Source organism: Balaenoptera musculus, chromosome 18, assembly GCF_009873245.2.
Source record: "Balaenoptera musculus isolate JJ_BM4_2016_0621 chromosome 18, mBalMus1.pri.v3, whole genome shotgun sequence".
In the NCBI taxonomy this organism is placed as follows: Eukaryota; Metazoa; Chordata; class Mammalia; order Artiodactyla; family Balaenopteridae; genus Balaenoptera; species Balaenoptera musculus.
Window position 1 is genome coordinate 5062814 of NC_045802.1, and position 288358 is coordinate 5351171.

Sequence of the window (288358 nt, forward strand, 5' to 3'; positions counted from 1 at the left end):
GATTTCATTTAAGTTCTTTCTTCAAGGTTTCAGAAGACATGCAAAGCTTGACTTTTTGTTCAAGTCTTTGGAGGACTTAGTCCTTGTAGACAATTTAGGGAATAGTAAACTGAAAACAGGATAATGAAGGGAAACAAGCGTCCTCCAGAAGGCTTTTGGGGGGAGGAGCATGAGGTCTGTTTTTTCTTAAAAGAGTACTCGAAGTCAAGGTCTCAGTGAGGGCCAGCTTTTGGGGGACGGAACAAAGCTCCTGACCCAGGCCCAGGGCCCACGATGCACAGGTGACCCAGTCCTGGGAAAATGGGGCGTTTCCAGCAGCTCTGGAAAAGCAGCGTCTCTCTTAGCTTTCCTTTTAATGAGATTAGTCTTGCTTTTCCCCTCGTCTTTATTTCACTGTCTGCGGGCCACCTCTTGGCTCTCATGGTAATGTGATTAGCTGGCCTGTGGCCCACACGGAGGCCACTGTCACAAAGATCTCTGCTTACTTGAGTGCACCTCTTTCCTGAAAGCGCATCTCGTGTTTATAATCACAGGGGTATTGTGAACGCTCGGGTTCCAATAGAACAGGATATTTACGACACCCTCCTACCTCCCCCACCCCCATAAAAGTTGATTCAGGGAGACAGTTAGGGAAGGAATAGACAGAAGACAGATGTGTTTCCTTCCCAGATGCTGAGGAGCTTCAATTGTTCTGCATATGTAATGGCTTTTTACTGCTCCCTGCAAATGCCTCTTTTGACTTTTAGAAAGGTGCCAAAGTCAAATATAGGTAGTTTTAGTAATCTCACCGGATGCTCCAGCTGGCTAGAAATCCTCTCTCAGAGGACACACAAAAAGCATACACCCCTTTCCCGTTTTTACAGATGTAGCTGTGATTTCTTAGTATTTATGTGTAAGACTGTTCAGGTACATAGAAGAAGCGATAGTGTCTTATTTGGACAACAAATGTCTTTCATAAACATTTAATGATTCAATAATTGTTTTAAAGGCAATTTATGTAATTATAACAAAAAGAAAATGAAATTAATGGAGAATGTGGACCCTCATATGAAATTTTTTACAAATATTTTATTACTACATTTCTGATTTTGTATAGCACTTTGCAATTTACAAAACTTTTTGATGTACAGTTAGCTCACTTGATCTTTACAACCACATTGTTTTCAAGAAACTTCTTTTTAAAAATTTTAAATGATTTTTAAAATTGAAGTATAGTTGCTGTACAATATTATATGTTACAGGCATACAATATAGTGATTCACAAGTTTTAAAGGTTATACTCCATTTATAGTTATTATATATTGGCTATATTCCCTGTGTTGTGCAGTATATCCATGTAGCTTATTTTATACCTAATTGTTCATACCTCTTACTCCCCTACCCCTATATTGCCCCTGAAACTTCTTTTCTTTTAATGCAAATGAATACATACGATAGTCTCTGAAGGACAAGATTGGTTGTGGTGATTTTGATACTTTAGGTTGGGCTGAACAGGAAAACATCCAGGATTGGAGAATTCTGTCTGTGGTGCTGCATCTGATCAGGTTCTTGCTGTGCTCCTCTCACTTTAAAGACGGTCCGCTCAGAGTTGAGCTCACTTGATTTGATCCCAGCACACAGGGTCGTCACTGCCACGTCCGGTGTGATTTCAGAGGGATGTGCAGAAGGGTACTGGGTGCCTCACGGATCTGCTCCCACTGTCATTTCTCCTCCGAAGCCTGGAGATGAGAAACAAATCCCTGATTGACAGAAAAAAATGGCAAAAGAGAGCAGAGCCCATGAGGAGAGGCTTCCCAGACACAGACATTCTTCTTCTGCCTGCGAATCCCAGTTCAAATATCTTCTCATCTGTGAAATTCCTTGGTACCCTCCATCCCAAAATGCTCTTTTCGGGGTTCTCATCTCAGGCGTGCTCAGTGGTCTGCTGGTAAAGTTTAACAACCAGCTCTTCGGGGGGGAAAATGAGCCTAATTTGTAGTGTTTGTGATGCCGTGGTGTAAACACTCCCACCCTGGCTGACTTCAAGCCACCACCATGATGTCACTGCCACTGGAGCTGAGAAGAGATGCATCCGACAGGCTCTTGCCCACCGCTGCCCCAGCTCCTGCACCTCTGCACGCACTTCTGCTGCTTCTGCTTAATTATGCGTTAGGTGCGCACAGGTTTGTCTCTCCAGGGAAATCATAAGCGTGGTGAAGGCAAAGAGAGTGTCCTATAGGTTTTTACATCAGCTGCAGGGCCTGGCTCAGTGTCCCACAATAGCAAGTCCCCCATAAGTTGTCACCAAATTGCAGCATTATTACTAGTTTTTTAAATTGAAGTGTAGTTGATTTACAATGTTGTGTTAATTTCTGCTGTACAGCAAAGTGATTCAGTTATACATATGTATACATTTTTTCACATTCTTTTCCATTATGGTTTATCACAGGATATTGAATATAGTTCCCTGTGCTCTACAGTAGGACCTTGTTGTTTATCCATTCTATATATAATAGTTTGCATCTGCTAACTCCAATCTCCCAATCCATCCCTCCCCAACTCCCCTCATTATTACTATTTTTATCGTTGCTGTTGTTATTGTTAGTTAATACATTTTTTAAAATTAATTAATGAATTAGTTTTTGGCCCTGTTGGGTCTTTGTTGCGGTGCGCGGGCTTCTCATTGCAGTGGCTTCTCTTGTTGCGGAGCACGGGCTCTAGGCGCACGGGCTCCAGTAGTTGTAGCATGCAGGCTCAGTAGTTGTGGCTCGTGGGCTCTAGAGCGCAGGCTCAGTAGTTGTGGCGCACGGGCTTAGTTGCTCCGCAGCATGTGAGATCTTCCCGGACCAGGGCTCGAACCCGTGTCCCCTGCTTTGGCAGGCGGACTCCTAACCACTGCGTCACCAGGGAAGCCCAGTTAATACATATTGAATTTAAATTTACTCTTATAAGAGCATCACTGTTATTGTCTCATTTGCTGCTGATGAAAATAAGAGTGTATTAGAGACTGTGGAAAACAGTATAGTGCTTCCTGAAAAAGTTAAAAATGGATTAACACTATTGAACTATATACTTGGAAATTGTTATGATGATAACTTTTATGTGGGATATTTTAGCCACAATTAAAATTCTTTTAAATATAGAATTACCATGTGATCCAGCAATTCTTCTTCTAGGTATGTATACTCAAAAGAATTGAAACCACAGACTTGAACAGATATCGCTACACCCATGTTCATAGCAGCGTTATTCATAGTAGCCAAAAGGTGGAAGCAACCCAAATGTCCATTGACAGATGAACAGATAAACAAAATGTGGTCTATATACAATGGAATACTTATTATTCAGCCTTTAAAAGGGAATTCTGACACATGCTACAGCATGGATGAACCTTGAGCACATCCTGATAAATGAAATAAGCCGGTCACAAAAGGAAAAATACTGTATGATTCCTCCTATATGAGGTATCTAAAATGAGTCAAATCCATAGAGACAGAAAATAGAAGAAAGGCTGCCAGGGGCAGGAGGGGGTGGGAATGGGGAGTCATTGTTTAATGGATATGGGGTTTCAGCAAGATGAAGAGATTTCTGGGGATGGATGGTGGTGATGTTTGCACAACAATCTGAAAATATTTATTGCCCCTGACCTATACAGCCTAAAATAATTAGGATGGTAAACTATGTATTTTACCACAATTAAAAAAAATTTTAAAGACTATTATTAGAAAGGATGAATATATTTGTTGAAAGAGTTGTTATCAGAATTTTACTCATTGAGTGTCTGGAGAGCAGCGAGTGATGTTTTTGTTTCCTCGTCTCTCCTCTCCATCTTCCCCCTCCTCCGAGCACTTCTTTCTCCCTGTTGCCTCTTCTCACACTGTTTCCGTCTCCATTCTTTATGATGTATGTGTGCGCACAAGCATTTGCCAATAATTCTCAGTCATCAGAGTGGTACAATTCTTCATCTCACCTACAATTATCAACATCACCTCCCTGAAAAAACGCGTCTCCTGAGGCTTCTCTTATCAAGTTCCCTTATCAAGGAGTTAGGGGAAGCCAAAGAAAGAGCTGCCTCAAATAAAATCTCAGAATCCCAGGACAGCAGACAAAGGATGGGGGGTCAGCAGTCAGAAGGGGGTTGGAAGGACCACATTTCTTTCAGGCCTGCCGCCTGTGTAGGGTCTCAGTAGAGTGTCTGGAGGCCCCTCCAAGGTTCTGCAGAGGGCAGCTCGAGCCTAGACACTTGGGGTATCATTTTGGCTCAGAATTCTCTCAACTACAGAATTGTGTAACTTAAGGCAGATCATCCCCCTTATATTCATTCAACATTTTTAAAAACTTCCATATTCTAATTTATTTATCTATAAACTGGTATAACACACTTTCTTATAATTTGGGGGTAAAGTTCAAATATATGAGGTTGTGCTTTTTAAAAGCACAAAGTATGGGCTTCCCTGGTGGCGCAGTGGTTGAGAATCTGCCTGCCAATGCAGGGGACCACAGGTTCGAGCCCTGGTCTGGGAAGATCCCACATGCCACGGAGCAACTAGGCCCGTGAGCCACAACTACTGAGCCTGCGCGTCTGGAGCCTGTGCTCCGCAACAAGAGAGGCCCGCGCACCGCGATGAAGAGTGGCCCCCGGTCGCCGCAACTAGAGAAAGCCTTTGCACAGAAACGAAGACCCAACACACCCCAAAATATATAAATAAATAAATAAAAAGTCTTAAAAGCACAAAGTATGACATATGCTCTCATACGTAGAGAGTGTGAGAGCCCTAATTACATGTAATGCATAAGCACATTCATGTGAAGTATTAGTTTTTCTTTGGACCTTAGACCAGTGATCTCATGGCTGATACAGACCTATGGGTATTTTACCACACTGATCCAAATATATAAAACACTTATTGTTATCATTAGCATCAAACATGTTTATTTGTTAAATGTTCATTAAATGTCCATTTTGGTTGTGCATTGGTCCCTATAGTTTGGGTGATTGTCTTTGAAAATGGTGACCGGAAATCAATCCTATTTAGCTAAACCTATTACTAATGCCTAGGAAATGCTCTCAATTCCTGGTCCTACAGGTGATGTCTCATCTAACATCTCCCAAATTTCTGGATTGGGCAGAAGTTACAGAAATTTCCAGCTTCTATTAGAGTTTTCCCTGTGTTTGTATTAATTTAGGCTGTTGTTTCCGTAATAAGTTTAGCCTGAGAAGTGAAATCTGACCAAAATATAGATGGAAACATTTTAATAAGAATTTTATTCCAACTATAGCTGTTTGCCTGTAGTCATTTGAGGCATATATCAGAGGAGTGTTTTCTACTTTAGGTTAAGTATCATTTAGTCAACAACTTTTTGTGAACGAGTAACATTCTAGGATTCATGGCTAGTCCCCCCGGGGTGCTGCTAATAGACCAATTTGCTCAGTTCTTCATTCTGGGAAGGAGGTCCAGCTTCACCCCTCCTCCTCCTCATCCACCAGCCTCAGAAGGGAACTTGGACTTCTGGTGTTTACAGACAAATGTACAGACTGTGGCCCGACACTGGACACCTGCATAAGCTCATAGAAGAGCCTGTGGTTCAAACAGACAGTTTTACATTCTTGGTCGATTGTGGAAACTCCACCCCCACCGGACTGGGGCTGGGGGAAGTTCAGATCAAGCACGTGCACACCCCTTGTCTTACTGGGCTGACAACCTCCCCAGGAAAGAAGGGGAGCGACTGCTGTGTTAGGTTAGGATACCCATCGAACAGGGGAGCAGATGGGGGCACAGAGGGAGCAGATCCCGGAGGGGATGGTTCCGGGGCCCCTGGGAGACGTGGGCAAGCTGCAAAACCAGACACTTAGTCCATTGCTCCCGCACCCCGAGACTCACAACGTGAGATGAGCTGAGAGCTAGATCTACGAGAAGAAAGGGGACATTTAAACCTCATTGCTTAAGCCCAGCAAGAAATGCTTCCTCCTCCAGAAACTAAAACGCATTTGTCATCCAAAGATCTTTACACGAAGGCAGTTATGTCAATACGCCATCTGGGCACAAAGAAAAGGGTCCATTTGAATGTACGTAAATGCTGTCAGCATTCAAGTTGTTCAAACTGTGGGTGACAGTTGTGTTTCAGCCGGTGCCACCTGCACCCTTACCTCTCCAGTCCCTCTTGGAAACCAATTGCTGCATCTCAAGGTTGCTGTCTCCCCTGACTACGGGAAAGGAAGTTATGAGGCTGGCTGCTTTTTCAGGCTTCTCAGGTCAGGAAGAAGTGATTTAATTTTTCTTGTTCAACCGATTACTTAATATCTACCGTGAACAGAAGGTACTTATTTAAATATATCTTTCCTGTAGTGCTTTTCAAAGGGCAGATTTGAGTGCCCAAATCCAGGGTGGCTTCCAAATTAATGATTTGCCTGTTTGTTTTTTAAAACGTTTTCTCCCAAGATCAGAGGTGAGGGTTCTTCTGAGAAGAGAATAGTTTCAAAGTCTATGGTACTTCCTTACTGGAAAAGCAGGTGGTGAGAATAGAGGCTGGGAGCAGGTCTGGAAGAGTCTGGATGGAAGGAGACCAGGAAGACGGCAGGACCTCTCTGAAGGATCCCAGCTCATTCCAACAAAAAAGTGCGAGTGGGAGATGGAGAAAATGTTTTTGTCTGGTTATATTTTTAAATGAATGGCCCCTTGGTGAAAAACATTAAGACCTGTTGTCATTAAGGATTAGATATTATAAAAAATAAAACTTAAAAAATCTCCACACTTGACCGATAAAAGGGCCAGTGCAGTTTACCCAGGGTGAAAAAGAACATTTTTAGTCCTTTGATAAAGCACTGCCAGATGTATGAATCATCCATACATATCCTTGGACATGTCCTTTGATATTGGAATCTGAGTTTTATGATCTGCCTGTAATTAAAGTTTTGGGTTAAGTTTTTAATGGAGAGAAAATTAAACACTTTAAAAGCCAACACCTTGTTTCTCAAGATGTAACCCGGGGCAGATTTTTATGGCTGCACTAGGCTTTTAGTCACTGGCTGGCACTTGCTTCCTAATTTTCAAACTGCTTCTAGCTTTTCCTCTTTATGGCAGGGGCTGTGCTTCCGACGGGGCCGCAAGCGCAGACCTGCCCATTCATCCGCCGTAGACAGGCTCTGCAGCCACGGCTCCGTCCTGGTCCCAGGGGTGGGCAGGGCTGTTATGAGGGGCAGGGGCTGACACTGAAGGGGGTGGGCCAGGCCTAGGGGCAGCCAAATTATAAGCTGAAGGAAGTCGAAATGGGAAACAGTCACTGTGTCTGAAAGAATAAAGAGCTTCTCTTAAATCACAGCTACCTTCACTGCCACCTTCGCGCAAAGGTGTACCAGGCCAGCTGGTACAGGCTCCCGAGAATCTTCAGGAGCCTTCCAAGTCAGTTATTAAACATAGCCATTCTTAATAATAAATGATGTAAGGAAAGAAGGTGGTAATACTCAAAGTTGATCACTTACTATTTGTCTTTTACTGCATTTTACTCTCATCTATGTTCTTGAGATTATTTGGGTTATTGTGGAAACCCTGTAAGGGTGCATTACTGGGCATCTCTTACCAACCCCACGTTCAGTGATGTTATGTCAGTAGACAGAAACTGGCCTTGGTGGGACTGTGTCTACCATAGAAACTGGCAAAATGCTTGATTCATTGTTAAATCAATCAGGGTTTGATTATAAATCAGGGCCTGATTTATTATTTTGTTGATTGCCTAGACTTAAGAAAGTGATGGAGAAAATGTTAATACTGCAGATTAAACTGAAAACGTATATTATGTGTATAGCTGTTAAATTGTGAATAGCTGAAAAACTCAAAATGTGTCCTTCCGGTATATGAAAATATTATCTGACGAAGCAAAGAATTCACACACATCATTGATAAATAACTGAAGTTTTGATATAGTCTTTGTTGTTTTACTTTTACTGTTAAACAAAAATATCAACTGACAGTTCCGTTGGAACTATGTTTGTTCATCAACTGCACATATAGATTGGCCGTGGATACAAGCAACAAAAATCAACTGAAAGCATTCTGTGAGAATCAACTAGCTAAGTGGAATTTACAATCAAGAGTATTACATATTTTTTTAAATTTGTAAATTGTGTCACACATCTACAGCAGTAATAATATAAAATAAACCTATATATTATACATTATTATACAATAATAATGTACAGTAAACCTATATATTACATACATTATATATACACACACACAACATACACACATTTTTACCCCTGAGAACTGGTTGCTTAATATCTACTGCATATCATTGTACACACTAGTGCAACGTAATGCCAGACTTGTAGAACTCTTAGCAACCCAATTTGACAAGCTAAATCCCTTATGGCTTACCTACCTCCATTGGTTTCCATATGACATAGAAAAAGAGCTCCTTGGATACATTCGGCAGAATTATGCACACTTTTTTTTTTAAGATTTAATTTTTATTTATTTTTGGCTGTGTTGGGTCTTCATTGCTGTGCGCGGGCTTTCTCTAGTTGCGGCGAGCAGGGCTACTCTTCATTGCGGTGCATGGGCTTCTCCTTGCGGTGGCTTCTCTTGTGGCAGAGCACGGGCTCTAGGTGTGTGGGCTTCAGTAGTTGTGGCACGTGGGCTCAGTAGTTGTGGCTCGTGGGCTCTAGAGCACAGTCTCAATAGTTGTGGCGCACGGGCTTAGTTGCTCCGCAGTGTGTGGGATCTTCCCAGAACAGGGATCGAACCCGTGTCCCCTGCATTGGCAGGCGGATTCTTATCCACTGCGCCACCAGGGAAGTCCCTATGCACACTTCTGACTTTGCAGTAGGGGCATTGGTGGTTCACATTGGAACTGCAATGCATTGGTGCGTTACCGTGTAAAGACTGGGAAAGCATAGGCAGATGCTAACGTACCCCTACATACCGCAGGGCTAATCAAACAACCCACACCAAACTAAGTGCAGGGTAACAAAGCTAAACCAGCAGTAAGTTATAATTTAAAAGCCAGAAAAGTGGCAATTGTAAAGCACAACCAGCTCACGACCGCCTGATAACAAAGTGTTCCTCCCCCAAACTTCAGGAATCCCAGCTATGCTGCAGGCGCCCCAGAGCCAGGCCTCGTGGCAGCCAGACCTCTGGGTTGGGGGGACCCTGAGTGGGGCTCTCAGTGTATCCAGTCTTGTGCTAATTTTAGTTTGTGAATAATACATTGTGCTAACTCCTAATGACTCACTGTGGGGTCACAAATAATTAGGCATGAGTCATCTATAAAAGCGAAAGTGTCGGAATGGCCTGTCATTCATACATGAGAAAGGAGGGAAGGACCTGGATTTTGCCTCATTTCCCAGGTGGGCGGTGGGTCATGGCCCCTACCTCACAGGTTCTGGGGCGTTGTGTGGACCCTGTACATCTCACACGTAAACGCTCTCTCCTCCAAATCAGACTCAGACTTGGAGTCCTTGTGCGCAATCAGGTCTGTGCTGGCAGCTCCTGACAGTAAGTGTGGCATCTTTGTGGAAACGTCAGATCCCTCTGGTGGTCATCACAGCATCTCTGGGGCCAAGTCAGTCACAGCATGTCTCAGGCAGCACCCGGCCACTCCGCTCCAGGTGGAAGGCCTTCCCTGACCGCTGGTCACTACAGAGGCCCAGCTCCACCCGAGATGAGGGAGTGCTTGGGCAGACAGCCCTCTACCCTCCAAATGAGGGCCAAGTGGCCGGTTATCTCTGCTTGGGAAATTCTGGGTCTGCTTCGTGGTGTGCTTTCAAGAGCTTACCTTTCTGCTTATTTGTTTCTCCTGATCGAAACAGCTTTGGTCCACGGACAAACCGGCACCCGGAACTGACCCAGCAGCCGGACCGCCTCAGCCTCGGTTGAGAGTTGACTTGGGGGTTAAAGTTTACACTTTTTTGAGTAAGGTAGTAAAACATTAATGATGGGTAGAGTTCTTTCTCTTTTGCCCCATACGTTAACTGGGCTGTGCTGTTTGCTCTATAAAGTGAACTGTATTTGCTAAGGGTAATTGAAATCGGCAACACAAACGATCTCCCTGATTTCCTGCTGCTTCTGGCCTCTGTGTCAAGTGAGCATTGCCACGTGTTATGAGGCAGCTGGAAACAGCCTTGTCATGTCCAAGACCCGCTCTTCGTCAAGTCCCCCCGCCACGGGACAAATGCTGCATATTTTGTGAGAACCACTGGATCGGACACTGGGGTGCCTCAGATGCTAGGAGCCGCGAGGTTCCCAGAGCTTACACCCCACCCGCAAACGTACATCGTGTCCCGTGGTGCACGAGAAATCGGGAGCTGGGGAGTCTGATTGACTTTCTTCATTGAAGACTCTGATTTTATTCCTGTCTCCGGCCCGCAGGCTCCTGGGTGACCTTGGACCATGCTTGGATTCGGCATCTAGAATGTGATGTATCTCTTTGTTCAGGGAGGTCTTCCCATGCTCAGAGCAGTGCCTGGCACATAGCAGGCACTCAGTAAGTATCTGTTAGACCAACAAATGAATCCTATTACCTCTTCCACACTGGCTGCCCATGGCTTTTGTGGCATTTACCATCCCCCTGGGGAGACGTGGCTGTTACCTGGCACACAGGAAACGATGAGACAACCGAATGAGGCCGGCAGAGCTGGGTGCCGACCCCCGGCACAGCCTGCAGGCCTCCGCAGGAAGTCAGAGGGCTCAGAGGCCCTCGTGGGCCCAGGGCTGAGGCCGGGCGGGCAGGCACCTCTGCGTCTGCTGGGCAAAGAGCAGGTTGGCCCAGGTTGGGTCTGGACCAGTGTGGAGGAGAAGGAGACACAGTGTGGGTTGCCCTACGGGTACGGGGAAAACAGCTCATTTAAAAAATTGAACTGAATTCTGTCTTAGCTGAGTTTAAGAGTGTGGCCAAAGCCATCTGTGACAGGTTATCCCCTGATCTGGGCTTGCGATTGTTCCTTCATGCCTGGAAACATCTACTCCATCTGAGACTCTTAGGGTTCCATGGCCTGTGGTCCTGAGGCTTGGCTCTCCTAAACACAGCCCAGAAGGCCTCCTTTCTCAATGCCAGGCCGGCTGCTGAGAAGGGGCCACATCAGTGGAGGCCACGGAAGGCTCCTCACTCTCCAGGCAGCCATCCCGCATCAGACACCACATTCTTAAGAAACGTCTCTCGTAACGAGAGTTCAGGTTGGGAGCTTAGGTTTGCTTATTTGAGGGCCGAAGTCTGTGTGCAGAAAAGCACACAGGCATCACCAGTCACAGCTGATACGTGTTGGCAAAGCTGTTTATGACAGCCCTGCAGAGGCAGGTGACGTGGGTGCTTGAAGGAGCAGACAGCCCGAGCTCAGGTGGCAGCCGCACTCTGCCCCCCGTGTGCACTTGGGGTGGGGTTCCCTCTGCGGACCTCGAGAACGCAGCATTTGGAGGTATTTGCACCCATAAACGGCCCCCATGAAATGACCACTGCTCCCAGGAGCCACAGCGTGAGTCCTGACGCCTACAAATGGACGTTCTGCATCTCGTCTCATCTCTGATGAATTAGGCACAGAATGTGGCTGCACAGCTTTCGACAGCCTTGGAGAGCAATCTTATTTATTATTATTTTTCACAACATAAAAATCCAAACCACATAGTTGGGGCAAATAATAAACTTCTGGGGATCATGACTATCCAATGAGGCTGTTACTTCGATCAAATCACAAACTAATGACCGAATTTGGATTTGATTATGTGCCTATAAAGATAACCGAGGACACGGTGTGGGTAACTGTCAGTCAAGGTCTCTTCTGAAAACAGTGAGCATTATAGCACGCCAATAACATTTTTATCAGCTAGTTAAGTTAATTACCTGTGGTAAATGTGTTAGCGGGACAAGTGTAGATTGCTGTCAACATTTGCCGACCACTTTAAAATGCTTCCCGACCGTGTGGGAGGAATCAAGGGTATGAGAGTATGCAGATGCATTTACACCCGCTCGTGTCATACAGAATCTAATACAAGTTTTAGGCTGAAACCTGTGCATCGTTTTTCCACCACAAGATGGCTCTGTATGGTTTCTTCTCAGAAGAAATCTGGGATCGCCTGGCAAATCTGCGTTTGCGAAGTCGCAGCAAGCCCTGCTGCTTGCTGCAATTGTATAGTCAAAGCTGGACGGTCAGTTTTTTAAGGACCCTCCATACTGTTCTCCATGGTGACTGTATCAATTTACATTCCCACCAACAGTGGAGGAGGGCTCCCTTTTCTCCACATCCTCTCCAGCATTTGTTGTTTGTAGGCATTTAATGATGGCCATTCTGACACGTATGAGGTGATACCTCACTGTGGTTTTGATTTGCATTTCTCTAATAATTAGTAATCCATCAATTCCACTCCTGGGTACATACCCAAAAACACTGTTTTGAAAATATACATGTACCCCAGTGTTCCTAGAAGCATTATTTACAATAGCCAAGACATGGGAGCAACCCAACTGCCCATCAACAGAGGAATGGATAAAGAAGATGTAATATATATACAATGGAATATTACTCAGCCACAAAAAAGAATGTAGTAATGCCATTTGCAGCACGTGGCTGGGCCTAGAGAATATTATGCTTAGTGAAATTAGCCAGACAGAGAAAGACAAAGACTGTATGATATCACTTATATGTGGAATCTAAAAAAATAAAACGAACCAGTGGATATAACAAAAAAGAAACAGACTCACAGATCTAGAAAACAAACTAGTGGTTACCAGTGGGGAGAGGGAAGTAGAGAGGGGCAAGATAGTGTTATGGGATTAAGAGGTATAAACTACTATGTATAAAATAAATAAACTCTAAGGATACAGCACAAGGAATGTAGCCAACATTTTATAGTAACTATAAATGGAGTATAATCCTTAAAAATTGTGAATCACTATGTTATACATCTGAAACTTACATAATATTGTAAATCAATTATACTTCAATAAGAAAGAAAGAAGCAAACAAACAAGCAAACGAATAAACAAACTTGGGCAAATGTTTCGTGAGAGTGCTAAGGGCAGAAGCCAGAGCATAGGATACAATGAAAGACAGATAAATTGATAAATTGATAAATAAAAAGCATACATGTTTAAAAAAAAGAGAGCAAATTTTTAAAAATTTAAACATGATAGCAGAAAATATAAAAACATAAAAACAGTATAGAATATTTGAAAAAATCAATAGAAAGGTTAGAGGATAAAGCTGGGGCAATCTTCCAGAAAACAGATCAAAAAGAAAAAAAAAAAAGTAGAAATGAACAGATGAAAACATTAGAGGATTAAGGGCATCATTTAAGAAGTAATCCAAGAAAATCTCCAAAGATGCAGGGCATGGGTTTCAGATTACAAGAGTCCACTCTGTGCCCAGCCCAATGGTGAAAACAGGCCACACCGAGACACAGCTCTGTGTATCCTTGTGAGATGTCAGGACACCAAGAGAAGGAGAGGACCCTCAGAGTTTCTAGTTTCCGTAGCAGGTCCTGGGAGCAGTCAGTCCAGATGGGAACAGGTCAGAAGTGCTCCAGGAGAAATTTCTCCAAGAAGATAAAGCTGATAGAATACCTGATGTGTTGGAGCATGCTGAGAGAAGATTTAGATGACTCTTGGGAGTTAGGCTGAATTAGAGATAAGTGCAAAAAACACAAAAGACCAGGTAAGCCACGACAACAAAAAAACCCATACAGCTTTTAAACTCTGGCTAAATTAAAAAGCTTTGCAAGAAGGAAAGAGAATTCACAGTTTACTACCTGGATCAGCTGTTGATAGATAGCACTGATATATTAGTAAAAACCCTGAAGTCTGGTCTAACTAAAGTTATGGCATAATCCCAGCCATATAACGCCGTGATTGAGAGCACAGACCCTGAGGCCAGACCGACTAGGTTCAAATCTTCACTCAATCATAATAATCCACTTATGAGCTGTGTGGGTGGGCAGGCCATTCACTCTGACTCAATTTCCTTATCTGTAAAATGGGGATCATAACAGAACCTATTGCATAGGGTTTGGGGGGATAGTAGATGAATTAATACATGTGAAATGCTTAGAACAATGCCTGGCATGTGGCAAATTCTATATAAGAGTAACCTAGCAGTATTATTACTTCATAACCATTTAGGAGAATGGAGAAAGTGTGTGTGTGTGTGTGTGTGTGTGTGTGTGTGTGTGTCTTTCTTAACCTTCATATCCCATAAGGAAAAATAAATAGAAAGTGCCTAAAACTGAAAAATCAAGAAGTAGCACTATGAAAATTTAGAGATGTAAAGGAACATACCAAAAAAAGACAAAAAGCTGAGATGAATGTAAAGTTGTTGCTTCTGGAGAACAAGAGGTTGGAGAGAGTCTGGGTGGGGCTGGCAGAGGCCTGTTGTTTTTTGGAATAAACCTTATAAAATGATTTGAATCTTGGTTCGCCAGAGCAGACCCTGAGGCTGGGTCTGTGGGCAGGATTTGGGAAGGAAGTGCTCCGAGGGGAACTAGTAGGGGACGGGATGGGGGAGGGGGAGGCGGGGCCAGGCTCCCGCCCCGGCAGGCTGGGCTGCCTCTCTCTTACCCCTGGCCAAGGCCGGGTGGGGGGCCTTGCAGCCCCGGGGCGTGCCTCGGGAGTGTGCTGGGTGCTGGCGCCCAGAAGGCTGGTGATAGGCCTCAGAAATGTAAAATGATCTGGGAGGTGGCTTTTAAATCGCTAAAGGTCCTAAAAATCTAGTTCAAAACTCTCCAATTTGCACCTCCAGCCAGACTCTCCCAGACTCCAGGGATGAGCAATAAACCCAACTCGTCCCCCCAGGGCTCCTGGAGTCTTCACACCCACCTTCCTGGGAGTATTTGCTGGTTTCTTTTCAGGTACCCAAATACCTCAGTGTGTACTTTCAAGCGTGAAGTAAAGGACCATTCGGGGCCAAGTTCTCCCTGAACCCCTGGAATCACGGGGCGCAGACAGCTGGCTCCTCCTTGCGCTGGGGCTTGATGCTGGGTGGCTGCCGTTCGGGAAATGCATGCTCTTTATATACGGTCTGCCCCACCCCGTGCAATTAAATAAAAACAACAGTGCTTACTACATTTCAGGACAATTTTAGTACACATTTTAATACAATTATAACACTCAAACAGCACTTTTTTGCAAATATGACCAGCAACAAAAAAATTTTGAATGCTTAAAGTAACTTTGAAAGAGAAGCCAGTCCTTTTCTTTTCTCCCAGATTTACATACTTTCATGTATTGCTCAATAGAAGCTTAATGAAGAGTTTGTATGTGATGTCATGATTAAAACACGTAAAATCGGGACTTCCCTGGTGGTCCAGTGGTTAAGACTTTGCCTTCCAACGCCAGGGGTGCAGATTCGATCCCTGGTCGGGGAGCTAAGATCCCACGTGCCTCGCGGCCAAAAAACCAAGACATAAAACAGAAGCTATACTGTAATGAATTCGTCAAAAAAAGTCTTAAAAAAAATCCACATAAAATCTTTCTCCACCAACCTTGCTGCAGACAAGGGGCGATCTCACTGTAACACTTTTAACCGCTAACCCGGCACTGGCCCAGGTGACTTTGAGGTGTCGCCTCGGAGGCTCTGGGGTGCAGTCCCTGAGCACCACGTGGGGTGGCCCAGCATCTCACACAGAGATCCCCAATTAACAGCTGCAAGAACCAACCCTGAGCCATTGCATTCAGGTCTGCCTGCCTTGTCGATCTGTGCCATCACTGAGAGCATCACAAATGTCACGACTCTGGGTGGAGGCAAGGACGTCAGCCACTTGCTTGTGGACGAAATGCGTTGTAAGAGCACACTCGCTTCTGGAAGACAGTACTGCCTCTCCCCGGCCGCACACCCTTTGGGATTCTGGAGGAGCCACTGCGCTGAAGACAAGCCCCACTGGGAACAGTCACAAACCTCAGACTTGAAGTCGTACCACAGAAAGCAACCAAAATATCTAAAATTCCAACCAGCATGCCAGCTCCATTAGTCTCAGCTGCCCCAAGTGTTACTTTTGAAAAATCTTTTTCTACTCACCCTCTGGAGCAGGAATTCTTAAGCTGAGTCCACCCTCCATTAAATTGTGTTCAGTATCTGTCTGCTGAGATGTGTGTGGGTATTTTCTGAGGAGAGGACCCTAGGGATGACGCCCCCTCCCCCCAGTTGTAATGATGGGCTCTAAGGGTGACAAAGGAAGAGCTTTTGGTGTGCAGTGGAGTATATATTTTTTCTACATTTGGTAGAGGAAATACCCATATAAACCAGTTTTTTTTTTAACATCTTTATTGGAGTCTAATTGCTTTACAATGGTTTGTTAGTTTCTGCTTTATAACAAAGTGAATCAGCTATACATATACATATATCCCCATATCCACTGGGTAAAAGAATGACAAAAGGCCTGGAAAAGAGAAAAATGGAATAGAACCATTTCATTCCTCCGCAGCTGCAAATAGATGAAGGCATTTCCTCTTTTTATATAGGGGCAGGGACCTACACAGGAGAGGCAGCAGCTGTTTCAACATGCGCTCAGATTCCTTTTTCTAGAAGACTAATACTTGAGACCAGATAATTTCTCTTCTCCACGGTAAGTGAATATTAATAGAGGTCCTTTTAAGGTTCCGGGGCAAGTTTGTGTCATCACAGGCATCAGAGCCGTGGGTTTCCAGGATACGTTCTGCAAGTTCTGAAACACGGCCCCAGACACCCCAAGGAGCCAGGAGACCCCTGCCCTTCCCATCCTCTCTCCACACAACCCTCTATCTGAAAAGAGATGGCTCCTATTTCTTCATAGCAGTGTTGGGAAATCTACAGGCTCCGTCGAGAAGAGAGAGTGATACAAAACTGAGAGGAGAGTATGCGGGGAAGTGGGTGATGGGCAGGTGTGAGTAAAGAAGGAAGCTCAGGGGGGTTGGACCGAGTGGGAGGGGAGCTTGGACCAAGTGGGAGGGGTGCGAATTGAGGCCAATCGGGGTACAGTAAGGAGTCGGGGCTTTATCCTAAAGGCTCTAGGACACCACTGAAATCCCTGGCATTTGGGAAGGATCCCTTAGCATCGTGTGGAGAAAGGACTGGAGAGGGGGACCCTGGCTGCAGGATGTACCTGGAGATCAGGTGAGATGATGGCGGACTGGACAGAGATGAGGCAGTGAAGGGAGATGGATGGATTCCACCCCTAAGGTAAACCAAGGAGCCATCCATAAATGGGGCGAGGACTCCCGCTCAGCTCTGCCGGGGGCGTCTCTGGGGGCTCGGTGAAAAAAGCTGATGGAGGAAATTATCAAACGCAAAAATCGTGCACGGGCTGTGGATGGAAACTGTGAGCACTCAAGCACCTGACCCTGTGGGTCATCAGAGAGCAACTAGGTCTCGCTTACTAGATGGAATCTGGCGGCTCCCGGCTCAGATGGGTTTGAAGTGGGTGGGAGTGACCAAGCACAGGCCAGCGGCGGTACCCTGGTGGGGCAATTACAGCTGCAGGAAAATTCGATGATCAGACTGAAGCGAGAGGAGGGCTAGTTGGAGAAGCCAGGCTGGAATTGCATGGTGAGCGGACAACCAAGGAGGGAGGTGTCCCGCGTCTCCCACTGTCCACTGATGGTTCCAGGGGAAGTCGTGGTGGGGGTGGGAGGTGGTCCGAGAACAGATGCTGCAAGAGGGCGAGGACTCTGCTGACAGAGGAGCAAGGACAAAGGTACAGGTGATGCCTGGGGGACCTCTCCTGACTGGTTAGATGATCAGTGACCCCGGAGGCTCCCTGAGGGACAGGGGAGACGGGCTATATTGAGGATGTGGCCGAGGGGTGGAATCTCTCTTGCTCAATCCTACCTTGGCCATCCTTGGGCTGACCTTGGCTCATTCACTTTTTGTTTGAGCCAATATTTGAGAACCTAGTGTCAGTAACAGTTTACAGATGGCTAGCACTTCATGGTTGGCAAAGGTGTTTTACGTGTATTTTCTTGTTAATCCTCACAATCTGTGAAGAAGGTACTATTGTCCTCAATTGGCTGATGAAGAACTGAGGTTCAGAGAGGTCAGTTAACTCGCCAGGTTCCCATATGATGCCCATAACAACTGTGAGAGGAAGGCAGGGCAGGGTCTCCTCTATTTCATAGACTAGGCAAAGCAGGCTGGGGAGAGTTGCCCAAAGTCATACTCAAGTAGTTAGTGGCAATTGGGGCTGAATCCAAAAGTCTTTCTACCGCATGCCTATAAAAGAAGGAACAGAGCTTCAAGTTAAAGGTGGGTTTCAGGGATGATGTCCTGGTGCTTTGCTTGATCTGCTAGGACAGTGGCCCTAGCTGACCACCTTGGCTGTGCTGGACCAAACCGGGAGAAGTAAACATTAGAAGATAAGGGTAAAATCGGGATTAAAGGGACCACATACTGAAGGGCAGTCCACATTCAAGCTATTTTGTCCAGTTATCACCATAACTACATGCGTTCTTGTCACACTGTGATTTTTGGATAGGAAGAAATTTGTGTGATGGTTGGATGCTGGGTCAGAGTCCCCCTCCTGTCAGAACCCTCTCTGTTCAGATGCCCTCTCCTCAGTGTGAGTTCAGGACTGCCAGGTCTAGAGTTATTCTGTGTAATGTAACTGTGTGTTAGTTATGCTGCATGACAAATCAGCCCCAAATTTAGTGGCGTAAACAAACACACACTTATTATCTCACAATTTCTGCAGGTCAGGAATCTGGGCATGGCTTACCCAGGTTCTCTGCTTCAGGGTCTCTCCCAGGCTGCAGTGAAGGAGTCAGCCAGGGTTAGGGTCTCATCCCAAGGTCTGGCTGGGACAGGATCTGCTTCTAAGCTCACACGGTCGTCGGCAGGATTCAGTTCCTCCAGGGCTGCTGGACCGAGGGCCTCAGTTCCTAGTTGGCTGTTGGCCACCCTCAGTTCTTTGCCCTGTGGGTTCCTCCAGTGTGGTTGCTATTTTGTCACAGTGCACAAGCCCAGAAGGGAATGAAGGTCTGTTAGGAAGACGAAAGTCCCAGTGTTTTGTAACCTAATCACATCCCATCGCCTTTGCCTTATGCTATTAGTTAGAAACAATTCACAGGGTCCAGTCTACCCCAAGGAGGGGGTAATCACACAAGGATGTGAATACCAGAAAGCAGTGATCACTGGGAGCCGTCATAGCAGCCTGCCAACCACAACTCAAGGGTAAGAATAGAAGGCATAAGCCAGCAGCAAGTGGGGAAAAAAATAAAGGCTACTAATTTTTTTTTTTATAACTTTAATTAATTAATTAATTAATTTTTATTTTTGGCTGTGTTGGGTCTTCGTTTCTGTGCGAGGGCTTTCTCTAGTCGCGGCAAGCGGGGGCCACTCTTCATTGCGGTGCGCGGGCCTCTCACTATCGTGGACTCTCTTGTTGCGGAGCACAGGCACCAGACACGCAGGCTCAGTAGTTGTGGCTCACGGGCCTAGTTGCTCCGCGGCATGTGGGATCTTCCCAGACCAGGGCTCGAACCCGTGTCCCCTGCATTAGCAGGCAGATTCTCAACCACTGCGCCACCAGGGAAGCCCAAGGCTACTAATTTTTGATTACGTATTATGTTGAGCCCTGAGCTAAGCACCTCACATGAATTAATTGTCTCATATAAATCTCCCAGCAACACTGTGACATAGATATCATTATCCCCATTGTACAGATAACACACACTTCAGAGGAATTAAATAACTCTCTCGAGGCCAAATAGGAAATGGTAGAGCCAGGATTCAGAGTTGGGTTGCCGAACTACCAAGCCCATTCGGGGCCTGGAGGGGGCCTGAGCCCGGGGACCCCATTTCCCACCTGAGTGCTTTTACCTGAATTGTAGGAAAAATAGCTAAGAGGAATAAAAATGCTTTGCAAATGCCAGTCTTGCAAACTTCAACCTGGAAAGTCTCAGGTGTTTTACGGAGAGATTAGAGGCAGGAGAGTGTTAAGGTAGGAAAGCGGTTGAGAGGCTGTTTCAGGTGTCCAGGCTCAGAGCAAAGCAAAGCTGGGCAGCAGGTGGGAGGGAACGGACAGGCAGGTGTACAAGCCAGCCAGGCCAGGGATGGGCGAGGAAGGAGGAGGGACAGGGCTGATTGCACTGGTGCGGGTGGGGCCCAAGAGACATCCTTCCCAGAAGCTCCTGGTGACTCCAATGTGCTGCCAGGGTGAGAACCACTGTTCTACATTTTCGTGGGTGGCAGACAGGGTCACACTGCCAATGGCAAGAAAGAGGCAGGGAGCAGGCGGGAGGGAGGGAGGTGTAACCAGGTGGAGATGGTAAGATTTAAGATGGTTTAACTTGCAAATAATGTTGAGTTGGAGGTGACTGCTTGATGTTTTTTACTTTAGTAAAAAAAAAAAAAAAAATCCACTCCTCATTTAGAAATGTGGGATGTTGAAAACACATTGAAGAGTAAACTACAGAGAGGATAGAGGTGGACGATGGATCAGTTCATAGGAAAGAAAAAAAAAGAAAGAAAAGGCACGGCCTGGATTGTATCAGCTTCTTTACGTGCAGAGTTGTTGGGAGAACTAAGAGTTGCTGGTAAATGTGCTTGGCTCAGGGGGTGGCACATAATAAATGGAATTATCGGTTAATACAATCTCAAAGAAAAAAAAAGAAAGAAAAGGCACGGCCTGGATTGTATCAGCTTCTTTACGTGCAGAGTTGTTGGGAGAACTAAGAGTTGCTGGTAAATGTGCTTGGCTCAGGGGGTGGCACATAATAAATGGAAATATCGGTTAATACAATCTCATTCACTCCAAGAATGACTCCAATGGTCCAGTTTAAAGGTAAGAAAAGAGATTAAAAGAACTTTATCCTAAGTCCTACAGTTAGTAAATGTAGACTTAGACTTCAAAGTCGGTGCTCCCCGCTACAATACCTCACATCAGAGGGCTGAGCACGAAGACGTGGGTACGGAGAAGAAGGTGTGAAGAACAATTGGTTAAGGAGATGGGAGAAGTTGGGAAGGCAGGAGCAGAGGCACGGGTCACGGTGTGCGTCGGGAGGCCAAGAGAAGGGCGGAAGAGGAAGAGGCTTACCACGCAACCCCGCCACGGCCAGGGGGCAGCGGAATGCGGAGGAGGTAGCCGGAACCAGCACCAGGGAAACCATTTAAGATGTGCAGAGTCGTAGGAGGGATGTCTGCGGACCTGTCCCCTGAAGAGGGGTTGGCCAGCAAAGGAGAAAGGCAGCATGTGGATGCGTGTCCCATTCTCCCTCTCCCAGTCCTCATGACACGCGACAAGACAGGCCATTATCCTCGTGGGAGTGAGTCCCGGTTTGTTTTCAAAACTGCACTTCTTTGCAGGGACTGCTCATCACCATCAGACAGGGGCTTGCCAAATGATTCACAGTGATGCAGTCTGTGAAAAGTACACACCTGGGGGAACATCAGACCATCCTGTCATTGTTATCCTCATCCAAGGATGTCCTTTAAACATGTGGTCCCCGTAAACAGAGATACCCATACCATTCAAGCCTCTGAACAGTGCTTCTCAAATTCCAATGTGCGTCAAATCACCTGGAGACCTCTCCGATTCAAGCAGGTCCGAGGTTCCCATTTCTAACGAACGATGCTGCTGACCCGAAAACCACACTCTGAGCAGCAAGGCCTCAGGGCAATGGTCCCCAAACGTGACTGAACGTTGGAATCACCTGGGGAATTTCCAGACTATGGATTCCCGTTTCCCACCGACAGAAATTGTGATTTAATTGGTCCGGGATATGCTCTGGGCTTGGAAGTTTTAAAAGGTCTCCACGTGATTTTAAGCAAGTTTAGGATGCACTGCCAGGGGGCTTGCAGAGGGAGCATGTAGAGAGCTTGCAGGAAATGAATCCATAAAGAAGACAAACCCAGAATGTAGTAAGAACTGGATAGTTTAGATCATGCAAGGGTAGTACTTTGAAAAGGGTGGTGGCGGATGGGAACACATTTAACAGTCACCTCGGAGTCCATCACAGGGACTGCGACTCGCGGGCACCTTTTGCTGGGGGGGGGAGGATGAAGCCCTGGCCACTCTTTCCGCCCTTCCGCTCCTGCCCCAGAACGGGAGGGGCGGGGGCCGGCGAGGGGCTTCTCAGAGCATGCGCGAACGCGGGCCGGCGAGGAGCTTCTCGGAGCATGCGCGACTGCGCCGGCGCTCCAGCCTCGGCGCTCCAGCCCCGCCCCGCCGGTGCCGCGCTACCGGAAGTGCAGTCGGGTCGCGCGTAGGATCTCCCGGAGCGGTCGGTCGCCCTCGGTTCGCGGCACGTGGCTCAGCACGTGGCCGAGTGCCTGGCCCCGGGCACCCTGGAGCCGCCGGCCTCTGTCGCCGAGGCGGTGTCGTCCCTGACCATCGCTGACGCGTTCGTCGCGGCTGGCGAGAGCCTAGCCCCGCCGCCCCCGGCGCCCGCTCAGAGGTTCATCTGCTCCTTCCCCGACTGCAGCGCCAATTACAACAAGGCCTGGAAACTAGACGCGCACCTGTGCAAGCACACGGGGGAGGTAACGAGGCCGAAGGCGTGGCCGCGGGGGGCGTGGCGTCCAGGCCGGGGACTAGTGGTGCGGTGCGCGCCAAGTGGGCGCTGCCCGAGGGTCCCGCGCGTGGGTGCGCAGACGCGTTAAGCTTTGGCTCACGGGACCGCACAAGCGAACCAGCTATGCCTTAGGTCAGGGAAGGACTGGGGAGGTAGACAGGGAGCTCTAGGACCGAGATATCCTTGCCGTGGGCTCAGGGCTCACTAAGCAACACTTTCCCCTTTTTTGACCTTGAGTGGTGGCCGGTCACCACCTCCCCATAACGTGTAAATATTTGCAAGGTTGGAATACTCCCACGCCCACCCCCAACCTGCCTTAAAAGGCCCCGCCTCCTGGGACCGGAATGGAGAACTTTAGAGTACTGGAGGTTTGCAAGCAACATGTGTTCGTTCATTCATAGTTCAGTACCATCTTGGCCCGGAGAGCAGCAGATAACGACAGTCATGGCTTCTGCCATCACGGACCTTATGCTTTAAGCGGGAGGACAACGGAATAAGTAGGAATGCGACGCGGTGAAGAGAGGGCTGCAGGAGGGTGGTCGGGAGAGGCTTCTCTCTTGACCTGAATGAGAAGGAAAGGTCCCAGCCCTGGAGACATTTGAGGGAGAAACAGCCCGGGCAGAGAGAACTGCCAAAGGAGCGTGTGGTCCTGGGGGTGGACGCCGGCCAGTGTGATTGGGTGGGGGAGCCTGAGGAGCAGGCCTGGAGGGTCATTTGTAGGCCAGGGTACAGATGGGTTTAGAGCTTGGGTTTTGTTTTGAGGGCAATAGGAAGCCTTTGGAAGGTGACAGGTGAGCAAAGGGCGGCTCATGGAGGCCTAGGAATTGGCCCAGTTTCCCGGGATTTGGCGAGTCTGGCTTCTCAGGGCCTCAGCTGAAGGCCCTTAACCGGGGTGCTGCAGCTTCTGCCTCTGCTCCTAGCACTTTCCTGACTTACAGGTCATCCCTCCGTGTGTCCTCACGCAGCCCATCCCCCTTCCCCCTGCAGCATTTGCAGGCTGACCATTCCCTCCCCGGGACCTTGTCCAGCTCACTGATCCTTTCCCCTGGCTCCTCTCCCGCCCTCAAGGTTCTCCACGTGCCCCGCCCTCTTGGCTGCTTCTTACCCTGTGACTGGCTTCCTTCATGGCATGCTTTATGCTTCGCCTCCCTCTCTTTCCTCTCGCGCGTTCAACCCCCCTAAATTCTGGGCCCTGTTACCAGGATGTCCAAATTAGACCTTACGTTTCTTTTCAGACTCGTGGGCTGTATCTAGGATATTGGCACTCCCAGCTTCCTGTGAAGGCTGCCCGCTGGTTTCACATGGTATTCCTAGAACAGAATCTGCTGCAGCACTTTGTGAGCAGCTGTGGCATTTCGGTCGTCGCATAACCCCAGGCGGGAGATCCTTGCCTGGCCTCCTGTAGCAGGTGCTTAGCACTTACTGGGTGGAAACCATCTCTACAGACAGAGTCCACGGCTTTGCCCATCAGATAGTTTAGGGCTTGAAGTAACACCAGAGCCACTGACGCAGGCAGGATTGACGTGCTTTTTGTTGCCTTCCTGCTAGAGACCATTTGTTTGTGACCATGAAGGGTGCAGCAAGGCCTTCGTCAGGGACTGGCACCTCAGCCGCCACGCCCTGGTTCACACCGGAGAGAAGCCCTTTGTGTAAGTAGAGAACTGTCTTCAGGCCTCTGAAGTGGGTGGCGTTTGGCACAGAAAATTGGCTGATGACCTTCAAGGTGAAGAAAGTGGAGCTGCTTTCGTCTGCATCTCCTGAGACTGGGTTTGGAATGTGCGAAGAGCGTCGGGGTCTTGTGGGTCATTGCGTGTGATAACTTCAGGGACGCGTTCTTCTGAAGTTGTCTTGAGTTTGCATCCTCTCGTCTCCCTTTAAAGTGTATCCTAAATGGGAAATCAACCTCGAAAAGTTCAGACCAGATGGAAACTGGTTCCCTGGCAGATTCTGGGCTCTGCATCGTCAGGGTCTTTGCGAACCAATCAGCTGCTGGGATAAGAGACATAATGCACGAGAAAGTAGAGCTTTAACAGTTTATCTTCTCTTTCTTTCAATTAAGCCCCCACTTCTCTGCCATGCCAGTGTTAATTTCATTCTTCTCTGACACAGTTGCTCGTTATCTCTGAAAGGATAAATATTACTGCTTTTCTTTTAAATCAGCTACTTTAAAGCAGTGGATCTCAAATTTGGGGTCCATCAGAATCACTTGGAGGGCTTGTTAAGTCACAGATGGGAGCAGCCCGCCTACTCATCAGGAAGGACCAGTTAAAGTATATCCACACCGTGGAATACTATACAGCGGGAAAAAGGAATGCAGGTGTTCCCTGTGAAACTGTAAGAAAATCTCTGGGGCTTATTAGTTGAAAAACCAAGGTTCGGAAGAGAGTGTATTTCAGGCTACCTGTTTGTGTGTAAAAAAGAGCAGGTAAAAAGGGAGGTAGACAGGAAGTCCTGTATTTATATTTGCTTCTGTTTGTATAAAGAAATCCTAAAAGCTACATAGCACAACTTAAGAACATTGTTGCCTGTCTTGGGAGTGGTGGGAGTCCTGGGTGGGTAGGGGCAGGGGTGGAAGGAACCATGCAGCTGTGTCCCTTTCCATGCTTTTGGTTTCTGAGCTAAGCGACTGTATACTATTTAAAAAACAAAGTCTTAAATAAAAATGGGGCTGGATACGGATGCGCAGGTTGGAGAGAACGGCGAGGGCTACTCCTGCTGGAGCAGGACGACTGCAGTGTCTCTTCCGGCTCGCTCTCCAGCCCAGATCCCTCTCTTTAGCGCCAGATCCCCGAGTCCAGCTGCTTGCTGGGCGGCGTTACTTGGCTGTCTCCCTGGTTGTATGGGGCCCGGGTCCCTGACAGTCCACAAGCTTTGTCTTTGGTCTCGTTCTTGCCAGGCGGCATCACTGCCTGCTTGCTGACCCTCGGGACTCCTCATTCTTCCCTCCTGTCCTCCACAGCAGGAGGTCTGCAAGGGCTGTCCTTACCCCTCAGGGCCTCTCCCCTCCCCCAGCTGCCGGTGTCTCGGTTCAGGCGCTGGCCTGCACGCCTCACTTGAAGGCTGTTTCCCCGGCCCTCTCTCACATCACCCTCCAGATTGCTTCCTTTCCTAAAACTGGGCAGTGGTTTTGAGCGCTGCTTACGTAGTGACCTTTGGGCGTGGGCACTTCGGTGGTCTTGCCCCGTTTGCTGGACTCTGACAGGAAGTGGGGGTCCAGCTCTTCTTAACTGGGCAGCAGCACTCCCACCCCCAACTTTGCCAGGGCGTCTCACGCCTCCTGCCTCTGCTGTTTGGTTCCTGGCAGGACTTTCCTGGCCCTGTCCTGTCCCACAGTGGTGTTGGGTTAGATGTCTGTGTCAGGATTGAAGTCAAGAGTGACGGAAAACTCAGCCCAATAGAGGCTTAAACAGGATAGCGTCTGTTTCTCTTGCATAACTAAGATGCAGAAAGGCCGAGGTGGATAGGGGCTCCTCCTAACTTCCTCTGCAGTCCTCATGGTCCAAGATGGCTGTCGGAGCTCCAGCTGTCACATAAGCATGCCTGCCACCAGGATGGAGGGAGGGGCAAAAGAGGCGTGCCCCCTTTTTAGACACCTTGTGGGAGCTGAGCAGGATGGGCCAGAACTTAGCTGTGGGACCACGCCTCATTACAAGGGAGGCTGGAAGAAGCTCTACTTCTGTTGGCTGTGAACCCAGCTGAAAGTCAGCATTTTGTTCCTGAGGTCAGAAATAGCACGTGTTGGAACTTGGGGTGGGTGGTCTCTGCCACAGCACCCCTCTTGTGTCCTTCCAGTGGGCCTCTGGGCATTTCTCCCACGTCACTCTGCACTGTCGGTCTCCGCCTTTCTCTGCCTGTCCCTGCGGATAGCGTGGTGCCTGATAGGAGCGTTATTCGGGGTTTATCGGTGAATGATGGCTACGATGAGGGCTTGTAAAGGAAGTCCTGCTTCGTCCATCCAGCTTATGAAGACTCATCACAAAAAGAGCACATATTAAAAATCACAAAGAATTTAGATAATTCAAGGTCAGGATATAGAAACACTCATTAAGGGGAACGAACTACACCGGCTTGGTGATGTGTCACAGGGCCTAATGGTTTATGGTTCTCTAAATATCTGTTTTTTACCTCTAATGATAAGCTGAAGCCAGTTTTTTTGTTTGTTTTGTTTTGTTTGAGGTCTTTCTGGAAATGTAGTTTGTAGAGACATTTCAAGCAAAATTAAAGTTATCAGATTCTAAACTGAGAACAATTTAACTTAAGCATGATTTAAGTCTAAGCAGGGTTTGGGCTTTTGGAACTAGTGTTTTTCATCTTCCCTCTGCCCACTGTATAATGTCTGCTGCACTGTGCTTAATTTCAGAAGCCTAACAAGAAAATGCATCTCTCGTTACATATAATCACATCAAATTGAGAGGCGTTATGTGGTATGGCTTAACACTTTGGAATTTGTTAAAGACTATTTTTTGTTATACTTTGGAATAATTAGCTTTTATAAAGTGGGAGGATGTACACATCTTAAAATTTCTCTTCCCTTGGTTTGTTAATATTTTGGTTTACACAATTTCCTAACAGTTGTACAGCTAGTGGCTGTGATCAGAAATTCAACACAAAATCAAACTTGAAGAAACATTTTGAACGCAAACATGAAAACCAGCAAAAACAATATGTAGTAAGTATGAATGATTTTATATGCTTAAATTCTGACTTTTTTTATGGTTTTTGCCTGTGTGTCTAAAATTTTCATCAACCAAATTTTGTCGGTCAAATATCTGAATTTAGTTTGATACTAGCTATCATAATAATGGTTTATTTTGAAAGCAAACTTTTTTGCTAATTAAAGTATATTATTGGTAGACTACCCCAAATGAAACGTTTTTGCTGTTTCATATGTGTTACTTTTCAAAGCTTCTTGAATTTTATAGTAACTAAATGGGTGAAAGTAGCAAGTATGTAATTTCTGCAGTACTTTTATCTCGAGAGGATTCTGTTATGAACTGTTCTTGATTTTGTTTTGAGACTAACAAACCTTTACTTAAACAGTGCAGTTTTGAAGGTTGTAAGAAGACCTTTAAGAAGCATCAGCAGCTGAAAACCCATCAGTGCCAGCACACCAACGAACCGCCGTTCACGTAGGTACTTTACGTGGGTGAAAACCTCTTAAAGTTCAGGTGGGGGTAAGATTAAAATGCATAGGTTGCGTACCAATGCTCAGAAACGGTTTCTTTTTTTTTTTATTTATTTATTTATTTTTGGCTGTGTTGGGTCTTCATTTCTGTGCGAGGGCTTTCTCCAGTTGTGGCGAGCGGGGGCCACTCTTGATCGCGGTGCGCGGGCCTCTCACTATCGCGGCCTCTCTTGTTGCGGAGCACAGGCTCCACACGCGCAGGCTCAGTAGTTGTGGCTCACGGGCCTAGTCGCTCCGCGGCATGTGGGATCTTCCCAGACCAGGGCTCGAACCCGTGTCCCCTGCATTGGCAGGCAGACTCTCAACCACTGCGCCACCAGGGAAGCCCAGAAACAGTTTCTTAATCAACATTTTCCTGTTAAGTTGTACAGTGTATGCCCATTTATGTATTTGGGGTCTTTCAAAAGTTTGTGCTTTTGTTTCTCTAAAAGAAAGATTTAATGTGTTTCAGAATAATTTGTGAAATTAGTACAATTGTGGTTAAGCTTGAAGGGAAGGCTTATGTCTTAACTATTCAAATAGAGCTTGTTCAGTGGTGTGAAATGTCCTTATGAAGATGCTAAGTATTCCTTTCCTGTAGAACAAAGGTATGTGGGCTTAGCCTGCATCAGAGAGGGTTTCAGGAGGAACAGGAAGAGGTGACTGGACGCATTGGAAGACACGTGCCAAGGGCACCTGCTGATGGCCGTCCTGTGAGCCCTGGCTGGCGCTGTGCGCGGCTGGGCTGTCCCCTGCCTGGGACTTGTTGCCGTGACGGTGCCTGTCCCTGCTTGCAGCTCTGCCGCCTCTTCCTGTGCCGCTGGTGGCCTGAGCGCAGAAGGGGCACCCAGAGGCCGTGCATCTGCTGCTGTGTTTTCTTTTCACACCATCCCATGGCAACATCATTAGAAAAACTAGACACAAATGACTCAGGATGGCTTAGGTGTTTACCCGAGCCATCTTTCTGTTGCCATGAAAACAGGGTATATTTTCAGAGGTATAAAGATGAAAACTGTTTAATTTGATCACATAAGCAAAAAAAAAAAAAAAAAAGTAATGACTTTTTTCTCTCAGTGTGTTCTGCCCAAGGCTGGTGAAGTAACTTGCGTTTCACCTACAACGAGGTCTGAATTTGAAATCCCATTTTTATGACTGGTTTGGTTGTGGGAAGAGGAGACTTTGGCAGGATGAGGACAAATGCTATTCAAGTACAGTTCTGTCTGAAAATGGATCAGCTAACGCTCGTGTGTTGTTGACCCAGGTGTACCCACGAAGGATGTGGAAAACACTTTGCTTCCCCCAGCAGTCTGAAGCGGCACGGGAAGGTCCACGAGGGTAGGTACTGGTGCCCGCTCTGACGGGCACACCAGCAGTAGGGAGTGTTTGTTTAATTCTCTGACTGCTCGAGTCTGTGGTCATCCCGAGAAGCTGAAGCTGCGTGGGCAGGGGCTCCCTCTGCTTGTCCAGGTTTTATGCTCTTGACCAGAGAGGTGCTGGGTGTCGTGTCTGCCCTTCCACTCCCTGTTGTTGCTGTTGAGAGTTAACGTTTATTGTTTACAGCCGTGCCTGCTTACGCTTCTTTCTTGTGAAAGGGTTGGAACTCCAGCCGTGGCTTTGCTGCTTCAGCTGCTTTTAACCTCTTCTCTTTCCTTTCCTTGTTGGCATTCAAAGGACTTGGATTATAGTTTGAGGTTTTTGGAGTAATCAGATTGTAACTTTTTTCAGAAAGACTTGATTAAGCCAACAGCTTGAATCTCTTCTGTTTCCCTGAAGGATTTTTGATACGTATTCCAGTTTCCCAAGCCTTAGAATTTATATGACTTTTTTAAAAAATTAATTAATTAATTAATTAATTTGTGGCTGTGTTGTGTCTTTGTTGCTGCACGCAGGTTTTCTCTAGTTGTGGCGAGCAGGGGCTACTCTTCATTGCGGTGCGCGGGCTTCTCCTTGTGGCTTCTCTTGTTGGGGAGCACAGGCCCTAGGCACACGGGCTTCGTTAGTTGTGGCACGTGGGCTCAGTAGTTGTGGCTCGTGGGCTCTAGAGCGCAGGCTCAGTAGTTGTGGCGCATGGGCTTAGGTGCTCCGCGGCCTGTGGATCTTCCCGGACCAGGGCTCGAACCTGCGTCTCCTGTATTGGCAGGCGGATTCTTAACCACTGCATCACCAGGGAAGTCCCTTTTTTTTTTTTTTTTTTAAGACAAGAGACTAGTAGTTGAGTCTTTTAGTTTCTATCTGGTATTTAATTGGGTGAAGCTCAGGCTGACTGTTACACTGACTAATCCAGTTCTAGTGCTTTGCACAGTGTCCATTTTTGTTCACAGAGTTTTTCTCTGGAATCTTCTGTTTTCTTTTCTCCCTTAGCTGCTTCTTCCTAGTTCTTTTTTGCAGTGTGAAATTTATAAGATATTGACACTACAGGAAGCTGGGGGTGGGCACGGTTATCCTTGGTGGTTTATCCAGGGCAAAGGGCTGAGTAAAAAAAGAGGCAAAGGTAAAGCAGGGGGAGGGGAAAGGGGCCTTGAGCCATGGAGGCGGGGATGGGGGGTGCATCACAGCAGCTGGGAGTCCGTGGGCTGTGTACCCAACCCACTGAGAACAGGAGAGGGAGGGCCTCCTCGTGCAGCCCTGCTGAAGGGAGAGCCTATATGAAGAACCTTGACATGCAGTTGTTTGGTTTTACTGTAAAATAAACTTTTTTTAGTTTTCATAGCTACCTCTTGAGACTAACAGGATATTGGGAAGTAGGAGCAAAATTATATAGGCATGTAAGTTTCCTTGCAGTCTAATTTATTTTTGATAATTTGCTTGTTTTTTATGATAATTATTTTCCTTTCAATCTAATTATAATTGGCGTTTATGCCGAGTATTCACAAAAGGCAATGCACCAATCTGTTGGTTTTTTTTTTTGAAATAGGCTATATATGTCAAAAAGAATGTTCTTTTGTGGCAAAAACATGGACAGAGCTTCTGAAACATGTGAGAGAAGCCCATAAAGGTAAGGCAGGCATGAGGGGCATGATATAAATATCTGCCCCTGTGGAACTGATTGAGTGCTTTTAAAGGGTGAAACATTAAATATGCCCTTGAAAATACAGAGTTTCTACAGTATGTCTGGTAAGTGCTGCATACCTCAGCTGTTTGACATGTGAGCAGAGATCCGTGGTCCTGGGCCGAGGCCTGTGCACGTTTTAAAGGCTCGGGCAGGTGAGGCCTCCGGGAGGCACTGGCTGGTGTCTGCGGGGCAGTGTGGGAGGCGTGCCCTGTGTGTTGGGGGACACGGAAGAAAACTGGTCCGTTTAACTCCCTCCCCTTGCTGCGCCCCCGGGTGGAGAACCCCTGCTGCTTGCAGAGGAAAACAGGGACTTCATGTCATGTAGGAACTTGGAAGAATTGAGGCACACTTTCAAGCAGTAAAAACTGGAGTTAGTTTCCTCCCAGATTTCTGATTTATGTGTCATCATAAGGTTTTGGGCATCGAATACGTCGCTTGATATATTCCATATTAGTTTTTCCAGCATGGTAACACCTGGGAAGTGGGCTCAGTTTGCTTGTCTGCTCCCCCAGAGGACATAACATGTGACGTGTGCCAGAAAACGTTTAAGCGCAAGGATTTCCTGAAGCAGCATATGAGGATTCACGCCCCGGAGAGGGACGTGTGTCGGTGCCCCAGGGAAGGCTGCGGCCGCACCTACACCACCGTGTTCAACCTCCAGAGCCACATCCTCTCGTTCCACGAGGAGCAGCGCCCGTTCGTGTGTGAGCACGCCAGCTGCGGCAAGACATTTGCCATGAAGGTGAGCGCCCCGCCCGGCGCCGTCCTTGGGGGCTGCTGGGCCCCAGGGAGCCTGGCCCCAGGCGGCCGGTGGGGAGGCTGGGGGGACTCCGGCCCTTCACTCCTGCTCCAGCAGGAGCGGCTCTCCACCAAACTCGGCGAACAGACAGATCGCCCCTGCCAGTCGTGCTCAAAGTCTGGCCCTCAGCATCGCCAGGGAACTTGCGAGAAATGCACATCCAGGCTCCGCTCCAGACCCACTGAATCGGAAGTTGTGGGGATGGGCCCAGTCATTTGTATTTTAACGAACTTTCCAGGTGATTCTTACGTGACGGAATTGGAGACCCAGTGGCCTCTGGTACCATATGCTTATTATTTATGAGTCTGCTGATATTTGGGGTGTCCTTTTGGGCTGCCATCATCTGGAGATTGAGAAGGGGAGCAAGAGACAAGGACATGGGGGACCTTAGAGCTTCGGGACACTTGTCTAGACTTGGAGACCGTGACTCCAGGTGGAGGGGCCCGTGCGGCTCCGAGGACCCGCGCCTGGTTGGTGCCCTCACAGGCGCTCGTGGGAACAATGCTAGAGACTGAAGTGGGGGTGAGGCTGGCTTAGCCCAGCCCAGGCCGTGAGAAAACCACGGACCTGCTGGTGGTCAGTGTTCGTGCCAAGGACAGCAGGACGGGGGTCAGGTTTTCCACTGGTGTTTGGCGATGCTGATGACACGGATTCAGTTGGAAGAGCCTCCTTCAGCTCGGAAGGGTTTTCAGAACTGGCCCCCCACACCCCTTACTATGAAAGAACTAGGAAGCCACAGGCACACGTGGTGAGAATGTATACATTCCTAAGCTGGGTCCTTGGAAAAGGCAGTGATTTTAGTCCAGGATTTAAGGAACAGTTCTGCTCCAGTGGTAGAAGTCAGATCCCTCAACAGAATGTAACAGAAAGAAGGCTGTCCGTTTATTTAAATGACTCATGGGGTTTTCATATTAGCAGACACCAAATACCAAGTGGCAGTGTTTTACGAATAAAACTTTTTCTTTTTCCTTCATTGTAGCAGAGCCTCAGCAGGCATGCCGTTGTGCATGACCCTGACAAGAAAAAAATGAAGCTCAAAGTAAGTTGAGACTTAGCAAGCTGTTAATTTTAAAACATGAATTGCTTAAACTAGATGCAATCTGTTTAGCATATTTTCAACTACTTATTACTGTGTGAGGCTGTACTACTATACAAAGCAATTGTGTGGATTTCACTTTCTTTCTTTACGACAGTATTTCTGTTGTTGTATATACTGCGGTAGTTGTATACCTGATAGGTACACGATTCCAGTAGTTTTTGATTTTGAATTCGAGTTACAGTCGTCCCTTGGTATCCATGGGGAATTGGTTCCAGGAACCCCCAGGATACCAAAATCCGCAGGTGCCCAAGTAAAGTTATATGAGGATTTTCGACTGCGCAGGTGTGCACGTGCCTAACCCCCCCCCCAAGTTCAAGGGTCAGCTGTATTTGCATATAACCTCCACACATGCTCCATATACCTTAAATCATGTTACTTACCATACCTAATACAATGAAAATGCTATGTAAATTGTTGTCAGCACACGGTAAATTCAAATTTTGCTTTTTGGAACTTTCTGGATTTTTCTTTTTCTAAAATATTTTTGATCAGCTGTTGGTTGACCCGCAGATATAGAGGCCTGCCTGTAATCTGTCTTCCTTATTCCCAAAGGTGAGACCGTCTCATGAAAAACGGAGTCTGGCCTCTCGGCTGAGTGGGTACATTCCTCCTAAAAGGACACAGGACCAGGGTGTGTCTTTGCCCAGAAACGGGGAGACTGAACTGCCTTCTGAACTGCACTAAAGGCAAGGTGCCCTCCGCCGTGGCGACGCTGGCCCCAGCTACACACCGGACTGCTTTGTTTGAAGGACCGCAGACCAGCCAGCTCAGTTATTTTCTCTCAGAAGCACGTTTTTATTAAAATCACTGGTGCAGAGCATTGGATGCTCCGTGGTTTCCATCTTCTCTGTTCAGAGCGTCTCCTCTCTGGGTCCCCTGAGCTGATCTGCACGCATTCTCTTCCTTTTGGCTCAAGGGACGAAGCACACACATCACAGCCTTTCCCCCTCTGATGGGCTGTGGCCTGGATGAGAAGGTAGCTATTCCAGGCATAGTCTGGAGTATTTGATTACATATCTCCTCCTAGAAAAGGAAAACAGCCAAAGACTAATTTAAAACCAACATCTTTGATTCTTCCCCATGTTAATGCTCTAATATGCATAAAAACCAGCATGCTTGAATTGCTGCTATTTAAGGGATTTGCTGAATCGAATCGTACATACCTGGTTAAGCTGACTGAAACCTGTACAATAAGCAGGCAGTTATACAAACTCCATGTAACTAGGCTAATGCACTAAAGGCTTGATAGTTTTAAATCCCGTCATGGCACTGAGGGGCTATGTTTGGCCCAGACCACCCTCTCGAAAAAAGTGCAAAGCAGTGGGTTTGGGCCCTGGCAGAACCCCTCCTTTTCCCCCAGGTTGTCAGCCCAGTGCCGTTCCCAGCACTCACTCACAGAGTCATTGGGGTGGTTAGAAAATACAGACAACTCAGTTCTAGAGGTTCTGGATCAGCTGGGCTGGGCCAGGCCCTAGGCCTGAGTCATGCTAACGTGGAACTAGGGTTGAAGACCGCTGGAATAAATGCTGCCTTTTAGATGCTGCAAGTTGTCTAACTCCAAAAGCAAAGTAGATACTCCACAGACTTATCCTGGGACTGTAAACTGATAGACACTTTCTAGAAGACAATTTGACTTTATATGGAATGCTGCTTATAGGCCTTTATAAAGAGGAAACAGACTTTAAAAGATGAACCCATAAAGTTTCTAACTTTCCTATTTAAGTGTTGGATACTCTGCAATTTGTAAAATAGAATAGCATATAGCTTGTAAGTTATAAACGAGTTTTTTTTTTATAAATTTTATTTTTTTTGGCCGCATTGGGTCTTTGCTGCTGCACGCGGGCTTTCTCTAGTTGCGGCGAGCGGGGGCTACTCTTCATTGCGGTGGCTTCTCTTGTTGCAGAGCATGGGCTCTAGGTGCGTGGGCTTCAGTAGTTGTGGCTCGCGGGCTCTAGAGCGCAGGGCTCAGTAGTTGTGGCTCGGGGGCTCTAGACCGCAGGCTCAGTAGTTGTGGCGCATGGGCTTAGTTGCTCCATGGCATGTGGGATCTTCCCGGACCAGGGCTTGAACCTGTGTCCCCTGCATTGGCAGGCAGATTCTTAACCACTGCGCCACCAGGGAAGCCCTGTGAACTAGAGTGTTTTCACGTGGTGAAGTATTTATGCTACAATGGATAAAGTAACATGTACATTTTGCATTTTGAAAAACAAATTGGAAAGCTACTGCCGTCAGTGGGTAGGATTAGTAGTTACTTTTCTTTGCCTTTACATTTCCCAGATTTTCTGCGGTTGTATTTTTAAGATCAGAAAGAAAACAAAAACACACAAGCAGTCAGTCACACCTGCTTTACTTACCATTCTGTTTTCTGGCTCTTCTGTATTCTTCCCTTTCTTTATTGTAATTTGAACTTTGTACTTTTTCTCGATCCACTGCTGAATCTGTTTACTCTTTGTGTCCAAATCATGTTGTCCAATATTTGAAGAAAAAGTCAGTTCCTTTGTCAGGGTGGGTCCTGGTTTGAAAGAGTGAGACTTGGTGCTAGTCTGTGAGGCCTGTGCTGCATCACGTGCTCGTCCTAAGTCTGCATTGCTGCGCGGGCCCTAGAAGTCCTCCTGTCTGGTGGTCTCACATGCCAGTAAACATTTAAACACAGGAGACAGACACAGGTAAAATACCAATTTTTTACCTGCCAAGTAGGAGTATTTCAACATGGAATGCTTCTGTTTATCGTTACCATTATCTGACGAAAGAACAAAGGAATGGTCCTTTAAAAGGAACCAGTTAATCCTTATTCTTATTCTGGATGGTGGGTAACAGGTGTTTTTATTATATTTTTTCTTTAGGCTTTCTTTTCTTATTATATTTTTTCTTCTTTAAATAGAAGTAATTTTTCTGAAAAGGAGTGCTTTTATTAACACCTCTTTGCTTCCTTACAGCTCTTACCAGCTGGTCTGAGTTCTCTGTCAGCCCTTCAGCCGTCTCTGAACCAAGCTTCTCGGGCTGTTCACCTTTTGTTTTTTAAACGTGACATAGTTTGATGTCCTTATCACCCTAGCTGGCCTCTTCTGGATAGTTTTTGTTTTCCAGTCAACATCCCTGTTGTTAAATGTCGTGTCAGAAAATTGACACGTGGCCTTACCGTGCAGCTCTGGAACCAGCCTTCTGACCTCTGTCTCAGTGTGTTTTCCATAATGATCAGTGCTTACTAGGAATCATGAAAAGCAAACCTCTTCACGTAATATCCAACTCACGGCTTCTGTACGGTTTAAATGACAAGTGAGCTGACAAAATACGTGAGCGTTCCTACCCTTACTGTAACGAAACGGGCATGGGGCACGCTCCAGGAATCACTTCAGAGTTAGGGAGCGCTTCTGTGTGATTAACTGCACCCCCCCCCCTTTAGAGATTACAGGAGCAGGGGAGGAGGGCGCCCCGACAGGTGAGCGGCCCAGGACAGGACCAGGAGCCCGTCACGCCCGTGCGCCACTCTGCCGGGCCCGGCTTTGGGAGGCCAGGCAGCTAACGGGGGGGTTAAGGGTTCCCGTTATTTTGGTCGTGGTCACCTTGTTTTCCCCTCATTTTACACAGGTGTAGAGGACGACATGACGGACACAAGAGTAGCAAGGAAAAGAAAAAAGGGATAGAAGTAAGTGGACGAAAAAGACACTGGAAACGGTGGTGAAAAGATGTCTCAGTTTCTCACTGCCCCGTTGTCATAGGGGCCCTGGCAAATGCCAGACCTCAGCTGCGGATCTGCAGTCGTGAGGCGCTCGGGGGCAGACAGCAAGGTACCTACCAGGCTTGGGCTCGGCCCTCTCCATCCCTCTGCGCCGGAGCCGCTCCTGGTAGATCTGCGTGCCCGTCATGAGCTGGTACCGCGGGGGCTCGGCGCCGGGGTCCCTCGGCACCAGCCGCAGGTCCTGCTCGGCCATGAGCCTGATCACGTTCGCTCGGTGCATGGGGCCCAGGTCGTTGCCCTTCTCGTCCAGCACCTGAATGATGCGCTCGTTAATTTTTCTTCCAACGTTACGAAAAGCTGTTTCATTCTTTTTTTTCTTTTCTCTCTTGTCCTGGGTGTCTTCAGTAGTAAAAGCTTTTGCGTGAATGAGGCAGGACGGTCTTGGGGCAGAGGCAATGTGGGATGGCTCCGCCAGTGCCGTCTTTTGTACGACGTATTTACCCAAACATCTTCTAATGCAAGTATTTTCCGTTTTTATAGTTTGTAATGTTAACCTCTTTAGAAAAAGGGCAGCCATCCTAAAAAGCAGGGAGAAAAGCTCACTGAAGTCCGATCGCTCATTCCCGTGGGCCGGTGCTGTGGAGCATGGAGGGCGTGTGCGAGCCTGTGGGAACCTCACCTGTGAACATTGCAGGTCCGTGCACAGGAAACGTCAAAGTTATCTTAGTTGACCCCGTTCCCCATGGATCTCACAGTGCCAACTCCAAAAGCAGGTGTCACCCTAAGGGTTTATTTAGGACGATGCAGAATCTTGAATCCCTGCTGACTCACAGACACCTCTTCGTGAACGTAATGAACAACTTATCAATACATCTGATGGCCTACAAAAGGTAAGAACACTGTTATGGGAAGGGGGACCCTCCAGGAAGACAGCGGACCCCCTGGAAGAATGAACTGGGACTCTCAGAAAGGAAATGCCCCGACATTAAAGGGGCCTCATAAACTACATCCATCACTCACAAGGCAGGTGCTGCATCCCTGCCAAAGGTTAGCTAAAGCGCCAGGCGCGTGTGGTCTGACTTCATGGCTACGAACGCTGCACTTAGAAGGGGCATTCTGATGTTTTAGTTGCTTGTCCACCATAATAAGTGTCCCTCCTACCATCCACACGACAGGTAGACCTGAGAAGTGTCTGAGGGAGTGATGAGAGGACCCGTTCATCTCATCTAGGGTTTGCTGAGAAACACGAGAGAATCAAGAACTCAGAGAGGTAGGTGTGTGCGGCTCGTCAATGAGAGAGAAGAGGATGCGGTGCCTTAGACGGTGCTTCTCAGACAAGGCTCCCTGGGGCACCTGCTCGAGCATCACCTGGGGTGTTTGTTCAGACTGGAAGCTCCCTCTGGTCCAGCTTTGATCCCACTGGGCTGGGTAACCCACCCCTCCTACCCATCACCACCGACCACGCCCACTGTCGACCAGTGACATGGGGGGGGGAATGAACAGCAAACTATGGAAAGTGATGGGAGGTGCACATTCTCACCTCCCTCCCCTGCAGGTCTGTCGCTCTGGCTCCAACCCCCCAGCCCCGCCCCGAATGCCACCCTTGCAGAGATAACTGCCCACCCAGCTCCTCCACGCAGATGCCCAGCGGGCACCCTCAGGTCAGCACGGCCAGAGCTGAATTCCACCTGCCCCTGCTCCCCGCTCTGTCCTCCCGTCTGCTGTCCTCGCATACACCCTCTGACACTCAGGCCCAAGACAGCTGAGTGATCCTTGACCCTTCTTTTTCAGCAGATCCCATTGTTCGCCCTCTAAAAATCAGCAGGATCCAAGCACTCCTCGCCTTCTCCCTTGCTGTCTATCGCCTGCCCCTGAAATGCCATCGTCTCTCACCGGGATCAGGTCCCAGCCTCCTGACCACCCTCCCCGCTGCTGCCCCTGCCCCTTAAAACGTGGAAGTCAGGCCGCGGCGCTCCTCTGCTCACAGCCCTCCGCGGCCCCCACCTCCTCCAGAGCCCCCGGGACCAGGCCCACACCCACCCCTGCCCACAGCACCCACCCCGCTTCTTGCGCTCCCTGCGCCAACCGCACGGGCCTCCTGCTGTTCCTGTGAACGCCGGACGCGCCCTCCCCCCAGCCCCCGCCCCAGGTGGGATCCTCTCCCTCAGACGATGCCAGCTCATTTACTTCTCGGCGAGGGCTTCCCTGTCCACTCTGTCAACGGCACATCCCATCCTTTCAAACCCACGACCTTGCCTTTTAAAGAGATTCACTGCCGACATACATTGATCTACACATGAACACTCACAGTCTTTCCTCACTGGAACGTAAGCTTCGTGAGAAAACGTCACGTGTCTACTTCGTTCGCCGCCGTGCTCCTCACACTGGCGCCTACAGCCTGTCTCAGTACGTACAGCCGTCCTCGGTATCCACGTGGGACTGGTTCCAGGACACCTGGCACGGACACCAAAATCCAAGGATGCTCAAGTCCTTTATATAAAGTGCTGTAGTGTTTGCACGTAACCTATGCACACCCTCCTGTACACTTCGAATCATCTCTAGATTACTTATAATACCTAATACAATGGAAATGATATATAAATAGTTGCCTGGCACAGTTGCTTTTTGGAACTTTCTGGCAATTTTTTCTCTTTCTTTCGAGTATTTTCAGTCATGGTTGCAGCCACGGATGTGGAACCTGTGGATACGGAGGGCTGACCGTATGTGCTGAATGACTGCGTGAGCCCAAGGAAACGGCCAGGAAGCAGGCGGTGTCTGCAGGCAAATCTCCAGGTCGTCAGGTACACCAGCGCCCCCCACCGCAGATGCGCCGTAAGAGCGCTCTTGTTATTCTAGAGATACTGAACTTTCCTCCGTATATTTTCTTCCTTTGTTCAAAAGCTAGGGCCCTTTTTTCCAGGAGTATTCAATCATACCACTGTGTCAGTTTTCTTCTGGTGCTTTTCTATAGTATCGTGAGAAGATATTGTCAGATTTATGAATAAACCTTGAATAAAATGATCCATGCTTTACAAAAAAAAAAAAAAAATTCCCAGCTGGCATTTTAAACGTCCACCAACCTCAGTGAGATCTACGGCCAGACATTTCATCCACAATGAATGGATTACCTGATGGTCATTAACTGGGGCTGCAGATGCTGTAAAGGCTCCACAGTGGGATTGAACTGGGTTTTAAATAGCTGAGATACTTACTGCTCAATAACAGACACTCAGATACTTGTTGCCATGTGGCGGAAGCTGGCAAACCAAACAGAAAAGTCTGAAGACACCGGAGAAGACTTTTCCATTTATCCTCAGAAAAAGAGCAGCAGCAGCAAGTCCCAGATTTCCCTCTGAGTCAGGATGAAACTAGCGGTTACAGACGAACGCTAGCGTGCCCTGTGTAATGCGTTATCAACACGTTACACAGAAAATACTACTGCAATAGGTAGGATTTTGTAAAACAAGGAAGCGAATAAACTAGGCACAGGAGAAAGATGAAAAGAAATTTAAGAACCCTGAGGTTTCCTTAAGGTTGAAGACACAGTAATTTTCTTTCCCCTATTCTTCCTAATTACCATTATTTCTCTAATTTTTTATAAGGAGGAAGTATTTTTTATACTAATAAATTCTATTTGTTTACAAAATAAAAACTATTTCAGAAAGATAATGTAGTTTTTTTTTAAAGCTTTAAAAATACTTTCCAAGAAGAGGAAAAGGTAAAGAGTAGAAAAATTATTATAATAACAATAATTGAATATAATATATAAATATATAATTATTATATAATTATATTATATTTTATATATTATGATATATAATGTATAAATTATACATTATATAATTTATATAAATTATAAAATTTATAAAAATAAATTATAAAATGTATTATAATATTATAATACTATATAAGTATATATTATAATTATATAATTATATTATAATTATAATAATTAATATATAATTATTAATGTAATAATTAAAAATGATTATTATTTACCTTTACTTTTTTAAAGGTTCTTTGCTATTATTCAAATTTTAAAAGGCTTTAAATTTTCTTGACTTACACAGCAATTATGCTTCAACACTAGCTAAATTTTGGCTTTGGATCAGCAAAGGAAGATAACACCTGTTTCTTCAAAATAAACTCTTCATAGATAAAAATATAAATAACAGAGTTAGGGAAAAACCTGTGATATGAAATTTGAATTGGAAATATCAACATAAATTCAAGTAATTGAGAAACTTCTTATTAGGAAAATTCTCAAGCATATACAGAAAAAACAGCAAAATAAAGGTCTAAGCACCCATCACTCAGCTCCTTGATTCGCAGCATGTGGTCCAACAGGCTTTCTCTCCACCAGCAACTACTCCCGGGACCCCAGCATCCGTGAACTACTTCCGAGTAAATCCTGTGTCATCAGTAAACACTCCAGTAAGAGCTGAGGACTCTTGTATGTTTTGAATAAACACAATAACACATTCCCAACTGATAATCAGTCCTCTATATGTTCAAATATCCAGTCTTCAGGTTTCCCTGATAGTATTACCATTTTGTTTACATTTTATTTACGGTTTGATCATATGAAGAGACTCCCACGGGCCAAATGTGTGATAATTTAAACATCAGTGACTGAAATTCATTTCAACACACCGAATATGCAAAAATCTATGAAAAAGAAAGACAGCCACAACTGTATGTGACTGCTACCCTGACTCCTTACTCTGGAAATTGGTCATTGAAAAAGAACTAAGCATTTATCCTACCTCTTTAAGAAGAACTGTAATCACCCCTAGTTGATGAAGAAAAGCGTTCTTTAGAGGAGAATGCCAGCTAATACATGGAGAAGAAAAGTAAAAGTAATTTGAAAACCACCATTTTGCCACCTCCAATCAAATCACTGACTCAGGCAAGGATGGATGCAAAAATCATTAGGTAAAAAGCTGATGAGGAAACAAGGTATTCAAGAGGTGCCAAAGGGTGACCCAAAGAATACTTCCAGACTGAAGCGGGAAATGCGCGCTCTGGCCGTCACCCCGTAACAGAGGTCAGACTCAGCATCCTGACAGTCTAACACTCACCTCTTCACGTGATGGATGGTCCTTCCGTGAAGCAGTCCTGCCAAAAAGGTTAAACCTGAACCGCGTCAAGCCTCTAGACTTAGCGTCTAGTTTCCAAGGATACAAGGGCCAGACTAGAGAGGAATGAATGAGATGACACTACAAGGAAACAGTCTGACAAGTCCAGACTGTGGGACAAAACCACTGCCCTCAAGTCTTAAAAAAAGAAAAGTCAGTGTCCCTGGGAACTTGAATTAAAAGACTATGGAGGGCTTCCCTGGTGGCGCAGTGGTTGAGAATCTGCCTGCCAATGCAGGGGACACGGGTTCGAGCCCTGGTCTGGGAAGATCCCACATGCCGCGGAGCAACTAGGCCCGTGAGCCACAACTACTGAGCCTGCGCGTCTGGAGCCTGTGCTCCGCAACGGGAGAGGCCGCGACAGTGAGAGGCCCGCGCACCGCGATGAAGAGTGGCCCCCGCTTGCCGCAACTAGAGAAAGCCCTCACACAGAAATGAAGACCCAACACAGCCAAAAAAAAAAAAAAAAAAAAAAAAAAAAAAGACTATGGAGACATATGGGACTTCCCTGGTGGCGCAGTGGTTAAGAATGCACCTCCCAATGCAGGGGACATGGGTTCGAGCCCTGGTCCAGGAGGATCCCACATGCCGCGGAGCAACTAAGCCCATGTGCCACAACTACTGAGCCTGTGCTCTAAAGCCCACGAGCCACAACTACTGAGCCCACATGCCACAATTACTGAGCCCACAAGCCACAACTACTGGAGCCTGTGCTCTGCAACAAGAGAAGCCACTGCAATGAGAAGCCCACGCACCGCAACAAAGAGCAGCCCCCGCTCACCGCAACTAGAGAAAGCCCACGCACAGCAGCCCACGCGCAGCAACGAAGAACCAACAGCGGCCAAAAATAAATAAATTAATAAATTTTTTTAAAAAATTAAAAGACTGTGGAGACATAATCATAAAATTCAGTGTGTTTGAGAAAAAAGCAACCAAAAAGACATATGGGGGTAAAGGGAGAAATATCTGCATATGGGCTAGATTCGTGATGGATTAGATACTATCAGAGAAGTATTGTTAATTTTCTCAACTGTGGAAATGGCATTCTTAGGAACTCCTTAGGGAGCGTGTCATGACATCTGCAGCTTACTTTGAAATGGTTCGGCAGAAAATATAAATGTAATTATGGCAAAATCCGCAGACTCTAGGTTAGAGTCTGGTTATATGAGTGTTTACTTATTAATCTTTCAACTTTTCTGTATGTTTAAATTTTTTTCATAATTAAAAAGGTGTTTTTTAAAAAGAATCAACAACCTACAAGGAGGAAAAAGTTCACTAGTCATGCCAATATGACTATCCCAGTCTGTGTAAGTTGTACATTTACTGTAACTTAATAAACGGGCACTCTGGCTTTATATATCTTAAAAAAAAAATTCCCTTCATTAGTTGTAAGTCTGTGTCTAAGTGGAGCCTATGTGCAAGGAACTTCACAAACTTAATGGCTGATTTTTTTTTTAATGCAAATTGCCTTTTTTTCTCCATCTGGTTTTCATCAAATCAAGTCTAAAAGTGTTTTACCATCATAAATGGTGATGGTTTCAGTTTAAGGTACTATGTGAACAATTTGTTGTTAACCGAAACAGCTAAAAGTTAACACAAGTCCTCTATTTTAGAGAAGTGGTTCTCAGAAAATGGGAGCCTACCAGCATCAGCTGGGGATGCTTTTTCAAAATACAAGGTGTATCCTCACCCCGCTCCTGTTAACAACCACTGGGTTGGGACCCCCCAGAAAAAGATGACGTTAAGAAAATGAGTAATAAAACATTATAATGTAAGTGGGTTCAAGTCATTTAAGCTGGGATGTCTGGGGTTACCCTTAACCTTTCCAGGCTGATGCAAAATAGGGAGCCAATTTCTCTGATGAGATGTCTTTGATAACATCTGTCAAATATATAACAGACCGAATGAACCAAATCTAAGTCAAAATAAGCACTTACTAGGAATCATGAAAAGCAAGCCTCTTCCCTTAATATCCAACTCACAGCTTCTGTACAGTTTAAATAACAAGTGAGCTGACAAAATACATGAGTGTTCCTACCCTTACCTCCACAACTGTCGTTTCTGAGACATCCAAAAATATTTTAAAAGCCAGTTATCTTAAAGTCAGTTACTTAAAATGCACAGTTTAATAATATGAGATATCCATTTGATTCCATGATTACTCAGACCTTATTGAAATCACACAGTGATTTCACACTGTGCTGTATGAGCTGCATCTATTGGTCGTTTTAGTTCAGTAGCTAACTCCATATTCTAGAAAGAAACACAGGATTTCTTTTTCTTCGTTGTTCTTTACTTACTTGAGATTGGATCACTGAAAAACTCCACATCCTCTAAGCACTGGAGGACAAACTGACAAATGTCCCCAGAGTCCCTCTCCCCTCTGGGCTGTGGTTCCTCTCCTGCAACTCCTGCTACTTTGCATCCCCACGCCTCTTCTTGGACCTCTTCAGCATCATCCCTAGTTGTCCCAGGATGATGTAAGAAAAAAATGTCAATTACATGATTCCAGGTGTACACAACAGAGTAATTTTAGTGTTTGACCCACATATTACAGTAAAAACTGGAAATAATTTAAACATTAAGCCATAAAGTGGGCAATTCTGAAATAAATATGTGGTACTTCCATATGCTGTGGGTTTCAGGTGAGCTTAGGGCTGCATCCTTTGTATTTTCACATTAGTCTTCAGTTGTCTGAAAGGAACCACATCCTTTGAGGACAGTTACCAAGTCCAGCTCGTACTGCTCGCCACATGACAGGCCAATAAATCGAGAGACGAGTCGTTGGGACAAGGAACAGTGACTTTATTTGGAAAGCAGCAGACCGAAAAGATGGTGGACCCATGTCCCAAAGAACCACCTTCCCCGAGTTAGAATTCAGCCTTCTTTTACACTAAAAGGGGAGGAAGTAAAGTCCTGGTTCCGGCCAGACTCCAGAGGGGATGTGTTATTCTTCCTCCCTGCAGCCATTCACAGGTGGGCCTGGTCCGGATATTTTCTGTGATCTGAACAGAGGTATTTTAGCTTCACCTGGGAGGCAGGGTTCCCAGAGATGGGCCATTATGTATAATTTAAGCTTATAGGCAACATCTCTTTAGTGATTAACTAGAATACAAAGGTTCTTCCCTATTATAGGACTACTTTCCCCAACTTTTATCATGAAAATGTTTAAATGTTCAGAAAAGTTGAAAGATTGTACAGTCAACACCCCAATACTCATTCACCCAGATTCCATGGTTGCTCTCCTTGGCTTATCTATCCATCTATTTTTTCCTTTTTCCATCCATTTTATTTATGGTTTGATACATTTCAAAGTAAGCTGCAGACACTCGTACACTTCATCCTCAAACACTTCAGCATGCATATCATTAACTAGAGTTCAATAATCATTTACAATTCTTTTCATTTTGAGGCAAAATTTACATACAATGAAATGTACAAATCTTACACACATAATTTGACAACACCTTTGTTACCAAACTCCTATCAACTAAAGAGATGAAAATAACTTCTATTATTTGTTCACTCCCTGCTTTTCTTTCCTACATAGCTGACACTGTATATTGATACCTATGCTTTCCAGGGAGGTTGAATCAAAAGGTACATGGATTCTAGTGGACTAAGTATTTGTGAAATTAATTTTGCCAATTCCGATGACTTTAAGAATCCTCTCTCACGCCTTCCAAAGGAGTTTCACTAAGTCCTTCTGCCGGCAGGCCTGCCCATTGCCCCACCTGCCCTATTGCAGCCCGGGGTGAGCACTGCAGTCACCAGGCCTTCAGGTTGCTGTCTGCTGGCCCTGGTTTTGTACAAAGTACCCTCCACACTGACGAGCTGTTGACGAGCTAGAACACTGATTAAAACACTGGAAAAAGCTAACATATATCTTGGCCAATTACTTAACCACATTGCTTTAGCCATAAAATTTTAAATTTATTTTATTTTTTAGTTATTTTATTGTAATAAGTTAACCATCCAGAAAACATTTTTTGAAAAGCTCTTAAATCCTGAGCTCAAGACTCAATATTAAAAGTTGTACTTATTCCTGTATATTAATTTTCTAAACGGTCATCTCACCTTCCAGAACTCCCTATCTCAGTGACCAGCACCTCAGTCCGTCCAGAGCCAGCTCGTCTTGTCCACTTCTGCTCTCCCGCGCTCTCACAGCTAATCCAGCACCAAGGCTCCTCAGTCTTACCTCCGAACACCATAAATCCACCCACTTCTCTCCATATCCACTGCCACCACCCTAGTTTAAGACATCTTCCATCTCTCCTTTGGATTCCCATCGGTCTCCTAACTAGGCTGTTACACCATGAGCTCTGCAATCAGTTCTCCCCTCTGCAACGCTGGTGGTGTCCCCGCACCCAGAGCCCGCCCACCTTAAAACTGCCTGAAGATTAAAGACCAAGAGCTTTCAGGAGGCCAAAAGGTCCTTCGCACCTTCCCGGCCTCACTCCATTCCAAACTTCCTTTATGCCTAAGCCACCCTGGCCTTCCCGATCTTGAAGCGCTCTTCCCCTTGGTTTAGGAAACCCCATTCCTGCCTAGCGCGGTCCTTCTCAGGGCGTTCCTCTGATTACCTCCCAGACTAGGCCAGCTCTCCCCTGGCCAACCCCCGCCTCCCCGGTCCCCGCTATTTGCTTGTTGAGCTCAGCGTTAAGTGCGTCCACAGAACAGCTAATCTCTCCACGATTATACTTTTGTGATTATCTTGTTACTGTTTCTCTCAGACGGTAGGTTCTGTGAAGCAGGGAACGCATCTGGTTTACCCTTCCCTGCATCGCGCTGGGCACGGTCAACAGTGGCTGATTTTCCAGAGCCCTCCACTCTGCACTTCCTGACACTGAAGCCTCTCATAACCTGTACTTGGAACTGCGGCTCTTCAATAAGAAAATGTATTTACTTCTTTCAGGAGTCTTTTGCCGTGGAGCCTAGTAAATGGTAAATGGGAAAACGAGAAAGCCCAGATCACTCAGCGACCTTCCCCACTACGCCGCCTTCTCTGGCCGCAGAGTGCAAAGAGCTCGCACGCCCTCCCCTGCTCCGCGCTGAGCCAGGGACTGGGGGGTGGGGGGAGCCCCGCACGCCAAACAGACCGGTCACGTGCACCTGCGGCGGCCACGCCCGCCCGAGCCCCGCCCCCGCGGCGCGCCTGGGCTGGAGCGGGCCGTAGCGACGTACGGCCTGCGTGCGTGCCCGTACGTGCACCGGGATAGCTGGGCGGAAGGTCCAGGGGCCTGAAGGACCGGGGGCGGCGTGTCTAGGTGCTGCGGCTCCGGGGTGCGCGGACAGCGGCTTGGGCTCGAAGACGGCTTTACAGCCCGGCCGAATCCCCGAACCCGCGGCACGGTCTGCAGGGCTTGTCCGCTGGCGGGTGGGCGGCACTGAGCTTCCAGGGACAGGGACGCGGCCGAGCGCAAGGCCGCGTCCTCCGCAGGCACGTCCCTACGACCCCGTCCTCCCGCCGCAGGTCCCCTCACCCGCGCAGCGCCCCTTGCCTTTAGCTTTACCTGTTCCGGGCCGCCGATTGGTAAGGTTTGGCGAAAGGAGCCCGCAAACGGGCTCCGCCGCGAGACCCTTTCACCTTCCGTAGTGGGCGGGGCTTCGGCCTGCGTCTTTAAAGGAAAGGTGACGTTAGGAGGAGCGCCTTTCCGGCCGGCGGCCTAAAGTCCTCCGACAGAAAATGCGGAGGGCGAGGGGAGGTGCGTGCGGGAAGTTGCCGTTCACCTGGCTCCTGGTGCCGCAGGTGGTACGGCGATCGGAGCTTCCCATCCCCTCGGTCCATTACGTTGGCGCCGACCACGGTGTGGCTGTATTCCCACTAGGCTTAGAGCTTTCGTACACGTCTTTTTTATTTAATAAAATACTATTTTGATAGAATGCTTAATAAACTATTTCATAAACGTCTTTATAATTATTGTGAGTTCGGGAGCACTGTCTGCATTTGCAGGTGAGCAGGCAGACTCGGGAAGCAGAGGCTCCCGTCGGTTCCCAGGTAAGCGGCACTGGCGGCCTGCGAGCGCCGGGCCGGGCGGGGAAGGCCCGTGTGGCGCCGTAACCCGGAGAGCTCGGAGCCGTCAGTGTTTGGCCGAGGACCGCACGGGCGTGGTGCGTGCGTGCGGTGTCCAGGCTCTGGAGCAGTTCTAACCCTGGGAGCGGACCGTGCACCCGGTCTCTTGCCTGCTTGCTCTGGGGTCCGCGAGCCTGCAGACCGCCGTGCCAGCCCCTGCGCCTCTCGCCTCTTCTCCAGTAGGAAATTCCTCCGTGGCAAAGTGGGAATTCCTCAGTGGCCGTGACTCCCTGAAGCCACCTAGTTAGAGGCTATTTTGATTTATATGAGAGCACACTGCTTCTACTGGATACGTGTAGTCCAGCAGAACATGTCGCTTTATTCTCATTAAACAGCTCAAGTCTCGCATTACCTTTTTCGTTTCAGATGAGGAAACTAGTGCAGCCTTAAACAGTTCCTTGAGAGCAAAGAGCAAGTTTCCGTTTCCTCATCAAATCCACGGCGTCGTCGGGCATAGTAGGTACTGAATTTTTGTTGAAAACAGTGAAGTGGTAAACCCAGAAAAACTATGTGTGGCCCAAAGGCCAAGGTTAGTATTTGCATGTTGGTCTTTTCCAAGTTGAACATGAAGAATTAAAGATTCATTTTATCCTACCAAAAATATTCTTTAATAGCAAGATGTGTTTGTTTAGTGTAGATCTGGGGATGGAGTGACCAGCACAAAACTTGGGAAATGGTAGGTGCTTGTCACCTGTAAATGCCCGCATTTACAGCTTTTACCTGTGTGCGTGCCGGGCAGTGTTACACAAGTGCTTGACTTCTCTCAAGTTGTTTAATCCTCAGGAAAATGTAAGTACCTCATTTCACAGATGAGGGAACTGAAGCCTGAAGAAAGTAAGTAATTTGCCCAAGGTCATGCAGCAAGTAGCAGATTCAAGAATAAAAAAAAACCCAGGCAGCCTGGTGCCAGAGTTGGTGTTCTTAATGCTGAATGTCCCTTATGAAATGAGTGAGTCAGTGGGGTTACAAGTCTGGGAAGATACTAAGTGAAATTGGTTGAAGAGTTTAATACCCAAACTAAGGGCTTAAAGTTTGGTGAGATTATGATTCGAATAAATTCACGCCAAGTTGTCCTTGGTAACTGGAGCTACCTGTCAGCAACCCTTTTATTTTGCAGCCCCTCTTTGAAGGTATGAGTGGCCAGAATAGATGATTTGGGGAGTTTTCTAGACTGCCATTGTGAGGTATCTCAACAAGAGAGGGGCTTTGGTGTTCCTGGAAGGAGATGAGCAGAAAAGGGTGGGTGTTACAGACATGCCCTCAGAGAGAGAAGCAGGTTCTTTTTAGCTCTTCTTTTGAACTCTGCTCTGACCTCCAGCTGAAATGGGACCGGGCAGCTTCTAAAGAATCATTGAGAGTCTTGGGCTCAGCTCCAGTGGGGGTGACTTTGAAGACCCTTGAAGAATGATAGTAAAGCAGGCAACTGGGTCTTTCAGGACCCCTCCCTGTGTTTATGGTCTCTGCTTGCTAAGGCACCCTTCTTGGTTTGGGGACAGAATATGACTACACCACAAAGCCCCTGTAAGCCGTCTCATTCAGTATATGCGGAGAATAGGACTCTCAGAAGTGTATAGAGCTTTCCAAATTGTTGTTTCTACCCGTAATTTACCAAAAAAGCAAAGCCCAGAATGTAGAAGTGTAACTCCATAATATGACTCAAATCCTGGCTATTCTAAAACTGCTACATTTTCCACCACAGGGTAGTTTCCATGATACTTTTCCTGGTTGGTCCCTGAGCGACGCATTTCCTCACACAAGGCAGGTATTGATGTTTTTGCTCTGACGAAGGATTAAAGGAAATACTCTGACCCTCTCCTTGCCTGTTAGCTTTCAAAGTCCCCTCCCTCCCACTGGTGCAGACGGAGGTGTGTGAAACACAGTTGCTCAGCGCAGGTCATTGAGGTTCAAGATATCTGTCCCACAGAGTCGTTACTCTGTGGGTTATTTCTTTCAAAGTTGTTAACACTAGGCTGTGTCTTCGTGATGCCACAGTGACTGCAACAAATTGAGAAGCTACTCTGCTAATAGTCCTGCGTTTGTTCTGAAGGTCTGTGGATGTGGCAGAGCCTGCGTAAGGTCCAATACTCTGCATATTCTTCAACAGGTAGTTGTTAATGGATTGCAGGTAGTTTCTGTGCTCCCTTCCCTCCCTCCATTACACTGTAAACTCCTGCCAGGGCATTTTGCTAAAAGAAAAGAATGGGAGTCTATTACATGTGAGAGCCTGTGCAGTGCAGACTATATCCAGTAAGAGTGTTGTCTTAAGTGGCAGCCACTTTCTCATAGTGCCATTTAAAAACCGAGAGGGTCCGCGCTCTGCTCTCCTGGGTACGTGTTTACAAACTTGTCGAAAGGGACAGAGAAAGCAAGGTGCGCACAGGACTTTGGCTGATGTGGGGTGACTTCAAAACCTCCGGAAGATGCTTGCAGCCCAATACTATGTGTCTATTCTCATAATACATGAAAGCTGGAAGCCTTCTTACAGAATCTGTACCATTATCCACAGGCAGAAGTGTGATTAATGCGTTCTAAACATGTAAACATCTGTACACTTAAAAAAACAAACAAACAAAAAACAAAACTGCAAACAAGGAGATTCAGCCCTCCCTCAGTAGCTCATTTCGTTGTTTTAAAGGACTGAGGAAATCTTCCTTTAAGTAACCTAAATCCATCATGCAGCTACTTCTGCTGGTTCCTCAGAAGAGCTGGAACATCTGGTGACCACATCTGTGTTAAAACCCTTCACATACTCTCAAACTATTATTAGATTCAGAAAAAATTTCTTTTTAAAAAAATTTTATTTATTTATTTATTTTTGGCTGGGTTGGGTCTTCATTGCTGCGCGTGGGCTTTCTCTAGTTGCAGCGAGCGGGGGCTACTCTTCATTGCGGTGCGCGGGCTTCTCATTGCGGGGGCTTCTCTTGTTGTGTAGCACAGGCTCTAGGTGCGCGGGCCTCAGTAGTTGTGACACGCGGGCTCAGTAGTTGTGGCTTGCGGGCTCTAGAGCGCAGGCTCAGTAGTTGTGGCGCACAGGCTTAGTTGCTCCGTGGCATGTGGGATCTTCCTGGACCAGGGCTCGAACCCGTGTCCCCTGCATTGGCAGGCGGATTCTTAACCATTGCGTCACCAGGGAAGCCCCAGAATAAATTTCTTTATCATGTGTAAAATTTCCCATAACATTAGACTCCAGATTAATCATTTATCAAAAGGGATGGCACCAGTGATTAAAACATGATGGTGGTTAGGAATGAGCAAAACAAGTTTGTCTAAAATGAATAATACTGTGATGAATTTTTTTAAAAAGCTCTCATGTCTACTAAGTAAAAGAATATTTATATATGGAAGGGCCATTTATCTTCTGTGAAAAATCTCTTGTGCAACTGAATGAAGCAGAAAATAAATAGGTTCAAAAGTCTCCTTTGGAAAAACAACAGGGCCATATGTTTCCATTTCAAAGATGTTAAGTTTAGGAGTGAGTAGGTTAACTTTAGTCATTTTGAAACACTTAATGAAAATAATTTCCTTTACCATCGTAAGACGTCATGCAGAAATACAAAGAGCTAGTACAGGAAACTTTATGAAAGGTGCACTGTTTCCTACTGTGTAAATCAAAGCAAAGCAGGACCAAGTTATTAGTGTTCTGCATTATAAAGAAAACCCAACAATGCGTTTAAACAGCCACATGAGACCTAGTTACAAGGCTATGTAAGGAAGCAGAACTAACAGTAAATATAATGTTAGTGATGAAACAAATCTGTGCTCTCACTGTTTCCCATCTTTGAGGGAAATGGAATTAAAAGCAAATCATTACATCTTGGAAAGTTCTCAGATGTGGAGTTTCACACGTTTACTCTATAGGGAGGACTTTCCACTGGACATTTCCGTCATTGTTTGGCTGCTTTCGCCCCCTGGAAGTTGCTAGCTTCCACTGCAAAGATTTTAAAGGCTGTTTTGCTGGCAGCCTGGGACATATCCATGACCTTACCAAAGTGGAAGTGAAAGCTTTCAGTTTTTCTTCTTTTTTTTTTTGCAACAGTAAATCTACCAATTTTACAGCCAGTTGAACAGCAATAGATGAATTTGTTTAAAGTCTGCATTCACAAAGAAAACCTGAACTTCACTGGCTTGAATGCCTGAAGCTGCAGCGTGATAGTTGAAGGGCAGACATGCTTACAACTTGCTCTAGGCCACTGTCACCTGCTTCTCCGCACAGGTGCTGACCCCTCCCTCAGTCGATCTGGGGCATCCTGACAGGGGAGCAGGAAGCCTGGCCTTTGTGTGCTACAGAGAATGCTTTTCCAAGGACTGGACCACTGTCACCTGCTTCTCCGCACAGGTGCTGACCCCTCAGTCGATCTGGGGCATCCTGAGAGGGGAGCAGGAAGCCTGGGCCTTTGTGTGCTACAGAGAACGCTTTTCCAAGGACTAGGCCACTGTCACCTGCTTTTCTGCACAGGTGCTGACCCCTCGGTCGATCCGGGGCATCCTGATGGGGGAGCAGGAAGCCTGGGCCTTTGTGTGCTACAGAGAACACTTTTCCAAGGACTGGGCCACTGTCACCTGCTTCTCCGCACAGGTGCTGACCCCTCGGTCGATCCGGGGCCTCCTGACTGGGGAGCAGGAAGCCTGGGCCTTTGTGTGCTGCAGAGAACGCTTTTCCAAGGACTGGGCCAGTATTCTTCAGCAGTCACAGGAAGCAGAAGAAAGAAAAGGTTAAGGGCCACCACCAGGGTCAGAATAGGTTAAGTTTAGTTAACATCAGAGGTTATAGCTTTTAACAAGAGCTTCAAGAAAACTTATTCGAAGATGCATTTTGTTTCTTCTTTGTCAGCCGTTATTTTTTTTTTTTATCCTATTGATAGTGACAGCTTAACAAAGTTTTTATATGCTAGAGGTTTTCATCCTTTAGAGGATAAAGGACTGTTCCTAAAAAGAGATGCAGGTGAACTTTATAAAGCTTCCATGACTTTCAAATTGGGAGCTTTAAAATAGACTCCCTGCTTGGCTAAGTCAAAAATAATCTGTGAGGGATGTTTAAAAAAATCCCTATTGGAAATGGAGGACTGCTTCAGAAATCAGATGCAGAGGCTCAGGTTTCTAGAAGCTTCTTTGTGTGTATTTTGCTTTCATCCATTCTAGGACAGTTTTCCCAGTTGTTATTCAAAATTACCAAAGAGGCCTCCTCTGAACTTTCCATACATGTATTTCTTTAAATTTAGAGCATCGTACTGAGAAGAACTAGTTGTTTATTGTATTTCTGTGTGAGCAGAAGAGATGGCCACAAATTTCTGTACCTGCCCTCTGTGTTCCTATCATTCTGTTAATCCACATTTTCTGATCGAGGACTGAAAGGGTCCAGAAATTGGTCCTTTAGAGGAGAGTCATGTAAACTCTAGCTTTTCAATCGGAAACCCACACCTTTCAATAGGTATGATTACCCAGGACTGACGTTGAGTGTCCTGTGTCATACGAAGGCGTTGTGTATTATTTAGCTGCATTTCTGCCATAGACGAGAGGCTTGACTTTCTTTGAATGAGTTTTATATATTTATTTAGCTGAGGTTTTGTTTTTGTTTTGGGGGGCCGCGCTGTGTAGCATGCAGGATCTTAGTTCCCTGATCAGGAATCGAACCCATGCCACCTGCACTGGGAGGGCAGAGTCTTAACCACTGGACCGCCCGGGAAGTCCCTAGCTGAGGTTTTAAAATGTTCAACTTGGGTCTCCAGAGCCGTGCTTTCTATGTGATGTTCAGCAGGATAAACATAACCTACACGTCCAAGTGCTGTCCTGTAATATGCATTTGACGGCATGACGGTTTCAGGTATGGTGAGGATTCACTTAATTATTATTTTGGAAATAAGATGTTTTGTATACAAGAATCTTCCAGATACCTAAGCTTACCTCTCAAAAGAACGCAAAACTTCTTACCATTTTGAATGAAAGTATCTTATATACTGTATTACAAACTTTATTGCTTTCTGAAACGTGGTATAATGAATATCGTTTTCAAGAATGGGAGTACCATTATGACTACACATCATCATACAGAGGTATATAAGACAGTCACGTTGTACTCAGTGCACTACACTACGTGGCCCAGACTGTCAGGATTTTGAATTTGTGATTCTCCTTTTTATAGATTTTCTTACTCTTGCCATTATACTGCCAGCTACCCCTTGTTGCTCTAAGTGCCTGCCTAGCTTTAACAGTTCTCCCTGCCTCCTAATGTTCTGCTCAAGATCAAGTTCAATCTCACCTGGCCTAATGCAGGAGTTACTTAAGGGAACCTGTAGCTCTCCATCCCACCTTATTCCGAATCGGCCCACACACTGTGGCCAGGATAACCTTGCTTCAGTAAAGCTCCGTTCACACCAGTGCCTTGCTAGAAAAGCTGCTGGCGATTCTCCCCCGCCTGCCTGCTGAACTGGAGTGTGATTGTCCACTCCAGCGTTTATTGTCCTCTGCAGTGGATCTATAGCCGATTGTAGTTGACAAGTCAGTCAATTTGCCTGCTCTGCCCAGGCTCCTGTCTCAGTCTCTGCTCCTGGACACCACCCCTGAGAGGGGAGACTTACAGTCCAAAAGTCCCGCCCTCATGCCCTCTCCCATTCATAGCTGATTGGACCAGGGCAGGAGCCTGACCTACGAGAGACCAGTCTATACACGGTGACAACTTACAAAATCAAACTGGGAGATTTGTTGGGTGTCAAAGGGCACTTGGGGCAGAGATACTCTTTCTCCTCTTTCCCAGGTTTTAGCTGAGCACATAGCTGCCCAGAGTAAAGACAGTATGTGTAGCCTCCCTTACAGACAGGTGTGACCATTTGACTACGTTCTGGCCAGTGGAATATATATATATATATATATCCCCCATAAGTCCTGGGAATGTCCTAGTTTATGCCTGTTATCCTGGTATGATTTTTTGTTTTAAATTTTATTTATTTTTGGCTGCGTTGGGTCTTCGTTGCTGCGCGCCGGCTTTCTCTAGTTGCGGCGAGCGGGGGCTACTCTTGTTGCGGTGCGTGAGCTTCTCATTGTGGTGGCTTCTCTTGTTGCGGAGCATGGGCCCTAGAGCACGTGGGCTTCAGTAGTTGTGGCACACTTGCTCTAGAGCGCAGGCTCAGTAGTTGTGGCACACGGGCTTAGTTGCCCTGCGGCATGTGGGATCTTCCCGGACCAGGAATCGAACCCGTGCCCCCTGCATTGGTAGGTGGATTCTTAACCACTGCGCCACCAGGGAAGTCCCTGGTGTGATTATTAATAGCATCCTCTTTCACCCTCACAAGTGTTCCAGTTTAGATGGCATATGACGTGGTTACCCTAAATAAGCAGATATGTTATGTGCAACTTCCAGAAAGTTCTCTCAGGAGAAGTGTGCTCTTGTCCCCTTCCTCCTTTCTGCTGGCTCAAAGGTGCACATGACAGCTGGAGCTTGCATGGCCTCCTGGAGCAAGAGGACTCCCGGTGGAGCTCGGGTCCTGACACTGCGGAACCCCGTGCCTCTGGATTCCTGACTGTGAGAGAGAAACTAACAAGCTTTTATACTGCAGCTGAATGCCACACACACCTGGAGTTCACGCGGATGAGTCGGTCTACGGAGAGAAGTAGGACCAGGAACTAGACATGCACAAAGGCCAGACTGCGGGGCCCTGTGAGGAATGGGGTAGGAGCCTTCATTTCTAACCTTCCAACTCCAGTCCCCCTGGAGCACACTGGGATTCATTGCCTGTCTTCAGATAACTCTTCAGTGGATTTTCTTACGGTAACTGTCTGTCGATTGAAACCAGACATCTTTACAGCTTTAACCCTCTTCGCCCACCTCTGCTGAGCAACCAGACGACGGCTTGCTCTTCCCTGTGTTTGTGCTTTTCTGCCTCTGCCCATTCGTGCCCCACCCTCTGCCTGGAATCCAGACCAAGTGTCCCCTCTTCACGAAGGCTTCCCTTAGTTTCTCCCTTCTTCGGACCCTGTCATTTTACGTGTGCTTATTCTGTGCCGTTTATTTTTCTCTGTCTCCTAACGTAGTTACGTATATGTTGGCATAGCCCGCCCTCTGCAGTGTCAGAGCCTCAAAGGCAGGGGCCTTTGCTCCTTGTGTTGTGCAGAGAGGTCAGCCTAGGGCCTGCATTTCTTTAATGCACATTAGGTATTTGTTGTGGGCTGTGAAACACACAACTAAGCCTTTTCAAATGGTCTCTGAATAAACTGTAGGAGCTTTGGTGCAGGATTTCATGTCTTCTAGAGGCTTCTCTTTTCCTCTGCTGGCTTGGAGTTGACAGTACTTAATAGGATACCACTAGGGGTTGAATTACAGTTTTAGGAGGAACCTTTCTAAACCACTTGGGAAGCTCTCTGAGGTGGGCATCTTTTGTTGAAACAAACTTCAGTGCTAAGTAGCATGCCTGCTACTGTAGTAATTTACAGTTGCTGAATTAGAAGCACAGAAAGTCTAAACAATTTATGAAAAAAATCACAGGGAAAGTCGGTGTCTATAAAGGAGTTACAACTCGGTCTTTGGATTTCCTTGTGTTAATTACCATACTATGGACTCTATAACTGCAACCGACATTCCGTATCATCATCATAAGAATTGTCAAAGGGTTATTGAATGATCACACTTGTATACCATTGGGCTGACCTTGCTGCCTCTCAAACAGAAAGTTCACAACGAAGTAGAAGACCCAGTCTAACCACTTCTTTAATTTTCTGTACGTGATTGGTGGATTTTTTTGCAACTGACGTGGTCAAATGTTTCGGTATTAACGCTCGCGGTAGAAAACAGACATCATACAGCGGATCCATGTGTAACTATAACTGCATCTGTAAATTACCACTGTGAGGACGTGCGACAGAATAATGGGGACTAGTGAAGAGTATGTGCTCCTCACATGTCCCATGCATCATTTACAGGCTGTAATTGACGGCCTTTGACGATTTCTAGTGCCCCCTTTCACACTCAACCGTCATGTCAGCACCCACTGGTATGGGTTAGTCTTTTACACTAATAATAGTTTAAGTCATAAAAGTTGCCACCGATTTTACTTTATTGTTTACAAATTAGAATGGATTTGAAGTTTCTCCTTTTGTAATTGGCATCCAGCTCACTTGCTTTCTTGAGTCTGGGAGAGATTGCTGCTGAGTTACAGTTGGTGCAACGGGGGCTGCATTTTACCCCAAACCTGGTTAGACCAGGCCCTCACCTCTCTCTGGACACCCCGAGTGTAGCCAGGGGGCTCACATGGGGGCTTTGTCACACGTGTGTGGGGCTGTCCCAGAGAGTGACACTTGCTTTCCCAGGCAAAGGCGCTGGCATGGGTGAAAAGACACAACCAGACTGAGAGACACATTCATACTGTGAACGTGACAGAGTCAGAGAAGAAAGCACAGGACGGTGGGGATTCCATGTGGGTAGGGGGTCTGGAGAACCCCGTGGCAGGCTGGGCCAAGCGGCTGAGCAGCAGGAGGGCAGACCTGGGGGCAGGTGGCAGGTGGCAGGTGAGCTGGTTGGGTTCCTCCGGAACCTCAGAAACATTACGGTCAGTGAAAGAAGCCAGTCACAAAAGAACATGTATTGTTCTTCCATTTATAAGAAATATCCAAAAATGACAACTATATGGAGACAAAAAGTAGATAATGGTTGCTTAGAGCAGGGCGTGGCAATGGGGAATGATTGTAGATAGAAAAGAGGTTTTTTGTTTTTTAGGGTGATGGAAGTGTTCTAAAATTAGATGGTGGCGATGGTTGCACAACTCTATAAATTTACTAAGACTCATTGAATTGTACACTTAAAATGGGTTGATTGTATAGTATGTAAATTTTCTAGTGTGTATTGATATTATATATCAATAAGGCTACTTGTAAAAAGCCAAAGGAAATGTTATTTTAATAATAATTAAAACACTTCTAGGAAAATCTTATTATATAAAAAGATCATCATTTTACCAAATTTCTATTCTTAGTATTGCATCTGTTTTATCTCAATGACCTGTAAAATGCCCATTGGGATGTTAAATATGAACTGCATTTTTATTTTCCTAAAATTATTATTATGCAAAAAAAGCAGCTTGTATTTATTTCAATTTATGTGGTATTAGATAGGAATAAATTTATTTTCCCCAGTGAGTCAGTATTCCATGGAATTGAGGGTGCTCAGATTTTATACTTTTGCCTTAACAATTACAACATATAGTTGTAGAATTTTGATAAAGTTTATGTTTAAAAACTATCATAATTTGAAAGTATCATTGGGTTACTGCTGACAGAAAATACTTTATTATGTGAAATGAAAATTAAGATACAGCTACATTTTGCATTAGGTCTTTTTTTTTTTTTTTAAAGTCCAGAGGTCTTTTATTTATTTATTTATTTATTTATGGCTGTGTTGGGTCTTTGTTTCTGTGCGAGGGCTTTCTCTAGTTGCGGCAAGCTGGGGCCACTCTTCATCGCGGTGCACAGGCCTCTCACTATCGCGGCCTCTCTTGTTGCGGAGCACAAGCTCCAGACGCGCAGGCTCAGTAGTTGTGGCTCACGGGCCCAGTTGCTCCGCGGCATGTGGGATCTTCCCAGACCAGGGCTCGAACCCGTGTCCCCTGCATTGGCAGGCAGACTCTCAACCACTGCGCCACCAGGGAAGCCCTGCATTAGGTCTTGAATCAGTTTCAGTGAGAGAGATTTTATAAATTCAGCCTGTGTGCAAATAGAATTTCTTTTATAAATTAACCTGTATAAATGGTAATGCTTATTCTTCCACAAGAGTATAGATTTCTTATTTTTACCAACAATTGTCTAAAATATTCTCATGAAAGGAGACTGCGCTAGAGCTGACCCTTCATATACAAAGCGTCTGAGTGCCTAAGGTGCTCTGTAGAAGCTGGATCTGGACATTAGTCCTGCAGATTCCACAAGAATTTCTATTCTGTCATTAGACTCTTCAGGGAAAGTCTTGTCTCGCTGGTTGGAGGGTCTCCCTCATGGTGTTTGTGTTGAATCATTCTCACGTGCCCTAGGATGCCATGCGGAAAGGGAGTCAGGCCCCTGAGAACAGGAGCTCAGTTTGGTGAATTGCGTCCCTGATTCCATGACAGACGACCCATGGGCTTCCTGAGGGGGCAGCGCACACAACCACTAGCAAAGCTGCACGCGAGCCGTCTGTGCAGGAGGGTCTTTGACCACAGAAAGGATTTGTCAGCCAAGCACCAACAGTCAGAGGAAGGCCCCAGACAAGGGGAGTACACAGGGGTCAAACAACCCTGGGAAGCAACTTCCCAAAGTCCAGCACCTGGAGTTAGCGCCAGACCAGGGGACGCCGTCGGGACAGCCTTGGACGTGGTGCTGAATTCACTAGCCTTCTAACTTGCAGTTTCAGCTCCTTCTTGGAACTCGTGCACAAATCCGGGTGGGGCCTGAGTGCCAGCAAGCTGGGGGCTCCGCCAGCAAGGATTGCCCGGCGTTTCCCTCCTGCTCTTCCTGGCTCTCCTGGGGTGCTGCCCCCAGGGACCTTGGCTTTTCCTGCCTCCGAGACAAGGGCTGGGTCCGGGGCGCTCTGCGAATCCTTCCCTGACATTCTTTTTCGAGGATGCCTCCTCGCTGGTCTAAGTGAGGGAGGGATTCTGTTTTGTTTTTGAGAAAGAGAATCCTGGGTCAGAAAACTGAGCCTTGGCACCCAGGAGTCCTGGTCTGAATTAAGGCCTCCTGCAGATCCCACCTGGCCCGGGCCTGAAGGCTGAACAGCTTCAGGGCACTATTACTAATAATGATGTAATATATGATACGTATACACACGTACGTATGTATACAGCTTACCGTGTGCTCTAGACACTCTTCTAAGCGTGTTACATCTGTTGACTCATTTAGCTCTCATAAAAACTCTCTGATTAATGACTATTCTTGTTCTTATATATTCTTTCATAAATAAGGATGCTGAGACAAGAGAGTAACTTGCCCAAGGTCACACAGCTCATTAACAGCAGAGCTGGGATTAGAACCTAGGAGGTCTGTGTCCAGAGTTCATGCTCTTACCTAATGTACTACAAATGAGAGTTAAAATAATATTGTGATATGTTATTTATGCAATAATAATAATAGTGACATTATTATTAGCATCAATTTGAATAGATACCTAGGTCTTACTTAAAGTGAGTTATAATCCCAGAACTTCCTTCACTTCTCAAAAACGCTGTAGGGAGGTGATATTGAAAATCATCTGCTAGAGAGGAATATTTATAATTAGTTTATATTTTATTTTCAAAATTCTTTGTTTTCCGTGTGGAGGACAGAGCTCCATTGTGAGATACATATTTGCTAACTGCATCTTTTACCACCTATAGTTCCTGGAGCAATTAGCTTTGGCTCTCTGGACCCTTGCATCTTCATCCTTAAAATGGGATAATATTGTCACAGAAGCACAAGGATCAAGCATGATAAAATATTTTGGAAACTATAAAGCAATATGGAAAGGTAAGATATTATTCATCTCCTGATCCCAGGTCCCCTCGAAATACTTATCTCTGAGAATTTTCAGACTTCTACGCATAAACCGAAGAGGAGGAAAGCTACACAAACCAGTGCTACTCGAAGTGTGGTCTGTGCACCAGCAACTCCAGCGGCCCCTGGAAGCTTGTTAGAGACGTCGTTTCTCGGTGTGTTCTCAGAGCTACTGATCAGTACTGACTGCAGGCACAGAGCCCAGCAGCCGTGCTTAACAGTCTCTCCAGGTGATTTTGATGCATGCGAAGGTTTGGGCAGCACTGTCTTGGAGGGTTTTATTCATTCTTCGGCACATATTTATGGAGTATCTCTAGAAGGGGCCGGTGGCTCTCCCGGGAGGAAAAGACACAGATGCTCTCCTCAAGGAGAGTAGCTCCTTAACGAACCCCTTCTCATCCTTCAAGATGCTGTTCAAGAGCCCCCTGGAGGACCCCACAGCCTACGGCATGTAGACTGACTCTTTGTGGCCACACTGGCGCCGCCTGCGTCTTCACCAGCGCTCCCACACCTGTCCTCCCACCTGGAGACCTGTCCCTGCGAATTGCTCTTCCCAACCGTCCGCCCTGTGTTCTGTGTGGCCTCCGTGCTCCTGTGCCCGCTGGTCTCTGCCCGTGAAGCCTTCCCTCCTTCAAGGGCTGCTCACGGGAAGCCTCCCCGCCCTCCGTGCGGGCAGTCACTGTGAATCCCTCTGCATCTCCTGTGTGCCTCCACCGGGCCTCACTCGGGTCGTAAGGTGAGCTGTTTTATGTCTGGTTTTCCCCTAAATTAGAAGTGTACATTTTAAATTTCTAGATCTCCAGAGCTTGCTAACATCCACTAGGGAAGACAGGAGCGAAGTGAGGGAGAGGGGACTGGGGGTGCGGGGGGTGGGCGTTTGCCTTTTTTCTTTGTAAGGCGTCACCTCTATTCACCTGTTGTGCAAACAGGATGATTTTGTCTTTGGCGTGGAAGGGACTTTTCAAAGCCCGACTCTTGAAATGACCTGCAAATTTAATCAAATTCAGTCACTGTTTCTTTTGCACCTGCTACATAAAAGGCACTGTGGTTGCTGCACTGAATGATCCTGCCCTCGGGCAGCTCCCAATCCAGTGGAAAGACATAGCACCCAGTGCCCCTGACTAAGCCAGGTGACAGTGCTTTACCAGGGTCGCAAGGCTCAGCGGGCAGGTCAGGAGAGCAGTGGCCCAGGAGAGGGCAGGGTGATGAAGGGATGGCCCCAGATAGGAGCCGTTCCAAGTCCAGGTGGAGAAGGGACTCCACCCAGGCCTCCCTGGGGGGATGGGGAAGTGACCATCTACACCGGCGGCCTCATCTGTGTAGGATCAGTTCCCCTGGAGCAGCTTACACAGCACACGTGGGGACCTCCGGCTGCGGTGCAGGTTCAACCCTGCTACCCCCAGCCCGTCCTGACCCTCCTGAGGATTGATAATAGTCGTTAACCGAAGTTGATGTCCACCCTTGTGATTGCTGGACGTAGGGAATCTGGGGCACAGAGCCAGGAAAGCGGGGTAAACAGCGTCCTTTCAGAACACGGCTTCGAGAGAGCGCAGTTTTGACAGCGGGCTCTTTTCACACCTACTTGCTCTGTAAGTGGCTGCAGTGTCTGCCGCTGTCCTCTGAGACATGGACAAATTCAAATGAGAGGGTGTAATCTCGGCGCTAGAAGGGGAGACTCCTTGCATTTCTCCCCGGGGGGTCTCTACTGTGTGTTTTCCCATCAGAAGGCAAGCCGCCTGGCAAAGTGGGAGAGAGCGTGGGCTTTGCCAGTGGGTGAAACAGGGCTTAGACCCTGACCTTGTCATTTGCGTGCTGTCACCTTGGGCAAATTGCTGACCTTCTCTGTTTTTCTTACTCCTTTGCGAAATGAGGATGGTGATTTCAGTTTGTAGCTGGAGTGTCTCATGTATATTAAGTGCAGCAATATTATTGCTACTGCTGCTTTAGGATTACATGAAGTGCTGTAGGATGGACGGGATCAGGGTTTCCATAAGCTGGTGATGTCAAACCACTCCAGCAGAACCGTTAACCTTGAGTCTGCCCGACGGCAGCCCGGGAGTGAGGGTGCGATGGGTGGGGGACGGTGGCGAGGCTGAGAGGGAGGTGCGTTCGCACCTGGGGTCCCTGTCGCTGCCTCTCCCCATCTTAATGCTGTGTTCCCCTGTCATTCTCCTCCACCATCTTCTCCTCTCTCTACACTTCTACACCCAGAGAGGATTTCAGGTCAGTGTCCTGGGAGGTGGATTTTTGATCAGTTGGTCACCTGGAATCCTCCAGATGGCATTCTTAAGCCTTTGCCACCTTCTTAAACGTAGGGCTGGTGCCACGGCCCTCTGCTAAGTCCCCTGTTCCTTCTAGAAGTTTGCAGCTGGGAGCCGTGGCTTGGCATGCAGTGGTGGGCTGCCCTTCTGTTTGGAGGTGGGAAGCGGGTGGAAGCTGGTCGGGGGGGAGGTGTGCAGTGTGGAGGAAACGGGGGGGAGGCGGGAGGGACCGGGGCTGGCTGAGAAGATCGAATCATGTTTCCAGAAGCCCTGAGGCTCATTTGAAATATTGATTCCTCTGGGAGGTCACAGCTCAGCCTTTGGGGTGCTTTCAGAGGGACTGTTTATACATTTTGGTCTCTGTTTCAGAGTTGCCTCCTGGGCTGGGACACTCTAGCTTTGCTGAAGTAGTGTTTAAAAAAGAAATTAGTAATTACTAACTTTGTACTCAGAACAAAAGCTTTCACATAAGCATCTACTTCCACTGCTCTGGGCAGGGGTGGGGGGCACGGGAGCTGGAGTCCTCTTCATCTCTAGCTAAAGCAAGGTTCTTGGAATAAATTCAGTAAGGACTTTCATGCCCTCGAAACCCATCATGTCTTGAGTTTTCGGGTCCATACAATGACTCTTATCCCTCATCCTTCTCACATAACTGGGGGGAAGACGTAGATGGAAATGTTGGATCTTTAAGCAGTCTTTTCTTCTCGCGCTCCTGAACCCTCTGCCTTCCTCCCACGCCTTGCTCCGCAGTTTATTTGCCAGAAACCTGGAGATTTAATATCAGTTATCAGGACATGCTCAGCTGCTCCCTGACCGTGGCCGAATGAGAGACCCCAAGTAAGATAAGTGTAAGAACCATCCAGCTGAGCCCTGATCAACCCTCAGAACCATGAGAAATTGTGAAAGGCTGGTCATTTGAAGCCACTAAGATTATGGGGTTAGACTAATATTAAGGAAGCGGAAATACTACTCTTTTTGGAAAGCCAAAAGGAAATAGTTATCGAAATCTAAAAAGCTATTTATATCCTTTGAAGCAGAAATCCTACTCCTCTAATATCCTAAAAAAATTATTCAACAAGCAAAAAACTGTGTGCCTGAAATGTGTTCACTGTAGCATTATTTTTAAAAAAACTTACAAATAATGTAATGCAGCAAAAATTAATGACAGGTTTACTACAGTATGATACATCAATACAAGGGGATGTTAATCTGCTTTCTAAAATGATACAATAGCATCCCTGGTACAACTCAGTTGGAACTGATGATAAAAAAAAAAGGCATACATATTTGAAATGTTTATTTCTGCTTAAAGACTACATAGTTACATTTATTTGCTGGCCTTTTGCTGTAGAGCCTCAGCCTTTTTTTTGAGTATGAGTCTGCTGCCTACATCTATTTCAACAGCTTTTATTTTTATGGACTCGCTCTTTTGGAGATTTGCAGCTTGGTTTTTTTAATCTGCATTCACATATCAGTTGTTTATGTAATATTTAATTCAATTATGTAATGATGGTATCAGGTATGACTGAATTGAGGATAAGCCAACTGCCTCTGGGTCGGAGGACCACCCCGGGGAGGGCTGAAGAGCCCGGCCGCTGACCCCGCTGTGGGCTTGTGCGTGGACCTCAGCCCGGCCGCAATGCTGCTTAAGTGGAGGGCCCGAGAGAGGCCTCTGCTGTAAGTGTGAGCAGTGCATAAGCATCGTACATTACAGCACAAAGGAGCATCTCTAGTGGTAAGAAATTTTTTTTAAATGCATGTATATGATGGCAAAAATAAGTAAAAGGGTAATCATGTGGACAGCGTCTGTGACAGCGTCTCTCAGTGACCCAGTTCCAGCGACTGGCAGAGTAAGAATGTCCTTGAGGTCGGGAACATCTACGTCCAGTTCATCAGACCTCATCTACGTTCAATTCATCAGAGCTGAGGACATGGAGAACTTCAGGGCAGAGCCGTGGGAGAATGGTGCTCACAGGTCTGTTAGAACCTTAGGCAATGACGTCATGAAGGTCCTGGAGATTGTTTCCTTAGTGAATCTTTTTGTGAAACATCAATGTGGAGAGATTTCTTTAGGGAGCAATGCCTTTTCCCCCAGTTTTCTGCATTTGTAAAGTGTAATGCTTCAGTATCCCCTACACAAACGTTACGTCCCTTTCTGACATCTGATTAATCACAGGAATTATTCCTGGTGATGCATTGTATTTTTTAATACTTTTTGATAGAGTCTGGATCATCTGCGATAAAATAAGGATGGTCAGGACAGAACTTTTAGTTTGACGTTGGAGGGTATTTTTATGTTTCAAGATAATTTTTTTAATGTTTGGATAACCTTTAAGCCAAGTAGTGAAAATAAAATTCATTCAACGCTCAATTCCCGGGCTCCCACTACGTGCCAAACGCTGTTCTAGAAGCTGGGCACAGGGCACAGAGGCCTGTCAGCGGCCCCACCCTGCATTTACAGGCAAGGAAGCTGAAGCTTGAAGGGAATGAGTGTCTCAAGGTCGGGCCAAATGGCACCTGCCGTTTCACCGTGGTTCCTGACTTCCTTAGTAAGGTTAGTTGGTCAGTGAAGTAGGGTGGGCACGGGAATTCTCGGTACTTTCTGCTCAGTTGTGTTGTGAACCTAAAACTGCTCTAAAAATCGTCTATTAAAAAAAATCCAACAGTGTGGAGTTCGAGTGAAATTAGCCAAATCAGTGTTTTAATGATGGGTTAGAATCTTCTGTGCTTATTATTTATACGTCTGTGTCATATATGTATGACATATGAAGTTCTCAATCAAAATAATTAATCAACAATAAGAGGAAACAGTTCAGAAAAGAAGATGAGACAGTCGGGTTTAGATGGCAAGCCGCCCTACTCTGTGGAGTAACACAGATCTGAGTTCACCTACCGACCCGCCGCCACCAGCATAGGGACCGAGAGAGAGACACCTGTCTGGATACAGAGAGCTGAGCATCCTGAGTGTGACTGAAGCACCACGGAGAACCTGAAGGCTGGGCCAGGACTCTTGGCATGGTCTCTGCATTGTGGCGGAGGGAACTCCAGGGGCCTCCTGGACCGTCTTGGGCGCCCTGGGATTCTCAAGGAAGAGCAGACCTCTCAGGTGAGATTCCTGGGTCCAGGAGCATCAGCACCCCTGGGGGGCTTGTTGGAAACGCAGGGATCCCAGACCTGCAGGATCAGAATCTGTGTGAAGTGTGAGACTCTCTGCTGAGGACTCACCTGGAGCAAAGCAGAGCCTGCGGACGTGGGCTGGACCAGCATCCCCCAAGGTGTTCCCTGACCGTCCAGAGCGCCCGTCTCCATGGGGCCCGATGACCAGATGGCGTTAGCCACTGGGCGTCCCTGTGGACAGCCGCCCCGTGGGTGCAGGAGGCCCTGGATTTTAACACTGCCCTGTTTACTGGAAGCCACACCATCCTCCTTGAAGTGGCCGCTCCGAGACTTACCCCAGGAGACCGGCTTTGTGGGCACAGAACCCAAGAGCCAAAACAGTCTTATCATAAGACACTGAGATTACTGGGTGAAAGGAGCTTTTGATCTTATCTGAAGCAGGCTTGTCTGCGTAAACTGCTACTACTGGAGATGTCTGCTCCTTTAGATTAAGTTTCCTGTGGCCCTGCTTTGGCAACTCGAAGCTCTGTAAGTGCGTTGTGGTTTACGACTACTGTCCTCAAAACCCTCTCGAGAGCAAGGAGCCCCTGTTAGCGTGTACACGTAGCTAGGATCCCTCCCCCAATAACCTCTAATAGTAATGATACCTCTTATTAGTGCTTGCCGAAGACCTCACAGCTAGAAGTGATGGAAGTGGATTTACATCCAAGTCTGACCCCAGAGCTTTTGACCATCATGCTATAATGCTTCCATGCACGTGTGCCTGGCACTCTGCTAGGGTCAGAGCACGTTTGCTCCTGTAAGTGCCCCAAGTCATCCCGTCTCCCGCGTGGGGTGGTGCTTCCCAGGGAGAGAAGGGTGGTGGGGAGGTTCTGAGGTTCTGGGCACCTCACGCCTTTGCAACCCTGAACCCTCACCCCCCCCCCGCATTAGCAGCCCCCCTCCTGACCTTATTCTCAGCCACAGATGCTGACGTTAACGGGAGCAAGCGTGCAGAGACAGAGGACGGCGCAGCAGCTGGAAGTCCTCCCGAGAATTCGGTAACTTGGCCCTTGCACGACTCCCGCGATGAGGAAGGCCTGTGTGATGGTGGGAAGTCACCAGAGATTTGGGGACATCCATTCCTGGTCTCCCCGGCGCTGTTCTCTGGAGGCTGAACTGGGAGCCCAGCCCATCCGCAAGCCCCCAGCTCGTGGCACCGGGCTCCATGGAGAGCAGTGCCCTGGGGGGTTACTGGCATTACAAGAGCAAACACTAGTATCGATACAAACGCACGGGCGACGGCAGAACGATGGCTGCGACTGGAGACGCTGGTATGGAGCTTGCAAGCGTTGGCGGGTGAGGGAGGAACCGTGAACTTGTTTTTCTAGATTCAGACACTTCTATCAGATTCAGGGTTGACAAAGGAAGGCTAGTTATGTGGGGCATCTCCTCTGGGATTTCCTCTTCAAATATCAGCCGGTCAAGTTCCTTCTGTGCAAATCATTTTGAGCATTTATCCTGCTTTTCATTAACATAATCTCTCCTGGGCCATCACCCTAGCCGCTCTCCTCTGAAACATTTCACAGGGAAGGAAAGCTCAGAAGGGGTGGGGGAAATACTGCACCTTTGTGAAGGAGGTAGAGTTTTTATTCTGTCTCCTCTGGCTGCTATATATTATTATATGCTATATCCACATCCAAGAAGCTTTATTTTTTCAGTAAAGAACAAAATAAACAGATTTACAGATATAGAGAACAGACTTGTGGTTGCCAAGGGGAAGCGGGGTCAGGGAGGGATGGAGTGGGAGTTTGGGGTCAGCAGATGTAAACTATTGCATATAGAATGGATAAGCAACAAGGTCCTACTGTAGAGCACAGGGAACTATATTCAATATCCTGTAATAATCCATAATTGAAAGGAATATGGGAAAAAAAGGACAAAATAAAGCTGAGATTAACTACTCCTAGGTTAAAAAGCCCCAGAATCTCAAGGGAGATCTGAATTCTCTCTGCGGCATGCTCTACACGATGCTATGCTTGTTATCCCGGTGCTGGGCCAGATACTAGATAGCACGAAAAGGTAAACTGTGCAGGAGATGTGCTCACTGCAAAAGACACTTATCACTGAGGACCCGTCTCTTCCAGATGGAGGGTTTGCTGCAGTTGGAGAGGGCTGGAGGGGTGGTTTCCACCACCACCCTCTCTTCTGGGAGAGCATCTTTTATTTCTCTGCCAGGTCAGGTGGAGGGGGACGAGGGATGGGTACCCCACAGCCCTCTTCTGCTGCCGCCCGCTTCCCCCAAACGCCACCTTTTAACAGTTTGTCACTCGATTTGTATGCACACGTGGGCCACTCTTTTGGATTCTGTATGCGGTGCCCATCAACCTGTCTCCAAATCTATTCGTTCTTTGTACCAATACAATCCCAGCACTTGGTAGGCAGACGTGGGACACTCAATCAACATGCCTTAAATAGAATTAATTTCATGCTCTGAGGGGGGAAGTAGGGACTTTCTGATTTTGGAGAGCCTTTGTTTCTAAAGTAATGAAAGTGAGGGTACAGAACCACGTACCAGATGGAATCTCAGCTATGAAAACACACACACACACACACACACACACACACAGCTTGTGCACACACGCAAAAAAAAAAAAAGACTGCAGACTATCACCATAGTGTTAAAAAGGATTGTCTCTGGGTAGTTGGAATTTAGTTTCTTTCCCATATTTTTTCAGAATGGCTATGGGAATCTATATTACTTTTGTAATCAGAAAAAAATAAACATTTTATTTCTTCTATAAAAGTACCCTTGACACTGGTTAATTAAGTAATCATCAGGCAACATTTTCAGAGGAATTAATGAATGAAAGCCTCGGAGAAATAGCACCTGAGCTCAGTACCTGAGGTTTGGGAAGAGACACGGTGACAGGGCAGAAGGGAGGGCCATGGTCCTGTAGGACAGTGTCACTGATGTCACAGCTTTCTTACTGTGTGTTGAGCTAAAGAAACCAGACACGAAAGAGTACACAGTCTATGGTTTAATTTATGTGAAACTCTAAAACATGCAACAATAAGCTATGGTCATAGAAATCACTAGTGGTTTCTGAGGAGGGGCTTTGAATTGACTGGGAAGAGGTGTAAGGAACTTTCTGAGGTGCTGGAAGGGCTTTTATGTCTTGATTGAGTGGCTTATGGGTTATAGGTAAGCATTTGTTGAAGTTGAACTGTACCCTTAAAAAGTTAAAAATGAAATTTTAAAGTGTGTATTTTATTGTGTGACTATGATACAGCAATTTTAAAAAAGGATGTAAAATCAATATGAATGGACACCTCTCTCAAAAAGAAAACAAACAAACAAACAAAACCCCACCTGAATAGATACCCTGACTTGTAATTCACCTGAAAACTGCATCAGTGAATTAGAGGAAAAGCAATGGAAACCATAAGAAGGGATAAAATTTGAATCCAGAGTAACCAGTACTTGAATATTAGGACTTTCATGAGGAGAGAGAAAAGAATAGAAGAAAAAACAATGAAAATATCATTAATTTTTTTCTGAGTGGAAAGGGGCCATTGATGCCAAGTAGGAATAATTTTTTGAAAAACCAAACACCTGGATGTCGTCTGATGAAATCTCTTAATTCCAAGGTCAAACAGAAAAATTTATAAGACAGAACCCTCCACCCCAAAAACCAATTACCCTCATAGAAAAGAGAATCAGACTTACCTACAACGTCAAGCACTAGAAGAGAGTGAAACAATATTCCCAGGGCCCTGAGAGAAAGAACTGTGGGGTCGAATCCATAGCCACCCAGCTTGGCCTTTCACGTGTGAGGGCAAAAGAGTCCCGGTCGGTGGACCACCCACACCTCTCCTGTGCTGACAGCCAAACACAGTTATTAAGAGAGTTCTCTTAAAGCTCTTTAAAGTTCTTAAAAGTTTAAAAGTTCTCTTCACAAGAAAAGAAATGTAACTATGTCTGCTGACAGATGTTAACTAGATTTATTGTGGTGATCATTTTGCAATATATACAAATACCAAATCATTATGTTGTACATCTGAAACTAATACGATGGTAACTGTCAATTATACCTCAGTAAAAAACAAAACAAAACAAAATGCAGAAACTAAACAACCTCCAGGGAGTAAGTGAAAATGCACCAAAATAAATAATTCAGGAAAGAATGAAGGTAAGAAACAGTGTTAAACAATAAAAGCTATAATTAAGTTTAAATCATTATTGATAACAAGGTTGTTAAGTTCAGTAGATTCTTTTAAGCATTCTTAAAATAAAAGAGGGATAAAGTAAAAATTAATAATAACATAAACTCAAACATTTAGATGACTTCAACAGAGGTATTTCAACCCAGAGAGGTAGAAAAGAGTAAAAGTATGCTAAATATTGCACTTTTTGTGAACTTGGAGGAGTTATATACAGATTGTTTAATTCTTGGCATTGATGAAAAATACACGTTCATATATGTTTGTTAGAATAGAAATAGGATTTAAAAAGCTTCCAAAAACCCGGGGGGGGGGGCGGGGGCGGGGCGGTGTGGGTTACAAACTGTGTTCATCCCAACAGATGTGCATTTCACCGCAGTCTCTGAGTGCCAGGGGTGGGTAGAGATGTGTACAAATGAAACAAGAATGGCAGAATGCTGCCCATTGTTGGAGCTGGTCGGCAGGAACACGCGGGTCATCATCTTTATTCTGTTCATTTTATATGTTGAGTTTTTGAAAATTTTAAGTATTTTTTCCTATTTCCTTCACTCCAACTGGGTCTTTAGTTTGCATTTCCTCTCTCTGAGGCTTGTCTGGGAAAAGAGCCAGGCCAGCAGCCCTTCGCTGCCTCTGGCATCACGGGACAGGAGCCTGGTGTTCTAACTGTGAGCATCTGGGTCACGGGACAGAGGCCAGGGTGCAGACTCAGCCTCCAACTCACCCTGAAGTCTGCCTTTGCAATTTGCAACCTGTGGACAACTTGAAGCAGAGATGCTGGCTCCTCCGTGCGCCCGACCCCGAGCCCTGCCAGAGGGGCGCTCACCAGATGTTTGGTGAATGAATAAACGAATGAGTTAACAGGAGAGTTAAGCCGATAAATTATCATTGAAACAGGCTATAGACGTTTCAAAAAAATAAGCATATTGTAGGCAGAATCCAGTTTATAAATGGATTGTACTCCAGAGATTTATTTGTCAACTGTTTGGATTTCTTGATGAATTTCTCCTGAGTGGTGAAGTTTCTAGATCAGTTACAAAAGATGGTGGCCTATAAGTCACAACATGTAACATTGTCTCCATGGAGAAATGCATTTGAGATCCAACTCTGGAAGAGTTTGCTGCAAATGTGCAAATATTCGGTATTTACTGAGAGGCAATGGCCCCAAGCAAGAAGGCAAAAGAGCCTCCTAGAAGCTTCTCCTCTCCCAGCCTGGGTAGATGTTCTGTTTCGTGCTCTCTGTCCCTGTCATCACTGGGGGAGCTTCAGAATTTCTATCCAGAACAGGGCTCGGGGGCCTTGTCTAAAACAGCAGTAGTTTATACTTAGATCACAGGTGTATTTGGAGTTGCTTGCGGAGGGTTGCAGAAGCCCCCTATCGCACACCTTGGCGCTTTCACTACTCGTATACAGCAGTCATGATTATTGCTTTAAAAATATCTATCTTCCCCAGCAAAACGCCTGCCTGGTGAGGCAAGTATCATGTCTAGTTTTCTCCCTACACCAGGCAAGCACTCAGGACGCTACTGTTGCACACTGAATAAGGCACTGCTGTCCGAGGGGAGCCTGCAGGGGCTTCTGGATTCCCAGCGGGATGCGCTGCTGGCGGCTGGGCTGGGCCTCACGCAGGGGGCACCGGAGGCTTCGCCCGAGGTATTAAAGGAAAGCGCTCCAGGAGATGGAGGGGGACATATAGCCCCCTGAATAGTCACCATGTGCTACGAGCTAGAGGTCTGATGGATGTTATCTCATTTTACTCTTACAAATTATATAAGGGAGAATTACAGAAATATCCCCATTCTACACAGGGGCAAGCAGAGGCTTGGAGTATGGTTCTGCTTGGAGATAATAAAATACACTAACTCACTTAAGGTACCTAATACCCAGTGTCAGTCGACACTTTCAGTGGAAAGCTTTAGAAATATAATATGTCTAACCCTTGCTGATTCTTTGCAATCCCTTTGCTTCCTGCTGGATGAAAAGGGCATGTAGGAGCCATGTGGACGGTGGGGAAGAGAAGAGAAAATCAATGTATCAGAGGAAACCATGAACGGACGCGAGACTGTGTTGCATTCTAAATTTATTTCCTAACTCATCCCAGCCCGGCAGCTGAGCTATTAGAAGCCTGCAATGTTGGCTGGACGCTTGGACCTCTCTCACACTGGAAGTATTTCTTGCTAAAACAGCAGTTGCACGTGCCTCCCACAGAGAAGGACAAGACCGCCAGCCTGAAAGCAGCCTGAAAGTTGACTCAATTCCTGCGTCCGAGGGTCCTTCTGACTCTGCCATTTTCTCTTTTTAAATCCTATTAAGGTAAGGCAGGAGCAAATTTTACTGTAATAGGAAAAAGCCCCACCACAACCCAATCCTTGGGCCTGTGGTTTCAGTAATTAGCTCAATGTGTTAATGAGAGTCTTCAGGGAGAACAACATTAATTAATGGGTGCATTTCACTGTAATAAATGTATAGGCAATTTTCTAAACACAGATGGCAGAGTCCGCCCTGCTGGTCTACCTAGAGCCACTCAGCATGGTAAGTGTCGGAGGAAAGTGGTTAATTTGTAAAATGCTTCATGATCCTGATTAGAAGGGAAATCATGCTGATGTTTGCTTTCCAATGTATTATTCGTCTCTCCCGGGCTGAGAACCCATCCTGCTCCCACCTCCATCGTGTCCTAAGGCTTTGTGTTGCTCCTGTTGTCTTGAAGAGGGAGACACTCCTCTCTTCTTCCTGGGGGGCTGGGCTGGACATCCCCCACTTTGTGGGCTTTCTCTCCTGGTCTCTAACCCCTAGGCCAGCCCAGGGGTCTTTATCTCCTATTTCTCTGAATACCATAAATGGTCAGAATGTGGTCCAGGCGAGATCAAGACACTTTTAGAAAAGATGCCTTCCAGGATATGTGACACTCCAAAGCCACCATTTCCTTAAGAAATCATTTGCTAGTAGTTGGTTACAGACATTTAAAAACACCAGTAAGGACAGGGCACTAAGAGCAGAAATGAATTCCTCTCTTCTCCTTTTTTTAAAAAAATTTTTATTTATTTATTTTTGGCTGTGTTGGGTCTTTGTTGCTGTGCACGGGCTTTCTCTAGTTGCGGCGAGCGGGGGCTACTCTTCGTTGCGGTGAGCGGGCTTCTCATTGCAGTGGCTTCTCTTGTGGAGCATGGGCTCTAGAGCGCAGGGTTCAGTTGTTGTGTCTCGCGGGCTCCAGAGCGCAGGCTCAGTAGTTGTGGCTCACGGGCTTAGTTGCTCCGCGGCATGTGGGATCTTCCCGGACCAGGGCTCGACCCCGTGTCCCCTGCATTGGCAGGCGATTCTTAACCACTGCGCCACCAGGGAAGGCCTCCTCTCTTCTTTTAATTAACGCTCTGGATCAGGTTTGCCTTCAGGCTTCACAGTCAGGCAAACCTGGGCTCCGATTTGAAAGTGTGTTTCCAGGCTTTGGAAAGTGGCTGTCTCCTCAGGATTTATTGAGCACTTTCTTGGACACGCCACTGGGAAGTCACAACTACAGTACAATTCAACTGCTCTGGATCAATAAACTTGAAAAATTACAAGAAGTCAGAATTCATTGCCACCATTATCTCGACGATAAAATCTGTTTAACAAATCCTCTGTGAGCGAGACTCAAATTAATTGGAAAACCCAGTTAAATGGAAATGACTTGGCTTGTGATTTGGCGTTTTAAGAATCAAAATGGGAAACTGCTGGACGATCATTGCCGTTGCTTTGGACAAAGATAACCTGTTTCCACCTGGACCAACTCCTACTTCACTGGGCGTTTCCCACACTCACCGGAGACACTTAGTCACCATCGTGTGCCCCATAAACCTGGGACGATGTTCAGAAGATGACTTGGAAGGGCTGTGAACTCCTCTGAATGGACCCCACCTGCCCATCTTTGACATCCCCTGAAAGGGAGGTAAAGCATCACATTCTGGGGACACTTTTATGGACATGAGGTGGGATTCTTTTTCCCCCCTCAGCCCACAGTGAGTAGTGAACTAAGGCAATCAGATGTTATATTCTGATAAATAGACTCTGAATCCAGCACAAAAATCTGGGACAATCACAGAATCCGTATGGTCCTGGAATCAAAGGGTTTTTTTTAAGAACTGAAATGGAATTTGGGATTATCAAGTGTTCACAGCCCGGACGAGAAGAGGCGGCCTGGAGGGGTCGGGATACTTGCTCCAAGCCAGCTGGATAGAGCAGAAAGAGGCCCAGACCCAGCTCCCAACCTCCGGAGGAACGCAGGGTCTCCTTGACCTGGGAGGGCGGCCGAGGCTGCCTGCTTGCTTTTCTCTCGCCGGCCCTGCGGTGCGCACACTTCTGGGGCCTGGCCCTTAATGCACTGGCCTCATCGCTCCAGGCCTGGCCAGAGTCTAGCCTTTGAAGTCAAGAGGCTGCTACCTTTAGACAAGAGCAGCAGATTTAGCAAAGTGAAGAGACCAGAATGGCCACGCCGGGGCCCCCCGGGGCTTAGCCAGATGTAGTTTGTGTGTCCGCTGCAGCTGCCCTCCCAACGCCTGGATCCTCGGACGGCAGGAAAGTAACGATCTGCGTCTCATTTCACGTGTGAGCGGAGAAGAGAGACGCACGCCTGACTCCCTTCTGTGACACTGGTTATTGGGAGTGGAACACTTAAAAAAACAGTGCTAAGGAAATTCTTGCCAAGAGTTAGAAGAGAGAGTGTGTGAAGGGCCAGGGGTCCATAACCCCTCCTCGCTGTCCCCCGGACCCTCGGACTAGAGCCAGATGCGCCCCGGTCTTCTCTGCTATGAGAAAGCAGGGACCACTGACACGCAGCCTCTGAGCCGGGACTGTGTCACATGCTTGGTGGTCTGTTCTGCAAAGCCCCCCTGCCCGCGTGAGCGCTGAGAGAGGGAGACCATTGCCCTTCCACGCCTGGGCTGCGTTCAAATACCACGGAAACAGCGTGGACTCTGTACACGGCTGTGCTGGGTGCCCAGTGGGTGATCTTTGTCCTTTCCATAATTCATTCACTTATTCAACAAATCTGACCACTTTCTTTCCACCAGGCGCTAGCGCTGGGGATAAGACAGTGAGGAATGGGGAAGCGTTTCCTGACCTCACGGAGCTTGCGGTCCAGGGGTGGAGAGCAAGTCAAACGGTAATCTCCACGGTAAACTGATTAAGTTATAAGGTCCCCTTTGCCTCGTCTGGTCAGTACACCCAGCGCTTTGTTACGGTGGCTCTTGGGTGCTAAGGGGACAGGTCAGTCTTGCCAGGACCGGGACCAGTGATCCAGCCAGGCCACCCGCTCTAAGCGGCAGAGAGACCAAGGGTGGCTTACAGACTCAGAGCACCCAGGTTACAGTCTGGTCCCTGTCCCTCACCAGCTGCGCGACCTTGGGCGGGTCAGCTGCGCACGTCTGAGCCTGCTTCCTCGGAGGTAGAATTGAGTCTAGCGCTCGGCCTCGGATGGGTCGATGCCTGCGCTGGTGCCCAGTGCCAGGCGCGGTGCCTGGCACATAGGAAATGTTAGCTGTTGGCTTGCCAAGAGTTCTTGGCTGGAAATTTAGTTTGTTGAGGGCAATTCAGTTTATTTGATTAACGGTAACAACAGTCTAGGCAGATAGAGGGCCTGGGAGGCTATCGGGAGAATGTGGCAGCAGAATTCAAAAACTAAGACCGGTCTTAGGCAGGAAGGGCAGGCAGGCCAATGGCAAACGGAGGGGTGGACCCAGACCCCGCAGTTGCCTCTGTTTTGCGTTTCCTGAGACCACGGACTGGGAGTGCACGGGACATCAGGAGAGGGGCCTGTGTTGGAAGCTACTGTGAGTTCTGAAATCAGAAATCTTTCCTGACTTTTCCGTCTTGTTCACCTTTGGGCAGAAAAACTCCGCCGAGGTCACACTTACTCCTGTGTCTGAACCTGGCTATTCAGAGGAAGACAGGACCCAATGTTTTTCTCTAATTTTCACTGGAAGTCATAAGGAGTGAGGACGCCTGTCCTGGGCATGTCTGTAGGAGAGTTTAAGTTCATAGTTTAGGTTTTAAAACTGCAATTTGAGCCCATTAGAGAGAGATTGGGCTACTGACACACACGAGAAAACAGTGCATTAGCCTATTTCCTTCCCGTAAAGACCTGTAAAAGCCAGTGTGATTTTTGCCGAATGAGGTTATTGCAGCGAGTAATCGGCTCGGGCAGCACCAGAAGCCCTGAAATCAAGCAGATGGGGTCAAAGCAGGGCTGTGTGCCTGAGAGTGGGAGCCGGGAGCAAGGCTCTGTGCCTGGTGTGGAATGTGAACGGATTTATCTGAATATTCACGGTCACTGGATGGGGTTAGCATCAACCCCATTTTATGGATGGGGAAGCTGAGGCCCAGGACCCCGGGATTGTGCTCCCTGGCATTGGGAATGGAGCAGCCTGAGAGAGGAAAAGCTTCCTCCCAATCGAGACAGCCCGGGTTCGAATCCCGCCTCTGCACCCACTGGCCAGGTGACCTTGGGCACGTTCTTGACTTGTGGGACCTCAGTTTCCTCATATAAGTAGCCCTGCCTTGCGGGGCAGCGGGGAAGGTTAAAACAGAAAATGCGCCAGCCTGCTTAGCCCTGCTCCTGTGTCTTGACCTCAGAGCTGCCCCTGCTGCCCTTAGCATAGCGACATGGAGGGGACCTCAGTCTGCTCAGCACAGGGGCAGGCACAGGTGCAGGAGGCCTGCGGCGTGCTGCCACTTCCGCACTTGGGGAGGCCCCGCCCAGATAGAAGGGGGTGCCTGGCGACGCCAGGACTCTCCCGGCCCCTCCACATACCAGCTGGGCGGGCCCCCTGTCGCCCCCAGCCGCTCTCACCTTCCAGCATTACAGCTCCTCGCAAACACTCATCATGGAAGGTGGACCTTCCATGGAGCAGCTTCCAGCCCATTTCCTGGACTTTTGCCTTTGGATCTCCCGGCTTCCTCATCTGGAAGCAGAGGTCATAAGTGGCCCACCCTTTGGGGAAACTTTGAGTGTAATTAATCTAATTGTTTAGAGTGCTTTGAACTCTTGGGGGTTATGGTTTATCATGAAGATTATCACCATCGGGATAGCAGCTATAATTAACTCACCATATACTTTGCCCAGGAACCATGTCTTTGAAAAACATTATTTGTAACTATACAAATTGGATGGCCCCATCCTGGTCAGCAGCCAGCAGGGGACTCTTGAAGCAAGCCCCGGGGGTCCTGGACTGGTGTCTGTGAGCATTCCAAAGGGGAGTGGGGACAACTTTCCTCCCTGAGGGCCCTTCGCCCCAGTCAGTAAAACCACAGCAGCACAGACTTCAGAATCAAAGCGGGATCCTGTCTCAAAATCGCTCTTCTTAAGTTGCCAAAGCCGGATGGCAACTGCACCCGCAGAAAGTCCCTTTCTCTCCTCCTTCCAGGTCCGTGGCCCACCTGCATTTTACCTCTTCCGAAATCACTGCCGTCGGAAAACCCATTTTGATATCCTTTGAAAGAGCATTTATTTATTGAATGCTAACTCTGTTCTAGGTAAAAGGGAAATGAGACATTCTCTCTGTCTTTCATATGGTCGGTTATGGCTGTGGTCACAGAGGGGGAAGAAGCACACCATTTGGGGTGGGAGATGGGGGAGCAGCATGGATGAGAGACGGGAGGGTCACTGTGGAGACTAGCATGCGGGTTTGAAGGGGATGCTCAGACCATCTTTCCTCGCTTTCAAGGTCTCAGTGGCCCCCTGAGGCAGGAGTTATGCCTTTTCTTAGAGGGGCCCCAGTTTTGCAGTCCCGATGCTGAAGAAGTCTACCAGTGACCATGGTTTGAAGTTAGCGAACACAGGCAGGCGGGGGACGCGCGCGGGGAGAGGCAGATGGGATCACGCACGCGCACGCACGCACACTCGCACGCATGCGCACGCACCCTGCGTACCTGCGCAGGTGTGGAGCCGCAAAGTGGTCCAGTGGGAAGGATACGTACGAGCGAATCAAGACACCAGCGATCGGCTCTCACCTCTGCGACGTGGATTGTGCTTCTCATCTGACCATCGGAAGAGTTCGTCTCCCAGGTCCCCTCTGCCTGATTCCACATTTTACGCACCTTGGCAGGTATCACGTTTTGAAGCGAATGCAGTCGCAGGTCTTATGTAATGTGGTTTGCCGTGCGCGCTGTTGCTCTTCCTTTTTGGGTCCTCTTCCCTGCCTTTTCTTAATCGTTCTGTTGTTGCTTGAACGCCTCACGTGCTCCGAGTTCTTCAGAAATGTGGCAGTGTGTTTGTGTCTCATATGTTAGGATCCTGAAGGACCGCACGCTCGTCTCAGCTGGAAGAGGGGCAGGCAGGTGGGCCTAGCCAGCGGGCGGTTTTTGAGTGGTGTCCGCAGAGCGGTCTGCTAACGACCCCGGTAACAGAAGGCAGCATGGCCGCGGGATCACCGTCTGCTACCCTGAGAGGCCTCATGAATCCCCTCCTGTTTAGTAACTGAGGGTACGCGGCTCGCGGCCGGGCCTCTGCCCGATGCAAAGCGTGCAACTTGCCTCAGGCAATGAGGGGCTCAAGAGAGCCCGGTTGTGTGACTGTGTCTTCTTAATAAATCACTCACCGCAACTGTCAGGGACGTTCTTTCCCATGGATGTCTGATGTAGGGAAAGCAGCCCTGGGCTGTGGACAGCCTTGGAGGAATTTGGTCCTAAAACAATGACCCAGAAGCAATCAATGACATAGCTGTGTTAGGGAGATGGGCCTTCCATGCTGCGGCTTTGGGCAACTCAGAAATCACGGATCCGAGCAGTGGAAGAAGAATTCCCAGGTTCAGACCAACAAGGTGTTGTTAACACCTCTGGCTGGCACTCCTCCGAGCCCAAGGATGCCGCTGCAGAAGGCTCTGCGGGCTGGCGTCCCCGGGGAGGGGGGTGGACCGGGGTGCACTCCAGTGCCATCTACTTGGTGATTGTCCAGCTCTTTCGAGGGTGTTCTCTGCAGAGCTTTTCACTGTGTGCTTTATTGTCTTGTTTGGCGCTCCTTTAAATGAAGACAATCCATGCCGGCACGGTTCTCTCATTGTTGCCTCTGGTCTGTTTACTCCCAGCTCTCTTTAGGGAGGAAAAGGCTGGAAACTGCATCCTAATGGCCCAATTAGTCCTAATGCTGTGCGGTGTTGACTGTTTAGTTACCACCATATTGTGTACAGAACTAATTGTGGTGAAAGCAAATGAATGGTCAGGAAACAAACAGGCTACTAGAAAATAATTACTTGGAGTGTATCTCTTTAGTACCTGTGCAGCGGATTTCATTATAGTCAACAGCCTCTAAGCTGCTCGAAATAGTGGTATTTGTCATTTTCATAGAAACTTGATAATGACATTAATTTATCTTAATGGCCTGTTCTATTGTTATAAATAGTAAAATTAGCTTAAATTGTCTTGCTTTTGCTGGTTTTGGATGGCTGCAGAGGACCCCACAGCGGCCGACGAGTAGATAATTTGGTGTACTTGACAGATTTCCAATAATTTGTTATGCGGAACATGAGTAATGCTAGTACCATTAATGTTCATTTTCCTCTAAATTCATTACTGCCCTTTTCCCTTTTATCTTTTTTAATGTCTGGGCCATTTTTCTATATTTCAAGTGGAGCCACAGAGCCTATTCATATTCAGCCAGCTATTAACATTCTGCACATAGCGAACATCCCATAGAAAACAACTCTTTATGAAATGATGAGCCTGGTCGCTCTTTATGACAGAAAAACAGGCAGAAATGGGGGGCTTACTGGTATCAGGGCCTGGGTGTAATTAAGTCAAATGTAATTTTAAAGAAATTTAAATGTTTTCATTTTATGGCAAAGGTAAAATATACTCAAGGGAGAATCTAAGAAGGTGTAAATGCATTAACCACACCTCCTCCTTCCTCCCTTCCACATCACTCCTGTTTCAACTTCCTGGGGCATTTTAGCAAAGGTGAACAGGCAGTGTTCCCTAACAATTCGATTCTAATTAATCCCTAAGAAATGTTACGACTGATTTCATTTCTGTAAGCAGATATGTTGACGTAACATCTGGAACAAATGTGAAGGCTATTTATCATCAGAAAAACTCCTACGATTTAGTTTGTTCGCTCTTAGTTCCAGATCTTTGTATTTCCCCCATTGACTGGGAAAGACCACAAAATCAGCTGCTTCTGTCCCTCAGCATTTTCTAAGTGTATGTCCTCTTCTTTTGTGTCATGATGTGAAGGCTCTCAAGCAATAGTCCAATTAGAGCTTTTTATCAGTTTAATAATATATGTGTTATGGCTAACATGGAAAAAAAATTGTGCACTATTTATCCAGGACAAGAGAAAGGCCACTGCCACTTGAAGTGGGTTTCTTTTTACAACCTGGGCAGAATAGACATTATTTCTTAGCCTGAGTGCCGTGACCCACCCCAGGTTGAAATGCCCATGTGGGTACAGTGAAAAATGAGCATGTTTGGTGAGAAATAGGCTTTTCTATTATAAGCTGCATCTTTTAAAAAAGGGAACTTCACCAAACAGAAAGATTGGCTTTCTTAGGATGCTTGGTTCTCAGCATAAGGGAGATGCTCCTTCCTGTATCCGTGCAAAACTCATCCCAGGATTCGTGGTTCCGTTGGGAGCGCCAAGGGAAGAAGGGGCATTGAATTTTAAAAATGAGACCCTGGACACATCTGTCAAACCAAAAGTCCCCAAAATGATGACTTTCACGCTGAAATAGCAAATCCACATTTAAAGAACTTTTCCTGTCCATGAGACAAAATTATTTCTTTTCTCCATGGATACAAACAGATTTTGAAATCAGCCTGTTCAGTAAAATCACCCAAATGTACTCTTGAGTGTATGTATGCCCAGGCCCTGCAAACCTTGGGGAGGAATGAAGGATAATGTACTAATAATGTGATGTCTCAGAGGGGCAATTCATACAATATTTATCCTAAAGCAGAAAATGTGTCTGTCTGCCTTGTTCATTTATAAAATAATAGTTTAGGGGAATTAGGTACCAGCTAAATTCCTTAGTCAATGTGGTTGGTTTCACCCAGAGTCCATTAGACTAGGTTATGTATCTGCTGAGGAAGACACAGCCTGTCAGCAGTGCATAATGGATCATGAAAGATAAATGGAATTAGGCAATTGAATAATTAGAGTAGTGTCCACCAGAGCGGCTCTAAGTACAGGGCTGCAGGGATTTCCATTAGAAACCTCCATTTCAACGGTTAGAAATCCATCTGGGAAAATTTGGCTGGTGCTGAAAAGTTAGAGCCCGGTGGGGAACTAAGGGGAAAGAATCTCCCCAGGGAGTGTCCTGGTACCCAAAAGCCAGTGTTGGGTGGTTTAGGAGCCAAGATGCTGGAGAGACTTGAGCCTTGCCCCCTTCCTTCACCTAAGTAAGTCTCCCAAGCACCAGGCTGGATGGAATTGAACGTTTCCCTGGAGAGGGGGAGGTCTGATCTGCTCCTCTGTCCTCAGGCTTGGAGCCCTTGGAGATGCCTTAGGGAAAGGCTGTGCTGTGAAGGCCGTACCCTGGGATTGTGCAGTAGACAGCCTACACAACCGTGCTCTGCCGCCCTCCAAGGGCCACACCTCCAACACTTAGCACGGAGCCTGGCACGTAGAGGCTGCTCAGAAATATCTGATGATTGAACCACAGATGATTATGACCTTTACTAAATCCAGTGAGAAAAAAGAGAAGACAAATTGCTAACAAAGGTGGTCCCAGGCTTGGAAGACAAGATTAGAAGATTTTCTGCAGATGCAGTATGAGAAGAGAGTAAAGTCTCTGGGCTATTTTTAAGAAACCCAGAAAGCATTTCCTCACTCGGGATTTATTAAGCAGCTACAGCGTGCCGGGATACAAGACGAAACACAGGCTCCTGTCTCAGCAGCTTTGTGTCCACTGGGGGGACGGGCGTCATGCTGGAAGAGGGGACTGTCCCCCAGCGCAGGGAGCTTATGCAGGAGCCCAGTTGGCCTGGAGGCCCCGAGGAGTCTAGGCACATCCGTGTGCCCTGGAACCTGCACAGACATTCAGAAGCCTTTTTGTCCAGTAGGATCTAGCTCTATTCCGAAAACTATTGCTGGAAGGAAAGAAGGTTTTTATTAAAGGTGTGATGACGTATGGAGGGAAACACAAAATCCCCTGGCCCGGCTTGGCCTCTGATTGGGTGCGGAGCCAGGGGCAAGTCAGTGACCGTCTTTAAGCCCAGTTTTCTCGGCGTCTGTAGGGTTGACAACGGCCAGCTCTTAGAGTCCCGGGATCTAGTGAGGAACAAGGGGCCTGAGTGTGCCGTGAACGTGGAGTCCCAGTGGATACGGTCTGGTTATGCCCATCACCCTCCGCTGGACATGCACACAGGTCCGTGCAGCTCTCCTTCATCAAACACACAGGCATCTTACTGTCCACCGCACGTGTTTGAATTTGGTCGTGTTGCCCTATTTTATAGAGAATGAGACTTAAGAAGGTGCAGGAATTTGTGCTAATCTGATGCCTGGTAACTGATGACACGGGTAGGACTCTAAACTCAGGTCTGCCCAGCACAGAGCCCCTTGGGCCTCGGGGTTTGTTTGGCCTGCACAGAGGGGAGGTCCTGCACGACAGGGGACGTGCTGGCCACCTGCGTATGACAGTGTCCACGTGCAGAGCCCCGCCCTGGTGGAGGTACACGCAGGCACAGGTGCCCCCGGGGGGCTGCCGCTGGGGGGGCGTGCTCAGTGCGTGCGGCCAGCCTCCTGCACACTTTTCATCCTGCAAAACCCAAACCCTGCAACTCCCTGTTCCCCTCCTGCCCAGCCCCTGGCACCTGCTATTCTGCTTTCTGCTTCTACGAACTTGACTACTCCAGGGACCTCATACGAGCGTAATCATGCAGCATTTGTTCTTTGGTGTCTGCTTATTTCACTGAGCATAATGTCCTCAAGCCTCATCCATGGTGTAGCCTGTGTCCAAATCTCCTTCCTTTTTGAGGCTGAATAATATTCCACTGTGTGTTCACGGCACAGTTTGCTTACCCATTCATCCCTCGATGGACACTTGGTCTGCTTCCACCTCTTGATTGTTGTGAACAAAGCTGCTGAGCACGTGGGGGTACAGTGATCTCTTCAAGGCCCTGCCTTCAATTCTTCTGGGCATATACTCGTAAGTGGGACTGCTGGATCATACTGTAATTCTATAATTTTTTGAGGAACCTCCACACTGTTTTTCATAATGGCTGCACCATTGTGCATCCCCACCAACAGGGCACAAGGGTTCTCATTTCTCCGCATCCTCACCAATACTTGTTATCTTGGTTTATTGATGGCAGCCATCCTAATGGGGATGAGGTGGTATCTCACCGTGGTTCTACTCATCTTTTAAGACCTAGGTTAAACCGCTTCTCTACTGCCAGAATTCTCCCAACTTCTTCAGATAGAGTGAGCCTCCCGGGTGCATCCCTGACACCTGCCCCCAGCTCAATTATGCTTTATGAGGTTCTGTATTTATTTGTTTACCTGCATCCCCCGCAGGATGTTGAGTTCCTAGATGGTGGTCCCATTTAGTCAGTGAGGTGTTTTCAGCGTCCTGTACGCAGTAGTTATTCTAGAGATGTTTGTTGAATGAATTAAAAAATGTTTTGTCACTCATGTTTAGTATAACATTTTGTTGATTTACCGGTTTTAATTTTTTTAGAGCTACACCTTACGTAAAGTACACACATCTTAAGTGTACAGCTCAATGGATTTTTAAATATGTTTACACCTGGGTAACCATCTGTCCAGATCAAGACAGAACATTTCTAGCCCTTGAAAAGTTCCTTTGGGTTCCTTACCAGTCACATGCCCACTCCCCAAAGTAACTCCTGCTTTTATTTTTTCACCCTCGATTAATTTGCCTGTTCTTGAGTGCATGTAAATGGACCCACAGGGTACCTGCTCTTCAGTACCTGACTTCTTGCATTCAACCCAGTATTTGGGAGATTCATCTTCACTGCTGTGTGTGTCGGTGATTCATCCCTTCTCATTGCCGAGGAGTATCCCATTGCGTGAATAACCGCGGTTCATTTAGCCATTCTCTTGTTGATGGACATTTGGGCTGTTTCCAGTTTTTGGCTATTGTGATTAAAGCTGTTACAAACATTCTCGGCTCTTGCAAATAGAGATGCTGTAAGTATCTTATACATGTCTTTTGAGGAATGCTCCTCTTGTGTTCTCATTTCTCCTGTGTCTGTGCCTTTGAGTGGAACTGCTGGGCCATCTTGTACGCATATGTACAGGATTAGCAGGTAATGCCAGCTTTTCAAAGTGCTTGAATGAATTCACACTGCCGCCAAACAATGTGCGAGAGACTCAGGTGTTTCCTAGCCTCATCTATGCTTGACACTGTCAGTCTTTTGACTTCATTCATTCTGGTGATTGCACATAGCTTTTTCATGATCTTTTCCCTGATTTCAATTTTTCTTTGTACCAAAATTTTATTTTTATACTGATATTTAAAAATTTGTTTGTTGCAATTTCTTCTGTTTATTGAATGTCAGACTTCACCTCCTTCTGCATTTGAGATAGGAATTTAATTTTTTTAAAGTTTTTTTTTAAAGCAAGGCTTTTTAGAAAAAATTAAGTGTAGTTGATTTACAATGTTGTGTTAGTTTCAGGTGTGCAGCACAGTGATTCAGTTATATATATATATATATATATATATGTATATTCTTTTTCGTATTCTTTTCCCTTATAGGTTATTACAAAATATTGAGTAGAGTTCCCTGTGCTCTACAGTAGGTCCTCATTTATCTATTTTATATATAGTAGCATGTATATGTTAATCCCATCCTCCTAATTTATCCCTCCCCCCACCCTTCCCCTTCGGTGACCATCAGTTTGTTTTCTATGCCTGTGGGTTTTAGCAGGGCTTTTGAAGCATAACTGTTTGAACAACTGGGTTGAAGCTCTGTCCTCACTGCAGGGTGAGCAGAGCAGTGTGAGGTCAAGAGGCTGGGTGTGGACTGATGCTCCGGGCGTGAATCCCACCTCTGACACCAGAGCTGCTGTGTGGTTTTGGGCCAGTTCATACACCCTCTTGGTGACGCAGTTTCTTCATCCATAAAATAGGGAAAGTAATAGAATATGCCTCTTGAAGTTGTTAATAGGGTTAAACAAGTTATTGCACTTTTAGAATAACCCCTGGCAATAAGTAAGTTAATACTTATTAAATAGTAACTATTATTGTCACTCAGTTTCTTCAATGGCTTTTATTAAAAGTTGCTTCCTTTCCTTTTGTTTTCTTATTCCAGGTTGGTCCTAGTAACAGCTCTCATAAGGTTTAGGCATATATTTGGAATCTATGCTTTATTTTATTGGTTACTTTTTTCTGTTCTTAAGCCAATGTCATACTGTCCTATTAATTGTCATTTGGTAATATATTTGATAATTATCTAGGAAGTGAGTTCTCCTGATTCCGCTTGTATTTTCCTTCCCCAATGCAGTGTTCTTGCCTACTTATTTTTCCAGTTGGATTCTTAGTATAATTCCTGTGGAAATTTCTAATTAGTTTTTGAACTGTATAATTTTTAATTAATTAATTTTTAATACAATTTAAAGTTACTTTCCATTTACAGTTATTACAATATATTGGCTATATTCCCCATGGAATATATGTACAATACATCCCTGAGCCTATCTTACACCCAGTAGTTTGAACTTTATTTATAACTAACTACAGGAGTTTTTTGATCTTTACTGTGTCAGATCTTCATAGCCTGAAACAGAACCCAGCACCCAACTTTTTAAAACTTCCTTTATTTCTCCCACAAGAATTTTATAATTTTCTTTCAACAGATCTTGAAATCACCACACCAGGTTAATTTCCAAGCATATAAAGAATAAAGCTTTTGTGAATGGGATTGCCTCATTTACTATGCCTTCTGTTTATCTCCCATGTATTAGAAAATCATTGATTGTGGTGGATTTCTGTCATAGCATGTCACTTTTGGGAACCTGTTGATTATCTCCAATAGTTTTCTGTTTGGTGGGGGAGATAGCAAATTATAGTGGGTAGAACATGGGCTTTGGAGCAGAAGAGCCAGACTGTAGATGTATCTCCTCTCGTGACTTGTGTGAGACACTCTGGGCAAATTGCCATCTTCTCTGAGTGATGGGGGTAATAATAGCTAGGGAGGACTTGTGCTGGAACTCTGGAACTTCTTTCTTTCTTAAAAATCACATAAGCTGCTGGGTAGATACCCAAAAGAATTAAAAGCAGAGTCTCAGAAATATTTGTACCTGACATTCAGAGCAGCATTATTCACAGTTAATCAAGAGGTGGAAGAACTCAAGTGTCCATGGATGATGGATAAACGAGATGTGGTCCATCCATACGGTGGAATGTTGTTCAGCTTTGAAAAGGAAAGAGATTCTGACACATGCAAAAATATGGATGAACCCTGAGGACATTATGCTCAGTGAAATAAGCCAGTCACAAAAGATGAATTCTGTGTGATTCCACTTATATGAGGTACCCAGAGTCATCAGATTCATAGAGGTGGAAAGTAGAGTTGTGGTTGCCAGGGGCTGGGGAGGGGGGAATGGGGAGTTGTGTTTAACGGGGACAGAGTTTCACTTTTGCAAGATGAAAAACATTCTGGAGGTGGATGGTGTGTTGGTTTTACAACAGTGTGAATGTACTTAAGGCCACTGAACTGCGCACTTAAAAATGGTCACGAGGGGAAATTTTGTTATGTGTATTTTATCACAATTAAAAAAATAATTCTTAAAAAAAAATCATGCACGCTGGAGTTGGCATTCTGGAACCACATCCTTAGCAGATGGGAGTTAGTGCAATGAAACACATGCTATGCATCAAAAAAAAAATATAGGGCTCAAGTCCACGAACAAATGTTTAATTGTGCATGTTTAATATCTCCTGGTATGTAATAAAAGGAATCATATTTGTTCCTTCCTTAAGTTAGCAGGCTGGGGGGAAAGTCCTTCCATGACCTGCACCGGGGTGGAGGTGGAGGGAGGGGTACCAGGTGAGAGAAAGGAGGGTGAGAAGCTGCAAGTGTAGAACAATCGTGTTTATAACATTAATAACGGCGACACCAACAGGTAGCACTTAATGACTCTTTGTGCTAAACATTTTGAAATCATCATTTTATTCAATATTCATAGCAACCGGGACATCCCTGGTGGTCCAGTGGGTAAGACTCCGTGCTCCCAATGCAGGGGGCCCGGGTTCGATCCCTGGTCCAGGGAACTAGATCCCACATGCCGCTGCAACTAAAAGATCCTGCAGGCTGTAACTAAGACCCAGCGCAGCCAAAATTAAATAAATAAATATTAAAAAAAATATATATATATATATTCATAGCAACCCATGAAGTAAGAATTATTCCAGTTTTCCCAGCAAAAAAACCTGAGGCTTAGTCGGTCAGTGAGGAGGAAGCAGCCGTATATTTGCTGTTTCTGCGAACAGGCCTCTTCACCCTGCAGGGGACCTAGAGTTGTTATTTCTTTTTTTTCTTTTTTTAGTATGGGTTTTCTTTTTTAATGTAAATTTATTATGATTATTTTAAAATTTTATTTATTTATTTATTTATTTTTGGCTGTATTGGGTCTTTGTTGCTGTGCGCGGGCTTTCTCTAGTTGCGGCGAGCGGGGGCTACTCTTCGTTGTGGTGCGCAGGCTTCTCATTGCGGTGGCTTCTCTCGTTGCGGAGCTTGGGCTCTAGGTGCGCGGGCTTCAGTAGTTGTGGCTCACGGGCTCAGTAGTTGTGGCACGCGGGCTCTAGAGCGCAGGCTCAGTAGTTGTGGCTCGTGGGCTCAGTAGTTGCGGTGCACGGGCTTAGTTGCTCCGCGGCATGTGGGATCTTCCCAGCCCAGGGATCGACCCCGTGTCCCCTGCACTGGCAGGCGGATTCTTAACCACTGCGCCACCAGGGAAGTCCTGGAGTTGTTATTTCTGAGAAATTTTTACCGTTTTCCAATTAAAGAGGACAGAAGGGGTTGTTCTCCCCCAGGTTCGGTTTGACAGATCCCATGGAGGAAGGACCTGGCTTGGGTCACATGTCCTATCCTGAAGAGACGACTATGGTCACAGGAGGCATAGTGATATGCGGCCTTGTGAGAGATGGGGCCCTAAAAACACCCTTGTCTTGTTCCTGACTTTAAGGGAGAGGCAGCTGGCACTTCAGCGATGGCCACAAAAAGAAAGACTTGGAACATATTTTAAAAGACCAGAACAAATGGAGAAAAAATGAAGTTCATGGGCAGAAAATACCAATACTGTAAATGTAATATTGTAAAGATGTCAGTTCTCTCTGAGTGAGCTCAATGCAGTGCCAGTCAAAATCCCAGCAGTCTTTTTCAAGGAACTGAGCAAGCTGCATCTAAAATTTTACGTAGGAGTAAAGAACCAAGAATAGACATAGAATTCCTGAAGAAGAAGAAAACGGAGGGACTTTCAGATCAAATATAAAGTCTCATTATATAGCTATTACCATAGGAACAAAAATGAAATCGCATTTGTATCTGACACCATGCACAAAGATCACTTCTGACAAGGAAAGACTTAAAACGTGAGAGGCAAAACCTAAATAAATGAGTGGATCATCGTAACATAGGCATAAGAAAGAATTCCTTCCAAAAGTTCCCCAAAGTACTAATTATAAATGAAAAGACTGGTAAGTGCAACTACATTAAAATTAAGACCTCCATTCATCAAAAGACAACATAAAGGAAATTTATATGAAATTCACAGTGGCATCCTGGCTCCGCTCTTGAAATGGCAAAAGGATATTGCTGGGAAGAGTGGTGAAATCTGAATGAAGTCTAGAGTTTAGTATATAGTAACATATACCGATGTTGGTTTCTTTGTTGTGACGAATGCTCCTTGGTAATGTTCCCCAATTAGGGGAAATTGGGAGAGGAGTAGATGGTAATTCCTCTGCAAGTCTTCTGCAAATCTAAATTATTTTAAAATAAAAAGTTTATTCACAACCTGGGATTCGATGTTTATGATATATGTAATCAGTAAAAAAGTAATTTTAAAGAACCACAAAAAAATCAATAAGAAAAAGTCATACCACCCAACAATAAAATGGGCAAAAGTCAAGAAAAGATGTTTTTCAGAAGAGGAAAAGTAAACAGTAAATAAACTTAAGGCAAGATGACAATCTCATCTTTTTAAAAAAATTTTTTTTGTATCGGGGTATAGTCGTTCTACAATGTTGTGTTAGTTTCTACTGTACAGCGAAGTGGAGTTCCCTGTGCTATACAGCAGGTTCTATTAGTTATCTATTTTATACATATTAATGTATACATGTCAATCCCAGTCTCCCAAGTCATCCCCTCCCTTCCCCCCTTGGTGTCCATACGTTTATTCTCTACATCTGTGTCTCTATTTCTGTCTTGCAAACTGGTCATCTGTACCATTTTTCTAGATTCCACATATATGCATTAATATATAATATTTATTTTTCTCTTTCTGACTTACTTCACTGTGTATGACAATCTCTAGGTCCATGCACATCTCTACAAATGACCCAATTTCGTTCCTTTTTATGGTTGAGTAATATTCCATTGTGTATATGTACCACATCTGACAATCTCATCTTAATAAGCAGACAACTGTCAACTAATGCTACAGTGCCATCTCATCTCAGCAGTCCTCTTATAAACTGCTGGTGGGAATGTAAAATGGTACAGCCACTCAGTGAATAAGCTGGAGGCCCAGCAATTCCTTTTCTGAGTACATGCCCTACAGTTGCTCTTGCTTTTGCACTTGGACACCAAGAGGCAACTGAAAGGGTGTTCACAGCAGCATTGCTCATAATAGACAAAAACTAGAAACAACCAAAATGTCCATCGATAGGAGAATGGATAAGTAAATCACCCAGTGGAATATTATACAGCAGCAAAAATGGATGGCTGTCAACAATATGCAAAAATAAGGATGAACTTTAGAAACAATGTTGAATCAAAAAAAAGTCTCAGATGAGACAACATATGGTATAATATTTTATGAAGTTCAAAATCAAGCAAAATTAAACTTCATATTAGAAAACTGTAGGACGCTGGTTACTCCAGGGTTGAGGATGAGAGAGGGGTATGGGTTCAGGGAGGGACACTCAAGTGCTTTTAGTGACCTTGGAGACATTCTGGTTTTCAGGTCAGGTAGGTTCATGATGTTCATTTATTATTTTTTGTCTCATGTTATCATATGCATTATTTTGTATCTATTAAATGTTACCAATTTTTTTCAAATTTAAAGATAGGTTAAAAAAAACAAGCAACAGACAGAGCAAGCATGTTGCCAAAATTCATGATGACAGGGCTTTTTTTTTTAAACTCTAGTGTTTCTAGAGGAAAATGGAATCTTTGGAAGGCTTTGGGAGACTATGGAATATCCACATGTCTTCTCAGCTGGAACTGATGCCAAGAATGTAGAAAAGACGGCTGATCTTAGTGTGTCTAGAGGGCAGGGTGGGTGGATGCACGTGAAAATGCTATTCAGCCTCCCAACAAGCCTTCACTAAGAATGGTGAGTGCCCTGGGGATGCCAAGGGGGGAGGGATACAGCTCTGCACTCAAGGGGCTCGTAGGGTGGAGAGGACACTGCTTCGCTAGGGAAATATCCAACAGTGGCAGAGATGATCTTTTTGGAACACAGGCGGATGATGGCGTGACCTTTGCTTACCCCTCAGGGCTTTCTCTATTTGCGGCGAGCAGGGGCTACTCTTTGTTGTGGTGCACGTGCTCTCATTGCGGTGGCTTCTCTTATTGTGGAGCATGGGCTCTAGGGTCGTGAGCTTCAGTGGTTGCAGCATGCGGGCTCGGTAGCTGTGGCACACGGGCTCAGTAGCTGTGGCTTGCGGCTCTAGAGCGCAGCCTCGGTAGTTGTGGCACACAGGCTTAGTTGCTCCGCGGCATGTGGGATCTTCCCAGACCAGGGCTCGAACCCATGTCCCCTGCACTGGCAGGCAGATTCTTAACCACTGCGCCACCAGGGAAGTCCCGCAGGTATGTCTTAAGAGTTTCATGCAGTTACAGAGGAGGGAGCGATAACTTGTACTTGGAGGGAAGAGGTGGAGGGCTTCCTGGAGGAGGTGGCGTGGGATATGAGGACATGTCCGTGACTTGCCTCAGCTTCCACTTACCAGCGTGCTTTGCCTGAATCGCAGGTTGTCCTCAATGGGTGGGCTGTGTGTCCCTGTGGTTGCCACAATTTCTTTATCCATTCATCCAGTAATGGACAGTTAATTGGTTGCACCAATTTACAGTCCCACCAGCAGTTCACAAGGGTTCCTTTTCTCCACATCTTCACCAACACCGATTTCTTGTCTTTTTGGTATTAGCCATTCTGATAGGTGTGAGGTACTCTCGCTTTGTGATTTGGATTTGGATTTTCCTAATGATTAGGGATCTTGGGCATATTTTCACGTACCTGTTGGCCATCTGTAAGGAGGGCTATTCTTATTAAAGCATCGGCACTGTACCAAATGCCCACTACAGTCAGACCTTGGGGAAATTCATAACCCTCTCTCACTAATTTCTCCAGAATCTTCTACTGTGTTTTAGGTGTACTGTTTCTGTGTCACTCATCCTCTTCCTAGTGTCACATGGGCGAGTGAAATTTGGGGTGAATGCATGTGAAAAGACACAAGGAAGGTGGCTCATATGACTGAGCTTCTTGAGGAGAGGAGGGGAGAGTTTTCTCCTCTTACGCCTCTGTCTCAACATTACTTACATCCTTTTACCCTTTATCCCTCTTAGCTTTCTTTTAACCACCAGTGCCTTGTCTAACCTAATTTTGAAATTCCTCCCTTATGCCCAGACCCTATAAAGATAAAATCCCCCCGAAAAGTGAGCAATTTGGATTTGGTGGAGAAGTCAAAAGTGAAATCCTCAACCACAGTGTTCCTGAAGCCGCCCTCCCAGCTGGGAGACAGACCCAGGGGCTTGGGAACAGGGGTGGGAGTGACAGCTGGTGGGGCAAGGGTGGGGACACCCTCATCAGGAACCTGGAAGTTCCCTTCCGGTATCTCTTAAGGGGTCGGGCCACTTGGCTGGCAGGCCACGGAGCTACAAGGTCAAGTTACTTGACTTGATTCTACATCTGTCAAATGGGAAAGATAATACTTACTTGCAGCGTTCCCTTTGCTCTGGGTCAGTAGACTGAATTCCACTTTTATGTCTGTTCCTTTTCAGTTTAGGGCCTGTAGAGAATTCAACCCCACTGAACTTGAGTTTCCTCACTTTCAAATGACAACGTGCAAGGTGATTTACCTGCGTCGTCCGTCAGAGTAACACGCAGACTGAGGCATGGTTAATCACTTGTTAAATAGATGAGTTTTTATTTTGGAGAAACACCGACTGCACAGAGCATATATGAGAAAGGTTTGCATTGCATGAATTATTTTCCCATTTGAAACCCAGAATCTCGCTCAAATGGCTTCCCAGCCCACATTGTACTGAAGTACCCTGTTTGTTCCATTAACTATTCACAGAGTCAACTGGGGAACCGCTGTTATTAATTTCAATGGAAAGCTAAAATGCAGTTCATTTTCTGTAATTGCAGGCCCACGGTCTAAAGAGGCAGCAAAAGCTTTTAATCTGAGGCATTTTTAGAGGAGTATGATCAGAGTTACATTGAACATCTTTTGAAGGTACATAATTATGAAAACCTCAACGACACTGACATTCAAAGAGCCCAAACCATAGATGCGGGGAACAAGGCAAATTGCCGTCTTAGTTACTCGTGATGGAGAAACGCCCACGGGGAAGGTCGGCAGTGTTTGCCCACCTTGCTTTTCTATTTTACTTCAAAGACGTGAGCTCTTCATACCGCATTGTGGGGGGGGCGGATATGGCGCTCTCGTCCGAAATGTAAGATTTCTGTAGCCCCAGAGAGCCTGCCCCCGGGCCGGCAGCCTCCCTCGCACCCCTTGCGCGGGGCGGGGCTCGGGCCCGGGCCCGGGGCGCGCGAGGGCGGGAGGGCGCTCCGCGCGGCCACCAGAGGGCGCCAGAGCGTCTCTGCGGGAGCGGCCGCCCAGCTGCCGGCCCCTCCACGGCTTCCTGCGTCCAGGCTACTCCTGGGTCGCACGTGTCTGGGCAGGGCTGTCATCCGTTGGTCACGACTCCATGAGGACAGAGCTCCCCTCCCCTTCCCCGAAGTCGGAAGGACACTAAGAAGGCAGGGAAGTGCCCGCAGCAGCCACCTCGCCACCACGACTCCCATGGAGGCCTGGGGGTGGGGAGAAGCCGCGTGCGGGAGAGACGTCGGCTTTCGTTCAAAACTGAAGTGCGATTTACAAACACACCCTCCAGGCGAGCTGCGCAGCAAGGGGGCCGCAGAGATAACGAGGCGGGGGCCCCCGCGCAGCAGGGGTGCCAGCCCCACGCCCACTCAGCCCTCCCTCCGGATGGGGGTGACGCACGTGCCGTGGGCGCCCAGGCCCGCGAATCGTCCGCTCCGCCCCGCGCGGTCGAGAGGGATCACTGAGCCCTCCAGGCGGAGCTGGGGTGGGCCGGGCGTCAAGCCCCACAGGCGGCTCGGGGCCCCCAGGGGATGGGTCCCCGGTAACCTAAGTCAGGCTGGGGAAGCTGGACTTTATTCCGTGGCCTGAGGAACCAGCAGCGGTGTTCGAGCTGGGAGGCGATTGACCAGGTCCAGCCTGGCCTTGGCTGTCACCGTGGCTGGATGGGTAGGAGGGGGCAGTTTACCACCGTGCAGCCCGGGAGGTGGGAGGAGACACTCACCCCCCACGGGTGCTCAGCGGAAAATGTTTTGCAGTTTGCGATGATGCCTTTCTGCAGTTCTCCAGATCTCTTACTGAATTTCAGTGTCAAGTTCTTAACGCGTGCATCTCGGAGTTCTGAAGTACACTTGAGGCTTTTTGCCAAGACATGTAACAGCACCAGGAGAAGGAGTGGAGAAGAGGCCTCCAAGGGCGTTCTCCTGTTTAGAAATTAAAATGGAAAAGTTTGAAAGCAAAGAGCTCAGATACAGGGGATGGGCTGAACTCAGCTGGTTTGACATTATGAACCAAGAACGCCAATCTTTTTCAAAGTCCAGGGTAAGCGTAAATCAGAACATAGATTTAGCATAGTCTGCAACCTTGCAGCGTTCCTACTCGGCAGAGCTTTTAACTCCTGGCCTCTCCGAGGTCCGGCAGAATGCGATAATGTTTTAACATTTCTTCTGACTTGGCTCCTTCCCCTGTGAAGGTCCCACAGTGCAAGGCTGTCCTCCTCATCCTCATGTTTGTTAAACGAATGGTGACCACCCCGAAGCACTCCTCATGGGGAAGGCGGATGTGAAGAGGTGGAGAGCAATTCTTCCTCCTATTTTCAAGATGCTAATACAATGCACTGAGGTAGAGTCTGTAGCAGGTGGTAGGCAGGGACAGTGGGGCTTCTGGATTCTGGTGCGTATTTTTCCATTTGCCACTTTTGTGCAAGTAAGCCACTTAACCTCAGTTTTCTTCACTTATCAAATGGGAATAATCTATACTGAACAGACCTCCTAAGGTTATTATGAGAATCAAAAGGAAAATTTGTAGTGAACGCACAAAGTGTGAGAGTAAAGCTGTTGATTGTATGGAATGTTGTGGACAGATGTGCGGGGTTATGATGTTAGTCATCGGTCGGTTGCCCTTGAACATGTGGGAAGACAAAAATTAGCGAATTTGCCTAGAAACGATGCCCAAATAGGTAAGCAAAAATAAATTAATCACACTCTTGTGTTCCTTGTACGGGTTCATTGTACTGATTTCAAACCACAGGGGTCTGGCCAACGACAGCTTTTTTTTCTCACCTCCAAACTTTTCTGTTGGTTGGTTTCTGCTATTGTGCTATTTCTATAATGGAAAATTTCAAACATCCCCTTACTCCCTTCTATTCCCTTGTTCCCATTTGTCCCTCTTTGTTTGCTGGAGGATCCCAGACGTTGTCCTTTCATCCACGAATGCTTGCACGTCTGCCAAACGTCTTGCAAGAGCAGCTTTCTCAGTGGCCTCCATCCACTCCCTCACCCTCGGCACCGCTCTTCCCAGCCCCACCCCGCCATGGAGCCTGTTTTCTTAATATTTTTCTTTTATTTATTTATTTATTTATTTATGGCTGTGTTGGGTCTTCGTTTCTGTGCAAGGGCTTTCTCTAGTTGCGGCAAGCGGGGGCCACTCTTCATCGCGGTGCGCGGGCCTCTCACTGTCGCGTGGCCTCTCCTGTTGCGGAGCACAGGCTCCAGACGCGCAGGCTCAGTAGTTGTGGCTCACGGGCCCAGCTGCTCCGCGGCATGTGGGATCTTCCCAGACCAGGGCTCGAACCCGCGTCCCCTGCATTGGCAGGCAGATTCTCAACCACTGCGCCACCAGGGAAGCCCGCCTGTTTTCTTAAGAATCACCGCGGACGTCATCCGGAGACCATTTCACAGTCTCATCCTCAGCTTCCGACACTGTTGGATGGAGACCGCTGAGCCAGGCACCGTCAGGTGTGGCGGCTGACCCCCAGACCTGAAGGCGCTCACAGCCGCCGGGGGCTCAGCCCGAGGAGGAGCCTGCGGTCAGAGGGCGCCTGAGGGACGCGCGAGCCCAGCCGAGGGGCAGACGGGGCTGCCGCGGGGGAGTCGGAACCAGGACGAGCAGTGCTGGGAGGCTGGCTGTAGCCGGCCCTGGGGCTGGGCTGGAAGCCTCAGCAGGGCTTGAGAGGCTGGTCTGGGCGCTCCTGGAGGGATCGGCGTGAGCAGAGAGCCTGGCCGCGGGAAAGCTCAGCGCCACGTCTGGGGAAGGGGACGCAGGTCTGAGACGAAGGTGTGTGAGAGAACCTGCCGATTAGTGCATCGCGTTTAGGAAACATGCACAATGCTGAGCGTCAACAAGAGCTTGAGTTCAGAGGAGCCTCTAAAGCAGACAGCTCGCTTGAAGCGCGATTTCTTGATAATTCCCAGGGGTGAGCTGGGGGAGCCGGCGTCTCTTGGTGTCCGCACGCACCTGCAGCCGTCACCTCTTTGCACAGTGTGTCGGCCACCTCATATGCACCGTCTCTGGAGCTGGTAGCCATCTAGCGAGGTAAGTAGTCTCCTCCTCCTTTCACAGGTGAGAGGCTGAGGGCCGAGGTTAAGTGGACTGCCCCTGGGCTTCTAGGCTTCTAGGGTCTTCTAGGCCCCTGGTCTTCTAGGCTGGTCAGCGGCTGCAGCAGATCCAGGCCTCTCTGTTTCCATCCCGTGCGGAGCAGCTGGCCTCCCTCTAGATTAGTGTCGTGTGGGTACCAGCCTCTCTCGGTGCTCCTGTTGCAGAGCCCGAGAAAAGGAGTAGGGGTCCAGCGAGCGTGCCACGAGCCTGGAGCCCACCGTATTGGCACCGTCGTCCTAGAGTGAGATCCCCAGTGAATGGGATGGAGGCTTCTGGTAGTTGGTAAACAGTCGACACACACACACAATCTGACCTGCAACAGCGACCCCGTGTCCTGCCTCTTGTGCCTCCTTAGAGAGGCCTTCCCTGACTGTCTCTCCCACCCTGTTCACTGCATCACATGTTCGCCATGTACCTGGCTTTATTTTCTTCATAGCATTTATCGCCATCTAAAATTATGTTATTTCTTCATTTGTTTATTATTCCCCTCTGTAGAATGTAAGCTCAGGAAGTAGCTTTGTTTTGGCAACTGATGGATTCTGAGTAAATACCTGGCACACAGTAGATGCTCAGTATTTGCTGGGTGAAGACGAATCAGTAAGTGTTTTGCCTGTTGTACCTGCCTAAGTCATTTAGATATTAAAAGTAACAAATGAAGAGACTCCCCCTCGCCCTGCCCAAATTTCCACACTGTAGCTGTGAAGAGGGACAGGGACAAACTCTACTGAAAAAGCAATCACTTACACTTAGAAATGAAGTAGTGAGGTCCCTGTCAGGGGAGCATTCAAGCAGGAATTAGATGACCATTTTATAGAAGTGGTTCCCATACCAGGAACATGGATAAGGACCTTCCAATTCTAAGGTTCCATGATTTGGGGTCAGTGAGGGGGAAAGACTTTAGTATATAGGGTGTGGGGACCTGGTTGACACAAGGACATCATAGTCTTTGGAACGGCTCTGGATGAGAGTGAAACCGCGGGTAACCGTTAGTCAAACCCATTTCACCTGTAACCTGCCTTCACCAATCAAGGTCGTTTTAATTGTTACAAAGGACCGGTGTGTCCTCCATGCGGCACGGAGCCTAAACAAGATGTTTTCCAGGATCTTGGAGTCAGCTGTGTCTAATTCACGCGGAGCCTGTTAAGACTGGATAGGACCACCGACCCTCCAAGGGGGCGTGCGTGAGGGTTACAGGCTCCCAGGCTTTTGGAAGTGAGAGGTCCCAAAGCCCCGCCCTGAGGTCGTGCCCCGGGCCTCCGGCTTTGAGCGCCGAGGCCTGCCGTCTAGTTACGCCTGCGCAGAAGCGCGACGACGCACCGTCTCCCAATCCCCTTTCCCCGCCCCCCACAGCGCGCGCGCCCGGGGCGCCTGCGTCTTCGTCCCTCATCCCTTAAGTACCCCCGCCCCTCGCCTTCCCGCGAGTGGGTCTGCGGCTTGTGCTGCAGCTTCTGCGTTTGGCTGGCTGGCGAGTAAACCCTCCGTTTGCTGCAGACGTTGGCGTCCCCCGTGTTGTGGCTCCTGACGCGGCGGGCAAATGGACCTGGTTCCTTCCGTAACAAGGTGAGACAAGAACTCCTTTTCCTCAGGCATTTACTGGTTGTCCGCAGGACAAGCTTTGCTGCCCTGAGCACCCACCACTGTCGGCAGGCGGGGGCCCCAGGAGCAGGAGGCCAGCCCAGGCCCGGGGAGCGCGTGCATCTGCACAGACCACCCTGGGAGAGGCAGGGGTGTGCGACTCAACGCGTCCCATGACCTCAGACACTCTGGGATTGATTGGTTCTGAGTCGTGGGCGACAGAGGGCTTTTTCATAGAATTGGCAAAGTAAAGGAAAACTGTGTTTTTAACAGCTGCCTTCACCCCCAGAACGTCCATGTTGGATAATTGTCACTTCTCTCCATCAGAGTCTAAGCAGTAGATCTTTCCAGATCTCTCTAGAACTAGTGGTAGGTCTGCGGGTGGTCCAAGAAGGGTGGTAGTTGGATTTACCCTTAAACAGAAACTTCTCGAGGAAGCAGGTGAGAACTGGTAGAAGTTCGTAAAGAGCCCATCCTCAAAGCATGACTTGCAGGTGAGCAAGTGAACAGAGCCGGGAGGAGTCTCTGGGTTCGCAGGTGGCGCGGGGGCTGCAGCCGCCCTCCCGAGTGGGGACGCCTGCTCTGGGTCGTGGGCAGGTGGCCGCAGGCTGGTGGCCGCAGGGTCCCCACGGGCTGGTCGCCTGCTCCTTTGCTGGTGAAGATTCCGCGTCTCTTACTTAGCACTTTACAGACAGTGGGCGCGGGGCATCGGTACATCACTTCTAGAGAGCTTCCGTGTTGCCACAGAAACAATTTGGCTTAGATTTACACTAAAATGGCAAAAGAGCTTTCTAATAAGGACCCAGAGGAGTTGAAACCTCCCCTTCAGCAGGCAGAGAGACTGAAGAGAAAGGCTCTTTTTCTGAATTCCCAGCCCCTAACTGGGCAGTAGGTCACCAGGCCGCTGGCATCTATACTGGTTCATTTATCACCAAGTGTGGACAAACTCAGGGGAGTCTGGGTTATGACAGGCAAAGTCAGGTGTTAAATAAAGCAGTGATCCAGAGCCCATCTGTGTCTTGTGCACACAGGAGGTGCTGGATAAGTTTTTGTTTAAACGACCACATGGTAAAGAAGCACGTCGATCACTTGAACGTGCTTGGGTATTTAAAGGCAACTTAAACAGTATACATCAGCATGCAGCTTAAGCACCCCACCCTCCGTTTAGTTAATACCTTGACTTCACTTGGCACTTTAAGAATATCTTACTTCAGCTCTTAGCTTTAATACTGCAAGTGAGTTAAATCTGAACGAATGGGGAGGGACTTCCCTGGCGGTCCAGTCGTTAGGACTCTGCACTTCCATCCCTGGCTGGGGAACCAAGATCCCACATGCCCTGTGGTGCAGCCAAAAAAAAAAAAAAAAACTGTCAACGAGTGGGGTTTTTACTCTACGGTCTGACGAGACCTTCAGGCATGATGAACGGGTGAGGTAAACTTAGAAGCTATCCAGGTTGGTTAACTTCACATTTAACTTTAACCATCCATTTATCTGACTAAAGCCTCAAGTATTTGAGCAATAAAGCAGCAGCCCACTTTAATACGCAAAAGAATGGAAATGAGGAAGTTGTAGCAATAGAATTGAGACGCCGTGGTCTTGTAGGGAGAAAAGTGCAACAGCTGTGAGGGAGGGAGGGCCGCGCTGTCTGAAAACCAGCTCACGTGGCGCAGTGTCCTGAGAAAACGAACCCCCCAGATCCGCCTCCCAGCTCTCCCTATGGGAGCTTTCTCTGGGTTTAACACAGCTGTGTTTGCTCTGGATAAGTTGCTGACAGTGATCTCTGCAACTGCCTTTTTTCCCCTCTGGAAAATGAAAAACTGCTTTCGTGAGTCCAGACAGCTTGGAAACTGACAGCAGGATGGTGGGGACGGCGCTGCACCCCACGCTTTTATGAAACCTCCCCCGACATCTGGGCTGCAGCACCAGCTCCCAGGTCGTTTAGGTCAATAAGTTGCCTTTAATCCCACTCTGGCCTGTTTCCCACACGTTTTTTTAAAGGTATAATTGACTTACAACATTAGCTTCAGGTGTGCGAGATTTGATATTTGCATATATTGCAGAATGACCACAATAAGTCTTGCTAACATCGTCACCATACAGTTAGAACGTTTTTTTTTCTTGTGATAACTTTTAAGATCTACTCCTTAGCAACTTTCAAATATGCAATGCAGTATCAACTATAGTCCCCACGCTGTACTTTACATCCTCATGACTTATTTTATACCTGGAAGTTTGTACCTTTTGATCCCCTTCACCTATGCCACCCCCTGCCCCCTGCACCTCTGGGAAACCAGCAGTCTGTTTTTTTTTTTGTTTTGTTTTGTTTTTTCTTAAAACTTTTATTTATTTTTTTATTTTTATTTTTTTAATTTATTCATTTATTTATTTTGGCTGTGTTGGGTCTTCATTTCTGTGCGAGGGCTTTCTCTAGTTGCGGCGAGCGGGGGCCACTCTTCATCGCGGTGCGCGGGCCTCTCACTGTCGCGTGGCCTCTCCTGTTGCGGAGCACAGGCTCCAGACGCGCAGGCTCAGTAGTTGTGGCTCACGGGCCCAGTTGCTCCGCGGCATGTGGGATCCTCCCAGACCAGGGCTCGAACCCGCCTCCCCTGCACTGGCAGGCGGACTCTCAACCACTGCACCACCAGGGAAGCCCCAGCAGTCTGTTTTAAGATTCCACATATGAGATGGTTTGGTATTTGTCCTTCTCTGTGACTTATCTAATTTAGCATGTTGCCCTCCAGGTCCATCCATGTTGTCCCATATGGCAGGATTTATTTCTTATGGCTAAATAGTATTCCAATGTTTGCATACACCATGTTTTTATCCATTGATGGACATGTAGGTTATTTCCAGATCTTGGCTATTGTGAACAATGCTGCAATGAACATGGGGTGTCAATAACTCTTCTCCACATGTTCCTTGTGGGATATTATTGTAGTAAGAACGACTACAAACTGTGCTGGTGTCAGTTTTTCTGTATTCACATAGTTCAGAAACTAAATCTAAACAAATCTTGACTGTTTAGAACAATCATAATAATGACTAATTGGAGAAGACGACAAGGAGGAACCACAATACTGGTGGTCACGTTAGACTGCAGGGGTGGCCAGAGTCGACAGTGCAGAGGGGACAGAGCTTTTGGGTGGAGGGGGAGGGTCAGACGGAAGAGCACTTCACTGTGGAGAAGCCGGACCCACTTGGGCCAGGTGGTCAGGGGCAGCATCAGTAGTCATAAATCCTGTTGACAGTACGTACCCTCGATACGACAAGAGAAAAATGGCGCTCTTCCTCCCCCAAACCCATGATCCCAGGCTAATCGTGAGGAACAGTAGACAAACGCCGATAGAGCGCGTCCTGCAGTGTCCCCGTCCGTCCTCTTCAACACTGTCAAGATCCTCATAAACAAGGAAAGTCTGAGAAAGTGGCCTCACAGCCAAGGAAGACCTAAGGAGATGTGACAACTGGTGGTCACGTGTCGTGGATGTGACCCTGGAACAGAAAAGCACAGGAGGCCTAGCTTCTCTCTCTGGAATACCTTGGGTTCTTCAGAAGGTGCAGAATCTGATATTTAATGTCTAGTTTTAAAAACTGTTTGAAACAGTGGTATTCAAGCATCTACCTGACAAGTTTTCCTAGCACACATCGAGACCATAAAAATGCAATATAATAAAATCTTTTAGGAGGAAAAAGGTGTTTGCCCTGAGAGGTCGATAATGATTTCTCAAGGAGGTGATGTCACTTGAGCCAAGCCAGCCACGGAGACCCAGGAGGGCAGGGCGCGGGTGGTGGTTTAGAAGAGAGGCGGGGGGGATGGGAACAGGTCGTGAGGGGCCTTCCACGCGGTGCTGAGCTGCTGTGCAGACGACGCGGAACCGCTGAAGACCTGCACACAGGGCAGGGATACGGTCAGTGATGATCCGCTTGGGGTTTAGGAAAGTTACTCTGCTGTCATGAGAGTCTGGGTTGAAAGAGTGGAAGTAGGCAGAGGCTTGGGAAGACATTTCAGTTTTGCAGGACTGAGACGTAGGGGCCCTAAAGCAACAGGATGCTTAGTCTACAGACTGGGGGAGCTGCAGACCCAGGGCATCAGTGGTGTTCAGAATGGCAAGGTGGCAATCAAAGACAGTACTTAAAACTATGACAGTAAGTAGGTGACCGGAGCCAAAATAAAGTCCAGTATAAAGGCGTGCTGAGATTCATCATAAGGAGGATCATTCTCTTGAAAGTGGGGCGTGGAGGCAAGAGGGGGCGGCGTGCAAGCTATGCCTCCACATACGGGACCCTGTGAACGTGCAGAGAAGGGAGAGCACCCCAGGGACACGGGAGGGGACGCTACCAGTGTGTGTGGAGGTGAATGGGGCTCCGGAGCTGTGGAAATCCTGATTGGGGTTGGACCAGAGGCCTTGGTTTGAGCTTAACTTACTAGGAAATTGGGAGCTAACTTTCAACTAAAACTTTTTTTTTTTTTTTTAATGCAGGGAGTGAGCAAAGCTCTACAAGAACAGAACCCCCAGTGTCAGGACTGCCTGGTAGATGCAGGTGAGGAAACCAGTGCTGCCGTCCAACAGAAATGCAAGGTGAGCCATAGAGGTGATTTAGTTTTCTAGTAACCACATTAAAGTAAAAAACTGGTCAAATTAATAACTTTATACAACCCAATATATCCAAGGTATTAGCATGTCAACACGTGGCACTAGTCACATTTCTGGTGCTCAGTGGCCACCGTCTAGAGGTCCTGTACAGGCTGACATCCCGAGTGTCAGTAGGGATCGCCTGTGTTCTGCCTACAGCAGTGAGAATTAGGAGATGGATTCGTGATCCCAAGTGTTCAGGCTTGGGATATCGTCGTGATGACGTGACGCCACGAACAAAAACAAGGACCACCCAGGAGTCAGCATCTGTTGTGCAAGAAAAGAGACAATGCCGCCCTTACGGAAAGGATGATTTTTATTTCCATCCTAAATGATTATCACACCATTATTTAAACACATCTGAAAAATCCTGAAGTAATTTAAACTGAAGGCACAGAACAAATCAAAATATCTAACTAAGCTTAAAATGAGAGAATTCAGATATTTCGACAGTATCAATAAATTATGAACAAGTTTCCATCACCAAATATCATTCTGACCAAAAGCTATAGTCTTTTATAATAAAACCAAATTAGCTTAAACTGATTTCAAGATTTCCACGATAAAAATAATATTGGAAAAAAGCTATCTTTCAAAATATTCATTTTATCACCAGGTTCGCTGTAAGCATTTTATTTATAACAAAGTGGCAGTTAAGATATTTGTTGACGGGTGATCACTCCCCAAGAATGATGCGTTCTTACAAAATGTTTTAAAAAATAGCAAAGTAGGCTACAAAATTCTATTTGGGGAGCAGGAAAGAAAACTTGTTCCATGTCAATTAGAATAACAAAGCATTTCAATATCAAATTGCTTCAAAAGCCAGTCATCACATAACAGTAATATACTGCACAGGGCATCCCACTGTATCTTGGTTAACTGCTGATCATACAGTGTTGCTAAGGGCTTGAACAAGTCAGTAACGATTATTGTTGCCATTTCTTATTTAGTCAAGAGATATGTTTAAAAAACATCGTTAAAAAACTCACTGGAATAATCTGTGACACGCTACAGAAACAATAAACCCCAGCAAGGCAACTGCTAAGTTTTGAAATGAAGTGGTCATGCTTCATAATATACTGTAGTATTCTGAAATACATTCTCTGATCAACACCGTTTATTAGAGGTCACTTGTAAATTAGCTCAGATTCTGAACTAGATTTCTAAATGAAACTTTTTTCAAGTATGCATAATATTCATAAGGTAAAGACTTTCCTCGTATTCACTTCTTTGTGTGGGCTTCCAATGGACAACCGTGATGGTTAAAGGACAAACAAAATGGGCTGGTCAGTTTTCAAAAACTTTTCAAAAAACATGAGCTAGTCTAGTGACCAAGGACTGATTGAAAAGCTTTTTTAAAATCTGGCATAGCAGGTTTCAGATGTTAGTATCTTTCAGAATTTTTCCTGAAATAACTAAGTAAAGAAATAATGGGGAAAAATAAGGGTTTCTAAAACGCTCAAGAGAATAAAATAAAAAAGGTGTGTCTTTACTTAGCTGTGATATATATGAATGTGCATTTAACAGCAATATGGTTTCATTTTTATCATCTAATTTAATTACATAAGTCACAGAAACATTTCCAGCCAAGTTTGCTGATAGGAGTATAATACAAACTCTAGAAAACGATTTTTAGCAAAAACTGGTTCAAAATTTTCCTACATAACAAAACATTCTTTCGGAAATGAATCTTTAATGCTTTTGAACCGTCCAAGTAAATGCTGCTTTTACCATCTCCAGCTCTAAACTATAATTATCTCCCAAATTCCTTTGTCACTGGATAGTGTTATCTTTTATTCTCTACTATTCTAATAATGGTACATTATTTTTAAAAAATCTCTTTATGGGGTCTCAGACTTAATGTCTTCATCTATGAGTACTGAGATTAAAGTAGAAATAAAATAAGCCAGAAAAATCACCTTATAAGCAGTATGAAGTTTTGAAATGTGGCACCGGTGTAAACTGGGAAAGGCTTATCCAAACTCAGAACGCATCCATTCCCAGCACTGCCGCCCCAGGGGCAGCACACGCTGCCCATCTTGGGCACGTGGAACTCATTTTATGACTCAGTTATTGAAAACAGAGCCACCAGAAGTCGTCTGACCCAGCCGGCTGGCTCACAGTTTGGGCAGACTTCATTCATTATTATAGCTCACATTCTGACAGCTGAGAATCTGAATTCTGAAAATGTGGTCTCACAAGGGTTAGTGGAAGACGGGCACTGGGCACTGAGCTGGCAAACGGAAGGAAACCATTTAAATAACAAAGGACGAGCCTAGTGGTTTTGACCCTGCGTATACCCAGCTGTGTCAGCAGCCCCTAACAAACAGAAACTCGACAAAACCAAAGGGTTTTCTTTCCAAGCCCTAAAAAAAGGAAGATGTTTGACTTAAAACCAACTTCAGAATCTACACCAGGCTGCCAGGCCAGCAGACCACTGTCAGCGTGACTTTGCTCCTCTGCCCCTTCAGCATGGGGACCAACGCCGAGTGGCTCATGCCCACGGTCGACAGGCCGTTTACGGCCACGATCATGTCTCCACACCTGCACAACGACAGACAGAGACAGTCACTGTTTCCATGATTCTGAAACTGTTATCCCGGGACTTGCTTTGCAGGAAAACCGCACTTAACCACTGTCGATGACTACGCTACGCTGTTTACTTCGAGAGAGATCTGGGGTGATTTTTAAGCCTATGTTGGCTTTCCCTTGCTAATCAAGGACACCCCTTGCCAGCCTCTCCTCTAACTGGTAGATGATTTTAAGGGCAAGCAGAATAATTTTCATATAAGCTTAAGCAACATATAGTTAAGAGAATAAATCTGCTGCCTCTTAAAAATACCAGATGATACATTTGGACGGTGTTGCTGATTTTCACTGTTCATTCTTACAGCTCATACATTCGAGGGCTCAATTAATTGAGACTAAGACCCACACCTCCTCTTTCAGCTACGGATGCTCACCGTCCTCCAAGCCGAATTACCACCAACGGATGATGACTCTGAAGACCTTTCTATCCTTTATGATTTTCAGTCTTTAGTTTGAATACAAATATGCTACTTTATTGTGAGCTACTTCAGTTTCTTTTTGGAAGTAAGTGGAAGTTAGTTTCTAATCTGCATGAGACCCAGACTGGTTGAGTAACTTGGCCAGGAGAACGGTGAAGTCATCCCCCCACTCCTCTTTCCTCCTAAAATAATGATTTTTCCATCTGTGTCAGGATGAGACTGGTCCGGAGCAAGCTAACCCTGATGGACTTGTCCCAGTGTTCTCGAGCCGTCACGTTGCGTCTGCAAACAGCGTAGACTCCCCATTTGTGCAGCCCTCTGACTAGGCTGTCGGCATCCACTTTTCAAGAACCGTTTCTTTCATCCAACACTAGACACTAAGAACTTAGTCACCCGTCTCCTCTGTTTGTGTAATCTCTTGATATGACACCTCTTTCTTCTCACCGTGCCTGAGCTTTGAAAAAGAGGCGGCACAGAGACTGAGAGAGTACTTTTTGCCCGGTGGTGACAGCAGCGGGGCTGAATGGCAAAGGCTCTGAGCCACACCATCCTGGTTTAAATCACTGTCAGCTACTCCCAGCTGTTTGATTGTGGGCAGGTTTTTAACCTGTCGAAGCCTCAGTTGTCTTGCGTATAAAATAGGCACCACAGCAGCACTTACCTCACAGGTTGCTAAGAAGATTCAGTAACCCGTGCCCAGCACCTAGTCCTGTGCCTGGCACGCACAGCATCAACCCAATACGGACGAAGACTTTACTACATATGCAAGGCCCTGTGATGGCTGCCAGGGATACAACAAGAAATGCAACAAAATCCCTCCCATGTGGACTTGCATAAATTGAATGTTAGGCTGACATAAGTGCTGCAGAGAAAAAGTTACCTAATGACAGGACTGGACCCAAGTGTTCAGAGCAAGTTGTCATGTCACAATGTGTCCAAATGACTCAGCTTTATTTTGTTAATCTAATAACAGGCACCGAACCTATGAGTGCCAAGATGGTAAAGGTGATGCTTCACTCTAGATCAGGGCTGGCAAACTGTTCCTGTAAAGGGCCAGATGGTAGATAAATATCTCAGGCTCTGCAAATCACTGGTCTCTGTCACAGCCACTCGGCTCTGCCATCGTGGCTCGGAAGCAGCCATGGGTGATATGCAAACGAGTGAGCGTGGGCATGTTCCAATAAAACTTTATAAGAACAGACATCAGGCTGGATTTGGAGCTGACCCCAGTCTAGATCGTGTCCATCACAATAAGCACAAAGTACATCATTAAACATAACAAGACTCACTTTAATCTTCCATCGTAATAAGCAGGAGTTCCCAAGACAATGGTTTTAATGAAGAAAGGCTGATTGGTGTGGTTTTCTTCATATCCACCAACGATACTGAAGCCCCAGCTTCCCAAGTAACTTCTTCTCAAAACTATATCATGGCAGCTGTGAAGGGCACTATAAACAAAAACAGAAATCAAGAAAAATTAGTGTGAAGGCTTTTTATAGCCTGTTCATCTCTGTTATAACTCCACACCATGTTACGTGCACCATTGTTGGGGAGCAATAAACAACATGCTAGAACTTCTCATCTGGTCTACTTTCTTAGCTCAGTGATCAGCATTTAAAAAGGCTCCTGGGATGGAGAAGAGTCCACAGTGGCCTGACATTTTAGGACAGTGCAGGTTATTTTCATTATTCTGAATCTTCTGCAAAAAAAACAAAACACAAATGAGCAGTTGTCTGGTACACCCAGCAAATCATAGTGGAAGAGCCTCCCTCTTAGGAAAACCAGAGCTGCTACCCTAGGGGGCGGCCCCTCTGACCCACAGTTGTTGAATACGGGTTTGCATATAATAGAGACCTCCGAGAATCCACAGAACAGTGGCTGTTTATTGACAGGTATCCTTTTGACATAGGTGGGCTCAAAAATAGGTTTTACTATCCTGTGTATTTTTCTGTTTTTTAATTTTATATTGGAATATAGTTGATTTACAACGTGTTTCAGGTGTACAGCTAAGTGATTCAGTTATACATATATATATATATCCATTCTTTTTCAGATTCTTTTCACATCTAGGTTATTACAGAATATTGCAGAGAGTTCCCTGTGCTATACAGTAGGTCTTTGTTGGTTATCTCTTTTATATATAGTAGTGTGTTTATGTTAACCCCAAACTCCTAATTTATCCCTTACTACCATGTTTCCCTTTGGTAACTGGAAGTGTGTTTTCGAAGTCCATGAGTCTGTTTCTGTTTTGTAAATAAGTTGATTTGTATCATTTTTTTTAGATTCCACATATAAGTGATATATGATAATTGTCTTTCTCTGTCTGACTTCACTTAGTATGATAATCTCTAGGTCCATCCATGTTGCTGCAAATGGCATTATTTCACTCTTTTTTTATGGCTGAGTAGTATTCCATTGTATACATGTACCACATCTTTATCTGTTCCTCTGTCGATGGACGTTTAGGTTGTTTCCATGTCTTAGCTATTGTAAATAGAGCTGCAGTGAACATTGGGGTGCCTGTATTTTTTCGAATTATGGTTTTCTCTGGATATATGCCCAGGAGTGGGACTGCTGGGTCATATGGTAGCTGTTTTTAGTTCTCTAAGGAAACTCCATACTGTTCTCCATAGTGGTTGTACCAATTACATTCCCACCAACAGTGTAGTTGGGTTCCCTTTTCTCCACACCCTTTCCAGCATTTATTGTTTGTAGACTTTTTAATGATGGCTGTCTGACTGGTGTGAGGTGATACCTCATTGTAATTTTGATTTGCATTTTTCTAATAATTAGCAATTCTGAGCCTATTTTCATGTGCTATTTGGCCATCTGTATGTCTTCTTTGGAGAAATGTCTGTTTAGATCTGCCCATTTTTTGATTGGGTTGTTTTTTTTAATATAGAGCTGCATAAACTATTTGTATATTTTGGAGATTAATCCCTTGTCAGTCGCATCGTTTGCAAATATTTTCTCCCATTCTGTGGGTTGTCTTTTCATTTTGTTTATAGTTTCCTTTGTTGTGCAAAAGCTTTTATGTTTAATTAGGTCCCATTTGTTTATTTTTGTTTTTATGTTCATTACTCTAGGAGGTGGATCCAAAAAGATATTGCTGTGATTTATGTCAAAGAGTATTCTGCCTATGTTTTCCCCTTAGAGTTTTAAAGTATCTAGCCTTACATTTAGGTCTTTAATCCATTTTGAGTTTATTTTTGTGTATGGTGTTAGAGAATGTTCTAATTTCATTATTTTACATGTAGCTGTCCGGTTTTCCCAGCACCACTTATTGAGGAGGCTGTCTTTTCTCCCTTGTATATTCTTGCCTCCTTTATCAAAAATAAGGTGACCATATGTGCGTGGGTTTATCACTGTAATTTTGATTTGCATTTCTCTAATAATTAGCGATGTTGAGCACCTTTTCGTGTGCCTATTGGCTTATCTGTATGTCATCTTTGGAGAAATGTCTATTTAGATCTTCTGTCCATTTTTTAATTGGGTTCTTTGTTTTTTTTGTTGTTGACTTGTGAGCTGCTTATATATTTTGGAAATTAAGCCCTTGTAGGTCACATCATTTGTAAATATTTTCTCCCATTTTGTAGGTTGTCTTTTTGTTTATGGTTTCCTTTGCTGTGCAAAAGTTCGTAAGTTTGATTAGTTCCCATTTGTTTTTTGTTTTTATTTCTATTGCCTTGGGAGACTGACCTAAGAAAACACTGGTATGATTTACATCAGAGGAAGTTTTGCATACGTTCTCTTCTAGGAGTTTTATGGTGTCATGTTTTATGTTTAAGTCTTTAAGCCATTTTGAGTTTATTTTTGTGTATGGTGAGACCTGTGTATGGTGTATCTTCACTGATTTACATGTGGCTGTCCAACTTGCCCAACACCACTTGCTAAAGAGACTCCCTTTTTCCATTGTGTATTCTTGCCTCCTTTGTCAAAGATTAATTGACTGTAGGTGTATGGGTTTATTTCTGGGCTCTCTATTCTGTTGCATTGATCCATATGTCTGTTTTTGTGCCAGTACCACCCTGTTTTAATTACTGTAGCTTTGTAGTACTGTGAAGTCTGGGAGGGTTATGCCTTATGCTTTGTCTTTTTCTTCAGGATTACTTTGGCAATTCTGGGTCTTTTACGGTTCCATATGAATTTTAGATTATTCTAGTGCTGTGAAAAATGTCATTTGATAGGGATTGCATTAAATATGTAGATTGCTTTGGGTAGTATGGCCATTTTAACAATATTCTTCCAATCGATATCTTTCCATTTCTTTGAGTCATCTTCAGTTTCTTTATTCATGTTTTATAGTTCTCAGCATATAAGTCTGTCACCTCCTTGGTCAGGTTCATTCCTAAGTATTTTATTTTGGGGGGTGCAATTTTAAAAGGTATTGTTTTTTACATTCCCTTTCTGATAGTTCATTGTTGGTGTAAAGAAATGCAACTGATTTCTGAATGTTAATCTTGTATACTGCTACCTTGCTGAATTCGTTGATCAGTTCTAGTAGTTTTTGTGTGGAGTTTTTCTCATATAGTATATCATCTGCATATAATGACAGTTTTACCTCTTCCTTTCCAATTTGGATACCTTTTATTTCTTGTCTGATTGTTGAGGCTAGGACTTCCAATACTATGTTGAATAGAAGAGATGAGTGGGCATCCTTGTCTTGTTCCAGATTTTAGCAGGAAGGCTTTCAGCTTTTCACCATTTAGTATTATATTGGCTGTGGGTCTGTCATAAATAGCTTTTACTATATTGAGATATGTTCACTCTATACCCACTTTTGTAAGAGTTTTTTTTTTTAAATGATGAATGGATGTTGAATTTTGTCAAATGCTTTTTCTCCATCTATTGAGATGATTACGTGGTTTTTGTCTTTTGTTGATGTGGTATATCACATTGATTGATTTGCATATGTTGAACCATCCTTGCGAACTTGGGGTGAGTCCCACTTGGTCATAGTGTATGATCTTATGTGTTATTGAGAATTTCTGCATCTATATTCATCAAAGATATTGGCCTGTAGTTTTCTTTTTCGGTCGTGTCTTTGTCTGGTTTTGGTATCAGGGTGATGGTGGCTTTACAGAATGTCTTTGGGAGTGTTCCCTCCTCTTCAGTTTTCTGGAAGAGTTTGAGAAGTATCGGTATAAGTTCCTTTTTGTATGTTTGGTAGAATTCGCCTGTGAAGTCATCTGGGTCCTGGACTTTTTGTTCATAGGGAACTTTAAAATTGCAGATTCTATTTCACTTCTAGTGACTGCTCTGTTCAAATTACCTATTTCTTCTTGATTCAGTTTTGGTGGGCTATTTGTTTCTAGAAACTTGTCCATTTCTTCTAGGTTGTTGAATTTGTTGGCATATAATTGTTAATAGTATTCCGTTATGGTTTTTTGTATTTCTGCGCTATTGATTGTTATGTCTCCTTTTTCATTTCTTATTTTGTATATTTGGGTTCTTTCTCTTCTTCTTGGTGAGCCTGGCCAGAGGTTTGTCAATTTTGTTTGTCCTTTCAAAGAACCAGCTCTTGGTTTTACTGATTATTTTTCTATTCTTCTAATCTCTATTTTATTGATTTCCCCTCTGATCTTTATTATGTCCTCCTTCTGCTGATTTTAGGTTTTGTCTGTCCTTCTTCTTCTTCTTTTATTAGGTTGTTTATTTGAGATGAAGGCCTGTATTGCTATGAACTTCTAAGAATTGCTTTTGCTGCATCCCATAGATATTGTATGGTTGTGTTTTCATTGTCACTTATCTCAAGGTATTTTTAAATTTCCTCTTTGATTTCCTTGTTGACCCACTGGTTTTTTAGTAGCATATTTAGTCTCCATGTAACCATTTTTTTTCTCCCTCATTTCTTTTTCTGTGGTTAACTCCTAGTTTCATGCCATTGTGGTCAGAAAAGATGCTTCAGATAATCTCTATACTCTTAAATTTGATGAGGCTTGTATTTTGCCCTACTATGTGGTCAATCCTAGAGAATGTTCCATGTGCACTTGAAAAGAATTGTGTATTCTGGGTTTTTTTGGATGTAATGTCCTGAATATATAAATGAAGTCTAACTGTTTTGTTCTGTCAGTTAGGATCTTTATTGCTTTACTGATTTTCTGTCTAGAAGATCTGTCCATTGATATGAGTGGGGTGTTAAAGTCTCCTACTATTATTGTATTCCTGTCCATTTCTCCCTTTATGTTTGTTAGTATTTATGTATTTGGGTGCTCCTACAATAGGTACATACATATATGTTGATGAGTGTAAAATCCTCTTCTTGTACTGATCCTTTTATCATTATATAGTGTCCTTTATCTTTCTTTATGGCCTTTGTTTTAAAGTCTAGTTTGTCTGAGTATTACAACCCCTGCTTTCTTGTCATTTCCATTTGCATGAAATATCTTTTTCCATTCCCTCACTTTCAATGTATGTGTCCTTTGCCCTAAAGTAGGTCTCTTGTAGGCAGCATATTGTGGGCTCTTGTTTTTTTTTTTTTTTAAATTCAATCTGCTACTCTGTGTCTTTTGATTGGAGCATTTAATCATTGACATTTAAGGTAATTATTGATAGATACGTATTTACTGCCATTTTAAACCTTGTTTTCTCATTGGTTTTATATTTCTTCTTTGTCCCTTTTTCTCTTTTCTTTAGTGGTTTGATGATTTCCTTTTGTATTATACTTATGTCCTCTTCTTTTTGGTTTCTGTGAATCTACTCTATGTTTTTGATTTGTGGTTAACCCTGTTTTTCAAGTATGTTACCCCCTTCCTATATCTGTTTGCCTTAGATTGAGCCTATATTACAACTGCCAAACACATTCTAGGGAAAAAAAAAAAAGTCTCCATTTTCTTCCTCTCCTCCCCCCATTGTATGATTTTGGTGTCCTCTCTCACATCTTCATGTTCATCCTTTCACTGTTCATTGTGGTTACCATCACTTTCACAGAATTTTTTTTTTTTTTAATCTGTGTACTGGCTTATTTAAGTGATTTACTTTCCACTTGTGACTTTCTCTTTTCTATAGATTGTTTTTTATTTGGAGAAGACCTTTCAATATTTCCTTTGGGATAGGTTTAGTATTACTGTATTCTTTTAGTTTTTGCTTGTCTGAGAAATTCTTTATCTCTCCTCCTATTCTAAATGATAATCTTGCTGGGTAGAGTATCCTAGGTTGCATATTTTTCCCTTTCAGGACTTTGAATATATCTCGCTACTCCCTTTTGGCCTGCAACGTTTCTGTAGAGAAATCATAGCCTTATGGGGGGTTCCTTGATTACTAACTCTTTTTCTCTTGCTGCCTTTAGAATCTTCTCTTTAACTTTTGCCATTTTTATTATAATATGTCTTGGTGTAGGTCTATTTGGGTTTATCTTGTTTATCCTGTACCTGGATATGTTTCCTTCTTTAGGTTTGGGAATTTTTCAGCCACAATTTTTTCAAATACATTTTGGTTCCCTTTTCTCTTTCTTCCCCTTCTGGAATTCCTATTATAAGTAGATTGGCACACTTTATCCCATAGGTCTCATATTGCTTTCATTATTTTTCGTTTGGCTTTCCGTCTGCTGTCCTGATTGGGTGATTTCCATTATTCTACCTTCCAGGTCACTTATTCGTTTTTCTGCCTTATTCATTCTGCTGTTCATTGCCTTTAGCTCAGCTTTCATCTCTGCAAATGAGTTTTCTTATTTTTCTTGGTTCCTCTTTGTAGTTTCTAGCTCATTTTTACAGTACTCTGCATTTCTGTCCATAGCCTTTCTTAATTCCTTCAGTCTAATAGACACCATTTTGACAAGGAGATAATGAAAATACTGAAGAGGCCTGTTTCATTGTTTGTTCTTTCTGGGGAATTCTCTTGGTCATTTAATTGGGAGTGGTTCCTCTGCGTCTTCATTTCACTTATATTTCCTTGTATTTCTTATATTCAGTTATGTATCTCTTACTCTGTGGTCTTGGAGGGCTGTTTATATTCAGGGGTGTCCCTGTGTAGCTTGTGTGGGTTTAATATATTTGCTGTGAGGGTTGTTTTTAGTATGGATGCACGTCGCCTCTTTCCTCAGCATGTGCTGGTCATTATCCCCTTGATAGGGGTGTGCTGATTCCTGGTCCTGGGATTCCTGCTGGTGGTGGCAGCTCAGGCTCACCCCTGGAGCACATGATGGGAGCGGAGGTAGCTCACGACCACTCCTGTAGTCCAGGAGGGAGGTGGTAGTGGCTTTTGTGACTGCTCCTGGCGTCTGGGCAGGAGGCGGCTTGCTACTGCTCCTGGAGCCCGTGCAGGCAGTGTCCTGACCTCTGAGCGCACACACAGGGAAGAAGGCTACAATGGAAGGTCCTGCCCCTCCCCTTGTGCATCCCCCAAACAATGGTGCCTGGCCTCTAAGGCTCCCTCCATGTACACCCTCAGGTGCAGTCGCAGTAGATTTCAGCCCAGGCTGTTTCTGCACAGCCAACCCCAGTCCTCTCCCCAGGTCTGATCTCCAAAGGCCAAGTTCCAGCACCCACCTGCACTGGCGGACATGTGTCTCAGGCTGGGGAGTGCAGGGTGGTGGTACTGACCGTCTGTGCAGTCTTCCCACTGCTGTGGCTGCCATAAAACCGGCTGCTGCATTCTCCTCTGAGGTTCTGAAGCGCCCCTTCTGTCCTGGCTGATCTCCCTGGGGGTGAGGGGGTTTGCCAGGGTGCAGGAACATTTCCTCTTTCACAACTTCCTCCCAGGGGGACAGGTCCTGTTCCCGATTCCGTTCTCACTTTCTTTTTTTCTTTATTCTTTTGTCCTACCTGGTTATGTGACTATTTTCTTGCCCTTTCAGCAGTCTGAGGTCTTCTGCCAGCATTCAGTAGATACTCTGTGAGAACTGTTCCACATGTAGATGTATTTGTGGGAGAAGGTGAGCTTCACATCTTACTACTTCGCCATCTTGATCGCTTATCCATTTTTCCTTCTCAGGATTGCTTTGGCTATTTGGGGTCTTCTGTGTTTCCATACAAATTTTTTAATTTTTTGTTTCAGTTCTGTGAAAAATGCCATTGGTAATTTGATAGGGATTGCATCGACTCTGTAGATTGCCTTGTACTATCCTGTGCATTTCTCATCTAAAATCCTTGTTACTATTCCTGGCACATCAGAAAATGCTCTGAACAAAGGAAGAGGTACTGACCCCAAAACTAGCCCGGAATAACAGATAAGGAAAGCTACAAGAAGCATGGGGGTTTCTCCAGGATGCCGTTGGTCTCCGCCTGTGCAGCAGCAGAGGTGGGCACTTGGGCAGAACTGCTCAGCATGAGGGCACAACTTCACACACAAAGTTCTGGGCTGAGTGTTTAATAAGATCAGTTAGGTTCCTTCTGACGGCTGACACCTCACAACTTAGATGGCATGTCTGCAGGAATTGAACGGGAACCATTTAAATCTATGTTGACTTTTTAATGGGGAAAAATATCAGTTTTGGTGCATGGAATAAACATATGAAGCAGTTAATCATCTCTGTCATGAAAAATCTCTCTCCACAAAGGCCCTAGAGTTCCCTGAAACAGTTATTCTATTACAGTTTTATGCCCTCTTACTTGTTTTTTTCCTTCTTTTAACTGAGAGGACAAGTCAGCAAGTTAAATTAATAAATGAGGGGCTTCCCCAGTGGCGCAGTGGTTGAGAATCTGCCTGCCAATGCAGGGGACACGGGTTCGAGCCCTGGTCTGGGAAGATCCCACATGCCGCGGGGCAACTGGGCCCGTGAGCCACAATTACTGAGCCTGCGCGTCTGGAGCCTGTGCTCCGCAACAAGAGAGGCTGCGACAGTGAAAGGACCGTGCACCGCGATGAAGAGTGGCCCCCGCTTGCCACAACTAGAGAAAGCCCTTGCACAGAAACGAAAGACCCAACACAGCCATAAATAGATAAATAAAAAAATTAAAAAAAAAAATTAATGAAATCCAATAATATCCTTGCTTTTTCTGTTATTCTTTATGTGAAAGTACCTTATAAACCATATTGCACTGTATAAATGCTAATTATTATAAATTTATTCCAAATGAAGCTAGATGGCTCAGAAACGGGCATATTCTCATTGCTTATTTTAAAGAATCAGTCATTTTCGTACCAGGTTAAAAGTCAAAATATTAGTTTCAGAATTCTTCTGTACAATAAGAATCTTAACTGAGTTGGAAATGAATGAAGATGGTAATTCACATCCTCTCTACCTCAATACCACATTACAGAACTACCACCTGGAGCTTCCAAAATGTCTCACGACCAGACACCGACCAACTACAGGATGTCCTGGCTGGTGAGCCGGTCATGAGCTGTGACCTCCTCCTAAAGGGGGTCAAGAGCAGTAATGCTTGAACACCAGTGGTTTGGCCTAAAGACTCTTATGTCCAATAAAAACTCAGTTTTACACTCCTTTGTAGGAAGAGTAGGGCTTTTAGAAATACTTCTAGGATAGGGAAAGGCCCCACACTTTGACCTGGTTTTTCCGGTGAAAAATGCACGTAAGTCTAAGCATGTATCAGAGTGAATGTTCATAAAGGACAGCTGTTCTAAGCAAGAGACTGACCACCCAATCTCATAGCTGGCCCACTTGGGAGCCTTTTGTAGGAATCAACAGAATAGCTTTATTTTTATAAACAGGTAAGTCTTTTCAGCTTTGTTCTTATTATCAAATTTACCTTTTTAAATATAATAACCTAAGAAAAAACCTGATTTGATATTGCTACTTTTATCTAACTAAAGCCTTATTTCCTCCTCAATGAGTGAATTTGCTGTGCTATACCCTGATGAAGGTTGCAATTGTGATTTTCTGTAAAACAACAGAAAAGCTGCAGTACCTGGGCAGCCCAAGCCACATGACCCACGACGGGGACCAGCTGGCATCGTACTCATTCTCGCTGACGGTGCTGGGCTGCTCCTCTGGGCCGTGGGCGGCCTCCTCCACAACCTGCACCTCCAGTGCTTTCAGGGCCACCGTGGGCGACGTGGCACTGGCCTTCAGCATAGCCACAGCCTCACTGTGACTTAAACTGGTCAAATCGATGCCATTGATATTCAACAAGATGTCACCTGTTCAAATAAGGGAGCAAGAAAAATGAGCCACCAAGTGATTACTTCCCTGTAAATCCTGTTATCTGTAAACTAATCAACAAAGGTTAGTTCCAAAAACTCAGATGACATAAGGTAAAAGACCGTTTTTCTCTTTATAATTCTTAGAATACTGAGGAAAAATCCAATTCATGGACAACACTCCAAAACAATTCAAAAATTTTAAATACTGTAATAATATATAGGAAAAGGTTTGGCTCGAGGCTCTGGAATTCAGTTGGGGTCCACATCAATCAGCCCTGGTATAGCTGTGGACGGGCCCTGGGCACCTTCATTTCTCTTCTTACGCTTCCTTCCAATTAGAAAACGATTTGATCTTTTGCTCTTAGAAAGGAATTTTTAATATATTCTACTTTATATTGATACAGTTTTATACATCTAGACAGCCCTACATAGTTCACTCAGTGCAATCATTTCAGTATGTAGAGAAGATACCCTTGGGCCTACACAAAGAAATGAAACTTGTGATTTGAACATGTCCTGCTTGAAGAAGAAAAATAGTCTTTGTTGCTCTGCCAAGTAATATAATAAAAAAGAGCAATGAGGCTCATAACCAAAAGGTTAGGAAGGAAAGGATTAGTTTTTATAGGAAGCACAAACGTTTGTACTAAGAAAGCCCACAGAAAATCCTGCTCCCCAATTCTTCATTTTTCAGATTATTAAAGCAAAACATTCTCTTTGTAGAAAACTTCAAAAACATAAAATAACAAGGAAATAAAATTACCTCAAATTCCACATAGAAGGCTTTTTTAAAGTCATTTGTCCTAAAGATATAATTCATATACCATTCAATTAAAGTCTGTAATTTTATGGTTTTATAGTCACAGAGTTGTATTGTACAACCATCATGTCATTTTTAGAAAATTTTTATCACCACCCCCAAAACCCTGTACCCATCAGTAATCAGTTCCCTTCCCTGAGTTCTAAGCAACTACTAATCTACTTTCCATCTCTATAGATTTGCCTTTTCTGGATATTTCATATAAATGGAATCATGTGGTCTTTTGTGACTGGCTTCTTTTACTTAGCATGTTTACAAGATTCATTTATATTGTAGAATGTATCAATACTTCATTTCTTTTTATGGCCAAATAATATTCCATTGTATGGATAAATCACAGTCTCTTCATCCATTCACCAGTAAATGGGCATTTGGGATGTTTTTACTTTTTGGCTATTATGGAAAATATTGCTATCAACCTTCACGTACAAGTTTTTGTGTGAACGTGTTTTCATTTCTCTAGGAATGGAATTACTGGGTCATATGACAACTGTTTAACTTTTTGAAGAACTGCTAAACTGTTTTACAAAACAGTTGTACCGTTTTACATTCTCTCTGGCAAATATATGAGAGTTTCGATTTCTTTACATCCTTGCCAACGTTATTGTCTTTTTTTTTTCCTATATTCATCCTAATGATGAATTTGCATTTCCCAATAACTAATGTCACTATGTTTTCAAGTGATTATTGGCCATTTGTGTATTTTCTTGGGAGAAATGTCTATTCAGATCAGTTGCCCATTTTTAAATCGGGTTATTTGTCTTTTATTATTGAGTTATAAGGGTTCTGTAATCCCAAACTCCTAATTTATCCCTCCCCACCACGTTTCCCCTTCAGTAACTATAAGTTTGTTTTCAAAGTCCATGAGTCTGTTTCTGTTTTGTAAATAAGTTGATTTGTATCTAGATTCCATATATAAGTTGATATCATATGATATTAGCCTTTCTCTGTCTGACTTACTTCACTTACTATGATAATCTCTAGGTCCATCCATGTTGCTGCAACTGGCAATATTTCTTCTTCTTTTTTTTAATGGCTGAGTAATATTCCATTGTAATATGTACCACATCTTCTTTATCCATTCATCTGTTGACGGACCACCTAGGTTGCTTCCATGTCTTGGCTATTGTAAATAGTGCTGAGGTGAATATCGGGGTGCACATATCTTTTCAAATCATGATGATCTCCAAATACATGCCCAGGAATGGGATTGCAGGATCATATGGTAGCTCTATTTTTAGTTTTTAAAGGAATCTCCATACTGTTCTCCATAGTGGTTGTACCAATTTACAGTCCCACCAGCATTGTAGGGAGGGTTCCTTTTTCTCCACACCCTCTCCAGCATTTATTATTTGTAGATGTTTTGATGATGGGCATTCTGACTGGTGTGAGGTGATACCTCATTGTAGTTTTGATTACATTTCTCTAGTAATTAGTGATGTTGAGCATCTTTTCACATGCCTTTCGGCCATCTGTAGATTAATAGACCATAAGTGCGTGTATTTATTTCTGGGCTATCCTGTTCCATTGATCTATATTTCTGTTGATTACTGTAGCAGTGTAGTATAGTTTGAGGTCAGGGAGCCTGTTTCCTCCAGCTCCATTTTTCTTTCTCAAGATTGCTTTAGCTATTCGGGGCATTTTGTGTTTTCATACAATTTTTAAAATTTACTGTTCTGTGAAAAATGCCATTGGTAATCTGATAGGAATTGCACTGAATCTGCTGATTGCCTTGGGTAGTACAGTCATTTTGACAATATTGATTCTTCCAATCCAAGAACATGGTATATCTTTCCATCTGTCTCATCCTTGATTTCTTTCATCAGTGTCTTATTATAGTTTTCAGAGTACAGGTCTTTTGCCTCCTTAGGTAGGTTTATTCTTGGGTAATTTTATTCTTTTTGATGCAATGGCAATTGGGATTGTTTCCTTAATACTCTTTTTGATCTTTCATTGTTAGTGTATAGAAATGCAACAGATTTCTGTGTATTAATTTTGTATGCTGCTACTTTATCGAATTCATTGGTGAGCTGTAGTAGTTTTCTGGTAGCGTGTTTAGGATTTTCTGTATATAGTGTCATGTCATCTGCAAACAATGAGTTTCACTTCTTTTCCAATTTGGATTCCTTTTATTTCCTTTTCTCCTCTCGATTGCTGTGGCTAGGACTTTCAAAACTATGTTGAATAAAAGTGGCGAGAGTGGACATCCTTGTCTTGTTCCTGATCTTAGAGGAAATGCTTTCAGCTTTTCACCATTGAGTATGATGTTAGCTGTGGGTTTGTCATATATGGCCTTTATGATGTTGAGGTAGGTTCCCTCCATGCCCACTTTCTGGCGAGTTTTTATCATAAATGGATGTTGAATTCTGTCAAAAGCTTTTTCTGCATCTATTGAGATGATCATATGGTTTTTATCCTTCAATTTGTTAACGTGGTGTATCACACTGATTGATTTGTGGATATTGAAAAATCCTTCCACCCCTGGGATAAATCCCACTTGATCATGGTGTATGATCCTTTTATTGTACTGTTGGATTCAGTTTGCTAGTATTTTGTTGAGGATTTTTGAGTCTATGTTCATCATCAGTGATATTGGCCTGTAATTTTCCTTTTTTGTGGTATCTTTGTCTGATTTTGGTATCAGGGTGATGGTGGCTTCATAGAATGAGTTTGGAAGTGCTCCTCCTCCTGCAATTTTTTGTAATAGTTTTGGAAGGATAGGTGTTAACTCTTCTCTAAATGTTTGATAGAATGCTCCTATGAAGCCATCTGGTCCTGGACTTTTGTTTATTGGGAGTTTTTTAATGACAGATACAATTTCAGTACTTGTAATTCATCGGTTCATATTTTTTATATCTTCCTGGTTCAGTCTTGGGAGATTGTACCTTTCCTAAGAATTTGTCCATTTCTTCTAGCTTGTCCCTTATTGCCATAGAGTTGCTTGTAGTAGTCTCTATGGTCCTTTATATTTCTGTTGCGTTGGTTGTAGCTGCTCCTTTTTTCATTTCTAATTTTATTGATTTAGACCCTCTCCCTTTTTTTCTTGAGTCTGGCTAAAGGTTTATCAATTTTGTTCATCTTTTCAAAGAACCAGCTTTTAGTTTCATTGATCGTTTCTGTTGTTTTTATTGCTTGTGTTTTTGGTGTCATATCTATGATAACCATTGATTAATCTGTTGCATAATCCAAGGCCATGAGGGTTTACACTTGATTTTCTTCTAAAAGTTTTAGCTCTTACATTTAGGTCTTGGATCAGTCAATTTTTGTGTATGGTGTGAGGCAGGGCTCCAACTTCATTTTTGGAGAAACAGCTTTCAAGACTCACTTTTCCATATGAACAAACCAAGTGTATGGAGAATGCTATTTACCACTACCACCCCCACCCATACAGATTATATAGTATCAATCAATGGGGGCTGTGAAATTGTGAATGAGTTAATCCCTAAAAACCACTCCTTTTTATTAAGTTTGTCTCTGCTCCACCTCTTCTGTGATCCTCCTCCCACCTAGACACCTTTTTACTAGGCAACAAGTGTATTTCAGTGAGATGCTCCTTCAGAGTATCTGGTCTACCATAATGCTGGAAGCATAAATCTCTTAGAGGGTCTTTTCCAACATAAAATAATCCAACAGTAACTGTTAGAAAGATTATTAAGCTTCAGCAATTTCCCTTTACGTTAGGCATTTTTCTAACCTTATAGAGAGGCTTTATGCTTCCAGTATGTACAAGACATTTTAAAGGATTTTAAAAAGCCATGTTTAATAGAAAACTTTATAGACATTCTTTACTTTTAAAAATGTAAGTTGACTTCTGGAGATTTGGTGAAACTGTACAAGATCCTAGCTTACCTCTCTTGATTCTGCCATCACGTGCAAGGCAGCCATGAGGTGGCACACTGGTCACAAAGATGGGCAGTTCCCCACTTTTACTTCCTCGGCCCCCAGCTACTGTCATTCCAAGGGACTCGTGTGGTTCCTTCTTTACAGTAATGTGTTTTTCTTGGCATGTAACACACTGGGCAAGATCCTGAACGTGAGAGGAAAAATTTATTGGGTGATGAATAACATATATAGTTGAAGTAATGACAGCTAAAGTCAAAACATAACGTGGCAATTATAAAGTCATTAAAAAAAAATCACTATAGAACTGAAAGCAATACACAGTTCTTTAGAGGCACATGAGCCCTGTGGATCACAATGGCAAACTTTGGACTACTGTATTTTCACAGGACTATATATGGAACGGAAAAACTCAGGACTGTTGACATAGGGGAAGTCAAAGTAAGATAAGCATATGATTTGTATAATTACCTTCAGCTCCCAGATATGATCAGTTCTAAAAAAGTAAATAATGCATTTGAATTTTAAGATTCTGAAGACAAGCCAATTAATTTTACTTCCATTTTTCTCCTATATTCTTTGAGAGAAAAGTTGACATAGTATAAAAGTGTGGATTTTACTAACTGCCAGAAAAATGCTACAGAGCTGTCTTCTGATTCTGACTAACAAGGGTTATCAGAGCACTCAATCATGAAGCAGGTGCAAATCTACCTTCAAAATTTGTGAAAAGCTAAAAGGATATGAAATAATTGAATTTTTGAAATTAATAACAGGGAAATCAATCCCCAACAAACTATATTCTCAGGGAAAAGCTATTTTTATTGACATTTGTTACTGTTACCTATTACTGAGATACTCCTGGAAGTAAGAAAAGGAGAATCTAAAATACCACTTTTCTTTTGAATTAGCATTCAGTAAAATCAAGGTGTACATATGCAATACGAATATTAAAATAACATTTATCGAAGGCTTAACTATGTGCAAAAAAGCTCACAGCTTTACATGCATCATTTCATTAATCTTCACAGTGGTCCTGAAAAGTAAGTACTATTATTGGCCCCATTTTATGGATGGAGAAACAACTTAGAGAGGTCATGTAGCTTGCCCCAAATCATACAACTGTAAGTTCCTGCATAGGGATTTGAGCAGATGCAAATATATAAACATATGCTTTGCATACGTGCACATAATATGTATACATATTGTTTATATGTACCCACACCACATGATTACTGTCCTGTTAAATGTAACAGTGGAAGCTAATGTCTCAAAAGGTTTCCAACATTTATCAACTCTGAGAAAATACAGATAATAATTAACATTATTAACGATATCAACAATAGAAATATGAGTTACATTTACAGAATTATAACATTCCTTTAGTGACATTATTTGAAAGTGTTGACAAATCTGTGAATCAGGCCCTGGAACTGCAGGCCCATCTCCCTTTCTCTGGTCCTGGAATCCATGTACTCTTGAAATTTTATTAAGGGAACTACCTGCGATAACAGCCAAGTGTTCCTAGAAAACGTTATGACCTAGTAGAAAACCTGGAAATGTCTTAAGGCAGTCTCCTGTTTAAAGGTATAAAATCTTAGTATCCTTCAAAATTGGGCAAAACCCACTTTATTATGAAGACAACTCATGTAAACTCAGTCTTGAGTATATTTATAAGCACTTTTGGCTTGCAAGTATTTAATCAATTAAAGGTGGTTCTTTTATTCCTAGATGGCTCAGATATATATACATTTTTTTTTCCTCAGGAACCAAACCAAACTTCAAAGATTATACTCAGAATACTTCAAGGAAAGTTCTAAATCATACAAATGTTTATCTAAGCAGCTACTTAAGAGGCCTAGTAGCAGGCTAATGTATACTGCAATTTTTAATGATGATTATAATCATCTGAATAGGTTTTCTTGTGAATCTATGTTTATTTTCCCTAGGAGACCCTTATTTTTCTAAATCAGGATTTTATATAACAAATGCAGTATATTAGTAGCAAATAGCTAACACTTAAAAGTACATTACATGTGGCTGTTCTAACCAATAACAGTTGCAGAGTACACAGAATAAGAATAAATTCAGCATTACTATTTAAAACATTGTCACAGAAAATTAAAGACAATAAGAGTTAGCAGCAGAGTTGAGAGAAAAATATGTGCCCCAAACAAATAAGCAGAGTTCTCTATATGAATGTTGGAATGACTAAGTAGTTTTAAAAATTGTCTTAAAATCATGTCATAGACACTCGTATCTCAAATTATTGTAAAATTCAATGACATAAAAGGTTCAATAATCAATTTTTCCCTTATATTGTAATTTTAGGAATATATATGTAATGCATAAAGTAAGGACAAGCCATATGAAACTATTCAAAACTCTAAAACAATAACTCCTTTTTCATAGTCATCGTCATGAAGGCAATATTATAGGTTTCCTTCATACATTTCAGTTTCAGTTCAGAAATGAGAACAAGTCTGTGGTTACAATTTCTTGAAAGTATTAACTAAACCAAAGACCAGTGACAAGTCTGTACTTGAGCTCAGAAAACCAGATAAACCTGATGGGCCAAAAGTACTTGTGCCTTTAAGGGATGCTTTCTTAGGGTACCTGTGACATTCCAAAGGTTAAGTATTCTCTCAAATACTGTACTTACATTAAGAAGTCATTTTAGCACACAGGGAACTTCCTGTGGTTTTAAGCAGACCAACAGATGTTTTTGTTTAGTAATTTGTAATTTTACTTAGAGTGACTTTGGAAGCTCATATTTAGCTTATATTTTCACACAGTTGAGTAAACATCATTTAAAAAATCCCAGCCTGGGACTTCCATGGCAGTCCAGTGGTTAAGACTCTGTGCTTCCACTGCAGGGGGCACGGGTTTGATCCCACATGCTCAGCCGAAAAACAAGGGGGAAAAAAATAAAAAATCCCAGCCTACCAGAAAGTGAATTCAAATGAAGGAAACAATATCAAGAATGAACTACCAAAAAAAAAAAAAGAATAAACTACCACCCTTTTTAAATTTCTGCAACTAAAGTGAGACAGTATCAAGATTCTCAGCACAGGTAAATGACCTTGGTATATATTATAAAACCGGTGAAATATTGAAGAAGCAGGGAAAAACCTCAACATACAAGAATTTTAAAAGATTTAGGGCAGTCTTCCTATACTATTCATATAACAAAAAAAAATATGCTATACATGTAGCTATCGAAATTTATGAGTTATATGTTTAATATGCACATATCTAACTCTGTTGTAGGCAAGCTACCCAGTTGCTAAGTACAGGCTGTCAATCATTGTCTTCACTATGCTTTTTCAATTACACAACCGTCACATTTAAATGAGTAAGCCAAGATAAACCCCACTTTCAAGCAGAACTAAAACCGGAGATTTTTTCTGGACAATCAAACATTTCTCATCAATCACCTGGCAGAGGGTCCTTCCCCACCAAGAAGCTCTACTGGCTGAGGGACTGAGACAATGCAGTCACTCTCCAAGGCAGCAAAACACATTGCGCATCCCAAACACCTATGAACACCTACGTGCACCTTCTCAACAGAGTTAACAGCCCTCATAAATCTTACCAGCTTGTAACGATCATCCTTTGAGGGTGGATGAATTAAGAACCACAAAGAAGGCACCTTACCTTATGTGAGCTGGGTCTGTTGTAAGGCAGCGGCTGTGCGTGGTGCTGGCTGCTCTGAGTTCCTGCTTCTCGGACAGCGTTTCCCGGCTGGGGTTTCCCTGGTCTAGCAATTGTTAAATTCACCGTCTCTCCACTAGCCTGGAGAAAACACACAGACACGACTGCCAGTCATTAACGATGCTTCTCATTTCACAAAGCACAGGCACTCCTCCTCACCGAGCCAGTGCCTTGCTTGGGGGGGACCACAGGCACCCGGCGGTCGGAGAAGGGAGCTCGTCTTGTGAGCTCATGTTTTAAGACGTCTGCAGCTGAGACGCACGTGCACGGCTCTTGGACAGACTCTCCCTAGGCCCGCCTCCACACAACCCAGGCAAAGCAAACTGCCCGTGTTCTTCTCTCCCCATGATTTCCTGAAGGGTAACTTTCTTCTGATACTTCTCTGCCCCTTCAAGGTTGGCCTTGGCGTTGTGAGGGAGAGAGCAAAGGAAAGAATGTAATAGGAAGAACTGATTCGAAACCTGATTAAAATCCACTGTGACTTTAAAAATAAATTCCATGGTGGCTATTTTGGAAGTAATAATCAGCGAAAGTATGCACAGCTTCGTTTCTGTTTGCTATAAGTTTGAGTCAAAAATAGGACATCAGCTTAAATAATCCTGGAAAGAATGATTCTAGAGATCCTGTATAAGATTGTATTTATATAAATATATATAGTGTGTGTATTGCACACACACCTGTGTTACGTTAATTATCTTAGAGGTTTGTGACTATCATTTTAAATTTAGAGGCCCATTATCTATATCCATATATATTTTAAACGTAGATGTACATCTACTTTTAAAAGTTATTTTATCTTTGCTTTTAAAGTACAGGCCTGATATATTTGAGGGTGACTCTTGGTCATGACCACAATTCCCAATTGCATTATTACTCCTATGGGAAATTATGATGGCCTGCTTTCAAGGAATTGTGGTAGAAAGTGGGGACCTCCCTCATGATTATAGTCAGTAATGTTAAGAAATCACTATTTTCAGTTCTTTCCCCAATTATTGAGATAAATTGACATACAGCACTGTATTATTTTTAGTTTTTAAACTGGAGAATAAGTGTTAATTTTTATGTCCACCTAAAAAACATTTGCTTATTCAAGCATTTTCTTCAACTAAATTTCAAACAAGTTCCTCAAAATAACTGAAAGAAAAACACTTAATACGTGGCCAGATTCCCAAAGCACAGAGTCTGGGTACTTGATCTAAGGGGTAAATACCAAAGTAGAATCCTGATGTTGAAAATTCTGATACTTCACATCATTCGATTGCATGGTGTGAAGTGGTGAGACGCTCCATCTGTGACTTTACTTCAATGTACAGAATTAGTTTCATTACTGCTTACTACCTCATAACCACCAAATTCTGTAATTAGTATTTCAACTTTTACTGGAAAACCCCTGCTTATGCAAAACCTATTATTAATAGAAACAAATCCTTGATCTTTCTAGATTTTTTGAGAGACAAAATTCTGTGCATGTGATGGAAGTGGGCATTTAGGACTTAAATGATGGACCAACATTTGGGTTTAGGCTGACTTTAAACAGAATGCACGTCTAATATGTCAGGGTTTCAAACACAGCAAAAAAAGTTCTGTTGAATTCAAGATTTTTAAAAATGCAAGATATTCAAATAACAATACCCTTAAGTCATAGCTGAGTGGTACACTCTGGTGCTGGGAGTATAAACTGGTATGATCTGATCTTTCTGGAGGGAAGTTTAGCAAAATGTCTTAAAATGAAAACAAAACAAGAAAGTCTGTCCATAGGGGAACACTGAGTGAATCAGCTAGTAAAGATCATGATGGGGTTCTACACTTAACTTTCATGGTAAGAAGTTCACAACACACTGCTGACAGAAAAAGTTGCAAACTCAGAATTTACAAGATAAGCACGTGTGTAAGTACTGTGTAAATCTGTATCTGTCTGTGGACATACACACTCAAAAGTTCGTAAGGATGTCCTCCAAACACTTAACACTGATATAGCTTGGGGTGTTTAGACTGAATTTAACTTCTTTATTTTCAGTATTTTATCTTCAGTGTACTCCTTTTTAGACATGGAATACGTGTTATTTTTATAATCCTCAATAAGACTATTCATTTTTTTTTTTCAAAAAGAAGTTGAGCAACTTGAGTTTTCTATAGTCTGGGAAAAATCACAGCACAAAATATGATGCAACTATTTGCATTATAAAAATCCAAATAAAATATATTATGAAAAATTTTAAATGTGTTTTCTACCTGTGTAACTATATTTTCTACATTTTGGTTAGAAATTTAGTATGGACCATCTGTTTAGGAATTAGCGTACTTTAACACTGCCTGAAATATATACAGGCAATATATTTCTCTTTTCCTTTCCATGTTACTGATCAGACTTCTCACTTCAGAAAGTCCACTCGACTCGCCTATTTCTCTTAACAAATCCCCAAAATGGATTAACTTTCTTCTTCTCCCCCCGCCCCAAGATGAAGTTGTTCTCAGCAGTGCAGCAGCTGGCGTGATCCACAGGTAAAGCTCCTGGTGCCCCGAATGCTGCCTCTGATTTGAGGGAATTTCAAGGCATTCAATTTTTTTAAGCGTCAAGTCTATGAAATAAGACCAATACCTGAACCACCTCTCAATGCAATATGGCTGTGAGTGTGTGTGTGTGTATGTGTAAGCATGTGTGTGTGTTTCCTTAAGGCTATATTGAACCAAAAAGTGGGAGAAAAGGGAGTAGGTTAAAGGGGAGTGAGACTTGGGTTTTCTTAGTGTTAAAATCTCACTGTTATTTGATTCTATGTATATATATACCTATTTTGTGACTATCAACTGACCTTAATTCCAAAAGTTCGGTTATATTAACTAATGCTTGGTTTCCACTGGTAGCGTGTGTTGTGCTCGCTTAAACACTCCCATTTTGCTTCGCCCTCCTACAAGGCTGCAGGAGACAGCCACGTTAAATGCCACGGCACGCTGCAGAGCCTGAAGATCTTCTCGGACGGTTTTTAATGTATCTGCTTTGATGCTCTTACTGAAAACATGTTTCTTCTCTAATCATGACTACCTCCAGAGATACTGTGAGGACAATGTTATGTGTTTGAAATGCTCTGAATTCCTTTACCAAAAAAAAAAAAAGCACTATAGAGATAAGTTGCTCTGAATAAAAAGTGATTTTCCCCCTCGTTTTTATGGATTGTGCAGTAAAGGTGAGAGGTGAGTGAAGAGACCAGGTGACCACAGCTCCTTGGGGTCTCACCTTCTCCCTTGTGAAGTGTGGACACTGCTGTCTGCCACGTGAAACTGCAGGGCCTTTCCTCCAGAAACAGCCCGCCCAGAAGTTCATGGGTGTGCAGACCAGAAGGGAGTCACCTGGGCTGAGGTTAGACTGGTGTGGACTGTGCAGAATTTAGGGAGCTGTGCTTGACTGTCCAACGAAGTCTCAAGCACCCCCCTGGATCCCTGTGTTGCCTGCTAGTGAGAACCAAGGCTGAGCGACGGCAGGGAGGCTGAGGGTCTGGAGTGGGCGCGAGGTGGGGCTCACCTGGATGATCTGGGCGGCCAGCTCGGGCGTCCCGTGCTTCAGGTCGTGGCCGTTGATGGCCAGCACCCGGTCGTTGCCGCTCAGCCTGCCGTCCTGCGCCGCCAGCCCCCCTTCCAGCAGGTCGAGGACGAAGACGCCCGGCTCGTCGGTCCTGCGGACAAGTTTGATGCCGAGCTGTTCGGCAGAGTCCCGTTTGTGAAGAACCACCTGGAAGACCTCTTCCCGGGGCGAGCCGACCTCGGGGCGGTTGTGGGCGCGGCTGCCGAAGCGTCTCTCGCGGAGCACGGTGAGGTGCAGCGTGCTGCAGGGCTGCGACAGCACGGCGCGGGCGTGGTTGTGGGACACGCTGCTGATGTTGTGGTGGTTGACCTGGAAAAAAGGGTGATGACCGAAGTGTGACCATCTTTCATCTTCCCAACTTGTAGCAATGTTCATGTAACGGTTCTGAAGGAAACTGACTTTGTGAAAATGATACACAATCATTACTTACAAAGACAAGCACTCCAAAGGCATTTTAAAATGTACAGAGTTCCTAAAATTAACTTAGTGACTAGCATTAACTAGAGAATAGTCGTCAAGATCACAGGCTTTAATGATAGTCTTGAATGAGGGTCCTTGGTTCTGCCCTGTAACTGGATAACCTCGGGCAAATTACAGAACTTGTTTCCTCACCTGTAAAACGTGTTTACCATCCACTTCATAGGGTCAGGAAGTGCACGACTAGACAACATCAGATATTGCAAGTGCTCATGAAAGACTAGTTCTTGTGGAACAGAAACTGAAGTTCTACTGGATTACAAATTTACTTTTCCAAAATGAAATACACTTAAGCTAGAGAAAATAAACTGAGTTTTATTTTAAGGAAAGTGGTATATCTCAAGTATACAGCCTTATTTTAGATGAGTGACTTTTACTTTAAAGAAAAGCTGATAATCATAATTCCACTCTAATTCTCTGGCACACAAGTGTAACATAATTTAATACAGAACATTTACTTATTAAACTTTATAACCTTGAAATAAAGTACAGTGACTGATCCTTGGACCTGTAACATCACTGACAAAATATACCCACCTTCAGTTATTTACCTAGTTAGAGGAAGAGATTAGCACAGTTCTTAGTATTTATCACAGTGAGAGTTCCTCTGAATCAGCCTGAGGTGAAAGTGAGGGGGAACCAGCGCTCTGAACATCGGTTATGTGACAGGCTCTGGGTGAGGTGTGATCACCTAAACTCCTTAAATTTTTTTCACATGAAATCTACGTGAAGCAAGACCTCCCCCCTTTCTGTTAATCTAGGGTTGATAGTTTTGAACACTGTTAACTTGAATTTTGTTGATTTTGGCCTGTTGGCATCTTTAAAAATTCAGTCATCAAATTCATAGATGTCATACACAAAGTTGCTATTCTCCCAAGTCTGCAACATCTGTGCATTTGGTAGCCATCCAAGCCCTCAATAAAAACACTGAATACAGGGTCAAGTAGAAAATTAAGGCAGTTTCTAAAAAAACTAGCCTGACATGAATCCATTAATCAAAAACCATCATTTCTGGCTACTCAGCTAAGAGCTACCTATCTCTAGGCTCACAGTTTTCCTTATATTCAGGTATGTCACAAATGACTTTACGAAATATCTGGCTGAAATCCGGCCATAGCCGTGTGCAAGCATGCAGCCTCACAGTATCCTTGTGAAGTAGGTGTGGAATATCCCACAGCTGGAAGAAGATTTTTTCCTTCATGAATGTGTGGTGGCTGGCAAAATGCAGAGAAGGCAGAGACCGGATAAAATACCGTCTCCAGGCTTCGTAACAATAGCACCAGCAATAGTAAACTCTACCACTTTGGCTAAATGTGTTTTGTACCAATGCAGTCAACACATGGCTGGAATTATTTTCCCTCAAAACTGAACATGCCTCAATCATTGATGATAGATCAGACTGAAAATACCCATTCTTCATAATGCTTTAAAAGTTATATTATCTTTAATAGTGACACTGATGTAATTTATAACAATATTTTTTTTCTTCAAACTGTTCAAAAGGCTGCATCACAAAAGGCCTTGAAGGTTATATGGGTCTCCTCTTCAAAGAGGCTATTTAGTAGAATAAGGTGTGTGTGTGTGTGTGTGTGTGTGTGTGTGTTTAATGCGGGAAAACCAAAGCTACACCCCGTCACTGCATATAGTTTGCTAAAATAAAAGCACAGGCAGCTTGGCAGCTCTTTGCTCTATAATAAACCATCTTGACCACTCTTGGGGATTTTCAGATTGGCTCGCTGTGTTATTTATGTATCTTATACAGAGTTGGGCCAGGTAGTAAACCAGGTAGTAAAAAAAATTCCAAGCAGCCTTCTTTCCCAGTGTTTACTTTTGAATGACCATAAATACTCCACATTTGGGCAAGGGGTGTGGCTTTACTTACTGGCTCCAGCATACCAGTCAGAAACTGAGCAGAAGTTAGGGCCCACAGTAGGAGAGATCCTTTTGAATCCATTAACCAGGTTATGTGTTCTTACTTTTCTTATCAATTTGAATCATTAAACTGGACTTATTAAGATGATCATTACTAGAGATATTAATATGTGTGCCTCCATAAACAATAATAGTGCCTTGGAATTTCTACAATGTAAATTTACAGCTATGAGTTAATTTCCAAAAATGTAGTCAGTAATTTCAGATAACTATAATTTTGAGTTGTAAGGATTCAGTTATGTTACTAAACACAATTCTCTAAAATAGAAGAGTAAAAGGCCCGCTGCTGAAATATATTAGCAAATAAAGCCTGAAAAACTATTTAACCTCAATGGTATTCAAAGAAATGCAGATAAAAACAAAGCATTTGTTTTCACCTTTAGAATTTAGAAAAAGAATGAGTAATATATACAAATGTTAATACCCAATGCTAGTACATCACTGGTAGCAAAAAAGAAAACACAAAAATGAATGTACACATTAATAGGCTGGAAGTCGGAGAAAATGGGAGAGAGAAAGAACGCTGTGTGAGCTGCAGACGGGGGCATGTGGGCTCTCCTGATCTGGACCGCCCGGGTGTCAAAAATGCCAGGGCAGCCAGCAGACTCAGACTGCGAGCTGGGAAGTCGGGAACACAGGGAAGGTTTTGCCAGCCTGGTGCAGCTAGAGTGCTAATGTCATAAAATGACAGCAACTACAGCATACAGTAAATAGCTATCTTTTACTAGTAAACCCAGTGAAGAGCTAGCTACGGTCTGAGCAGGAAGCTGATTTTATGTAAGCGGGACTGGTTACGCTTCCTGTACCCCCTATTTCTTAGTATTTAGTAAGAAACAAAACACTGCTAGAAAGTTCAGTCTGTGTCAGCCTTGCTAAGGGCAATGAAGGAAGGGTTTGGGGCCCGAGTGTGTTAAAGTGGGAATAACACACTGTGAGGGGCAGCGTATAAGTGGGAGTGGAAAAATTCCCAGTGGGTCCAAGTTTTGTTTTAATAAAGGAGATGGCTATTCCTGACAGGATGTTATATCCAAGTCCACTCTTTTACTGATTCAGCAAGTATTTCCTGTGCTTATGACACACACAGCACTATGAGAAATCTGTATCACAACTGGTACCGTTAGGGTGGCTGCAATCACCATAGAAAGCCAAGCCCATTTAAATAGTTCACTGTGATTATACACCAAGAGATGAAGAGTAAAGCAGTGAATGTTGTCAGTAATTCAAGTAAGGAGAGGTCAGAACGGGCGAGAAGGGCTGAGCAAGGCTTTAAGGATGAAGGTGGACAAGCCAGCCCGATGGGACAGGCTGGAATTGGGAGTGAGGTGGCGGCAAGAAGAGCGCCATGTCTGGCTTTTCCACTGGATTATAAATTCCACGAGGACTGGGGGAGTACCTTGCTCTTAGCTGTATTCTCAGTGGCTAGTACAGTGCCTAGAACATTACAGCTGCTATGCGTGAAGCAAAAAGGAAGGGTTACGATGAAGATGACAGGCTGTGCAAGAGACCACAGAGGACCGTGAATATTAATCAGTCTGGGTGTGACGCTCTAATCACATTTTCCCAAGGAGAGCAGAGTTACAGATATATTAACCTGGCAGTGATTTTGTCGGATTGAAGAGTGGAGAGCTGGGCGGCAGGGACGTCTGGTGGGGGTGTGTACAGAGTTAGACACAGCAGTGGGGGCCTGGACTGAAGAGGGAGCAGGGAAAGGGGAAGTGAGGGGCGGGTGTCAACACATCACGGTGAGGACCAAACAACGAAGGAGGGAGGAGTCCTGGAGCTTGGGTTCCTAGAAGATAGTTTTCCTTGTTACGAATATTTCTTCTCTCTCCTTCTGGAGGTTATTATTTCTTTTAGCTTCAACTATCATCTACACTTGTATGACTCAAATACCCAGGCCAGTAGCCGCAGAACTCCCGTCCCATACAGAAGAATCCTCCCCTCCCCCTCCCCTCAGTCCCATGTGCCCTCTAAGAAAACAACATCTTGTCCCAAGCTAGTTCTTTTTGGGGAATAGCTATTTTTTCTTAAATATCATCTTCTGATAGAGAAGGTGAGGGTGGCACCAAGGGTTAATGAGTGGAGTGCACTAGGGAGCCGACAAGAGACGGCTATCGTTTCTGAATTCCAGCTTCAATCCCATGGTATAAATTGTAACTAACCAGTGCTGCACGTTCTGTCTTTTCCAGATGGTAGTAATCAGTGTAGTAGAGGAAGATAAACTAGACAATGCAGGTGATGGGTGGATGAGAAAACTGGGCTTGGGATAAGAGGATGTCAGCATGGGTGGGATGGCCCCGAACTAGCCAGCCCTGCAGACCAGGCCGGGAAGAGCCCAGCCGGCCGCAAGGGCCCAATCACTGCAAGCAGAGTTACATGCGGGATTGGAAATGAAGTAGGGAGAAAAAATACATTCCGCGTACATGGGCAACAGGAGAAATTACAGATAAATTCTGACTTGTTTTGCATATAATGACAGTAAACCTAACCTCTATACAACTCAAGTTCCACAGTACCATAACGTTCTGTATTAAACTTATGAATAAGAACAAAAGAGTGCAAGTTAACACAGTAATTAAAACAGATACCTGAAGAATCTGGTCTCCAGCAAGGAGTCTCCCATCTCTGGCGATGATCCCATCCCGATAGACTTCCTGGATAACAATGTTAATCAGTGGCGTTTCATTGCCACCCACAATGCTAATTCCTAGCTGAATATAAGGATTAGACCGGTGAATTTCAATTGTGGTGATTTCGCCTTCTGGTAAGCTAAGTGGCTGCTGTGTGGCTGCCAAGTTAGAAATGAGAGAGAGAAATAGATGGAAAGAGAAACAGTTTATATTTTGGTTATCATCTTCAGGTAAATAAGTCATCTTACATTAGTAGATGGCAAAGAACTATGCAATACCGCTGGATAAGGAAAGCAGAATGGCAAAAAATATCTGTTAAGATTATCTAAACATTTCCTCTTCCAAAGGTGATCAGTGAATTATCACAAATAGCCACTACGTATCAGATCACGAGGGGCGACACAGTGATCTGATGAAGCAATATTAAGAGAACGTCATCTCGACCTAACTGACGAGAGAAGGTTTGGTCGGTGGAACACGTGTAAATAATGCAAAGCAGCATAAAGACGACTCTGTGGCATGTGATCACCACGGGGTGAGAGAGGAGTCACAAAGGCTCTAAGAAGGGGTGGCTCTTGGAAAAGGGTTATGGCTGGGGCAGGGAAAATTTGAATTTGTAGTAAAATTTGGAATTTGTTCAAGAAAAGTATATTTAAAAATAAATACCTAGGGCCAACCATCAAGACGTGCCCAAGATCCATGACTACAGGCCTTCTGTTCACTCCTAGTGGCTGAACAGTCAGATTCGTGGCGGCCACCAGAGCAGAGCAATAGTCACAGGCGTGGCCGTGGGGTCAGATATACACCCAGCCCTTCCCTGGCGGCACAAGCTGACCAATTCGTCCCTCAAGATTCAGGCCTCTCCTGTCACAAACCACCTCACAGCACCGTCAGCGGCATTTAGTCAGCTAACGGGTGGGAAGGGTCTGGCACATGCGTGACACAGGCAGCACATAATTTGCGGTATTATTTTTGTTGCTCTTGATGTTGTTGTTTTCTTGGTCAAGAAGCAACAAGCGTTTGCACACAAACACCCAGTAAGAAGCAGGTCAACAACCAGTGAATCATGGACTAAACAGAAGAGGGAGGGAAGGGTCACCTTCCTCAGAGTAAGTTCCGAGCTCTGCTTCTAAACTGCAAACTGTCAGACTTGTGCACTTAAAAGGGTGAGTTATGTGCTATGTGGATTATATCTCAAAATTAATTTTTTAAAGAGGAAAGAAAACGCATGTTGGGAGAGCAGCAGGGAGTGGTGGGGAGGAAGGCAACGCCCGGTTTGAGAAGAGGCGAGGAACACAGGCGGCGGACACGTACTGTCCCCGGCGGGGCTCTCCTCAAAGACGGGGTTGTCCAGGCCAGGCTCCTCCGTCCAGGCGGGAAGGGACACCGATGTCAGGGTCGGCCCTGAACAGTCCGCTTCGGGTGATAAAGTAGCTGGAAGATCTATGGCCGTGGTTCCATTTTCATTCTCGATCTCCGTCTGAGTTTTACTAGTTTTCCGTCTCTCCAGGGCAACTCTCTGATGAGAAGCTCCAGGGCATCTAGAAAGAGAGCATCAGGTGGTTTCCAGATGATTTGAAAGGAAAAAAAAAGTGATTAACAGTTTGTACCACAACAAAACAATGGCAATGGCTTCTATGCAAAAAGCACCTAGAAGTACCCACAAGCATTTCCACTAAAACGAAGTTCTTACCACTCCATGGAGCAAATTTAAAACAAGGCATTTGCATAAACATGTACTCAGGAACCTATTAGTACCAGAAATACATACACAGTGTAGTACACCAGTACAGATCCCCCTGCACTGTGAGAATCATCCTGAGGTTCTGATTTCATAACCCCTTTTACAGGTTAAACGGCTGGACCACAGGAGTGGCAACCAGCACCTTCCTCCACAAGCCCCCTGCGTCCTGCCTTAGACCCTGAGTACCCCTGCGCCTCTCTGCTCTCGCACCCAACACTGCACATCACCTGATAGTGGGTGGAAATACATCTGAAGCTTTACCACTTGCAGGAAGGCACAGCAAAGGCTCACATTTATGACAGGCATGGGAGGAGAGGAAAACATATCTCCTGGTTTGTAAAAACAGAATTGCAACTGTGGAATTACAGATATGCTATGAAACTTGAAGAATATATTTCTAAGTACTGGGGAAACTTACATAAGCACCAAGAAATAAGGGCTGTTAACTTGCTTGTTTTTACTTACTTAGGCCAACAAAAGGGGCAGATATATGTTTGTTTAAACATTTAAAGAAAGTCTTTATACACAGATGTTAGAAGTGCTGCAAGGTGCCAGTTCTTTCCCACCTGACACCCCGACTGGACAAAGTGACGAATAATGCCCAGTTTGAGGAGTGGGTGGAAGAACCAGGGATTTGTACAGGAGCGCCAGGCACACGCTCCTAGACCCTGACACGACTCTCAGACCCCACCTACTCTCCTGTTGGGGTAAGAAGTTTAGGAAAGGGTGGGCAGGATGGGCGACAGTCTTGTGGCTAGGGCTGCAGACCTTCATTCAATAACAGTATTCTTAAAAATCTAAAATTTCAATCAAAATTAAGGACAGAATTCAATTAAAATTGAAAGCTATTCCTTAATGATAAGAGTAATAAAATTTCCCTCATGAACTGAAGATTTATTTTAGGTCCTGGATTTCAAGTTCTTGAAAAGGATCATTATGAAATTTCTTTATTCAACACTCTCTCCGGACATGCTTTCTCTTCACCTTGCTAAGAAGGGGGTCCACTTATTTTCTTCCAGGGAGTGTTTCTGCAAGGGCCTGGCAACTATGTTTGAAACTTATGTCACTGAAAAAATTACTTTTGTCAAGTAAGCATATTTAATTAGAAATGCATTTTAAAATATTTTATTCAACAAAGAATTGACACTAAAAACTGAATCAGAAAAAATACTTTTGACTAAGAAGACAGGTAATGATTTAGTTCTCAAAATATGTATCATACACAAGTATCTACACGGCCAATAGCTAGTCTTTAATGGAATAAAAGCACTAGGAACAGGAATTGAAGAGGAAATACAAACAGTGTGAACACCTGGGAATTAGCCTAACAAACAACTAAAAAAATCCTACAAACTAAATAACCATAAAGGCTAAGATATAGTTATTAAACATGGAAAAACAAATTTAAAAAGCAAAACTTAAGATTGTTAGAGAGGTGAAGAAACAGGTATACTTATGTTTCCAGTAGGGCAGCAACTCGTTAACAGGAATTAAAGATATTAAAAATGATACTATGTAAAAATATGGAAGAACAATCCTACCCAGGAATAGAGGAAGGTTACAGAGGGAACCTTCGGGAACACCCATGTTTAAACATGATGGAGCAGCTGAGTAGACTGAGATAGAACAACCAGACAACAGTGTCAACAAAGAAAAAGCGGCCAACTGTGCAAATGCCATAAAGGGGGCAAATAAGATAAGGGCCAAAGCACTGGTTTGATTTGGAAATTAAAAGGTCATGGTGACCTTAGAAAGAACACTTTCAGTGATGAGGGCAAAAGCCCAGACTGTAACACAAGCAGTTCTGTTAACAAAATACATGCATTCCACAAAACTGCACACCAAAACTTACAGAGCTTACGCGGAAAGAGGACCGGGCTAGACCACTCAACACTGGGGCATCTGGGGATGGAGAATGGCTGCTAATGGGTACAGGGCTTCTTTGTGGGGTGTTGAAATGTTCTAAAAATTAGATTGTGGGGACTTCCCTCGTGGTGCAGTGGTTAAGAATCCACCTGCCAATGCAGGGGACACGGGTTTGATCCCTGGTCTGGGAAGATCCCACATGCCACGGAGCAACTAAGCCCGTGCACCACAACTACTGAGCCTGTGCTCTAGAGGCCGCAAGCCACAACTACTGAGCTCGCACGCCTAGAGCCCGTGCTCTGCAACCTACAACGAACAGTAGCCCCCGCTCGCCACAACTAGAGAAAGCCCGCACGCAGCAACGAAGACCCAACGCAGCCTAAATAAATAAATAAATACATACATAAATAAATTTATTAAAAAAAAAAATTAGATTGTGATGATGGTTACACAATTCTGTGAATATACTAAAAACCACTGAATTGTATACTTTAAAAATAGGTGAAGTTTATGGTAGGTAAAATATATGTCAATAAAACTAATTTTTAAACAAAAGGTGAATAGGGAATGAGTAGATCAGAGCAGGCTTGGACAGAGAAAAGCTCCTGACCACAGACAGCCCACAGCCAGCATCCCTCAAATTTGTAAACATTTGGAACTGAAAGAGAAAGGAAGAAACCAGAATTTGCTGGGTGTCTAATTAGGGCCAGTCACTGTGTAGACTTTATGTACAGTATTTCACTGAATCCTCACAACTGCTCTATCATCCCCATTTCACAAATGGGAAAGTTAAAACAACTCACTACGCCAGCATCACACAGCTATTAAGTTATGGAGCCAAAATTCAAGCCAACTCAGATCTGATTTAAAGGTGCCTGCTCTTCACACTGGATCATACTAAACTTATGGGGTTCTTTTCCTAGGCCTCAAGAAAACATAAACTGAATTTGTTCCACAAACTTGTAGCTAGAAACACAGTCATAGAATGTTAGCGTGAGAAAGGCTTTGGTGATCATGAAAACACAAACGGAAATCACAAACAGCAACAAAAACCTGTGCATCTTTTTAAATGGAGCATTTAACAATAACAACACAAACCGCAATTGGCATAGGGGGATATAACTGGGATCATTCCAGCAGGTAACTGAGTGTAGCAGGAGGCTAGTTTGGAGGCTATTACACATGATTAAAAGCAGCAGAAAAGAAGTGCCTGCACCACTGAATGAGATCAGGGTAGGCATGGGCTCAGACGATGCAGGTGGAAGTGGAGCCCTGAGACAGTGGGCTGCCCTTAACAAGGGCACTGGAGGCAGTGTGACCTGCCACAGGCTGAGGGCTGTGCCCCCCCCAGGCAGGCTTCTCTACATGCAGGTGTGTCTTTACATTTTTCCTAAATAAAGCCCAAAGGCTCTTGCAGCAGCTACAGCCAAACTGAGGGACTTTTCCTCTCCTGCTGAAGCTTATAATTTCATTCCACTATTCTGGCTCTCCTTATGGAGGAAAATCACATATAAACTAGCTTGATTTATGGCATGGTGGCATCATTCCCTGAATAACGATGATTCACATTAGGAAACACACAGTGTAACAGAGCAAACTGTATTACTGGTAGCAGTACTAGGTAGGCTTAGTGGTGGTGGTGGCAGCAGTAATAGTAGAGGTAAAATCAAATGGGGCACAAGTGCCAACACAATGCCAGGTACTTAATGCAACTCAAAGAGCGTGAGCATCTTAGAACCAAGAAAAATGATAAATAGAGTTACGGATTACAATATGCAAACATCACCTTAAGTGATATCAGTGAAAATGTTAGATTAAGGGTATCTGAAAAGCCTCTCTTCCACAAAGCAATGCGAACACTGGCAAAAATTGTCAGAAAAATTTCTGAGCTCTGGAAATAAGCCAAGGTTCTGTAGCAATCCGGAGTGCATTTATTTGAGAAAAATGGCTGAGTCTTAGTAGACCAGTGAGCTCGTAGCATTTGAACTTGCCCTATTCCCATCCCCACCTCCCCCAGTAGCCTGGGATAGCCATGGCCCACAGTCACAGTGGAATCAGGAGTCTGGCAGCCGCGGGAGGAGCAGACTGGAGCACCTGCAAAGCCCCATTTGTAGAGAACTGTCATTAACTGACCTGTTGGTTCCCTGGAAGACCTCACTCGCAAGGCTGTCTTTATCTGACCTGACTTGGGGCTCACCCAGTGCAAAGGCATTTGTTGGGGGGAAAAAAAAAAAAGGCAATCGTATAAGACTGTGGCTGCCTGAGGTAGACAAACAAAAGGCTAATCAAAAAGTTTAAAAGGAAAAGCTAGGGAATGAAATGTCCAGGGCTACATGCATGCACAAGAAAGAACTGAGAAGGCCCTAAACTCTCACTCCTGGCTAACACGGAAGCTATGGGAAGGCAGGAAACGAAGGCTAAGGAGGAGCTGCCGACTGCCTGAGTGCTGAAGGTGTGCCCACCGTGCGCACAGAGCCCCTTGGGAAGAGTGGGAGATTCACTGGTTACAGGCATTTAAGAAATTCTCTGTTCAATCATCAGCTGATTAGAAAAATCACTGAACAAACAGGAACAAACAGCAATAATAAATCCTGAAGAGAAAGAAGAATCTGACTTCCAGACTTGCCACATTATTTAAAATGTCCAGTATTCAATACAAAATTAAGAGACATGCAAAGAAATAAGTAAGTATGGCCCATACATGGGAAAAAAAGGAGTTAACAGAAACTGTCCCTGAGGAAGCCCAGACATTGGCCTTACGAGACAATGACTTAAATCGAGTATTATAAATATGTTCAAAGAACAGAGGACTCCATGTCTAAAGAACTAAAGGAAAATATGAGAATGATATCTCATCAAATAAAAATACCAATAAAGAAATATAAGTTATATTAAAGAGCCAAATAAACATTCTGGATTTAAAAATAAGTACAATAAGTACATTTATTATAAGTACAATAAATGAAATGAAGAATTCACTAGAAGAATTCACAGGAGATTTGAACAGGTAAAAGAAAGAATCAGTGAACTTAAAGGTAGGTCAACTGAGATTATCCAGTCTGAGGAATAGAAAGAAAAAGAATGAACAGAAAGGATAAAGCCTCTAGGTCCTGTGAGACACCATCAAGAGTATTAACATATGCAGAATGGGAGTCCCATAAGGAGACAGAGACATTAGGGCAGAAAGAATATTTGAAGACATACTGACCAAAATCTTTTCAAGTTTGATGAATGCTGAAAACAGCAAGAGTGAAGAACCTCATCACAAAGAAGTGACCCTCAGTAAGACTGCCGCCTGACTTCTCTTCAGAAGCTATGGAGAACAGGAGGCTGTGGATAGCATATACTCAGAGTGCTGAAAAAAGACTGTCAACCAAGAAGTCTATATCTAGCAAAACTATCCTTCAAAAACAGGAGAAATTAAGACATTCCCAGATAAATGAAAACAAAGAGTCTGTTGCTAGCAGACTTGCCCTATAAGAAATACTAAAAGAAATCCTGTAGGCTGATATGAAAGGACCTTAGACAGTAACTCAAATCCACATAAAGAAATAAAGACCACTGGTAAAGGTAACTACATAGATAAATATAAGACAGCATTAAAGTGCTTTTTGGTTTATAACTCCTTTTTGGTCCTATTTGGTTTAAAAGACAACCCTGCGCAAAGCAATAATTATAATTCTGTTTAGATGGGCATGTAATGCGTAAAGATGTAATTTGTATAACAATAACACCACAAAGGATGTGGAAAGGAATGAAGGTATATATGAGCTAATTTTGTGTGTACTGGTGAAATCAAGTCAGTATTAATCTGAACTAGACTGTTGAAAATTAATATGTTACTTGCAATCCCCAAGGCAACTACTAAGAAAATAATTCAAAAAATAGATATGAACAGAAATGACAAAGGAATTAAAATGGCATACTTGAAAATATCTATTTAACAAAAAAAGAAAAAAAGGGAAGAAATGGATTAACCTTTAGAGAAACAAAAAAGAAATGACATATGGAAACAAATAACAAAATGGCAGACATAAATTCTACCTTATCAGTAAGTACATCAAATATAAATGAATTAAACACTCCAGTCAAAAGCCAGTGATTGGCAGAATGGATGAAAAAGACAAACAGGATCCAACTATATGCTGTCTACAAGAGACACATTTCAAAGACACCAATAGGTCAAAATTAAAAGGAGAGGAAAAAGATATACTATGCAAACATTAACATAAAGAGAGCTGAATGGGTATACTAATTTCAGACAAATAGATCTGAAGACAAAAATTGTTTCTAGTGACAAAGGACATTCTACCATAATGAAAAGGTTTGATTTACCACAAAACTATAACAATTATAAACATAAACACAATTAACAGCAGGCCCTCAAAGTACATGAAGCCAAAAATGACAGAATTAGAGGGAGAATAGACAATTCAAAACTAATAGTCTAAGCCTTCAATATCCCACTTTCAATAATGGATAGAACAACTAGACATAAGGACAAGAAAAGAGACTTTTAACAATATTATAAATCAACTAGACCTAACAGAAATCTATAGAACATTCCACCCATCAATAGCAGAACACGCATTCTTCTTGTGTACAAAATGGAGTATTTTCCAAGATAGACTGTGTGCTAGGCCATTAAAAAAAAGCCTCAGTAGTGACTGACTTCCCTGGCGGTCCAGTGGTTAGGACTCTGTGCTTCCACTGCAGGGGGCCCGGGTTCCATCCCTGGTCTGGGAACTAAGAACCCGCATTCCACTCGGCATGGCCAAAATCATTAATTAATTAATTAATATTTTTTAAAGCCTCAATAAAATTTAAAGTATTAAATTGTACACATGTTCTCCAATAACAATTAATTCAAAATGGATCAAAGACCCAAATGTAAGAGGTAAAAGCATAAAGGTCTTAGAAGGAAACATAGATGTAAAGCTTCATGACCTTGGATTAGGCAGTGGTTTTTTAGCTATGACACCAAAAGCACAAGCAAAGAAAAAAATAGATAAAATGGACTTCATAAAAATTAAATTTGTTTGTCCTTCAAAGGGCACAAGAAAATGAAAAGACAACTGATAGAACAAGAAAAAACATTTGCAAATCATATATTTAATAAGGGTCAGAATATATAGAGACTGCTTACAACTTACAAAAAGACAAACACTCCATTTTAAAAATGGACTAATGATGTTAAGCATTTGTTCATGTGCTTACGGGCCATTTAAATATCTTCTTTGGAGAAATATCTATCCAAATCCTTTGACCACCTAAATTGGATTACTTGACTTTTTGTTGAGTTGTAGGAATTCTTTATATATTCTGGATACTAGACTCTTACCAGATACATGATTTACAAATATATATCTGCTTTTTACATTATATAGGAGAAAAAAATGCTGGTGAGAATGTGTCAAACACAAACTTCTCTCCAAGTTAAAATGTGAATTTGAAAGAGCAATCTTGTCTCAGCCTACCCTGACCCTTAAAGGCTTCAAAACCATTTGATGAACTAGAAAAGCTCTCAGCATAGAAAAAGACTTCTTTAAAGGTTTTCTCTATATTGTACAAACTTTTTAGAATACTGTTAAACTCTAAGTTTTAAGAGGAAAAGAAAAATGGTTCTGAATTTTGCCATAAACCAGGGCACAAATGCTCAATTTAACAACAACGACAAAAAAAAAAAAAACCCCAAATTATCACTTATAATTAGCATAAGATGTTAGATTGCTGAGGATGAGGCAGGGATGAGGGGTAGAGAGGGAGGAGGAATGCTTTATAGTTGATGCTGCTTGGCAAAATTTCTGAAAGCAATTACTACAATGTTCCAGGAGTCATACAATATATAGAATATTTCTTAAGGGCTTTAGTTCTCCTTTCAGAGATGAGCACTTTCCCACATCTTTTAAAATTCTTCATTGTCTTCCTAATATATAATCAGTTAATAACTAGTCATTTTATTTTAAAACACAGTCATCTTTCATAAATGTTTTACTTTTAGCCATAGGAGAAAACGTCAGCTGTTCTCATACTGAAGCAGATTTCTTAAGTTCAAATAGGGAAGGTAATTTAAACTCAAAATTACCAGATTTAACAAACTATTCCTAATGCTGTATTTCTACTAATAATTAAAATAATCGTAATTCTCTGTCTCATGACATCACTCTTATTGCTAGTTTGTGTTGCTTTTACCTGGCTACAAATTTTTGTCCTCTTCCCACAAAGTAAAGCTTAGTTCCCCTCCCCTTGAATCTGGGCAGTTATGTGACTATAGCATAAGGGATGCTATGTGACTTTAAGGCTAGAGCATACAAGGCCATGCAGCTTCTTGCCTTATTTACTGGAACCCATGTAAGAACTTAAAATACCCTGAGGCCACTGTGCTGGAGAGGCCACCCATAGGCTCTCCTGTGGACAAGTCCTGGCTGAGCCCATGCCTCTAGTGGACCTCCATCAAGGTGCCAGACATGTGAATGAAGCTGCCGTCTTGGAAGTAAATTCTTCAGTTGCAATTGCTGCAGTCCTGGGCTTTCGTTCTTGCCAGCTGTGGCCCAGATTGGACAGAACAGAGATGAGCCACCCCTGCTGTGCCCTGTCTGAATCCCTGACTCACAGAATCCATGAGCAGAATCAAGCACTCACTGTTTTATGTCACTATATTTGGAGTGGTTGGTTTCTCAGCAATAGATAACCAGAACATACATTAACAATTAAATTGAACAAACATTAGATGAGTGTCAACTTTCTAATCTTTATAATCAATAGTCACTCTTAGCTGCTTACACCAAGCAAGTCACCTCACCTTTTCAAATCATTCACCTTTTTCAATGTATCTTTCACAACACAGGCCTAAGACACTTTGGAAATGATTAAATTAGTAGCTCAAATATTAATAAGCACACTTGGAAAATACAACTTTCAACTGGACATAATTGCTTAGCTTTTATCAAACTATAAATGAAGGGATAGTCTGCAATTCCCAAGTTTTTATATCATCAACATAAACAGCTTGATAGAAAATACTACTGATACTTCGACTACATATTAAGTTCTTATATGTATTTTAGTTAAGTAAATATTCCTAAGATAATTTCTCTATAAATCTTCACGTTTCTGACATTTTAATAACATCTCATTCTATCTCATAAATCTAAATGATTTCTAATGAGTACACTCACTTTATAACACTGATATTTAGGAACAGAATGAACACGTATACTCGCGTGTATATGAAACTTTTACTACCACATAACAGCAGAGAACATGATTCACCCTGGGTAAGGTCAGCATGTTATGTTAGAACGGTAAGCAGGAATACTGAAGTTTAAGTCTAACCATGCCATTACCTATCTCCAAATCTTTGTGACTCAGTTTCCTGATTCGTAAAGTGAGGGGATAAGATTAGATTCAATTCATGATTTCATGTGTGCGTATAATGACAAGCTGTTCTATACCAGACTTATACTATTATTTCTAAGTCCAATATATTGTGCTAAGCATTGTTTTTCACAGCAATCAAGATTACTGCAGATTTACACTGCACAAGTGACCTATAAAATTTAGAAATCAACACATTTATTTTGGTCATTTTATGTGATTCTATCTCCAAAAGAGATGAATTTTAACCCTTCTTAAGGGTAGAAACAATTTTAAAGATCAAGTCTTTTATCAAAGTCAAACGATAAAACTCACTAAACAATCAGCCAAATAGATTACTTAACCTTTTAAAAAGCTTTTGTCAGTAGAATAAAAATCCCCACTAAATGTTTTAAAGTTTCCAACCCCTAGTTCTTGTTCAGTCAATTTCTTGAACACAGAATTTTACAAGATCTTAGCGAATAAAATCACAGATACAGGCAGACCTCATTTTATTGCGCTTCCCTTTATTGCCCTTCACAGACTGCATTGTTTACAAATTGAAGGTTTGTGGCAACCCTGTGTGTCATCAGATGATGGTTAGCATTTCCTAGCAATAAAGTATTTTTCAATCAAGATATGTAAATTTTTAGACCTAATGCTATCGCACCCTTACTAGACTACAGTACAGCGTAAACAGAACTTTCATATGCACCGGGAAACCAAAAAATTCGTGTGACCTGCTGTATTGCGCTATTTGATATTCACTTTACTGCGGTGGTCTGGAACCGAACCTGCAACATCTCTGAGGTGTGCCTGTACCCATTTCCATGTTGCAACAGTATTATAATTTTTAACAGCTGCATGATATCCCGATGCACTGATGTACTATTGTATTTTTAACCTTTCCCCTACTGTTAAGTAATCAGATTGACCCCAGTTTACTGAACTCTGCACAATGTTGCAGCAAACATCTTTATATACAATTTTCCCTTCTTTTGGACTATTTCCTTAGGATAATAAGCTAGATAAGAGGATACTGACATTTACAGTTTTTGAAACAAACTGAGAAACTGCCTTGCAAAAAGAGTCTATCATTATATCCTGCTACCATGTGACTATAACAACCTCACATTGATTAAGTGTAAAGCGGTACTTCCTGACTGTAGTTTTTACATGCATGTTTTTGATAAATAATAATATTAAATGACGGTTGCATGCAACTTGTTTGTTGTATCTCCTGTGCGGGATTTGTCTGTTTACTTACTGATGCCTTGGCATTTGTATCGGGTTTATTTGTTTGAGCCACCTCTTTATAGCCTAGAGTCGCTTCTCTCTCTCTCTCTCACCTGTTTTTAAGATGTGCCTCCAGGTCGCAGCGCTGCACTACATCTTGGCACACTGAAGAGAACGGACATAAAACTAATAATTTGTCCAGAAGTTTATGAACTAGAATGCTAGACTTCTTACACAACTTAAAGTGGAGTCTCTTCCGGTCCAATGGACAGAAATCCTTCTCTTGCAGGAAGTTTCTGAGGCACTTGCAGCAGAAGGTATGTCCACAGGGGGTGTCTAGTGGCTGCAGCAGAGGCTGAAGGCAAATGTGGCAGACCAGGTCGTCATCCACTTCGTCCTGGTAGTTGTATAAGTGGTTTTCTCGTGTCCAGTGCTGCTGGCCGCATTCAAAACACAGAGGATTGAAGGAGGAGGAGGAGGTCTGCTCCACAGGCACCATCTCATCGTTTGTCGTTCCCATTTTGAATCAACGGAAGCAGTTTCTGTATCTTCATACATTAGACTTCCATTAAAGGTTTGATTTCTTTTAAAAGACAGTGATGTATTTGACTAAAACCCAGGTCTGTTTTTCTAGACTAGACAAAACAAAACAAAACAACCAGAAAAGTAATTACTATCAATCAACATAGGCTAAAAGAATCAACATAATATTACTATGTTGACTTTTTTAGTAAAAAATTAAAATTTACATCAGGGAATAAATTAGTCGTAAAAACATAAAAATGACATTAACTGATTTGCTTGTTGGCTAAGGATGACTTACCTTGCCAAGTTCTTGGTGAAAAAAGAACTTAGGATTAAAAGCAAAGATGTCATATTAATATGTGGTGTGACACAGGAAACAATTTGTTCTACTGACTGAAATCCCCCAATACTTCACTGCTTAATGGTAGTTTCAACGCCAGTTAATCTACGTAGTATGCTAATAATGCAATTTGAGGTATATAATGCAATACATTTGCATTTGCCATCCCAGTCATGGTTCCCTGCTTCTGACTGATGTTACACATTTATAGTGCCATCCCAAAGACTGTGTCTTTGAAATGTAGTCTCAAGGATAATTCAGTGTCTTAAAAAAATGACCTTTGCTCTATACTGTTTGGGAGAAACTGGATTTCAAAATATATATGTATGACTTGAATATTCTCTCTCTATAATACAGATTGCAGAAAGATAGATCTGCACAGCATATATAAATAACATCTCTGCAAACTCCACAAACTTCAATACTATTTTATGCCATTAAGAGAAAAAACCCACTGATTCAATTTTAATATTAACTTTTAAAGGTGGCAGGGTAATCTAAGACACATCTTTAGGCTTTATTCATATGTACATCAGGGTATTAAGAGTCAAGAGGATCCTGAGCGCTGTTCTCGACTCTGGAAGACTCTTATTTAATTGAAGCTGTCTGTTCACAAAGCAATAACTTTGTCTTAGCTTATTCCTGTTGGGCTGACCCTGAAGATGAGTGTGAAGTACAGTGTGTGTGGGTGAAAATGGAGTTTTGGAATTGAACTCCTTGCCTATAAATGCTCCCTAAATAATTGTGTATATGAAACCTGTATAATAAAAAGTATTCTCAATAAAAAAAAAAGAAACCCACTATAATTCAATTAAACAGATAAGGCATGTTATAAATGTCCATCCCAGCTCACATTATTCCACACTCCCATTGCTTCTGGCTTACTCAGAGCAGCAGAGTGCACGTGTGTGTGTGTGTGTGTGTGTGTGTGTGTGCGCGCGCGCGTGCCTCCTCTAAGACAGCAGCCTGTTCCAGTTTGGTGCAGGGCTAGCAAGGAATGCTCCCCTCACATAACGGTTTCCATACCTCCTGCTGCTGCAGCACCAGGGGTTAAAAAATCACCTCCAAAGGCAGCAGCTATGTTCATTCTGAATATTTACAGTCTCTGGTATGTGCCAAACACTGAACAGGGAGATAAAGGAGGTGGGGAGAGGACAGTTAAGAGAGCCCATCATTGGGTCATATGGTAGTTCTATTTTTAGCTTTTTAAGGAACCTCCATACTGTTCTCCATAGTGGCTGTATCAATTTATATTCCCGCCAACAGTGCAAGAGCATTCCCTTTTCTCCACACCCTCTGCAGCATTTATTGTTTGTAGATTTTTTGATGATGGCCATTCTGAACGTGTAAGGTGATACCTCATTGTAGTTTTGATTTGCATTTCCCTGATAATTAGTGATGTTGAGCATCTTTTCATGTGCTTTTTGGCCATCTGTCTGTCTTTGAAGAAATGTCTATTTAGGTCTTTGACCCATTTTTTGCTTGGGTTGTTTGTTTTTTTGATACTGAGCTGCATGAGCTGTTTGTATATTTTAGAGATTAATCCCTTGTCAGTTGCTTTATTTGCAAACATTTTCTCCTGAAACTAACACAACATCGTAAATCAACTATACTCCAATAAAAAAAAAAGAAAAAAAAAAGAATGCCCATTGTGAAAACTCAATGAACTAAATATTCTAAGAAAGTTGTGCACCGGATGCTGTGTGAATGCAGAGAAAGAGGAGGAGAGCTGGCATCTAACTCAGTTTGGCTTTGTAGCCAGAAATACTTTCAAGAGGGGACACAACACGGCTGCTGGGCTGTGACGGGAAGCCCTGGCGAGAGAGCAACACGGACAAGGGCCTCTTCACGTCCTGAGTGTGCACGGCACATTCGGGAATGAGAGCCGGTGAAACATCTGAGGCAAGAAAATGAACTCAGAGCGGGGGGATTCTGAAACTGGGGTCCTGTACCAGATCAGAAAGGGCAGACACCATGTTAATGCTGCTAGCATTTGTTTCAGTGATAAAATTCTCTTCTGATCATATATATATATGTATATATATATTTGCTATTTTATTTACTTGGAGTATTTATCAGAAAAACAATATTAACATTTTAAGAGATTTAACAAGAACTACCATGAATTATGAGGGGGTGGGACAAGATTCAGATGGCATGGCTGAGTCATATAAACTGTGTTTTTAAAAACAACTTAATAAAATAGTAATAGCAGCTTGTGATCTAAACTATCAGTACAGCATTAAGACAGCAGACACTTCCTGTACTTTGTAACTCATGGGGCTTACACTCTCTGAGCACCATAGCTTTTGTCAGTCCAAGGTATGTGAGATTATGGAGATAAACATCATTTACCTCAGGCAAATGGACCACTTCAACCTCTAGGTATTTTAATACAGAATGTCCACAGACTCTTGTTTCCTACTCAACTAGCAAGAAAATTCATATATCCCTTGCTCTTCTTTGTTTGTGATAGTATTTATCCTAATTTTTTTCTCAAGAATATACACTGCAATTCTGGCCTCCCACATAATGACTAAGGAAGCATTTCTCTTAAGACTATTATATTTTAGTTATTTTCTGAATCTCTAAATAACTTTGATTATTTTCCTATCACAAAATATTTTCATGAGGAAGAAGAACACGTTCCCATTTAAAATACCAAATAACAACCGCATTATCAACAGCCCCGAAATGCCTGTTACCATGACACAAACATTAAATGAAAATTTATCACGGGTAGATCACTAACACGTGCATATAAATATTGATTAAACAGTTTCAAGACCATACAGCCTAAGTAGTTAAGAGCACACACCCTGGAGCCAGTCTGTGAGGGTTCAAGTTCTTGTTCAGTCACTTACCAGCCCTGTGGCCTGACTGAATTTCTCTGTGGCTGTTTCCTCCTCACGTGTAAAATGGGGGTAGTAACAGTGCCGATCTCAGAGGGGTGATACAGAGAATAAACAGGCACATTAACAGGTGCTGAATAAATGTTAGCTATTACTACTATTACTAAAGATAAAGAAACAAATGTTCAGACAGATTTTATGATTTGCCCAAAGCTGCACAACTTATAATTACTCAGTAAGAGAGAAGGAAGATAAATCCAGTTCTTTCTTGTTTCAAAATAACCCGATAGTAAATTAAGTAATTATAGGAAAGAGGAACGGTGTTTCATGAAAGCCTGAGCGTATGGATTTTTTAAAGACGAAGGCAGTCTGCGCCTGTTTTCCAATCCCCAAGCCCACTCCTCTCCTCCCAGCTCCGGCAGGTGACTTGATTTCCACTTTGTGAGCAAGCCCACTCCTAACGGCTCACAAGGCTTCTTACACTACTGTCCCTCCCCGGAAGCTGTGAGCTCCTTAAGAGGTGGACCTCCAGCAGGGGAGAAGCTCAATAAATGCTGAATGACCAACTGGGTGACCAAAGTTAGGTGGCCAGAAATACATTCATGTACACAGGAGGATATACCCATGTTTAATTTTTTTTTTAATTTTATTTATTTATTTATTTTATTTATTTATGGCTGTGTTGGGTCTTCGTTTCTGTGCGAGGGCTTTCTCTAATTGCGGCAAGTGGGGCCACTCTTCATCGCGGTGCGTGGGCCTCTCACTATCGCGGCCTCTCTTGTTGCGGAGCACAGGCTCCAGACGCGCAGGCTCAGTAGTTGTGGTGCACAGGCTTAGCTGCTCCACGGCATGTGGGATCTTCCCAGACCAGGGCTCGAACCCGTGTCCCCTGCATTGGCAGGCAGATTCTCAACCACTGCGCCACCAGGGAAGCCCTCATGTTTAATTTTGATTTCAGACATTCTATTAACACAATTTGAAATACTAAAATACAAGTTAAATAATAGTCTTAAATATTTTCCAAAATATAAAGATAAAATGTAGCATTATGTGTATCTTTACAAGCTATATTATCCGTGTAGCTAATATAACAGTAATGTAACAGGAACGGTAAACAGATGGATGCTATCAAATCGGCTGGGAGGGAATTCCCTGGTGGTCCAGTGGTTAGGACTCTGCACTTTCACCACCGAGGGCCCGGGGTTCGATCCCTGATCTGGGGACTAAGATCCTCTGAGTCGCGTGGCGCAGCCAAAATAGATAGATAGATAGGTAAATAATCAGTTGTCTCATACTTTCTCTCATTTAAAAAATAAATAAATTGGCTGGGAATATTACAACACATTTAAGATAACATCTTGAAAGATAATCAGTGCAGTGGAGAGGGAGTTATATAAGACTGTTTACTACCTAACTCCAGTTATGACTAACATGCTTGCTTTTCCTGGTCTATGAGACAAGACTATCCTGCTACATCTTGAAGACGCTCAGAAGGAGCTACGGTTTTTCACAGTTAATTTGCACACTCCCAAACTATGTTATTCAGATCATTTCTCTTAATGTTACTTTTGACTCAGGCTGAAAGAGTCCTCACTGGCCCTAACTAGGAGATCCAGCCCCAGATAAAAGAAGATGAGCTAAGGGTTACCACCAAAGTATGGTTAGATGGGGATCATCTCTGGTTCCTCTGACACATCAGTGCTGAGTCCGAGGATACCTCTCCCCATGCATCCCAGCAAAATCCTACTCACGCCTTAAGTCTTAGCTCCACCTCCACCCCCTCTGTCAGATCCCATCAGCCTCCTTCCCGCTCCCGGTTTGCCCCCTCTTTCCCTTCTGTTCCTGCTGCTTTTTACACACGCCTTCATCTCATCAGTTACCACATTTGCGTGCTTGCTTATCTGTCTCCTTACCTCTTGGAGGTTACGGTAAAGACAGTATCTTCTTTATTTCTTGTATTCAGGTCTTGGCACATATTGTGAAATTAAAAAAAAAAGTTCTCAGGCTCATACTGGAACCTGAAATGTATAAGAGTCCTGAGATGTATTATATAACTACGTAAATATATGAGAAAACCTTGCACATTAATTTGTGGCACTGCAAAGCAATCAACATACTGGACCCTGCCCTATGATTATAGACAAACTAGGAATAAGATATTACTTCCTTTAATCTTCAAAAGTCTGAGGGGAAAAAAAAGGGTTTTTTTTGTTTAATGATGTCAACACAAGAAAACTTTCTTATTGTATATGTTACATATCAGCTTTCATAGCTACCTTTGTATAAAGCAGTGGTTGTCAAACTTTTACATCTAAGGATCCCTTTATCCACCCTGGACAAGTTTGGCTGTTTCTTAAAAAAACAAAACAAAAAACAAAAAAAAACTACCATACAATCCAGCAACTGCACTCCCCGGCATTTATCCCAAAGAAATAAAAATGTTCGCACAAAAACCGGTACAGCTTTATTTGTAATGGCCTCAAACCAGAAACAACCCAACTGTCCTTCAACAAGTGAACAGTTAAACAAATGATGGCACATCCACACCACACGGCTCAGCAATAAAAAAGAACGAACTACTGATGTGCACACCAGCCTGGGTGGACCTCAATTATGCTGAGCGAGAAAGCCGATCCTAGAAGGTTGCATATTATATTTTCCATGTATATAACATTCTTGAAATGACAATGCAATTAAGTAAATTAATTAAAATGTTTATTTATTTGTTAATAAAAGATAAACCCATTACATGTTAACATTTTTATGAAAAATAACTTTTTCCAAAATAAAAAAAAAAAAATATATATATATATATAGTGCGGAGAGAAGCATTGTTGATGTAGAATGTATTTTCCAAATCTGGAGTCTCAAATCTGTTTCTGCTTTCAACCTTTTGTGAGATCACATTGTCAAGTTTCCTCTGGAAAACTCTACTGAACACTCATGAGAGAATGAGGGTGAAAAGGGTAGGTAAAGTCTTAGTGTTACTGGGAAAATAATTTTGACCTTGTGGACCCAATGAAAACACAGGGTCCTGGGTCACCCGTGGACAAGTAGTACAGAGCACTGAAGGGTTCTGACACCCCTCTTCCACAAGAAGAAGTACCAGTCAGTAACCAACTAGACTTTTAAAAAAGACAAAAACTAAAAAAGGCAAAATGTGGAAGTGAGCCCATACTGGAAGAATCTGTCTTTCCTGGAATGAAGCTCTTTCTCCAGAGCCTTCTCCCACTGAAGAAGCATATCTGGATATTTCACTGTACAGGGATATTAAGCATATTAAATGAGACCCTTACATAAATTCTATTCTTAAATTAATCAAAACTTATTTCCTATTGCATGTCATGAGGAAAATGATCAAATACCAGTTTTCCAACAATTCCACATCTATTATTTATAATTCTCTCACTGTCTACATAAAAGTGTAATTCAGCACACTTAGCAATTTGTCGCCTATTCCTTTTTATCAAGTAGAAATATCTGAAAAACCATTTAAAAATTCTTAAGATGCTACTTGTAGTTAGATGTACCCTATTTAATAATCTAGAAAATTAGTAAGCTAAGCAAAAAAATGCTAGAAGCTATGAAACTTAGGCTCTGAGCTCCATGCCAGCTGGGTAACTAGGTCACTACACAATTCATTTCCATTCACCACATGTTTATCCAGTGTCTACGAGGTGCTGGTATTACATAGATATTCTGGTGCCTAGGCTTCCTGTCTACACACTATCAGCTTTGCTTAAATAGTAATAAACCACACATCATACACACACACACAGTTTAAATCTAGCTCCAAAATTCTCATGATTTTATATCTTTTTATACACAATAAAATATTTACTGATATGTTATATTTACATTTTAGTCCTGACATCTGTTATTGTTTTTTGATAACTTTAATAATCTCCAAAATATTTTATAAAAAGGAGGTTAAATTGTGGCTGGCAGAGAATTTACAAATTTCAAATGTCCTTCTACTTTAGTTTCTCTAATTTTGAACCACTAATCTATGATGAAAACTTTTTTTTTTTAATGCAAAAACCAAAGTGGATTACCTACCCAATTTCTGCAGGCTCAGAGAGTTATACTAGAGTTATACTTCTAAAAATAATACTAAATTATGTTACCTTATAGTAATTTAAAAAGAGAATTGATGGGGCTTCCCTGGTGGCGCAGTGGTTGAGAATCTGCCTGCCAATGCAGGGGACACGGGTTTGAGCCCTGGTCTGGGAAGATCCCACATGCCGCGGAGCAACTGGGCCCGTGAGCCACAACTACTGAGCCTGCGCGTCTGGAGCCTGTGCTCCGCAACAAGAGAGGCCACGATAGTGAGAGGCCCGCGCACCGCGATGAAGAGTGGCCCCCGCTTGCCGCAACTAGAGAAAGCCCTTGCACAGAAACGAAGACCCAACACAGCCAAAAATAAATAAATAAATAAATTAAAAAATGGTCCACATCAAAAAAATCTTAAAAAAAAAAAAAAGAAACGAAGACCCAACACAGCCAAAAATAAATAAATTAAAAAAAAAAAAAAACCCCAGAATTGATATAAAACTATTTCAAAAAGGAAATACACCATATGGAATGCTAAACATTTCCATACAGCTAAATACCCAGACAGACCTCCACCAATAAGAAAAGGCTTCTGTGGGAAGGGGTCTTCCAGGAAAGACACACTCCCACAACACGTGACCTCTTCTCAGCAGCACTCCTCATCAGCCAGCCGAGATGGGGCAATTTCTAACATCTTAAAGAATGTCACAAATTCATAAGAGTTGCACAATACATTAACAATGCTGGGTGGGTTGTGAGGGGAAGTAGTTTTCATTGGTTTAGTTTTATTGCATGCCATGTTCACCTGCTGGATATAATTTTAATACTTCTTTATATGACATTCAAAGGCAAGGGTTCTGATTTAAATAAATAATATGTTTTCTTCTAAAGGATGAAACCTTTCAAACATTTAACTTCTTGCACAGTAAATTTAGAAAACATTTGTTTTCAAGTGATTGATAAATTCTTATTTTCAAGGTGTTTTCAATTTCTAATTTCTATAACTGTGGATCAAAATCCCTCTGCTAACTCCCAGTTATCCAAGGAAGTAAAGGGCATCAAAAAGAGCACTGGCCGTGGGTTCAAAATTTGGCTCTGCCATGCACTCACTAGCAATGTGACACCATAACGCGGCATAGCAATTAGAAGTTTATAAATCTCAATTTCCTCATGTTAGAAATAGTATCTTGCTTATGGCACAGGATTACTATGAAGCTAAAAATGTTACACTGCCAGAAAAACCTCTTACAAACCACAAGGCATTAAAACACAAACTTACGACTAGATTAATGACTGTAAAGGACGATGTAGATAAGAACAGACAGCTGGGCTAATCGGTGGCCCGAGCTCCTTTCACGAGACTGGTCACGGGAGGCCTGTGTCTGATTCTTGGCTCTGAGACCAGCAACCAGCTCAGCCCTTCCCCACTCTAGACTCCACTCTCTGAACCTACAGACCAGTGGGCCAAACCAGATAAACTCTAAAGTTACTTACAGACCCCCAATTCCATGATTCTAGAAATGTGCTTTGAGCACACATTTTTTCCCCCAAAACAGAACAAACATTTTTCTTTACTATTATCCAGCATTGTATTAACTATAAAAATGATCTAAATCCAAAGCTTATCAGGGGAGGTTTTTGTGTGTTTCTTTTTTGTTTTTTGATTTTGTTCATTTGTTTGATCTTCATAGTACTGGACACTCTTTTAAGTTCCCGACCTGAAAATTTCTCTTTTTGCAGACAAGTGTATGGACAAGAGAGGAGGGCTAGATATATAACTGAACATCTCCATATTTTTATTACGGTGGGACAACGTACGATACTATAGTGCTATAAGACAAAAATTACTTTTCTTACTGGTTCTCCTGAAGTGCTATTTAGGAGATGCTGCTACATCTATTTGAAGGACTAATATGGTTAGTTTGTCTGCTTTTTTTTAAAGGCAAGCATAGGTAATTGTCAGTAGTATAAACAGATGTTTTAGATGGCAGATTTTGCTCCAGACTCAAACTTACATTTTTCCATTCAAGAAGCATCTAAAGCTACAGAAAAAGAACAAACCTTTCAGTCTTACTTCCTTCAATAACTGCAGAGAAATCAGCAGGACACTGCTACTCCGTGATCAAGCCCACACAATAAAATAAATGAAGTGGAACTAAACCACAGTCAGGAAAGGTTTTATGGTGGTGGTATTACTAATAATTAAGATTCCCAGACTTCTTTATCGCAACTATCAGTAAGGTATAAGAAATTTAAATGCTGCAGCTTTCCGAGCTAATTAGGGACACCGATAATTAAAAGAACAGATATTATTTAAGATGCTCAATTTGTCCCAGTTATAATTTAATGTATATAAAAATGATCAGCTCAAGAATGACTCTGGACCAGACTCAAAGGACCATCACCGAATGGCCAGACCTTGTGCTTTCTCAAGACCAGCCTAACAGGCAACAGTGTCAGGGGTAGGGACCAAAGCCTTGTTAGCCTTGGTATTTAACCAGAATGATTCTAGTGTGTTGCCAGAGGTCCTTCTAATTTATTAAAAATGAGTTGTTTGAGTTAAATACAGTTCTAATACTGAGAAAAATTAAAAGAGAAATCCTCATATAATGTAACTCATTATCCAGATTCAGATACATCACAGATAAAAAAAAAACCCTTTAAAATATAAATGCCTATGTTACATGACAGGAAATAAAATGTACTATAAAGCCAGAAATTATAAGGGGCTGTACTATGTTAAATCATTAGGATGATCAACAATGCACCCTAAATTATATTAGTTTCCCATGTTTCAGAAACCGAGTCAAACAAAATCCCAGGTTTTACATGTTATGTAGTTATTACCTGCCTTTTTAACATTTCCACTAGGAAACTTTTACAAACAAAATATTCAAGAGCAAACTAATTACTCATCTCCCTAACCTTCAAACCTGACCTCCTTTTCAATCTCCTATCCTCCCTCTTTTCCATCCATCCATCCGTCTGTGTTACTGAGAATCTCCTATGTGCCAGGCACTGTTCTAGGGCTAGGAGTTCAGCCCTGAACAAAACCAAAAATCTCTCCCCTTGTGAAGCTTACATTCTGGGGGAGAAGATAGACAACACACACACAAAATAAATAAAATACTGGGAGGTTAGCTTTTTAAATAGGGTGATCAGGGGAAAACGCACTATCAAGGTGGCACTTGAGTTAACGCCAAAAGGACATAACTAGAAATCCACACGGTTATTTGGTGTAAAATGTTTATTATAGACAAATTAAATAATAAGTATAAAGGCCCTGAGCTGACAACGTGCCTGGTATGTTCAATGAACAGTCAGGAGGCCCGTGTGGATGAAATGTAAAAGCAGAGAGAAGGAAATGGATCAGACCAGTAACGGGGGCTAACTAACCCTATAGAACTTTGGCGTTTACTCTGTGTAAGAATCCTAACAGGATCGCTCTGGCTGCTACACTGAGAATAATCTTAAGGGGTCAAAGGCAGAAGCAATCAAGAGCCTACTGAAATATTATAAGCAAGAGATGATGGTGGATTGAACCAGGGTGGACACAGTTGAGATAGTGACTCAATTCTGCATCTATTTTGAAGGCAGACTGGTATGATTTGCTGATGAATAAAATCTGTGCACGGGCTGCTGGTGGTGGGAGAAGCCAAGGATGACACCAAGGTTTTTAGCCTGAATTAGAAAGATAGAATTAATATATTTGAGGTGTGATAGTCTGTAAGAGAGTAGGTTTAGTGGGTATGGCCAAGTTCAAACAGGTTATATTTGAAATGCCTATTAGACGTCTAAGTAGACACACGGAGTAGGCAGGCAGCTAAGTATACAAGTCCAGTTCAAGGGAGAGGACTGGGCTCATGATATAAATTCAGGAAGCACTGGTGTATAGAATAGAAAGCCATTCGATTGGGAAAGATCACCAAAGGAGAGCGGATGAGTGTAAGTAGAAGAGAAGGGGGCTGAGGACTGGGCCTTGGGGCATTTCAATATTACAAGGTCTGGGAGATCAGGAGGAACCAAACTGAGCAGGAGTGGTCAGCATGCAAGAAGCAGATCAGGAGAGTGTGGTGTGGAAAAACCAAATACAGAAAGTATTTCAACGAGGAGGGAATGATTAGCTGTGTCAGATCCGGCAGGCAAGTGAAATAAGATTAGGACTGAGAATTAAGCATTGGATTTAGCAACACGACACTCACCAGTGACCTTGACACAGAGTTTTGGTGGACTGGTGAGAGCAAATGCTTCCTGGGAAAGAGTTCAGGAGACAGGAATTAGAGCATGAACAATTCTTTTGAGAAATTATGCAATATGGGAAGGGGGAAATTTTGTATTCTGGGAGGAATTGAGACTCTAATAGTGATCCCCCCAACATTTAACAAAGGCAAAGATGTACAAGTTTATCATTTGCATCTATACACATCCTTAATTCCTTTCTTCTTGCATCAGACCTCTCCCTCTGCTGTCTCAAGGCTAATTTCTCCTCCACTTGGGCTCAATATTCCATTCCTTTGGCAACCTTTGTCATTCATCTCATCTTTCTTTAACCTCTAACCTTTTCCCTTCCGCATAAAAAAGTTCATGTTTCAACAACAAAGAAAACAAAATATTCTCCTACAGTTGTTACCCTTTCCCCCACCTTCATTTCACCTCCAATATTTCTGAAATATAAGACCATGCTTGCAGTCTCCGATTCCTGACCAAAAGGGCTTCTTTCTACCTCTACCAGCCACTGAACCTGGTTCTACTGTGGTCATGGCCGTCGTGACTGGCTGCCAAATCTAATGGTCACGTCTCAGTTCCAAACCCTGCTTGATCTCTCTGCAACATCACTGACTCCTCTTGCCTTGAAACTCTTTGCTCCCTTGCCTTAATTATACCACTCTGCTCTGGTTCTCATACTATTTACCACTCTTTTGTGATAGCTGTCCAATTTTTTCCTTTAGGCAAACTCTAAAAAATTTAAGTTGTTGGGCCAAGTGAAAAAAAGTCTTCTGATTCACTTCATTAAACTGCTCTCCAAAACGGTGAACAAAATTTTGATTCCTACTAGCAATGCTAGTATGCTAACTTCTCCCAAACTGTTCTAATCCTGGTTAATTTTATTCTTTTTAAATATTTATAAATCTGACAGTTGAAAATACAAAAATAACATCTCATTTTTTCTTTAATTTGCATCTCTTTGGTTCTAGCTAAATTAAATTTATGATTATTATCCTTACTCTTGTGAAGTGCCTCTAGATCCTTGGCCTCACTTTTTTCCTACTGAATAGTAGTGTTTTTCTTAATTGATATGAACTTAATATATTATGATAACAATCCTTTATCACATTATTATAATTACTTTTCCTCCTGTTTGCCTTTTAGTTGTCTACTGGCATAAAGAAGTTGTCAATTTTCATGTAATTGAATACATTCATTTTCCCTTTAAAAATTCTTCCACTACTCTTATCCCCTCCTCCATAACAAGATGAGATGAAGATTTGCCTCTGTATTCTTCATTTGCATAGTTTTTAAAAAAAATGATTACACTCTATTCTGATTGGAATGCAGTATGAGAATAGATCTTTCTCTCCCAGTAGTTAATAATTGTCCTAATTCCAGTACATCTAACTCACACTTATGAGCGTAATGACAAAAACCATGTCATTACTGCCCTCTAAATGATCCTATTACTGTAGTTGCTAATGGCCCTTCTATACTCCCCGAATGCTATAACTAGAGCCAGAGAATCCTGTGTCTCTCTCACCCTGAGCCTCATTTTCCACACCCGGTCACCAGGTTCCTATTGATTCTACCTCCGGAATATGTTACTTATGACTCCTCTTTCCTCTTTCCTCTCTCCCTACCACTACTCCGTTATTTATTATACTTGCTCATTGAGCCATCACTCAAAAGGTTTTCCCATCTTCTTCTCCTGTCTGTCCTTTACAACACTGGCATCCAAGCACCAGTGATATTATTTTCCCTGCTGAATACTCTTCTGTAGCCCTCAAGTGTTTCTACAAAATGAAAGCCAAAGTCTCAAGCTGGCACTTAAGTCTCCCAGATCTGGCTCCTTTAGTTTCATTTCCTGACACAATTCTACACATTCCATGCTCTGGCTAAACCAAACTACTTACAACTTCTGACCTCAGCATGCTCTTCCCTCTGCCTGGAACGTCCTTTCCTACCTTGCTGGTCTGCAGAACGCCCATCCATTTAATGGCCAGCGGCTACGAAGCTCTTCCTGATCCACCCAAACATAATTACTCATTCTGTCCCTTACATCACTGTGTTATTATTACAGTCAATGTGTTCCTCACTGCTGTGGTCAGCAATCACTTGTTTGCATGGGTCTTCCCTGCAGACTGAATACCCCTTTAAAGACAGGAATCAGACATGTACACACTGCTATATTTAAAATAGATAACCAACAAGGACCTACTGTATAGCACAGGGAACTCTGCTCAATATCCCGTAACAACCTAAATGGGAAAAGAATTTGAAAAAGAATATATAAAACTGAGTCACTTTGCTGTACACCCAAAGCTAACATAGCATTGTTAAACAACTATGCTCCAATATAAAATAAAAATTAAAAAAAAAAAAAAGACAAGAATCGAACCTCATCTCTATAACCTTAGCATTTGGAGCATGTCTGACACAGTTTGTGGTTAATCTCAACAATCAAAGAAGGAATGAATGAACAAATTTCCTCAAATTTCACCTGCCTCACCAAATCCTGACTCTATCCCTAGAATTTTTATTCCCACTGCCTCTGTCCTAATTCAGGTTCCTGTTACTTCTTGATTATCTCCTGTCTGTCCTTTCACCTCTCCATCACAAAAGGTGATCTCTTAACAAACAACTATGATTCTGTCATTTCCCTCCAGAAGAAAAATCTGGTTCTAGGAGAGAGACCAGGCTTCTTAACAGGACCTGTCTGTCTCTATCATTCCCACCCCACACCCCACACGCTGTGCTTGAGCTGGACGCTGCTCCAAACCATTTGATCACGAGCCGCATACCTTGATGTTCCCCAAAGCGGTGAGCTAGTTTCTGTGACCAGGAGAGTATCTTCCTGCTATGGCTCCCTCCTGTCTCTCCCTTACTTCCCCTCCTTTCACCTACTCTGTCCCTCCCCATTCACTCAACAGTCTTTTCCATCACTCTATCCAAGTGCATAAGTGGGTCATTCATAGACCAAAATGCCAACTTTTAAATTTATTGTGAGACGTATAAGTGCCAAATGGACAAGATGAAAGAAATCAGATGCTCACTTGTTGGTGAACCCCCTACTCTGGATTATATCTATATCCTTTTTTTTTTTTTTTTTTTTGAAGATTTTTATTTATTTATTTATTTATTTATTTATTTATTTATTTATTTATTTATTTATGGCTGTGTTGGGTCTTCGTTTCTGTGCGAGGGCTCTTCTCCAGTTGCGGCAAGTGGGGGCCACTCTTCATCGCGGTGCGTGGGCCTCTCACTATCGCGGCCTCTCCTGTTGCGGAGCACAGGCTCCAGACGTGCAGGCTCAGCAATTGTGGCTCACGGGCCTAGTTGCTCCATGGCATGTGGGATCTTCCCAGACCAGGGCTCGAACCCGTGTCCCCTGCATTGGCAGGCAGACTCTCAACCACTGCGCCACCAGGGAAGCCCTATATCTATATCCTTTTGATGGTCCTTTGTAGAGTCAACATTCATCGCCTAAACTTACTTTTACAGCATTTTATACTTTACAAATTTACAGGCTAGTTTTACCTGTAAATCTTACCTATGAGATTTACCATTTTCAGATACAACATAAGGAGAGAATTATGGGAAGAGGAAACTATCTTCAAATCATACTGTAGAAAAGGGTTACTTCTGGAAAATTTTCCTGAACAACATCTATTTTAAAATATACGATGTAGATTCTTGTTAGGTTTCTCAAAGACTGACAGTTCTTGAACCTATCCTTAAATATTGTGCTTTGTTGTCCTGATAGGGGCCTCCAGCTACAGATAAATTATTATGAGAAGCTCTTAAGAAGTGGTAATAATTATCATTAGATATTTCAGTGGTTTTATCACTAATATTGAGATACTTAAGTGAGGACAATCTAAAAAACAAGAGATTTCACAATTCTTAACTGTTCCTATATCCTAGATCTAAATAAAACATAAAACCTAATGGTCTTGTTGAAAGAACACTTCTTAAAATTTCAGAATTAAATTGTATACATAAAACAGCTACTATCTGACAGAGTCACATTCTACTCCTCCAAAATTTATATATCATTGCTACTTCAAATTTAGAGAGCTGAGTTAGGACTTTTTTACTTTAAAATATCCGTTGCTTAGGAGTCCAATATGAGAAACTGTTCTGGTTCTAGAAACAATCTGATTTAATCTGGATTAATCTATAAACGATTACATAGACACAAACACAAACCTTAACACTTTAGGAAAAAAAACCTATAAATTAGGATAGATGTTCAACATAAGCTAGTACAAAATAAATTAAGCAGAACAACATTTTCCCACAATTACTCGAACCTTATATCATTTCCCTTGATGTACTAAATATTATATATTCAGAGTTCATCCTAACACCTTAGAAATGTGTCTTCACTCTTAAGAATGCCTATAGTCTTCTGAATGGATACAAAAACAAGACCCGTATATATGCTGTCTACAAGAGACCCACTTCAGACCTAGGGACACATACAGACTGAAAGTGAGGGGATGGAAAAAGATATTCCATGCAAATGGAAATCAAAAGAAAGCTGGAGTAAAAATTCTCACATCAGACAAAATAGACTTTAAAATGAAGACTATTACAAGACACAAAGAAGGACACTACATAATGATCAAGGACTCAATCCAAGAAGATATAACAATTGTAAATATTTATGCACCCAACATAGGAGCGCCTCAATACATAAGTCAAACGCCAACAGCCATAAAAGGGGAAATCAAGAGTAACACAATCATAGTAGGGGACTTTTAACACCCCACTTTCACCAATGGACAGATCATCCAAAATGAAAATAAATAAGGAAACACAAGCTTTAAATGATACATTAAACAAGATGGACTTAATTGACATTTTTAGGACATTCCATCCAAAAACAACAGAATACACTTTCTTCTCAAGTGCTCATGGAACATTCTCCAGGATAGATCATATCTTCGGTCACAAATCAAGCCTTGGGAAATTTAAGAAAATTGAAATCGTATCAAGTATCTTTTCCGACCACAACGCTATAAGACTAGATGTCAATTACAGGAAAAAAAAAAACTGTAAAAAATACAAACACATGGAGGCTAAACAATACACTACTAAATAAACAAGAGATCACTGAAGAAACCAAAGAGGAAATCAAAAAATACCTAGAAACAAATGACAACGAAAACATGACGACCCAAAACCTATGGGATGCAGCAAAAGCAGTTCTAAGAGGGAAGTTTATAGCAATACAATCCTACCTCAAGAAACAAGAAAAATCTCAAATTAACAACCTAACCTTACACCTAAAGCAATTAGAGAAAGGAGAACAAAAAAACCCCAAAGTTAGCAGAAGGAAAGAAATCATGAAGATCAGATCAGAAATAAATGAAAAAGAAATGAAGGAAATGACAGCAAAGATCAATAAAACTAAAAGGTTGTTCTTTGAGAAGATAAACAAAATTGATAAACCATGAGCCAGACTCATCAAGAAAAAAAGGGAAAAGACTCAAATCAAAAGAATTAGAGGGGGCTTCCCTGGTGGCGCAGTGGTTGAGAATCTGCCTGCTGGTGCAGGGCACACGGGTTCGAGCCCTGGTCTGGGGGGATCCCACATGCCGCGGAGCAGCTGGGCCCGTGAGCCACAATTACTGAGCCTGCGCGTCTTGAGCCTGTGCTCCGCAACAAGAGGGGCCGCGATGGTGAGGGGCCTGCACACCGCGATGAAGGGTGGCCCCCGCTTGCCACAACTGGAGGAAGCCCTCGTGCAGAAACGAAGACCCAACACAGCCATAAATAAATAAATTAATTAAAAAAAAAAAAAAGAATTAGAAATGAAAAGGAAGTAACAACTGACACTGCAGAAATACAAAGGATCATGAGAGGTTACTACAAGCAACTATATGCCAATAAAATGGACAACCTGGAAGAAACGGACAAATTCTTAGAAAAGCACAACCTTCCGAGACTGAACCAGGAAGAAATAGAATATATAAACAGACCAATCACAAGCACTGAAATTGAAACCGTGATTAAAAATCTTCCAACAGGGCTTCCCTGGTGGCGCAGTGGTTGAGAATCTGCCTGCCAATGCAGGGGACACGGGTTTGTGCCCTGGTCTGGGAAGATCCCACATGCCGCGGAGCAACTAAGCCCGTGAGCCACAACTACTGAGCCTGCGCGTCTGGAGCCTGTGTTCCGCAACAAGAGAGGCCGCGATAGTGAGAGGCCTGCGTACCACAATGAAGAGTGGCCCCCGCTCGCCGCAACTAGAGAAAGCCCTCGCACAGAAACGAAGACCCAACAGAGCTGAAAATAAATAAATAAATAAATAAATTTATATATAAAAAAAAACCTTCCAACAAACAAAAGCCCAGGACCAGATGGCTTCACAGGCGAATTCTATCAAACATTTAGAGAAGAGCTAACACCTATCCTTCTCAAACTCTTCCAAAATAGAGCAGAGGGAGGAACACTCCCAAACTCATTCTACGAGGCCACCATCACCCTGATACCAAAACCAGAAAAGATGTCACAAAAAAAGAAAACTACAGGCCAATATCACTGATGAACATAGATGCAAAAATCCTCAACAAAATACTAGCAAACAGAATCCAGCAGCACATTAAAAGGATCATACACCATGATCAAGTGGTGTTTATCCCAGGAATGCAAGGATTCTTCAATATACGCAACTTAATCAATGTGATAAACCATATTAACAAATTGAAGGAGAAAAACCATATGATCATCTCAATAGATGCAGAAAAAGCTTTCAACAAAATTCAACACCCATTTATGATAAAAACCCTCCATTTATGAAAGTAGGCATAGAGGGAACTTACCTCAACATAATAAAGGGTTGATATATATATGACAAACCCACAGCCAACATCGTTCTCAATGGTGAAAAACTAAAACCAATTCCACTAAGATCAGGAACAAGACAAGGTTGCCCACTCTCACCACTATTATTCAACATAATTTTAGACATTTTAGCCACAGCAATCAGAGAAGAAAAAGAAATAAAAGGAATCCAAATCGGATAAGAAGCAAAACTGTCACTGTTTGCAGATGACATGATACTATACATAGAGAATCCTAAAGAGGCCACCAGAAAACTACTAGAGCTAATCAATGAATTTGGTAAAGTAGCAGGATACAAAATTAATGCACAGAAATCTCTTGCATTCCTATACACTAATGATGAAAAATCTGAAAGAGAAATGAAGGAAATACTCCCAGTTTACCACTGCAACAAAAAGAATAAAATACCTAGGAATAAACCTACCTAAGGAGACAAAAGACCTGTATACAGAAAACTATAAGACACTGATGAAAGAAACTAAAGATGATACAAAGAGATGCAGAGATATACCATGTTCTTGGATTGGAAGAATCAACGTTGTGAAAATGACTATACTATCCAAGGCAATGTACAGATTTAATGCAATCCCTACCAAACTACCAACGGTATTTTTCAGAGAACTAGAACAAAAAATTGCACAATTTGTATGGAAACACAAAAGACCAGGAATAGCCAAAGTAATCTTGAGAAAGAAAAATGGAGCTGGAGGAATCAGGCTCCTGGACTTCAGACTAGACTACAAAGCTACAGTAATCAAGACAGTATGGTACTGGCACAAAAACAGAAATACAGATCAATGGAACAGGATACAAAGCACAGAGATAAACCCACACACATATGGTCACCTTATCTTTGATAGAGGAGGCAAGAATATACAATGGAGAAAAGACAGTCTCTTCAATAAGTGGTGCTGGGAACACTGGACAGCTACATGTAAAAGAATGAAATTAGAACACTCCCTAACACCGTATACAAAAATAAACTCAAAATGGATTAAAGACCTAAATGTAAGGCCAGACACTATAAAACTCTTAGAGGAAAACATAGGCAGAACACTCTTTGGCATCTGTCACAGCAAGATCCTCTTTGACCCACCTCCTAGAGAAATGGAAATAAAAACAAAAATAAATAAATGGGACCTAATGAAACTTAAAAGGTTTTGCACAGAAAAGGAAACCATAAACAAGATGAAAAGACAACCCTCAGAATGGGAGAAAATATTTGCAAGTGAAGCAACTGACAAAGAATTAATCTCCAAAATATATAAGCAGCTCATGCAGCTCAATATCAAAAAAACAAACAACCCAATCCAAAAATGGGCAGAAGACCTAAATAGACATTTCTCCAAAGAAGATATACAGATTGACAACAAACGCATGAAAGGATGCTCAACATCACTAATCATTAGAGAAATGCAAATCAAAACTACAATGAGGTATCACCTCACACCTTTCAGAATGGCCATCACCAAAAAATCTACAAATAATAAATGCTGGAGAGGGTGTGGAGAAAAGGCAACCCTCTTGCACTGTTGGTGGGAATGTAAATTGATATAGCCACTATGGAGAACAGTATGGAGGTTCCTTAAAAAAACTAAAAATAGAACTACCATACGACCCAGCAATCCCACTCCTGGGCATATTCTATGAGAAAACCATAATTCAAAAAGAGTCATGTACTCCAATGTTCACTGCAGCACCATTTACAATAGCCAGGACATGGAAGCAACCTAAGTGTCCATCAACAGATGAATGGATAAAGAAGATGTGGCACATATATACAATGGAATATTACTCAGCCATAAAAAGAAACGAAATTGAGTTATATGTAGGGAGGTGGATGGACCCAGAGTCCGTCATACAGAGTGAAGTGAAGTCAGAAAAAGAAAAACAAATATCGTATGCTAACACATATATATGGAATCTAAAAGAAAAGAGAAAAAAAAAGGTTCTGATGAACCTAGGGGCAAGACAGGAATAAAGACACAGACGTAGAGAATGTACTTGAGGACATGAGGAGGAGGAAGGGTAAGCTGGTAGCTAGTGGGAAGCAGCCACATAGCACAGGGAGATCAGCTCGGTGCTTTGTGACCACCTAGAGGGGTGGGATAGGCAGGCTGGGAGGGAGATGCAAGAGGGAGGGGATATGGGGATATAGGTATACGTATAGCTGACTCACTTTGTTATACAGCAGAAACTAACACACCATTGTAAAGTAATTATACTCCAATAAAGATGTTTAAAAAAAAAAAAAGAATGTCTACAGTCTTGACCAGCAGGAAACCTAGTTTAGGAAAAACAAAAAATACCCATATTTCCTAGGTCTTTACTTAAGAAATATAGAAATTTTAAAATTATACTTTCCTTAAAATAATTAAACAATGGAGTCACATAAACACTTATTTCATATTACAAACTATCTTACAGTCACATCATTTCTTGTTATTAAGCACATCCTAATATGTGGTATAAATGGCTCAATACCATATGCTTACTACTTTTCTAGATGCCGACCGTGTCCTTCTAGCTATATTTTGCAGTGGTTGGAGAAGTACAAAAATACACATGAAAAAGCATTATGTGGTGGATGTATGTATTGCTGGATGGATGTGGGGAAGTGAAGTGTACAATATGCAAAACATTATTTAATCATATAACAACTTATAGTTAGGCTTAGCACAACTATGCTAAGGATATGTATACTATTTTTAAAGTAGATGAAATGCTATTAACTACTCAAATGTAAATAGAAAATATCAGCTGTAGTGTGCTTAATAATTGAAAAGGGCAGGAGATGAGTCAGTCTTTATATTTACATATATATATTTTACATATTCACAAATACCTCAGACTACAAATATCAAATTTCAAAGTTAAAGGAGACAATAAAAAGATATAAAAATGATATTACTGAGTATATTATCTTCTGACAGAAAAGGAGTTAAAATAAGTGAATTATTGATTTTTTTTAGAACATTTTCCCTCAAACACTATCATCTTCTAACTATCATCTACCCAGGCAATTGCCTCTTTTTTGGGGGGTGGGGTGGGGAATGATTATGTTTATCATTTAAAAATGTTTACTTAAAGATTTTAAAGCCATATATTATACCCATTTACATCAGTTAATTATAAATCATTGGCCAACTACTCAAATAAAAAAATGAACTACATCAGACCTTAGTATATTCTTTCTGTAATTTAAAACTTAGTATGTAGAACATTAAAAACAGTACTGACTGGGATGCGCATCACAGGTGACTTACTTTCTTATGTTTACCTGTACATACTTTCAAGGTTTTCTAAAATGGCCATGCATATAATAAAAATCAAGCTTGTTTGTTTATTTAAGCAATGTATACTCTCCAAATTAATAAAATAATGCATGCAACTGGTAAATGAAGAAGGGAAAGAAAGAAAATAAGAGCACCTACACAGGGATGGGGCACATGCAGACAGGTGTCCCTAGCTTCTTAGCAAGTTTGCAGGCATCCTACAATTCAATGGTGGGAGCACAACGTGGCTGGAGTATACACATCTTCATGATCTCTTTGGCATGATTATTTCCTTCATATGCCAAACAGAAAATGTCTGTACTTAAATTTTCTCAAAAGTGGTAGATTTCAGTAACATATCACATGAGGTGTTATAAGGGGATTGGTTAGACCACAAAGAAGATTCCAGAGGAAGGAAATCAAAGAAAATGGCAATTTCCTACTACAGGAAGCTCCCTATCTCCGTAAATGATTTGTCCAGAAGTCACACACTCAAGAGAACTCCATCCCATGCAGCCAGGCACGTGACTCTGACCAGAACTTATCCTTCCATACCTCCCCAGGATAAATAACTGTGGAGGTCCAGAATTAGGCCAAACACCCAAGATTAGTGCTAAAAGAGTTCATTCAGTTGTATGTAATCTTTTTACATAAGAGAGACTCACCAGGTCTGTGGAGTTCTATCTGTGAAGAAGTCTCTAAGACCTAAGCGTTCTATTTTGACCCTCTCCATGCCAATGAAAAGTCTAATAGTCAAGAGAACATCTTTGATCAACTCAAAATGGTTAAGCCCAGTTATCCTACACCCCTATGATGTTATACTCCAACCACTAACTTTTTAGCCTCTTTACATTGCTCTGACATAACTTCAACCACCTACTGTTACTATTCTTGGACCACTCCAGTCCATCTAGCACTCGTCCCAATCTACTCGTACCAACGGTCCAATGACCCGTAATTAATTTGCACCCTCGTCACAATTCCCACATTTCAAATAATGTTGCCTAATTACTTCTATTAAAAATATATATTAAAGTGTATATATATATAACGCTACCAATGAGAGCTTCTGTTAAGCATGAGAAAACCAGGTTTTCCAAGTTAAAGGTGTTAAAATGGTGGCTGTCTATTCTATTCCAAGTTAGATAAATCTATCCATATACAGAAACAAGAAGGAACTTTCTGGCTTCTGAGAAATTTATTAGTCTTTCAAAATATTATCTCAGGATATTGCTTCTGAACAGATCTAGCATTTCTTGGCCACTGATATTATAATGTAGTCAATTAAATTGCACCTAACAAACATTTACGGAGTGCCCACTATGTGCTAGGCTGGGTACTTAGCAAATAAAATTGAGCACTTATCCACAATTCTATTAATTGAACAGATTTAAGTCTCCAATTTCAACATATTATGTATGTTTCACAATAGTTTTCAAGAGAACTAACAGAATTGATCAAAATTAGAAATAACAAAAGAAAAGTTTCAGTTTTATTTGTGGCTCTTGGCAGATGAAATGTTTTCAATGTACACCCTTTTCATTTTAATTCATTTTGTTGGAGTAGGGAAAGCAGACAGATGTTCAAGTTAAAATGGCTATAAAAAGAAAACCTTTGGCTTAGAGAACAATCTTAAAGCAAAGGTCAGAAATCCATTACATAAAAATAAATATTTTCAATTAAATATTATTTATATATTTATTTCTACTTATAAATTGTGAGGATGCCTTTTAATCTACAAGATTATTGAAGTTCTAGTACACAGAGTTTACAGATTCATGATTTATCATTACAAACTTTCTATAGTACTTTTAACAAAGCTAAATCAACTTTATTTCTAAAAACAAATTCTCAAGGAAAAGATGGTGAAGGAAATCCTATGAAGGTACATTAGACATACATGTAGGGCCAGCCCTAGATCAACTGTGTCTCATACATTTTGTTTTCTAAATCATTTTTCCCTTTTCTATGTCCCTTCCTTCCTCCATTTCAATATTACCTTATCTACCCTTACCTATTTCCTTTTCAAACAAAACCTCTTTAAGGAAATAAATCTCAATCAAGTGATTGGTGTACGATTTATGAAAATTAATATACTACCTTCTTCTAAGGACATTTGTATATAACAGAAGACACATTAAAGGAATGAATCTTTAATTAATTTAAGATACTGTCAAAGAAAAACATCTGAATGGAGCTGACTTAATAGGGAGACTTCCCAGCAAACACCTAGTATAATATATAGACAGATGGCCTTTGTCAAGTTTAACGCACCTGCATGAATGTGATTCTCTGAAGGTACCTTCCTCCCTAAATAGGCATTTTCCCCTCAAAAATAATCAGGCTTCAGTCAGCCTTCCTGTTTTTTCCATTCTCAATCATAAAATTCTCTATCATTAGATTACTGCTAGAGGGAAAAACCTGTAAGGCCTGATTATCAGAAATCAATCTGTCCCGCTTATGGATGGCCAATGTCCCTAAAACCACATCTTCCCAATTTCATGATAAAGTAAGGCACCCAGCCAGGTCAATACTCTAAGAAAGATGGTCGCTTACAGGCACTGCTATCACACACACGGAGAGGCAGACCTTCAACATAAGGGTGTCAGGGTTAGGTGAACTAGAAGAGGAACAAAGGGTTATGCAAGTAGAAGGGAAAAAAGAGGCATTTCTATTGTGATCATTTGGAAAAGTTTCTTAGAGAAGTGCTCTGGCTCAGAAACAAGAGGGGTTCTCCATGGGAAGTATGGGGGCCAAGGGACAAGAGCTTTAAAAGAGAGAAGGTGTCCTGGGGAGAGTTGGAGCACCACGTGTGGGTGTATGCATGTGAGGGAGTGGGGGGACAGAGGGATGGACTATGGTACAGAGAGAAGGCTGGAGGGACGGCTAAGCCACTGGAGAGTTCTGAGTCATGACTTGATGTGCGCAGGTCTGCGTGTCATGGGAGAAAACTCTGTAAGAAAACTACATAGAAAACTACGTAAGGGGGGTACGGCAATAAGGAAGGAAGACAAAACAGGAAATTATTACAATGGTCAAGATGAATAGTAATGAGAACTTGAACTAAGGTATAATATCTAGAAACAGTCCAAAGAAGAAGAGTGAATTTGAGCAGCATTTTAGGACGTAGACATTAAAGAGGGACAAGAGGGTAAAAGAAGGAGTTAGTTAGCATTCCAAAACCATCACAGACATATCCAAGAAAAAAGTCCTGCAAGTGAACTTTTCTCATATTTCCCATCAAAATATACCTACATTCCCTGTAATTCAAGATTAGTTTCTCAGTCATAAACATAATAATTTCCTGGTATTTCCCCAATTTACCAGCCCATTTGATATTTTAGTCTGTGAATTATACCCTGTTAAGAAATAAAATGTCTTTCAAGATTTACAAAAAAAGTCCATCCTCAGGAGGAGTTGTAGTCGGAGCCCTGACCTTCTGCTTTGAACAACTAGGGCTCTGGGCTAGACGATCCGTAAAGCTTCGTCCAGTGCGAACGTCTCTGGAAGCAGCACAGTAAGGGGTGGGGGTATTTAGAGGGGAGGAGTCTCACCATTGTTTAAAACCAAAAGGCAGGGCTTCCCTGGTGGCGCAGTGCTTGAGAGTCTGCCTGCTAGTGCAGGGGACACGGGTTCGAGCCCTGGTCTGGGAAGATCCCACATGCCACGGAGCGGCTGGGCCCGTGAGCCACAACTACTGAGCCTGCGCGTCTGGAGCCTGTGCCCCACAACGGGAGGAGCCGCGATAGTGAAAGGCCCGCGCACCGCGATGAAGAGCGGTCCCCGCACCGCGACGAAGAGTGGCCCCCACTTGCCGCAACTAGAGAAAGCCCTCGCACGAACCGAAGACCCAGCACAGCCAAAAAAATAAAATAAAATAAATAAATAAAAAAAATAAAAAAATAAAAAAAAGTAGCTATAAAATTAAAAAAAAAAACCAAAAGGCAACAATCATGGTCACCGCCTATGGACCTAAGGCCCACACCTGCCTGAAACATCAATGCCCAATAACCTAAAGGAAAATACAGTGAAGTCAGAAAAAGACTGAGACGCAGGAGACTAAAATGAGAACAAGTGAAAGGAACAGAATATGTGATGGCACAGAATATTGGGATGTTTGTTATTAGACAAAAGGGGATATGATTGATGTCATAAAAAGACAAATAGTCTAAATGAGGACAATTTTGACATCTAAAAGGAATGGGTTTCAGGAGATAATTATAATAGCTAATATTTATTGACTGCTTACTATATATCAGGCATGGTATTAACTAAACTGGGAAATTAACAGATTTAATCCTCATGATAATCCTGAGTTTGATATCATCAGCAGATGAGGAAACTGGAAATAAGAAACATTAAGTAAATTGCCCAAGAGCCCAAAGCTAGTAATTGATGGAACCATGATTCAAATCGGGCACTCTGACTCCAGAGCTATAATTTTTAAAGTACATACTGTACTTAAGTGCCTAAAGTAAATGTGTAAAGATTGTACACACCAAAATATGCACATGTACGTATATATACATATTCAGGTATACACACAAACATACATGTATACGCACAAATACATATGTTCATACAAATAAATGGATGATAGACCCATAGGAAAATAATTTATCTTCTGTTGTTAGCATCAGGGAGGCTAATTTCCAGAAGAAAACACATATTGCTATTCATAGAAGGGCCAAAATGCTTAGATGGACCTAATTTCTTAATCTCATAGTTATTTCCCACAATTTGTATTTTCATTTTAATTTTTACTGTGATAAAATGAAGCCTTAAAAATTGACATTCCAGGAATTCCCCGGCGGTCCAGTGGTCAGGACTCCATGCTCTCACTGCCAAGGGCACAGGTTCGATCCCTGGTCGGGGAACTAAGATCCCAGAAGCCGAGCGGCGCGGCCAAAAAAAAAAAAAAAAAAAATAGCATTCTTTTTTACATCCACAAAATTCAAATAACTTTGTGCTTCTGCATTCAGATATCAAAATCAATTTGAATAAACATAAAACCATACAGCATCTCAATTTTTGAGCTGTCCATCAATCTCTCTAAAAACTTCTTGGAAAACGTTCACTTATATTTGCCATGGGGCACAAAATTTTTACAAAGCTCTGAATGCAACTTCTTATATAAAAGAGTATCCAGTCAGCCCTCTGTATAGGCAGGTTCCGCATCTGCAGATTTGGACTGAAACCAACCAACACTGGGTGAAAATATCCAGGAAAAAAATTCCAGAAAGTTCCAAAAAGCAAAATTTGAATTTGCTGCAAACAGACTATTTACACAGCATTTACATTGTATTTACAACTGTTTATACAGCATTTACCTTGTATTAGGTATTATAAGTAATCTCGAGATGATTTGAAGTACATGGGAAGATCTGCATAGGTTATATGCAAATACTATGCCACTTTATATAAGGGACTTGAGCATCCCTAGATTTTGGTATCCTCAGGGGTCCTGGAACCAATCCTCTGCAGACACTGAGAGACTACTGTACAAATGTTTTAACTATGTTTAAAGCTTTCTTCCTAAGCCTTCAAGGTACAAAAGGAGACTTCATGCTTCTTCATTGCAACAACACTGCCATCCAAGGCCATCTACTACTGCCTTGTATATTAATGTGTCAAGATCTGTATTCCCACCTTTTTGTTTGTGTGTTTTTTGCCAATGGCTCTGGGTTATATAATTTGGGATACAACTGCCTCTATCCCTACTAGCATCCTCAGTGCAATCTGAACTTAGGATTCCTAGTAAGAGAAGTTCACTTTTGTTACAGACAATATAATTATGTTTTAACAATGTAAAGGTCAGTCAGCAATATTTACAAAGCATTCATTAGGAAAGAAAATAAATGACAGACAACACAAATGAAAGTAAACAACAAAGGTGTCTAGTAGAAATAGAACAGCCCTTATCATGCTTTAGCAACTATTTTGCTCCCCAGCAAACTATTTTAATAGAAAGAATGGGCTTCAAAAGAAAAACAGAAAAAAGTGAATAGTTAACAACTTTCCCTCAAATTAAATTAAATTTTACACTTGGGATCTCGAACTTGAGAAACATAGATCTAAAAATTTAAATTTCTGGGTCTCAGTTAACAATGGCAGCAAATATCACCCAGAGACTATTACAGCAACCCAGGCAATCTTTTGATTGCTGTTTCCATGGAAACCATCTAAAGGAAGAAAACCTAGTAGTAAAACATAATGTATTTAAAAAAAAACCCAATTCATCTTGTTGACCCCTTTCAGTTTACTAAACACGGCACATAACAGGTACATACATTAAGCACCAGAAAATTCACAATTCATTCAACGAATATTTGTCAATCATGCTGCGTGCCAGGCACTGTGCTAGGGGGCTGGGTCACTGTGGAGCCCTCACAGAGCTTGTCTAGTACAAAGACACTAAGTAGCCAGTGACACAGAAACAGGAAACAGAAAGAAAGCTCATCAGAGGGCTTGATGAAAGCTGGGAAGTCTACAGGGCTGCGATTAATTCACAAAGCGCCATGGACAATGTTAAGGACTTGGGTCTTTATTCTAAAAACAAAAAGCAGCAACTGAAGGGTTTTATGAAGGAGACTGACAAGATGAGATCTGTATTTCAAAAACTTATTCTGGATATACTGAGTTAAGAATTAAAGAGAAGCTTGAAAGAACAGGGGAGTGCAGTTAAAAAGCCAGTAGAGTAGTCCAAGGGAAAAAAGATAACTTGAACTAGGATGGTGGGAGTGTGGAGGGAGAGACTGGAGAGATTGGAGAGATTTAGAAGGTTAGACGGATGAGTTAAGATATTGTGGGGGAGTGAGGGTGAGAGAAAAAAACATCCAGGTAACTCCCAGGCTTTTAAAACAGAAAGCAGCAGTGCCATTCGCTAGGTTCTGGTGGAGGAGAGATCATGACATATTGAATGTGATGTGCCTGTAAGAGACGTCCATCCAGATAGGGGTATCCAGGCCTGGTCACGAGAGGACAGGTCTGCACAAGGGAGATATGTTCGGGAGCTTTTAGTATAAGGAGGCACTGAGGCTATGAAAAGTAGGTATGAGGTCATCTAGGGACAGAGTATAGAGTGAGAAAAGGGATAAGGACCAGTAAACATCAATACTTCTCGGTTTCATATTCTGACTTGTATTTTGTAACAAACATTCAATGTGGATTGTTAAGTATAGCTCAAGAGCAACATAAAAGAATATAATTGATCTTGACCTTATTAAACTTGCCAATCTAAATATTTTGCTAGAGAAACAGGATCAGAATGATTATCAGGAAGATAAGAACCAAAGAGATTCCTAAATTATATTATACTTACAAGTAAGATAACGTAAAAGAGTCACAAAAGAAAACCATGTGGGGGAAGGTGTCTTCCTTCACAGTTTGATAAAACAAAATATACACCTGGGTGTTTCAGAGATACCATGACATGTTCAAAATCAAACCCAAGATCATTTCTACCAAAACTCAGTCTCCCTCTAGTGAACGGGCTCACCAGCACTGGCCATGTAGGCATGGAAGCCAGACACTCAGAGGTCATCTGTGACACTGCCCTCTCCCTCACCTCCCACATCTGTCCATTACAAAGTCCTACCAATTTCACTCTGCATAATTTTGTTCTGACTTAACTCTCCAACTTGTATTTTTTACCACAATCCTCATTGATTTCACTTCTCCAATCCATAGATTTTCTATTGGCTCCTTTAAAGTATAATGCGCTATTTTGACTCAAGACTTTTGCAAATATTCCACCTGCCTGGAATACTCTTTTCCACTCTCCTCTCCTAAATAACTCTTTCTTGTCTTTCAAAATGTGATTTCTTAAAAAAAAAAAAAAAAAAAAAAATCTGTCTGGCACCCAAGACTCTGATAGGTCTCCTGCTTTATGGTCTTATAACACCCTATACATTTCCCTCTTAGTACTTATCATAGTAATTATTTATTTGCATGATTATTTAATATGTCTTCCCCACTGGATTGGAAACTCTGTGAGTCCTGGGCCTGTGCTCTGCTCAGCATTACAGCCTGTGCACTAAGCACACTGCTTAGCACACAGAGGACGATAAATAACATTTTAAAATGAATCATTAATTCTAAACCACTGATAAATTACCCAGCATATAGGAAGGAGAGAAAGAATTTAGGCTAAGTCTCTAACTCCAAGTCTTGAGCTCTCAAGCCCAATGTCACACTGACTGCCTAGGTTGAGGCAGGAGGGGCTTGGTTGACAAAGAAAAAAAAAGGGATCAAGGGTCTAGATCAGCACTGTCCAATGGAAATATAATGTGCAGCATATATAACTTAAAATTTCTAGGAACCACCTTAAGAAAAAGGAAACAGGTGATATTCATTTTAATAATATATATTATTTAATCCAATAGATCCAATATTATATCACCACGTAATTAATATTTTTAAAATTAATGAGGTGTATTACAGTCTTTTTCCATACTAAGTCTTTGAAATCCAGTGTGCATTTTATACTTACAGCACATCTCAGTTAAGACTAGCCACACTTCAAATGCTCAAAAACCACATAAGGCTAGTGGCTATTACAATGGACAGCAGAGATACAGGTATCCATATCTACATGAGGATTAAAAGTATATCTGACAGAGTAAGACAGTCCTTCCCTCAAAGAACTGACCATCTAATTAGCAGATAACCATTACATAGCGACATAAGAGTCATGGAAGCCTAACTGTAGAACCACTCAGTAAGAAAAGCAGCCCTGAAGCAAGGGTTATACATACTGGGTGATGCACACTAGGTGGGCGTCTCGCTGTAGGGTGCTTCAAGCTCCTAGCAGAGTGACAGCCAGAGTCGTCACTCAAATGGCAGTTATTACAATGATTCATATTCGCAGTTCTACAATTCTGCACACTTACATTTCACAACCAAAAGGAAGGCAGTGTACAGTGAAAATATTAAAGCCCTCTAGAGTGATAGTCTTAAATTACTAAAAACAATTTACTTTCTTCCCCTCTCCATCTAACACTGTATTCTAACTGAATTCAAGGAAAAGACTACCTTTCCCCCTCCCCTTTTTAGAATAAAACTGATGCACTCAACACTCTTCAAAATGAAAGATGCTCTAAGAGTGCCCACTACACACATTAATACTGTAAAGATACAACCTACAGAATTGATGAACACTGTAAAATGCACCAAGACATTTCAAATCAGCAAGCAGATTTGTTAAACAAGTAATTTTTAATTCAGCATAATTTTTACTATAATATTCCCTAATAACCAAGTTTTTTAGCAAAATGTGAAATGTAACAAACAGCTATTCTTCCATGGTTGTACTATATTTGCCAGATCAAAGGAAATGAGAAAATGCTCCATTTTCTCTTAAGTCATCATAAAGATGACTAAATTTTTATTATGTTCAGCATTCCCTTTAAAAAGGAATAAGCAACAGAGTCATGATTTATAGTTTAAAAAAAAGTTCAAATAATCTTTTTTTTTCTATAATCATATTCAGCAGAGAAAACCTCTGTGTGGTAATATTTACATGTTCTTCAAGAGAAACAATTTTTTTAAGGTAATATAAACCAGCAAACAGAAGACGACTAAGTTAAATTTCAAAAAGACTAGCAACTTAACACAAATTTTGAGCTAATTTAAATCAAGGTACAGAACAGTATGGTTTAAAAATATCTGTCTATACAGATACATACATGAGTTTATATGCACAAAGCATGCCTAGAAGGATATACAAAAAACTCCTAATGGTAGTCAACTCTGGAGGAGCTGGGTGGCTAGAAAAAGGGAGTGCAAGTCTCACTTTCATTAAGTATCTATTTGTACAGACTGACTTTTATGTGTATGGGGGTATACCATAGTGGAAGCACATACAAAAGGAAATAAAATAGGAGGTAGAAATTCTAGCAGCCAAGCTTGGTTCTCACATACATGAAATTAAAAAGCTAAGCGAACAAACAAGATGTCCACATCAAAAATAAAAACAATTTTGTGGCGCACTAGAAATAAAGCAGTATGCCCAAGACAATGCTTTTTCTTCACTGCTTCATCTGTTCCAAAAATAATTAGGTAAAACACAAGCCTAAATATTAAGATCATATTTATCTACAAAGTGACTTCATACCCTAAAAAATGGAGAAATGCAGTTACTGCTACATAATAAGAATCTTTTTTCAGGACATATAACATAGTTTATACCTATTCTATTCATACTCTTTGAAATGTCCAGGGTTGGAACACTTTTCTAAGAATCAATTTAACATACAGCTGTAGTAACACCAGCAGATACAGACAAATTTGTGTTTTCTTGTATATACTTTCATTACCGTTGCTCAAGGGAAATCTGCTATTGCATTCTGTTTCTAAAAATGCACTACAACGTCAACTGATGAGTCACGGGTCACACTCCAATTTCTTACCTACCAAAGAAAGCAGGGTACAAAAGTCTTACACATCAATTGTAAAGACTGTCTAATCAGCTGAGTTACAAATCAAGAGTACTTCATAAGGTGAGATAGATGAAAGTTTTTTGAAAAGACGTGAGAAAATTTAAAATAAAACTGCAAGGATTGATAAAATCGTTTTCCCTTGGTCCTTCTTCTAATAACTGGTAGGTCTTTGTTTTTCTTAATTCAGAACATATGAATAGTAAGTACTGTTGAGATACTGACAGGTACAAAGTCTCAGCTTCATGCAAAGCCAAATTATCTGAGAAATGATTTTCTGGATGCCTCGCTTCTCTTCCTTCCTTCCTACTTTTGCTATTTAGTCATTTCATTGAGTGAGAAATCTCCAGGAGAGGGTACGAAAGGGCAAGAAACAGAGATGGCACTATTTGTGTCTTTCTGGCAGTGTTAGCTAAAAGTTTTCCTGGTGAAGAAGACAAGCTAATAGCTGAATCTGAGGACCAGCTGTAGATTTTAGTCATCGGTAAACAGATCGCTGAGATCTGACCACACTGTCTTATTTTCTTCCTAGCGTTTGCCATTATCCTTCTCAATTATCTGCTCGCCTGCCCCCACCAGCATGTAAACTCCATAAGAACAGGGATCCCACTTGTCTTGTTCACTGAAGAGTCTCACCATCTAGAACAGTGCCTGGCGTCTAACAGACATTCAATAAATATCCAGCGGGAGAAAAGACACATAATTACTACTTAGCTATCTCGGACCGGCACAATAGCAAAACTGTGGAAATTTCTTTTCTCTTGAGACTCCTCTTTATCTACAATTTATAATAATAATTATTAACTTTTGCCTTGCCACAAAACTCTCTATGCTTATGCTTTACCATTTAAATATCATATCTGCATCAAAATATAGTAACTGTAATGAAACTGTAATCTGATTTATCTCAATTTCTGATTTAATTTTCTATTAAAAAAATAGAAAGATATTCTTTAAGATGAAGATGTCACTACTTTAAAACTGAATTAGAAATATTACTAAGAATATTAAGCTTTATCTCCCAGATAGATATCTTTCCATAAATCCTAGTATACTTTGAGAGCAATTTCTTTGTTTTTTATTAACAGAGCAATTTTGTTTTCAAAAGGTTCAAGTAACCAACAGAGTAATTCTTTATGGACATGTAAAGAATGCTGTACTATGCCTAAGCATTTTAAGAGCTACTTAATGGTCTACTTTGATTTCCTCCAGGACCAGGTTTGATTTACTGCCTGTGAATCCAAACTATAAATAAAGAAAATTAAGTCACATTGTCACAGTTAAAAAGACTAAAATCACACTGAGCAACTTTATAACATGTAAACCTTTTATAAGATAAAAAGTTAAGGGACTTCCCTGGTGGCACAGTGGTTAAGAATCTGCCTGCCAATGCAGGGGACATGGGTTCGAGCTCTAGTCTGGGAAGATCCCACATGCCGTGGAGCAACTAAGCCCGTGCGCCACAACTACTGAGCTCACGTGCCACAACTACTGAAGCCCGCGCGCCTAGAGCCCGTGCTCCACAACAACAGAAGCCACTGCAATGAGAAGCCTGCGCACCACAACGAAGAGCTGCCCCCTCTCACCACAACTAGAGAAAGCCCGCGCACAGCAACAAAGAGCCAACGCAGCCAAAAAACAAAAACAAAAAAGTTAATTGAAAACTTTCAAAAGTTAGTTGACAGCTGAGATTGTATCATCCTTCTGTATCCTAAAAAATGGATTCATTAAAAAAAATTTTAGTGCTCACCATCCACACTCAGAAAAAAATCCTGAATGCTTTATTAATATACCTTCAAAGGTGGACAAATCGTTCAAATATGCTGACAAATATGCTCCATACACCTGGAAAAAGAACAAGTCAGAGACCCAGAAAAATTACATCTATTTTTAACAAACTCTGAAATTAGTCTATTGAAGTATCAATTAATGTATCTCATCTATAACGAAAGCACAGAGCCTAAAATTAGAGAAATTAATGAGATTGATAAATATTTCATATGAGATCTAATTGCTATGGATATTTCTGAAATCTTACTAAATGGCCCTGACAGAATGGTCTTAAAAGGCAGACTACTGACCACACACATTTCGTATTTAGTAGGAAAGACACAGGATGCAATCATATGCAGTCTGATACCTGGCTTCTCCCCAGTCATCTTATTTTTTAGCTTCAGCTAGCCCTAGGTTACTGATTGTCTCCATATTGGTGTCTCACAACTATAAGAAACAAAAAGGGAAGAGAAATTCACACTAGAATATGCTACAGTTGACCCTTGAATAATGAGCGGGCTGGGGTGCCAATGCTCTCCCCACCGCTGCAGTTGAAAATCCGTTACACTTTGAGGTGGGCCCTGGGTATCTGTGGTTCCCTAACCGCAGGCCGAGTAGTACTGTAGCACTATTTATCGAAAAGGAAAATCCATACGTAAGTGGGCCCACAGAGTTCAAACCCCGGTTGTTCAAGGATCACCTGTACTAAGCACCATTTGAGAACTGTGTCCTTAAGCCATGTCATCCACCCCCCCAATTAAAACTATTCCATGTATTTCAGAACTTTCCCTCTTATTTACATAAGGTCTCAGAAATATGTTCAAAATATTTTGTTTGGACCCTTACTTACACCATATCTAAAATTTGACTCAAATGCATTTAAGAAACTATAAAACTCCTAGAACAAAACATAGGGAGAAAGTTTCATGACATTGGATTTGGCAGAGATTTCTTGAACAGGAGACCAAAAGCACAGGCAGCAAAAGCAAAAATAGACAAACGGCACTATATCAAACTTAAAACCTTCTGCACATCAAAGGACACAATGAAATGAAAAGGCAACCTAAGGAATGGGAGAAAATATTTGCAAATAATATATCTGATAAAGGGATAATATCCAGAATATATAAAGAATGCGTATAACAACAACAAAAATCAAATAACCCAGTTTAAAAATGGGCCAAAGACTTGAATAGAACCCAAAGATGATATACAAGTGGTCAACAAGCATAATGAGAAGATGCTCAACATCACTAATCACCAGAGAAACGCAAATCAAAACCACAATAAGATATCACTACATACCTGGTAAGATGGCTACTATCAAAAAAGAGGGAATAACAAGGTTGGTGAGGAGGCAGAGAAACTGGAACCCTTGAGTACTGTAAAATGGTGCAGCAGCTATGGAAAACAGTATAGGGGTTTTCTAAAGAAATTAAGAGTAGAACTACCACATGATCCAGCAATCCCACTTCTGGGATTGAAAGACCTCGGATCCAGAAGAAGTGAAAGCAGACCTTCAAAGAGATATCTGCACACTCACATTCACTGCAGCACTATTCACAACAGCCAAGAGGTAGAAGCATTATACTATACTAAGTGAAATAAGCCAGCCACAAAAAGACAAGTACTATATGGTTCTAATTATATGAGGTATCTAAAGTAACCAAATCCACATAAACAGAAAATAGAATGATGGTTACCAGAGGCAAAGGGGAGGGGAAAATGGGGAGCTGTTGTTACGGGTACAGAGTTTTAGTTTTGCAAGATGAAAAAGTTCTGGAGATCTGTTATACAACAATGTGAATATACTTAATACTACTTAACTATGCACTTAGAAGTGGTTAAGATGGTAAATTTTATGTGATATGTTTTTTACCACAATAAAAACTGAAGCAGTATAAAATATTTTTGTTAAATTATTATTATTATTTTGATAAGATTCCTTTTACTTTACCCAATGAAAATGTAGCATCTGCATTGAGATAGGCTACACGTGTAAACTACAGTTGAGCCTTAAACAACACATGTTTGAACTGCGTGGGTCCGCTTATACACAGATTGTTTTCAATAGTAAGTACTACGGTACTACATGGTCTGCATTTGGTTGAATGACCAGATAGAGAGGAATTGTGGACAGGCAGGGCCGACTGTAAGTTTCTGTGGACTTTCAACTGCCTGGGAGGGTCAGTGCCCTTAATCCCCATGTTGTTCAAGGGTCAGTCGACTGTATAACCAGATTTCAAACACGTAATATGAAAAAAGTCAAATGTCTTGTTAATAATTTTGTATTGACTACCTATTAATACATTTTGAATATACTGCTTTCAATAAAATATTCAACTTTAAAATATTTTGTCATGCTTTAAGAACAGTAACTAGAGGGGCTGCAGGGTCAACGGAGCTTTGTTTTACGAGTTTGGGACTGGAGCATATTTACAGGTGAAAAAGCCAGCAGGGAGACAGATTAAATACAGAAGGCAGTTAACTGATGAAGCTCTCCTAAAAGAGACTCTGAAGGATGGGATCAAGGGCACATGTGGAAAAATGAGCCTTTAACAGACCTGAGACTTACATAGACAAGCTGGGAAGGGGAGGGACAGAAATCTGCTAAATCAAATCAGATCCTCATGAACTGACCAGATTATCTGCAGGCTGTAGAAGTGGGGGATTGATAAAGAGTTTGTGAATGACGATGGTCTAGAATAATCCATAAGCGAGACAAGAACAAATCCTGATTAGGGCCAACAAGGCCCACATGACCGGCCCTGCCTACCTCCCAGGCCCAATCTCACACCACTCTTCCCCAGCTCTCTCCCACCCACCTCTTCACCCTCCTGCAAAGTGCCATCCCCACCTCTGACTGCTTCGCCTGAGAAGGTTTACCTGTATAACATCTACTCAACCAGATACTTGTTTCAAAGACAACTTCCTCAGGGCGGGTTCAGTGACACCCATCTCCCCAGAGACTAGGTTAGTTCCCTTTGTTATACCCCAGACAACATCCCGTGCCACTGCTACCCAACAGAAACAGAATGTCAACCACACGCACCATTTTAAATGTTCTAGTAGCCAAGTGAATGAACTATTTTTAATATTTTATTTAATCCAACATATCCAGGATATCACCATTTCAACATGTAATCCATATACAAAAACTACTGAGCTATTTTACCCTTTTTGATACTAAGTCTTCAAAATCAGCGCATCTCAATTCAGACCACGCACATTTCAAGAGCCACAAGTGCAGGTGACTACAGCACAGCCCTATACTATTTCTTCAAAGCACTTACCGTACTTTATAACTATAATGTGTGCTATTATTTGATGAATGTCTAGCTCCTCTAGAATGTAAGCTCTATGAGGATACCTCTGCCTGCCGAATTCTTAGCTCAGTGTCAGAGCACTCAGTAGATGCCAAATAAACATAACTGACTGAGGGGAGTGCAGGGGAGGAGGGGTTGTCTGAGAGGTGATGCCCTGCACTGAGGGCCTGGCCTTCTAACAGGGTTGCCAGAGCAACTCAGGGAGAAGCAGTTACTCCAGCAGGGTCGTTATCTGGCAGGCACTGAACAAAAGCAACTTCAAGAGAAGCAAAGGTGCCAGTGAAAGCATATAGATTCCACAGATGTTAATACAACAGAGAGTGGGAGGTGGGGTGGAATAAAGGGATTGGCAAACCATCTCTGCCCAGAGGAAGGGCACCGAAAGAGCAATTGTGGGTGTGAGGGAGCTGGAAGGATAGGCTAGGAGATTGCAGTCAGAGAACAGGGTATATAAATTTAAGGTCTCTAATGTGGAAAACAGGGCAGAATGTCAAAATACAGTGGAAGTGAAGGTCATGGAGTTGAGGAGCCAAGGTATTAGAAGTCAGAGGTATTCGTCAATCTGCTTTGAATTGATGTGGGGTGGCCACAGTGGGCGGCAGCTTGAAGCAGGATCTCAGTTCCCTGAGCGGGAATCAAACCCCGACCTGGATAGTGAAAGTGCCAAATCCTAACCATTCGACCACCAGGCACTAGTGGCTAGAAGCAGGGCCCTGGCTCTTGTCTCCTTTATAAAAAGAATTTTAGCAAAGAGACAGAAAATAGTGAAACAGGTAAGTGTTTATTAGAAAAGCAGACACATGGGCAGGCTCAGAGAGTCACATGCTTTTGGGGTGGCTTAAACTGCTTATATAGGGGCAGTTTTCCAGGTCTTTGTTTTCCTCTGGCCAATCATCTTGCTTCCATCCCATACTTGGTCTGACTCAGGGCCCTCCCCCGTGTGCATGTGTATCTTTTAGCCAAGATGGATTCCAGAGTGAGGGTCTCCAGGAGGTTGGCAGGACAGATTATGGGCTACTGTCCCCTCCCCTGAGGACCCCTTCTGTGCATGTGTAGTCTGGGAGGTCGCCTTGACCCCAAGAATGAGAAATATGTGGCCTCCTTCCCTAAGCAGGGCTTAGTCCCTCTTTGCTCCTGCCATTACCGTTATCTCGAAGGGTCCACAGGAGACAAAGTCCAGTCGCTTACCCTGTTCCTGTTATTATCTTTGTCTCAAAGCGTAAACAAGAGACTAGTCGTAAATGTCTAACCTGGGGCCCATCCACCTCTTGCCTCGGAATGATTAACTCCACGACTTAATGTCTTTTAAGATTTTAAGTTCTCCAAGGGCAGAGAATCTTTTGTGTCCCATACAGCCCAGTGTTGATCACATCACGTATGCTGCTTGCTGAATACAATTAAATTGAAAGTCAAACTGCAAACATTAAAATCATGTGGAAGAAAAGTGGAAATGGTCACAATAAAACAATGAAAAAAGTAAGATATAAGCGAAGGACTCCAATTTACTGGTTCAATAACTATGTAGTTTAACTGAACAGGATTAAGAACTCTGATGAAGGATTAATTTTTAATATTGGTAGCCAAAATCCCAACTTTGCAGGGTGAGTGGGGGAAGGGGTATAAATACACACCAGACTCACTTTATTTTTACCTATAAAACAAAGTAATAACCAACAGAGCCTTTGGAAGCTTTACTAAAGCCAAGTACACCTTGTTTTACATAACATATATATCCTCATAACTTGGTTATGAACATTTTTTACAATGGTCCCCATTATACACTTTAGGGCAATGTGTTATTTAAAAGAACTCTAAGATTACTCTTTCAATAGAGGAAAAAATTAAAACATCATTTGTTTACATAAAAGTGGTACGCTTTTTAAGTGGACACATGATAGTTTACAATATACTCATCTATATAAATAAGCACAGAAACACACGATGTATGTAATTCTTACAGTATACTTGTATATATATAGTACATAAAGTTTTATTTGCCTATTGCTTATTTTCTACACTTGTTTCTATTTCTCATTTCTCCTTCCCAGTCCAATTTTGAGAAAAAAAAAAATTTCCCCTACATAATTTCTCCACCGAGGGATCCTGATTATCAAAAGTAGTAGTATTAAATCTCGAGGCTGGGAAGATAAAGGTATAAACTATGCTCGACCCTCTCTGCCCACACCACTTCTTCTATTCCTATCTTTTCAGCTTTTCTTATCAATCTCTTATCTGCTCTGGAGTTTTGCTAATAAGAGGACAAAGTTATGACACAGCTGTCATCAGTTTAACTCTGAACAAAGCAATATCCCTATGTAAGTCTGTTCCTCCCTACTACACCCCACAACTTTCACAGTAAAGGGGGGAAAAGGAGGGAATCATGCAAATAACTATAGCAGCTGGCACTAAAATCACTGAATCCTAATAGCCATAAATTCTGTTATAGTTCCGGTATCTTCCTACAAGAACATGAAGTACTTTAAGCTTCTTTGCTGGCTCAAATCCCTTTTCTGTTTTCCCTCTGACCAGTGATTGCTCCAAAGATTTCAATAAGTCTGTGGGCCAAGACAGATCAAAGCCAATGGATCTAATTCATTTATTCATGCATACATTAATATTTATGGTTCTAGTACTTGGGGACTCTCCTTCGGTGAGCAAATCAGGATCCCTGCTCTTATGAAGCACACATTCTGAAGGACAGAGCCTACAATACCTACCTCTTTAAAAACATACTAACTAGATGCAATTATCACCAGAATGTATATCATGAACATTTGCTTCTTAAAAAACTCCTCTTAACAACTTCTCATCAGTTAATACACAAAATAGCCATTTCTTCTATCCAACCAACCAAAAAACTTACATAATCACAGATTTTTCTACTCTTTTGTACTTTCTGAGGAAAAGAGACATGACAGGAAAGCTAAAGGGGATTTATTTTGTAAATCTCCCAGGCCCCTTAACAGGGTCATTTTAGGCCTGGCTAAGTCTTCTACAACTATAATTTTACATTAAGATATACACAGATATACATAACGTATCTTTATATATATATATATATATATATTTTTTTTTTTAGAACCAACATTACTTCCTAAGTAAACCTATGAAATGAGAACTTTGATTCTTCTAGAAACCTTGGATTTTGACATAGGAAGGTGGGCCTAGAGTGAACTTTAGCCCCATAAACAGGAAAAGTTAAATGGCTCTGCATAACAAAATTAAAAAGTACTTGGATTTTGGGGGCGCGATCAGCAAGGAGAAGTTCAGTGAGAACAGTAATTCTAAGGGTAAGTGAGGGAATTCAACCCCTGTTCTGACTCCACAGCCAGCTTAACCAGTATACTCCAACGCCCTCAAGTCAGAACACCTAGGAATCACCCCTCTCTCATTAATCATGTGCAGTCACTTACCTAGTCCAACCAATTACACCTCCCAAGGGCCGCACCATCTCTACTTCCACTGCCTTCACGCAGAATAACAACGAGCATCTACCAAGTCCTCCTATGTGCCAAGCACTATTCTAAGTAGCATACATGTTTTTCAAGTTTTATCCCCCAAACCCTATGAAATGAAGAACCTAAGGAAGAAACAGGTTACATAATGAGCGACAGAGCCAGATTCAAACTCAGATAACGTGAATCGAAAAGTGCTGAGCACTTAAACCCTACAGTGTAACAGCTCCTGCTCTGTCTCCCTACTTCCCATCTGGACCCTCACCATCCTCCAGACTGCCGCAGTTATCCTTCTGGAATGCACATGTTATCATGACATTCTCCTGCTTAAAATTAGCAGCTCTGTATCACTGACTGGATAAAGTCCAAATGTCTTAATGCGGCATACAAAATCCTTCATGCTTCTGTTCAAGTCAGTTCAATAAATATTTGAGTGCCCACTGTAAGCAAGGCAAAGTGCTAAGTGCTCGGAAATGAATAATACACCAGGCCCTGGCCACGACTCCAACCCCAGACACTGTGTCCTTCAGCCAGAGGAACCACATGCAGCTCTCATAAAGCAACACCGTACACGCTAGTCCCTTTGCCTAGAAAGAAAATCTCTCAGCAATTTGAAGCGTCTGTGTGAGGCCTTCCTTAACAAGCTCCAGGCAGAAATGCTCCCACTTTTAAGTTCCCACAGCACCTGTTCAAACTGCTTTCAGGTAGCTGGCAGAAGACAGGTATGGATCAGCTTCCAAACAACACCACGAGCCAGTTCGGGGCAAGAGCTGACCTCTGCCATCCATGCCCGGCACAGAGAAGACACCCATCTGCTAGATGAATAAATAATGAAAAATGTATAACCTGATGAGAAAAAGAGAGGAACAAATTACAGAATTATGACTGCTAACACACAGGTGGGACAAATTAAAAGTAGTGTGGGCTTCCCTGGTGGCGCAGAGGTTGAGAATCTGCCTGCCAATGCAGGGGACACGGGTTCGAGCCCTGGTCTGGGAAGATCCCACATGCCGCGGAGCAACTAGGCCCGTGAGCCACAACTACTGAGCCTGCGCGTCTGGAGCCTGTGCTCCGCAACAAGAGAGGCCGCGATAGTGAGAGGCCTGCGCACCGCGATGAAGAGTGGCCCCCGCTTGCCGCAACTAGAGAAAGCCCTCGCACAGAAACGAAGACCCAACACAGCCATAAATTAATTAATTAAAAAAAAAAAAAGTAGTGTTACTCTACTTTGGTTCCGAGTTGGCCTACATTTTACCCCTATGGGAAAACTCATGTGTGGGACTTGGACAAGCTAAAAAAGGCAAAACTTGTGTTATTCGTGGCTCAAGAAAGCCCTGACAGGCCAAAAAGGATACAAGATCAAAGTCCATTTTCTAAAGGGGTGTGGAGATGGGAATCAAATCTATCCAAGGAAATAAAATTGACCTACTGAGCTCAACTTCATCAGTGCTGCGTCATAGTACAAGCAAGAAAAAAAATAAATAAATAAAAATCAAAATCTGTCCTGGGACGAAGGCCAATCTACAAATAAGTACCACTGCTGCAAGAATGTGAAATTCTTAAAGTGAAGACAGGTCCAGTCAACCAGAGCTCACAATTGTTTCCTCCTCCTGAACCGCCGCTGCTTTTCATTCAATTTCGTTTCTGTGATTTAAAAAGAAAACAGCTACACAGTTAAGGCCACGCATGAGTGTACTGTAGCTCCTGGCAGATACGAACGTCCTGATTCATAACCTTAAATGTACACAGAAACATCAGAAGAAACACTATATCTAAGTGGAAAGTCCTTCGTCTAAAACAGGGCATGAAGCTCTGAAAAGCGAGTGATGTCTTTCCTGAATGGTGCTCTGGGTGCGACTGCTTCCAAATCAAGATCCGAATTTTGAAATTACTCCCTCGAAGATGTCAAATCTCTCTCCCACCCTCTCCAGTCTAAAGGCAAGGGTGAGAATTCACAGGCAGCAGGCTGGGACCGAGGGTATCATCTCTCCCCACTCCTTTGCAGGGAACAAGACCGAGGTAAGGCATCTGGCGGCACTCTCATTCACGACAACATACACGCAGGAAACAGAAAACTCATCCCCAACTCTCTCCTCCCTAAAATTGGAGCAAGCGACGCAAAGACCAGCGAGACGGTGGCCGGAACCACCAAACGGTAACAGCGGCGGGCCCCCGGCGCCGGCAGCCCGCGCCCTCCGCCCCGGACCAGCGTGGCGGCCCCACACCGGTCCGCGTCCCCGCAGCCCGGCCGGGCGAGGAGAGCGCGGAAGACGCCGCGGCGCCGCTCCGGCCGCCTCCAGGGCGCCGGCCGCCCCACACCCCACGCCGCCCGCACCTGAGGCGCGGCCGGACCCGCGAGCCGGCGCAGAGCGAGGCGGGCAGGGCAAAGTTACTCACCGGGGGAGCGCGCCTGCCCGGGCACGTCCCGGCTCCCGGCGTCGCAGCCCAGAGTCGGCTCCACTTCCGCGGCCCGCTGAGGGAGCGCGGGGCCAGCCGGCCTCCGCTCCGTCGGGAATCGCCGCCGCCGCCGCGGATTTCCTGGCAAGAAGCAAACTCTGGCCAAGACTTCACTTCTCAACCGCCCCTGCTGCCTTCCCACGGGCGAACGCCAGGGCCGGGCCGCGCAACCCGACCCGCACCCGGGCCAATCGGCGACAGCATAGGGCGGGAGGGGGGAGGCCAGAAGGCGGCCCCACCTATCCGAGAGCTCGGGGGGCGGGCCAGGCCGGGGCCGTCACTAGGAGTTAGAGTGAGCTCGCACCGCCCCTCGCCGCCTGCCCTCCCCCACCCCTCGGCTGTCCACGCAGCCCGCCTGATTTCCCCGCGCTCGGGAAGTGCCTCTTGCGCTCACCGCCGACAGCGCGAGGAAAGGGGAACAGCTGGGGGAGGTGGTGAACATCTAGGGGATCGGGGGTGGGGTAAGAAGAGGTGGCGCCGGAAAACAACTGTGGGCGTGTCGGGCGGGAGGACAGCGGGGGTCGGGGGGTAGGGACCGGGGCTGGCCGGGGTGATGGGGGCGAGGGGAGCAGGACCGCCAGGAGGGGAGAGGGTTATTGGCGAAGAACACCTGAGGGGACGGAGAGCGGAGAGGTACGAAGGGAGAAGGAGGGCGGAGAGCGAGTCTGGGTGGTGAAAGGTTGCCGAGGTGGGGGCAGGGGCACCTGGGAACAAAGGTGAGCGAGAGGTTCCGCAGGTGAGGAGGCTTAAGAGGCCAAAAGGGAAAAGGACGTCCAAAGCCAGGCAGGACGTACTCCGGGGTAGAAAAAGATCCTAGAAGAGAAAGGATGGGGAGTGGGGACAGTTTCCTTCCAAACTCTCACTCCTCCCCTCTCCCCCAAAGATAAAAAACAAACGCTCGTCCTTTGACCCAGTTGAGCTGTGCAGCTGCAAGATCCCAGATGAGACAAATACTGTGTTACACCCATGCTATTCTGTGGTGAAATTCTTCAAAGTGTGTTGCTCAACTATAGTGTAAGTCTGTCGTGCCATGACGCCCCCGTCCCCGGGAAGTGTGGTCCCTCCTGGGATTAATCCCGTCCCCCACCGGGCCAGCAGCAAATCAGAAAAAGGCCCTATCCTGGCTCCAAGAAGGAAGGTGATCTGGGGGCGGCAGGTAAGGCCCCGCCCCCTTCGCCATCACCGGGAGGGAAGGTGCCAAGGGCTGAGCTCCGGCGCCCACTGGCCGGTCTCGGCCTCGGGGCGGGGCAGGAGCCCGACCGCACCAGTCTCCCGGCTAGCTCTGCGGGCCGACTCGCTCAGGAGCGCAGGTGAACGGCTCAGGCCTGGCCGCCGCCCTCCGCGCGCCGGGGGCGGGGCCCGTGGGCGAGGCTCCGCGGCGGAGCCTCCACGCCCCGCCCAGTGGCTGGGCCCTGCCCCGCCCAGTGGCTGGGCCCTGCCGCGCCGCTGCGGCTCCTCCTCCCTCCTTCCGTCCGCGCTCCCCCCGTCAGTCCTTCCTTCCTGCGGCGCCTGCTCGCTTCGAGGTATGGGACAGCGCCTCCGGCCCGCCAGCACCACCTGAGGATCCCGGAAGTCGCCCCCGCCATGGAAGACGACCAGGAGCTGGAGAGGTAACGGCCGAGGAGGGGGGCGGGAGGAGCTGGCCGCGCCCTGCACCGGGAGCCCGCGGCCGACCGGGGCCTTAGCCTCCGCGGCCCGGCCTGGCAGCGAGGGCCTGGCTGGGAGGACAGGCGAGGAGGGAGCAGTGGGCGCCAGGGCGGGGAGAGGGGCCCCGATCGGGAAGGGAGGGGGGGACACCTGGGTTGCTTGCGTGGAGACGCTCAGTACACTCGATATCAAGGAGGGAACACGAGTTGTGAGACCAGAGTTAAGCCCCCTAACTGCCCACCCCCATTTGGAACAGGAAGAGTAAATAAAGCTAACGTGCACCAGGCCACTGTTCCCCGAGCGATGGGGGTGGTGTGTTGGTCGGGCCCAAGTCCCTCCTCTGTGCCGAGCGCTAATTGATCCACTCGGTGCGCTGAGTGCTTTCTCCCTCCTGCTTGGTGCTCTTCTCAGACTTTCCATTCTGGTTTCCTTACCTCCTGCAAACGGAAGCCCTAGTTGGCCCTGCACGTTGATGATCTTTAGTTTCTATTTTTACGATAATCTGCGTTTTTCCACGCCTTTCAACTTCCTTTTCATCCTGTAGCAGAGCCCACCCTATTCTAATCCTATCCCTTTCTTGTGAGCCTACCAAAAGAAAATTTTAGCAAACTTTTTTGTTTTAAGGACACTCCCCTTGTGGCCATGTGGACGGCCAAATGGAAAAGGGAGAAATTGGAGGCAATAAATTATTGATTGGTAGAATACGTGGAGGCAGGAAAATAATAAGGGTTAGTGCTAATCGTTCTGTGTCATTGGAGTGCATTAGAGTAATAACGTGTTGCAATTGTGATATAGTAGATGAAAAAAAGCTAGTTACAAAACCGTATTCAGTGTGATCTCATTTTTATAAAAAATATGTGTGTAGAAAAATATCTGGATTGAAGACCCCAATGGCTGAAGGCGAGAGGAAGACAGCCCTGGAAATGGTCCAGGCAGCTGGGACAGATAGACACTGTGTGACATTTGTATTGCACGAGGAGGACCATACCCTAGGAAATTCTCTTCGTTACATGATCATGAAGAACCCGGAAGTGGAATTTTGTGGTTACACTACAACCCATCCTTCAGAGAGCAAAATTAATTTGCGCATACAGACTCGAGGTGCCCTTCCAGCTGTTGAGCCCTTTCAGAGAGGCCTGACTGAGCTCATGAATGTCTGCCAGCATGTGCTTGACAAGTTTGAGGCCAGCATAAAGGAATATAAGGATCAAAAAGCCAGCAGAAATGAAGCCACATTCTAGTGCCTTACGCACTATACAGGGAGGACTGACCGCTAGGATATTCTTTTCGTGCTCTTGCAAAACCCAGAAGTAAATGTTTGTGATTATAACATGATCTGTCCTGCAGAAAGCCCTGCTTCTAGCTCTTAACCCATTTCAGCTGTTGGAGTCCCTGCAAGAAACTGTATTCTTCTAATAAATTCCCTCTTTTATTTAAACTGATTTGAGTGGTTCTTTTTCCTTTGTCCTCGAGGTTGACTATTTTAGGTTTTTGTGGTTGTTTTTTTTTTCTTTTAATTGAACCAACATTGAAAGTGAGGAAACTATGAGATAATCAGAGGCCTAGACAAGGACTTTGATCAAGGGAATTGAAAGGAATGTGTATGCACACCTGTGATTGGGGGCGAGGGAGAGATGCAATAGAGCATGACCCCAGATAGGCTGTGGATAGTCTAGAAAAGAAAGGTGGGAGTGAAGGGAGGACTTGGCCTCTTCCTAGATGTTTTTAGTAATTCATGAGACAACTGCATCCTTTGCCATGATTGGTAGATTGGGCAAGGGTGGGAAATAATTTGAAAGAATTGTGAGAATTCTGGTTTCACGTGAGAATGTTAGGTGGTATCAGGCTCCATCTTTATGGTAGCATTTATAGGACAGATACCAGTTCAGTGCTCTAATTTCAGGATGCTAATATATTAAAGAAGGAGAAAACTGGGATGACCAGATAACATTTTCAGTCCTTGGGTAGGTATCTCATTATAGCCCAGGGTTACATTAAAAGGAACAGTATTTGAGAGAAAGTAAGGACAGGGAAGAGGAAACTTGCATGTGGGGAAAATGATTTTTTTGGAAAACCTAAAATATTCATAAATCACACTTAAGAGCTGCCCTATTTACCTCTTCAGCCTTGTGTCTCATACCTGTCCTACCCCAACTTGACTCTTAATTCACCCTAAATATCTGTCAACCTTTGAACCTGAGCACCCCACCCCCCAGTACTCTGAGAGGGGAATCTGATTTAGGTATGGAAGCAGAGAGGATCTTCCAGAGATCACAGGAAGAGAAGGAGCTGGCTGTGCAAAAAGAAAAAGCATTCTGGGGGAATAGCACTTGCAAAAGTCCTGAAGCAGAACACTGGTGGTTTGAGGAAATAAAGGTCTTGAAAGAAGATGTGCGGATCTATAGCAGGGCCAGCAAGGAGGAGAAGGGCCTACGATAGACTCCATGGGAAGAGCTCTGGTGTGGAAAGGACTTTGGGAAGTACAATGGGAAGACATCTGAGTAACTGATCACAGTGTGTCGGAATGGATTGTAGAGAGGCCAGGGTAGAAGCAAATAAACTGTAAGCGCTGAAGTGGCCTGGAAGGGCCATAAGCTAGTGATGGAGAAAAGATTGTGGATTTGAGATACGTTTAAGAGCCAAACTGGCACAGAATTGGTAGACCTCAGGAATTGGATGTGGAAGGTGAGGAAAGAGAAGGGTGACTCCTATCGAGGTATGGGGCGAAATTACTGACACGGGAAGCTTGGGGGTGGGGGGGATTGATTGGGAGGTAGAGAAGGTGACTGGAATCAAACGTTCCCTGTTGAATGAGGTCATCTGTAGACAGGAGTTGGAGGCCATGAAAGAGATTTAAGTAGAGATAAACTTTGTGAGTTCTTGCCATAAAGATGAGGTAAGTCCATAGAAACTGGAGTGTGATTAAGAAGAGGGCTTGGGCCTTTTCCCTGGTGGTCCAGTAGTTAAGACTCTGCACTTCCACTGCAGGGGATGAGGGTTGGATCCCTGATCGGGGAACTAAGATCCCACGTGCCCTGTGGCAAGGCCAAAGAATTAAAAAAATTTTTTTAAATAAATAAAGAAGAGGGCCCAAGCCAAGCCTTGGACAAGCTCAGTATTTAAAGGTTGGGCAAAAGAGCAACCAATGACGTGGTGGGAAAGTCTGTAGACAGTCAAGTTGTGGAAGCCAAGACTTTCAAAGAGGGGAGAATGATGAATGAGTCACATGAGGACAGAAAGATATGGGTTGGAATTAACGGGGAGGTCGATGGGCAGCTGGCAGCATTAGTTTAGGGCCTAAAAAGGCTAAGCATTAACACTCGTACAAGAAGAATGGCTTAGTTTGGGTTTTCCAATAATGAAAATATACTGTAGGATGTTGGAGGCTAAATTAAGTGGGAGCAGGAATGGATGGGGAAAGATCAAAGTTATGGGGCAGGGACAGGGAGTATTTTCCCAGGGTAATAGTAAGAGAAAGCCAATGTCAGTGTGAGGACATTAGCACTTGAAGATGTAAGGAAGTCCTAAAGGCATAGTGGTAAACAATCAAACACTTGTTTGCCTCTTCTACAATTCTGCCTATGAGTAGTTCTGTGGTAATAGTAAACACGATTATTTAAATGAAGTTTAATGCCTGTGAACCAAGACCTGTCAGGAGATGAAAGCCAGGTTTAATTAGTGGACATAGCAGTGTGGAATGGTGATAGTAGACTGAAGTCTATCAATAACAGGACACCCACTGGTGGAGATGCACCCACTGGTGGCCACCTGCCACATCTCATGGCTTCATTGCTCCTAAAAGGATTTATTGTCACTGATGATGTTGCATGCAGTCTTGAATCCGTTTAGGGTAGTCGTAAACTCAGGAACATACAAAACGCCTTGACAAGGCAGACATGTGAAAGGAAAAAACAGGGCAGGGCAGGCAGGATAACCGTGAGTCACTGAGGTGTGGGAGGAATCTTTGCAAAAAGTCTGTAGGAACCTAAGGGAAGGCAGAATTGGTCGATGAAAAAGTGAGGGAGATAGATATGAATCATACATTTATTTATATAAACTGAAAAAAACTTGATCAGTATCTGATTTGCTAACAGCATTTCACTCTAAATAAAATATCAGTGGTTCAAGCTCAGAAATTCTGTTCAGCTATAAAGTACTGTGCCTTCTAAAGAGCCAGTTATTAAATAAAATGATTATATGCCAAAGGCTTTTAATATATAATCATTTGAGTACTTGCCTAACACTTTCCATTTTCAAAGCACTTTACAAACTATTTATAAATTGCATATAGCTGCGACATCTAAGTGTTCTAATTAGTTGTTATAATGCATAGGGGCCTACAAAATCTCTGTGGAGATGAAAAGGTGTCTACATAGAAAGTAGTCCTATCAGTGTCATTCTGAACCGAAGAGTGTCTTGCATTTCCGGAAATACGAAAGCACGCCAAATTCTACGGCCCACCATTCCCCACCCTTCTTGTTTCCCTTAAACATGTTATTAAGACTATAGGATAGGTAGACAAAGGTCATCTTTTCTGGTTAGGAAAATTCAAAGTCAGAGACCGTCTTTGTACTATCCTTCAAACTGGGCTATTAGGAAATTTGCCCAGATCCACCGGTCTGCTTTCAAGTACTTATAAAGACCCCAAATCCAGCCCTTTTGTGCTCAAATTCTTAACATTGGTTTTTCTTTTGCCATTTGAAAATTTATAAGCTACAATTACTGTGTGGTCTGTATTTTTTTTTTCATAATGAAATGCCTTCCAAATCTAGATTTTTGGATCTCTATACAGCAAACATGTACCTAGTAGTGTAACAGTCCTGAGAAATGGTGGACATAAGAGAATATGAGTCTGTCCTAAAAAGCCCTCTGCTTTTGGAGAGGGCAGACGAGAGCTGTACACATGAAAAAGGTATCAGATTGCATTTACGACCAAGTGCCCTGATGTGCAGTGTAGGGTATTATCTGCTGAACACAGAATGGAATTGGCGAGGGACACTCTCGTAGCAAAGATTGTTTCATGCGCCCCCACTCTGCCAGCCACTGTCCTGGGCGCTGGAGAGAGAAAACCATCAGGCAGGCTGCCTTCCAGTAATTCATGGAGTACTGAAGTAGGCAAACTTGTAAAAGAAATAGTGTTCCAGGATAAATGGTTTCCTTTTTCCCAGTGTAAAGAAGCCATTCGAGATTCTCGAGCTAGGGAATGCCATAAAGGTTTCGCTTTTTTGTCCTACACCTGTGCAGAATGAATGAGTGGAAGGAAACGCTGGAAGATGGCTGGGAGTTAGGGGGCATTTGTAACAGTCCAGGTGTAATGTAAGGGGGCACAGTTGTAGGCGTGGAGGTAAAAGGATGGATACCAGAAACCTGCTGGAAAAAAATAACTTGGAGGCAGATTCTCTAGGGGTAGAGGTGAGAGAGGTCGAGCAGGACCCCACATCCATGCCTTTCACAGCCCTTTGTTTTCCTACCACTCCCTTGCAACCAAAACCAGTAAGGCAGGATTTACCATCTCCTCTCCTAGACCTGTCCTTGATAATAGGAGTCCACCCTTACCACCTTCCCCTACCTGGTGAGAATTCACATCTTTAACAAGGTCGAGACTCCAGGACTACAGATGTGGAAATTGGGGGTGGGGAGAGGAGACGGGGCAGTGAGCTGACCGGCCCTTGCTGCTCTCTGCCTGTACCAAGTGGCTCTCCTCAAAGGGAGCATCGAATTCATTCATTCGTTTGTTCAGCAAAATCACTGAGCACACGCTAGATGCAGGCACGGTTTAGGTACTAGGGGGACAGCAGGGAACAAGCTGCCCCACGTGCAGTCTATTTTCTAACAGCAGGAGTAGAAAACAAACAAGTGTATAAATATATAATGTAATTAAGGTAGTGATGTAAACAGGAAGTAAAAGAATCATGGGGTTTGAGAAGGCACGGAGAGTTTGATTAGTTGAGGAGGGCTTTTCTGAGGAGGTGACATGTGAGCAGAGAAAAGAGAGACCGAGGAAAAATGAGAACATGCTAAGAATTTTCTAGAAGATAAACTGAGATTACTGAGCAACAAAAAAAGCAAAATGATGAACCTTTTTAAAGGAATAAACTTTCAGCTTTGTATGTGCGTGTAGTTTTTATTAGTGCCTAAATTCATAGCATGTGTCTTTAATCTGTATATGTACTTACCTAATAATTATAATAAAGAATTTTGAGTTATTGTGCAGGGCAGTAGCATATTGTAGGAGTTTGGGCTTGGCTAATAGATGTATGTGTATTAGGAGAGTTGATCTTACTTTTGTTTTTGGTATTTTTGAAAGAAGCATATCTTTCTTAGAAGCAGAAGTGGTTGTGCCTGGGATCCTGCACATCTTTTCAGGCTAAATAACTGATAACTGCGAGGCAGTATCGTGTAGGAGTTAAGAGCTTGCACTGTCGGAATCACACTGCCTGAGTCTTGGTCTCGGCGCTAGACTTTTTAGCTATGTGACCTTGGACAAGCTGTTTGACCTCTTTGTGCCTGAGATTCTTCATCTGTAAGATTGGGATAACAATAATACTTACCATATAGGGATGTTATAACTATTAATTTAGACAATATAGTCAAAGTGCTTAGGACAGTATCAGGCCCATATAGCATGCTCTCAATCAGTGTTAGCTATTAATGTTATTACTATAATATCCTTAATTGTGTCGAACAAGCTGGTTTCATTCATATTTCTTCTAGGTGAAAACTTGAAAACAAAAACCTTAGTGCCCTCTGTTATTTTTTTTTGTTGTTTCCTCTGGCTAAATGCAGCACTATAATATAAATTTATGGACCCCTGTATGGAAGGTTCTCAGTCTGCTAAAGCCATTTCTTTTAAAAAAAGATAGTTTAAAATAGCATTCCTAATGTAACTGAATATAGATAAAAATCAAAGATAAATGGATTGTGTTTCTCCTCTTTTCACAAAGAGATTAAGATTCTGATGGAATATTTATAGTCTTCCTCAAGCTTCAAGACAAAGGTTAAGCAGGAAGGAAAAGCAAGTTCTATAGCAGATGGATACCTGATTGGGTACCAGGTATCTGAATATTGATAGGAGGTCAGGGCTCAAGCTATGTCAGCTAAGCATAAAATTGCATAAAATAGAATATATTGGTATTTTACCTACTGATTCTCAGTAACTTCCAGGTTTGTTATGTAAGGCTCTTAATAAATGTCAAAAAGAAAAGCTACCTGTGTGCTTTTCTAAGTTTACCACGCTGACTTGGGTCAGACCTCAGAGCAATTGTAGATAATGCCTCAAACCAATTCTCTCAAAAGGGCTCCTAGAGAAAATCAAGCTGCCCAGAGCATCTAATCAGACAGGGGCTGGACCAGAGTTGGCTTAACACTTTGGGGTTTGGAGGGGTTTTTTTTTGGTTTTTGGTTTTTCTTTTTTAAGGGTGAAAGAGGCTTTCTTTCTAGGGGCCTCTTTCGCCAGTACTGTGTAGAGGTGAAGTGTAAGGACTCAGAAGGCAGAGGGCCTGGTTTGAATGTCCGCTTTACTGCTTCCTAACTTGCAAATGTGGGAGAGCCACTCAGCCTTTCTGAGCCTCAGTTTCCTTATCTATAAAACTGAGCTGATAATAATACCTACTTTATAGGGTTACTGTGAAGAATAAACGCAATAAAGCACTTAGCACGATTCCTAGTACACTTCAGTACTCAAACATTAGCTCTTACTGTTATTGTTGTCATGTTGGCGCTTGTTTAAGGCAGTTAGTGGTGGCTAGAGCAGCAGCCTTCTAGGACTGGGTGCTTCTCTATCCGTGGGGGTCTCTGCCTGTCTCTTCTTTCCGCATCGCACTGGCCTTCGCACTTGTTTCAGACTTGCCCAGCTTGTTCCCGTTTCAGGGCCTTGGCACTTGCCCTTGACATCCCCAGCCCCTCTTCCCCCGGATCTTCACATGGCTGTCTCTTTCCAAGGTACTTACTCAGAAGCCATCCTTGACCACTGTGTCAGTTACCCGTTCCTGTATACCAAACTGTCCTAAAACTCAGCAGCTGAAAACAAAAAACATTCCTCACAGTTTCTGTGGGTCAGGAATCTGGTTGGAGCTGAGCTGGAGGAATCTGACTCAGGACCTCTCACAAGGCTGCAGTCAAGGTGTCACCTGGGCTGCAGCTGTCTGAAGGCCTGAATGGGGGTGATGGGCTTCCAAGCTTGCTCACGTGGGACGGCCTCACGCCATGGCTTCTGGCTTCCCCCAGAGCAAGAGATCCAGGGAAGAGGGAGAACGCAAGATGGAAGCTCAGTCTCTCTACACCCTCATCTCAGCAATGACAGTCCATCACGTCTGCCCTTCTGTTAGAAGTGAAGGGAGGGGGCTGCACAAGGGCAGGAATGCCACGAGGTGGGGAATCCTTAGGACCACCTCAGAGACCGCCTAACCCAAGATAACACGTGCGCCTACAGCCAGACCTCCATCGCTTTCGGTCCCCTGACTTGGCTTCATTCCTCCATAGTCCTCACTGTTAACTGACGTTATATTATGTATTTATCCATTTATTGTCTAACTCCACTTGAATGTAGCCTTTCAGAGGGCAAGGGCTTTGTCCTTGTTTGCTTTTGTATCCCCAGCACTTAAAACCATGCCAGGCACGCAGTAGGCTTTCGTCAGTCCTTAGTTGATGAATGAATGAATGACCGTGTGTGCGTGATTGAGTGTCAGTGTCTGAGCATGACTGCCACGGCAGGGAGGGAAAACTGCAGTTGCACTGACATTATTTTGTACACTTATCAGCTGACACTTGCATACTCAGCCACCACAGTAATAAGCTCCAAGAAGGAAAGGGCTTCTTGAGTGGGGCAAGGAAGCATGCCTGTCCTGTGGCTTCAGTGGGAGGAAGAGCTGAGGTGATGAGCGTCGTGGAGCGCCTCAGTGAAGGTGGCTATACCTTATAATCCATCTCCCTGATGTCTTCTCTGTATTGCCAAGAGCCTTGGATACTGACATCCCTTACCACCTCTATCCCATGCAACATTTGTTATCTTTTCTCCTATTGGTCTAAAATAAAAGGCAGCACGTCTCCCACTTAAGCGTGATCAAAGGACATTTTGATTTTGCAGTAACAACTATATGGAAGGGTGATATGGATTATCCTGGGGATCTTGTCCCCACAGAACTCTAGTGGAACAAACATTGTAGAATTATTATTTGGGGTACCACGAGGTGGAATTCCAAGGATTTGATTCTAAGGCATGCTGTTTTGTCAATGCCAAATACTACGTCCATTTCCTGGCCAGCTGTCTGATAAATCTATACCATTTATTACAAGTAGCCTTGCTTTGGAAAAATACAGAATATATGTATTTTTTTTTTCAGCAGTTATTCTAAAGTCCTGCCATGGACCAGGTACACCTGGGATACAAAGATGAATCTCCTTTGGTTCCTGCCTTCACAGAGTTTGCAACCAGGGTAGACCAAAGAGCTATGTATTTCGGAACTAAAGGAAAGGTGTCATTTCCTCTCACTCGTCCACCTTGTTCAAAACCATAGCCCCTCCCCCAACACCCTTACCCTGCAGTATTTTTTTAAATACAGCCCTTACTGAATTCACCTATTTATTGCATTTATTCTATATTATCTTTTCCTCCCCCACCCCTGCCACACACACATACTATAACATAAGCTCCATGAGGGCAGAGACTTTTGTCTGTGTGTTCACCGATGTCTCTATAGCCGCTGGAGCAGTGCCTGAAGCATAGTAGGTGTTCAAAAAATATTTATCACATGAATGAATAGAAGATGGACACTCTGTATTTTTTAATTGAATATCTTAAGAGCTGAATTTGAATTTGTAATGCTGAAATAACTATTCTGTAAGCTTTGGGGTTGAAAACCACAAGTTTGTAGTTAGTTGTATGTCTTTAGCTGCATACTCCGTCCACATGGAGATGACAACATGCTGGGACCCACAGGGAGGAGTTCACTAGGCAAAAGGTGGTCATGACCAGAGCAGACAGAGATGGAGTCCCAACCAAGTATCCCGCGCAGTAGGAACCACTCAGATCTTACACATGTATCGACCAGGTGGTAGGGGAGTCCAGAAAAGTCACCTGAGCTGAGAAAAGTTGGCTATGTTGTTTTATTTGGATCTGAAGGGCCAGAAGTGGTTCCCATTGAGTGCATCTCATGGTCATAAGCACTGACCCCCAAGGCAGCCGCTGTTGATTTTGTGAGCACCTGCTCTACTTTACATACCTACTGCATGGTTTCAGATTTGGGGAGTTCACTGGACAATAATATTTCAAAAAATAAAATCTAATAGGGTGAACTGATGTAGAGTCGCATAGTTTTATTTTGCCATTGAAAATGAACTTTGTTTTGGTTGGAAATTATCAGAAATCCCAGTCTGTATATGGCCTGATAGCACATAAAGGTCTCCAGTGTGCGTTTTCCAACACCATCAAGCAATCCGTCAAGCAATTCAATTCTGACACTGTCTGCCTGGAGATAGTATCAGAGCTCACTCAGTCCCACAAGACTGCACCTACCCAACCCCACTTCAGATGCCAGCTGCAAATCCAGGTTATTTTACCTGTGCTTCTGACCTACTGGCTATAAAATGGAAGTTCTCATGACCTCATCCCTGGGCCCAGTTAATTTGTTGGAAAATTCAGAGAAACATTTACTTACTTTTTACTTACTTTTTATCAGTTTATTATAAAGGATACAGATGAACAGCCAGATGAAGAGGTGCATGGGCAAGGTCTGTGGGAGGGGGTGTGAAGTTTCCATGCCTTTTCTGGGCAACCACCTCTCCTCAAATCTCCACGCACTCACCAGCCCGGAGGTTCTCTGCACCCTGTCCTTTTGGGGTTTCATGGAGGCTTCATTACACAGGCATAATTGATGAAATCATTGCCATTGGTGGCGGAACTCAATCTCTAGCCCCTTTCTCCTCCCCAGAGGTCTGCGGATGGGACTGAAAGTTCCAACTCTCTGATCACGCGGTTGGTTATCCTGGCCACCAGCCCCCATCCTTAGGTTACCCAGAGCTTTCCCTAAAGTCACCTCATCAACATAACAAAAGACAGCTTTATAGCTCTCATCAATTAGGAAATTCCCATTGTTTTAGGAGCTCTGTGTCAGGAATGGGAGGAAAACCAAACATATATTTCTTACTATAAGTCAGCATATCATTAAGACCAAACAGAGAATTAAATGAAGCATTCTATAATTTGACATCTGTTATGCCATTTTTATCACATTAGCTCCACAATAAGATGCACAGACTCTTCGGTTTTCTCTTGGATCCTCAGAGGATTTGGTCCACAACTCTAATTTCTCACCACCATACTTGGTAAATTATATGGGATTTCATAATGAATTTTAATTGGAGCTTAGATTTCAAGATAAGGATTACGTATCATTGAGATTCCTCATCTAAAGTTATTTCAGATCCTGATTTGCTTGCTTACTCTGTTCTGCATACTTAAGCATAAATCCTGGTGTTTAGAATACTTAACAGGGTTTTTATTCGAAAGTGATTAATATTTAATTGCGGATATAAGTGTCAATTATCATCTCATTCCCTGAAGATGAAGAAAAAAGAGTATAATCATCAAGTTCAGTGTCTATCAAAGTAAGAGTTGGATTTATGTTCTCCATCAGAGCTTGTAATCTAAGCCTTCAGGACTTGGCTCTACAGTTGTTTTCCTGTTTTTTGTTTATTTGTTTTCATGGCAAAGGCTGTACTTTGTCATTAAATGGATGGGAAAAAATGGGGATTCTAGAGCCTTATGATTAGAAACTATTCTGCTGCTGGCACATGAAAAGATGCTCAACAACACATATCATCAGGGAAATGCAAATTAAAACCACAATGAGATATCACCTCACACCTGTCAGAATGGCTGTTATAAAAAGACAAGAAATAACAAGCGCTGGTGAGGGTGTGGAGAAAGGGAACCCTCCCACACTGTTGGTGGGAATGTCAATTGGTGCAGCCACCGTGGAAAACAGTATGAAGTTTCTTCAAAAAATTAAAAATAGAACTACCATCAGCCCAGCAATTCCACTCCTGGGTATTTATCCAAAGAAAACAAAAACACTAATTCAAAAAGATACATGCACCCCTATTTCATTGCAGCATTATTTACAATAGCCAAGATATAGAAGCAACCTAAGTGCCCAGCGATAGATGAACAGATAAAGAAGATGGGTGTATGTGTACGCGACGGAACATGACTCAGCCATAGAAAAGAATGAAATCTTGCCATTTGCAACAACGTGGATGGACCCAGAAGGTAATATGAAATAAGTCAGACAGAGAAAGACATATACTGTGTGAAATCACTTATGTGGAATCTAAAAAACAGAACAAATGAACAAATATAACTCAACAGAAACAGAGTCATAGATAGAAAAAACAGATAGTGGCCAGAGAGGAGGGAGCTGGGGAAAGGAGAGAAATAGGTGAGGGAGATTAAGAGGTACAAACTTTTAGTTACAAAATAAATGAGTCAGGTATGAAATGTACAGTGTGGGGAATATAATCAATAATTATGTAGTATCTTTGTATGGTGACAGGCGACAACTAGACATCATGGTGATCATTTTGAAATGTATAAAAATATCAAATCACTGTGTTTATGCCAGGAAATAACATAGTGTTGTAGGTCAATTATACTTCAAAAACAAACAAACAAACTCATAGAAAAAGTGATCCGATTTGTGGTTTCCAGAGGCAGGAGGTGAGGGGAGGGGGAACTGGATGAAGGTAGTCAAGGTACAAACTTCTAGTTATAAGATAAATAAGAACTAGGGATGTGACGTACAACACGGTCAATACAGTTAACGCTGCGGTACGTTATATATGAAAGTTGGTAAGAGGGTAAATCCTAAAGAGTTCTCATCACAAGGGAACATTTTTTTCTCTATTTCTTTAATGTTGCATCTATATGAGAGGATGGATGTTCCCTGAATTTACTGTGCTCATCACTTCATGATGTATGTGAGTCAAATCATTATGCTGCACATCTTACACTTATATAGTGCTGTGTGTCAGTTATATCCCAATAAAACTGGACGAGAAAAGAAAGAAACTATTCTGCTGAAAATGTCAGTCTTTGGGAGTATCAGCCTGCAGGTGCGTCACTGCGTGCTGCCCAGACTTGCAGCAAGCACGCCAGAGGTGCCCTGTCTGTTTTCGTGTTGTAATAAGCTGGTCGCCAGCTGAGAGCAGTGTGCTTCAGAACAAGCCCGCACATGAAGAACCCAGCTGGGCTTGTTGCTGGGCTTATCGCTAGCCAGACGCAGACGCGCAACTGAGACTGGGAAGTAAGAAGACCAGCCGGGTGGACAAACCAGTTTACACCTCCTTCAAGGCAGATGATGTTTTTCCCATTGATAGAGAAAGAAACTGAGGCCTGGAGAAGTTAAGTAACCGCCCTGAGGCTGTACGGCTAGTGAGTGGACATGAACCCAAGACAGCCTGACCCCTGAGGTTCGGCTTTCTATGTCCATGATGTTGCCTGTGTTACCCACTGCAGGAAGACAGGAAAGCTTCGCCAGAGCGTGTGCGCCAGAGAGCTCAGTTTGAGAGACGAAACTATTGACCAGTAATCCTTGTTTAGTTCTAAATTCAGGCTGAAACATGTTGGAAATGGGACTGTTTTCTATAAAACTTAACCATGAAAAGAGTCACTGAGTTACAGACTATCTGGTCAAGAACCTAGATATAGGCTTACTAATAGTCGCTTCATGAAAATATCATTTTCCATATTATTAAACTTCATTGGCATCATCTTTAAATACATTAACTTTTTAATCGATGTTATGCCAAAGCAGCACTTGATCATCCTCAAAATGTAGAAGACATCTTCCCGGACGGGGTAAAGTAAGGGTGTGTGTGAGCTGAGAGGACTCAAGAGATGTCCAGGTCAGATCAGGTGTCCCCTGACGGCTTGCCCCTGGACGAGGCAGCCTCCCTAAGCCTTAGTGGTCTAACACATACAAAGGAGACAATGACTGAAAAGGTCCTTCTGAGGGTCAGCGAGATCGTATGTTCTGCTCTTAACCACTGTGCACACGACACATACTATTATACGGTATTTTTGTGTGTTAACAATATAACAACCGATACTATAGACCCATTTAAAATTTTTAAGATAATACATTTGTTCAGTGCTTTATAGCTGCAAAGTAATTATATATATGACTGTGTTTGATCCCCATACAAACTCTGAAAGGGTAGTAGAAATATCTTCATTTTATAGATGGTGTAACCAAGATGACAAGAAAAATCACAGAGTCAGTAAGGGCAGAACTGGGATCCTCCTCTCTCCACTGCACTGTGGCCGCTTCCTCATTTTCCTAAGGTGACTTGAACATGTCCTTGGTTCAAACCTAGGAAGTGGCAACTGCTGGATCCCTCTTCTAAGAGCATCAAGAGATGTGGTAGAGAATGTATAAGAGTAGAACAAGTATCAGGTAATTCTACTCAGTCTGAACCTTTCAGGTGAGAGATTCTGCTCTGAAGCTTGAACTTTCCAGAGCTTGTCCCTGTACTGGTCACATCCACCAGGAAGTTGCCCAGCTGCCGACTTTGCACGGAGCAGACCTAGTTCCCGAATGAACACAACTGTTTGAAAAGCCAAACAGCCAGGACCACTGGCTTTCTTTTTGTGCATATGAGATAGGATGCTTTCATATAATTTGTTTCTGATCATGTATTTCATAGGTCATGGCAGTGTGAGGCAATTCTGTTCTGACTGGGTCTCTGCCCATCTCCCTGTTAGCTCCTTAAAATCTCACTCAGTTTCATCAGAGGATTTGGTAAGCTCTGTCAAGCAGGCTGATTATTTTGATATCGGGTACATGATATACAGGAAATTTCCTCTGACTTAACCATAGGAAGATAGAATTTCCTTTATATTATTTGCACTGATAAATAATCCCTCAGCTTTTCATCAAAACAATTATGCAACAGATAAAAATGAACATTCTACAAGATTTTCTTTACAGTATAAATGAAAAGGAGGAGATACTGAGATTTAAAAAAGTTTTGTTTTGGCAAATTCAGATACCTAAATGAACCCTTGTCCCTCCCAAGAAACATCGATGCAAAGAAAGCCCTCTACACTGCTCATCTTTTTCAGTCCTCGCCGTGCATCTGTGAGCCGGGGCTCAGTCTCATTTTCCGGAGAGGAAACATACTCAGAGAAGGTACTGAACTTGCCCAGAGCACCCAGGTGGCTAGTGGAGCTGGCTCCCACTGTCCCACACTGTTCTCCAACATAAAACACAGTTTCCATCGTAAAAGCTTTGGATCTATCCTGCTTTGAAGTTAATAATTTAGGTACTTTTATATAGGTTTTCATTTTTACATGATTAAGCAATCACAGCAAATTACTTCAAGTAACATTTTCCAGGCTGAGTGAGTTTCAGTCACACTACCCCTGAATGCAGCCAGGACCCAGTTTCCCGTAAACCATCACTGGGCGGGGTCTTCTAGTGTGATTCCTGACACAGCTGTAGACACACGGTAGTGCTGGTCCTTGCAGTGTTATACTCCAAAGGTAATGACCTTGGGCTGAAGTATCATAATTATGGTCTATCCCTTCCTAATTTCTCCCCAGGATGACTGAAACATGCCATCCAGGTTCTGGGGGGGGAAGAAGAAATATAATTGTGAATTAAATGTTCCCCCTGCCCAGAAAAAAAAAGTCAGGTGACTAGTTTTAGGCAAGTTATTAACCTCTCTAAACCATAATTTCCTTGGCTTTATATGATAATGTTAAATTCGATGACCTCTAACAGGAAACTTCCCTTACATTTTCATAATATAGTATTATATTTAATGGATCTTGACCTGAACATTTTAATTCATTTTGGTTTCTTTCCTTAACTATTATAGTAAAAAGAGCCTTGTAAATACTTGGATTTGAGGCCCTTCTGGGAACACTGAATGTGTAGGAATTAATACAGAAGTTTAGCATATGGCCCGATTTCTATCAAGCAAATGCTAAGGGAGAATTGTGAATTTAGGGGGTTGATATTTCAGAAGAGCTGTGAAAGTGTGGTCCTGAACATTTGTATTGAAAACGCAGCGCCCTTTTTTTGTAAGCATATTATCACACCCTGGGAGCAGGCCAGATGATGCCGTTTGTATAATCAGCACGATCTGTCTCTCAGAATTTTCCCTGCAGTTTCAGTTGGGTACCTGTTCCGTTTTTTTTTTTTTTTTTTTTTTTAATATAACATTTTATTTATTTATTTATGGCTGTGTTGGGTCTTCATTTCTGTGCGAGGGCTTTCTCTAGTTGCAGCAAGCGGGGGCCACTCTTCATCGCGGTGCGCGGGCCTCTCACTATCGCGGCCTCTCTTGTTGCGGAGCACAGGCTCCAGGCGCGCAGGCTCAGTAATTGTGGCTCACGGGCCTAGTCGCTCCGCGGCATGTGGGATCCTCCCAGACCAGGGCCCGAACCCGCGTCCCCCGCACTGGCAGGCAGACTCCCAACCACTGCGCCACCAGGGAAGCCCACCTGTTCCGTTTTTAACACAGTTCTAAACTCTTCATTAGCACTGCTCCATCCAGTTAAAGTGCAGGTGCTGTTCCATCCCTAAGGATGGACGGTATTTCAGTAGTAGACAAGCTGATTCTAATACGTGCAGCTACTTAGAGCATAGCAGTAAAAAGGGACAGGAGAGGACTGTGTTAAGTGTTTTGATCTTTTGTAAAATGTACAGTGAAACATCTGCTCCAGAACATGCTTTCATATTTCCCTTCTTGGCTAACAGCACCACTTGTAAGTAATTTACAAGTCTGAATAATGAAGTGGGACTTCAGAGTTCACTAGTTCTTGACTGTCTTGCAGCTGGTTTCTGATGCCAAAACCACCAATTGTTATTATTCTCTCTGGATTCTTTCTTTTGGCAGTTGATGTATTGTTTGCATGGTATGATATAAACCTAAAGACTGGATTAATCAGTAATGGAATTTTCCACGCTTTGGGCTTTCCTCCTGTAGCGATTAGTCCCCATGTGCTGGTTCCTACCCTTTGGCCATCTCTGCAGCCTTTCTAGCGGTCCCTCTGTGCTGCTGAATTCAGCATCTGTAAGGATGTTTGCATTGCAACAGAGTCTATGACTTCTGCTAGCTACGAGGGAAGCATCTCGGGTCTTTATAAGTAAATGTAAAACCTCGCTTGCACAGTTGTGCAGTTTTGGCTGACTTGTTCCGTGAGCCATCTAAGTTCAGTAGAACTTTGAACTATTATAAACATTTTCCTCAAAGAGACACTACTCCCCAAGTCTGTGTGTGTGTGTCGAACTGCTCAATTCCATTAACTACATTATAGAAATGTAGAATTTTTTCCCCAAAGCACTTGTATGTATATTAACTAAGATTTTTTTTTCCCCAAAGCACTTGTATGTATATTAACTAAGATTTTTTTTTTAATTGGAAAATGGGATTGAAAATTGCCTTGTCCTTCTTAAATTCACTGTCATATGCATTAGCCCCTGAAAGACAACTTGAAACTTGCCGCAAAAGAGTTTACAGAGAGTCAAGAATTTACTGGTTGTTTTCAATAAATTATTTTGTATAGTAGATTCTTGTATTTAATGACTGAGGTAGAAAATGTTGTCTGTGTGTATATGTACTATTTTTTTTCAGAAACTCTCCCAGCCAGTTTTGTAGGGGAAACTACCATCCCTCTCAAAGTACCCCTTGATACCTAGAGTGTGGAAGACAGGACTCTCCTGGCGCTCAAGATGAGGCTGGGTCTGGAGGTGCACACAGTGGGGGCTGCAGGGGGCTGTGCCCTCTGTTTCGTCGTCTCTTGCCCTGTGCTGAGAGGCCCCCAGGCAGCCATTGAACCTGCGCTGGTCGCTAAGGAACACAGACTTTCTCTTCCTCCCATCTCGGTGTGTATTGCGGGACTTCTAAGAATTAGAAGCACCAGTATGTTTTCTTCCTGGGTTCAACATTGCTTAATGCAGTTGAAAGGAAAACACTTTTTAAAGAGCATGAATTGATTAGGAAATCCTACACATTCTGGAATATTCTATATTTTCCCCATTCCTTGGCTCTTAGCTCCAAGTATAGTTCATAATCATTTGATGAATCAGACACTGAGATGTACATGGGGTGGATGGCTTGTTTTCAGCAGACTGCTGCAGCCTTGACACAGCTGACGGAAACGCCTTCAGCGGGCTGACCAGGCCTTCTGCTGAATAGGGCGTCCCTGGGGCTGCGATCCAAGAGCTCTGAAGGGTCCTTTAGGACAGTCTGCAGAAACCCGCAGATCTCTGGTATAAAGTAAAGCTCTTTTAGGACTAAGAGAGTGATTTACAGACCATGCTATGGGCGAGGTGGCTTTTCTGGTGTGTGGTGTGTTTACCAAAGGGCCGTGCACCAGGCGTCAGCCCTCATTGAAGAAGGCTGAGGAGGCGAACCTTAGAGGCTTTCTATCGCAATGTTTCCTTTTGTTCAATCGTTGTGATTTTTTTTCCTTTTTGCATTTCGAACAGCTATTTGGTGAGAGTTTGAATTTTATAAAGAGATAACAAAATGCTTTCACGGAGTAAGAGACCTCAATAATTATTTTGACCTTATATTCTTTGACTGAGTTTACTTCTCCCAACTGATCTTTTAGTAAGGCATCTATATACTTTAGATACTTTTAAACTTAATTGACCTATCAGACAGACACGTTGTTCCTGGCAATGGTATAATTCACAGGCTTTTCTATTTAGAGTTTACTATCTTCTAAGGTAGTTCTCTGCCATCCCCACCCCATCTGCACAAAGTTTTTTCAGTAAGAGTTGCTTGTCTTCACAATACACAATTTACCGTGGCACATTTACCTAGGTCTTATAATATGAACTGAAAATGAATCACCATATTTTCTGCGTGTGGCTTCTTAACTGGGATTTAAGAATAAATATTTGTAGAAATACTTACTACTTTGACAATGAGGTGACTTCATTATGAGGTCATTCCTCAGGTGAGGTGTTTTATGACCTGAGAGAGAAGGTTTCCCTCTAAGAGCTAAACTAATAGAAGTCAGCCCACGTACTACCTGAAGAAGTCATCTCGCTGTAATAACAACCCACCCTCAGAGGTCACGCAGGATGGGTAGCTGTGGACATTTGAGACTGTCCAAGTCCAGGTGAAGCGACGGGAGTTCTGCCTTCACCACAGCGGTCTTGTCGTGACTGCAAATAATCACAGTAAAATGTGCTGCCAGCCCTCCCGCTGTCTTCCTCTCACGGGCTCGGCTGTGTCGAGGCTGGGGTCTCGCCTTCAGCAGAACTGTGGTGTTAGGGTCAGTTAAAAGTCAACTGCCCGGGTTCACATCCCAGCCCCAGTTTCTTCACTCTTTCTTATTTTCTCCTTATCAATGACATAGTAGTTACCTCGAGGAGTTGTGAGGGTTAAGTGTAAGATACATGGCACATAGGTACTGCTGCCATCATTATTTTTCATCATATCCCCAGTGGTGCATATTAAGTGCTTATTGTGTCGATATTCAAAGGAGAGTTTCCTTGAACCTGGGCAGCCCCACGTGTCACAAACACGCGCAGATCTTCCGTCAGTGCAGTTCCTAGCCCAGGAAACACCCTTCTCTTGTTTTGACCTGCGTCCCTGAATGAAAGGAAACTGTGGGGTCCGTGGCGATGGGGGGCTGTGCCCTGTTGACGTCAGAGCGCACACTGCTTCAGAGTCCAGGAAGGATGTGAGCCGCGCAGTGTTCGGAAGAAAAAAGACACATTAACTTGTCAAAACCTTCTTTTCAGCGTGAGTGCAGGAGGTTTTGCCATAAGGAAATATTGTTTCCCAGTAGAGCTAAGCTTCCCTTTGCTTGTCTTAGGATTTCAGTTCAATGTTCTGGAGGTTCTCATGACTTAGTTCAGTATGAGGAATAGTTATACTTGGAGACTAACATTTAATGTTCAATCAGATTACTCATACATTTGTATATGTGTAGGTCTTAGAGAACATACAGGAAGTTTGTTACTGATTCATTAATCTACAGGGAAACCTTAAAACATTCAAAATTTAGGTTTTCAATTTTTTACATTTACGTTAATTTACATTTTGACAATATATTAAAATTTGGTCCATGTTGAATACAGTTACATTTTGTTTTTTTTTTTTTTTTTTTTTTTTAAATAGTTATTTTAATTGTTGAGTTGGGGTTTCTTTTTTTTTTTTTTTTTTTTTTTTTTTTTTTAAGCCACACAAACCTAGGTTCAAATCCCAGCTCTTTTTTTTTTTTAAATTTTATAGCTACTTTTATTTTTATTTATTTATTTATTTTTGGCTGTGCTGGGTCTTCGGTTCGCGCGAGGGCTTTCTCTAGTTGCGGCGAGCGGGGACCGCTCTTCATCGCGGTGCGCGGGCCTCTCACCATCGCGGCCCCTCCCGTTGCGGGGCACAGGCTCCAGACGCGCAGGCTCAGCAGCTGTGGCTCACGGGCCCAGCCGCTCCGCGGCATGTGGGATCCTCCCAGACCAGGGCTCGAACCCGTGTCCCCTGCATTAGCAGGCAGACTCTCAACCACTGCGCCACCAGGGAAGCCCACATTTTGTTTTTTAATACTTTAGATTATTACAGTCCATAGAACTTACTTTATATGAAAATCTTGATCATAACAATATGATTAGTAATTTTGCTGAAATAAAGGCAAGAAAATAAATTTTATGGAATAAAGATATATATAAATTTTGTGTGTCTTTATGTATTCATCTAAATATTACCAACCCATTAAGAGAATAATCAATGTGTGCAGGGAGTTAATTCTATTATCTCATATTTTGCTAACTTAAATTTTTAAAAATCATAGCTTTACACATTTTTTTGAAGTACAACTGACTTACAATTTTATATTAGCTTCAGGTGTACAACATAGTGATCCTATATTTTTATACATTACAAAGTGATGGCCACAACAAGTCTAGTTACCATCTATCACCATACAGAGTTTACACATTTAAATTTTTATTGTAATGAAGGTATATTTGTCATGGTAGGAGGAATGAGTATATTTTATTTAATGGTTTTTAAATGTAACTTAAATATTTAGAAGTATGGTACATGGGCCTGAAAGAAAAGGGTGGTTTTATAATATCTATTGATGAGGCACCGGCGGGGAGATGAGGAAGGGCTGGTGGAGAAGGTGACCTCTGACCTGAGCGTCCGGTGGTGAGGACGTGGCTGCAGGGAGAGCCCTGGGCAGGGTGCAGCCCAGGCAGAGCTCACCACGCACATGACGGCAGATACGGTGCTGCCGTCCAGCCGCTGTCCTGGCCAAATTGGGCTTCCGGACTAGCAAAGCTAAGGCCCGCGAATGTGCTGTCTGGCTGCTGTAATCAAAAGACCATAGACTAAGTGGTTTAAACAGCAAACATTTATTTCTAACAGTTCTGGGGGCGGGCAGATTCGGTGCTGGTTGCCAGCAGATTCGGTGTCTGGTGAGGGCCCATCTTCTCCCTGTGTCCCCACGAGGCAGAAGGGAGGAAGGAGCTCTCTGGGGTCTCCTTTATAAGGGCACCAATCATCTCCCAAAGGCCCCACCTCCTAATACCATTACATCAGAGCTAGGATTTCAACATCTAAGTTTGGGGAGGGAGGGACACAAACATTGAGTCCATAGCACTTTCCTTCACCATTTCTCAAGAAAGTATATGTTGAGGTCTTTTTTGAGCAATTACTTGATATTTAGCTTCTCTGATATTATTTCTTTAAAAATCTCATTTTCTTGTGTTCTTCATTATTTAATTTCTGTTGTTTCATCTTAGTTGCCTTAAATATCTTGCTACCCTGTTGCTATACTGATATAGTTAACTCTCAGTTGATTTATGTGATTATAAAGGACCACAGACCCAGATAACTCAAAACTAATTTGTTTGACTTTGGATTTTAAGGCGATTTTGCACCAGATTTGTGTTCCCACTCAGGTTTTATTTAAGCTGCTATTATGATCAGTTTACGTTCTACAAGCATGTACCAGCTGGCTAATGGGGTGAACAGGCAGGCCTGAAGAAGCTGAGCTAGGATGGAAAATTGGCTGTGGATAATACACACATGGATCATTGAAAATCGATTGTAGCTTGTGCCTGTGCCCAGGAAACTGTCTGCTTAACGACCTGGCTTTCTGGGACTTCTTGTTTGCACCGGACTGTCTATTCTAATACAATGGATTTGTTTTACAAAGAAACCTTTAAGATGCTTAAAGGATCTAAGCATAAAAATTATGGTACTTAAATTTGTGTCTGAAATTTAATTGTTCAAGTCCTTGTTGTACTTAGTTCTTATATATTCTCCTACTGTTTGCTTTTCCTGTATTTTAATTGCAGTTTACACTTCTGTTTCACAACCTCATTAAAAACTATCTTGTTTCATGATGCCGATGTTTCATAATCTTTGATAATTTAAGTACCTAGCCTCTGTGGTAATGTGTGGTAGAAACTGACTTTGTTATTTCCTTGCCAAGAATTCATTAGCGAGAGTTCCAGAAAAAACAACAGAGGCTACAGGAGTGAGGAAAACTACCTGACTTTCTAATTTTTTTTTCCTGTTGATTTTGAAGGTGACGTTGTTATTTCAAAGACAAAGCACATGATTGCTAGAAGTTGTTTTGCTATTTGGAAGGAAAGCCCTGCAGAAGGAGCTCGTGCAGAGTGTGGGTGGGACGCAGTGAATGCTCCACATTCTTAGGACGAAGTCTGAGCTGCCCTCCGTTCCTCTGCCTCTCCAGTTCTCCTTGAATGAGTGCGGAAGCAGTGGCAGCTCTGTCGGCGCTTTTTTTTTTTTTTCCTTTTGCATTTACTTTATTTTTTGCCTTTTAACGATAACGAGAAAACGGCTCCTGCGGGACTTGCCGTGCAGATGTTTGTGGAGGAGACGGGAAGTATGATAGGAAGATGGAGGGCAGGTAGCCTTAAACCCACGGGTCCTTTTGTTTTGTTTTGTTCCTCCCCCCAGCTCTCAGTGTCCCCAGTACCTCCTTCCTCATCTGAACACTGGTCGTGAAGACTACGTTGTCATGTTCAGATGGGACAGTGCTTTGTAAACCGTAAAGCTCGTGCCAACATAAGTTGTCCAAACAGTAACAAACGCCTCAGTCGCAGGCAGTCTGCTGGACCTGGGTTCTGCCCTGTCTGCTCCCGACCTGTCACCGCCTTTCATCACTGGCAGACTGGTTCACCCCAGGCAGTCTTTCTCGTACTTACACCTTCTTTTCTCTTGGGCTGTCGTTGTAAGTCAGAAGGTATCCTTAATCACGGCGGAGAAAGTTAAGAACAGCACTGGAGACAGTGTTCAGTGAAATCACAACTACAGAAGAATCCCCGTCCAACTTCACACTCTGGAAGGTGCCTAGACTAGGCCTTCAGGATCTCGGCATGGTTCTTGACCGAGTATTGTTTCCTGCAGATGTACAGCATTCCAACTGTATCGTGACACAAACTGGCTTTCGTAGGCATGTCCAGAAAGCTGGGCAAACGTTTTAATAGTTTTTATGGGAAAATGCATTCTAGTTCATCTGTAACTGATACACAGTTTGTTCATAATTGGGGAACTGCCCAAGCAAGTTCTTTCACTGATGATTTTTAACTGTATCTGTTGTCAGGAGAGAGGACATATGGGTGGATCCAAGGATGATTGATTTCCTGGTTGGTTTTTTTGTTTTTTGAAAGCTACCCCTCTAATTGATGGGAAGGCGGGGGTGTATTTGGCATATTTTTACCCTTTGATTTTTTTTGCTTACATCTATAAGGGTGAAGAAGGATCTCTGTTTTGGAGCCAGATAGGATAAATTCTCCCTGAAATACTCTATGAGACAAAGCCCTCAGATCACATCCGTCGGATGTATTATTATTTTAAAGAGATGGAAGAAGGCTATGTGGTGTCACATGCACTTAGTATTCCTGGCACCAGGAGGCTGGGCTATGACACCTGATCTGATTGAGTCCCAGGGGTAAGAAGCAGACAAGCTGGTCAGTGCTTCAGTTTTTCATCAGCCCATCAGTGGGCCCTCCCAGGATGGATTAGAAAGTGTCCAGCTGCTGAGTTAGCTGAAATGGCATTTTTTTAAAGATCTCACTATTAACAGGAGTTTATTAAAACTTGTGTAAATTATAGAAAAATAGCCAGATATATCTGTTGAGGATTAAGAGGGTGGTGAAATAGTTTGAAAGAATACTATTAGAAATTTGGAGGTGAATACCAGGAGAAACAGATAAAAAGGAGTTGAAATTGGTTTTTTTGGTGGGTAGGGAAGGCTGATGCAGAAGACTGCTGTATTTCATTATAAGTCTTTAAATAATATTTTCCTCTTTAAGCTATATGCATGCTTTGATAAAATAAAAATCAATACAAAATAAAACATTCTTATAAGCTAACAGAATGGTAATATCATTGAGGACTATGTGAATTGTACCTAGAGTAGTACTATAAGAGTGTAATTAAATGTTTTTATATAGAATCAATATATAATTATCCAGTTTCAAATTTTGTGATTAGAATTATAGTTCTGTCTTTGGACTATCGCTGTTTGCAACATTATACCTCTCTTTTTCTTAACTTTATTATTGCTATATCATAGGTAATATTAAAGTCAGGGATGACCATGGTCCTATCTTACTACCCATGACACCTTGCACAGTATCTTATACGTAGTAGTCTCAGAGTATGCTTGATAAATATGTCTTCTAGGCTTTTAAAAAACCTCTTTCTAAAAATTACACATATAATACAGATTCACTCTAGAAAAAATAGAAAATGCAGAGAAGCAAACAAAAAACTAAAAATCTCCCCAAAACTTATCATTTTGGTAACATCCCTCCAAATGTTTCCCTGTGCAATAGGTACATGTAAATGAATTTAAAATAAAATTATCCTATACACTATTTTGTTCCCAGATTTATACACTTAACATGTTATGAATGTCTTTCTGTGCCAAGCATTTGTCTTTATTTTTTTTTTTTTTATTTTATTTTTTTTGTCTTTATTTTTAATGACTGCCTAATCTTCCGCTATGTGGATATGCCATGATTTATTTAAACAGTCCCTTTTTAGTAACCATTTAAGCTTTCTATTCTTTTTCTTTAGCTGTTAAGTTTTTGAATGAGTATCCTTGTACATATAATTTTGCATACTTAGCTGAATTTTTCTTAGAATAAGGTGGAATTTTTAGGTCAACATGTATGTTTTATTTTTAAGGCTCTTTATCATGTTTCCATTTGTTCTCCAGAAATGTTATATCAGCTTTAGTCCCTGTTGGTAGAGAAAAGACTATCCATTTCTCCACTCCCTCACTGACTGATGGGCAGAAACAGATTCATCGTTGTTGGGTTAATTAGTATTTCTTAGAATAATAGTGCGTTTGAACATTTTTAATATGGATATAACTCATCATTTTGCCTTTAATTTTCTCTTCATTGTTCTTCCCCTATATGGAAAAGGTTTCTTTTTAATTTTTATGTATTCAGAACTATCAACCATTTAAAAACATTTTTAAAATTTCTCCCTCAATTTTGAAGTTTAATGCTTCAAAAGCTCTTTCTTTCCCAGGATCGCATATGTGGAACAAACTGATTTTCAGAATTTAGTGGGGTGACTAAAATTCTCTCAAATTTCTTCCTTTTTCCCACCAGGAAAGCAATAGAAGAACTGCTTAAAGAGGCAAAACGTGGGAAAACAAGAGCAGAAACAATGGGACCTATGGGCTGGTAAGTTCTTGAGTCATCTTCCTTAAAATTTAAACTCATGTATATATTAAAGAGAAAAGTTTTCCTTAGCATATACAGGGAATGTAGAACTGTGGACGTAGAGGAACTCACTCAGAGGCAAGTGGTAGAGCAGGGACACTGCTGAGGGCTGCAGCCACGGAAGTGGGCAGAGGGGTGTGGACAGAGAACACTTGTCATGGTGTTGTCACCCTTTGGTCCACAAGTCCCCAAGAGATATGATGACGCTGCTGTGCCTAAGGCCACCTGAGTGAGAGTAATATTATGTCAGTGTTCGTTGTTTAAGAACTTCTATCTTAATTATAGTCCTCAGTAAATTAAAATTTATAATTTTAAGTATTTTGATGTTGTGACAGTTCAGCTGTGTAGAACTAAAGTTTACCTTTGCAGTTTCTATACAGAACAGAGCTTATTAAAACTTAATGATATAGACAAAGGAAGAATTTAACCTTAAGAATCAAGTCTACCCTTCTAAGCATTACTTTAGCAATAGCATTCGCATCCAATAAATATGCTGGCTTAGGTCTTTTATCCACAATTTAAAATTCACTATAATGGAGTACTGTAGGCGGTTAAAACGTGTAAAATGTAAAAATGGGACAGGAGTAGAAGCTAGATCTCTGTGGATTTGACTCTTAGAACCAAGCACAGGGTTTATGTCAAATATAAAACAAGGTTCAGTCAAAGTTAAAGAAATAAGAGGGAAAAGGCAATTCCTAAACATCAAGCAACATAAAATAAATGGACCTCAATAAGCCATTTAGTAGACGGCTTAGCCACACATGGAGGAACTGTTTCAGGTGATCCGAAATTTGACTGTATTTCCAAAGACAAAAAAGAACTAGAAAGAAATCTTAAATTGTTTCCAGTTATCACGTTGTTGGTAATAATGTTGATATTGTTATTCTGAAAATATTGTATAGTAGGATAAAGCAAATAAGTAAATATTTGTTATAGATACCAAGATTTTCAGTGTAAAAGATACAAATATAAAATCAAAGATATAAAAATCTGTACTCCTAAATTTTAATTGGAAATATCAGTATGAAGTTGTGCTAGATTTTCTCTTTAAAAGAGAGAGAGAAAAGCTTTTCTAGCTCTGTTCACAGAAAAGTCCTGGAAACAATGACCAGCCACTCAGTAGCAGTGAGTATCCCTGGCACCCAGGGGTGGTGTATAAATTCTACTGTGGTATATGTAATTCCATTTCTCACTGAAAGAAGACAGATGCCTCGAGAAACAACTGGCTGCCGATCTGAGGCTGTTAGCCTGGAGTTAGCCAAACTGCAAGCTAGCTGTCACAGCCTCCAGCACTGCCCTCACTTCTTATGCCAACTGCAAGTTCCGGGAGCTCCCGAAACTATCCTCAGCTTCAGTAATTTGCTAGACCACACACAATTCACAGAAAGCTATTACACTTATGGTTACAGTTTATTACAGGGAAAGGATACAGATTAAAATCAGCCAAAATAAGGGCTGCAAAGGGCATAGTCTGGAAAGGTTCCAGACACAAAGCTGCTGTTGTCCACTCCGTGGAGTCAGGACCCACACATTACCCTCCCAGCACCAACATGGGACAATGCACTTGGCATACTGACAACCAAGGAAGCACACCTGAGCCTTGGTGTCCAAAGTTTTTATTGGGGTTCCATTACTTAGGTATGATTGATTGATTGCTCACATGGTTGATCTCAGTCTCCAGTTTGACCAATACCACAGTACCCCAAATTCCCACCCTCAATCACCTGGTTTGTCTCTGGCATGGCCAGCCCTTCCTGTAAGACTATCAGTTGTGGCCAGCTCCACCCTAAACAAAGACGTTTCTATCAGGTATGATGACATTGCCTCCCAGAATTGGTATTACCTCCCAGAAGCCAGGGCAAAGGCCAGACCTCTCTGTGGGCAAGACCAAACTGTCTACTACGTATATAGGAAATGTATAAGAAGAGCCAGAAAATCTTATCAGATCAGAAAGTAAAACTGTCAAAGACTACTGTAGTCATGTCAGAAAGACACAGGAACCAACTTGAAAGGCCTCCCACTAGTCAAAGATGGGATAATTTAATCATCAAAGAATAAAGCAATAATGATTGAGATAACCTAAAATATGTTAAAATCCATAAGGTCATAATAAAAATCACATCAAGAAACTTTTGGATGAGGCTAAGGGGCCAAATTATTATAAAACTGGTAAATAGTGAGGAAGAGCCAAGCATTTATCCTGTTCCTTGTACAAGTGATACTTCAAAGTTACAAAATAATTGATGAAAGAAAACTTCCTTATAGAATTGCAACTGTTAAATGTAGGACTATAGAATAAGATTATCATCACTTGAATAACAACTCAATTACAAGACAAACTATCTAATTTTAAAATGGACAAAAGATTTGAATAAACACTTCACCAAAAATGATATCAAATTGGCCGATAAGCATTTGAAAAGATGCTCAAATCATTAGTTATCAGGAAAATGCAAATTAAAACCACAGTTACTTATTCACTACACATGATCTAGATTGGCCAAAATAAAAAAAGACTGACAGTACCAAATAAAGAGGAAGATTTGGAACAATGAGAATGCTCACATATTGTTGGTGGAAATGTAAAATCATACAGCCACTTTGAAAAACAACTGGCAGTTTCTTATACATATGCACTCACCATACAGAATTCTTCTTCTAACTACCTATCAGAGAGCTGACAATGTAAGCCCACACAAAAATCTGTCCAGTAACATCCATAGCAGTTTTATTCATGATAGCTCAAAACTGGAAACAACACATATGACCATCAGCTGATGAGTGGATACACAGTTGTAACATCCACATGTCCCATCCTCATCAATAACGAAAAGGAACAGAACTACTGATACACACTGCATGGGTGAATCTCAGAAGCATTATGCTCATGAAAGAAGCCAGACTCAAAACATTACACATTATAAGATTCCATTTATATGACCTTCTAGAAAAGCCAAAACCATAGGGACAGAAAACCCCTCATCGGTTGCCAGGAGGTAGGGGCTGAAGGACTGAATTTACTGCAGAACTTTTCTGGGTGCTGGGAATGCTCTATATATCTTGACTCTTGTGATGATCACATGACTACATACATTTGTCAAAACTCATCACACTATTTACTTAAAAGGATAAATTTTAGTTTGTATAAACCATACCTCAGTAAACCTGATTTAAAAATAAAAAGAATGTCATTATTCTACAATCCCTAATGATACACTGGATCTAGGCAAAGATCATCAACGGTTGCTAAATCTATCAGATGAGAAGCTGATGGGGAACTTTCTGATGAGTGGGTCAGGCTGACGACACCTGGACTCATCCATCAATCTTTATACCACGAGAAGATGCAATAGGAAGAGGGTACCACCACTTATGAGACATCCTTGTAAAGAACTTGAACGTGAATCTGATCAAGTCTCTAGTTAGAACTACTAGTTTGCAGGAAATAGAGGTCAGAGGAACATACTAAATGACATTATAGAGATAAAATAACGAAAATGTGGGGAATTCTACAGGACAGACAAACCAGTTTCTTTAACAAATGAATTGCAAGGAGAAAAGGAGGAGGAGTATCCTATGACTTAATAGACTTGGGACACATCTACGTGTATACCTTGTTTGGATCCTTATCCAAACTAATTGAAACAAGGGTATTTGATGATATTAAGGAATTGATGTTGATTTTTTTTTTAGGTGTGATAATAGTATTGCTGTTATTTTATTTTTTAAAAGCTATTATCTTTTAGAAGTTCATTCTGATGTATTTATGGATGCAGTGGTATAATAAGATGAAATGATCCAATGTGAGTCAATCTTTGTGTAACATTTGTAATCATTTTAGATTTCAATGAAATAGCGACCTCCTAGAAGGATACGGTAAAAATTTGGTGAGATAATGTATGTGGAAACACTCAGCATAGTTCCCGGCATGGAGCAGTCAGTTACTAAATGTTAGTTAAATCTGCTCTTAACTTCTTTTTTCGTTTGTTTGGATTTTTTATTGCCATATAAAGTGCCATCTAACTGGTCTGGACTAAAATAAATAAATGTTCTAGATGTACCAGGCCAGGTGGAGTGAGTATCAGTTTCAATGCCAATTTCAGACAAAGGATACTCATTGAATGGTCAACGTTTTCTACCATTTCTATGAATTTTCCCTCAAATACAGTTTTTTTCATGTATAAACTTAAATGCCATATTTTTAAATATCCCGCAAGATTTTAGATATGACATTGCTATTTTTAAATTGCAGTTACAAATCTCATTTGTCAGTGACAGAATTATAATTCCTTAAAAATTAGAAGTTGTATTTACAAGAATGAGCATATCCTTTTTTTTTTCTAGTTGGAACTAAGGAGGAACATAAATTTAAATGGTTGACTGCTCCAGTTAATTGTTGATTCGTCAGATCTCCTGACTTGGTGTATATAACCACCTATGTGGTTGGCTTTTTTCATTTTACCTTTTGACCCCTTGACTCCCCTACCCCTGCCTCTGGTGACCACCAATCTGCTCTCTGTTATCTATGAGCTTGATTTTTTTTTTTTTTTTAAGATTCCACATGTAAGTGAGATCATACGGTATCTGTCTTTCTCTGTTGAACTTACTTCACTTAGCGTAACATCCTCAAGGTCCATCCATGTTGCCACACATGGCAAGATTTCATTCTTTTTTTATGCCTGAATAGTATTCCATTGTATGTGTATACCACAATTTATCCATTCACCCATCAGTGGACACTTAGCTTGTTTCCATATCTTGGCTGTTGTAAATAGAGCTGCAATGAACACGTGGGTGCAGATATCTTTTCGAGTTAGTGTTTTCTTTTTCTTCAGATAAATACCCAGAAGTAGAATTGCTGGATCATACGGTAGTTCTATTTTTTAATTTTTTGAGGAAGCTCCATACTGCTTTCCGTAGTGGCTGCACCAATTTACATTCCCACCAACAGTGCACAAGTGTCCCATTTTCTTCACATCTTCACCAATACATGTTCTTACTTCTCTTCTCTTCTTTCCAGCCCTCTGTCCTTAAGAGAGGAGAGATAAGGTGCCTCTACTAATATGTATTAGATTCGTGCAAACTTTGGTAGGGGCAGGCTGCTTCGGTTTTTGGTGTAAGGCAGGACCTTGATCGGGCTGACAGTAGTCATTGGTCCGTTTTAATACCTTCTGTGAAAGAATCAGCCTAAAGCTAAATCATAAATTCAGATGACTTGACAAGTGGATGAGAAAATATCAGTCAGGGTTCTTGCCAGATGAGAGTGTTGAAGGGGATCACTTGTTACTAGGCAGCTCTCCTGATGGAAGTCATTTATCCTGACAACCTTAGTGCCACTTACTGGCTTGGTAGAACTTTCTGAGGGTCAAAGAACTAGTCTGTCAACATCACCTCTGCTTTTCCTGAGCAGAGTTGCCATATGCACAGGACAGCTTGAGATTTGTCGGGTACTGACTGACCTCCTCTCTGGGTATCATATCAGTTAGATTGGCTGTTCCAGAGTTATGGAGGACCCGGGCTCCTTACAGTTTTCCAAATCTCCCAACCAAAGGGTGTGATTCTTTTCCACATTTTAGTTAGCAGAAAGGAAGAAGAGGAAGAGGCATGCCCCCGGCCCCTTCAAGCGCACTTCCCAGGAGTCGTCGGTGCCATTTCTACATGGACCCCATTGGCCAGAATTTAGTCTCATGTCTACACCAGCTACAAGGCCAGGAACTCAGTCTTTTTTTCCCAGTCAGTCATGTGCCAGATAAAATCTGAGGTTCTTACTCTATGACATACATCACAGCAAGATTCTTTTTGACCCAGCTCCCAGAGAAATGGAAATAAGAACACAAATAAACAAATGGGACCTAATGAAACTTAAAAGCTTTTGCACAGCAAAGGAAACCATAAACAAGACCAAAAGACAACCATCAGAATGGGAGAAAGTATTTGCAAATGAAGCAACTGACAAAGGATTAATCTCCAAGATTTACAAGCAGCTCATGCAGCTCAATAACAAAAAAACGAACAACCCAATCCAAAAATGGGCAGAAGACCTAAATAGACATTTCTCCAAAGAAGATATACAGATGGCCTACAGACACATGAAAGAATGCTCAACATCATTAATCATTAGAGAAATGCAAATCAAAACTACAACGAGATATCATCTCACACCGGTCAGAATGGCCATCATCAAAAAATCTAGAAACAATAAATGCTGGAGAGGGTGTGGAGAAAAGGGAACACTCTTGCACTGTTGGTGGGAATGTAAATTGATACAGCCACTATGGAGAACAGTATGGAGGTTCCTTAAAAAACTACAAATAGAACTACCATACGACCCAGCAATCCCACTACTGGGCATATACCCTGAGAAAACCATAGGTCAAAAAGTGTCATGTACCACAATGTTCATTGCAGCTCTATTTACAATAGCCAGGACATGGAAGCAACCTAAATGTCCATCGACAGATGAATGGATAAAGAAGATGTGGCACATATATACAATGGAATATTACTCAGCCATAAAAAGAAATGAAATGGAGGTATTTGTAATGAGGTGGATGGAGTTAGAGTCTGTCATACAGAGTGAAGTAAGTCAGAAAGAGAAAAACAAATACAGTATGCTAACACATATATACAGAATCTAAGGAGAAAAAAAAAAGGCCATGAAGAACCTAGCGGCAAGACGGGAATAAAGACACAGACCTACTAGAGAATGGACTTGAGGATATGGGGAGGGGGTGGGGTGAGATGTGACAGGGTAAGAGAGTGTCATGGACATATATACACTACGAAATGTAAAATAGATAGCTAGTGGGAAGCAGCTGCATAGCACAGGGAGATCAGCTCGGTGCTTTGTGACCACCTAGAGGGGTGGGATGGGGAGGGTGGGAGGGAGGGAGATGCAAGAGGGAAGAGAAATGGGAACATATTGTATATGTATAACTGATTCACTTCGTTATAAAGCAGAAGCTAATACACCATTGTAAGGCAATTATACTTCAATAAAGATGTTTAAAAAAAAAAAAATCAAAGGCTTCAGGATCAAAGAAAAGACATAACTCTCCAAATGGCTAAAACATGTAGATAAGATAAAGAAGTCAAGTAAATCTACTTGTGTATTGGGCCAGCAAATGAATGAAAATAAATGCTAGTCATTTGAAAAAAAAAAAAAAATCTGAGGTTCTTTTACTACAGAAGAAAGGAAGAATGGATATTGGGCGGGCAACTAGCAGCCTCTTCCCAAGAAGGGCGGGAGAAGGATGTTGAAAAGAGAGTAAAAAATGGCAGACAAAGTAAGACGCTCCAGATTTATAAGAGGTGGATCCTGGGAGAACAGGATGGGAAACTCACACTCTCCCGTGAGGTGACAAGACAAGCATTCCTGTTGACACTATTTTTTTTCAACTCTCATAACAGTGGTTCTCAAATTTTGGGGTCTTTAGGATCCTTTACACTCTTGAAAATTATTGAGGACCCCACAGAACTTTTTTACATGGGTTATATCTATTGATATTTACTGTTATTAGAAATTAAAACTGAGTAATTTTAAAGTATTTATTGATTTATTTTAAAAAATAATAAACATGTCACATGTGTAGATAATATATTTTTTATAAAAATAGCTATGTTTGCAAAAATTTACCTATTCAGTAGAGTGGCACTGTTCAATATTTTTGCGAACCTCTTTAATGTCTGGCTTATCAAAGACACCTGGATTTTCCTATCTGCCTCTGCAGTCAATCTGTTGTGATATGTTATTTTGGTTGCAGTGTATGAAGGGACTCTGATTTCACACAGATACGTATTTGGAAAAGGAAGAAGTACTTCAATAGCATTTTCAGAAAATTGTGGTATTCTTTTATACTGCATCACTACTTGCAAGTAACCTCAACAAGTGGTAGTTTCTTCACATTCTTTTTAATAATGTGGACTTTTCATATGCTGTTACAATAAAATCCCTTGGTCTACCTTGCACTTTTACTGGATCTTCCACTCATGCATGGTTTTGTAATATCATGAACTGGTCATCTGGAAAATATTGGTTCGCTGAGTTATGAAGCTCCTCCAAATGCTGACACATTTCATTATATAATATTTTAAAAACACATTTGTTAATATCACCACTCATCTCATCAGAAAAGTCGTTTAAGTGTTGGGAAACTGTCAAGTTCACTGTTTTCCAAAAGTCTAATTTTCTTTCATTTGAAAACTTCAGCTTTATCGTCAGCAGTGAATACTGTGAGTTGTTTTCTTTGAAGTGACGGCTCACTTACATCTGAATACCCAGCTAGGTCACCTTGCAGCTCAAAGAGTCTCACAGAACTTCTTCTTGAGGCAGCTTTTGGTCCAGCACACCTAACAGGGAAGGGCTGTGAAGGGAGGTCTGGTCCAAGGAAAACCATGACTTGCTTCTGCCCACGGTGCTGGGACAAAGAACGCCTTTCCCATCCTGCTCATTCCAGGGGAACACCTGGTTCTACATCTGTTTAAATAAGTGCGTGTGTGTGTGTGTGTGTGTGTGTGTGTGTGTGTAAATAAAACTTTTAACCACTAATCCAGTGGTTCCCAAATTTACCTGCACATTTGAAATCATCTGAGGAGCTTCCAAAAATACAAGTATCTGTTTCCCACCATCAAAGATTATTAGTTAGGGGTATGGCCTGAGCTCTGGGGTTTTAAAAAGATACCCAGGTGATTCTAAAGTGCACACAAATGTGAAAAACACTATGCTAATCCCTATTTATTAAAAAGAATGATACCAACCTGCTCTGCAGAATTGAGAGCATTCCCACACTCCTCCCAGGAGCAGACAGGTGGCCAGGTGGCCAGCCACAGGAGTCCCAAGACCCATCCCTGTCAAGTGGACAGATATCCAAAAGGAGCAATCGGTCAGTTACTAGTGGGCAATGGTCTGCGTTTCTAAGCATCTAGAAGATCTTCACATTGGCTTTAGAATTTGAAACAGAACTAGAGTGAGTGACATTATTTTCTCCTCTTGGATATTGCATGAGAGAGATCTTAAGTGAGGTAGTTGAGCCGTTGCCAGAAAGAGATTGCTGAACTAAAGAAAATGCAACTGGGATGCCATTTTTTGTAGTGTAAAGAAAGAAACCATTTGGTGCTATATACTTCCTTGGATGTATTTCAGCAAAAGAATCTCTTGAGAAGCTGTTCTTGACAGAAGCCTCCGAGAAGCTGAAATATTGGCCCACGTGACTTCCTTTCAGTCAACATAGAGGAATTTATAAGCACAAATTTCAGAAATTTGCTCAGCTTCATTGTCTACAAAGCTGTTTTTATTCTGGTCACATTCATGTCAGCTGATCTTTGCCCAGGATAATGCTTGAGTCTACTGCCTGTACGATTTCAGCCTTATACGTTGGAGAGGCTTATGTTTTGGTACAAAAACTTCCAAAGATTGAATTTGAGAGAAAATGATTTTTCAGTTTTCTTTACCCAGTTGTTTTAAGGGGAATGACGTTTTGGGTGCTTTTCTGTTCGGCTGGGGGTCAACCTGGTGATAAGGGGGAGCACCACCTACGTTTTCTTCCATTTTACGCAATCAGCTTTCGATTATTGGGAAGCAAATCATTGCCCCAGTCTCCACTGAGGCACGTGGTGTTTCTACTCGTTTGAAGATTCACTCAGTACCGGTCGGTACATTAAGAGGCCAGGCGCAGGCAGCAGTTCAGAAGCCTGACTGTCCCGGCCTCGAAGCTGCTCACGCACAGGTGAACGCGGACAAGCCCGCCGCTGAGCGCCAGACCACATGCTGGGACCAGCGGGGAGGGCAGGGAGGGCTCGAGTCTCAGACTGACTCGTGGGTGAGGCTCCTGGCAGTATTTCAGGGCCGCGGAGACCCAGAGCCTTGACTTTCCAGTTAAAGAACGTGGAGCCCAAAGAGGTTTCCCAAGTCCTGGTTAACTGCTGATGGGACCAGCACGGATCCCTCTTGTCTAGAGCCTTCCTTCTGTGGCTACTGTCAGCACGCAGAGCGCCGTGCGTCCTGCCCCTGCTTCCCACGTTCCCATCCCCTTCCTGTCTGGTTATGAAAGTGGATCAGGGAGCCCTGAATGCACTCCCGTTGGCTTACGCGGCTGCGGAAACGACCTGTCCTACTGAGGGAGGAGGGGGCCGGGGATCGTGTCCTGTGCATCCCAGGGCCCCGCTACTCACACCCCCGCCTCTGACCCTCACCTGGCCACACCTCCTGTTCCTCCTGGCCGTCTCCTAAACAGCGTCAACACAGACAGGTAGCCTGGTATTTATTTTTGCTGCAGGACCTAGCATAGTGCCTTACGTATGAAAGATTCTCAGATTTTTAAAAATAAATACTGCAGATATATATGTACACGTATGTCAACGATTTTTCATTACTTTTGGGTGCAGTGGTGGAGACGGAGCATATTGAAAACCTGCCTCAGGCCTGTTGTATGCAGTGTAATTAAGGATTAACAGTGTCGCTGTGGGGATTAAAACACTATAAAAGACCTTCTCAGATGACTAAGGCACTTGATTGCCGAAGTATAACCCGTGGCGCCGTGGGTGGTTACGGTGACTGCGGCGTGTTGAACGAGGTAAGCTGTAACCAACCACAGCATCAGGTCAAGAGTATTACCTGGTTCCTTGGGGCGCTGGAAGGGTAGTTGTGCTGCTTTCTGTGGCTGTTACTTTAGACGTACATCCGTGATCATGCAAAGCCACATGCAGAATGGAAGATAAAATGCCGTTTGCTGGCGTGGAAAGGGCTCTGGCCGTAGAATAAAGGAATGAATCGGGGCACAATGCACTGAACCCGGCTTCCACGATCCCGAGGCTCTATTTCCCTGAACAGAAGAAGAGGAACCCTAGTTTCCCACAGCCTGATGTCCTTCACAAATCTCCAAGTCACGTGTGTGCAGGGAGTTCTGTGCCTTTGTCCTTATCTGTGTCAGACTCACCTGGGCTCCTGCACGGCCGGAGCTCTTAGCCGACTTAGATCTGCTTCTAGGAGTCTGTCCCGAACGGAGCAGCCCCGGCGGCCAGCGCGCTGACAGCTTTTCACCTGCGGTTTCCTTCCCTGCCTGCTCTGGGCCATCTGCTTACTCCGCAGGTGCCTTTCTCTCATCTGCTCCTTCTGTCCCAGCTGGGATGGTGCTGGGAAGGCGGACTCCGGTCCCAATCCCAGCTCCACGTCCTTCCGACTTGGGAGCCTGGATAAGGTGCTTTGCCTCTTGTGCATCTGTAAGAGGGGAGACGGCGGAGAGATGAAGTGAGGCGTTGGTAACGTAAGGGCACAGGGAACTGCTCGCCGTCAGTGTCAGCAACACCGCTGTTGTCGTTCCTATTGGCTAGCGGTCATGTGTCACTATTGGCGGTGTCACATTCATGAAACTACTTTAGACACAAACGTGGCAGGTCTGTACTGCAGAAGGTTAGCTGTTACTACCTCTGTCCTTCAGCAGCAGAGAGACAGAAGTATGAAAATCAGAAAGAAAAAGAAACTGCATTTATCTTTCCCCTTCTGTTCTCTAGATTTGTTTTATAATTTACTGGTTTTCATAAGTTGAGTATGATTCCTGCGGGGAGAAAGAGCCTCATTTTTGCAAATGACGTTACACAGTGTTACACAGTGTGCCTACTTGAGAAAAAGGGAAAGAAGGCTGAAACTTACAGCCCTGGCCTCAGCCCATCTTAATCTCTCCCGTGGCAGGCGGAGCCCTTCCTCTCAGCCTCTGGGTTCACAGCTTTGAAAGTGAAGGGACTCGCTTTGCTTGTCAGGTTTAACGTGGATAGGATCTTGAGTCTGACGGTGCTGTCATGGGTACTTTCTAGAGCAGTTTTAACCAGTCTCATTCCATTTAGAGTTTTATATCCATTTATGTTGTTAGCACCTTAAATCTGGCTCTTCCCACATGAGCTAGTATAACTTTCTAAAATCAAAAATGAACCCAAAACAAAAGAACTAGCCAGCGTGAGAAAGTCAGCAGAGTTGGGGTCAGAGTTCCACAGGAAAGCAGCTGCTCATCCTGTGGCCTCCTGTGGTCCCCACCCCACATCCTTGGGCGCAGCCAGGGACGAAGCCGGTACAGACCCGCCCAGCAGCCAGGCCTGTGCCCGTGCCGCAGGGCTCAGGCTTTTGCCTCAATGCTGATATAAAGAAGGCTTTAGGACGGCTGACGATCTAACGCTAGCTTACTGTGTCATCTCAAATACAGAAAAACAGGGCACTAAAAGAGAGCTGAGAAACAAGGAGACAGAGAGCAATGAAATAATTTCCTAATGTGATGAAGGAGAGGAGGGTCACATTCTGATGGGCCAACATAACAGAACATGCACGGAGAAACTCAAAACTGGAAGGAAAAAAAAAAAAAAAAAGTGGAAGGACCTTCGAGATCACCCACTTACTCCAGCCTCCAGTGTTATTTATACCCGAGGACCATCTACAAACAGAGTCTACAGACCATTAGGAAATGCAAATTATAAGCTCAGAGGTACTACCCAGTAGCCCACTGACTCTGATATCAATGGAGAATTGAGATATCCTGGAAAGTGAAACTTGCAGATACAGAAGTTTAACCATCTGAAGTACCAAAACTTTAAACCTGTAACCATTTTTATGAACATTTCTGTAAAACATCTTTTTCGTTTTTCCTTGATGGCTCAGGTTCTTTTCATTTTTCAATCATTTTTTTTTCATGGAGAAACATCAGACATTCTTCTCTGTTCTTGATTAAGTTCTTGATTAACTTATTATCCCAGGTGATCTGAGACTTAGCTGTCTTGAGTTTCCATCATGGACAAATCCCTGATATATTAACTTGAGTGCTATATATATTCTTTTTCATGAAGGGAGAGTGAATAGTAATAATATGGGTCCACAATCCCTTGTGTAAAGCCCTCGGATCCAGGTAAGTTGCTAAATTTAGATATTTTCACATTTTAGATAGGTACTATAGCCCAGACAGCGTGCACAACAAATACCCCAATGGTACTTGTTCAACACATGATCATTTCCTCAGCAAAGCATATGAACGCTTCCCTCAAACGGGATACAGAGTAGAAAGAAGTGCCCGGCGTCAGGTTAGGCCAGGTCTGGCTGCCAAATGAGTTGTCGTATCAGAAAAAGAACTTGGTTTTCAAATTTTGGAATTATGCATAAGAAATCCTAGCCCCATAGGTAACATTTATTGAAGATTTACCATATGCCAGGCCCTGTGCTAAGTGCTTTATGCATTATCTCATTAGACCCTTGCAATAGGTGGATACTTCTATCGCTTCCATTTACAAATAGAAAAGTGAGGCACAGAGGCGTTAAGTAACTTTCCCATGGTCACAAAGCGAATTGAGTCGGGGGACGAGGCTGTGCACCGAGCTAGCCTTTACTAAGTGCTTGTTGCGTATCAGGCGTTGTTCTGAGCGTATCCTCACTCCTGTGATCTGCGTCTGGTCCCCTAAAATAGTCACTATTGTCCCCATTTAATAGATGAGAGACAACAGGGAGATTATTTAACATGCCCAAGGTCTGGCCTAAGAGACGGTATGATTCCAGAGCCCGTGTATATACTGTGTTGTATGACTTTGTAGCCGTAGGACAACTGGCGGTGAGATTCCGCAACATTAATGGCCACATTACAGGCCAGAGCCGCTCTCTGCCAGGGACTTCCTCACGTTCAGCATTGATATTATTCTCCTTATGCTTCAATATATTCAGTGCAGATTTTATACTTTCTTTATATGGAATCATTTGCCACGTGTCCCTTCACATCTGCCCTCAACTGCTCCCCCACCCCGGCCCCCCAATCTCATTGTCCTGCCTCATTTATCAGTGGAGTATGGGTGAGCACTTGTCACCATTTCTAAAATGTGTCCTGGCGTATCTGGGGGAGTCGCTCTCATACCCCCCACCCACCCAAGTAAACCAAGTTCTCTCCAAGCCATGCTTGACTTTTCACCTCGAAGGTGGACACAACCTAGGCACAACCAGCATTAAAAATCGCATCTTTGATGTGAAAAAGCGATGTAAAGGCCGGTTTTCTTGTGGACTTTGTTCCAGAAAACCACCTCATTCTACGCTAGCTCTTTGGTCCCTGTGTTGAGTCGGCGGGTTACACGAGCTGCGGGGAGCTAGGGATGCCTCCTCCGACGTGGTCCCCACTCACAGCATGACCCCTGCCGGTCTCTAGCCCAGGAGGAGCTTTGTCCATCTCAAGCAGGCACATGGTGCTGGAGATGACCTCACGTGGAAGACGGCAAAATGCAGCTGAATGCGCCAGCAGTTGCCAAAGGTCTTAGTATCTTGGGTTATTGTCCTATCTGGCAATAATCACCTTCCTTCTTTGTTGAATCCAGACAAGAACTGACCAGTTTTACCAGCACTGACGACCCACTGCACTGAAAAGGCCCCAGAATTCCTCTGTAGCTGGCTGTTCTGCACCAGCCGTTCCTAGTCTGCCCCATCCACGAGAGATGGGCGCTCCGCTGCTCACGAACATGATCAGCTCCTGCAGTAAGCCCTGGCCACAGCTGGCAAAGAGGGGCCCCTGGGCTCCTTGTGTTCCGCACTGAAGGGCAGTCCCTTCCCGCAGGCTGGCGGAGTTGTGCTGCTCTGTAACACACGCGTGTGTCGTGCTCTTCTGAATCTCTGCTGAGCTTGCGACTGCGGTGGTCCAGGTGTCGTCAGCCAGTCAGTGCCTGGATGCAGTGATAATCCTGTAAAGTCACTGAGGTCAGAGCCTGGCCGTCCCTCCTAACTGCACAGGTGTCCTGATCCTGTACCTCTGGGAGGTACACATGGCTATGCCTTGGGGCCCCTGAGGAGCGTCACGCTGGTGTGCTTTTCTGGAAACTCAGCCTCCCCCAGCCTCACACGCAGACCCGTGGGTTTTCTTTGCTCTCTGTGGTTGCCCTTCTTCTTTGCTCCTCATCACCGTGGCTTCTGAACTTCAGCAGTGAAAGAAAAGCAAACCTCCAGTGCCGTCCCCACCCAGCGTTCCGACCACTTCTGCGGCTCCCTGCGTCCTTTCCTCCCTGAGTCCTTCTCCTCACTGCTGCTCGTTCCCCGTCAGTCTTCCCAGCCTGAGCATTAAGCATACCGGCACAGGGGCCCACACACTGCTCCCGAGACCTCGCGGGTACCTTCTCTCCAGGCAGGCGCAAGAGCTGCTTATTCGCAGCAGGAACCATTTTCTTTTCTTTTTTTCCTCCTCCTTTTACTCACAGATTCAGTGCCATTCTGGCTGCCTGAGGTGGTCTGACCGCCGTAACAGGGACACTTGGCTGGTGACCCCTTACATTTCTCTTCCGCGAGAAAATCACTGCAGTGGGGCCGCTGGTGGGTTGCTTTTGAGGTATTGCGTGGGATTCTCCTTGAATTAAAGTTTGATACAAAGGTGGAGATGATGGAATACTACATTCATTTTTGTTTACTACCAGCCACCCTGAGTAACACGATTAGGACGGATCGGTTTTCCTCCTTGGCTCAAGGCTGAGAGAAGTATTCAGGTTTTCATCTGTGTGGGGTTTTCTTTTCTAAAATGAAAGGTTTACTACACCTGAAAAATAAATACTGAGTATATAAATATACCTAAACATGTAAATTAACGACTTAACCAGTTACATCCTTCCTCCTGGGTGAACTTGACTCAGAAGCCCCTGAAATGTACACTGCACAGAAAGTCACCCAGAGGGTAGACGTGGGAACAGTCCTCCGGGACAGAGCACAGACTCTGAAACAGAAAGTCCTGAAATAGAAACTTTAAGTTTTTTAGAGGGTAAAAGGTGATTATCGCATTTAATAGATTCTTTAGATATTTTTTTATTTCTAGAGTAGATCATGTAGCTCCAGTATTCACGATATAGCAAGGTATACTTTTTTTGTTCCTCAGGGAGGGACTGATCCTTCTTCTTTGATATTTAAAAACAAGCCACCATAAATTTAACTAAAAATGCAGATTCTAGTCAAATCAGGCATTTGTGGTATAAGGAGATACTATTAAATGACTCAGGTAATTTGGGTTGTGGCCAACGCCTATACGTAACATTGCGGTACTTGTTGGGAAAGTTAGTCCCAACAAGGAAGAAAGGGTTAAAGTCTTCAGATAAGGTCCAGCCAGTCTGTCTCCAGAATTCTAAGTGTCTTGGGTTTTCTCCCCTGTGCTCAGAGTTTACACTAGGTGGCATGCAAGGAAAGCTGAACAAATTCAGAGACTCGATTCTGTGGAAGCAGAGTTCTTTGGCGCTTGCCACGATGGGAGGGTTCCGCTTTGGAGTCATTGTTTGATTTGTGATTGTTTTTTTTTCCCCCAGGATGAAGTGTCCTCTGGTTGGTACAAATAAAAGATTTCTAATTAACACAATTAAGAACACACTGCCCTCCCAGAAAGACCAAGACCACGAACAAAAAGAGGTCAGTAAGGAACCTGCGACAAGCCAGGACCAGAAGGAGGAAAGCCGGCAGAAGCACAGAACCCACCCATACAAGCACAGCGGCCACGCTCGAGGCCCTGCCCGTCATTCCCCGCCGGGGAAGCGGGGCAGCCCGGAGAAGTCCCAGAAGCGGTCCAGCAAGCGGTGAGGCAGGGACGCAGGGTGAGCGCGACCGTCCCAGCACCCGGGCCTGGGCTGGTGCAGAGATGGGGCTGAGGACGGCCCGCGCTGGCAGCGCAAACACCCAAGAGGGATCTTCCAGCAGGGCCGCTGTTGTGACAGCGGAAGATCACCCGAGGCTCCAAGGAAAGAGTTCAGAGGGAGCGCTCTGAAGATGTCTTGGCAAGTTGAAGCTGCTTCAGCGGTGTAGTATACATATGTATTGATTTTATTCTATCTTGTTTGGAAGTTGGTTTCAAAATAAATCTAGAACTTAAAAGTTTTCAGAGATTATTAAAACTGGTTCCACTTATTTTTTGGTGTGCTGCGCTTGTGGTCCTTTCTCAAAATTTCTCAAAAAATAAAATACTTGTAAATCCTATACTTTACTTTTTTGGGTGACAAATTTAAGTTTTAGAAATCTGGCCAGTAAGCATATTTGTGAAAAGGGCTAGAAATTTACCAAGAAACTCTGATAGTGCTGCACCTGTGGTCCTTTAAGTGAACAATGTAGGAAAATCTCCAAATCCTCTTGAATTTAGTGCTCCCTATCAATAACCAGAGGTTAAAAAATTGTCTCTGTGGTTTCCTTGTGCATTCTCAAACTCATTCCTGAGATAGAACAGTTTTTCTACATTTAATTTTTGGGGGGATATGTACGTTTTAAGTGGTGCTTTTTAAAAAACCTTCAAAAGTTAAAGTGAACGTTATTTTCGTGCTATGTCTTATTTAGCTAAAGACCTACGATGCCACTCTTAGTACAGTTGTTTCAGAAATCTGAATTTTAAATAAAAGTGTGTTTACCATGCCTTTTTTTGTTTTTTCAATATCGGTGTAGCTCTGTTCTAACATACAATTATAAACCTTTCAAACCTGTATTCTTCCTTGCATTCTCAAGAAAATGTCACCAAGCACCCTCTTCCCCCATCCACAAAAGGAAGAAGAATCTGAGAAGAATCTCTCTGTCCATACCCACCCCCCCCCCCAGTCTTCCAAAGCATCTGAGCTTATGCCTGGCCGCTCCCAGATAATCACTCAACGCAGCCCCACTCCCTGCTTCCTGGCAGCCGAGAAAAAACCCCGTCTAAGCGCTAGAAAGGAGCACGTCCGCAAAGCCAGCTTTGGGGTGTTGGACGGACGCGTACTGCTCCCCCCGCCGAGCTGCTCTGCCACACCTGCTCAGTCTGCTTGGAGCCGAAAGCTCAGGGGCACAAGCCCAGAGCCTGCCCACTCTGCACCCTTCTCCCCCAGACCCCGGCCTCTCCCCATGACTTCGTACAAACACCCTTTCCTTTCAAACATTCAAGAGGAATCATTTGGCTCATATGACTGTAATCCAAATCCAGTTACGCCTTAGCCTATATCACTTGTGCTAAATTTGAAATGTTTTGTATTTAAATATCTATCAGAAACAGCACAGAGTTGTGGTTTTTAAACATTCTTGTTCTAATTAAGTAAAATAAAACTGGACTGTGTCATTTGTCTATGTGCTCTGTATTCAGAGCAAACTGGCAAGCTCATTATTCTTAAAAAAAGGGGATGATTATAATAAGCATATTCTTCCACTCAGAAGTAAAGGAAGCGCTTTAGCCTCATGACACTGACTTTCTCAGACAATCGTGTTAAAGGACAAGTGTTCCACAAAACCATTTTCCCTTTAAAAACCACTGTCCCACTTGTGAAATTTTTATTAGAATCTTTAAAACTTTCATCACAAGCAGCCACGGTTTCCTGTGTTTAAATGTCAAGAGCAAATTATCCATCTGTGTTCCATATGTATACAGTAGATACCAGGGAGGGGCTGGTCCTGAGACGCAAACCCAGCCACCTCCTGCTTCTGCGGGGAGCACACGGGCGTGGCAGCACCGTACTAAGAGGTCATCCAGCCCAGGACAGGAGGTGGAGGGGGTTGAATCTCAGCCCCCCTCTGCCCTTGGCTCACTGTGGGGCCTCATCTGGGCCACTTCTCTGCACGGCACCCTCCTCATCTGCAAACTAGGATGTCTGCACTGGGACTTCCCGGGCGGTCCAGTGGTTAAGGACTCCACTTCCACTGCAGGGGGCCCAGGTTCGATCCCTGGTCGGGGAACTGAGATTCCACATGCCACACGGTACGGCCAAAAATAAAAAAGTAAAAAAAAAAAAAATACGATGTTTGCGCTGAGTCTCTGGTTTTGAAACAAGTAGAGACAGAAGTGCACGTTTGGCCCTAAGCTTAGGAACTGCATTGCATGCTTCCACTAGAAAGTGGCAGGAGTTAAACCTAAGTGCAACCTAGCAGAATTCGTTTTCTGTTTTACCTCATTTTAGAAAACATCATCTCCAAGAAAGTAAATGAGAAGCCACGGTCTCTGCCATGTCCCGTCACCTGCTGGTGGCCGGTCTTTCTGAACAGCCCACACGTGGAGGGAGTGGGAGCCAGGGTGGGTAGTTTTCCCGAGACTAGGCTACGTACTGAGGACGTCTCCTCAGGCCTGATTCTGGAAGGTGGCCATGGAGTTTTTAATTTCTCTGTGATTTTTTGGGGGGGTGGGGGGGCGAGGGGTGGATAGATCTGCCTCAGATCTACAAGGTGGAATTTACCATTCTGTCATTGATTATCGATGTGATTTAACGTGGCACTTACATGTTTATATTATTACATAATATCTGTCACTGCTAGAAGTCTTGCCACTGTCTTTGGATCATAAAGAATATCTGGTAGGTAATCAGTGCTTGTTGAATAGACATTACCTGAGGTGAACCTCAGATAAAGTGAGGAGTATTTCCTAAGGAGTATTAAACCCACAAGGTATTGCAGGCTATACGGGAACCTGCGTGGACAAAAACATTCATTGTCTGTCACCTATGGGCAAACATTGCGAGGCCCTTTTTCCCCAGCTTGATTGAGATATCCAGTATCTGACATATAACACTGTGTACATTTAAGGTATACAATATGATGATTTGATAGAAGTACATACTGCAACGTGATTACCACAATAAGGTTGGTTAACACAGTCATTACCTGAGTTACCATTCTGTGTGTGCATGGTGAGAAAGTTAAGATACGCCTTTTAAAACCCCGTGTCCACGTGGTTCTCTTACAACCCTATGAAGAAGATGCCGTCACTCCCATTACAAATAAGGAAACCGAGGAGAGGTTTAAAGTTCGCCCACGGTCATGGAAGTGGCAGAAATCCTATTGGAAGCCAGGACTGTCTGAATCAAAAACCTATATTCTTTCTTCTACCTTATGCTGAACTTGATCCAAACTCAGCTCCCTCAAAACACAGGACTGGGATGTCTCAACGCACTTATGTCCCAAGGATTCCCAGTTTAAGAGCCTAAAGAACTTTTATAACCAACGCATTTCACTGGTTAAAATTTACTCCCGAGGAGATCTGAATGCAGAAGCCCTGTGCAGGGAACATTTGCGCTGCAGCAGCATCTCCGTGGGCCAGTTTAGACAGCCGTCTAAATCCCAGAGAAAAACTCTTACCCTTCCATGCTTCCGCGGTTAAACAGCAGCCGACAGACTATAACGAGGGGACACTAAACTCTCCATGTGAAGCACATATTTTAGGTTACTTCACATTTAACTTTGTCTTTTTTCCACCCACAAGAATAGCAAGATTTGGGAGTTAAAAAGTCTTAGAGGGGCTTCCCTGGTGGCGCAGTGGTTAAGAATCCGCCTGCCAATGCAGGATACACGGGTTCAATCCCTGGTCCTGGAAGATCCCACATGCCGCAGAGCAACTAGGCCCGTGCGCCACAACTACTGAGTCTGCGCGCTAGAGCCTGTGAGCCACAACTACTGAGCCCGCGTGCCACAACTACTGAAGCCCGTGAGCCTAGAGCCCGTGCTCTGCAACAAGAGAAGCCACTGCAATGAGAAGCCCACGCACTGTAACGAAGAGTAGCCCCTGCCCGCCGCAACTGGAGAAAGCCCGCGTGCAGCAACGAAGACCCAACGCAGCCAAAAATAAATTTTAAAAAGTCTTAGAGTCAAGGTCTCTGTGGTACTATAAACAACATCCTATGGTCCACTACCTCTGCCTCCACCTTAGGCCTTGGAAAGGCATGTCTACGGATCATAGATTGAGCCCTGCCACGCGGCTCATCCAAGTATAGAGAATGAGAAGGAGAGTCTGCCGAATGGAAACTCTTGTTCTCAGCGTGGAAAACAATGCCAAGAAGCAGGCACTCACACACACAGGAACACATTTTTAAAAGTACGTTAATTAATTAATGTACATTAAACTGGCACGACAACATAGTAAGTAGAATTCAGAGGGATTTTATGAAGAAATAATTTTTATTTGGGTTGCCATGCCATAAATCTCAGTAGAAGGCCCTGGGCATTATGAAAAGGCCCAATAATAAACATAGATTTAAGAGCATTATTAATAGTTGATTACATGAGCAATTTCTCCCATCTATTTAGCCCTGTATTATCACCACTGGCTTATATAACTTATAAAAATTTCCTAAGTGAGACATATGCTCCAGATAGAACATATTTTATAAAATACTGGAGGAAGATGTTTCTCCACCAGGTGAATGTACAGCCTGCCCACAGCGGTGGTCCCGTCTCTCCCGAATTGTTTTTTCTCATTAATTCCTCAGGCATAGTCCTCTCAAAATAAACTAGTATACACTGTCCAATTATGAACCTCTATTTACTCCAAATTATAGATCCATCAGTCAGATGGGTAGTCTTTCAAAGTTCGATGTCAGTTTACAAAGGAAAAACAGCAAGACTGGTTTTCAATCCTAGAGGGTTTTTAAAAAATATATTTATTTATTTATCTATCTATCTACCTACCTACCTACCTACCCACCCTGGGTCTTAGTTGCCCCACACAGGATCTTGGATGCCGCGAGCGGAATCTTCGTTGCAGCATGCAGGATCTTTTTTTTAGTTGCAGCATGCGGGATATTTAGTTGCGGCATGTGGGATCTAGTTCCCCGGCCAGGGATCGAACCCGGGCCCCCCTGCATTGGGAGCCCAGAGTCTTAACCACTGGACCACCAGGGAAGTCCCTATCCTATAGGCTTTTTTTTTTTAAAATAAATTTATTTATTTATTTATTTATTTTTTGGCCGCATATGGTCTTCGTTGCTGCGCGCAGACTTTTTCTAATTGTGGTGAGCGGGGACTGCTCTTCATTGTTGTGCACGGGCTTCTCATTGCGGTGGCTTCTCTTGTTGCGGAGCATGGGCTCCAGGCACACAGGCTCAGTAGTTGTGGCGCACGGGCTTAGTTGCTCCGCAGCATGTGGGATCTTCCCGGACCAGGGCTCGAACCCGTGTCCCCTGCATTGGCAGGCGGATTCTTAACCACTGCACCACCAGGGAAGTCTCAGGTTTTTAATCCTATATCCTACAGAAAAAACAAAGCATCGCTCACTCACTCACTCACTCACTCACTTAGTAAACACTTAGAGAAACAAGCACATATGACAAGCACATGCTGGGCCCAGACTGGAGCAGTTTAACTCCTGTCCTCAAACTCTGCTGGGCCACGTTCATGTCTTCCAAATTCAAAGGTGTAGAGTATTTGTGCAGCACGAGATTTACTTCTCAAAAATATCTTGGCCATGCCTATATTTCAATCTTCCATATAAGAAGCATTGGTGGTTGTTCATCAGCACAAAACAGCACAGATGCTTTCATTTTCATTTTTTAGGAAAAGTTTTCCATTTTGTTAAGTTCTAAAGATATGTATATATCTAAATGAATCTTAAAAATATGTATGTGTTTCAAAACTGTAAATATTTATATATATATATATATAATCAGCTCATGTAAAACTATTAGAAACACACTAGGAACACAATAGAATTTTGGCAAAAGATGAAATAGTCACAGAAAATACAAACATCCAATGAATATACAAAAAAAATCATCTAAAAAACAAACAAAAATGCAAATTAAAATGATTTTTTTCACCTTTTAAATTAGCAGGGTTTTTTTTTTTAAGTAATTCTGCTGACAAGTATGGTGATACAAATACTCTCAAAAAACAATTAGCAAATTAGAGAAATGCAAATCAAAACTACAATGAGGTACCACCTCATACCGGTCAGAATGGCCATCATCAAAAAGTCTACAAATAAATGCTGGAGAAGGTGTGGAGAAAAGGGAACCCTCCTATAACTGTTGGTGGGAATGTAAATTAGTGCAGTGACTATGGAAAACAGTACAGAGGTTCCTCAAAAAATGAAAAACAGAGTTGCCCTATGATCCAGCAATCCCACTCCTGGGCATACATCCGGACAAAACTATAATTCGAAAAGACACATGCACCCCTATGTTCATAGCAGCACTATTCACAATAGCCAAGACATGGAAACAACCTAAATGTCCATTGACAGATGAATGGATAAAGATGTGGTACATATATACAATGGAATACTACTCAGCCATAAAAAAGAATGAAATAATGCCATTTGCAGCAACATGGATGGACCTAGAGATGATCATACTAAGTGAATTAAGTCAGAAAGAGAAAGACAAATACCACATGACATCACTTCTATGTGGAATCTAACATATGACACAAATGAACTTATCTACGAAACTGACTCACAGACATGGAGAACAGACTTGGTGGTTGCCAAGGGGGAGGGGAGGTGGGGGAGGGATGGATTGGGAGTTAGGGATTAGCAGATGCAAATTAATATATAGAGAATGGATAAACAACAAGGTCATACTGTATAGCACAGGGAGCTATATTCAATATCCTGTGATAAACCACAATGGAAAAGAATATGAAAAAGAATATATATATATATAACTGAAACACTTTGCTGTACAGCAGAAATTAACACAACACTGTAAATCACCTATACTTCAATAAAATAAATTAATAATAAAAAACAATTGGCAAAATTATTAGAGAAATGCAAATCAAAACTACAATGAGGTATCACCTCACACTGGTCAGAATGGCCATCATAAAAAAGTCTACAAATAATAAATGCTGGAGAGGGTGTGGAGAATAGGGAACCCTCCTACGCTGTTGGTGAGAATGTAAATTGGTGCAGCCACAGTATGGAGGTTCCTTTAAAAACTAAAAATAGATTTACCATATGATCCAGCAATCCCACTCCTGGGCATATATCTGAAAAGACGAAAACGCTAATTCAAAAAGATACATGCACCCCCAAATTGGGGTGGTCACATGAGCCAGGCTGTGCCAGTCAAACAGACTACTTCAACTCTGAAGCCAAAAAAAAGATTCATCCAAGCAGGGGACCTGACCAAAGAAGGTGCAGACTAGGCTAATAGATTCTGAACAGAAACCTACAGAGAGAGGGCAGGTGGAGCTAAAGTCATTGGATGGTCCTGTGTTCCTGCTTCCAAGCTCCCCAAAGAACCCTCATCCTATCTTTCCCAAAGTCTGGCTCTGAACCTGTTTGCCACTGTCCTTCCAATAAATTCCCTTTGTGCTTTAATTCATTGTGTAAGTTTCTACTGCTTGCAACCAAAGAACCTTAGCTAATACAACTATGCAAGTGTTAAAATAAAAGAATAAGAAGCTCCTAGATAGATTAAGTGAAAAATAGCAAAATACAGAATGGTGTGTAGTATGTTATGGTTTGTGTAAGAAAATGGAACATCATTACATAGGCATAGAATATCTTTGGACATGACCGTACTCAAGAAACTGTAAGCAGAGTGGGGGGACTGGAGTAGAAGGCAGGCCTCCTTTTTTACTGTACCTTTCTGAAATTCAAACCATGTACGTTATTTTGAAAATAGTTTTAAATAAAGGAATTAAGTAGATATATATGCATCGTTATGGAAATGATAAAATGTTATGTGAAAAAAGCAAGCTGCAGCACTTTAAGCAAAATATGATCCCATTTGTGTGTTACTCTTGAGAGAGAGAGACAGTGTGTGTGTGTGTGTGTGTGTGTGTGTGTGTGTGTGTGTTAGCTTATGTACCTAGAAAACCATCTGGAACTATACCTATCAAACTGACAGCAGTAAACATCATATTCAATGGAGAAAAATGGAAACCTTTTCCTCTAAGATCAGGAACAAGACAAGAATGCCCACTATCACCATTCTTATTCAAAATAGTACTTGAAGTCCTAGCTAGAGCAATTAAGCAAGACAAAGAAATAAAATGAAACCAAATCAGAAAGGGAGAAGTAAAACTGTTGCTATTTGCAGATGATATTATTCTGTATATAGAAAATCCCAAAGGCTCAACCAAAAAACTGTTGGAACGAATAAAAAATTTTGGATAAGTTGCAGGATACAGAGACAACATACAGAAATTAGAGTGTATTTCTATACACTCAGGATGAAACATCTGAAAAAGAAATAAAGAAAACTATCCCACTTACAATAGCATGAAAAATAATAAAATAGTTAAGAATAAATTTAATCAAGGAAGTGAAAGATCTGTACATTAAAAACTACAAGACTTCGGTGAAAGAAATTGAAGAAAACAAATGGAAAGACATCCTGTGTTTATGGATATTGTTATGGAGTTGATATTGTTAAAATGTCCATACTAACCATAGCCATCTATGGGTTCAATACCATCAAAATACCAATGGAATTCTTTACAGAAATAAGAAAAAAAAATCCTAAAATTTGTATGGAACAACAAAGATCCCTGAATAGCAAAGCAGTCCTAAGGGACAAGAACAAAGCTATAGGTATCACACCTCCTGGTTTCAAACTATACTATAAAGCTACAGTAATCAAAACAGTATGGTAATGGCACAAAATAGACACATAGATCAATGGAACAGAATAGAGAGCCTAGAATTGAACCCCTGCTCATAGCCAACTAATATTTGACAAGGGAGCCAAAAGGGGAAAGGAGAGTCTCTTCAACAAATGGTGTTGGAAAAACTGGATAGACATTTGCAGAGCGATGAAACTGGACCCCTGCCACTCACAAAAATGAACTTGAACTGTATCAAAGACCATAAGACCATAAGACATAAGACCTGATATTATAAAACTCCTACATGAAAAGATGCTCAACATCACTAAGCATCAGGGAAATGCAAATCCAAACCACAATGAAATATTACTTCACACCTGTAAGAATGGCTATCATCAAGAATACAAGAGATGGGCTACCCTGGTGGCGCAGTGATTAAGAATCCGCCTGCCAATGCAGGGGACACAGGTTCGAGCCCTGGTCCAGGAAGATACCACATGCCGCAGAGCAACTAAGCCCATGTGCCACAACTACTGAGTCTGTGCTCTAGAGCCCATGAGCCACAACTACTGAGCCCACGTGCCACAACTACTGAAGCCCGCGTGCCTAGAGCCAGTACTCTGCAACAAAAGAAGCCACCACAATGAGAAGCCCATGCACCGCAATGAAGAGTGGTCCCCGCTGACCACAACGAGAGAAAGCCCGCTCACAGCAACGAAGACCCAATGCAGCCATAAATAAATGAATGAATGAATACAAGAGACAACAGATGCTGGTTTCCAAGCAATTTAACTGCACTCTAGAACAAAGTTTAAGAATGATTACAGGACTACAAAATAAATAGCCCCACCAGGCAAAATTCACAATGTCTGGTACCCAATCAAAAATTAGCAGACATGCAAAGAAGCAGAAAAATATAAGCCATCATTAGGAGAAAAATAAATCACCAGAAAATGATTCAGAGATTCTATCAGAGATGACAGAATAGCTAAAGACAATAAATATTATTTCATATGTTTATGAAGCTAGAGAAAAGATTGAACATGTTAAGCAAAGGCACAGAAGATATAAAAAAGACCCAAATCAAGTAGAGATGGAACTATAATGTCTGAGATGAAGAATATATCAGATGAGATTAGTGGCAGATTAGACACTGTAAAAGAAAATACTAATGAACTTTAAGACATAGCGATAGAAACTGTTCAAAATGAACTACGATGGGAAATATGATTTTTTTAAAAAGGAACAAAGCATCATTGAGCTCTGAGACAAATTCAAGTGACCAAATATAATCGGAATTCTCAAAGACAGTGATGGATAGAGAAAAATATTTGTAGAAATAATGACCATAAGTTTTCCAGATGTAATGGAAAGTATAAATGCATGGACATAAGAAACTCAATGAGTTTCAAACATTAAAAAAAATGAAGAAAACCACACTAAAGCACATCAAAATCACATTGCTTTAAACAGACAGAGAAACTGTATTAAAGGCAGCCAAAGAAAAGAGACAGCATATTCAGAGAAACAAAGATAAGATTCAAATCAGATCTCAACAATGGAAGCTACAAGACAGTGAAAAAATATATTCAAAATACAGAAAGAAAACAATCATCAGCCTAGAATTTTTTACCCAGTTAAAATCTTTCAAAAATGAAAGATCCTTGCCCACATCCTCATCCTCACTGTCAGGGAACCACCCACCATGCCCCCTCCTTGCACACTGGGCTCAGAGACTTTTCCTGGAGGAAGAAGCAGGACATAAAATAGATACCTCCTAATCTCTTACCAAAGAACCTGACTTTCTTTGCAACAGAACATGGAGAAGTTCAAGCCTAATGATGCACTCAAAAACAGTGGAGATTGTGGTGAAAGATAATTGAGAGGATACTGGTAGATTTGTTGACGATACAGGCTAAATTGAAGACTGCTAGTTTGCAGGAGAGAATTGGGGGGTGAGGGGAAGCTGGGAGTAGCTCTCCTAGGATAATAACAAATATCAAACACTGACTTCAGGAACTATTCCTTCAAAGAAGCTAGAATTTGATTGGTTTAGTCTCTGGAACAATTGATGCCGCAGGACATTGTTGAAGACAATAGAGCAATTATCCCACAATTTGTGGCATTTAACAGCAGGGTATGATGGGGGGAAAGAGAGCTAAAAAGAGCCCTGCCAAAGCACTGCCATCCAAGGTGGCTGTGGGCAAACCCAAGGCTGCACACCCTTGGTTGAGAAGCAACACCAAAGGCTTAACACTGTGTGTGTGTGTGTGTGTGTGTGTGTGTAAAATAGACTTCACTGAAATAAAAGCTAGTCACTAAACAAGTAATCAAGCAAATGGTGGTGGTTGGGGGGGACCAGAACCCAGAATTGCTATTATAAATTATCTAAAATGTCCAATTTCCAACAAAATGTAAGAGATATACAATGAAATAGGAAAATACGGCTCATACACTGGGGGACAAAAGCAACAGAACTTCCCTGTGAGAGTGACCAGATGTTGGATTTAACAGATGAAGACTTCAAAGTAGTTATAAGTATATTCAAAGAACTAGTGGAAACCATGATTTACAAAATAAAGGAAGGTATGCTGACAATGTTACATCAAATAGCTAGTATCAATAAAGAGATATAAAATTTTTAAAAGAACCAAGTAAAAATTCTGGAGTTGAAAAGTATAATTGAAATGAAAAATTAACTAGAGAACTTCTTGCCCAACTTCTTGCAGAAGAAAGAATTAACAAACTTGTAGATAGGTTAATAGAGATTATGCAATCCAAAGAACAAAGAAAAAAAAAGAATGAAGAAAAATGAACAGAGCCTCAGGAAATGTGGAATACCATTAAGTACACCAACATACATGTAATAGAAGTACCAGAAGAGAAGAGAGAGAAAGAAAAAATATTTAAAGAAATAATGGTTGAAAACGTTCCTAATTTATTGAAAAACACTAATCTATACATCCAGGAAGTGCAACAAATTCCACAAAGAGATCCACAAATAGACATAACACAGTAAAAGAGCTGAAAGCCAAATACAAGGAGAAAATCTTGAAAGTGACCAAAAAAAAAAAAAAAAAAAAAAGACTCGCCACTTGTAAGAAATCCAATAAGATTAGCAATTTACTTCTTATCAGAAACAGTGGAGGCCAGAAAGCAGTGGGATAACATATTCAAAGTGCAAAGAAGAAAATAACTGTCAATCAAGAATCTGATATCCAGCAAAGCTATCTTTAAAAAATGAAGACAAAACAAAGACATTATCAGATTAAAAAAATGAGAGAGTTTGTTTCTAGCACACACACCTTAATTTTTTCAGGCTAAAAGAACTGACCCCAGAGGGTAATTTGAATTCACATGAAAAAACTAAGAGCACTGGTAAAGGCAACTATGTAATTATAAAATACAGTAAAAATACATCTTTATTCTCCTTTCTCCTCTTAAATTATTTGAAAAGCAAGTGTATAAAACCGTATGTATACATTGATTGTTGGTCTTGTAACATATAGAAACGTAATGATTTTGCCAATAACAATGTAGAGGAGGTGAGTGGGCACAAAGCTATATGGAACTAAAACAACTCCAGATAGTAACCTGAATTCTTAAGAACAAATCAAGAGAACCTAAAATGACACGTACGAAGGTTAATATAACAAAAGCTATAAATATATTCTTAGTCGACACCAGTGCCACTTACCCAGATCTGATCACCAGATCAGGCAAAGTGGGTCCCAACAGTTATAAAATTATGGGGGTATCAGGGAAGGCCCAAGAACGGGCATTCTTAGAGCCACTAGAATGTAAATTGGACCAACACACGCTCACCCATTCCTTCCAGTATGTCCCCGAATGTCCTGTACCCCTGCTGGGAAGAGATATCTAACATAAATTGGGGGTTGGTGTCCCTGTAGACAAAGGGCACAAGAGGATGATGTAATTGGCTGAGGACAAACCTCCCTGGACAGAGTAAATCCTGAGGTCTGGGCCCAGGGACGGGTGGGACAAACTGTAGGAGCCAGTCCCGTGACAGTGTATCTAAAACCCGGACATACATGGCCCAATAGAAAACAGTACCCTCTCCATCAGGAGGCCTTGCTGGGCACTGCCCCTGTGATACAGGACCTAACTGACCAGGGCATTATTAGTTGATCCAGTCAGCCTGTAATACCCCACTCTCCCCAAAAAGAAACCCAGTGGGGAATACCAGATGGTACAGGACCTCAGGGCAGTAATGAAGCCACAGAGGATACACATCCATTGGTCCCTAAACCCTACACCCTGCTGGCTACTCTATGTCCACCAGGACCTAATATTCTGTATTAGATTTAAAAGACACCTTCTTCTGTATCCCATTAGCCCCAAAGCCACAAGGAATTTTTGCTTTTGAGCGGCAGGACCCAAACGTGCAACAAAAACAATACTTCTGGACAGTCCTGCCCCAAGAATTCAAAAATTCCCCCATCATCTTTGGGGAAATAGCTAAAGGCCTAAAAGATCTACATCTGGAGGAGGGAACCCGCCATTCTGATCACCAGGCCTACTAAGGAGGCCTCTGAAAAAATACTGTAACCACCCTGAGCCACCTAGCCAATAAAGGGTATAAAGCGTCCAAGAAAAGGGCTCAAATTTCACAAGCTAGAGTCACCTACCTGGGCTTCATTCTCACAGAAGGTCAGGGAAGCCTACCCCAGGAAAGGGAAGAAGCATTTGCAGCCTCGCCCCTCCCAGAACTAGAGGACAGCTTAGGGGTTTCCCGGGGGTGGCTGGGTTTTGCTGCATCCGGATCCCTAGCCATAGTCTAATAGCTGGGCCTCTACATGAAATGTTGAAAGGGAAGGATGATGATCCTCTTGAATGGAATTAAGAATAGGGAGAGGCATTTCAAGAATTACAAAAGCAATTACTTCAGGCCCCTGTCCTGACCCTCCCAGATTTAGCTACTTCAACAGAGATCTAGGAAGCCATGGAGGGCTAGTTAATGAACACGGGCAGTGCTTCTTTCCCCAACTGCAGCTTGTCAAGCCATTAGGGAGGCTCATCAAAGAACTCACTACACGAGGGAAGCCCTATATAATTGGTTAGTTGGGGTCATGGTAACTCCTGGCATGAACAGTATAATCAGTCGGATAGTTGAGACAGGTCCCATCTGCACAATGAACAACCCTAACACCTGATCGCCCCGACCAAAGCCCCCAGATAAGGACCATTCAGACCAGAGGGACATATCCTGGAGAAGACTGGCACATTGATTGCACTGTCATGCTGAGGGTAGCTGGCAACTTCAGGTGTCTCTTGGTGCTAGCAAACACATTTTCTGGGTTAGACAGAAGCATTCCCTCCCAGAACTGAAAAGAAATAATCCCCAGGTCTGGGTTCCCAGGATTTGTACAACGCGATAATGTCTCAAGTGCCCTGGGCATAAAATGGACCCTGCATGCAGCCTGGAGACCCCAATCAACGGAGAAAATAGATCCAATCAGACCTTAAAATGGGCCTTGGCCAAGCTATGTCAGGGAACTCCGACTGCCCTGCACCACATGCGGTTGGCCCCAAGGATAAGTTAAGTGCCCCTGAATTCCTGTATGGTAGACCCATTCCCCAAGCTGAAGAGAAGGGACACCTTAGCCCCCCTAAAATGGAACAGCGCAAGTGTGCCCTCCAGGCAGGAGAAACCGGGAAAGCGCTCACGGAATATGGGGACCAGGTGCTGCCTGCACCCACTGACCCGGCCCCCAACCCCTTCCAGCCAGGAGCCTGAGTGCACCTAAAAACCTGGAAAACTGGCAGCCTGCAAGCCCAGCTCACCCCTAAGTGGAACGGACCCTGCTTGGTGACCCTCACCACCTGCTCTGCCCAGAAGTAGCAGGGGTCACTCCGTGGGGACACTGCACTCGAGGGAAGAGGCCCCCGAGACCCAACCTCTGGAGAGGAAACCTGGGGCCACAGCCCCCTTGACTACTCGTGCGAACCACTCTCTGACCTGCAGCTTCTCTCCTGAAAAACAACCAAAGTTCGACCACGGACACTCAGGCCCGGCAGTGAGCCTCGGCATCGGGGCCAAAGACCTGGAGCCCTGCCTTGTCAGGAAAATTTGACAGGTGACCATTATTCTCTTGCTGATATATTTGGGCACGTATCTTAAACTCTCCGGGGTCCTTTGCTTCCAAGAGGTTAGACAAACGGGGATCGCTCAGGGAGATGGGCAGGGCCGAAGCCTGGGGGCCACCGAACAGACCTCACGGTGGCTGCAGGACACCAATGCCCACACTCAGCAGGAAGCAGTTACAGAAGACGGACCCGAGACCCTCAGTGGCCTCGACAATGAGGAGCAGGACAAAAGGCAGAGGAGGGAATCGTCACCAGCAAAGCCCATTCACAACTCCCGGAAAATAAAAATAGAATCTGGGTAATAAAATAAAGTCTAACCTTTTTTTACTTTTCCTTTGTGCTGAGTCTAGTTGCACCGACTCACATGCTGAGGCCTCGCACCAGGCACTTCAGACCGGAGTTCCTCCAGCGGAAGGGCTGCAGGACGCTCAGGTCAGGGGCCGCGTGCAGACACGCCGCGCCCAGCTCTGGATCTGGAGTGTGAGCGGCTGCGCTGCGCCTGCGCTGGACAACCCCGCCCCCTCCCTACGGCGAGAACGCTATAAAGCAGCCCCGCCCACAGCCTATCACGAGAGCGTGTGCTCTAGGGCGGGAGCTTACACCTCTCCGTTCTTTGATCAGGGAATAAAGCTTTCCTTTGCTTCTGAACCCAACTCAGTCTCATTCTATTGGCACAGTGACACCAGGCAGGAGGACCCTTGCTGGGGCCCGACTTGAAAGGGTCGGTAACGCTTGGACTTCTATTCCTACCTGGCAGTAGTGAGGAAGTCCCCTCCTTCCAGTTCTGGGGTGGTATGAGATGAAGACAGCGAACACATAAGACTTAACTACGAAAACCTCATAATATAAAACCACAAATTTCCAGGTTGCAATAATAAATTGCTCATTATATCAAGAACCAGGAAGATCTCAAACTGAATGTAAAAAGGCAATCCATAGGTATCAACATCAAGATAACATAGGCGTTAGAATTCTTACAAAGATTGAAAGCAAACATCATAAAAATGCCTCAACAATTCTAAGCACTCTCAAAATGAATAAAAAAATAGAGCATCTCAGCAAAGAAACAGAAGGTCTAAATAAGAACCAAATAGAAATTACAATAACCAGATTAAAAAAAACTCAAGGACTCTACAGAATAGAGGAGCCAGATGAAAGAATCAGTGAGCTGGAAGATAGAACAATACAAATTACCCAAACTGAACAACAGGGTGAATTCTGAGGTAAAGAAATGAATCACCAACATACTGCTGGTGGGAATGAAAAATGATCTGGCATTAAAAAAAAAAAACTACATGCAACTACCATATAACCCAGTGATTGCACTTCCAGGCATTATCCCAGAGAAAGGAAAACTTATGTTCTCGTAAAAACCTGTACAAAAATATTTATAGCAGCTTTATTCATAATGACCAACAACAGGACCAGATGTCCTTCAGTGAGTGAGGGTTAAACAAAATGTGGTCCATGCACACCTCGCGACACTACCCAGCAGTGAAAAGGAACAAACTACAGACACACACACAACAACGTGGTTGAATCACCAGGGAATTATGCTGAATGGAAAATCCAGTCCTAAAAGGTTGCATATTATATTATTCCACTTATGTAACATTCTTGAAATGACAGAAATGGAGAACAGATTAGTGGTTGCCAGAGACTTTAAGAGTGAGAATGAAAAGGATAAAAGAGCGGCATGAGATATCACTGTGGTGATGGAAATGTTCTGTGTCTTCACTGTATCAATGCCAATGTCCTAGTGGTGATATTGTCCTAGAAGTTTTGCAAGATGTTACCATTGGGAGAAACTGGGTAAAGGGGACATGGAACCTCTCTGTACGATATCTTACAACTACATATGAATCTATAATTACCCCAAAATGAAAAATTTAAATCCATTTGTAAAAAAAGACAAATCACAGACTAGGAGAGGTTATTTGAAACAAAACCAAGAAAGGATTTGTTTTCAGAATTCATAAGGAATATGTAAAAATCAATAAGAAAAAGACGTAAGTAGTAAAAAAAGAAAAATGAAGACAATTGTTTAAGTGTAATGTGGAAATAAATATGGCATAACGTTAAAGTTTGATAAAGCTGGGTGGTGGCTCTGTGGATGTTCCTTACGCGGCCCATTTCCTCTGTTTGAAATATTCTATGTGTGATATAAATGACAATAGGTCACCACTTCTTTATGACTTGTTTCAGAGCAGTCACAGAGGAGGGATGCTTGAAATATCTCAAAAAAGTGGTGCAGTACAAAGTTTTCCAATTTCTGTTGATGGAAATTTTGGTAAGCTGATCTTCTTGCTAAGATGTCGAGTCATTTGGGTCATGGGAAAAGCTGAAAAGATCTCTGAAACACTTGACCATTTCCAGGACCCAGAGGACTTTTTCAGTGAAAAGCATGCCACATATTCTTTATTTTATCACATATACTCTAACTTTTATTTTCTGTAAATGAATAATACCTCAAGTAACTAACCATTTCCATAATTAACTGTTTTCAAGCACCTCCTAAGTTTTATTTTCCTCGTAATAATCTTGTAACTTTCAATAAAAACACTTATACTTTTCCTTGAATAGTGATGTATAAGTTTCCTTGAGGATAAATAGGTATAAATCTGTATCACTGAAATAAAAAATGAATATGTACTAATATTATTACCAAAATAATACTCTTCAGAAAAATCTTATTGAGGTTTTTACCTTTTGCTTAATGTCTTTTTCCCCCTTCCATGAAGAAAAATCACAACTCAACAGTGAATTTAAAAACTCATAAGCACCATTCCCATGCTACACTTTTATATACCTGCATAAAAATAAGTCTTCAAAGTTACTTACAATTTTATTGCAAACTTGTACAAAAAGGCAAGTATTCAAACTACTTATTTTTTTACTTATAATATTAAGATGATGTGCCTAAATGTAGCTTCCTTTATGTATTTATTGTCTGGGGTATGCTGAACCTCTCATGACTATGAATTTATGTATTTCCACAGATTTGGAAAGTTTTTTCCCATTGTTTCTTCAAATATTTCTCGTGCTTCATTCTCTTTGTTCTCTCCTTTGGAGATTCCAAGTCCACGTATGTCAGACTTTTTTGTATTGGGCCATAGTCTCTGAAGTTCTGATAACATTTTTTTTTGAGGGGGGAGGGGTTCCTTTTCAGATTGAATGATTTTTTTGTTGCTGTGGTTCACTCTTCAGAGCCTTTACATAGTTGATATTTTTAGCTTTATTGAGATATCATTGATATATGTTAAACTGCATATGTTTTAAGGTATAATTTGATATGCTTTGGCATATATTTACACCAGTAAAACTTACAGCCATCATCAAGATAATGAACCTATCTATCACAATCAGAGTATTCTCATGCACCTTTTAATCCATCATCCTACCCTCTTCCACACCCTCTGTCCACAGGCACCACTGATACCCTTTCTATAACTATAGATTAATTTGCATTTTCTAGAATAAGGTTGACTATGTATTCTTCCAAACTGAGAAGTACCCAAAACTTGGGGCCTGTCCAGATAGTGTTATCACAGGAAGAATGTCAAGATGATTTCCTCAGCTGCACTGACCTGGAGCTGCCTCTTGGCAGCCCAGCATGAGGAACGTCTCAGGGAAAAAGGAGAAGAGAGCCAACAGGGGATTGGCAAGATGGGAAGGAGATGGCGGGGGTGGTCTTGTGCAGGACCACCTTAGCTAAGCTGGAGCTGAGTTTCCCAGAATTCCCTCCCTGTATGGTTCCAGGTGAAGGGTGGCTGCAGGAAAACTTATGCCTGACTTGAAAGCGGGAAGTGAAGCAGCATCCTCGAAGCCCAGGATCGGGGCAAAGATACAGATGCTGCCGCAGCGTCTGCCCGTGGCCGCTGACGTGCCAGCCTCCTTCTCTGTGGGGCAGCGGCTGGGCCCACAGCTCCCACAGCTCCTCTGAGTTCTGGGCCAGGTCCACGTGCAGCTCACTAAGGAGAGGGCCGGCTTCTTCTGTAGGTAGCCCAGGCCCTGCAGGGGAGGGAGCAGCGACACAGGTTCCAGTTTGTCTTCGCGGGTTCTGCTTGGTTCTTGCAGGTCTGGCTTGTCTTGCTCTGTCCTGTTTCACGTCTGGGTTCTTCCCGGACGGCCAGCCCTGCTGACCTACAGCAAGGTTATGCCCACCACCGGACAACAGAGGCAAACTTCCCATGGACACTTCACCAGCTCTCACAGCTGTAAAAAGCCCAATGCCCACAAAAGTCCTCTATTATGTATCACTTGTCACGGCTCTGCTTCCTGGAATGAACCCTGAGCGATACAGCTTGGCCTGCGGCAATGACCCGGTCTGATTGACGGGGGAAAAAGGCCTTTTTCATTACTTTGGAAAAGAAACATCCAAGAGATTAGCTTACTTTAAAAATTTACAGAGCTCTCAGCAAATCAGTGAATGTTCCTTATTGTTGGAATTTTCTCCCACGAGGTAACTCTTAAGGACCTCAAAATGAAATCTGACACATACTTATGATAAACATAGCTACTGGATTTCCTTTTAACATTCTGCAAAAATTCTAGACTTTTAAGAAAATAAAAGAAGTCAACCCACAATCCAAGTATAACATTAACCTCAAATTATTTTTATTTAGCTAAATCCTCCCCCCCACACCCCCCACCCTTTACAAAGCCACTTGAGAAATCCCATTTGACAAGGGATATTATTACAGTTTGTAATGCCCAACATCAGGGCAAGACTTTTTTTTTTCTCTTTTGTAAAATCGGTTTGAGTTATTTACAATGAACTTAAAAACCATGAACTTTAATGAAAAAGCTTGACAGGTTTGATGTATGATAGACGAAAGTTTCCAAAAAAAAAAGCCCAGAAAAAAATTTTTTTTTTTCTTTTTGGCCGTGGAATAAAAACATGGGTCTAGCTACTCAGTCTCCTCTAAGAGAGCAGTGAAATAGAGTTGCCCGGCGATTATAAAATTTCTACAGAAAACTAGTTAACAAAAGAGATGTAAATGTTTTTCCATCAATGGAATAATGTAGCAGGAGGGGGTTGCGTTTTTCCCAACAAACAGAATCGGTTTTTGTGTGTTTGTCTGCAAGCTAGTTACCGATTACATTGTTTAGTTTATTCTATCCGGGTAGCTCCTAATAATTATTTTTCAGGAGAACTACTAAATAGATAAGGTGCAGGACATCCTTGCAGAAGTCTGGATTCTGGCCATGGATGGCCTGACTTACAGGATGTTTTTCAACACACTCCTTCAGGCCTTCCACTGCATTTGCACCCCAGCTCCTTGTTTTGTTAATGCCTTTGCAGTAGTTGTAAGCAGTTTCTCAAACATAATCTTCAGTGGTGTTTACTTTGACCACTGACTGTTGATTTAGAAGGAGCTCCTTTTTCAAAGGAAATCCCTCCACTTTTCCTGTGCCTACAGGCAAGAGAGAATTATTGTCATGGCACCCGGCCCCGTGTGTTTAGAGCTTTGAAATGATCACAAAATTACTTTTCCCCTTTCATTTATTTTCCTCTTAAATCCTGTTTTACAGTAATCATTCAAATGACTTCACTACATGGTCAGCCAAATAATGGCTTTAAGAGGCTAGCTATTTTAAATAGTGGGAACTAAATAGCCACTTCTCAGTACAAACCTTTTAAAAATGTGTTTGTTTAATGAACAAGAAATGTCTAGAATATGAATGAAAATGTGTCAAAAATACAATTACACTTCTTCTAAAACCTTTTATGCAAGAAAAATGTAGATTTTATTCCTTGTTTGTAACTTTCTTGAAGGTTGTATTTGTAAATGTCTCTGCATGAAATAAAGAGGAAAAGAACAGGGCAAGATTAGAAAGGAAAACATCTTTTAAAATTATTAGTGACGTCTACCTAATGCCTTACTAATTAATATTAAATCATTGACTTTGCAATATAAATATCAAATAAGTTACTTAGCTGGGAGAATCTCTACAGCCTGTGTTCTATCCGTTTTGTAAATTCTTTGACTCTATTAAGTTTATTCTTTGTTATGATGTCATTCTTTGGCTGAGTTTAATATTTAAACTACAGAAGGAATAAAACTTGGCTCACTCTAAATTAAGCTGGACTTGTCCTTCATTTTGATAATTCCTGTTCAACAGTCCCTCCCTCCCCAAACAATGACAACAATATCAAACAACAATTGGATGCTGGGTGAGAAGATGCTTCCTAGCTGGGCTTGGGAGAAGATGGGCTCAGGGAGCCCTTTAATTGTTGAATTGACTCACAAGTGCTATGATGTCCAAGAGGCTGGTAAAGCTGGATATACTCAAACATATTCAGGAGGAACTTAAATAATTGATTAACTTTGTCATTTAAAAATTGGGGACTTCCCTGGTGGTCCAGTGGTTAAGAATCCACGCTTCCACTGCAGGGGGCACAGGTTTGATCCCTGGCTGGGGAACTAGGATCCCGCATGCTGCATGGTGCAGCCAAAAAAAAATTGTATTAAAAATTTTGGGGGGGGGATACTGCTTTATTTGGAAAATATCCAGATGTAGGAAGAATGCTAGAATTAGAAAATCACCGTTTGGCAGGAATTGTTTCAGTTAAGGATCATCAGTGGCTGCAAAAATTGGTGGGCAAAAGCAACATGAGAAAAAAGATATTTGCATGGTTTCAACATATATCCCCCACTGGATGTGTATTAATTACAAAGGGGGAAAATAGTTAAATTCCAGTGGAGAAGCCTGGCCTCACTGAAAGCAGCTCTTTTTCCCCTTTCCTGTTTGCCCATTTCAGTTCCCCTCTAACCTTGAAAGAACCTACTTAATTCATTTTCTAGATAAAAAGAAGAATGAAGAATGAAGTAGTTAAAGAATGACTAGCTCTCTACCCCCATCAGCGCCCCTTAGCAATCCTGCGGGCAGATCACAGGGGCAAGATAACATCTGAAGGTAGAGTCAGCCAGCCTGCACACAATGGAGAAGGATGCAGAACCCAACCTCCTGCCTTGATGACTCACTGAGATTCTTCCCTCCTTTTTCCCTTCAAAAACTGTCATGGCTGAGCAGAAACTTTGGAGTTGGTCTCAGGACATGAGTCCACCTTCTCCCCAGATTGCCGCCTTTTCTGATTGAAGCACCTTTCCTTTCTGTTGACACTTGTCTCTCGAATTATTGGATTTTTAGCTGTGAGCAGCTGAACCTGAGTTCGGTAACACCACCACCTGAACCGAAGGTCAAGGTTAACTTTACCAACCAGGGAACAAAGCAACACGTGTGCCTCCAAGGACATGCAGCAATTCTCCGGTTGTCCTACCACAAGTGTGCAACTGAATCTGATCATGGAGAAACATCAGAAACATCCAAACTGGGGAATGTTCTACAAAATAGCTGGGTGTCACGAAAGACAATGATTGGCTGGGTGGTTCCTGATTAAAGATGACCAAATAGACAAGACGACTAAATGCAATTCACTGTGGAAATGATCATCTGCATCTTATAGAGGGGACACAAAGTCAGAAGGTTCGGAGACTGGCCTACAACATCAGTTTATGACATGACCCAGTGCATGGAATTCAGACAGAGGTGTACGGATCAAAAAGGGCAGAACAAAAATGATTTTTGTCAGAGGCAATTTCATGTAGTGCAAACCTATGAATTTTATAGAACAAAAGTCATGGACTACTGAATACTGTGTATTTGGCAATACACAGGCTGAGCAGGAAAGTAGAAAGAAAAGATGCACACAGGTGGGGACATCAGAGGAGTTTTCCCTGTCCGCCCCCTCCACCAGCCCCATGGATGCTGTGACAGTCAATCCTGGAGTGGAGTGAGGTTACCACACTATGTAAGGATCAACATTCTCCTGTAATAGCAGCGTTATCCACAATAGCCAAGACATGGAAGGAACCTAAATGCCCACTGACAGATGGATGGATAAAGAAGATGTGGTACATATATACAATGGAATACTGTTCAGCCATAAAAAAAGAATGAAATAATGCCATTTGCAGCATCATGAATGGACCTAGAGATTATCATACTAAGTGAAGTAAGTCAGACAGAGAAAGACAAATACCATATGGCATCACTTATCTGTGGAATCTAAAATATGACACAAATGAACTTATCCATGAAACAGAAACAGACTCACAGACATAGAGAACAGACTTGTGGTTGCCAGCAGGGGAGGGGGTGGGTGGATTGGGAGTTTGGGATCAGTAGATGCAAACTGATATATAGAGAATGGATAAACAACAAGGTCCTACTGTAGAGCACCCAGAATATACTGTAGAGCACATTCTTTTTTAAGTATATATATGTATATCTGAATCACTTTGCTGTACAGAAAAAATTAACATAACATTGTAAATCAACTATACTTGGTTTTTTAAAAATTAATTAATTTATTTATTTTTGTCTGTGTTGGGTCATTGTTGCTGCACGTGGGCTTTCTCTAGTTGCGGTGAGCAGGGGCTACTCTTCATTGTGGTGGCATCTCTTGTTGCAGAGCACCGGCTCTAGGCACGTGGGCTCAGTAGTTGTGGCTTGCGGGCTCTAGAGCGCAGGCTTAGTAGTTGCGGTGCACGGGCTTAGTTGCTCTGCGGCATGTGGGATCTTCCCGGACCAGGGCTCGAACCCGTGTCCCCTGCATTGGCAGGCAGATTCTTTTTTTTTTTTTAATTTATTTATTTATTTATTTATGGCTGTGTTGGGTCTTCGTTTCTGTGCAAGAGCTTTCTCTAGTTGTGGCAAGCGGGGGCCACTCCTCATCGCGGTGCGCGCGCCACGCCTCTCACTATCGCGGCCTCTCTTGTTGCGGAGCACAGGCCCAGACACGCAGGCTCAGTAATTGTGGCTCACGGGCCCAGTTGCTCCAAGGCACGTGGGATCTTCCCAGACCAGGGCTCGAACCCGTGTCCCCTGCATTGGCAGGCAGACTCTCAACCACTGCGCCACCAGGGAAGCCCGGCAGGCAGATTCTTAACCACTGTGCCACCAGGGAAGCCTCTCAACAATACTTTAATAAAAAAAATTCTCCTGTAAATAAAAGATGTCATATACAGCCTTTATAGTTTTGGTTTTGTTTTATTTCATTTTCTACTGCATCAAATTCTTTCATAGTGGGCAATTTAAAGGAAATGAATGTTCCCTGAAAATTCAGATATTTTGGTATGAAAACTGATATTCAAAATATTTTATGGCACTAAAAATATGAGGTTTGTGTTCATTTTTTTTCATTTTCAGACATCCTCCAATGCTTGTGAATGAGGCAAAACAGCTGTTATTTCTTCAAATAATTATTTATGAGATTTCTAAGATGTATGTACTTTTAAAACATTCATTTCCTACATCTTATGAGCTATATTACATATCATATCTTATAAGGAATACTTTTTAAAATCTTCCTGTTTTTTGGAGTTAAGATACCTAAATCCCAGCCAGGCTAGTGACACGGAACAGGCTGGGTCCCAAACATGCCAGGTCAACTATCTTCTGTGTATTACTGCTCTCCCACAGGGCCAGTGTGCTAACACAGAAAGAGCCTGTGCTTTGAAGCTGGACAGACCTAGCTCTGAATTCCAGCTTTAGTACTTCCTATGAGCAGTTAGACAAATGCTATTTCTGAACCAGTTTTCTAATCTGGAAAATGAGCATAATAATGCTTACTTCTCAGAGTTATTGTGAGGATTAAATAATGCAGATAAAGTATCTGGCATAGAGTCTGATACAAAGTACAAAGGCAATATTAGTTCCTTCCTTCTTTCCTCCTCCTTATAATCCATGACTGGAACAATTTATATGTCAAATTAGCACGAGATAACCTTCACGTTGGGTGTTGGGTTCATGAATGATTACTACATCATTAAAACCTGATTAATTAATTAAAGAAGGCCATGCATGGACAATAATGAGAATTATCTCAAACTCTGAGTTATGATTAGTCCAATACTGTGTACCTGAGGTCCAATATAAAATTACACATGAATATGTGTCCAATCAGTTCTCCTTTATCCTGAAATTTTAGCATTTATGTTAAAAAATGTTTTTGAAATTTTGCAAGGTCAGAAATCATAGCTCTGGAAATTCACATGGAAAAAGCTGACACGGATTAAATATACACAAAACCTTAAAAGAAGTGAATAAGTACATGAAAATTCATTAGCCTGGTATAAAATTGAACTTCATCTATTTTTGTAATGCACAACCATGAATTCAGTAAACTAATGGGATGGGAGTTATATTCATTCACTCATTCCACAGATATTTATTGAGTACCTGCTATCTGAAAAATCTGTTCTCTAGAAGACAGAATAGATCATTGATTTGGACAAGATGGAGGTCATTGACAAATTTGATGAGAGCAGTATCAGTGGAAAGGTGAAGACAAAAGCCTGATTGGAGTAAAGAGAAAACAGGAGATAAGGAAATAAGGACACTGAGTACAGGAAATTTGAGAACCGCTATGAAGGAAAACCAAAATATTGGTGTAGTTGGAAAAAAGCATGGAGTCAAATTTTTTTAAGGTGGAAGATATCACAGTGTCTTTGTAGGTTAAAGGGAATGGCCCAGTGGACAAAGAGAAACTGATGCTGCAAGAGAGAAAGTGGGAAGTTTAAGAGCCAAGACCTCAAAAAAATGAGAGGGAGTGGAATTCTGTGCAAGTGGAGGTATCGGCTTTAGGAGTTGAGGAAAGGCAGTGGATATAGGCAGAGATAGGAGTTGGCTGAAAGGGATGGTCATGGGAAGATGAGGTCTTTTTTATCTGCTTTTGTTTTTCAATGAAGCAATGGAAACACAGGGCTAGGTCAATATCTGGGTGGGTGGGGGGAATTGGAGGTCTGAGGCAAGAGAGGATGGTGTGTGGAACAGTCCCTTTGGAGAGCAGAAGTCCAATTTGATAAAGACATGGAGTGAGACGGCTGCATGGCGCCATTCGTGGTCATGAATTTAAAGTGCGACCTGTCTGCATGGCATGTGCTTTTTTGAAGATACATTCAGCTGCTCAGGTGCCCGTCCAGAGAAGACAGAAAGCTGGGGCTGAGTTTGCTTTTTTCCTCCCAATAATATAGGCAATTATAATGGAGGAGAAAGTCAAGAGTCTATCCCACAGGGACTTCCCTGGTGGTGCAATGGTTAGGAGTCCTCCTGCCAATGCAGGGGACACGGGTTCGAGCCCTGGCTGGGGAAGATCCCACATGCCGCGGAGCAACTAAGCCCGTGTGCCACAACTACTGAGCCTGCGCTCTAGAGCCCTCGAGCCACAACTACTGAGCCCGCGTGCCACAACTACTGAAGCCCACGTGCCTAGAGCCCGTGCTCCGCAACAAGAGAAGCCACTGCAATGAGAAGCCCACGCACCGCAATGAAGAGTAGCCCCCGCTCGCCGCAACTAGGGAAAGCCCACACACAGCAACGAAGACCCAAAGCAGCCAAAAATAAATAAATAAAAATTAAAAAAAAAAAGAGTCTATCCCACAGAATCTGCCCTGGAAGAGGACAAGTAAGAGTGACTGACAGGGAAGAAGTGAAGTACTGAGGTCCTCCTGGGGTTGAAAATGTTGGGGGGCATTAGAGTCAATGGCCAGCTGGAGGGGGAGGGGTAGCGAGTGGGAAACGTGGCTTGGCAGTTGCATTTCTCTTCCCCACAAATGCCCGAGATGGGGATGACAGATTAAAATCTTGATTTTGCAAAGTTTAAAAGTCATTTTTCGATGGCAGGGAAATGGGAAAGTTGGGACTTACATGCTTTCTTGCTTTGGGATTGCTATTTCAGTCAATTTAATTCTGATTACATTTGGCTACGATATGAGATTTATGTGAATTTAGAGCACTTAACAATCCCTCTGTTTTTCTATGGCCTGGGTCCCCGACGCTCACAAAACTTCCGCTGTGCGTTTCTGAGAGACAGTCACGCACACAGAGGTCCAGGTCTCATCAGAGGCCCCTGCAGAGATACAGGGAAACTAGAGACAGACAGAGACAGAGGACTCTGATCCGGGGTCACGCTTTGCTGTAATATCCGAAAGCAAAACTGTTTCAAGTGAGAGCATTAAATAGTGAATGTCAATCAAGGATTCCAGAGCCAAGATATCTACCAAGTGGGGACGCAGTGACTTGTGGTTTCGCATCTAAGCCGGGCAGGGACCTGGAAAGATTGTCAGACATGTGCTGATTCAGTTCCATTTTAGCCATTTTCTTCATCTGTGCCTAATTAGTACAAACTTTCATTTGCAGGGGAGGGAGCATGAAGAGAGAAACTGGTGGAGGGAAGCCTAACAGTGAATTGTTCCAACTATATCTCTGTTCAGTGTGTCAAATACATTCTTGAGGCAGGTGCTCGAATTCACAGGCTCTTTAGAGAGAATTTAGCAGCCCCAGGAATATACTGGTTAAGAAGAAGAAAGGAGGGGCGGGGGGGAAACACACAGCATCAGCTGCTAGGAGGGAAAAAGCTAATTGCAGAAACTTCTCTGCCGGGGAGAGGTGCAGCTGTCAAAGCAGTAAGGTAAATGAGTCTCAGACTAAAGTGGATTTTGCAGTAGAACTGTGTTCTCTGATAAATAGGGGAGCTTGAACTCCAGCACCATCCCGCTACTCCGTGGTAATGCCCCATTTTGGCACTGACTGGGTGGTCTTAAGCCCACTGCCATCCTGGCTACACTGGCCACACCAATCAAGGCCCCGCAGCTGAGACCCTGGCTGACCTGCCTCAGGAGCCTTTTTCAAACTCCAATTCACTCATTTGTGTGGGATGCTTTTTTTGCTACTTTATTTATGGGATTACATAAATGAGCCATTAAAAATGTAAATCTTCAGAACAGTGGAATAATACAGATTTAAACAATCAGCTCGGGGCGGTACAGTACAGAAACAGCCCTGCACCCGTGCTATCGCCCCGTCGTGACTATGGCAACAATAGGGGGTGAAGGGAAAGGACAGAGGGGAGAGAAAGAAAACATCCCGCATGGTGGCCGTCACTGGCACCAGAGAAAGATTAGGGTGTTTTTTTTAAAGGAGTATTAGGACGATAACGAAGATGTACCATTATAATCAACAAAGGACGGGGCACCCCTCACCCAGTGCGGTGCCAGGACAATCAGGCACAGCACAGATCTGAGAAGTTTATCCCACCTCGTGGCAAAGTATTTAACCCTTTTGTGGCTTTTTGCAGAGGCGAAGAAGAAAAAGAAAAGAAAAGGGGATGAGTTGGGACAGAATCACTCTCATTTCCTTATCTAGTTGTGACAGTTTTAGATTTTTTTTTTTTTTAACTCTGCTTCTACAAGTGAATTCTATGGGATCCTCCCATCAGGGTAGTCAGGCCAGAGCCAACTTTGCCACCCTTCTGCTCTGAGCAGAGCACCCCTGAAGGGCAGCAGGGGCGATGTGTGGTGCCCTGTTAACTGGCAGCCTGGGGTCCCCCCAACTGCAGTGGGTCCTGAGGCCCCTCCGCAAAGTTGAAAAACACTGCCCTCTGCTAAGGTCCCCATCCCCGCCTTTGCCATGACCATCCTGCAGCTCTGACACGTAAAGGGGCAGCATACTGGTGAGGGCGCCATGGGGAATAGGCAGCATGGTGGGTGAGACAGGTGGACCTGGCAGAGCAGGTGCCCCAGGAAGGGTAGACTGACCTGTGAGCCCAGGCAAGACTCTCCCAGGCTTGATGCCCAGACACCCCTGTCAGCAGGCAGAAGCAAGGAGCCTTTGACGCCATATCCTCTTATAGTGGCCTCATTACTACCCACAGCCTAGGAAGGTCAGGTCAGTAGGGTTACAACTACAGCCGCCTCTGCTCAATGAGCTCCGCGTCCTGGTCTCCTGGGCAGCCTTTCTCTTGGGACTGCTTGTCTCATTGCCTCTCTGGCTGTATCCTCCACCCCCCCCCCCAAATTTACCCTTTGTACCCACATTCTTCATTTGCTTCTTCCCCTCCCATGTCCTCAGAAATGTCCAGCTACTATCCCAAAGAAGTGGCTCGGAGCTTTACAAGATACAAGCATTTGCTTCCCACGGCCAATCCAGATTGGGAAGAACAGGCCCAACTCATGGTTCTTTGGGGAGGTGGTGTGGGGAAGATACACACCGAATGAGCCCTCCCATCCCAACTCACTGAGGGCTCCTGGTCACGGAATTCTTAGAACCCCAAACTCGGAGTTTATGACAACCCTTCCGGGAAGGGGTTCTCAACCTTTGCTACATGCTGGAATCATCTACAGGACATTAAAAAATATTGAGTCCTGGGTCCAGCTCCAGAGATTCTGGTTTGATCAGCTGGGTTATACCCTTGGTATCAGGCATTTGTTAAAGCTCCCCCAGGGCTGAGAACCACTGGTCGAGAGATAATGCAGCTGAGTAAGAATTGTCTAAATGTATACAGTGCTTTTACCTTAGATGTCACAGCAATGGGGCTGTCACAACTTAGGACAGCTGGGTGCAGAGGGGCAGAGGGGTGTGTACAGTATGCAGAGAGGGGAAAACCAGGTATCTTTCGGATTCGGATGGGAAATGGAGATGGATGTTGCCTCTTTGTTATAGTAGGCACCGTGGGTGGCACAAGAAAGACCTGGGTGAGTGTCTGTTATGTCCAGAGGTGTTCTCAGTGGGGATAAGAGGTGGTGTTATGGCTGCCATGATGGATTCCAGAGAGTTTGAAACAGTGGTATTGGATTCATTCCCTTTTTCATTCCGTGAATAAGGGCTGAGTGACTGCTATTTTACTGGCACTTCGCTCAGCCCTGAAGATGCAGCAGAGAACAGAAATCTTCCCTCCTAGAGCTATGTTCTAGCAAGGGACACAGATATGACACAAGCAGTGACCCCAATCATTATTTAAATGACAATTTCAGTAAGTGCTGTACAGGCTGTTGTGCAAGAGTGTCACAGGGTTGGGTCTACACCCCCTGAGTCCCTGTCCAGCCCTCCATCCCGTAACCTGGACTCATTCTGAGCACAGAGTAGGACGTATTACATGACATTGAACTCATGGGGCCAAATCTTATTGTTAGCTGAAGTGAATTTCCACATTGAGAATTAGGCTCAAATAGGTTGATTTCTTATTGCTTCTCCAATCGTCAAGTTGGGAAAGAAGGCTTTTGGTGAAACAATATTAAAACCGTGTGAAATGATACCTGCAGACAGAGCCCTGAAGAGTTGGATTGACCAGCTGGGTTAACCCAAGTGAATGTGAACTAACAAAAGCCATCACAAAGCAACACGAGTTGGGAACAATATTGCTTATGCTAAATCCATGTGCACCAAAGAGGCTCTGTAGGCACCAAAGAGGCTCTGTGGGAGAAATGAGGGGTGTGTGTGTGTGTGTGTGTGTGCGTATGTGTGTGTGTGCGTGTGTGCGCGCGCGTGTGTGCGTGTGTGTGCGTATGTGTGTGTGTGTGCGTATGTGTGCGTGCGTGTGTGTGTGTATGTATGTGTGTGCATATGTGTGTGCGTGTGTGCATGTGTGTGCGTTGGGGAGGGACCTGGGAGGACAGGATGGATGAGGAGAGCTGACAGAGAAGGAAGAGGAGAGGAAAGCTGGAGTCCCTGCCCCCACCCCTGCTGTTCCTTCCCCTCCCGTGGTCTTGGCTTTGGCACTGCTCTGTCCCACTGCTGTTTGAAGCTTCCTCATTAGCCGCAGAAATGCAGTCCTGCCCAAAGCTCTTCCCCAAAACCCCATCTGAAAGATGCTCCTACACTCACAGAGGACGCACACATCACATAGATGGGATGGATGGCTCACAGGGACACGACATATTTTCAAATTGAAGATAGAGAGTAAACGAGAGTCCGAGCTTAGGAGTGACCATAGTTAATCCTCAATCATTTAAATGAGTACAGAAAAGCCAGGCTATAGAAAATCCAGAGGCATTTTCTATTTCGTTTTGGATTGCAATTTTTTCTTTATTAGACTTATCATGGCAGATTGGGAGTCTTTTGAGAGCAGAGACTATGATTGATTTTTTATTCTAGTAAAAATGTAACTTGCTTATAATAGGAGTGCTGCATTAATCTTTGCTGCATAACTATTAGAGAAATGCAAATCAAAACTACAATGAGGTACCACCTCACACGGGTCAGAATGTCGATCGTTAAAAAGTCTACAAATAATAAATGCTGGAGAGGGTGTGGAGAAAAGCGAACACTCCTACACTGTTGGTGGGAATGTAAATTGTTGCAGCCACTATGGAAAACAGTATGGAGGTTCCTCAAAACAATGAAAAATAGAGTCGCCCTATGATCCAGCAATCCCACTCCTGGGCATATACCTGGATAAAACTATAATTCGAAAAGATACATGCACCCCAATGTTAATAGCAGCACTATTCACAATAGCCAAGACATGGAAACAACCTAACTGTCCATTGATAGATGAATGGATAAAGAAGATGTGGTATATATATATACAATGGACTATTACTCAGCCATTAAAAAGAATGAAATAATGCCATTTGCAGAAACATGGATGGACCTAGAGATTATCATACTAAGTGAAGTAAGTCAGACTGAGAAAAATACCATATGATATTGCTTATATGGGGAATCTAAAATACGACACAAATGAACATACCTACGAAACAGAAACGGACTCACAGACATAGAGAACAGACTTGTGGTTACCAAGGGGGAGGGCAGGTGGAGGGGTGGATTGGGAGTTTGGGATTAGTAGATGCTAACTATTATATATAGAATGGATAAATAACAAGGTTCTACTGTAGAGCACAGGGAACTATATTCAATATCCTCTGATAAACGATAATGGAAAAGAATATGAAAAAGAATATATACATATGTGTAAGTGAGTCATTTTGCTGTAGAGCAGAAAGTAACACAACATTGTAAATCAACTAAACTTCAATAAGATTAAAAATTGTTTTTAAATCTTTGCTGCATAAATTAAATAAGTGATTTTACTTACTCAGAAATTTGTGGGGAAAACTAAGGAATACGCCAGCTATCCTGAATTCTATATTTCTGAAAGGTCTTCTATTCTCTCAAACCTCCAAGCTTTTGTGCATTTGGTTTCATCTATTTAGAATTCTTTCTCTATCATTCCTGTCCTCTCTTCCTCCTCCAAGATCCAAATTCTAAACTACAATCAGCCTCCAGTTTCAGCTAAGTGATGTTCTTCCCACCGTCACCGTCAGGCACTCCCTCTGCCCTTGAACGCACCCCATTCACGGGTGCCACGCTGCTGTGAAGGGCCTTTTTGTTTTGCTGTCTCCCCACTGCAGTATATGCTCCGTGAGTCTCTGGGCTATTTTTATCTTTCGGCCTCAGGGCCCAGCACTGTGCTACATTTAGTCTATAAAGTTTCTGCATACATGAACAAGTGAATGCATAAATATCTATTAGTTAAGGTGTACATAGCTAAAAATTAACTTAACAATCCCATTGGTTCTTTTTATTTTTTTGTGAGTAATTGTCTGAGTTTATTCAGGAAAAACAAATAAATAACAAATAAGTGAATAAAAAGTCAAACAACAACAAGATCATGCTACCTTTTTCTCATGATACTTCATATCCTGCCATTTCATGAAGTTTTGTTTTGTTTTTTTAAACATTTTTATCAGAGTATAATTGCTTTACAATGGTGTGTTAGTTTCTGCTTTATAACAAAGTGAATCAGCTATACATATACATATACCCCCATATCTCCTCCCTCTTGCGTTTCCCTCCCACCCTCCCTATGCCACCCCTCTGGTTGGTCACAAAGCACCGAGCTGATCTTCCTGTGCTATGCAGCTGCTTCCCACTAGCTATCTATTTTACATTTGGTAGTGTATATATAAGTCCATGCCACTCTCTCACTTCATCCCAGCTTACCCTTCCCCCTCCCCGTGTCCTCAAGTCCATTCTCTACATCTGTGTCTTTATTCCTGTCCTGCTCCTAGGTTCTTCAGAACCATATATATATATATATATATATATATATATATTTTTTTTTTTTTTTTTTTTTTTTTTAGATTCCATATATATGTGTTAGCATACATTATTTGTTTTTCTCTTTCTGACTTACTTCACTCTGTATGACAGACTCTAGGGCCATCCACCTCACTACAAATAACTCAATTTCATTTCTTTTTATGGCTGAGTAATATTCCACTGTATATATGTGCCACATCTTCTTTATCCACTCATCTGTCGATGGACACTTAGGTTGCTTCCATGTCCTGGTTATTGTAAATAGAGCTGCAATGAACATTGTGGTACATGACTCTTTTTGAATTATGGTTTTCTCAGGGTATATGCCCAGTAGTGGGATTGCTTGGTCATATGGTAGTTCTATTTTTAGTTTTTTAAGGAACCTCCATACTGTTCTCCATAGTGGCTGTATCAATTTGCATTCCCACCAACAGTGCAAGAGGGTTCCCTTTTCTCCACACCCTCTCTAGCATTTATTGTTTGTAGATTTTTTGATGATGGCCATTCTGACTGGTTTGAGGTGATACCCCACTGTAGTTTTGATTTGCATTTCTCTAATGATTAGTGATGTTGAGCATTCTTTCATATGTTTGTTGGCAATCTGTATATCTTCTTTGGAGAAATGTCTATTTAGGTCTTCTGCCCATTTTTGGATTGGGTTGTTTGTTTTTTTGATATTGAGCTGCATGAGCTGCTTGTAAAGTTTGGAGATTAATCCTTTGTCAGTTGCTTCATTTGCAAATATTTTCTCCCATTCTGAGGACTGTCTTTTCATCTTGTTTACGGTTTCCTTTTCTGTGCAAAAACTTTTAAGTTTCATTAAGTCCCATTTGTTTATTTTTGTTTTTATTTCCATTTCTCTAGGAGGTGGGTCAAAAAGGATGTGCTGTGATTTATGTCATGGAGTGTTCTGCCTATGCTTTCCTCTAAGAGTTTTATAGTGTCTGGCCTTATATTTAGGTCTTTAATCCATTTTGAGTTTATTTTTGTGTATGGTGTTAGAGAGTGTTCTAATTTCATTCTTTTACATGTAGCTGTCCAGTTTTCTCAGCACCACTTATTGAAGAAGCTGTCTTTTCTCCATTGTATATTCTTGCCTCCTTTATCAAAGATAAGGTGACCATATGTGCATGGGTTTATCTCTGGGCTTTCTATCCTGTTCCATTGATCTATATTTCTGTTTTTGGGCCAGTACCATACTGTCTTGATTACTGTAGATTTGTAGTATAGTCTGAAGTCCGGGAGCCTGATTACTCCAGCTCCGTTTTTCTTTCTCAAGATTGCTTTGGCTATTCGGGGTCTTTTGTGTTTCCATACAAATTGTGACATTTTTTGTTCTAGTTCTGTGAAAAATGCCATTGGTAGTTTGATAAGGATTGCAATGAATCTGTAGATTGCTTTGGGTAGTATAGTCATTTTCACAATGTTGATTCTTCCAATCCAAGAACATGGTATATCTCTCCATCTGTTTGTATCATCTTCAATTTCTTTCATCAGTGTCTTATAGTTTTCCATTGGTTCTTAAGTACAGAAGTTATTGGAGAGTTTACTTTTTCCAAGTGTTTCCCTTCCCATTTTGGTTTCAAGTGAATTTTAAATGAATGGATAAAATTACTAGGATAATTTAAAAAAACAAGCACATTATGGTGCTTGCCATGTGTCAAACTCATCTCTAAGCACTTTACATAAAGAATATTTTCTATGCCAGACTTTATATTTGACTTACAGCAGTCTGGATATATTGTGCGTGAGCACGCGCACACACCCCCACACACCCCCACACACACCCACACCCACATCTTCTGATGAGAGGAACCTTGATTATTTATTGTTGCTTAAATATATTAATACACTTAATCAATTTCTTACAAAAATCAAAACCATCATGTGAGTTGGAGAAGTTTTCCTGTCTAAATTTATAGCTTGTACAGATGTGATTTTTTCTATGAAATAGGGAACATCAAAAGATCTGGGAAACAAATGCTGTGGGTCTCGAAGAAAGATGCTTTCCATTGAAATTGCTCCTATGAAAGCTGCTTTTCGATCTTATTTTCTATAAATCGGGGCTATGGAGGAAGGACAGGATAACTTGTTCAAACTTTGTGACTAGAGGCAAACGTTTTCATTTTCTAAATGTTTTTCCATGTTGAGAGAGATGAAAATTTCCTAATTATGAAGATCACCCTTGCAGGTTCTTATTTTCAGGTTGGGGAGCATTGTTAAGTGATGTGGAATTCATAGGGTCAAGTTTTATTGTGAGCTGAATGGTTTACAGATTGAGAATTAGGCTCAAATTGATTTCTTATTGCTTCTCCAATCCTCAGGTTGGGAGAGAAGGCTTTCAGTGATATGATATAAAAGGTGGTGTCTTCTGCCAGACTTGGGTTTATCTGATGAAGGTGATGATGTGATGATGATGATGATGATGATGATGGTGGTGGTGGTGGTGGTGATGATGATGATGATGGTGAGGATGGTGAGGATGATGGTGAAGATGATGATGACGGTGATGGTGAGGATGATGGTGAGGATGACGGTGAGGATGGTGAGGATGATGATGGTGATGATGGTGAGGATGGTGAGGATGATGGTGAGGATGGTGAGGATGGTGAGGATGATGATGATGGTGAGGATGATGATGATGGTGAGGACGATGATGATGGTGATGATGGTGAGGATGTTGGTGAGGATGGTGAGGAGGAGGATGATGATGGTGAGGATGATGGTGGTGGTGGTGAGGAAGAAGGAGAAGGGGAAAGAAGAGGAGGAGAAAGAGCAGAAGAGCTACCAATATAGCTGTTGTTCATCCCCGTTATGCTGCATTTATTGGTTAACCTGATGACAACATTGATTACTTTTCTTAATATTAACAATTGTGAAACTACAGAATATTCTGAGAGAATTTCTATTTGGTCTTTTGTGCCAAATCAGGAATTTTCCCCTGGGTAATGCCCTGTCGTTTTGTTCATTTTTCTGGGCCCTAAGCATTTGGCAGGCAAAACAAGAATTCGGAGCTGTAGTTTTTTAATGACTTCAGCAGGAGTGTTCTGCCCAGGATTTCTCTGCCCCTTTCCCACTGAGAAACTTGGATTGATGTTTTTAGTTGTTTATCCAAAAGTGAATAAACAAAACCTAGTGACCACATTGCCTTTTCTTTCTTTATCACTTACTATTTCGAGGCAATCAACATTTTAAAAGTTACCATCAATTCGTCTTCTATATTTTGCCTTCTTAGAGAAAAAAAACAAAACAAAACTAAAGCCCACTAACTAGTTTAAAAGAGATGATACAAACAAAACAGGCTTTTTCCTCCCCACGAACTGTGTATATAATTACTTGAATCACGTTGAATTTCACCCATATGCTGGGGAAGGAAAAAAACCGGCAAAAATAACTACTGTGAATTCAAACTGCAAGTGAATGGAACCGGCCTCATTCATAAATGTCATATGAAGCTTTGGTTAAAAAGGCAAGTCTGTCATTCCAGGGACAGCAGCTGTTGTTATGTTGAACAAAATGGATACAAATGGGTATTATTTTAAAGTGAAATGCTTAATTTCAGGCCTAACAAGCACACTGTCCTCTGTGTAGCCCGGTGTCACACAAGCCATGATCTCCGGTAGAGGGCTTGATTGCACAGGAAATCAAGCTCACAGGCTGCGGCTGACCGGACCAGCACACACACTGGCAATGTTTGAGTTACTATGGCAATCACAAAATGGGAAGGCCTTTTCTTCTTTTCCCCATCTCTGCATGCAGCCACAGCCTGCTCCTGAATAGGCCACATCTGCAAAAAGTTTTAACACGGTACTCAGATAAAGAAAGGATCCCAAAAATGAGCACTGACCCGTCTCAAAAAATGTTGCAAATTTTACACACAAGAATTGGGGAGCTGGGCCACTTTGCACAGGTTATGTCATAATGCAAACACAAAGGGATAAAAGCGCATGAAGGCTTTGGCTGTCAGATATTGAGAGGAGGGAACAGCAGAAGTAAATGACAGCTTAAATGCAGATGTAAGGAGAAAAGTCAAAGATGGGTGACAGAAAGTTACTGGTCAATGAACAAGGGAGAAATTTCAAACACACACACAAAAAACAGACAAAAGGGTAAAATACAATAAAATCTATCCATAGAGATTTACTGAGAAAACCCCCCAAAGCATACTTAGCAAACCTTAGTACTATGAAACCCTGTGAAACCAACACATGGCTCTTCAGACGGGGTCTTTGTAGACTTGCGGCATCCCACCACTGTTTCCACGCAACCTGCCAACAGACGAGGGTGTTTTCAAACAATGGCAGAGCCCTCTGGGGAACGGACAGTTTAGACACAGCCTGGAAAAAATGGATGTTTGCTGATAAAAACTATATAAAGACAGGTATCGACGATCTTGGGAAACAAGCCTTTCTTGGAATGGAGGGACTTGCTTACACTAATTCCTGAGCTGTTTTAGGTGGAAAAGACCTCCCAACCCCATAACGTCCACTTCGCTACACACTTAAAAATCTGACTCTTGGATTTTCCTTGAGTCTCCTCATCTCTCCCGGGTTTCAAGGTGATGGGCAGTTTTCCAGAAGGGAGCTTCCCGTCCATGCCTTTGGCACGAGGGGCACCATCTTTAGGCTTCAGAAGAACATGGCTCATCCCCCCTGCCCCGTGTTTCCCCCACCTCCACCCCTCCATTGCCACAGGGTCAGGAAGGATGCATTCCCTCTCGAAAATTCCAAGTGTTGAGAAGAAGCAAAACTACTGAAATTAATCTTCACTTCTTTTAACTTAAAGAGCTCTTCAGGGCGTGAGAGCCGTTGGAAAAGACTTGGGTGGGTAGCGGACTGAAAAGTCGCCATTTGCAAGAGTTGAAACTCAGAGGGAAGAATACTTTTAAATAGCATGAACTCCCCACAAAAAGTCCACAGGGCTGAAAGGCGTCCAGAGTCCAGTAAAACGGACACAACATTTCACATTCATTGACTCTTGTTCTTTTGGGGGAGTCTTCATATGAAGAGAAAGAGACAATGGCAGACAATAGTGCTACCTTATCAAAGTTCATTCATGCAGCTACTTCAAATACTTCTAACTGCTTGTCAATAGGTCTTGCAAGTCTGAGATTCTAAACGTTCTGTCACATTTGTGTACTAACCACTTAAAGTTCTGCTAAAGCTTTGTGACCTGGACTGCCTCCCCTTTATGTGGGTCAAAATGCAAGGCGAAGCCATTGTGTTCAACGGCCTTCATTAAATTCATTGATTTGACCTGTATTTTAAAGACCAAAAGTCAAATGGAATGGGAAGTTAAAGTTCCCATACAAAAATCTTCTCCTGGTCACTCTTCGGCTTCCTTGAACTCTCTGGTGTGAAGGCAAAGGACATTTTAGGGCTGTTTGAAGTCTGGCTTGCAGCTAGACAAGCTTTTTGGAGAAGAGTTGGGGTTTGTGTTTCATTTTACGCAAGGATGAAACAAATGCTAAGGTTGAAGGAAGCTATTGTCTTGAACTTGATTTTCTTCCCGAAGAGGTAGTTTTGTTCACCTTATACAGCAGCCTTGCAAGGCTCTGCTCTGCACTGCTCTGTCCTGGGGTCTCTGTTCCTGCTCAGAACTCTCTTGAGTGAATTATCATTCTTTTAGTCAATATGCACTTTTGGACTTAAAATGAGCTTAAATTTTCTTTTGGACGTTTTGAGGCATGTCAGCATTTCAAAGCCCTATCTTTTTCTTGTGAGTGTTTTTAATGGCAAAAAATGGCCACAAACAGTGCTCATTTAAAGTGGGGAGGGGTACCGGTGGGAGGTGGAGGGAGGCGAGGGAAGAAAAGGAATTTTCAATTAAAAAAAATAGACACCGCGATGAAGAGCCGTCCCCGCACCGCGATGAAGAGTGGCCCCCGCTTGCCGCAACTGGAGAAAGCCCTCGCACGAACCGAAGACCCAACACAGCCAAAAATAAATAAATAAATAAATAAAGTAGCTATAAAAAATGCAGCTTTCAAAAAAAAAATAAAATAAAATAAAAAAATAAAAAAAATAAAAAAAATAGAAAAGTGCCCTTCAGTGGCAAGTCCACCTTAGCCCACTGTTTCTCCCTCTCTCTCCCATTTTTAGCCTTCATCATTCTCCTGCACTTTCCAATTAAAAGTAGGAAAACCGGGACTTCCCTGGTGGCGCAGTGGTTAAGAATCTACCTGCCAATGAAGGGGACACGGGTTCGAGCCCTCTGGGAAGATCCCACATGTCGCGGAGCAACGAAGCCCGTGCGCCACAACTACTGAGCCCACATGCCACAACTACTGAAGCCTGCACACCTAGAGCCCGAGCTCCGCAACAAGAGAAGCCACCGCAATGAGAAACCCGCACGCCGCAACGAAGAGTAGCCCCCGCTCGCCGCAACTAATGAAAGCCCACGCACAGCAACGAAGACCCAACGCAGCCAAAAATAAATAAAAAGTTCTTAAAAAAAAAGAAAAGAAAAACCATCCACCCATTTCTTTATAGAAAGATAACATAATCCAACTGTTGATACCACTTGCTAAATTCTGGAGATTTTTTTTCCAACTAATTCCATCAACACAGTAGGGCCAGGAGAGAAGATACCAGACACACCGGTGACATGGGATGGAGGAGTCTGAACCTCGAGGAAATGATGTACCCAAGAAAGCAGAACGCAGTGGACACTGAGGCTCCACGTCAAACCAAGAAGGAGTCAAGAAGCCCAGGGGGTGAATGAAAATGCTTGTTAGAAATCACAAACCTTCCAGGACAGAGTTCTCGAAAGTCACGGAGACTCATTTCTGTGCCCAGAAAGTTCACTTCTAACTATTGCCAGGGGCGATGACAGTATAATGATAACAGCATCTTTGTTGAAGGAGATATTCTCATCCTCACTCGATAAAGGGGAAAATTGAGACTCAAAGGTCAAGTAACTTTCCAAGGTCACACAGCAAATAGATGAATAGAACCCAGATCTGTGTGATCACAAAGCCCACCCTCTGAGGGAAACTTTGTGTAAAAATCTTCCAGTCACCTGTTCTTACGAATCTGTGAGTTTGGCTGAGAGCTATGAAAAGATATATTAAATTAAGTATTACTAAGCATTGATTGGGGGTTACTGCCGTGAGATAAGAGATATTTTCCTGAGACTATCTTTTAAAAGAGAATAAATATATCTCTTGGGACAGATATAAATAGCAGAAGTCAGGAAAGTAGACCAAGAAAGTGAAGTGTTCGCTCAGCTTATCCTCAGGGAAATCGCACCCATGTACAAATCCCCAGAGCATGGTCCCGAAGACTAGAACAGAGGGTGGTGGGGTGAACCACGAGGGGCATGATCACGGCCACCGTCCCATGCTCCCCTCAGGCTATTTTGCTCTGCCTACCTGAGGATTGTGGTCTCTTCACCCCCTCTTAGGACAAAACCTATATTGATATTTAACACGCCTGGAAAGTTACTGCCTTTCTTTATATTTTTCCACAGATCATACTTTTTCTGGAACAGAGTTTCGAGTTCAATATCGATCTTTTGCAGATGAGGACACTGGAGCTTAGGGACCTCTGGATCTTCGTCTTTTGCCCTCCATGGTAGGCATACGGCCTTGTGTTAAAAAGGCAATTTCTGGGACTTCCCTGGTGGTCCAGCAGTTAAGACTCCGCACTTCCAGTGCAGGGATGTGGGTTCGATCCCTGGTCGGGGAACTAAGATCCCACGTGCCGCGCAGTGCGGCCAAAAGAAAAACAAAACAGGCAATTTCTTCCTTTCCTGTGGCTGAATTAAAAGAGTTACCATTAAAAAAAAAAAAAAAAAAAAAAAGAGTTACCATTGTTTTTGTTCATCACTAATTTAAGAAACCCAGGGCCAGGGCCGTCTCCTCCTCAGTTCCAGAGGGGTCAGGCCGCCTCCCTGGTGGGGCCCAAAGACCATCCCAGGGGGTCTGGAGGACAGAGCGTGGAGCCCAAGAGGAAAATTCTTGAGCCTTAAAATCTAGTAGAATTTGCCCTGCTTGGTTTTGGACTCCCTCGGGACCCACGACCCCTTTCTTCTTTCTGATTGTTCCCTTTTGGAACAGGAATGTCTATCCTATGCCCGTCCCACTATTGTATTTTGGAAGCACATAGCTTACTGTCCAGTTTCACAGCTAGAGAGAAGTTTTACCCCAGGATGAATCATACCTTGAGTCTCACTCATACCTGATTTAGACAATAATTAGATGAGATTTTGGACTTAGAGTTGATGCAGGCATGGGTTGATCTGGGGGCTGTTGGGATGGGGTGAATGGATTTACATGCAAAGCGGATATGAACTTGGGGGACCAGAGGGCAGAGAGTTATAGGCTGAACTGTGTCCCCTCCCAATTTATATGTTGAAGTCTTAACCTCCAGTACCCCAGAATGTACCTGTATTTTGGAGAGAGGGTCTTTTAAAAGATAATTTAGTTAAAATGAGGTCACTAGGATGAGGCCTAATCCAACCACATGGGTGTCCTTATAAGACAGGGAAATTTGGACACAGACCCACACGGAGGGAAAACCATGTGAAGAGTCAGAGAGAAGACGACCACCTACAAGTCAAGGAGAGAGGCCTCAGAAGACAGCGACCCTGCCATCACCTTGATCTCACCCTTCCAGCCTCCAGAGCTGTGAGCAAGGAAATTTCTGTTGTTTAAGCCACCCAGTTTGTGATACTTTGTTATGGCAGATTTAGCAAAGGAATATACTACGATTCCAATGTTGCAGGGCAACATTAATTTTTGTTTTGGTTATTTTTATCTTTTTTGGCTGCCATGAAACACTGCAGACTCATACTGATGACATAAAAACCCTAAGTATTTTTTTACATAATATGTTCACGGTATATAATAAAGAATGTGGAGCTGTTACAGTGGAGGATTACTGGACTGAATGTCAATATTATGACATAGTATGAGTGTGTTTCAGGTTTGGTAATTGCAATCATTGTTGCTTTTGTTGTGGTCATCCATGTACAATGCTTGGTGTCAGTCTACTTATCTCTTGTAAAAATAAAATACAGTGTGTGTGTGTGAAAAAAAAAAAAAAAAAAGAATGTGGCCTTTGTCCCTGGTTCCTGGTAAATGACTTCTAAATCCTTGGAATTTCTTTAGTGATATAAGTGTCTTTGCAGGAACCCTCCTACACTGTTGGTGGGAATGTAAACTGGTACAACCTCTGTGGAGAACAGTATGCAGGTTCCTTAAAAAACTAAAAATAGAACTACCATAGATCCAGCAATCCCACTCCTGGGCATATATCCGGAGAAAACCATAATTCAAAAAGATATATGCGCTCCTATGTTCACTGCAGCACTATTCACAACAGCCAAGACATGGACGCAACCTAAATATTATTCATTTATTTTATTCTGATCGTAAATTTATCTTTTGTAGAAACTATTTTAATGTAGGAAAATATTGCAGAGAAAAAAAAATTAGCTATAATCCCATAAGACTGAGAGAACCACTGTTAAAATTCACTCTATTTAAATGCTGTCATCTATCTATCTATCTATCTGCCTAATAAAACTGGAATCATCCCTTATCTTGGAATTATAAAGTGTGATTTTCACTCAGCATTATATTATGATGTTTTCCCACATTGTTAAAAATTCACCAGACACATTTTTAATGACTGCATAATTTCCCATCCCATATATGACCCATTATATATATAATAATTCCCCTTTTGGACATTCATTTATTTAAATATATTTGTTGAGCATCTTCTATATATGAGGTACTAGCAATAACATGACAGATCAAGTCTTTGTCCTCCAAGAATTACCATTCCAATGGGGGAAATTTTTTAAATAAGCAATTAAATATATAACAGGGTGTCAAGTTATGACCGTTATATAAAAAAAGATGAAGCAGGGAGCTCTAGGTGAATATAATGGATTAAACACATGCATCCAATTTAACCCCTCTGGAAACACCACTAAAACCACATAAAGTGGTTTTTGTGAGACATAACCCTGTAGAATCCAGGAGAACAGGAGACGAACAAAAGTGAAATTTAGAAGTTGTAAATTGGGGACTTCCCTGGTGGTCCAGTGGTTAAGGCTCCGCGCTTCCACTGCAGGGAGCTCGTGTTCAATCCCTGGTTGGGGAACTAAGATCCCGCATGCCTCGCAGAATGGCCAAAAACAAACAAACAAACAAAAAAAAAACCAAAGAAGTTGTAAATTGGAGAGACAAATAGTACCCAATGTTGGAAAACTAAGCAAGCTGAATCCCCACATCTACTCAAGTTGTATCACAGAACTCTCAAAAGGCACAGGGGCTAGAAGCACCGGGTATCTCTGGAACTGGGCGTGAAGGAGAGAAACTAAAATAAAGAGGACAGGTGAAACCATTTAAGAAGCGGCTCTTTCCCAAGAGCCCCACTCGCATCCCACTCCACTTGGCATCTGCCCCTAACCCGTCGTAAAAGACTAGATGTTTGCAGCGTGAAGAGTAACTCTGGACGAAAGAACGTGAGACGGTGCGATTCTAAGAACAGGAGGATTAGGTAAGCTTGTGCTTAGTGAATGCCAAATGCTAAAGTTTCAGCATTCACACTCCACCCTGCTCCACTGCCCACCCCCAACCCTTACCAGTTACATTCTCCCATCTGGCCAGACTCTGACCCTCCAGACAGGAGACTGGGAAATCTTTTAGCCCAAGAGTCTAAAATAAAGATCCTGACATTGGAGGTTCTTCAGCAACAGATCCACCAAGACTGCTGTAGAGTGAAACTCAAAGTCAACGAGTCCACTCACAGCCAGAGCTTCCAAAGAGCTTCTCAGACTCAACTCTAAATCACTAGCAGACGTCAAGGACTAAGAGACACCCAACAACCCCCCAAAATAGGAAAGTCATTTGGAATGAAACAGACACCAGGAAGAGAGGAATTCTACAAATTTATCTGAGGATAAAATAGTAAACAAAACTGACAAAACCCTTGCCCTCATGAGTGTAAAGGCTTTGAAATACCCAGGAGGGATTTACTGGCAGGTTGGGCAGGATGAAGGCAGGGAACGGTGAGAGGAGGTCAGATTCTGCTGTAATCTTGGGGTGGCACTAATAGGATCGGCTGACAATTTCCATGCAGAATATGAAAGAGGGGAATTAATGGTGAGTTATGGATGACGCCAAGAGAAGAAAGAATGAAGACTGGAACACGGCTTGGGACTTGTACCATTTGACACGCCTATTACACGTTCAGGCAGAAATGTCATTAGGCAGATGGATCCAAGTCTGGAGTATAAGGGAGAAGTCCAGGCCAGAGACAAAAATTGGGGAATCGTCATTCTTCCTTCTATGCCTTTCCATGCCCTGCTCTCTGGATCAGCGGAAGACATCCATTCCATCAGATGGAAGTATTCTGCTTCGATCTACCCTTGTGAGATGGAGGTGGACCAGAGTGAACTCAGAAGCAGGAAACACAGAGCAGTCCAATCCCTGCTGGATACACATGACAGCCCTGTCAGGTGCCCTGGAGGAGGAGTTGGGCTCCTGTAAACTCATGGGGAAGCTGACACCACTCTCTCCCCCTTGGCACCTTCATCTAACACTGACAATATTGCCCTTTTCTTGCAAAACTAATTTGGGGCTTGCTACTCAGTTTTTCAAAACTAAACCGATATACAAGTGGGGATACATACACAGCATCAGAAAAGCAAGGGAATGATTAACCTAAAAGTTATGCGTAAGTATGGATATGCGTAAGTCTGGGAAGGAGAGAGAAGCACGCGACTGGGAAAGAACCCAAGGTCCTGGCAATTCTCTGCTCCTTAGTGAAGGGCACCTTGGTACTCACTTAATAGTGTTGTTTGAATGGTAAACATACATGTATACACTTCCCTATGTGTGCTATATTTCTCAATTAAAAATACTTAAAGAGAGAAATGAAGTAGGGTTAGGGATTGGAAGCATGATGGAGAAGAGGCTGGTCCGGGAAGGCTTCTGGGAGGGAGTGACAGCCGAGCAGAGACTGCAGTGAAACGAAGGATCAAGCAATGCAAAGGAGGCTGGGCAGGAGTGGGATCCAGGCAGAGAAGACCCACCGTGAACATCCTGAGATGGGAATGAGCTTGATGTTTTCAGGGAACAACACAAAGGCCAGTGAGGGAGGCGGCAACTGTAGGTCAGAGAGGAGACTGGAGCCAGGCCGTGCAGGACGAGTCAGCGAAGTGTGTTAGCTGTTAGCGTCAGTGCTATTTGCATTACTGATATGATTCCCAGTGGATGGAAGGCCACTGGAAGGCTGTGAGCAGTGAAGGGAAGGGATCTCGTTTACGTTTTATAAGCATGACCCTGGTTGCCTTGTGGAGGGTAGATAGATGGTAGGGGTGCAGAAGTGGAAGACAGGGACACTTCAGGGAAGCTACTGCAACCATCCTAGCACACACTGAGGCTGTTTTGGATGTTTGGCTGTCCTGAACGTAACTCGTATTTCCAAGCTCCAAGCGATAACACCAAAATTTGTCATTTAATGAACTCTATGGATAGTCTACCCCAAATCCAATTTTCCCTTTACCTAAGAGATCCCTATTTTTATTCAACAATTCTCCACTTCCCTACACAATTAAGTGGAAGTAAATCCCACCGTCAGCTTCAGAGCAGACCCTGAGTAGTCTGAGCAAACCAATGGGGAGGGTCCTGGACTGTACCTTGAGATATGGTTCTGGCCAACAGAATGTGGGGCAACATCAGCTGGAACTTCTGGGAAAAGCTTTCCAGCTCTTAGAAAAAGAGTGGCTTCTTTTTTTCATCCAGGGCATGACAACATCCAGAAAAGGGATCTCTTTCTGGGCCTTCAGCCTCAAGCACAGACAGGGAGACAGAGCCCGGAGAATCGGGGAGAATCCACGCTGAGGCCTTGACGTGTCCCAGCAGGAGCTGCTCCACCTCTGCCCTTCTCTGAGTCCCATAATCAAAGTCCTTAATGTCGAGCCAGCTGGAAACAGGTTTTCTGTTCTTTGCAGCCAGAAGTGCGCTAACCAACAGAGCAACCTCATTCTGGAGGCTCAACAGTTCCTATCAGCTGGTCCTCAACCTTGAACCTCTCTTCAAAGTCTTCTCCTGGGAGATTCGAGGGGGTGGTTTACATGTGCGTGGGGACGTCGGCACGTTTCTTCCCTTTTTCATCTTCCTGATGGGTGTCTGTTTATTCACAAGTCCTTTCAGGGAGGGGCTTCAGGGAGGGGTGTCAGCACGACCACTGCTGCTGGTGTCCCTGTGACAGCCGACCCCCGCCAAAGTCACCATGTCTCGGTGCTGTCAATGTGCCCACTGCTGGAAGTGGCAACGGTCCCCTCCAGCCTTCAGTGCAAGAGACCAGGGCTACACATTCCATGAAGAAAGGGAGAGCACATCTTCCTGCACAACCCCTGCCATCAGCCCCTGGCCCAGACACCTAAGCACCCAAACCTCCAAGAGTTACTACCCCTCCCCCTACATCAACTTGTGCAAAATATATGTGGGGGAAGGGTGAAGACACCAGCCTCACCTAGATGCTCAGCAGAATGCCGGACTCTCAGCCCCAATTTAGGGTTATTTGGAGCAATCTTCTCTATAAGCTTCAGTTTTGTTTGCATCTGTTTCCCAGTTTTTTTCTGAAGACAGGATCCTAGAAACTGAAGTAATAATACTCTCTCGGTAACTACTGACAAATTTTGAAATATTTCCCAGTATTTAAATAGACACATCTCTCCATCTTGTTTTACTAGTCTGGATTCTCTGAGAAGCAAGTACCAAGACAGGATTCACTGTGCCAAGAATATTATTAAGGGAAGTGAGAGAAACTAGGCAGTTATCCGGGGAAGGCGGGAGGGCTGTCAGACTTGATGCAGATCTGACCCCGAGTGCAGGAGAGAGGAAGAAAGGTAAGATGCAATGGACGCATCCTAGACTGCTCTGGAGTCTAAGGAAGGTTTGGAAAAGCTCTCAGTCCTCTAGTCAAAGTCAGCTGTCACTCTTAGAAGAAAACATAGGGCTAAATCTCATGGCCTTGGATTTGGCAATGGATTCTTAGATATGACACAAAAGCACATGCAGCAAAAGAAAAAGCAAACAAATTGGACTTCATCAAAATTTAAAACTTCTGTGCATCAAAGGACATTATCGAGAAAATAAAAAGACAATCTATATAATGGGAGAAAAATATTTACTAGTTATATACTTATATGATAAGGGACTTGTATCCAGAATATGTAAAGAATTCTTACAACTCAACAATAAAAAGACAAATAACCTGATTAAAATATGGGCAAAGGATTTGAATAGACGTTTCTCCAAAAAAGATATACAAATGGCCAAAAAGCACACAAGAAGATGTTCAACATTGTTAGTCATTAGGGAAATGCAAATAAAAACCACAGTGGGGTACCACTTCACACCCACTAGGATGGCTACAATTTTTTTAAAAAAGGAAAATAACAAGTGTTGACAAGGATATGAAGAAATTGGAACCCTTGTACATTGCTGGTGAGAATGTAAAATGGTTCTGCTGCGATGGAAAACGGTTTGGTGGTGTGAGACCCCATGCTCCAGGGGACTGGCCTTTCCAGGTCTTGAATTTACAAGTAGAACCAGGGGTGACCTTAGAAAAACCTGACTCCATTTTAGTGAGTTCTTATCTCTTATGACTACAAAGTAGGTTCATCCTCCTACATTGGCCTCCCCCTGCATTGATCTGGCACCCTTCCTGCTCCTGGGCAAGAGTCAGATTGCCCATCTAAGTGGAGTCAGTTCCTGCAAGGCCAAGGGTGGCTTCTCCCAAAGGCCTAGGGTCACTCCCCATCTCTTCTTATGCAAAATGTTAGGTTCTGGGGACTCAGACGTGCTTCCTTGGAGACCCAGCCCAACTTTCAATACAGAGCAAAATACCGGACCAGCATGTTCTCCTGGACCCTGCCACTTTGGCTGAGAGACACACAGTTTGGGGGCTGGGATGTGGCCGCTCCCAATCTCTTAGGGCCAGCAGACACTGGCTCCGTGTCGTGGCATCTGCCACCAAAGCAAGACACAGGGATCGAGTTGCTAATTCAGTGGCCTTATGTTTTTCTACAGGCTTGTAGAAAAATGTCTCCTCCTTTTTCTCCTCCTTCTCGTCCTCCTCCTCCAGAACTGGCTTTATTAACAGCAAGAATTCAGGCCTGCTCTCATGTGATCTGAGCCTCCCCCCAGCCTTCTACGGCGCACGCTCCCTGCCGTTACTCGCTCCATCTGGGCCTATTCGCCAGGCTCTCTGCTTTCAGTATCTTCCCCCACTGATGTCAGCAGCTTCTTAACCTGAACATGTGGGCCACAGTTTTCTTCTGAAGCGTTTGGATGCAATTTCAGAACTATAACATGAAAGTTTCTGCTTCTCTCCACATTTTGCCAAGTATCTTGCTAGAGTCATTGGTGACGTTGGAACCCAGGTGACTTGGGACTTTGTAACGTTCACTGAAGCAGAGGTGTGTTTTAGCCACACTCAAATCCTCCTCTCTGGGAGCTAGCCTTGCACCTCCGGAAAAAGAGCGTCGCGTTTGGATCCCTCGTGGCTTCCACCAAGGGCTGGGGGCTCTTGCCAAGTACGTGGCCCTTTGCCCCTCGTTGCAAACACCCTTCCAGAGCTGCGGGAGCTGGGCTGGGCTGCCAGCAAATGCGATCAGCCTAAGTCGACCCTGTCCTCTGATTTGAAGGAACATTCCACTTTCTTTAGAACTTGTTTGCACGCGCTGGACTTTGTGTCTGATGCAGCCAGGACTGAAAAATGGGCTCCGCCAATGCTTCTACAAGTAACTCCAACCGCCCTTCGCATCTCAGCTGCATCGCACGCAGCCTGGCTAGGTGTCCTGAGCCTCCTTAAGACACTGTCTAGGGGGCCGCCAGGTGAGCGCGGGTCCAACCCAAGGGGGCTTGCAGGGAGCTCCAGAGACGTAATTCAGGCTTCCTCGGGAGAAGAGAGACTCGGAGGAGATTGTAAGGTGCTATCAACGGTCCCTTCTTTCGCCTGGAAGGATGTCTGGGTGTCCTCACAAGGACACTTTCACTGGCCAGCACTGAGGCCCCACCCAACTCTGAGCCTTTGGTCCTTTGGGGCAGTGACTGAGTCCCCTCACCACTCTTTCACTTCTTGCTTGCAAACCACCAAGAAAAAAAATGTCTCTCAAGCGTCTCTTCCTGGAACTCTAGTTAAGCTCTGTGCCCTGCACTCAGTCTCTGCTCCCACCACCCGCTTCCTGAAGGGAGACGCCGCTCAGCTTCCAGTGGAGGCCGAGGGCCCCTGCACTGACCTTCTACCGTGCATTAGGTCATTTGTGCTTCATGATAGCCCTGTGAGGACGTAACACTATCACACCCATTTTACAGAAGAGAAAACTGATGCTCACACAGGTTGAATAATTTTCCAAGGTCACCAACTACTGTTTAATGAAAGTGGGAAACAAATCCTGAGTAACTGCTGCGAAGCCAGGGTGCTTAACAGCACTCTGCCTCCAGAAAACAACCCCCCATCTTGGCCAAGCCCTCAGCCAAGGCGAACTCCACCATCTTCGCCAGCATCCTTTGCCAGCACTGCGACCCAGTCACTTCCACAACCAGTGCAAAACTCCTCCAAGAGCAAGAGAGACTTTCCCTGCACCAGGGCTTCTCCACCTCAGCACTGTTGACATCTGGGGCCAGATAACTCTTTGCTGCGGGGGCCTGTCCTATGCACTGGAGGATGGTGGCAGCATCCCTGGCCTCTCCCCATTAGATCAGCCGAATCCCCCATCCCATTTGACAAACGAAAATATCCGCAGACACTGCCAAATGCTCCTGGGGGACGTGGGCGTGTGAGGCTGACAAGATTCCCTCCTGGTTGAGACCCACTGCCCTCGGGTACTCATTCTGTCGGCTCTCTCTCTGCTTTTGAGCTAGAGTTCCTGAGAAATCAAGATCTCTAAGACAAAGCCTGTCCCCGCAATGGCACTGCCCAGGCTTCCTGTTACCATCACTGTCCTGTGTGCTCCATGATGCACAGCCCCTTCTTGGGGAACTCAGATGGCCCCGGTGGACTCGGCTTAATCATTGGTCAGGCTCCCTTTCAAGAGACTGTGCGCCTGGACTTCCCTGGTGGCGCAGTGGTTAGGGGTCCGCCTGCCAATGCAGGGGACACGGGTTCGAGCCCTGGTCCAGGAAGATCCCACGTGCTGTGGAGCAACTAAGCCCGTGCACCAGAACTACTGAGCCTGCGCTCTAGAGCCCGCGAGCCACGACTACTGAGCCCACGTGCTACAACTACCGAAGCCCGCGCACCTAGAGCCCGTGCTCTGCAACAAGAGAAGCCACCACAATGAGAAGTCCGTGCACCACAATGAAGAGTAGCCCCCGCTCGGCGCAACTAGAGAAAGCCCGCGCACAGCAATGAAGACCCAACGCAGCCAAAAATAAATAAATAAATAAATAAATAAATTTGAAAAAAGGGACTGTGTGCCTGAACTCCCCGCCCCTCCCCCTGCCCAGCCTTCTGGGAGGGAAACCCCTCCATCTCTCACCAGACAGACACAGATACCCCGAGCTCGCCCTGCCCTGCTGGTCTAGGATGCTGGGCTCCTTGAGGAACCCATATCCCAAAGAGGCTGTGAAGAGTAATTTGGGGTCTTTTCCTGACCCCAAATTACTCTTCACAGAGTAATTTTTTTTCTCTTCACCACTGACCTTCAGTGGAGAGCAATTCCTGGCACCAATGCCCACGAACTGTCTAAAGGGAAGCTGGTTCCCAGGTCTCTAGGGTCTGCCTGGATCCTTTCTCTGACCCATTCTTGAGGGGTGAGAAAGTAAAGAGTGAGTAGCAACACCATTTTCTTTTCTCCCTGAAAACCGACTGAACCTTTTTCTTCAATTTGTTATAATGCTCTGTATGTGCCAAGTAAAGGGTGCTTTATAAATATGAACTCAGTAACTCTGGCAGCCACTTTGACCCCACCTTTCCCCTAGTGCTTGTCCCAACTAAGCCACTCAAGAGCCCCTTCCCTTAGATGTGGAATTAGAATCAGGAGATTCAAGGTCCCTCTGGGTGCCTGGACCTGTAAGACATCACTTGGCAGCCATCAGAGGCCACATTTTCCACTACGTGCACCAAAACAGCAGAGGAAGCCAGCGTGCAGAGAGCAAGAGAAGAAAGACCCAGAAGAGCAGAGGTGAGTGGCAGAGAGAGGCCTCAAGTGCAAGTTCCAGCTCTCAGCACATTTCCAAGGCCAGGATGCACTCCTGTCTCTGGGACTTCTGACCCACTCCTGGATCTTCACAACAAACTCTCACGTTTTGCATCAGACGGTTTAAGCTGGTTTACTTGAAAGACAATGGGAAACTGCTTGTTACTGAAAGCCAAAGCACAGACGTTCTAGTGAAGAGAGCCATTTATTGGTCCTCGTATGGAATCAAGGTTTCCATTGCCATTGTAAAAAGACCCTTACAAGTACATGTAAGATAAAGATTTAGATGTAAATCAGGATGCAAGTCATGAGAGATGAGGCCTGGTGCTCTTTCTTGCCCTTTCAGGAGGGAGCAAAGAAGCAGCTGGATGTGAAAGGCTCTGGGATGAGGCTGGAAACAAACCAGGCTCATCTTCTGGGGGAGGCCTCGCTCCAGGTCTGGGGGGTCGGGTGGGCATGAGGCAGCCTGTGAGCCGGGAGGTCGGCAAAGGCAGAATCACAGGGAAGGTGGTGAACCCCAAGTCCGGGGAGCATCTGCTCTCAGAGGCCGGGGTCGGCGCCCAGCGCAGGCAAGGAATCGAAGATGCAAGGGCCGGCCCACCCACCAGAAACCCTCCTTTAGTTCCTGCAGTCGGCATCCTCAGAGACATGACTGTTCATGTACAGAGTCTTTTCCTGCTTGCTTTCAGGTCAGAAAATCAGACCAGGGCATGAGTAAGCCTGGGCTGATCCATTCACGCTGATGACCTGAAGCAGTGGTCTGCAGGGGGAGCTCAGGTCCGGCTGGATCAGGGAGACAGCAGAGCTTGTCGGTGGATGCTGAGGACCAGGCTCCTGGAAACAAACCCTTGGTTCATTCCCCCTGTTGTCCAACCCAAAGCAGGATGAGGTGTGAGCCTCACCTGGTGGGAGGGACCAGGTGGAGACGAACCCTGGCCCCCCACAGAGGTCCCAACCTTCACGATTCAGGCAAATACCCATGGAAATGCCCAGCAGACACCTCCATGGCCACTTGTCTGGGATCTCTTTGGAGAAGATGAACTGTGTAGGCAATCCATCACGGCTGATGGAGCCGTCGGACGCTGGCGCTCCGCGCCTATGCCTACCTCCATAACATCATCTCGTTTTTAGACTTTTCCTAATTAAGAAAGGTTCCCACCAGCAACGGCAAAAATCCTCACCACCTCTTTCATTATCTCAGCTTTTCTTCCCCTTAATTACTATTGAGCTCCTGGCTGATTAAATTAGTTTGTTGAGGTCCTTTCTGAAATCTTGGGGAAATTATCTAAAAATCATGAAATCAATTCCCTTACGCTGTTTTAATCTTTTATGCCCTGGGCTCAAAGAAGGATGGGCAGACAAGTGCAGGCCCTCTGAGAAGTGTGCAGCCCGACACTGCTGGCCAGCCTTCTAGGGCCTTTGTGGACCATCTGGGTCAATTTCCTTCCAAGTAAATGAAATGCAAATAAAAATTCCAGCAGTTTTTCAGCCGCCGGCTGTCCAGCTGATTAGCATGACAGAGGCCGGGAGATGAGGCCTGACCCACTGCACTTCCCCTCATCTCATTAAGTTGTAACTCCGCCGCGGCTGCATTCAGGGTGTTTATTGACGCTGAAAGGCGTCTTTATCCCAAACGAGCTAAATTCACATTCAGAGTTTTTACTTGGAAGTCTTGCCTGCTCCAGCATCCACATGAAAGTGAACCTATTGTGGCCGGCCCATGTGTCCTGCTGACTCTGAAACAATCTGGAGGTTTCCCAAAAAAGGTTTATTTTACCAGTTTGTATGCTGCCATCTTCCCCCGCAGCCTCCAAAGGCGCAGGGGCACCCGGTGCAGGAAGAGGTAGGGGTGCGCGTGGGGGGAATCCGAAAGTCAAGTTCTCTGATGTTGGGGAGGGAGGGTCCGTGAGAAGGCTTTCGGTCTGGATGATTCCCACATCTGCATGTACGCGGCGGCGGTTCAAAGATTTCTCACCGGGGCGCTGGCTCCGCAGAGACCTCCGGCTGGGCGCGCGGTCGTGCAGCCCACACCTCCTGTTATCTCCCTCTTTTATGAAGCATTTGAAGGGCAGTGTCCCTCTACCTGTATCCATTACCCACCTACAAAAGCATGTTAAGACAGGAGCCTACGAGGCTGGGAGGTCCCGGGACCCTGTAACCCTCCCCTGTTTTCGTTCGAAAGAATTCCTGCGGAGGATATGTACCCCAATTCGACCCGAGAGGAAGTGAAATTCAAGAGGGGGAAGCGGTCATTATTACTGGTAATTCTCTGCTTGCCTCCCCCCAGCCCCCGCACACGCCGAATAAAAAATTATGGTCAACACCCTATCTCTCTGACACTGTTGGTCTTACAGCCGGGAGAGAGCTTAGAAATCGAGTTTAATGAATAATCTGGGTGATGAGTGACTTTCTGATGTGAAAGCAAAGCCTGAAGATTCTGGTGTGCAGGGATTTCTATGGGTGAAGGGGTAGGTGTCCTCCAATGCCTGCCTGAGACCACCAGCCGTCTAGAAAGCACTTTTTAAATCAAGTACACCACGTTGGTCCTGTAGCAATGCTTTGCCAGCCCGCACGACGACCCTGACCTTTGCCTCACAGGATCTGTGCTGTTGTAATATTTAACAGTTTTCATTACACTCTTTTCCTACACTGTGTTTTCTTTCAGGGCTGCTTTAATAACTCAGCAGATTGGTCACTTTACAGATTGGCCCAGATCTCCCTGGCTGTTGATGAAAACCTGTGGTTTCCCCTTCTGCTGGTCAGCAGGAGAGGGTAGGTGGACCCTGGGCTGAGAGGGAGTGACCCGCTGGGGACTGTGGGAAGGGCTGTCACATGTGCTCGACTTGCTTGGCTACAGACATCTGGCCCATCCCATGAGGCCTGTAACTGTAAAGGAGCAAAGGAGGGTGCCAGGGAGTGCTTGGGCAGGAGAAAAGGGCTAGCTAGCCCGGGCCAGGCCATCTTACTGTGGGCCGAAACGCAGGACCGTTAGGTTTGAGAGTTGAGACAGTGTCTGGAGGGTGATTGTAGGAATTACGATGGGGGTGGATAATCCAAGTGGTCCTGCCTGACTGACTCGCTGAGTGGATGTTGCTTTCTGGAAACTAGCAGAACCCATTTATAAAGGAACCATCTGAATGGCCATCATTAAAAAGTCTACAAATAATACATGCTGGAGAGGATGTGGAGAAAACGGAACCCTCCTACACTGTTGGTGGGAATGTAAATTGGTGCAGTTACCATGGAAAACAGTATGGAGGTTCCTCAAGAAATTAAAAATAGAACTACCATACGATCCAGCTATCCCACTCCTAGGCATATACCCGGACAAAACTATAATTCAAAAAGATACACGCACCCCTATGTTCATAGCAGCACTATTCACAATAGCCAAGACATGGAAACAACCTAAATGTCCACTGACAGATGAATGGATAAAGAAGATGTACATATATACAATGGAATACTACTCAGCCATAAAAAAGACCAAAATAATGCCATTTGCTGCAACATGGATGGACCTAGAGATTATCATATTAAGTGAGGTCAGAAAGAGAAAGACAAATACCATATGATATCACTCATATGTAGAATCTAAAACACGATACAAATCAACATATCTATGAAACAAAAACAGACTCACAGACATAGAGAACAGACTTGCGGTTGGCGGGGTGAGGGATGGAGTGGGAGGTTGGGGTCAGCAGATGTAAACTAGTATATATAGGATGGATAAACAATAAGGTCCTACAGTACAGCACAGGGAAGTATATTCAATATCCTGTGATAAACCATCATGGAAAAGAATTTGAAAAAGAATATATATGTGTGTATAACTGAATCACTTTGCTGTACAGCAGAAATTAACACAGCACTGTAAATCAACTATACCTCAATTAAATTTTTTTAAAAATTGCCATCTGACAGCGCATCACCCCTTCATTCCTCACAGTGACCCTGCATTTCACAGATCAGAAAACTGAGGCCATTGCATTGCACCAGCTACACAGGGATTCACCGCCTCAGCTGAGGTCGGAAGTAGCCCTCAGTGACCCCCGAGTCCATATTCTTTCCAATGCACTTTCCTGTCTCCTCCACACCACACACTCCCCATTTCCCATTCCAATGTGGGTCAATTATGTCTCTCAAAGGACTAAACCACGGGCCAGGGGAGCTGCACCCAGGGAGTTTAACAACCCTGTGGGTGTATCTGCTAGATGCCACCTACCACAGGCATCTGTGCTGCCTGACGCCGTATCTGCTTGGACAGAAAGCAGAAGGTATAGTCACCAGAAGAAAGAATAAAGGCGCCACACGCCCCCCTCCATTTCCACTGATTATTGCTGCATCCCTGCTGGGGACGTGGTCAGGGCCTTGGCTTTTCTGATCTTCCCTGCGAGCCAGGCTCCCCCAGGGACCCAGCTGGCCAGGCCACAGCGCTGTTACATCCTGCCCCCTCGCCCTCCCTCACCTGATCACCCCTCACTATCCAACCTGTGGGAGACCGGACAACCACCAAGGGCCACAGGCTGACTCTGAAGTGACAGGTCTCCCCCCAGAGTGGATCCGGGAGAGCCATCACTTACCAAGTCCTTGAAGGGGAGAACAACTTCGCCCCAGTTTGGACCATATGTAACAACAGTGTATCCAGGATAACTTTTCCAGTTTATCCTACACAGATAATAAGGCAGTAACAGTGATGGGCTGACTATATGCCAGGATCTATATTAAATACAACGGTCTTGCGTACGAAACGAGAAAAGGGCATCATTACTGGATCCAGCACCAACTGGGCCAGTCTCCCTCACTCTTCAAAGTGTAGCCCGTGAGCCAACAGCATCAGATCACCTAGCAGCTTGTTAGAGAAGGAGAATCTTGGACCCCACCCCAGTCCTACTAAATGTACATCTGCATTCTAACAAGATTTCCAGGTGATTCATACGCAGCACTTTGAGTCTGAGAAGCACTGATGTAGGATTCTTTTT

The 288358-nt window shown here is 43.4% G+C and overlaps 5 protein-coding genes and 1 long non-coding RNA gene across 14 annotated transcripts; 4 read left to right on the forward strand and 2 right to left on the reverse strand.

Annotated features, from left to right (window-relative positions):
• Positions 1 to 21500: 21500 nt before the first annotated feature.
• Positions 21501 to 33373, forward strand: GTF3A (general transcription factor IIIA). The gene is made up of 10 exons (XM_036832041.1): positions 21501 to 21545; positions 22139 to 22411; positions 23992 to 24092; positions 27016 to 27112; positions 27484 to 27572; positions 28869 to 28942; positions 30522 to 30602; positions 31172 to 31401; positions 32438 to 32497; positions 33110 to 33373. Exons 1-10 carry the CDS (start codon positions 21501 to 21503, stop codon positions 33239 to 33241), a joined length of 1182 nt encoding a protein of 393 aa, XP_036687936.1. The 3' UTR covers positions 33242 to 33373.
• Positions 33335 to 47166, reverse strand: MTIF3 (mitochondrial translational initiation factor 3). Of its 3 annotated transcripts, none has more exons than XM_036831631.1 (5): positions 46888 to 47166; positions 36916 to 37117; positions 36354 to 36838; positions 34912 to 35069; positions 33335 to 33580 (listed from the first exon to the last, which is right to left on the reverse strand). In XM_036831631.1, exons 3-5 carry the CDS (start codon positions 36811 to 36813, stop codon positions 33362 to 33364), a joined length of 837 nt encoding a protein of 278 aa, XP_036687526.1. In that variant the 5' UTR covers positions 36814 to 36838; positions 36916 to 37117; positions 46888 to 47166; the 3' UTR covers positions 33335 to 33361. The 3 variants fall into 3 exon arrangements, with proteins under 3 accessions (XP_036687526.1, XP_036687525.1, XP_036687524.1); XM_036831630.1 differs by adding an exon at positions 38545 to 38690 and having other exon boundaries at positions 36354 to 37117; XM_036831629.1 differs by having other exon boundaries at positions 36354 to 36814; positions 46888 to 47164.
• On the forward strand, positions 37127 to 38537 carry LOC118884181. The gene is made up of 3 exons (XR_005017224.1): positions 37127 to 37506; positions 37792 to 37897; positions 38031 to 38537. It is a non-coding gene; the product is annotated as an uncharacterized LOC118884181 (long non-coding RNA).
• Positions 47167 to 101864: 54698 nt separating the features above from the next.
• LNX2 (ligand of numb-protein X 2) lies at positions 101865 to 188655 on the reverse strand. Of its 7 annotated transcripts, none has more exons than XM_036831197.1 (12): positions 188520 to 188655; positions 186808 to 186968; positions 186081 to 186247; positions 145137 to 145658; positions 134136 to 134362; positions 132780 to 132979; positions 127723 to 128091; positions 124149 to 124286; positions 120504 to 120681; positions 115603 to 115834; positions 106084 to 106242; positions 102085 to 104330 (listed from the first exon to the last, which is right to left on the reverse strand). In XM_036831197.1, exons 4-12 carry the CDS (start codon positions 145541 to 145543, stop codon positions 104195 to 104197), a joined length of 2046 nt encoding a protein of 681 aa, XP_036687092.1. In that variant the 5' UTR covers positions 145544 to 145658; positions 186081 to 186247; positions 186808 to 186968; positions 188520 to 188655; the 3' UTR covers positions 102085 to 104194. The 7 variants fall into 7 exon arrangements, with proteins under 7 accessions (XP_036687096.1, XP_036687092.1, XP_036687094.1 ...); XM_036831199.1 differs by lacking the exon at positions 188520 to 188655 and adding an exon at positions 187552 to 187733; XM_036831198.1 differs by lacking the exon at positions 186081 to 186247.
• Positions 188656 to 190056: 1401 nt separating this feature from the next.
• POLR1D (RNA polymerase I and III subunit D) lies at positions 190057 to 191673 on the forward strand. The gene is made up of 2 exons (XM_036831204.1): positions 190057 to 190189; positions 191092 to 191673. The coding sequence occupies exons 1-2, from the start codon at positions 190164 to 190166 to the stop codon at positions 191465 to 191467; spliced, it is 402 nt and encodes a 133-aa protein (XP_036687099.1). The 5' UTR covers positions 190057 to 190163; the 3' UTR covers positions 191468 to 191673.
• LOC118883989 (protein POLR1D-like) lies at positions 190063 to 233337 on the forward strand. The gene is made up of 3 exons (XM_036831205.1): positions 190063 to 190189; positions 215855 to 215929; positions 232250 to 233337. The coding sequence occupies exons 1-3, from the start codon at positions 190164 to 190166 to the stop codon at positions 232515 to 232517; spliced, it is 369 nt and encodes a 122-aa protein (XP_036687100.1). The 5' UTR covers positions 190063 to 190163; the 3' UTR covers positions 232518 to 233337.
• The last annotated feature ends 55021 nt before the right edge of the window (positions 233338 to 288358 follow it).

What these genes read in the sequence shown, in the direction of transcription:
- GTF3A (XM_036832041.1), top strand. Translation starts at nt 21,501, where the DNA reads ATGCTGCTGACCCGAAAACCACACTCTGAGCAGCAAGGCCTCAGG. An exon ending in ACCAACGAACCGCCGTTCAC is followed by an intron (nt 27,573 to 28,868) that starts GTAGGTACTTTA and finishes TTGTTGACCCAG; the next exon opens with GTGTACCCACGAAGGATGTG. An exon ending in AGAAAAAAATGAAGCTCAAA is followed by an intron (nt 32,498 to 33,109) that starts GTAAGTTGAGAC and finishes TTATTCCCAAAG; the next exon opens with GTGAGACCGTCTCATGAAAA.
- MTIF3 (XM_036831631.1), bottom strand. Translation starts at nt 36,813, where the DNA reads ATGGCTGCCCTTTTTCTAAAGAGGTTAACATTACAAACTATAAAAACG. An exon ending in GAGGGCCGAGCCCAAGCCTG is followed by an intron (nt 35,070 to 36,353) that starts GTAGGTACCTTG and finishes CTTTCAAACCAG; the next exon opens with GACCCACCCTGACAAAGGAA. An exon ending in AAGAGCCAGAAAACAGAATG is followed by an intron (nt 33,581 to 34,911) that starts GTAAGTAAAGCA and finishes TTCCTTTTCTAG; the next exon opens with GAGGAGATATGTAATCAAAT.
- LNX2 (XM_036831198.1), bottom strand. Translation starts at nt 145,543, where the DNA reads ATGGGAACGACAAACGATGAGATGGTGCCTGTGGAGCAGACCTCCTCC. An exon ending in GAGGCACATCTTAAAAACAG is followed by an intron (nt 134,363 to 145,136) that starts GTGAGAGAGAGA and finishes CTCTCTTTCTAG; the next exon opens with ATGCCCTGGAGCTTCTCATC. An exon ending in GGAGAGCCCCGCCGGGGACA is followed by an intron (nt 132,980 to 134,135) that starts GTACGTGTCCGC and finishes CTAACTTGGCAG; the next exon opens with CCACACAGCAGCCACTTAGC.
- LOC118883989 (XM_036831205.1), top strand. Translation starts at nt 190,164, where the DNA reads ATGGAAGACGACCAGGAGCTGGAGAG. An exon ending in GACGACCAGGAGCTGGAGAG is followed by an intron (nt 190,190 to 215,854) that starts GTAACGGCCGAG and finishes TTTTCCCACCAG; the next exon opens with GAAAGCAATAGAAGAACTGC. An exon ending in ACAATGGGACCTATGGGCTG is followed by an intron (nt 215,930 to 232,249) that starts GTAAGTTCTTGA and finishes TTTTTCCCCCAG; the next exon opens with GATGAAGTGTCCTCTGGTTG.
- POLR1D (XM_036831204.1), top strand. Translation starts at nt 190,164, where the DNA reads ATGGAAGACGACCAGGAGCTGGAGAG. An exon ending in GACGACCAGGAGCTGGAGAG is followed by an intron (nt 190,190 to 191,091) that starts GTAACGGCCGAG and finishes ATATGTGTGTAG; the next exon opens with AAAAATATCTGGATTGAAGA.